The sequence below is a fragment of the Pongo pygmaeus genome, chromosome 20 (assembly GCF_028885625.2).
Source record: "Pongo pygmaeus isolate AG05252 chromosome 20, NHGRI_mPonPyg2-v2.0_pri, whole genome shotgun sequence".
Classification (NCBI taxonomy): domain Eukaryota; kingdom Metazoa; phylum Chordata; class Mammalia; order Primates; family Hominidae; genus Pongo; species Pongo pygmaeus.
Genome location: NC_072393.2, coordinates 5582039 through 5856492, shown reverse-complemented (window position 1 = coordinate 5856492; position 274454 = coordinate 5582039). Strand labels below are relative to the sequence as shown.

At 54.2% G+C, this 274454-nt stretch overlaps 16 protein-coding genes and 1 pseudogene across 47 annotated transcripts in view; 10 read left to right on the top strand and 7 right to left on the bottom strand.

The window, feature by feature from the left end:
* The window catches only part of RANBP3 (RAN binding protein 3), a 62537-nt gene extending 40005 nt beyond the window's left edge, over positions 1-22532 (top strand). For 4 of the 6 annotated variants that reach the window (XM_054463115.2, XM_054463117.2, XM_054463121.2 and 1 more), the window contains 12 exons: positions 5130-5195; positions 6071-6163; positions 7084-7196; positions 10612-10731; positions 12939-13042; positions 13757-13835; positions 14748-14850; positions 15374-15483; positions 17373-17493; positions 20040-20182; positions 20705-20891; positions 21031-22532. In XM_054463115.2, coding sequence (XP_054319090.2) covers positions 5130-5195; positions 6071-6163; positions 7084-7196; positions 10612-10731; positions 12939-13042; positions 13757-13835; positions 14748-14850; positions 15374-15483; positions 17373-17493; positions 20040-20182; positions 20705-20891; positions 21031-21074 — 1283 coding nt within the window. In that variant the 3' untranslated portion in view covers positions 21075-22532. Of the gene's footprint in view, positions 1-5129; positions 5196-6070; positions 6164-7083; positions 7212-10611; positions 10732-12938; positions 13043-13756; positions 13836-14747; positions 14851-15373; positions 15484-17372; positions 17494-20039; positions 20183-20704; positions 20892-21030 lie in introns of all 6 variants that reach the window. The other 2 variants (XM_054463116.2, XM_054463114.2) reach the window with 1 other exon arrangement.
* A 269-nt stretch (positions 22533-22801) lies between these two features.
* Positions 22802-28326, bottom strand: CAPS (calcyphosine). Its single transcript, XM_054463123.2, has 5 exons — positions 24365-28326; positions 24185-24289; positions 23934-24111; positions 23527-23733; positions 22802-23451 (listed from the first exon to the last, which is right to left on the bottom strand). The coding sequence occupies exons 1-5, from the start codon at positions 24604-24606 to the stop codon at positions 23350-23352; spliced, it is 834 nt and encodes a 277-aa protein (XP_054319098.2). The 5' UTR covers positions 24607-28326; the 3' UTR covers positions 22802-23349.
* A 132-nt stretch (positions 28327-28458) lies between these two features.
* VMAC (vimentin type intermediate filament associated coiled-coil protein) lies at positions 28459-34652 on the bottom strand. Its single transcript, XM_054463124.2, has 2 exons — positions 33633-34652; positions 28459-29871 (listed from the first exon to the last, which is right to left on the bottom strand). Exons 1-2 carry the CDS (start codon positions 33821-33823, stop codon positions 29553-29555), a joined length of 510 nt encoding a protein of 169 aa, XP_054319099.1. The 5' UTR covers positions 33824-34652; the 3' UTR covers positions 28459-29552.
* A 327-nt stretch (positions 34653-34979) lies between these two features.
* NDUFA11 (NADH:ubiquinone oxidoreductase subunit A11) lies at positions 34980-43635 on the top strand. 2 transcript variants are annotated; one of them, XM_054463113.2, is made up of 4 exons: positions 34980-35114; positions 41311-41403; positions 41734-41856; positions 43456-43635. In XM_054463113.2, the coding sequence occupies exons 1-4, from the start codon at positions 35018-35020 to the stop codon at positions 43566-43568; spliced, it is 426 nt and encodes a 141-aa protein (XP_054319088.1). In that variant the 5' UTR covers positions 34980-35017; the 3' UTR covers positions 43569-43635. The 2 variants fall into 2 exon arrangements, with proteins under 2 accessions (XP_054319088.1, XP_054319087.1); XM_054463112.2 differs by having other exon boundaries at positions 41659-41856.
* Positions 43636-45127: 1492 nt separating this feature from the next.
* Positions 45128-47055, top strand: LOC129020326 (uncharacterized; annotated as a pseudogene).
* A 7952-nt stretch (positions 47056-55007) lies between these two features.
* LOC129019802 (4-galactosyl-N-acetylglucosaminide 3-alpha-L-fucosyltransferase FUT5) lies at positions 55008-71895 on the top strand. Its single transcript, XM_054463111.2, has 2 exons — positions 55008-55126; positions 69962-71895. The coding sequence occupies exon 2, from the start codon at positions 69974-69976 to the stop codon at positions 71096-71098; it is 1125 nt and encodes a 374-aa protein (XP_054319086.2). The 5' UTR covers positions 55008-55126; positions 69962-69973; the 3' UTR covers positions 71099-71895.
* An 8928-nt stretch (positions 71896-80823) lies between these two features.
* LOC129019800 (3-galactosyl-N-acetylglucosaminide 4-alpha-L-fucosyltransferase FUT3) lies at positions 80824-101045 on the top strand. 4 transcript variants are annotated; one of them, XM_063658004.1, is made up of 5 exons: positions 80824-80862; positions 88645-88702; positions 91092-91224; positions 96777-96969; positions 98539-101045. In XM_063658004.1, the coding sequence occupies exon 5, from the start codon at positions 98551-98553 to the stop codon at positions 99667-99669; it is 1119 nt and encodes a 372-aa protein (XP_063514074.1). In that variant the 5' UTR covers positions 80824-80862; positions 88645-88702; positions 91092-91224; positions 96777-96969; positions 98539-98550; the 3' UTR covers positions 99670-101045. The 4 variants fall into 4 exon arrangements, with proteins under 4 accessions (XP_063514074.1, XP_054319083.2, XP_054319082.2 ...); XM_054463108.2 differs by lacking the exon at positions 91092-91224; XM_054463107.2 differs by lacking the exons at positions 80824-80862; positions 88645-88702 and having other exon boundaries at positions 90835-91224.
* LOC129019801 (3-galactosyl-N-acetylglucosaminide 4-alpha-L-fucosyltransferase FUT3) lies at positions 82256-83932 on the bottom strand. The gene has a single exon (XM_054463109.2). It carries the CDS (start codon positions 83854-83856, stop codon positions 82741-82743), a length of 1116 nt encoding a protein of 371 aa, XP_054319084.2. The 5' UTR covers positions 83857-83932; the 3' UTR covers positions 82256-82740.
* Positions 101046-104018: 2973 nt separating the features above from the next.
* On the top strand, positions 104019-114895 carry FUT6 (fucosyltransferase 6). Of its 4 annotated transcripts, none has more exons than XM_054465532.2 (3): positions 104019-105028; positions 112738-113792; positions 113909-114895. In XM_054465532.2, exons 2-3 carry the CDS (start codon positions 112750-112752, stop codon positions 114222-114224), a joined length of 1359 nt encoding a protein of 452 aa, XP_054321507.2. In that variant the 5' UTR covers positions 104019-105028; positions 112738-112749; the 3' UTR covers positions 114225-114895. The 4 variants fall into 4 exon arrangements, with proteins under 4 accessions (XP_054321507.2, XP_054321508.2, XP_054321511.2 ...); XM_054465533.2 differs by lacking the exon at positions 104019-105028 and adding an exon at positions 109812-109877; XM_054465536.2 differs by lacking the exon at positions 104019-105028 and adding an exon at positions 112450-112684 and having other exon boundaries at positions 112994-113792; positions 113909-114224.
* Positions 114896-115034: 139 nt separating this feature from the next.
* NRTN (neurturin) lies at positions 115035-139885 on the bottom strand. 2 transcript variants are annotated; one of them, XM_054465538.2, is made up of 4 exons: positions 139482-139885; positions 120995-121618; positions 116410-117572; positions 115035-115702 (listed from the first exon to the last, which is right to left on the bottom strand). In XM_054465538.2, the coding sequence occupies exons 2-3, from the start codon at positions 121161-121163 to the stop codon at positions 117148-117150; spliced, it is 594 nt and encodes a 197-aa protein (XP_054321513.1). In that variant the 5' UTR covers positions 121164-121618; positions 139482-139885; the 3' UTR covers positions 115035-115702; positions 116410-117147. The 2 variants fall into 2 exon arrangements, with proteins under 2 accessions (XP_054321513.1, XP_054321512.1); XM_054465537.2 differs by having other exon boundaries at positions 120995-121563.
* Positions 139886-153446: 13561 nt separating this feature from the next.
* On the top strand, positions 153447-160604 carry DUS3L (dihydrouridine synthase 3 like). The gene is made up of 13 exons (XM_054463247.2): positions 153447-153645; positions 154356-154644; positions 154969-155493; positions 156299-156340; positions 156518-156670; positions 156992-157108; positions 157336-157401; positions 158566-158676; positions 158887-158983; positions 159190-159265; positions 159949-160137; positions 160233-160361; positions 160469-160604. The coding sequence occupies exons 1-13, from the start codon at positions 153548-153550 to the stop codon at positions 160539-160541; spliced, it is 1965 nt and encodes a 654-aa protein (XP_054319222.2). The 5' UTR covers positions 153447-153547; the 3' UTR covers positions 160542-160604.
* A 47-nt stretch (positions 160605-160651) lies between these two features.
* On the top strand, positions 160652-162783 carry PRR22 (proline rich 22). Of its 2 annotated transcripts, XM_054463249.2 has the most exons (3): positions 160652-161213; positions 161304-161366; positions 161690-162783. In XM_054463249.2, the coding sequence occupies exons 1-3, from the start codon at positions 160880-160882 to the stop codon at positions 162763-162765; spliced, it is 1473 nt and encodes a 490-aa protein (XP_054319224.2). In that variant the 5' UTR covers positions 160652-160879; the 3' UTR covers positions 162766-162783. The 2 variants fall into 2 exon arrangements, with proteins under 2 accessions (XP_054319224.2, XP_063514072.1); XM_063658002.1 differs by having other exon boundaries at positions 160652-161366; positions 161690-162782.
* A 4805-nt stretch (positions 162784-167588) lies between these two features.
* On the bottom strand, positions 167589-225109 carry CATSPERD (cation channel sperm associated auxiliary subunit delta). Of its 4 annotated transcripts, XM_054463242.2 has the most exons (22): positions 224885-225109; positions 220833-220887; positions 218322-218398; positions 215720-215792; positions 213153-213267; positions 209940-210007; positions 207215-207328; positions 202338-202421; positions 200782-200932; positions 198595-198690; positions 197668-197750; positions 194363-194539; positions 191938-192051; positions 188347-188436; positions 187131-187189; positions 183051-183129; positions 180212-180264; positions 178064-178138; positions 175266-175394; positions 173402-173579; positions 170021-170178; positions 167589-167967 (listed from the first exon to the last, which is right to left on the bottom strand). In XM_054463242.2, the coding sequence occupies exons 1-22, from the start codon at positions 224953-224955 to the stop codon at positions 167667-167669; spliced, it is 2400 nt and encodes a 799-aa protein (XP_054319217.2). In that variant the 5' UTR covers positions 224956-225109; the 3' UTR covers positions 167589-167666. The 4 variants fall into 4 exon arrangements, with proteins under 4 accessions (XP_054319217.2, XP_054319218.2, XP_054319220.2 ...); XM_054463243.2 differs by lacking the exon at positions 198595-198690; XM_054463245.2 differs by lacking the exon at positions 220833-220887 and having other exon boundaries at positions 224885-224977.
* Positions 225110-225113: 4 nt separating this feature from the next.
* Positions 225114-251181, top strand: LONP1 (lon peptidase 1, mitochondrial). The gene is made up of 18 exons (XM_054463241.2): positions 225114-225988; positions 231312-231400; positions 232348-232467; positions 233604-233835; positions 236297-236358; positions 236894-237023; positions 237579-237662; positions 238734-238954; positions 242058-242196; positions 243795-243973; positions 246289-246376; positions 246688-246810; positions 246889-247005; positions 248184-248324; positions 248489-248654; positions 249261-249478; positions 249558-249722; positions 250807-251181. Exons 1-18 carry the CDS (start codon positions 225560-225562, stop codon positions 250981-250983), a joined length of 2880 nt encoding a protein of 959 aa, XP_054319216.1. The 5' UTR covers positions 225114-225559; the 3' UTR covers positions 250984-251181.
* Positions 251182-251345: 164 nt separating this feature from the next.
* RPL36 (ribosomal protein L36) lies at positions 251346-252866 on the bottom strand. Its single transcript, XM_054463246.1, has 4 exons — positions 252547-252866; positions 252277-252371; positions 251560-251694; positions 251346-251481 (listed from the first exon to the last, which is right to left on the bottom strand). The coding sequence occupies exons 2-4, from the start codon at positions 252367-252369 to the stop codon at positions 251392-251394; spliced, it is 318 nt and encodes a 105-aa protein (XP_054319221.1). The 5' UTR covers positions 252370-252371; positions 252547-252866; the 3' UTR covers positions 251346-251391.
* A 1340-nt stretch (positions 252867-254206) lies between these two features.
* Positions 254207-261710, bottom strand: HSD11B1L (hydroxysteroid 11-beta dehydrogenase 1 like). Of its 15 annotated transcripts, XR_010124967.1 has the most exons (9): positions 261453-261578; positions 257832-257918; positions 257624-257754; positions 256211-256322; positions 255747-255838; positions 255357-255450; positions 255064-255229; positions 254603-254979; positions 254207-254508 (listed from the first exon to the last, which is right to left on the bottom strand). XR_010124967.1 is itself a non-coding variant. In XM_054463229.2 (8 exons), the coding sequence occupies exons 2-8, from the start codon at positions 257902-257904 to the stop codon at positions 254784-254786; spliced, it is 864 nt and encodes a 287-aa protein (XP_054319204.2). In that variant the 5' UTR covers positions 257905-257918; positions 261453-261710; the 3' UTR covers positions 254207-254783. The 15 variants fall into 15 exon arrangements, 14 of the variants coding, with proteins under 14 accessions (XP_054319204.2, XP_054319203.2, XP_063514070.1 ...); XM_054463229.2 differs by having other exon boundaries at positions 254207-254979; positions 261453-261710; XM_054463228.2 differs by having other exon boundaries at positions 254207-254979; positions 257832-257956; positions 261453-261576.
* Positions 261630-264334, top strand: MICOS13 (mitochondrial contact site and cristae organizing system subunit 13). The gene is made up of 4 exons (XM_054463240.2): positions 261630-262277; positions 262989-263166; positions 263355-263406; positions 264108-264334. Exons 1-4 carry the CDS (start codon positions 262249-262251, stop codon positions 264203-264205), a joined length of 357 nt encoding a protein of 118 aa, XP_054319215.1. The 5' UTR covers positions 261630-262248; the 3' UTR covers positions 264206-264334.
* Positions 264335-274454: the final 10120 nt, after the last annotated feature.

Here is a 274454-nt window from a genome sequence, read left to right as displayed (position 1 = left end):
TGTGTGTTTTGGAGACGGAGTTTCGCTCTTGTCCCCCAGGCTGGAGTGCAATGGGGCGATCTTGGGTCACTGCAACCTCCGTCTCCTGGGTTCAAGCAATTCTCCTGCCTCAGCCTCCCAAGTAGCTGGGATTACAGGCATGTGCCACCATGCCCAGCTAATGTTTTGTATTTTTAGTAGAGACGGGGTTTCGCCGTGTTGGCCAGGCTGGTCTCGAACTCCTGACCTCAAGCGAGCTGCCTGCCTCAGCCTCCCAAAGTGCTAGGATTACAGGCATGAGCCACCACGTCTGGCCCCCAGCTTTAAAATTTTAAGGAAAGCCGCTCCCCCTTTCTGAAGAATATGGAGCCTGCCTTTTTGGTCTTTCACTGGAGAACCAACTCCAAGGTTTCCTGAAAGTTTCTCCCACGTGGCTGAAATTCCTCATAAAAGATTTAACAAGCGAGTTTAACAACCTGAATTCTGTAACCCAGCCTACCATATATAAATTCATTGCCGACTTCAAAAGCATTGTGAGATAAGTTAGCTGCTGGCGTGATGTCCGTGTCAAGGGAAGAGGTGGGTTTTTACGACTCTCAGCATTGAGTTGATGGCCCCGTTTCAATGAGGCATTTTGACTCTAAAAGCAAACTGTTTTGAGCCGACCACCTGGTCTCATCCTGCAGAAGGGCTTGGTGTTTCAGGGTCCTCAGGAAGGGCACGATGTTGGTTATTCCTGGGGTGTCTCTTAGCAGGTGGTGGTCTGGATGGGGGCACAGAGCCTGCCACGGTGAGGCAGGTTCTGCTTTAGGTGATCAGTTACTAAAGCCGTGTGTCTGGACCCATTTGTGCTGCTGAGCTCTGTTACAAATCTCATGATCGCTTCTGAGGTCTGTGAGCGACGGCCTCCCTCCTGTCTCTCTCCCCACAGACCTTTCCCCTCCAGCCTCAGGAGCAGGGCAGCTGTTTCACAGGCCCCGACGTGGCATGGTTTAAAGCCCCAGTGCCCTCAAGCATGAAAAGGCAGTCATATTAGCCACACATCAGTTCTGCAAAGCCAACTTCACATCCTTGTCTGCCTGCCTTCTGTTTTTTAGCTTTAATTTTGAAAAGCTTTAACACTTACAGAATTTCTCTGTCCCTTTTGTCTGAAGACCCCATTTAGCTTTCTCTAGTCAGCTCCATGAGTCCATTAGAAAAAAGGACTCAGACCCTGGTCCTACCTCACATGCCTCCACTTTCATCAGGAACGGGTCTTCAGGCTTCCCTTGACTTTCATGACCTCGAGGATTACAGGTCAGCTGTTGGGTAGAAGTGTCTTGGTTGGGGCCTGTCCAGTATGTCCTGGTGGTGAGACCCAGGTGTGGCATCTTGGATGAGAACGTCACAGAAACCATGCACAGTACTCACTTGTCCCCTTACCAGCACGGGGTAGCTGTGCTCCTTGATCAGGGTGCTGTCTGCCAGGTTTTGCCACTGTAAAGCTACTTTCCCCTTTGTGCTGGATGGTTTCTGAGAGACACTTTAGACTCTGGGACCGTGTGTCACACTCCTGCCCTCCAGTGCTCTCGCCCAGTGATGTCTTCGGAGTGATGTTTCCCGCTGACGACTGCCCCATGGGATTCTCTTCCTTTTTTTTTTTTTTTTTTTTTTGAGACAGAATCTTGCTCTGTTGCCCAGGCTGGAGTGCAGTGGCACAATCTCGGCTCACTGCACCCTCTGCCTCCTGAGTTCAAGAGATTCTCGAGCCTCGGCCTCTCAAGTAGCTAGGATTACAGGCACGTACCACCCGTGGGATTCTCTGAGCACCATCCCTGCTGCGTTGATTAGTGGTGTTCACTGGAAGGAGGAGCTTGCCCTTCTCTCCACGTATTTGTTCCTTGATTGATTGTGTCAACATGGACAGGCGAGCTTCTGTTGGCATCAGTGGGTGACTGTCTGTGGTTACTGGTTTTTATTTAATGTTCAGGTTGTCCCAGATTCGGCCAGTGGAAGCCCTGTCAGGCAGGTCCCCATTGTTCATCTGAGCACTATCCTTACTTTGTCACAAGAGCCTCCCGGCTCAGCCTCTTTTCTCATCCCAGTCCTGGAATCTGCATTTCTCAGAGGCACGCTGGTTCTTCAGGGAACATGGTCTTTAGAAACCAAGGTCTGAAATCACTCCATGTGGTACTGCGATCTCACTGCCTCAGGCGTAGCCCTGCTCCCGGCCCTCCATGGACAGAGCTGGGGACACACATCTTTGTCCATATGATCTCTTACTCTCTGCCTGCCTGCATGTGGAGATGATGCCAGGGGCACGTGGGTGCCTCCCTTGGTATATTCCGCCCTTCTTCTGGCACTAAGAAACCGGCACCCTCTGTCCTCTGTGCATTGGGCATCACTCCCTGCCCACCGCATGGCTGAGCCTCCTCCCCACCCTGCACCAGCGCCGTCCACGCACAGACCCCGGCCCCAGCCAGGCTGCCTTCTCAGCATTTGATGCGCACAGTCTCATTCCCATCCCTTCCCTGGTTAAATCGGGGCTCCCTGGGGGGCAAGCATGGCTTCCCACAGACATCACTTGGGGCTCTCTGAGGCAGGCGAAAAGCACCCTCAGACAGGGAGCCTGCCGGCTTCCCAGGAGGGCAAAGGCTGCCGGCGGGAGGGGTCCTCTTCCTCTGGAGTGATGCGCATCCCTCAGAGACTGGTGCAGCATCCTCTACAGGCCCACACCCCTTGGGTATGTGGCGGGCGTCGGGCTCTGGCCATGATTCAGCAACTTGTGTTGCGACTTGTGTTACAGAAGAAAGTTTCTGGAAGGAATGAGAAGAGACCACCCTTGTTTTCATGGAGCAGGGCCTGTGACAGGGACCTCCAGAGTTTGGCTGCCCCTGGAGCGCGCCTTGTCTGTCTGCAGCTCTGGAGAGGGCCACGCTCTGGGCCTAGCACTAGTGGCAGGTCGGTGGCAGGGATTATCCAAGTCTCCCGCTTCCGCCTGGCAGCTTGGGCCAGCCCCCAGCCTCCCCTCAGCGTTAGCACCAGCTCTGCACGGAGCGGAGTGTGGAAGGGCAGTAGTCAGTCTGTGGCCAAAACATCAGCATGGAGAGCCAGCTTGAACAGCTTGCTAAAAACTGTCTAAATTGTGAATTTGACCTTTTAAAAACATACCTAAATTGCCAGTCTTCTTCTGCATAGCTCCGTGCTTTGGAAATGTAATTGAGTGTTTCCTTCGGAAAAGGAACATCTGGCGGCTCACCCCCGCATCTTGCAGGATCTGGCTCTCCTGAGTTTGTTTTTTTATGACCAGTCTGTTACAGGAGAGGCACCAGCTCTGCTAACACAGGCTGCCAGAAGCCCCTGGGGCTCGACTCCCTCATGCAACTATTATAGTAAGAAGGGTTGCTGCAATCCTCTTGCTGCCCAGGCACAGCGGCGCCTCCGGGGCACAGCAGGAGAGGGGTCTTCCTTGGCCTGCTGAATCTTGATTTGATTTGAGTCTGAAAATTTGGGCTGACAAGGTGTTTTGGGTTTTGTCGTCATCGTTTTAGTGTACAATTATGTGGTTTTAGTACATCCACAGAGTTGTGCAACCGTCACGTGATTAATTTTAGAACATTTCCATCGTCCCAAAAAGAAATCTCATCCCCGTTAGTCACAGTCTGCCCCCAACCCCCTCCCTTGAGCCCTGGTAACTGCTCAGCTCCTTTCTGCTTAGTCTGGCATTTCACAGAAATGCAATCAGACAGCATGTGGGGGTGTCTTTCTATTGATTTACACCTTTAATTTCTTCCAGCAATGTTTTTGTTTTGTTTGAGACAAGGTCTCACTCTGTTGCCCAGGCTGGAGTGCAGTGGTACAGTCGTAACTCACTAACCTCAAGCTCCCAGGCTCAAGTGATCTTCCCACCTCTGCCTCCTGAGTAGCTGGGACTACAGGCATGTACCACCATGCCTGGCTAAGTTTTTAATTTTTTGTAGAGTTAGGGTCTTGCAGTGTTGCCCAAGCTGATCTCAAACTCTTGGGCTCATGCAGTCCTCCTGCTTCAGCCTCCCAAAGCACTGGGATTACAGGCATGAGCCACTGTACCTGGTCCTAACATTGTTTTACAGTTTTATCTTGTGAAATGTATTCCCAGGTATTTTATTCCTTTTGGTGTTATTGTAAATGGAATTATTTTCTTAATTTTGCTTTTGGGTCATTCACTGCTAGTGTTAGAAACACAGTTGATTTTTGTATATTGATCTTGTGTCCTGTAGCTTGACAAGGGGGTAAAGCTTAGCACAAATGCAGGGCCACCTCCAGAAGCCATAATGCCACAGTCTCTGTGCCTTGCCCAGGAACAGGCTTGCCTGCCTGAGTCACAGGCCTTTCATGACAATCCTTCCTGTTGTGGATCAGATTAGACCACCGTCCCCACTCCCCGTATGGGCATAGTTGCCAGGACACACAGATGAAGGGGTCCATGTGGACAGGTGGCTGGGCGAGGCTGGGCTCTCGAGCCATCCCAGGAGCTCCTGGGCATTCACCTTTCCCTCTAGTTTTGTGAATTTGTCAGCCCAGACTCCGGCCTAGGGAGAGCTGGCCTCCTCCACGGTGGCCAGGAGTGCTCCCTCACTGAGATAGGAAGCTCTGCAGGCACATCTGGAAACGGGAGGCAGGCTCACTGTCTGCCACCTTTGAGCTTTTCATCACAAAAACCTGTCTCACTTCCCAGACATCTGTAGTGGTGCCAGGGTTCTTCCTGGCCACAGACGTGTCCTCTGACAGACAAGCCTTCTAGGAAATGGAAGTGGGGCCTGGGCGCCTGTGTTCTGTGGCTCCCTGACATTCTCCAGAGCCAGGTACAGGGCTGCTGAGCAGCTCAGCTCCTGAGCCTGCAGCAAGCAGGTCATAGGCAGCTGAGAGGGCAGCTGATGCCCCACCTGCCCCCATGGTCAGCAGCTGGCCCAAGAGCCGTCGTTTCTCCTGCCCTTGCCTCTCCCCTCCTCCAGGTGCCTTCCAGGCCCGCTGATCGGACGAGACTTCTGTTGTAATTTGGAAATGTTCTCCCTGGTTCTCGAAGCCCAGAGTCACTGAGGCCAAGACCATAGTCCTCTCCTGCCCTTGCCCCCCAGGCCCAGCCCCCACCCAGGCAGACCTGCTGTTGATATTTTGTCTTGTGCTTTTAGAGGAAAGGAGCAGTGGCTTCCGGTTGAAGCCACCAACGCTGATCCACGGCCAAGCCCCCAGCGCAGGTAGGTCGTCTACCTCCCTGGGGCGGGGGCTGACTTTCTGACGTTTTTCAGACCTCTGCTCGGCCACACCAGGACACCGCGGGCTCAGCCTGCTTTCTAGAAAGATCACTTGTAACCTGACCCACGAGCCCTGGAAATCTCCTTTAAAGAGAGGCTGTCTGAGCAGGGAGGTTGGGACCCCTGACTGTGAGCCTCGTGTGTTCAGAAAAGTGGGCAGTGGTGGCACGGGAGCAGGCTAGGCGGGGTACATCAGGCGGGCTCCGTGCCCAGCAGTAGCGCACTTGGTTCAGCCTGTCTGTCCTTCATGTTCTGGCCCCCACATACCACAGTGTTCACCCCAGTTAGCGTGGCTGCATTCCAGCGGCACGCTGCTAGTGAGCCAGCTGCTAGTGAGGCTGCTGGGGATGCTGCACAGGGCAGGGCACATACAAGGGTCCTTGCCCCGTCTGCCTTTGGCAGAGGGACTTCCTCAGCATGGCTGTTTTGAAAAACAGGTGCAAAATGTGCCTGTCTGTACATGACCCCACACCGAGTCCTGAGCCTCCGGGTAGCTGCTTGTGAATTCACTGCTCTCCCCTCACAGTCTCCACTTGCCTGTTGAGTCCGTTGATGCCCTGCCACGTTACTGTGCTAACTGGATTAATTCACAGACATCGGTTACTGGGAATTTCACTTAATCACATATAAAAATAACAGTAGCCAGATCTGCCTGTCCAGTTGTTAAAAAAAAAAAACCTCAAGTTTTTAAAAAAGTGCTTCCCTGCAAAAGTCTAGCCTGCAAGGGGCATGAAATGGGTTGCCAGGGCTCAGTCTCTGAAGCGCCTGGGGGCAGGCAGGGGTCCGCGGGCACTGGGAAGGCCGCCTTCTGTTCCTAGGTCTGCCAAGCCAGAAGCCCAAGGAGCAGCAGCGGAGCGTGCTTCGCCCGGCAGTGTTACAAGCTCCGCAGCCAAAGGCGCTGTCCCAGACTGGTAAGAAACGGCAGCCCTGGCGCCCAGGCCCAGACGGCAGGGTAGAGCGTTCCTGAAGTCGCGCCTGGGACAGCAGTGTTGCGACAGAGGTGACTGCTGAATGCACCAGAAATACAGACATCAGGGAAGATGATCCCTTAAATCACCCCCCAGCCGTCTCCAGCCCCAAGCCTCCCGAGCCCTGGCAACGGAGGAGTGAGAGGCGGTTCCACAGCTTCCTCACAGCCCTTGGCCGAGTGTGACTGTGGGTGAAACCTGCTTTGTTCATTCACTGTCTTCATAAAAGCAGGCCGGCTCCTGGGAATGAGATTTATCCCGTGTGTTTGCAGATAGAATTTCAGCCTCAATTTTCACAGGTTATCTTTAAAAACTTGAAAGGTTATTTTATTTATTTATTATTATTATTTTTTTTTGGAGATGGGGTCTTGCTCTGTCACCCAGACTGGAGTGCATTGGTGCAATCATAGCTCACTGCAGCCTTGAGCTCCTGGGCTCAAGTGATCCTCCCACCTCAGCCTCCCAAGTAGCTGGGACCACAAGTATGCACCACCACACCCAGCTAATTTGTTTTGTCTTATTTTAGAAACGGGGACTTGCTGTGTTGCCCAGGCTGGTCTCAAACTCCTGGCCCCAAGCAATCTCCCCGCTTCAGCCTCCCAAAGCACTGGGACCACAGGCATGAGCCACTGTGCCCGGCAGGTTTCTCTTTTTTGTTTGTTTCTCTTGTTTTTTTTTTTTTAATCCAAGAATTTTGGCTCTTTGTAGAGATACCAGGTCCTTCCGTAAAAAGGAGACATGTGCTGTGGGCTTTACCATGAGAGGGGCCCTAGACTAGACATGGCGCAGCCCCTCAGCTATGTGAGTGGGGGTGGGAGGGCCACCAAGCACCTGTGATTCCCCACTCTTCTTCCCTCCCACAGTCCCCAGCAGTGGCACCAACGGGGTCAGCCTCCCAGCAGACTGCACGGGGGCAGTGCCAGCAGCATCCCCCGACACTGCTGCACGGCGAAGTCCTGCCGAAGTTGCCGATGAGGTGTGTGCACTTGAGGTCAGTGGGTCCTGAGGCAGGGAAGCGCTGCACGCTGGGCCCCTTGGGAGCGGGAGGGCAGCCTTCCCAGCACACTGTGGAGTCCACACGCTGTCACCTGTTCCAAGCAGTTTCCACGTGGGCCTATTGTAAGGCTCTCTGGATTTGCTCAGTAGGCTCTAAATACAGTACCTGACAAACCAGATCTAGATTCCCAAGGGTGGTCTTGCTGGTCAGGCAGAAGAAGAGTGTCTCCCAAGCAAGCTCTGCTGGAAGGGCCTCTTACCCAAAGTTCTGCCGGAAGGGCCTCTTACCCAAAGTTCTGCCGGAAGGGCCTGTTACCCAAGGCTGACCGCCACATGTCTCAAGGGAGTGAGCCCTGAGGGAGGACCTGAACCACTGCACTCTGAGGAGTCACTAGGGCCCGAGGAACGGCTGTCACTGATGGGTGTCTTGCAATGTTTAACATGAGGAATGTGTCCCCTCTCTGTGTCCACACCCAAACCACTCCTCAGAGACTCCTATCTGTGTGGTTCCAGTTGAAAATGTTTCCTTGGGAGTCATCTCAGAAATAGTTGGTTTAGGCCAGACGCAGTAGCTCACACCTGCAATCTCAGCACTTTGGGAGGCCGAGGCAGGTGGATTGCTTGAGGCCAGGAGTTCAAAACCACCCTGGGCAACATAGCAAGACTCTGTCTACAGAAAATAAACAGATTAGCCAGGCATGGTAGCATGTACCTGTAGTCCCAGCTACTCAGGATGCTGAGGCTGGAGGATTGCTTGAGCCCGGGAAGGGGAGGCTGCTGTGAGCCGAGGTCGCACCACTGCATTCCAGCCTGGGCGACAGAGCCAGACCCTGCCTTAAAAAAAAAAAAAAGAAATAGTTTCATTTAAGCGGGGGTATGGTTTGGATTATATGGGCCAAAAGCTTTGTGTTTCACAGCCACTGTGAAATAAGGGCCTTTGATGAAGAGCCTCCTTTGAAGTTGGCAGAGATGGGTTTGAAGTCAGAGTTGGGGTAACACCATGTGGTATCTTCCATGTAAAAGCTATATTGGATCTTTGTGTTTATTTTCCGCTCTGTGTCCATGGCCTGCAGTTTTATACCCCCCGTCCCCAGTAGATGTTCTGGCTCAAAGGGTGAAAATGGCTGTCAACAATTAAATTTGAAAACATCCCCACGCCCTTTTTCAAACGAGTTTGCTGAATTGGAAATAGGGATCATTTCCACCACATTCTGCGGCTTGGAAGCTTTGACTGCTGAGGTCTCCTGAGCAGATCAGGTGTACAGTTCTGAGTTGGAGAAGGACTTAGAAGTGACCCAGCCTATCCTGCCATCTCCCAACGTCTCTGATTGTCCCCGATGGTGAGCGCACAGGCTGACCTGGCGGCACCCGCTACCGAGAGCTTGTTCCTCACTGGAGAGGCCTTGCTGTGTCCCATCCCAGGGGATGGAGTCCGTCTTCCTGCCGGTTCCAGCCCCTTCTCAGCAGTGCACACAGCTTGTTCCCAAATTGTTGAGCTCAGAAGTTGTGATGTGCTATCTTCCCTCCAGCAAGCTGGGCAGCCGCAGTAGCTAAAGCTGATCCTTGGACCCCATGGTCTGCTGGCTGCCATTCCCAGCTCCTGCATCTGGCTCCAAAGCCACTGCTCCATGTGGGTCTCCATTGGAGCCACGCGGCCACACCCACGCTGCCCTCTGACCACACCCGGTACTGTTGAGATTCGCCAGGCTTGCCGTGTGTATCCTTCTCTGGCCCTGCAGCAGGAGCCCGAGCTTTTCCAAGCCGCCCATGAACATGGTACACACTGCTCATCGGGAACGTGAGCTGTGAGGCATCTCCTCTAAGGAGGGCTTAGATGTTGGGGGCGACCCATGGGGGAGCTCCTGGTACCGTCTTTGGGAAAGTGGGGAAGAGGCTTCCCCTCCCGCCCCACACACACACAGAGTCTCAGACTGGTTACAGGCCTCGGGATTCGTTTATCAGTTTCAGCGAATCCTCTAAGCAGGCCCCGCCAGGTCGTAGACATACCCTGTGGTCAGAAACATTTTGCTGTTTGCCTGCCCCATCTCAGGTGACTCTGTGGGCTCTGCCCACCCGGGATTAGCACCAGTCGGTGTGAGCAGGGGGCACACAGCGCACAAAGCCAAGAGCCAGGGAGTGTTTCTGCCGGAAGTGCATCCCCCATGGTCTGCAGGCGGCCCCAGTGGGGCTGGGGATTAGCCCATCCTCTGAGGACTTCCAGGTCGCCAAACACGGTGTGTGTTTAATTTTAAAAAGCCACGTTCACTCTTGCACAGGCACAAGGATGCAATGTGAAGTCAGCAATAGCAGAATCTCTAGGGAGCGCAGTAGAGAAACATTTAAACTCTTCACTTTCTTCACAGTTGGACCAGAAAGTGCCCTCAGCCCTGTGATCCACTGATTCTGGGCCCGGCATTGTAACTCCAGGCTTCCCTGCCCTCTGGACACGCTGAGCCAGTCAGAAGCTGCCTGCAGCCTTTCTCACCTCCGAGTTCACGGTTGTCAGGTCCCTTCACAACATCTCCCAGGAAAACGCTCCCTGCCTCACGTTCATGTCCACTGTACACATCGCCAGAGACTCCAAAGATCTGCCAAAAGCCTTTTAAAATTTCTTTTCAAATTCTACAACACCTTTTTTATCATGTGGTATAAGAAAGACATATACAAATTATAAGCAACTCCATATTCCATTATCTCAAGATCAATGCATTTGGTCTTAGGATATTTAGTTACAAAAGTCATGCCTACAAGTTGAAAATATTTACACAAAATGGAAATCCTAGAAAGTAACAAGCGGGAGCCACCCTCCAGCTAAGAGGTTCCCGGGTAACCTCTGTCAGTAGTTTGAATTCTCTCTCCCAGCTTATTTTCCTGGGCATTCCTCAACACACACACACACACGGGACTGGGTTGGCTTTAACAGAAATGGAATCGCACTTCCGTGTCCCACAAGCTGCTCTCTTCTCTGATCCATGTATTGTGGGCATGTCAGAGGTCTACCTCCCTCTCGGTGGTAACAGCTGTGCTGTACTTTTTTTTCCCCCATATTTTCTATCGTAAATTATTTCGTTCCTTGGCTAATGATGAGCATCCAGGTTATTTCCTGTCCTCTGCCGGCACTAAGGCTTCTGCAGGGCACAGGTGTTTCTTTTTCGTTGTTTGGAGACAGGTTCTTGCTCTGTCACCCAGGCTGGAGTGCAATGGTGTGATCTCAGTTCACTACAACTCCCAGGCTCAAGCAGTCCTCCTGTCTCAGCCTTCTGAGTAGCTGGGACTGCAGGCACGTGCAGAGGAGACGTGTGGAGTACATGATCTGGTGTGGGATTGCTGGGCATCCATCTGGGCCAAGTGTGGCACTGGTTTTGATTACTCTGTTTTGTTTTGGTTTTTGATAGGAGAAAGAGCCCCAGAAAAATGAGTCCAGCAATGCCTCTGGAGAGGAAGCCTGTGAGAAAAAAGACCCCGCCACACAGCAAGCCTTTGTATTTGGGCAGAACTTGAGGGACAGAGTTAAGGTATGTGAGCCGTTGAACCAGCACGTTGACTTTTGATGCCTTCCCCAAGTTCAACAGCAGGCAAGTCGGTAGATTTTCCTTTTAACAGGGGAGGGGAGCGTGGGACAAAGAAGGTGTTAGCGAGGCAGCCCCATGGCTCACGGCACAGTCCGCTGCTGGTGTGCGTGTGCTAGGCCCTGGCACTTCCCCACCAGTGGCCCAGGCTTCGAAGCCCTCACCTGCAGTGACTTCTCAAGTCAGGGTCCCTGGTACTCATGGTAGCAGGGGACAGGGAAGGTGACTGAACCGGAGGCCTCAGGCTTTCATAGCAGAGAAGAAAGACAGCATGGTCCAGTGTTCTCAGCTCTGCCCAGAGGTTTCTGTTCCCGTACTTCAGGGTTTCTCCGTTTCAGCACTAGCAGCATTATGGCTGGACCATTCTTAGTTTCTGAGGAGTCGCCCTGGGCACTGCAGGGTGCTGAGGAGCATCACTGGCCTCCACACCCAATGCTCCTGACAACCACAAATGTCCCCAGACGTGGCCAGTATTCCCTGTGGAGTAGAATCGCCCCCATTAAGAACTGTAACCTTATTTTTTTTTTAAGTGGGGCAGAGTGGGGTGACAACACTGTCTTCTCTCCTGAAAGGGAGCAAAGCGTCTGCCACCTCGTGGCTGCCCTCCAGGCATGTGGTCCTAGTATGGAGATTGTGGGGTGGGGAAGGGCTGGCAGTGGTTGGAAACAGTGGCCCTGGACCATGCACTGGGACTCTAGGAAGACGAGGGTCAGCCAGTACCACCTTTCCCAGCCACAGACATGGAATATGCTACGGCATCTCTAGCACCTCCACTGGCAAGAAGCTTCTTTCAAAGCCCGAGAGGCGGTATCGATGGCTGTGTCTAGAGACATTTGTGGTTGTCACAACTGGGAGGTACTTCTGGAGGTCAGGGATGCCACTCAGCCCCTTGCAGTGCCCAGGATAGCCACACCGCAGGGAATGTTCTGGGCCCAGTGTCAACATGTCAGTTGTGTTGACGGGGAGGGCCCTGAAATAAACAAAAACCTCTCTAGCATGCAGAAAGCACCAGCTTGTGTTTTCTGCTTTCCTTTCTGTTATTCACCATCCAACAGAACCCCAGGTCGAGAAGTGTGGAAAGTTGATGTTGCTGTCGCCATGGCTTTAGGCAAAATAATGAGTCCCTCAGGGGCTGCTCCCTCCAAGGAGGAAGGGAGGGCAAGAGGTGGGGAAGGGCTTGGCCTGTGGAGTTCAGGCCCTATGGAATCTCTGCCTTGAGTCTGGGGAGACAGCTGCTTTGAATTTGGTGGTGTCGGCTTCTTGCAGGAGTCAGAGGCTTACGTGCACTTTGCAGTCTCAGTCAAATCCCAGCCTCTCCTTCCAGGGCAAACTTGAGCCATGGATTCTTTCTTTTTCTTTGGACACGAAGTCTTGCTGTGTCACCCAGGCTAGAGTGCAGTGGCATGATCTCTGCTCACTGCAACCTCCACCTCCTGGGTTCAGGCGATTCTCCTGCCTCAGCCTCCCAAATATCTGGGATTACAGGTGCCCACTGCCACATCCAGCTAATTTTTTGTATTTTTAGTAGAGGTGGGGGTTTCTCCATGTTGGCCAGACTGGTCTCGAATTCCTGACCTCAAGTGATTCCCCGCCACCTCAGCCTCCCAAAGTGCTGATATTACAGGCATGAGCCACTGCGCCCAGCCAGAGCCATGGTTTCTTAACCCTCTGAGCCTCTGCTTCCTTGTTGGTCAAACAGGGTCCCTAACATCCCCCTCCCAGGCCTCGTGAGGATTAAAGCAGATCGTGCATTGACAGACTCAGCATAGCAGCTGGTAGGAAAGAGGCCCTCAAGAAATGCTGCTTCTATCATGTTCATAGTAAACCCCCCAAAACACCAGCTTTGTAACGTTGTGTTATTGGTGTGAAGTGTTGACCGAGAGGCCAGCTTAGGCGTGGTTTTATAACAAGGTGGAAAAGGCTCCTTGAAGCTTCATGAGCTCTCTTTCCATCTTAACTGTTAAAGCAAAAGGTGGTGGAGTTGATTATAGCCCTGCCCCCCGTACATGCACGCGCACACACACAGGCGGGTACAGGAGAGGGTTCATGGCTCCGAGCAGCTCCACGCAGCCCAGGGGGTCTGCAGACACTGAGCTGTGGAACTCCAGGCACCACCCCACCCCCGATTACTGAGCACTCCGTCTCATTTCCAGCTGATCAATGAGAGCATGGACGAAGCCGACATGGAGAATGCCGGACACCCCAGCGCAGACACACCAACCGCAACAAACTATTTCCTCCAGTATATCAGTTCCAGGTGTGTGTCTCGGTCCCAGCGGCCAGCCTGGCATGGCGATGCAGGTGGCCGCGAGGGCTTCTGCCAGAGAGGGGTCTGTGGTCCCCGTGCCCGACTCAGGCCCAGAATCCAGGTTGCACTCAGGCCCCTCTCTGGGCACAACCTTGGGTGGGCCAGGGTGGTGGGCCTTGTCCTGGGATTCACTGGACGCCTGAGACAGGACCAGAGTTCTGTGGGGTTGTCCAGGGGCCCATGGAGGCTACAGCCCAGCCCTTGGATTATGCCCTCTGTCTTGTGGACCTCATGCCCAGAGCAGAACAGAGCAGACCAGAGGTGACTCAGGCACCCCCTTATCCTGGGTTTGGGCACCTGGGGCAAAGATCTCATCACGCCCTTGACTGACATGGCTGGGGGTGATGCTACCCACGGCCCAGCTGCCCCTCCAGATGTCTCAGAAGAAAGTGTGTCCCGCCTGGGAGATGGGCGGGCAGAGCAGGTGGAAGGTGGCTTCCCTCATGCTGTGGGGCCCCTCCATGAGGGCGAGCTAAGGGTTAATGTTTCCAATGGCACAGGGAGGTGTGTGGCTTCCTGCCTCTGACACGCCATCCCGTGCACAGTGTGAGAGGCCCCTCCACTGTGCCCTCTGCACCAGTGTGTGCTCCATGGGTGCCCACACATTTGCCTGGCCATGTTCCCATGTGACTCCCCCACACTCATTGCACATCTTCTCTTCAGTTTAGAGAACTCAACCAATAGTGCCGACGCCTCCAGCAACAAATTTGTATTTGGCCAGAACATGAGCGAGCGAGTTTTGGTGAGTGGCTGTGTTGGGAATGTTCTTAGGGACCAGAGGCTCTCGGCGCCAGCCGCAGGTCAAGGGGACATGGAGAGCAGGGCTGCTGCGTCGTCCTGTGTGAGATGGGGATGCCTTCAGTAGCAAGTGAGAGAGGGAGGACCCTGCTCAGACTCAGCGTGAAAACTGGCCAAGGCCACTGGCTGCCTACGAACTGGCATTCGCTTTTCCCGGCTCCTCCGTGCTGACCAGGGCCAACTTCATCCCAAGATGGGCTTCCCTGGAGGCTGCAGGGTCCTGCTGGCAGTCGGGGTCCACGGTTCCTCCCCACCAGGCCAACTGACAAAAGTCCTGTGGGACGGGGCCAGCCGTGCCGGCGGACAGGGCTGCTGGCCTCCCTGCTCCTGTGAGCATAACTGCAGCCAAGGCCTTGGGTGCACGAAAGGCCCGTCTCTGTTCCCAGGAGCCCAGCCAGCCTGGGAGAGGGTTCTAGAATGGCTTGCCTACCTCTTTACACATGTTCTGTTTTCTTCCTGATTGCACCCAGCTCCACTGCGACTGCGTGAGGGCCTGTCCTGAGCTGCCTGGTCACTCTAGCTCTGTCTTGAGTTATGCTGCATTAAGTACTCTGCAGCTTCTCTTCCTTTGTGGCCACACTGTGCTTTTTCTATTTCAATGAAATATTCAAAGTCTTGCCTCACCCAGACAGAGTGACCAGTGTGGCTTGAGGGGACTGTCGGCTGGTGGCACTCACCCCGTAGTGATGCCTGAGGGACCACGTGGGGAGCTCCCAGGCAGTTCAGGGTGTCACCAGGAGCAGGCAGGAGTGCTGGGGGCAGCATGGTGTTGGGGGCCAGGTAGAGAGGTGCTCGGAGCTGCCGCTGAAGGACCACACAAATGCCCTCTTCCTTGTATGCTTTTGTGTCCCTGCAGAGCCCCCCAAAATTAAACGAGGTCAGTTCAGATGCCAACAGGGAAAATGCGGCTGCCGAGTCAGGGTCTGAGTCCTCGTCCCAGGAGGCCACCCCTGAGAAAGGTATGTTAGCATCCCACCGCTGCATGGGGCTAATGGTAGGTCATCTTGGGGGATGATGAGGGGATGCTGGGTCCATTCCCACCCCCAGCCGGGAGGGATAAGGAGCCCAACTCCCACAGCAGTAACGACCACACGTGAACCAGCTCCAGGGCCCTGCCTTGCAGTGAGCAGAGATGGGTTTGTGATAAAGAACTCGAGAGCCTGTGTCGCCTTGTGGCCGTGGGGAGGGTGGGGAGGCGCAGGCAGCAGGCGTGGAGGAGTCCCTCACTGTCCCCCTGTCCTCTGCTCAGCAGGAACACGAGAGTCTGGGGCCACACTTTGCCCCCAGATGGTCTCCCTGCAGCTTCTGAGGCCACGTGCCCTGGCTGTGTCTAGGGTCCGCTTGGGTTGCGGGGGCAGGCCTACCAGGGGCAGCAGGCATCCTTGAGACCAGAACCAACCCTCTCATCTCCTGTGGGATAAGGGGAGATGGCTCTCCTCTCGCCAAATAATCAGTCAGTCTTTTTGGCCAATAACTTTTCAGAGTCCCTGGCCGAGTCGGCAGCCGCCTACACCAAGGCAACAGCGCGGAAGTGTTTGTTGGAAAAAGTGGAAGTCATCACCGGGGAGGAGGCGGAGAGCAACGTGTTACAGGTGAGGGGCCGGCCCCTCCTCAGTGGCCCTGGGTCTTCCATGCACCTGGGGGTCCAATTGCAAGGGCTGGGCCCACATCCTCTGAGCACACAGGCCTGCCCCTGAGATGACAGAGGGGCCACTGGCCCCACGCTCTGGGACTTTGTTGGTGGTGTTTGTAGAGAGAGCTTAGGCTCAGGGGCTTCTCGCATGTCTTTGGTTTCAGAGGAGGAGGATCTGTTTGAGACATTCTTTGTTTTGTTGTTTTGTTTTGTTTTTTTTAATTTTTTTTGAGACAGCGTCTTATTCTGTCACCCAGGCCGGAGTACAGTGGCACGATCTCGGCTCACTGCAACCTCTGCTTCCTGGGTTCAAGGAATTCTTGCGCCTCAGTCTCCTGAGTAGCTGGGATTACAGGCGTGCACCACCACGCCAGGCTAATTTTGGTATTTTAGTAGAGACAGGGTTTCACCATGTTGGCCAGGCTGGTCTTGAACTCCAGACCTCATGTGATCTACTCGCCTTGGCCGCCCAAAGTGCTGGGATTACAGGTGTGAGCCACCGCACCTGGCCTGAGACATTTTTGATGGTTCAGGGAATGACAAAGACTGTCATAACAAACATCTTTTGTCACCTAGAGCTGGCAACTGTAATTATTTGTCACCTGGCATCCTGTGGTGTCTTCGTAGGGAAAAAAATCAGGTGCAGCCAGAGCTTCCATCCCACTGTCCCTTGTTGGCGTTCCCCGTCCCCTCCTCCTGAGGCAGCACCACCCAGGTTGGGCAGCATCCATCTGCTTCCTCTCCCGTGGCACATAAGCATGTGTCTGTGTCTGTAAACCGGGTGGCGTATTGTAGGGTTCTTAAGAGTACTGTTCTTTTTTCCCACTTACCATTTTGTCATCTGTTCATGTTGAAAGAGATTGACTTAGGGGGTATGTGGAAAGCCATGTAGGGGTGTCTGTCTCGTATTTTTCTTTGTTTATATATACAAAACTGCTGTATTGAAATATAGTACACATGCTATATAATCCATCCTTTTAAAGCATACAATTCCGTGGTTTCTAGTATATTCACAGAGTCAGACAACTTTCACCACAATCTAACGTACAACATTTTTGCCCCCAAAAAGAACACTGTCCCATTCCCTCAGAAAGAGCGTTGTCTGTTCGCAGTAACTCCTCCTCCCTCCCCAGCCTCTGGTAGCCACGAATCCACTTCCTGTCTCTGTTTTTTGCCTGTCTTTGACATTTCATATAAATGGCGTCAACGCACTATGTGGCCTTTCGTGTCTGGCTTCTCTCACTGAGCCAGAGGTTCATCCACGTTGCGGCGGGAGTCGGAGCCTCATTCTTTATTAAGACTGAGTGAGATGCGCGTAGGGGCGGACCATGTGTGTCACTCCATTCCTCCTTGAGACTTGGCTACCGTGAATGATGGTGCTGTGCACATTCATGTGCGATCTGTGTGTGAACACGAACAAATGTTCCATTTCTCTTGGGTACATACCAAGGAATGGAATTGCTTGGGCATGTGGTAATTCCTTGTTGAGCAGTTTGAGGAGCCGCCAGACTCTCTTCCACAGCAGTGGCACCATGCGGCCTTCCCACTGGCAGTGTGTGAGGGTTCCAGCTTCCCCACGTGGGTATAGCCATCCTAGAGTGCGCAGAGAGGTTTCTCACCATTGTTTTGCTTTTCATTTCCTTAGTGATTCTTTTACTTTCAGATACCCCTTTTACAATGTAAAGCCTGTTCTAGCTTGAGGGCAGGACAAAAAACTGACCAAGGTGGCCCCCAGGCCATCGTTGGCTGGCCCTGGCAGTCCCCACAGGCTAAAGGGCGACTCTCAGGGTGTGGCTGCAGCAGGACACCAGCTGGGGTCCCTGTTCACCGGCGGCCACTGTGTTCCAGATGCAGTGCAAGCTGTTTGTCTTCGACAAGACCTCACAGTCCTGGGTGGAGAGAGGCCGGGGGCTGCTCAGACTCAATGACATGGCGTCCACCGACGACGGCACACTACAGTCCCGACTAGGTGAGCTGCAGAGGGCGGGGGCTGTGGCCGGGTCCCCATGGGGAGGGCTGGGGACTGTGCAATTCCAAAGGGAATGAAGGGGGGAGATCCTGACCCTCCCCTTGTGAGAGTCAAGGCACAGAGCCGGTCTCCCATGAGAGCCGCCCCCCAAACCCCTCCCTGCACACAGCCCTCAACACCACCCTCACACACTGGCTCCAGCTGCCAGCTTGTCCGTGACCCTCTTAGTGTCAAAATGGACAAAAGTCTATGGAAGTTTTTAAGCTGATTTTCTGACAGTGGCAGGTTTATGATAGAAAGGAAAATGAAATCAAACATCAAGTCTAATCTCTTGATAAAGAGAAATTTTGGCCAGGTGCAGTGGCTCACGCCTGTAACCCCAGCACTTTGGGAGGCCGAAGTGGGCGGGTCACCTGAGGTCAGGAGTTCAAGACCAGCCTGGCCAACATGGCAAAACCCTGTCTCTACTAAAAATACAAAAATTAGCCGGGCATGATGATACATGTCTGTAATCCCAGCTACTCGGGAGGCTGAGGCAGGAGAATTGCTTGAACTTGGGAGACGGAGATTGCAGTGAGCCAAGATTGAGCCACTGCACTCCAGCCTGGGCGACAGACCAAGACTGCATCTCAGAAAAAATAAAATATACTGTTTTTGAAAAACTTTCATGTTAATATTTCATTGACAGTCAATGGACTTTTCCCTGTTGGTGGACATTTAGCTTGGAGTACCTGCATACACACACACCCACTTAAGGAAATCAGCCTGCATGTGTGCACATTTGAAATGTGGACGTGTCTTTTTTTCCTTCTAAAGGTGATTTCACTCCACCACCCAGGCTGGAGTACAGTGGCATGATCGTCGCCTCAAATTCCTGGGTTCGAGTGATCTTCCCACCTTAGCCTCCTGAGTAGCTGGAACTACAGACGCACCACCACGTCTGGCTAATTTTTTTATTTTTGTCTTTATAGAGACGGGATCTCCCTGTGTTGCCCAGGCTGGTCTTGAGCTCCTGGCCTCAAACAGTCCTCCCACCTCAGCTTCCCAAAGCGCTGGAATTACAGGCGTGGGCCACTGCGCCGGGACCATCTTTTTGTTTTATCTTCCCGAATCAAAGTGTCTTCCAGCCTTTTCATAAATACGGGTTTCAGGACCAGCAGTAACTCAAGCGGCCCACTTGAAGGGTAGTGTTCATGCACTTCGATGAGAAACACTGCCCTGGTCAGAACAGATAGGGGTGTCTCTGCAGGTTGGGACTGCTCTTTTGTTCCCCATGGACGTCTTCTTTTTTTTTTTTTTTTTTTGAGACGGAGTTTTGCCCTTGTTGCCCAGTCTGGAGTGCAGTGGCTTCGTTTCGGCCCACCGCAGCCTCCACCTCCCAGGTTCAAGCGATTCTCCTGCCTCAGCCTCCCGAGCAGCTGGGATTATAGGCACCCGCCACCAAGCCTGGCTACTTTTTTTATACTTTGAGTAGAGACAGGGTTTCCCCACATTGGTCAGGCTTGTCTCAATCTCCTGACCTCAGGTGATCCGCCCACCTCGGCCTCCCAAAGTCCTGGAATTACAGGCTTGAGCCACTGCGCCCGGCCTTATGGACGTCTTCTTGTGTTTTTCCTTTTGTCTCGTGGAAATGTTCAAATGTCTGTGGAAGGAGAGGGCATAGAGCCCTGAGCCCCCAGGTCATCCCCTCTGCCTGGGTCATCAGCCTGTAGCCCCGTGGCAGCAGTACCCTCCACAGCCTCAGGGAGAGCAAAATCACCCCTGTCTTTCTCCCACTTGGCCTCTAAGGTGGGCACCTGGACTCAGAGAGATCTGTTCGCTGGGCCAGGGCAGGGGGACAAGTTTCTGACCCTCTCCAGGCTGCTGCAGTCGGGAGAGGCGGCCAGCAGGAAGGTAGGGGCTTGGCTGAGTCCACGGGGTGGGCCCAGGCCAGGCGCGGAGGTGTTGCATCCTCTAGAGAGTCAAGGCCCTCCCATTTTCCTCCATAATCTGCTGCCCTCAGTCCTCTCGTCCCCTCTCCATGGAAGCGCTAAGCTGCGGTCCTACTCTGCCTTCTCCTAAGGAAACCAGAGGGCAGGGCTGGCCCACTCAGAGGAGGCCAGTCAGAAGGGCGTGAACTCCCACGGAGGCCGATGTCTCACACACACAGGAAGCGCATGCACCTGAGTGTCAGGCTACCTCCTGCAGCCCACCCCATGCTCCTCTCTAATCCCCCCTTCTCCAAGGGAACTACCATCCTGGTGCCCACCTGTGTGGACCAAACACAACCTCCCACAAGCTGCATGTGGCCTCTGGCCACTGATCTGCAGCACCAGCCTGTGCGGCCACCTGCAGTTGTGGCCTTCAGTGGTCCAGGCTTGGGGAGGAGGAGCCCCGCCCCGGGAGCAGGTGTGCCAGGGCTGGCCTCAGGGAGAAGTCTTGCTCTGTGGGTGGGTCCTGGGAGGATCATGGGCTTTTGCGCGGTGATGTCGCTTTCCATCTTGGAGCTGGCTGTTTGTGAGGGGGCCGGGGTGGGGGCCAGGGCTGAGTGGCTTTGTTGGTTGTAGTGATGCGGACCCAGGGGAGCCTGCGACTGATCCTCAACACCAAGTTGTGGGCCCAGATGCAGATCGACAAGGCCAGCGAGAAGAGCATCCGCATCACAGCCATGGACACCGAGGACCAGGGCGTGAAGGTCTTCCTGATCTCGGTGAGCCAGCCACGCGGGTGCATCTGGGACCCCTCATCCTGCCAGCCATGTGGGGGTTCCTGGGCACACAGATCAGGCAGGACGGTGGGGAGGGGAGGGGGAAGGGGCTTCAGTTGCTGCCTGGGACACAAGAAGCACTATGGGACCTGCCAGTCCCAGCCATCAGGAGTAGGGATCATGGTCCTTGTCCTCTTCTCAACCCAGAGAAGCCGCTGGGGTTTGGCTGAGGGGTTGTGATGTGTTCAGGGCTAACAGCCCTGTGGGGCGGTCACCTCTGTCCTGTGTCATGGTGTCACAGTCGAGTCCACCAACCCTGACCTCTGAGATATTCCCAGCCACCTGGGAGTGGTGGCATCCTTTCGGGGAGAGGCTGGCTGGCCCAGGGCCAATGGCCTCCCCACAAGGCCTTGTGGCAGTGTCACCTCTGAACGTTGGGACTTGGGACTTGGCACTTGTGTTCTGCAGAAGGCAGGAGAGGGTAGGACTGGGGTCCGGGAGTCTCATATCCTCCTCCCTTCCCAGGCCAGCTCCAAGGACACAGGTCAGTTGTATGCAGCCCTGCATCACCGCATCCTGGCCCTGCGCAGCCGCGTGGAGCAGGAGCAGGAGGCCAAGATGCCCGCGCCTGAGCCTGGGGCAGCCCCGTCCAACGAGGAGGACGACAGCGATGATGACGATGTCCTGGCTCCTTCAGGGGCCACCGCAGCTGGTGAGTCGGGTGGTCCCTACCCTGGGGGGATAGAAAGAGCTGCCCGCCGTCCTTGATCCAGTGCTGATCTCCTGGCGGGGGTGGCCAGACCTGGGAACTGCGGGCTCCATCTTGACGCGGGGCTGCTGCTTCCCTGCAGGTGCTGGTGACGAAGGGGACGGGCAGACGACCGGGAGCACATAGCGGCCGGGAGCCCGGCTACACACCAGGCTGCTGCTTTGTCCGTCTGTCCGCCCGCCCACCCGCCCCCACCCCGCCGGCAGCGTCCAGGTGCGGGGCCGGGAACCACACACCCCGCTGGGCCGGCCACAGTCTGGACCCGCACATCCTGTTCAAAAGCAGACTCTGGAACTGCCTGAATGTGGTTTGGGACACGAGACCTCATCATATTGATGAGCGAAACAAACAAGAACATTTCCTCCCTCCCCTCCTTTGAATTGAAATGGCACATTAAGACTTGTCACGGCTTCTCACTGGGACTGGAGACCTCGTTCCTTCACCCCGCGTGTCGCCAGCCTCTGGGTCCAGCCAGAGCCCCTGGCTTCTCCGCCGCCCACACCCTTCCCGCCCTTGTGGGGAACAGCCAGCCCTCTGCCCCTGCCCGGGGCTCCCCAACTACAGGCCTGGGACCCCCGCCCAGCCTGGGGGGCTGCTTGTACGAGTGTAGACACTGGGCCCGTTGGACGTGCTGTTAACTACTATCTTCATTTCCCACTTCCTTCCCCTCTCTGATCGGGGGTGTATATTTTACATCTTTTTTCTTTTTCTTTTTGAAGGCTTTGTTTTGGTTTCTTAGGTTAAGATGCTCTCCAGCATTGAGCAGGCACAGCTCTGTCGAGGTCCCTGTCCCCCACCTGTGGTTCTGGCCTCTGAGGTTGGGGGGCTACTTGTTTCCCACCCCAGGTTCCTCCAGGCCAAGCCATGGGGTGATGAGGAGTTGGGGCCCTGTCTGTCCTAGGCCTGGAGAGTGCCTATCTGGGAAAAGGTCACTGGACCTGGAAGGGTCCCCAGGGTCCCCTGACTCCCGTCTCCATCTGTCACGTGGTTCACCATCATCAGGCACCAGGCGCAAACTGCTTCCCGCTGTTGGCCATCCCTTCCCCAGCCGCAGGTGTCCCTGCCCCCAGGACAGTCCAGGGCCAGGGGCCTCTGTGAGAGGCAGAGGGGGACCCTCACCAAGTCTTGGTGGAAGAGCCTGGGGGCTGGTCCCAGAACAGGCGGTCTCACAAGCACGCAGCACACTGGAGTAGACGCCTGTGCCCACCCGACCCTGGAGCGTGGCCAAGAGCCAGCTTGCACCACCCACCTGGGGAGGCCGAGGAGGAGGTCCCTTGGGCACAGGGCCTCTTTGGGACTTCAGAGGAAATCTCCCAGCCCCACTCTTGGAGGGTTAAGAGAAGGCCTCCTGCAGCTGTGCCGCCCACACCTCTAGGTCGCCAGAGCCCTGGCCCCCAGCCCCCAGCAAGCCTGAGCCCGGGAAGAACCAGAGGCCCTCCCGAGAGACCCAGTCACACGTCTCTGCTTTAAGCCTTAGCCAGCTAGTGACGAGTACAACGAGATAACGCCCATGTGTTTTGGAACATTTATGTAAGATTGTCATATGAAATGTATTTGGGAACTACATTAAACTTTTAACTAAAACCCTGGCCTCTGCATGCCCTAGGGGCCTCAGGAAGCCCCTGACCAGGAACGGCCTCCACCTCCCCGGGCAAGGACCTCCAGCAGCCTGGGGCCTCATGCTCCCACCCAGCGTGTCACCAGTGCTGGGGTCCAGCCACAGCCCTGTTCTCTCCACCGCCACCCGCACTTTACCCCCAACCCCCGCTGCAAGGCCCCGCCGGTCTTCTGCCCCCCGCCCAGAGCTCCCAGCCTCGGGCTGCTCACGAGAGTGTAGATACTGGGCCCACTGGACGTGTTAACTGCTATTTTTATTCCCCATTTGCCATCTTCTGATTGGGTTGATGTTTTACAGATTTTTTTTTCAAAGGCTTTATTTTGGTTTCTGAGGTTAGGATGCCCCCTTGCCCCTCGCTCCACACCTGGGCAGGTCTAAACTTCCTTCCAGGATGGCCTCCACACACAGCCTCCCACCTGGGGTCACCTGGCTTCCTGGGGGACCTGCAAGGGAGGGGTGGGGAGCAGCAGTCCGGGTGGGGGGATCAGGGGACCTTGGCAGGTACATCCGCAGGGACTGCAAGGCCTCGGGTCAGCATGGTGTGGGTGGGGAGAGTGTTTCTCCCTGGGGTCCTGAGCCAGTGACTTCTGTTAGGACCTTTGTCCCACCTCCGCCTGGTGGCCCAGCAGGGACCTGGTCTAGCCAGTCCTGCAGCCTTCATTCCCCCACCTGCCCCTCCCCGCTCTGGTGTGGCTGCCCAGGAGAGAAGGGGCCCAGGGAAGGGAGGTCTCCGGCAGGGGTGGGGAGTGACAGGCCAGGGCAGCAGGGCTGAGCCGGAGCTGCTCACAGCTGCCAGGCACTGGTCATCATGGCCACGAACTCCTCATCCGTGTTCATGGAGGCACTCACGCCGCTGTAGTAGTCCTGGAATTCCGCCAGTGTGACCTGGGAACAGAGGGCCGTGAGGGGGCACGGCCGAGGAACTGCCTGGGGAGGGGGGTCCCCCGCGCAGCCACCCACCTGCCCGTCCTTCTCAGAGGAGTCGAAGTTGTCCAGGAAGCGGCGCAGCACCTCGTCCTCGGTCCACTCCCCACTGCGCACCTTGGGGTGGGCACGGCCACTGTACACCCCGCGGAGGTCGTCCACCGTCACGACACCGTCCCCACTGCGGTCCAGCTTGGCAAATGCAGCTGCGATGACTGCCTCCCGGGCCTGGGACATGGGGGGCTGGGACAGGAGGTGGTGACTGGGGGTGGTGGGTAGCACACCCAAACCCCCAAGACGCTGTGCAGAGCACCGGGGCTGTATGCCCCAGCAGGCGCCTCTTAACAGCAGCTCTTGAGGAGGAGTCCCCTGTCTCCGCATCTCAGCATCCTCTGTCACCTCATGCCCAGGGCACACGCCTTGATTGTGAGGTGGGGGCTCACCCGCAGCGCCCGAAGGAACTCCTCCAGATCCAGTGTCCCGCTGCCGTCGCGGTCCCACTTCCTGCACACACCCTCTGCCTCCGCCTGGTCCAGCACCAGCCCGAGTTTGGCCAGACCCTGCCGGAACTCATCAGCGTCCAGGGATCTGCTCCTGTCCCGGTCTAGTTGGCGGAAAAACCTGGAGGCAGGGGACACAATTGGAACAGTGGTCTCAGGGGCTGGCGTCAGGAAGCTGGGAGGGGACAGCTCACCTGGCCAGGCCCTGGATGCCCGAGGCCCCGCGGGACAGGCACTGTGCCCGGAGTTTCTCCATGGTGGCATCCACAGCATCCATGCTTGGTCTGGGCTCTGGGCAGCTGGAAGGGAGAGAGGTGAAGGTGGGGACTCCCGCAAGCCCACCCTGGCCGACTGCCCCTTGTTCAGACGCTCACCTGGCCTGCGTCTGTCCCAGAGTCCTGCCTGCGGGGCCTTGTGTTAGCTGTGTTGTGCCTGGGGAGACTGTTGCTAGTGGAAGGTGCCTCTGGAGACGGGGCGGGGCCCAGCTGCATGAATGCACTGTGCTGGGCAGTAGCAGTGGGGAGTGGGGGAGGGATGGGTGCACCCAGCCTGACTGCCTACTCAACTGCCAGCCCCACAGGGCCTGGGACAGAGCCAGATCCCTGTGGCACTGCATCCCTTTCTGGCTCCAAGGAGGAGGGGCAGGCCACTGCCCTGCAGGGGCTGAAATGCCCTGGATGGAGACAAGTCCGTGGCTGGGGAGGCTCGAGGCATGATTCCTGTGTGACCCTGGACAGGTCCCTTTCCCTCTCTGGGCTTCACAGGGGCTTCTCAGCCCAGGCCAGGGCTGACAAAATTGCTGAGGAATCAAAGTTCAAAAGGGCCCCAGGTTCTGACCAGCCACAGCGGCTCACGCCTGAAATCCCAGCACTTTGGGAGGTCTAGGTGGGAGGATCACTTGAGTCCAGTTTAGACCAGCCTGGGGAACATATAGAGAACTTGTTTCTATTGTACAGCAACAAAAATGCCCCAGGTGGGCTGGGCGCGGTGGCTCACGCCTGTAATCTCAGCACTTTGGGAGGCCAACGTGGGCAGATCACGAGGTCAGGAGTTTGCGACCAGCCTGACCAACATGGTGAAACCCCGCCTCTACTAAAAATACAAAAATTAGCCGTGCATGATGGTGGGCGCCTGTAATCCCAGCTACTTAGGAAGCTGAGGCAGGAGAATCGCTTGAACCCAGGAGGTGGAGCTTGCAGTGAGCCAAGATCGCACCACTGCACTCCAGCCTGGGCGACAGAGCAAGACTCCATCTCAAAAAGAAAAAAAAAAAAAAAAAAGCCCCAGGTGGCCCAGGTCCTGGGGCCCCAAGACCTCCCTCCCAGGCCCACCTCCAAGGGCAGGTCCTGCAACCCACAGAGACTGAGCTGAGCCTGAGGGACACCTCTGCTCACTGCCACAAAGCTTGTCACTGGCAGTCATTAAGAGCCAGTCCCAGGACTTCTGTCTTTACGGATCTTTTGTTGTTGGTTTTCAGGCCTGAAACGTGACTTAGTGGGCTGGCTCCTGACAAGGTGATGAGCCAGAGGTTGTGACCCCGAGTGGAGGAGCAGCCCTGATCCCAGACATAAACCTCAAGAGACAAAGCCACCTCCCTGAAGGCCTTCAACGGAGACGTCAGATATACCTGCCCGCTAAGATGGCTGGGTTTTCCAGGACTTGCAACGTGGGCCCTGTTTGAGGACCCACTGTTCGCCCCGACCCAAGGATCATCAATCGGAGCCTTCTCCAAGCTTGGCTTTACCTCGCCCACAGCACAATTATATTGTCAGAAGTTGCCTTGCCTGAGCGAGGTGGCTCATGCCTGTAATCCCAACACTTTGGGAAGCCAGGGCAGGAAGATCACTTGAGCCCAGGAGTTTGAGACCCCCCCATCTCTATAAAAACTACAAAAAATTAGCCAGGCATGGTGGTGTGTTCCTGTAATCCCACCTACTTGGAAGGCTGAGGCAGGAGGATCACTTGAGCCCGGGAGTTGGAGGCTGCAGTGAGCTATGATCGCACCGCTGCACTCCAGCCTGGGTTACAGAGCAAGACCCCCGCCTCTTAAAAATAAATAAATAAACTGCCCAGGCGCGGTGGCTCACACCTGTAATCCCAGCACTTTGGGAGGCCAAGGCGGGCAGATCATGAGGTCAGCAATTCGAGACCAGCCTGGCCAACATGGTGAAACCCTGTCTCTACTATAAATACAAAAATTAGTCGGCCGGGCGCGGTGGCTCACGCCTGTAATCACAGCACTTTGGGAGGCCGAGGCAGACAGATCACCTGAGGTCAGGAGTTTGAGACCAGCCTGGCCAACATGGTGAAACCCTGTCTCTACTTAAAATACAAAAAAATTAGCTGGGCGTGGTGGTATGTGCCTGTAATCCCAGCTACTCGGGAGGCTGAGGCAGGAGAATTGCATGAATCTGGGAAGCGGAGGTTGCAGTGAGCCGAGATCGCGCCATTGCACTCCAGACTGGGGGACAAGAGCAAGACTTTGTCTCAAAAAAAAAAAAAAAAATTAGCCAGGCATGGTGACGGGTGCCTGTAATCCCACCTACTCTGGAGGCTGAGGCAGGAGAACCACTTGAACCCGGGAGGCAGAGATTGCAGTGAACCAAGACCACGCCACTGCACCCCAGCCTGGGTGACAGAGTGAGACTCTGTCTCAAAAATAAATAAATAACAAAAAAAGAGGCCAGGGCTGGGTGCGGTGGCTCACGCCTGTAATCCCAGCACTTTGGGAGGCCGAGGTGGGCAGATCACTTGAGGTCAAGAGTTCAAGACCAGCCTGGCCAACATTTTGAAACCCCATCTCTACTAAAAATAAAAAATCAATAGCTGGGCATGGTGGTGCATGCCTGTAATCCCAGCTGCTCAGGAGGCTGAGGCAGGAGAATCACTTGAACCCTGGAGGCAGAGGTTGCAGTGAGCCTAGATCACACCACTGTACTCCAGCCTGGGTGGCAGGGTGGCAGAGCCAGACTCCGTCTCAAAAAAAAAAAAAAAAAAAGAGGTTGCCTTTGGAGTCTGAAACCAATCTGTAGATTACAGGCATCCCAGCATCTTCATTCAGGCCACCACTGATGTAACATCATCAGTTTTATGAGAAATCATGGTGACATCTGGCTGCCAAAATCCTGATGGCTCACTGCAATCCAGAATTATTTAAATAGGCAGAGAAATACTTTCGTGTCTATGAGTGTTACAAGCAGCATTTTTTTTTCTGTGTAGAGAACGATAAAATATAACCACTATTATTGAAGTGCTGTTTTGGCATCTCATTTGTAAATGTTGAGTAAGAATTTCTTGGGAGGCCAATGCAGGAGGATCACTTGAGGCCAGGAGTTCAAGACCAGCCTGGGCAATGTAATGAGACCTCATCTCTAGAAAAAATGCAAAAACGCTGCTAGGCATGGTGGCATATGCCCGTGGTCCCAGCTACTTGGCAGGTTGAGGTGGCATGATAGCTTGATCCCAGGATTTTTTTTTGAGATGGAGTCTCCTTCTGTCGCCCAAGCTGGAGTGCAGTGGTGCAATCTCGGCTCACTACAGCCTCCATCTCCCGGGTTCAAGTGATTCTCCTGCTTCAACCTCCTGAGTAGCTGGGATTACAGGCACGTGCCACCACACCCGGTTAATTTTTGTATTTTTAGTAGAGACGGAGTTTCACTATGTTGGCCAGGCTGGTCTCGAACTCCTAGCCTCAGGTGATCCACCTGCCTTGGCCTCCCAAAGTGCTGAGATTATAGGTGTGAGCCACTGGCCCAGCCGAGACCAGGATTTTGAGGCTGCAGTGAGTTGTGATCACACCATTGCACTCCAGCCTGGGCAACAGTGAGACTTTGTCTCTTTAAAAAAATAAAAAAAGAAAGAAAGAAAACAGAATTTCAGCAATAACTTCCCCCAGAATTGGAAGTGGCCCTGGCCCTCCAGACCCGGAGTGTGTTCCCTTCACACCTCTGGGCCTCTGTTTTTTGTTGTTGTTGTTGTTTTTTTCCTTTGAGACTGAGTCTCTGTCTCCCAGGCTGGAGTGTGGTGGTGCAATCTCCACTCACTGCAACCTCCACCTCCCGGGTTCAAGCAATTCTTCTGCCTCAGCCTCCCGAGTAGCTGGGACTACAGGCACCCGCCACCACGCCCGGCTAATTTTAGTATTTTTAGTAGAGACGGGGTTTCACCATGTTGGCCAGGGTGGTCTCGAACTCCTGACCTCAGGTGATCCACCTGCATCCCAAAGTGCTGGGATTACAGGTGTGAGACACCGCGCCCGGCCTGGGCCTCACTTTCCACAGCTGTAAAATGAGGACAAAGCCTGTGTCTACAGGGAAACTCGAAGATTAGATGCAATCAGTGTAGAGAGTGCTTGGCCTACGCTCCCTAGATTCTACCTGGCCCAGCAGGACCCTACCATGAGGCACAAATAACACAGAGGGCCTCCCTCTTGCCCCCAGGCCAGGAGGAAAGGATTAAGGACCCAGGCCAGGAAATCATCCGGTTTATTCTTGAGCACAGACAGGCCCCAGCCTGCCTTTCCTTTGTACAAACAACCCCCCTCCTTGTTCATCCAGAGGAGAAAATGGGCCCATTGTTACTGCACTGAGGGGTCACTGTTGCCAGGCAGGCAGGCGGGCGCCATCCTGAAGGCCGTGGGTGGCCTCCGACCTTTCTGGTCTGAAACAGGCTGTGCCCCTCGCCGGTTCCTGGTGTGACAGTTCCCTGAGTGAGGAGGTAGGGGAATGGCTGCCGACCAGGCCAGGGTGACAGGCTGGCTCAGAAAGGCACAGGAGTTTTCTCCTTTCCCTGGTTTGACAACAAGCAAAGCACCCTGAATGTCCTGGGCTAAGAAGGACAGCGCAGAAACAAGGAGTTCAAAAATCGATTCTTTAGGGCGTATAAAAAGGAGACAGTTGCGTGCTACAAAAGCTAGGCTAGGGCCGGGCACGGTGGCTTACGCCTATAATTGTAGCACTTTCGAAGGCCGAGGCGGGTGGATCACCTAAGGTCAGGAGTTTGAGACCAGCCTGGTCAACATGGTGAAACCCCCCCATCTCTACTAAAAATATAAAATTAGCCGGGTGTGGTGGTGGGCGCCTGTGATCCCAGCTACTCTGAAGGATGAGACAGGAGAATCGCTTGAACCTGGGAGGCGGAGGTTGCAGTTAGCCAAGATCGCACCACTGCACTCCAGCCAGGGCGACAGAGTGGGACTCTGTCTCAAAAAAAAAAAAAGACCAACAGAAACTCACACCCTGGCTAAAGAGGGTGCCCTGAACTCCAGGCAAGTTTGGCCAAGTCTTGCCAGAAATCCAGATCTTTGTGTTTGCATTGCCAGGTTTTTAGCAAGGGTGACTGATTCAAAGCTTAAAAACAAACAAACAAGAACACTTCTGTCTGGGTTAAACGTCTGCATCTAGCCTGTGGGCCTATTTGAAAACTTTTTGACTGTTCAGCCTGTTCTGATGCTTAGACAGGACTTTGGCTCTGCCGTAGGGTCCCCCTGCAGGGTGCTGGTGACTCCCAAGGACACTGACAGCAGTGGCTTTCTGTCTCCATTCTGTAATCCGCATTCCGGGCTCACACTGTGGTCCCAAACACCGCAGGCTGGAGGTGGTCCCTGTCTGCCTCTTCCCCAGTGCTGTTGTCAAGGGGTGGACCAGGCCCACCGGGGGGTGGGTGGCCGGGGTCACTGGCCGGCAGGGGCCCCAGGCGCTCAGCCTCAGCCAGGGCATCCAGCAGCCCGGCCAGGGGTGGCCGACGGCGGCAGATGTCCTGCAGCAGCTCAGCCCGGGGCTGCAATTGCCTAATGAGCTCGTCCCTCTGGTGCACGGTGGCCTGCAGGCTGTGGACAGTGGCCTCTGAGGTCATCAGCTGCTCCTGGAGTGTGGCAATCTCACTGGCAGGAAGGCAAGAGGAGGTGATTACGGAACTGAGGACCACAGCACCTGCTCCTCCCTGCTCCGGACCCGCAAGAGGCTCCCCATCGCCTTTGGGATAAAGCCCGCATTCCTCACCACTGCCTCAGGGTCCTCCCTGGTTATGAACGGAATGTTTCTTTGTTTTTATTATTATTATTATATTTTATTTTATATTATTATTTTTTTTTGAGACGAAGTCTCGCCCTGTCGCCCAGGCTGGAGTGCAATGGCGCAATCTCAGCTCACTGCAACCTCCGCCTCCGGGGTTCAAGCAATTCTCCTGCCTCAGCCTCCCTAGTAGCTGGGATTACAGGTGCCCACCACCACGCCCGGCTAGTTTTTTGTATCTTCAGTAGAGATGGGGTTTCACCATGCTGGCCAGGCTGGTCTCGAACTCCTGACCTCGTGATCCACCCGCCGTGGCCTCTCAAAGTGCTGGGATTACAGGCGTGAGCCACCATGCCCAGCCTATTATTATAATTTCTGAGACAGAGTCTCGCTCTGTTGCCCAGGCTGGAGTTCAGTGCAACCTCTGCCTTCCAGGTTCAAACAACTATCCTGCCTCAACCTCCCGAGTAGCTGGGTTTACAGGCATGCGCCACCATGCCCGACTGATTTTTGTATTTTTAGTAGAGACAAGGTTTTGCCATGTTGGCCAGGCTGGTCTCGAACTCCTGACCTCAAGTGATCCGCCCGCCTTGGCCTCCCGAAGTACTGGGATTACAGGCTGAGCCACTGTACCCAGCCTGAACTGAATCTTTCCGTCTCCCCAAAATTCATATGATGAAGTCCTAACCCCAATGGGAGGTGTATTAGTCCATTCTCATGACGCTCTAAGGACATACCTGATACTGGGTGATTTATAAAGAGGTGTAATTGACTCACATTTCCACATGGCTGGGGGCGGCCTCAGGAAACTTACAATCATGATGGAAGGCACCTCTTTACAGGGCAGCAGGAGACAGAATGAGAGACCAGTGAAGGGGGAATCTCTTATAAAACCATCAGATCTCCCTTGTTGATTGATTGAGACAGAATCTAGCTCTGTCATCCAGGCTGGAGTGCAGTGGTGTGATCTTGGCTCACTGCAACCTCCGCCTCCCGAGTTCAAGCAATTCTGCCTCAGCCTCCCCAGTAGCTGGGACTGCAGGTGTGTGCCACCATGCCCAGCTAATTTTTTTTATTATTATTATTTTTAGTAGAGACAGGGTTTCACCATGTTGGCCAGGCTGGTCTCGAACTCGTGACCTCAGGTGATCTGCCCGCTTCAGCCTCCCGAAGTGCTGAGATTACAGGCGTGAGCCATTGTGCCCAGCCATTAGATCTCATGAGAACTCACTCACTATCACGAGAACAGCATGAAGGGGAAACCATCCCCCATGATTCACTTACCTCCCACCAGTTCCTTCCACAACACGTGGGCATTATGGGATTACAATTCAAGCTGACATTTGGGTGGAGACACAAAGCCTAACCACAGCAGAAGGGTATTTAGAGATGGAGCTTTATGGAGGTGATTAGGGTTAGATGAGGTTGTCAGGGTGGGGGTCTCTAAGGTGGGATTAGTGTGCTTATATGAAGAGATACAAAAGAACTCCCTGGCTCTCTCTGCCCTGTGAGGACGCAGAGAGAAGCCAGAAATCTGCAAGCCCGGGAGAGGGCCCTCGCATAATCTGACCATGCTGGTACCCTGCTCTCGGACATCCAGCCTCCAGAACGCTGAGAAAGAAACCTCTTGTTTAAGCCACTTAATTTATGGCATTTTGTTTTTTTGTTTGTTTGAGACAGAGTGTCTCTCTGTTGCCCAGGCTGGAGTGCAGTGGCGCAATTTCGGCTCACCGCAACCTCCGCCTCCTGGGTTCAAGCGATTCTCGTGCCTCAACCTCCCAAGTAGCTGGGACTACAGGCGCGTGCCACCACACCCAGCTAATTTTTTATATTTTTAGTAGAGACAGGGTTTCGCCATGTTGGCCAGGCTGGTCTCGAACTCCTGACCTCAGGTGATCTGCCTGCCTCAGCCTTCCAAAATGCTGGGATTACAGGTGTGAGCCACCGCCCAGCCAGTTTATGGCATTTTCTTATGAGAACCCTCATTTCGTCCCCTCACTCTTCCTGCAGTTCCTTCTTTTCCATTATCTTTTCCCACCTATTCTTAGTAGGCTCTTCCTCTGGGAAGCCTTCCCTCTGAGATCCCTCAGAGCCCCATATGCCCCTCTGTCACAGCCGTTGGCCACCGATGATGTAACTGCCCAGTGACATGTCTGTCTCTCCACTGGACTGTGGATGCCCAATGGGCAAGGCTAAGTCTTACTGCTGTGCTCCACTACCCAGCAGAATGCCTGACACACAGTAGGTGCTCAATGAAGATGAATGAATGAGTGCCTGGCACACAGCAGGTGCTCAGTAAAAATGAATATTTCCAATTAGCTCTGAATTAATAGTTCCCACCTGGGCCCCAGCTCCTCCCACCTCCCTGGGTGCCTGTCTCATCTCTTTCATCCTCAGCTGTCAGAGGGACTCTTCAACAATGCTGATATGGGCTAGCATGGTGGCTCATGCCTGTAATCCCAGCACTTCAGGAGGCTGAGGCGGGAGGATCACTTGAGCCCAGGAGTTCAAGGCCAGCCTAGGCAACATAGTCTGACCCCATTTCTAAAGGATTTGTTTTTTTTTTTTTAAACTCAGCCAGGTGTGCTGTCGCACGCCTGTAATCCCAGCTACTTGAGAGGCTGAGGAGGGAGGGTGAGACTGCAGTGAGTCAAGATCGCACCACTGCATTCCAGCCTGGGCAACAGAGCAAGACCCTGTCTCAAAAATAATAAAAGAGATAGGCGTGGTGGCTTATGCCTGTAATCCCAGCACTTTGGAAGGGTGAGGTGGGAGGATTGCTTGAGCCCAGGAGTTCAAGACCAAACTGGGCAACACAGCAAAACTGTCTCTACAAAAAAAAATACAAAAAATTAGCCATGCGTGGTGGTGGACGCCTGTAGTCCCAGCTGCTTGGGAGACTGAGGTGGGAGAATGACCTGAGCTCCGGAGGTCGAGGCTGCACTCCAGCCTGGGCATAGGAGTGAGGCCCTGCCTCAAAAATAATAAATTTAGGCTGGACGCGGTGGCTCACGCCTGTAATCCCAGCACTTTAGGAGGCTGAGGCGGGCGGATCACCTGAGGTCAGGAGTTAGAGACCAGCCTGCACAACGTGACGAAAACCAGTCTCTACTATAAATACAAAAAATCGACCGGGCGTGGTGGCGGGCGCCTGTAATCCCACCTACACGGGAGGCTGAGGCAGGAGAATCGCTTGAATCCAGGAGGTGGATGTTGCAGTGAGCTGAGATCACGCCACTGCACTACAGCCTAGGCGACAAGAGCGAAACTCCGTCTCAAAAAATAATAATAAATTGTAAAAGTTAAAATGCTGATATGATCCCCTCCTCCCTTGCTGAAGAGCCTGCTATGGCTCCCAATGTCTACGCTGGGCGGTCTGTGATCCCTGCGTCGCTCAGCACCTGTAGGAAAGTGGGCCTGTTTGAAGTTAGAAGTCCACACCTGTGTCACTTCTCTCAACTTTACATACTGATTACTAATTAGAGTTTTTTGGTGTTTTTATCAATCCCATATTCAGTCTAGCTTCCATACAAGTGCACACGGTTCCCCCTGCCCTTCCTCGCTTTCCAGCCTCGGCTCTGCCTCCGCCTACCGCCTCGGTGAAGTCCACCTGGCCGGCCCCGGGCCTCACCGGTCCTTGGCGCGACCCAGTTCGTCTAGGGCGGCGCGCAGCTGCTGGTCGTGGAGGGCCAGGCGCTCGGCTTGGGCGTGCACCGTGCGCTCCGCCGCGTCCAGCCGCGCCTCCAGCTCCGCCGCGCGCCGGTGTACGGCTGCCAGGTGTGCGTTCGCCTCCCGGATCTGCAGGGCCGGCGGCGCCGACATGGCCCAGGCCGCTGTCCAGGCCCGGCCACGCCCCCAGGCGGCCCGGAACTGGCACAGTCCCCGCCCCCGGGAGGGCCCCGCCCCACTAAACCTCGGCGCGATTGGTCGCTGACCCCGCTAGACCCCACCCCACAGGGCTGGGTCGTGCTCTCCTCAAACCCAAACACTACCACCGGTTCCGGGATCATGAAACTCCGCCCCTGAGTTTGGGCTCACTCTAGGATTTGACAAGATCTTGACAGCCACGCCCCCAGGCTGGCCACATCCTTTGGCGGCTCGCGCAACTCAGGCTCTGGAAACGGGATTGGTCACACCTTCGATACTGTCCCCGCCCTACTTGGAAACTAACACCAGGATTGGCCCGGACTCCGCGAAACAGCAAGCCTGACCACGCCCCCCGAACCTGTGGCCTGTCAGGAGTAGATCCCGGCATGGCCTCGCCCCTTCATCCCTTATACAGTCTCGGATTGGTCAAGTCCCTTTTAGGTTATGCCTCCAATTCTAGCTTCGCCCCCAAGTCAAGCGCCTGTGTACTTCATCCGGCCTAGGGCGTGGGACAGCCTCGGGTTGGACAGAGGCCACGTCCCGCTGAGCTTCTCGTATTGTCATTGGTCACTTTCCCGATAATCCCCGCCCCTGATCCTGTCCACGGCTCAAAACAGTAGCACGCAGCTCAGACTCCAGCTTGGTGACTGACCACAGGGCATGACCACTCGCTATACAGCTTCTGACACTGGGTGTGGCCACATCCCCGCCATGCCCCGCCCCACAGTCATTGTCTCTTCGTGTCTTGCTCCTATCAACTGGAGTCCCGCCCGTCCCAGTCTGAGCCTGGCCCCTCCCCTAGTAGATTAGTCCCCGCCTCTAGTAGTCAAACCGTCCCTAACCTAGGACTCCCTGAGCTGGGACTAGCGAAATCTGTCTGCATTGATCGCAGTCGTCCTCAGTTTCACCCTCTGGGAATCGGCCTGGGGGTGCACGTGCTGCTGCTCTCTTCCCCCAGGCCCGTCCCCGGCGCGTGCGCGCGATCCGTGTCCATGTCCGCGCCTATCAATAAAATTGCTCACTTGTTGCCGGCCCGCTAGCCCGAAAGGTTGCGCGCGCAGCCCGAGAAGTCTCGCGATAGCCAGCCGCGGCTGCCCTTGCGCTTGCCAAGCCGGCGGGGTCCGTGGTGCGGGATCGGGGTTGCAGGCTATGGCGCCGAAGGTTTTTCGTCAGTACTGGGATATCCCCGATGGCACTGATTGCCACCGCAAAGCCTACAGCACCACCAGTATTGCCAGCGTCGCTGGTGAGCGCCGGCCGGGCCCCGAGGGTGGAGGGCCGAGGCCGCAGGGAGGTCGTGGGGTTACTGGGGGCTGTTTGGATCGAACGGGTCTGGGAGTCTCGCGGGTACTCACGTGGTCGTCATCGGGGTGTCTTGGGCGGTCGTAAGGGGGGATCTTGTGTGAAATGGATGTTGGTAGGGGGTCCAGCAGGGTTGGGAGCATTGGGAGGTCGTGACATGCGACAAGCTAGTCCCTGGGGTCGTCTGAGGCGGTCCCAAGCGATCGCCAGGCTCGGGGAAATTGTGGAGTGAGACAGGGCCATTATCAGGTCCAAGGAGCCAAGGGACCACGAGACTTTCCAAAGGGGTAGCAGATTGTTAGAGGGGATCATGAGTCATGATTGGGGCATCTGAGGGCGGTACAGATGTTTGAGAAAGTTTTGGGGTGAGATGAGGTCTTTCTGTGGTCAGGGGGTGCTGGGTGGTTAGGGACACCTGAAGCTTTTACTGGGACCGCCAGAGAGGTCCTAGGTGAGGTGGATCAGGAGCTACTATGAGGGTAGCCTTGCAGGGGAATGAGGGGGACCCACAAGCCCTGACATTCTTTTTTTTTTTTTTTTTTTTTTTTTTTGAGATAGAGCCTTGCTCTGTCGCCCAGGCTGGAGTGCAGTGGCACGATCTCGGCTCACTGCAACCTTCACCTCCCTGGTTCAAGCAATTCCCCTGCCTCATCCTCCCAAGTAGCTGGGATTACGGGTGCACGCCACCGCGCCTGACTAATTATTTTGTATTTTTAGTAGAGACGGGGTGTCACCGTGTTGGCCAGACTGATCGGGAACTCCTGATCTCAGGCAATCCGCCCGTCTCGGGCTCCCAAAGTGCTGGGATTACAGGCGTGAGCCACCATGCCCGGCCAGCCCTGGCATTCTCTTATAGGGTAAGTCTGAGTCTTGCCCCTTCCAGCCTGAACGTTTCATGGGCATCATGTCCTTTAATTCTCAGCCACAGGTTGGGACTCATCAGGTCCCAGATGGAGCTGGAAGTCCCCTTCCCTCTGATGAAGAATCTTTACAAACTGGGCCAGGTGCGGTAGCTCACACCTGTAATCCGGCGCTCAGGAGGCCAAAGTGCGAGGATCACTTGAGGCCAGGAGTTCCAGACCAGCCTGGGCAAAATAGCAAGATTCCCATCTCTGCAAAAAAGTAAAACAATTAGCTGGGCATGGTGGTGTGTACCTGTAGTCCCAGCTACTCAGGAGGCTGAGACAGGAGGATCACTTGAAACCAGGAGTTCAAGGCTCTAGTGAGCTATGATTGCGCCACTGCACACCAGCCTGGGCGACAGAGCGAGACCTTGTCTCAAAAAATAAAAATAATAGGCCGGGCGTGGTGGCTCACGCCTGTAATCCCAGCACTTTGGGAGGCGGATCATGAGGTCAGGAGATTGAGACCATCCTGGCTAACACGGTGAAACCCCATCTCTACTAAAAATACAAAAAATTAGCCGGGCATGGTGGCGGGCGCCTGTAGTCCCAGCTACTTGGGAGGCTGAGGCAGGAGAATGGCGTGAACCCAGGAGGCAGAGGTTGCAGTAAGCCAAGATTGTGCCACTGCACTCCAGCCTGGGCGATAGAGTGAGACTCTGTCTCAAAAACAAAACAAAACAAAACGAAACAAAAAACCAGCCGGGCACGGTGGCTCACGCCTGTAATCCCAGCACTTTGGGAGGCCGTGGCGGGTGGATCACGAGGTCAGGAGATCAAGACCATCCTGGCTAACAGGGTGAAACCCCGTCTCTACTAAAAATACAAAAAAAATTAGCCGGGTGTGGTGGTGGGTGCCTGTGGTCCCAGCTACTCAGGTGGCTGAGGCAGGAGAATGGCGTGAACCTGGGAGGCGGAGCTTGCAGTGAGCCGAGATTGCGCCTTTGCACTCCAGCCTGGGCGATAGAGCGAGACTCCATCTCAAAAAGAAAAAAAAAAAAAAAAAAACCCAAAGAAACAGTCTTTACAACCTGGTGTGTGTATAAGCTGAGGAATCAATTTGGTCAACTCTGTATTTCCAGCATATGTGAAACAGGGCCTGGCCAAAGTTGCGGCTCCATTGGGAGACATTTGAATTAGGGCAGACCTAATCATCACTCCTATATTTTGCATATTTATTAATAGTAAGACAGACGTTATTGTGTCTCCATTTCTTACAGGTAGGGACTGAAGGTTGGAGAAGCATATTAACTGCTCGAGGGTCATTTGAAGCTGGGTGGCAAATCCAGGTCGGCTGACCTGCTCCTAGGGGTCTCTGAAGCAAGGAGTGTTCCCATCAGGTCCTTATCAAGGGTCTGCAAGAGAGGGCTGAAAGGGGCCACCCAGGGGATAGGATCTGAAACTGAGAAAGACGTGCATGTTGGTGTTCATGTGAGAGAGTGTGTGTATTCCTCATGCATGAATACAAAATGAGTGGGCTGCGGTCTCAGGAGGCCTTTGGAGGAGACAGCTTGTCTTGGGGTGTGGTGTTGCTGAGTGAAGGGCCTCTGGGACCAGGGGGTCTCCCTAGAGGGTCTTAGAGTGGGAGGTCGGAATTTTTGACAGAGTTGCCGTGTCAGGGGATCTCTGATGGCATCAGATTTAGATTTAGGGGTGGTCAGTGGCTTCTGTGAGCCCTCCAAGGGTGCCCAGGGGTCTTCGAGGATGACATTCATTCTCCCTAAATTTTTCTTTTTTTTTTTTTTTTTTCTTGAGATGGAGTCTCATTCTGTCACCCAGGCTGGAGTGTAGTGGTGCGATCTTGGCTCACTGCAACCTCTGCCTCCCTGGTTCAAGCAATTCTTGTGTCTCAGCCTCCCAAGTAGCTGGAATTACAGGTGCCTGCCACTGTGCCTGGCTAATTTTTGTATTTTTAGTAGAGACAAGGTTTTGCCATGTTGGCCAAGCTGGTCTCAACCTCCTGGCCTCAGGTGATCCGCCCGCCTTGGCCTCCCAAAGTGCTGGGATTACAGTCATGAGCCACCGCACCCGCCCTTCTCCCTAAATTCTTCAGTGACCAGCTCCACTCATTGTGCAGAACTTGCTGAAACTTGTTTCTGGGTCCTCCCCTCACTGCCCCACTCACTTCATTCCCGGGCTCCCCTCACTTCTCATCTGAGGGAGATAAGTTGTTTCCTGGCTGGCTTCCCTGAGTTGGGGACCCTGGACGACGGGGAGACTGTACTCAGCAGAGCCCAGGACCTGTGGGCACACGATAACTATGGATGAATGAATGAATTAACGAATGAAGCATCTTGTGGGCACCATTTGTGAGTGAATGAATGAGTGAATGTGGCACCTTGTTAGGTACTCGGTAACTTTGTGAATGAATGAATGAGTGAATGAGTGGCAGTAGCTGAATGAATGAATGAATTCACACTGGGTCTGGCAGTCACTGTGGGAGGCTCAGAGGAAACCAGCAGTCGGGGAGCAGAGGGAAGGGGGCCTTTTGAAGGGTGCCGGGGGCTCCTGGAGGGGTGGATGTGGCAGGACACCACAGCTGGATGACAGCTGGGGCAGAGTTGGGGTGGGGCAGTCCTTGACCTCTGTGGGATAATCAGGGGTCCCAGCTCGTCCACTCCCAGTTCAAGGACTTTGGAAGGGATGGAGGATGGTGGGCGCACTCACCGTGTCAGGCGTGCTCCATGACCTAGGGGTCCCTTGGCCAGGACCACTGGCAAGGGGGTGGCATAAGGAGGTTCCGCCCAGGAGTCCCTCAGTGACAGTTCTGGGGGCATCACTGAGTCTTGTCGGTGGTTCCCTCTTGAGATGAGAGGGTTATAAGACACTCGTGGCTGGCCCAGCCCCTGCATCAGGACTCTTCAGGTCCCAGGCAGGGCTGGCAGTCCCCTCTCATTAAGAATCTTCAAGTACGGGCATGGTTGCTCATGCCTTTAATCCCAGCACTTTGGGAGGCTGAGGCAGGCGGATCACCTAAGGTCAGGAGTTCGAGACCAGCCTGGCCAACATGGTAAAACCCCGTCCCTACTAAAAATACAAAAATAATAATAATAATAATTAGCTGGGCATGGTGGCAGGCGCCTGTAATCCCAGCTACTCAGGAGGCTGAGGCGGGAAAATTGTTTGAACCAAGGAGGCAGAGGTTGCAGTGAGCCGAGATTGCACCACTGCACTCTAACCTGGACAACAGAGCAAGACTCTGCCTCCAAAAAAAAAAAAAAAAAAAAAAAAAGGCCAGGCGTGGTGGCTCCCGCCTGTAATCCCAGCACTTTTGGGAGGCCGAGGTGAGCGGATCACGAGGTCAGGAGGTGGAGACCATCCTGGCTAACATGGTGAAACCCCGTCTCTACTAAAAATACAAAAAATTAGCCGGTCGTGGTGGCGGGCGCCTGTAGTCCCAGCTACTGGGGAGGCTGAAGCAGGAGAATGATGTGAACCCAGGAGGCGGGGCTTGCAGTGAGCCGAGATAGCGCCACTGCACTCCAGCCTGGGCGACAGAGCGAGACTCCATCTCAAGAAAAAAAAAAGAATCTTCATAGACTCCAGCTCTCTTTCAATTAGTAAATAAATGACAGAATTTGGGAGGGGGGGATGTGTGTGTGTGTGTGTGTGTGTGTGTGTGTGTGTATGTGTGTGTATGTGTGTGTGTGCACTGACTGAAGTGTGACTGAGGATGGGGCTGCTGGGCCAGGAGCAGGTGGAGAGCCCTGGGGGGGACCCCTGTACTGGACTCCAGTCCCTTACCCTGGATGCTGTAGCAACCCCCTTTCCTGCCGCAGCCCCCAGACCTGGCACTCCGCTCCATCCACCTTTCTTTTTTTTATTTTGAGACGGAGTCTCACTCTGTCCCCCAGGCTGGAGTGCAGTGGCACAAGCCACCTCCACCTCCTGGGTTCAAGCGGTTCTCCTGACTCAGCCTCCCGAGTAGCTGGGACTACAGACATGTACCACCACGCCTGGCTAATTTTTGTATTTTTAGTAGAGATGAGATTTCACCATGTCGGTCAGGCTGGTCTCAAACTCCTAACCTCAAATGATCTGCCCACCTTGGCCTCTTAAAGTGCTGGGATTACAGGCGTGAGCCACCTCGCTTGGTCCTCCATCCACCTTTCTGAGGTCGAGCAGGAATCCCAGGGGTTGGTGTGGGATTAGGAGAAACCAGATCCACAAGGTACTCTTTATATGTGGTCTCTTTCTCTGCATCCTAGGTCTCAATTTCCCCATCTGTGCTTGTGGGGAGCAGATGGTCCCTCCTCTGGGCTGCTCTGAATATGAACCCCACTGCTGGATGTGAGAGTCCCCCCAGTCGCTCTTGAGGGACAGAACCAACATGAGCTGAATTGGATCTGAGGCTAGGGTGCTATTTCGGGGGGGTCACTGCCAGGCCTGGCATGTCCCATGGGTCCCTTGAAGCTGGATGGGGAACTGGGGTGGAGCCTACTCCCCTGGGGCGGTCGTGGCGGGTGAAACAGGGCTGTGGTCAGACCTGCCAGGCTCCTCATACATGGAAGCCAATGTCAGGGGCCAGGCAGCTGGGGAAATGGCAGAGATGGAAAAGCTAACCGCAGTGGCGAGGCTGGGTGGCGGGGGCGGCAGCCAGGCAGCCAGGTGTGCGGGACGAGCCCAGGCCCGAGCTGCCAGCAGGAGAGGGTCGAGAGTGGCAAGGAGGAGGCGTTGGCAGCCAGGCAGGGAAGCGGAGCCGCTGCCAAGGGGGATTAGGCCCAGGAGCCCCGGGCCCCACAGGAGAATAGAGCCATTGATGGGAACCTGGAGCTGGGGCCCTGGTGCCAGGGCCCGTGGGGAGCGCCGCTGAGCTGGCGGTGTGAGGCCGGAAGCAGCCGCAGAACGGAGGTCTCAGGCCTGTTCTTGTGTCCACCACGTGGATGAGTCTCCATCTGCCGGCCGGTGCCCTGCCCGGGCCAGCATGGCTGATGGGCGCCCAGCAGGTGCTCTGCAGGAGCCAGTACTGGTCAGGCTTGAGAAAGTGGCCAAGGAAGGCCTGCAGGGAGTGGGGAAAGAAGTGAGAGGCCCCTCAACTTTGGAGCAGCAAACCCGAGTTCAAATCCAGCTCTGCCACTCAGCAGCCGGGGGTACCATGGGCAAAGAATAGGGGGCTGCTGGGAGCCACCTGGGGGGCATCGTGAGGACTGAGGGAGGGAGACCACTCAGTGGGGTGCTCGGCCAAGCAAGGGCTTAGCAGCAGTGGGGTCTGAACAGCCTCCCTCCTCTGTCTCGCAGGCCTGACCGCTGCTGCCTACAGAGTCACACTCAATCCTCCGGGCACCTTCCTTGAAGGAGTGGCTAAGGTCGGACAATACACGTTCACTGCAGGTGAGCAAGCTGGGCTGGGCATGGCTGGGCCCTTTCCTGGCACAGCCCCAGCTCTTCAGAGCACATTTGACGGCTGCCTCTTCTCCCTGAGTCCCCGGCCCGTGTCCACAGTGCCGGCCACCCAGAGAAAGTCGGGTGTTCCTTTATCAGGAATACATGCAGGGTGGGGAGGCCCAGGAGACCAGCTCCAGGACTGGGGCCGGGAGGCTGCCATGCACAGCGAGCAGCCGACCCGTGGCATCTGTCTCCATCCAGACGCTGGCAGTGAGCGCCCAAGAGGCTCCTGCTGTGCCCGTCTCGAGGCCATTGCTCTTCCCGTCTACCCCGCAGCTGCTGTCGGGGCTGTGTTTGGCCTCACCACCTGCATCAGCGCCCAGGTCCGCGAGAAGCCCGACGACCCCCTGAACTACTTCCTCGGTGGCTGCGCCGGAGGCCTGACTCTGGGAGCACGCAGTGAGTGGGCCCCTCCCCACCCCCACCCTCCTCCCAGCCTGGCAGAATGACCCCTGACCTCTGCTCATCCTCCACCCTCTCTGTTCCATCCCGGACAAGAAGCAAAGCAGCCTTCTTGAACACCAGCCATTTCAGTCCTAGCGACAGCTGCTGCTGCTGCTTAAGCACCTACTGTGGCCCTCCCTGACCTGCCCTGTCCCCTCCCCACCCTCCCCTCCTCACTCTGCTCCAGCCGCACGGGCCTCCTCACTGTTCCTCCCACATGCCAGGTACAGTCCTGCCCCAGGGCCTTTGCATGGGCAGTGCACTGCCTGGAATGCTGTTCCCCTCACTGTCCTGACCACCCTGTGTACTGTGTACAAGTCAGCGTCCCCGCCACCCTCGCTCTGTGCCGCCTTCCTTCTGCATGCCTTGTCAGAGGACACAGGTCACCAAGGTCACCCCCTGTCTCTGCCACTGGCCTGTGAGTCAGAGAGGAGGATGGATGGAGTCTCGCCCTGCCATCTCTCTCCCTGCACCTGCAGGGGAGCTGCCCCCGCAATCTTCACTTTACAGAAAAGGGTATTAGGGCTCAGGGAGGGAATTAAGTGGCCTGAGGTCACCTGGAGGAGCAAGTGGCCTTCTTTGCAGCCATCAGAGGGTGCAGCCCTGGTGGAGGAGGCCACGCTTGGCACAGGGGAGCCCGTCTGGAGCATGAGCCAGACACCACTCCTGCCCTCCCACGGGCCCGGGCTCAGGGTCAGTGCCCGCCTGTGCCCCTGGCCTACCCCCAGCCCGCCAAGGCTTGGGCCCTCAGGGCCGGCGGGAGGAGTGAACAAGCCCTCTTGCAGCTCAGCCGCTCTGGCCTGGCATGTTGGGTGTGATGAATGGCAGGTTCCAGGCAGGCAGACAGGGAGGGTGCGAGGGCAGGGCCTATGCCATCACTGCTGTCTCTGCATCAAGACCTTGGGGAGGCCTTGTCCCTTCCCAGCTCCCACTGGAACTGGTCAGAGGCTGGAGGTGGGTTGAGGTCTTGACTGTAGCCCAGCTCAGGCTGGAACTGCTCCCTGTCCCCAAGCCAGCCTCCCTGTCTATCTTCAAAGGGTGTGAGTCCCTTTAGGTCCTGGTGTGTGGGACATGCCTCCTTCCTCCTCTGGCCCCGAGGCTTCGGAGCAGGAGAGCCTGGGGAAGTGGGGGCACCGTCTGGGCTCCTCGGTACACAGACTACGGGACAGATGCGTGGCCTGGCCCTGGCATCCATGGGCAGAGGACAGTCTGAGACACACCAATGTGTCACCACTGCCCGGTGCCCAGCCTTGCCCCAGCCCCAGCCGGGGACAGCACGGTGTCCTTCTCGCAGGGGGCAATCAGTGTGGGGTGGGATGAGGACCCGCAGCCTGGGTTCCTGCTGGGAAGCAGCCTGGACTCCGGCCTCCCTCTGGGCGTCAGCTTCCACATCTCCAGAGTCTAGGGCCCTCTTCCTGAGTCACTTAATCCCTGAAGAGAGTGTCCTGTCAGGGATCTCAGTCTGGCTCCCAGGGTGGGCACCGGCCAGGGCGTGGAGCATCTTGGTCCGGCTGAGCCCCACCCGGGCCTGACATCACCTCCCCACTCCCACAGCGCACAACTACGGGATCGGCGCCGCCGCCTGTGTGTACTTGGGCATAGCGGCCTCCCTGGTCAAGATGGGCCAGCTGGAGGGCTGGGAGGTGTTTGTAAAACCCAAGGTGTGAGCCCTGTGCCTGCCGGGACCTCCAGCCTGCAGAATGCGTCCAGAAATAAATTCTGTGTCTATGTGTGTGTCAGTGTCCGGAGGGCTTGATGACGGCGACACAGCGGCCGGTGAGGGCGGATCTGGGAGGGAGTGAGGAAGAGAGATAAGATAAGGCCCCCTGCACACGCGCCTGCCTGCCGCCCGCCGTCCCTGCCAAGGGTACCAGCCTGGCCCCACAGAACTGGTAGTGCATCAGGCTGGGGCCATTGGGAGCCCAGGAGGGGAGACGGCTGGGATGCGCCCCAGCCTCTGCTTCCCCCAGTTCCCAGGGCAGGGCGGGAGCGTGCCAGTGACCTGCCAGCAAGTGGAAACTGGGACCCGCCGCCCACAGCCCTTCCCTCAGCGCTGTCGGCTCTGGTCACAACCCCCCTGCAGATCTTGAGCCATCCTTTCTCTGGGCCTGTCCCCAAAGCCAACAACATGTGGAAAACACGCCCAGGCCCGGTCTCCAAATTCCTGGGCACTGGAGCGGAGAGCCCCGGACAGGCTGGCCCAGCAGCCGTCCCCATCCGGCAGGTCACTCGCAGCCCCTGGGGCTGGGGCAGAGCGGGACAGGACCCCCCTCAGCACCTGGCTGGTGGCAGCGACAAGGGAAAGAATTGCGATCCCTTCCCGCCACCTGTCAGGCTGGTGATTTAGGTGGCCCTGGAATGCTGGCACCACCCCAGGCCCCTTCTCCAGAACTGGCTCATGCTCCCTGGCAGCTGGAGAGGAAGGCTGCAAGCTCTCACATGCTGCAGTGGGCTGCAAATTAGGGCGCTCCAGACTCCACCCAGGGGAGCGGAGCTGTGCACAGCCCCGGCTGGGATGGATCTGGGCCCTGCTGGTGGGCCAGGGACAGCAGGAACCGGCAGGGCTGGCTGTGGCCCTCCTGCCCGCTTCTGACCCGTGTCTGGCCCCATCTCTTCCCTTTTCTCAAGCCCATCCACGGGGCCTAGATGTGAAAAGCCAAACTTCGCTTTCAGCCTCATATCCTCCTCTGTCCGCCCCCGAGTAGTAACAGCCTGGAACTCGCCGGCCCAATCAATCCTCCCACCTCAGCCTCCCGAGTAGCTGGGACTATGGCCACCGCCACTATGCCTGGTTAATTTTTTAAAAAAATTTTGTAGGCTGGGCCTGGTGGTTTGAGCCTGTAACGCCAGCACTTTGGGAGGTTGAGGTGGGAGGATTGATTGAGGCCAGGAGCTTGGAATCAGCCTGGGCAATGCGGTGAGATCCTGTCTCTACCAAAAAATTCGTCTTTTTGAGACATAGTCTTGCTCTGTCTCTCAAGCTGGGGCGCAGTGGCAGGATCATGGGTCACTAGAACCTTGACCTCCCTGGCTCATGCGACCCTCTCATCTCAGCCTCCCTGGTAGCTGGGGCTGCAGGCGTGCACCACCACAGCCAGCTAATTGTTTTTATTTTTATTTTTTGTAGAGACAGGATCTCACTGTGTTGTGCAGGCTGGTCTCAAACTCCTGGCCTCGAGCAGTCCTTCCACCTCATCCTCCCAGAGTGCTGGGATTATAGGCATGAGCCACTGTGCCCGGCCACTGTGTACAGAGATTCTGGGTCCCTTCTTCCAGTGCCTGCCTCGAACGTCCTCTCTGGAGACAGCACAGATGTCCACGCGTGTTCCAGCGCAAGGAGGGCGTGCAACAGCTCAGGGTCATGTCCACTTCTGGAGCTTGGTGCCCGGGCCTCGGGCTCCCTGAGAAAGGGCGGACACACCCACCCCGCACCCAGAGGGGCAGGGGCCCTGACACCTGTCCAAGCCCTAATAGAGTCATTGTTAAAGGCTCTGGGTTCAAATCCCAGAACTTGATTCTTTCCTTGTTCTGTCCTCAGAGGACAGCAGCACCCAGGCCTTAGCTTTCTCACCTGGTAAATGGGAATAAGGGCCCCTCAGAGATGCCCCACAAAGAAAGACTATTCCAGCTCCCTGCAGGCATCGCATCCACTCACGGGCATCCCATCCACTCAAGGGCACTGGCCTCTGTCTCTACTGCGGCCGGCAGGGGGCAGCGCCCACCACAGCACGGCCTGCTGGGCAGCGTGGACCCGGGCGGTCATCCCCAGACCCCCAGCCCCACGGTGACCACAGGCGTCAGATTCCATCCCTTCCTCCGCACTCCAGGCCTTGTCCGTCATCCCCCTTCCTTCCCATATATCCTGCCCGCAGCAGCCAGGAAGTGATGGCTTCTAGGAATGGGCAATACAGCCCCAAACCTCCAGCCAAGGACACTGAAGGCTGGACAGGAGAAAAGACTAGTCCACGTCCCCACGACGGTCACCATCAGCCCTGCACCACGGCTGCTTCTGGGACCAGTTCCACGCAGGCCTCCGCCCCCAGCAAGCCCTTCCCCAGCCCTCCAGGCCCGTGTGCAGCCCAAACCCTGTACCAGATCTCTCAGCCCTCTTCCACAGATGCATGCGCTAAGGCCCACCCTGGGTAGTGGAGCTTGAAATGTAAAGGCAGCAAGCCCCTTCGCACCTCCCAGCCCCAGATGCCCCCTGTGTTCAAGGGAGCCGACGGCTCAGACCAGGAGCTGTGCTCGCCACCCACCCAGCCCATTCCGGGCCAGCCGCCAGGGTTGGCACAGGCCTGACAGGCGCCCCCACCTCGCCTGCAGGACAGGCCCCCCAGAATGGAACAGGAGGGGGTGGTCTCTTGCTGGGCTCCAGGGAACCCCAAAGCCCAGGCCCCCTGGCCCATAAACATTTACTAGGTTGTAGAGGGCTGACGTCACTCCCACCCCACACACAAGAGGGCCCCCGTCTGGAACATCAGTCCCAGTAGGTTCCCTGGGGGGCTGTGGGGGACCCTTCCTGAGTTTACCCTGAACTTCATGGAGCCCTTCCCAGCCCCAGGCAGTCAGGGCTGGAACTGAGGAGGGGCAGAGCCTCCCTGGGGAGCTAGGAGGGCTTCCTAGAGGAGGAGGCGGCGCAGCAGAGAGGGCCCAAGGATGAAGAGGCTTTTCCATGTGTACCCAGCGGGAGGGTGGTCCAGGCAGAGTACAGAGCGACAGCAAAGGCCTGCTGTGAGGGAGAGCAGTGGGCAATCAGGGACCTTCTGGCCCAGGAGCGGTGCCTGGGGGCTGCAGGGCACACACTTGCTTCCCAAGAATCCATCCCTGGAAACACATCCCCAGCAGAGACAAGGCTCCAAGAACACCGGCCTGGCCCTGCGCTGTGGCTCACGCCTGTAACCCCAGTACTTTGGGAGGCCGAGGCTGGGGAATCACTTGAGGTCAGGAGTTTCAGACCACCCTGGCCAACACAGTGAAACCCTGTCTCTACTATACAAAAATAAGCCAGGTGTGGAGGCAGGCACCTGTAATCCCAGCTACTTGGGAGGCTGAGGCACGAGAATCCCTTGAACCCGGGAGGTAGAGGTTGCAGTGAGCCGAGATCATGTCACTGTACTCCAGCCTGGGAGACAGTGAGTGAGACTTTGTATCAAAAATAAATAAATAAATAACGCTGGCCTGGGCTGGCGCTGACCCAGGCCCCGCCGCCAGGGGTCTCTAAGCTCTTGGGTGAGCCAAGAAAACGTTCACAAGACAAAAAAAAAGGTGGGGTGGGGAACATCAAGCTTTTCTCACCTGCCAGGCAGGTGCAGTTGTTATTATTTTTGGCTCATTTTAATCTGCGCAGCCCTGTGTGAGCTCTGTTAGGCATTAGTCCTATTTTACAGACGAGGAAACTGAGGCCCAGGAGGTGACTTCCCAGAGCCTGGCAGTAGCTAAAAGAAGTGTTACTTCTTCTAAGAATAGCTATTGTTTGGAAAATGGCAATTTGTTCCTTTAAGACTTTCTTAGTGGTCTTGCAGATTGGAGCGAAAACACCCCACTGAGGGCTGGGTGCAGTGGTTCATGCCTGTAATCCCAGCACTTTGGGAGGCCGAGGCGGGCGGATCACAAGGTCAGGAGATCGAGACCATCCTGGCTAACACGGTGAAACCCTGTCTCTACTAAGAATACAAAAACTTAGCCTGGCTTGGTGGCGAGCATCTGTAGTCCCAGCTACTCGGGAGGCTGAGGATAGGAGAATGGCGTGAACCCGGGAGGCGGAGCTTGCAGTGAGCTGAGATTGTGCCACTGCACTCCAGCTTGGGTGACAGAGTGAGACTCCGTCTCAAAAAAAAAAAAAAAAAATAGAAAATACCTCACTGAGAAAAGGAAAGTGTTTTCGCTGCCAGCTTGAGCACTCCTTTAAACTTGTGTTGAATGTGGGCTGTGGGGTCCTATAAATGTGTTTGACATGATTGGGGTGGGACACAGCTGAGAAGCTGAGAAGACCCCACGGGGCTGATATGTGCCCCTCCTGGGACTGAAGACCTGATCCTGCCCTCCCCACATCTCAAGCCCCTTTGCCTTCAGAATCTGTCCCAGATCTGCCGCTGGTCTGATTCTATCATCACGACAAGCATAGTCCCCTCTGCCCTGGTCACCCGGCTACCCCCTGAGCCAGAAGGCGCCTGTGAGCCCCTAAGTCAGGTCCCGCCCCTCCCCTGCCCACAGCCCTCCATGGCTCCCACCCCACTTGGGGGAAAAGCCCAAATCCTCTCTACAGCCCACTATGCCCTGTGTGTCCCGACCCCTCCCCTCCCTCCCCTCCCTCTCCTCCCCTCTTCACTGCTCCAGCCCCACCAGCCTCCTTACTCTTCCTCCAACACCCCCAGCACAGTCCTGCCCTAGGGCCTTTGCATAGGCCATACCCTCTGCCTGCAATGCCTGTCCCCTAGACGTCCCCAAGCTCACCCCTCACCTCCTTCAATTCTCAGTTCACAAGCCACCTCCTCATCCCCCGCCCCCAGGCCACCAGCACTCCACACTCATTTGCCTTCTAGTTTTGCCTGTAGCCCATGCCAGTTTCTAAATCCCACGTCACCATCTCGTGTGTTATTTATGTATACCTCCTTGAGGGCTGGGACGTATCCTGGCTGTTATATCCTCTGCCTACACCCCGGCAGCCAGCCGAGGAACGCAGCAGGGCTCCAGAACTATGTGTGGAATGAATGAATGGATAAACAAATGAATGAATCTCCAGGTCTGCAAAGGGTAGGAGGTCCAGAGGTGGGGCCTGAGAACCACTTGGGGGTGGCTCTGCACCCTGCCTGGCCCTGCTTTGCTGCCTGGGTGGTATAGGCTCTCGGAGGGGGATCAGGGTCCTTCTCACTCTCCCCCCGTGAGAGGATGGCTGCAGTGGGGTACGGGAAGGCACGGGAAGAGAAGCCCTCCAGACCTGGGGGCAAGACTCAGAATTCATTCAACAAACAGTAATGTGCAGTATAACAGCATTTTGGTCACTGACAGACTGCGTATGTGATGGGAGTCCCATAAGACTTTTTTTTTTTTTTGAGACAGAGTCTCTGTTGCCCAGGGGTTCAGGCGATTCTCCTGCCTCAGCCTCCTGAGTATCTGGGATTACAGGTGTGCGCCACCATACTCAGCTAACTTTTTGGTTTTTGTGTTTCTTTTTTTTCTTTTTTTTTTGTTTTTTTGTTTTTTGTTTTTGTTTTTGTTTTTTGGAGACAGAGTCTTGCTCTCTCGCTTTGTCGCCCAGGCTGGAGTGCAGTGGTGCGATCTCGGCTCACTGCAAGCTCCGCCTCGCAGATTGACGCCATTCTCCTGCCTCAGCCTCCTGAGTAGCTGGGACTACAGGTGCCCGCCGCCACGCCTGGCTAATTTTTTTGTATTTTTAGTAGAGACAAGGTTTCACCGTGTTAGCCAGGATGGTCTCAATCTCCTGACCTCGTGATCCACCCGCCTCGGCCTCCCAAAGTGCTGGGATTACAGGCGTGAGCCACCGCGCCCGGCCTGTTTTTGTTTTTTTTCTGAGATGGAGTTTCACTCTCTCACTCAGGCTGGAGTGCAGTGGGGAGATCTCGGCTCACTGCAACCTCCACCTCCCGGGTTCAAGCAATTCTCTGCCTCAGCCTCCTGAGTAGCTGGGATTACAGGCGCCCGCCACCACATCCAGCTAATTCTTTTGTATTTTTAGTAGAGACGGGGTTTCATCAAGTTGGCCAGGCTGGTCTCGAACTCCTGACCTTAAGTGATCTGCCCGCCTCGGCCTCCCAAAGTGCTGGGATTACAAGCGTGAGCCACCGCGCCCGGCTCCCATAAGATTTTATACCATATTTTTATTGTACCTTTTCTGTTTGTGGATGTTTAGAGACAAATATTTGTCATCATGTTACAGTTGCCCGCAGTATTCTGTACGGTCACATGCTCTGCAGGTTTATAGCCTGGGAGCAGTAGACAGTACCATGAAGCCTGGTGTGCAGTACATTCTACGATCTAGGCATGTGTACGCTGGGATGTTTGTGCATGACAAAATCATCTAATGACAAATTTCTCAGAACATATACCCATCATGAAGCAACTACTGTGTGTGTGTGTGTGTGTGTGTGTGTATATATATATATATATTTTTTTTTTTTTTAAAGAAAGGGTCTTGGCCAGGCGTGGTGGCTCATGCCTGTAATCCCAGCACTTTGGGAGGCTGAGGCGGGTGGATCACGAGGTCAGGAGATCGAGACCATCCTGGCTAGCACGGAGAAACCCTGTCTCTACTAAAAAATACAAAAAAAAATTTAGCCGGGTGTGGTGGCGGGCGCCTGTAGTTCCAGCTGCTCAGGAGGCTGAGGTGAGAGAATGGCGTGAACCCGGGAGGTGGAGCTTGCAGTGAGCTGAGATCGCGCCACTGCACTCCAGCCTGGGCCACAGAGTGAGACTCCGTCTCAAAAAAAAAAAAAAAAAAAAGAAAGAAAGAAAAAGAAAGACAGGGTCTTAGCCAGGTGCAGTGGCTGACGCCTGTAATCTCAGCACTTTGGGAGGCTGAGATCGGCAGATCACTTGAGGCCAGGAGTTGGAGACTAGCCTGGCCAACATGGCAAAACCCCGTCTCTACTAAAAATGCAAAAATTAGCCAGGCGTGGTAGCAGGTGCCTGTAATCCCAGCTACTTGGGAGGCTGAGGCATGAGAATCGCTTGAACCTGAGAGGCGGAGGTTGCAGTGAGCCGAGATTGCGTCACTGCACTCCAGCCTCAGGGATAGAGCAAGACTCCGTCTCCAAAAAAAGATAAACAAAATAAATAAATAAATGAAAATCAGCTAGGCATCATGGTGTGAGCCTGTAATGCCAGCTACTCAGGAGACTAAGGCAGGAGAATCACTCGAACCCAGGAGGTAGAGGTTGCAGTGAGCTGAGATCGAGCCACTGCACTCCAGCCTGAGTGACAAGAGCAAAACTCCATCTCAAAAAATAATAATAAGAAGACAGGGTCTTGCCCCGTTGCCCAGATTGGAGTGCAGTGGTGAGATCATAGCTTACTGCAACCTCAAACTCCTGGGCTCAAATGATTCTCCTGCCTCAGCATCCAAGAAGCTGGGACTACAGGCATGCACCAGCACACCTGGCTAATTTCTAAATTTTTTGTAGAGATGGAGTCACTGTGTTGTCCAGGCTGGTCTTGAACTCCTGGCCTCAAGTGACCCTCCTGCCTCCCAAAGTGCTGGGATTACAGGCGGGAGTCACCGTGGTCAGCTGCAGATCTTGCTTCCACCATAGACAGGCACTTCTGGGCCAAACATTTCCCTTGTCCTAACAAAGACCCCTGGGACCAACACCGGCCCACTAGGGTACCCCCAAAAGAGCCAAAAAGGGGGCTGGAGCCAGGCATGGTGGTACACACCTGTAGTCCCAGCTACTCAGGAGGCTAAGGTAGGAGAATCGCTTGAGCCCAGGAGTTTGAGGCTGCAGTAAGCTATGATCCTGCCACTGCGCTCCAGCCTGGGTAACAGAGTGAGACCCTGTCTCTAATAAAAGAGGGGCCCAGAGCCCTGAATGTCTTGGGGGTGCCACATCCCTGTGCCCACAGGGTCCCCAGCAGAGCACAGAGGGAGGAAGAGGGAGTAGACAGGGGTAGAGATCTTAGGAAAAAGGACGTGACGCTCTCCTGGCTGTGTTCTGGTGGGAGGCTCCAGCCTTAAAGCCTAAAGCCGGGTTAGTCATTACTTCAGGGCTCCAGAAGTCGGGGCAGGACTTTCCCCCCCCATCCTATCTGGCTTGGCGTCCAAGGCTAGAACCCAGTGGAGCCATAGTTCCCTGGTCCCACATCATCTTGGGCATCCCCTGCGTCCACAAGGGCCACGCAGCCAGCGAGCCATTTGGCCTATGGGGAAACTGAGGCATAGGGCAGCCCGGGCCTCCCTCCCTGCGTATCTCTTTTCTAGCCACCCTCCCTCCACTTGCTGTGGTCCTCCTCAAAGCGTGGGCGCTCAGAGGGGCCTGGTTTGGCCCCCAGCCCCACCATTGGCGCACACAGGTCCTTCCTCTGAGCCAGCCAAGCCTCTCCTCGGGCTTCCTGGAAAGCTGGGTGGTCGGGCCAACCTGCAAGGGGCTCGGCAGGCCTGGCCCTGTCCCTGGCCCCAGCCCAGCCCACATCTCACCTTCCAGGGGTCCCCACTGGGCTCTGAACCCTCGCTGAACCAGAGTAGGGAAGGTGTGAGCCAGGACAAGAGCAGGGCTCTGGGGGGCCTGGTGGGGGGGCCTGGTGGGGGATTCAGCCCAAACTGAGGGGCAGCAGGCAGAGCGATGGCCTGGCCTGAAATCTAGAGCCACCGCCCCCGCCATCCTAGCCTTTTCAAACCCGTCCAAAGTCTTCTATTTTGTCCATTTTTTTTTTCTCAGCGCACTTTTTTTTTTTTTTTTTTTTTTTTTTTTTTGAGACGGAGCCTTGCTCTGTCGCCCAGGCTGGAGTGCAGTGGCGCCATCACGGCTCACTGCAAGCTTTGCCTCCCGGGTTCACGCCATTCTCCTGCCTCAGCCTCCCGAGTAGGCGGGACTACAGGCGCCCGCACCAAGCCCGGCCAATTTTTTTGTATTTTTAGTAGAGACGAGGTTTCACTATGTTAGCCAGGATGGTCTTGATCTCCTGACCTCATGATCCTCCCGCCTCGGCCTCCCAAAGTGCTGGGATTACAGGCGTGAGCCACCGCACCCAGCCTTTCTCAGCACGCTTTCTAAAATGCATTTTACAGTTTATACTCCTTTTAGAGGTAAAACAGACTCATGCCATAGAATTTAAAAGATTCCAGAGGGTGTTTAGAATAAATACCAGCCACTCCCCAAGCCCCACGCCATCCCCAGAGGCCATTAGTCGGTTTGTTGTTTCTCCTTCCAGCCATGTTCCACGCCAAAACAAGCATGTCTGTGTATTTTCTTTTCCCCACGGAAACAACATCACACTCCCCTTGCTTTCTTGAGCTCAGCGTAGTTGACTCCTACAATGCATCTCGGATCTTTTCTTTGAGTGCAGAACTTTCCCCTCTTTTGTAACAACAGTGTAATATTCCATCTCGAGGCTGGACCATTGTTCTGGTGAAAGCACATGTCCTGGCCTCCAGTCTTCTGCTACTATACACCGGGCAGAATGAAGAAATTTTTTTTTTTTTTGAGACGGAGTCTCGCTCTGTCACCCAGGCTGGAGTGCAGTGGCACAATCTCGGCTCACTGCAAGCTCCACCTCCCGTGTTCACACCATCCTCCTGCCTCAGCCTCCTGAGTAGCTGGGACTACAGGCGCCCACCACCACGCCCGGCTAATTTTTTGTATTTTTAGTAGAGATGGGGTTTCACTGTGTTAGCCAGGATGGTCTCTATCTCCTGACCTCATGATCCGCCTGCCTCAGCCTCCCAAAGTGCTGGGATTACAGGCATGAGCCACCGAGCCTGGCCAAGAAATTGTAATAAATGTCATTTTTGGCTGGATGTGGTGGCTCATGCCTGTAATCCCAGCACTTTGGGAGGCCAAGGTGGGCAGATCACCTGAGCTCAGGAGTTTGAGACCAACCTGGCCAATGTGGTGAAACCCCATCTGTACTAAAAATACAAAAAATTAGCCGGGCATGGTGGCGCATGCCTGTAATCCCAGCTACTTGGGAGGCTGAAACAGGAGAATCACTTGAACCTGGAAGGTGGAGGTTGCAGTGAGCCAAGATCAGGCCATTGCACTCCAGCCTGGGCGACAGAGCAAAACTCCATCTAAAAAAAAAAAAAAAAAAAGTTCATAGTTGACATGAGGGTTCACTCTTGGTGTTGTATGCATATATTATGTGGGTTTGGATGAATGTGTAATGACATATGTCTACCATTACAGTATCATGCAGAGTAGTTTCACTACCCTAAAAATCCACTGTGCTCTGCCTGTTCATCCCTTCCTCCCTCAGCCCCTGACAGCCACTGACCTTTTTACTGTCTCCATAGTTTTCCTCTTTCTGGAATATTCTGTAGCTAGAGTCATACAGTGTGTCACTTTTCAAATGGGCTTCTTTCACTCAGTAATATGCATTGAAGGGCTGGGCGCGTTGGCCCACGCCTGTAATCCCAGCACCTTGGGAGGCGGAGGCAGGCCTGAAGTCAGGAGTTCGAGACCAGCCTGGCCAAGATGACAAAACCCCGTCTCTACTAAATATACAAAAATTAGCCAGGTGTGGTGGCCAGTGCCTGTTATCTCAGCTACTCGGGAGGTTGAGGCAGGAGAATTGCTTGAACCTGGGGAATGGGGGAGAGGTTACAGTGAGCCAAGATCGTGCCACTGCACTCCAGCCTGGGCAACAAGAGCGAAACTCCGTCTTAAAAAAAAAAAATGCATTTAAGGTTTCTCTCTGTCTTTTCATGGTTTGACAGCTCATTTCTTTTTAGCACTGAAATATATATATATATATATTTTAGACGGAGTCTTGCTCTTTCACCCAGGCTGGAGTGCAGTGGCGCGATCTCAGCTCACTGCAACCTCTGCCTCATGGGTTCAAGCGATTCTCCTGCCTCCTGAGTAGCTGGGACTACAGGTTCGTGCCATCACGCCCAGCTAATTTTTGTATTTTTAGTAGACAGGGTTTCGCCATGTTGGCCAGGCTGGTCTCGAACTCCTGACCTCAGGTAATCCACCCACCCCTGCTTCCCAAAGTGCTAGGATTACAGCTGTGAGCCACCATGCCTGGCCTGAATAATATTTTATCATCTGAACACACCACAGTGTTCTTACCCATTCTCCTGCTGAAGGACATCTTGGCTGCTTCCCAATCTTGGCAACTGTGAATAATGCTGCTGTAAACGTCTGTGTGTAGGTTTTTGTGTGGATGTTAGGTTTTCAGTTCCTTTGGGTAAACACCTAGGAGAGCCATTTCTAGGTCTCATCGTAAGAGTATGTTTAGTTTTATAAGAAACTACCAAACTGTTCCAAAGTGGCTGTACCATTCTGCATTCTCACCGGCAATGAATGACACTTCCTGTTGCTCCCTGTCCTCAGGGGTTCGTGGCATTTGGGGTTGGTGTTGGCAGGGCTTTGGATTTGGCCATTCTAATAGGTGTGTAGGGACATTTTTTTTCTTTTTTCTGTTTTGAGGCGGTCTCACTCTGTCACCAGGCCGGAGTGCAATGGCGTGATCTCGGCTCACTGCAACCTCCACCTCCCGGGTTCAAGCGATTCTCCTGACTCAGCCTCCTGAGTAGCTGGGACTACAGGTGCGTGCCATCACATCCAGTTAATTTTTGTATTTTTAGTAGAGATGGGGTTTCTCCATGTTGGCCAGGATGGTCTTGATCTCTTGACCTCGTTATCTGCCTGCCTTGGCCTCCCAAAGTGCTGGGATTACAGGTGTGAGCCACGGCACCCAGCCTTGTCTGTTTGTTGTTTTTTTTTTAAGAGACAGGATCTCCCTTTGTCATCCAGGCTGGAGTGCAGTGGAGCATCATAGCTCACTGCAGCCTCCAACACCTGGGCCCAAGCAATCCTCCCACCTCAGCCGCCCAAGTAACTGGGACTACAGGTGTGCACCATCACACCCTGATTTTTTTTATTCCCCATCTTGCCCAGGCTGGTCTCCTACTCCTGGGCTCATGTTATCCACCTGTCTCAGCCTCCCAAAGTGCAGTGATTACAGGTGTGAGCCACTGCACCAGGCCAATTTGCCTAAAATTTTAAATAAACACCTGCTGCCCCTTCTCTGGGTTCCCAAGCACAGTTCCAGCAACTTCTGTACATGATTTATTTGCCATCTCAGTGCAATTTGGGTTACGACAGGGTTGCTGGTGTCTCATTTTTACAGATGGGAAAAACAAGGCTCAGAGAGGCATAGTTACCCAGGGTCACACAGCAAATGGGGGCCAAGCCAGGGCAGCTGTGACTGATACTGGAGCACAGTCTGTCCACTGTGAGCTGGACCTTGCCCAAGACAGACCGAGTCCCCACTCCCAAGGCTCACAGCCCAGTGGGGTAGACAACACATAACTGGGCAGTTACAACTCGGGCCGAGCAGGGTATGATGAGGTCACACAGGCAGATGGGGACCCATGGGGACCCAGAGGAGGTACCTGACCCAGCCAGGGTGAGGAGGCTTCCAGGGGAAGGGGGCTTGCCAGGAAGGGAAAAGAGTTGCCCAGGAGAGAGGAACAGCAAGTGTGATAGCTCAGAGGAGAGACAGAAAGGAGAGTGGCTAAGAGCACGGAAGAGTCTGAGGTTCTAGATCCTTCTCTGGGCGTCAGTTTCCACTCCTTAGCCGTGAGCCACTCTCTTGAGCAAGTCTGGCACATGGGGAGCTGGAAGGTCAAGGCTGGGGCATCCATCCTACCCCTGCCTGCGATATGGGGAGGCAGGAGTGCCAGAGCAGCCCCCTCTGCATCTGGGGGGCCCAGCAGGACCCCATCCAGGTGGAGACTGGGAAGGGTGAAGGCATCCAGAGGTGCTTCCCTGGACTCCTGCCTCGACAGGAAAGGAAATGGCAGGCTGGGGGTGGCAGAAGTCTGTTTCCCGCCCCTGCCCCAAATTGGATGCTTCCTGCCCCAGGCCAGCTCCTTGGTGGAACGGGACCCCCTTCCCACCCGTTACTGCCTCTCTAATGGAGGCCTCACCCCCATTAGTGAGGCCGCCCACTGCAAGCCTGGGAGTCCCAGGTGTTCCCAGCCCGCACTCCCCCTGCCAAGTGACGACCGTTAAAGATGAATAATGAGCCTGGCAGGAGGGACCTGGGAGGTGGTGAGGGGCTGGCCCAGGGGGTGGGGGCCAGGGAGGCCCCGAAGCCTCCTCCATCTGGCTGGTCCCGGAGGCACCTGGGAAGCCCATTAGGAAGGCGTCGCGTCCTGGAAGCCACCTGAGTGCCTGGTGTGGCTCTGACTTCACCTCCTTACTGCCTGCCTTTGCTCTTAGCACCTGCCCCCTACAGGGACCGCCCCCCACCCCCACCCAGCTGAAGTCATCAGAGTTAGCAAATAAAAATCCAAGACATCCAGTTAAGTTTGGATTTCAGATAGATCATGAATCACGGCTTGGCGTAAGTATATCCCATGCAAATCTTGGGATATACTTACAGCATCATTCATTCCTTTTATTTTTTTTTTATTTTTTATTTTTTGAGATGGAGTTTTGCTCTGTTGCCCATGCTGGAGTCCGGTGGCGCGATCCTGGCTCACTGCAACCTCCGCCTCCCAGGTTCAAGCGATTCTCGTGCCTCAGCCTCCCAAAGTGCTGGGATTATAGGCATGAGGAACTGCACTGGTCTGGAGTGGATTTTTTTTTTTTTTTAATTTTTTTGAGACAGAGTCTTGCTCTGTCACCCAGGCTGGAGTGCAGTGGCACAATGTCAGCTCACTGCAACGTCTGCCTCCCGGATTCAAGTGATTCTTCTGCCTCAGCCTCCTGAGTAGCTGGGACTACAGATGCGCACCCCCACGCCCAGCTTATTTTTGTGGAGTGGATGTATTTTAATATCTCACCATCTGCACAAGGTTTCCACAGCCCACCAGCCCTGTCTCCGCCCCCTCCTTGACCCTTCCCTGGCTCAGTGAGGGTGTTTTAGGTCCCCAGCAGGTCACTGGCGCAGCAGGCATCTCTTGGAATTTGCACAAAAAGACCCAAAGTTACTGTAACTCTGGAAACCTCTGGAGAGGTCCCTAGGGGAGAGTGAGTGAGGGGCCGCATGCCCGCCTCCCCCAAGGACTCATCACTCAGGGTCTCTTTCATCTCCCCTGGCTTTCAGGGAGGCCTCCAGGTGAGAACACACTCCCTGAATCCCAGGTTCGAGTCCTGACTCTGCTGCTTGCGAGTTTTGTGGCTATCAGCCTCCCTTTTTCTCGGTGCCTTGGTTTCCTCACCTGTAAAATGGGGATAAATCACAATGCCATTACTGATAGCAGCTGTTGGGGTTGTTGAGAGGACCAAGTGCATTGATTTCTTCAAGGAGCTTGGTCCAGCATACAGCGCTCACTTAAGTGATGGCCGGGGCCCCAGCCTCCCTCCTGGCCCAGGGGGAGGGGCTGAGCGGGAAGTGGAGGTTAATTTTAGCCCTGATGACACCCGCTGGCCGCCTGCCTTGTCCAAACATCCCCAGCCAGGCGTGAGGTTCAAAGCATCCCCCCACCCCCAGCCTCTGACATCCAAGGAGCCTGTTTATTCGTTCTCGTCTGCGGCAGCATTCTTTGCCTGCCTCCGCCTGCCACCCGGCCTCCTCCATCTCCAGCCCTGTGAGGTCCCGCCCTGTGTCACTGGGGGTGAGGTCCACCTCACCTGCAGATCCCCCTGAGACAGGCTGTAATCTCTGGGGCGGTCGGTAGGGGGTAGGGAAGGGGCAGGGGGAGGGTCACTCCTGCCCCAAAGTCCAAAGATCTTCAGTCTTCGTTTATAATTCTACAAGTGAGAATTCAAGCTTCCATCACAGACAAGGACATTTATTCAGCACCTGTTTACTGAGTGCCTACTGGGTGCCAGGTCATACTGGGGACCCAAGCCCTGCCCCATGAGCCGCCCAATCTGGGGAAGACACTGACAATCCAAGAAATAAACAGGATCTTTTTTTTTTTTTTTTGAGATAGAGTTTCACTCTTGTTGCCCAGGCTGGAGTGCAATGGCGCAATCTAGGCTCACCGCAACCTCCATCTCCCAGGTTCAAGTGATTCTCCTGCCTCAGTCACCTGAGTAGCTGGGATTACAGGCATGCACCACCACGCCCGGCTAATTTTGTATTTTTAGTAGAGAGAGGGTTTCTCCATGTTGCGGGGAGTGTATGGAGACACCACCTTGGGAAGAGATGCGCCAGAATTTGCAGTCCTCTCCGTCCCTGTTGGCGTACCCTGGAGGATAGAAATTTTTCCCTACCCAGACTCTCAGAATGTTCCAAAGACCTCAACTGGTCTCAAACTCCCGACTTCAGGAATTCCCCCCATCTTGACCTCCCAAAGTGCTGGGATTATAGGCCTCAGCCACCGCGCCCGGCCAATTTTTTTTTTTTTTTTTTTGGAAACGGAGTCTCTGTTGCCCAGGCTGTAGTGCAGTGGCGCGATCTCGGCTCACTGCAACCTCCGCCTCTGAGGTTCATGCAATTCTTGAGCCTCAGCCTCCCAAGTAGCTGGGATTACAGGCGCTCACCACCCCGCCCAGCTAATTTTTCTATTTTGACTAGAGGCAGGGTTTCACTGTGTTGGCCAGACTGGTCTCGAACTCCTTACCTCGTGATCCACCCACCTCAGGCTCCCAAAGTGCTGGGATTACAGGCGTGAGCCCCTGTGCCCAGCCTATTTATTTTTACTTATTTATTGAGTGAGTGAGTGATACAGAGTTTTGCTCTGTCTCCCAGACTGGAGAGCAGTGAAAGTGATGTGATCTCATCTTACTGCAACCTCCACCTCCTGGGTTCAAGTGATTCTCCTGCCTCATCCTCATGAGTAGCTGGGATTACAGGTGCCCACCATCATGCCCAGCTCATTTTTTGTAAGGCTCTGCCCTTGTTCTGAAGTCAAATCTCAACACTGTCTCCCTCTGGGAGGGGGAGTGACCAGGGGCTACAGCTGGGCTGAAGGCCTAAGTGGCTGCAGGTGGATACCAAGTATAAATTGAGGTCTTTGGAACATTCTCAGAGTCTGGGTAGGGGAAAATTTCTACTCTTCAGAGAACGTCAACAGGGACAGAGCGGGCCGTAAATCCTGGTTCATCTTCCCAAGGTGAGTGGCGTCTCCATACACTCCCTGCAGGGCTGGCCCAGGTGCCCAGGTCGCTGGCTCTACTGGCTGTAATTTTTGCTGATGGAGAGACAGGTGTCTTAGAAACCTTGAAAACATCGCCTGAAAACAAACCAAGAAAATTATGCTTTTCGGCCGGGCGTGGTGGCTCACTCCTGTAATCCCAGCACTTTGGGAGGCCAAGACAGGCTGATCACGAGGTCAGGAGATTGAGACCATCCTGGCTAATACGGTGAAACCCCGTCTCTACTAAAAATACAAAAAATTAGCCAGGCATGGTGGCACGTGCCTGTAATTCCAGCTACTTGGGAGGCTGAGACAGGAGAATCACTTGAACCCAGGAGGCGGAGGTTGCAGTGAGCTGAGATTGTGCCACTGCACTCCAGCCTGGGCGGGCGACAGAGGGAGACTCCGTCTGAAAAAAAAAAAAAAAAAAAAGGAAAGAAAATTACGCTTTTCACCTCCAGGTTCCAACAGACCACCTCCTAACCGTTTTCGTTCTCGGAAATACCTTCAATGGGCCGGGTGCGGTGGCTCACGCCTGTAATCCCAGCACTTTGGGATACCGAGGCGGGCGGATCACTTGAGGTCTGGAGTTCGAGAACAGCCTGGCCAACATGGTGAAACACCATCTCTACTTAAAATACAAAAATTAGCTGGACATGGTGGCGGGCATCTGTAATCCCAGCTACTCGGGAGGCTGAGGCATGAGAATCGCTTGAACTTGGTAGGGGGGAGGTTGCAGCGAGTCGAGATCGCACCACTGCACTCCAGCCTGGGCGACAGAGCAAGACTCAGTCTTTTTTTTTTTAAAAAAAAGAAAATACCTCCATTAGCTTTTCTGATTCTAAAATTGCCACTCGCACACTTCACAAAACCTTTCCAGAATGAGAGAAAGGCCTCTTTGTTCCCCGGCCCCATGTATTCCCTGGAATTTTCTCTCCCCAGGCAGGGAGGTAAATGCTATTGTTATTTTTTCACACACAAGGTTTTGCAATGGGCTTTATTTCCACTCCACAATAGATGGCCCCACAGCTTTTATTTCTAGAAATTGGAAAATGAAGCGTGTCCAGCCCCCGCCTCTTCACCCACCACAGGCTGAAATTTAAGCTGCGTGAACCCGGCTGGGCCTGGGTACCAGGGGTGGGCAGACCCCAGCGTGTTGGTGCCAGGGGGCCCGGGGGTGAGGCCAGGGTCAGGTTTCTAGGGGTGCCAGGTTTCTGTCACCGTCACCTGGGGCTTCCCACGCTCCCTGTTAGTGGCCCCAGCACCATGTAGATGAGCAGGGAGAGGCTGAGTTCTTAAAAGTATTACAGGAGGGGAAACCGAGGCCCACAGAGGGCCAGGGACCCAGGCCAAACATTCCAGTCTGAAGAGGGGGGTACACAGAGACCCTGTGGGGTGGTAGGAGGATCAGCGTGACCTTCCAGGTCACCTCAGCCTCCTGAAGAAGGTGCCGGCAGTGGCTCCACTCTACAGAGGAGGTGGCTGACGCCCAGAGAAGTTGAGGAACTCACTCAAGGCCACACAGCTGCCAGAGGTGAAAGTCGGTTTTCTGAAGATCTCAGGGTCAAGAACTCCAAAGTCAGGCAAGTCCCCCATAGAGCCCTGCTCCACCACTTAGGGGCTGCAGGTGGCTTGTGACTGTAAGTGAGGATGTCTGGAACATTCTAGTGTTGGGGGAAATTGCTGCTCTCTGGAGAATGCTGAGGGGGACCTGGTGGTGGAGGGTGGTGGTGACTCCCAGGTGCTCTCTGAGCCTCAGTTTCCCTGTCTGTACAGTGGACATGCAGAGGTGCCTCTGATGCCTCCCCCAGGCCCAGGTAGGACGGTGGAGGGGCATAGGGTGGGGAGGGTGTGGGGGGACTGGAGAGTCTCTGCCAAGCCCCCTGGTGGCCCCGGGCCTGAGCCAGCCTTGCTGGGCCCATCACTCAACTGCCACCCACACCACACACCTGGGCCCCTCTCCTCACCAGCTGGCTGCAAGCCAGGGGTCCTGGGAGGGGGACGGGGCCCTCGGCAGGCCAGGCCAAGGCTTCCTAACAGGCTGGGGCAGGCCCAGTCCCCAGGGGGTAAGAGGTGTGGGGACAGGCTGCTCTGTCCCCTGACGCCCCTGGAGCCCCCGTGGTCTCCGCCTCTACCTGAGCTGATGTCAGAGTGAACAGCTCCCTTTCCCAACTTCTCTTTCTCTCCCTCTGGAATTTCCTCTGAGGCTTAGAGGGACATGGAAACCCTCCTTGGGTTGCACAAGGGCAGAAGCCCAGCCACCTGGCCAACGCTGGGGGACTCTGGCCTGCCCCCTCTGGAACGCCAGCACTGCCCTCAACCCCCCATTGTCTCCCCATGTGCCCCAGATCTCACATGTGGTTCATGGCGCACCCAGCCCAGCCTATGGGGCCTTCTCCCTCCTCCTGACCGGCAGCTGCCCTTGGCTCCCAGCTGTTAGGCCCCAAGGGGAGAGAAATTTCCAGCAGGCTGACAGCTTTATCACCCACCCAGCCCAGGCTGAGGGAGGAGCTGGGGTGTCCAATGAAGACCAAGACCCCAGTGAGGGGCACAGATGGCCTCACCGCACCCCCTAAGCAAGTCTCAGCTCATCTGAGCCAGAGGGAAGAGATCCTCGTGGCCTGAGCCTAGCATCAGGGGCACAGGGGTGGCTGCAGGAGCCAATAGAAGGGACTGATCTGGCTGGGAGGGCAGGAGAGCCCCTATCTGGGGAGGCTCCCTGGAGGAGCTGTTTTCACCGAGCCCTGAAGGATGACTGGGAATTAAGCAGGAGGAAGGGGGCAGAGAGTACAGCTGTCCAGCTGGAGACTGCCTGATGCGATTGAGACTCCCAGTGACTTGAGTAATGAGCTCCCTCTCTCAGGACCTGTCTTCACATCCACAGGACAGCTGTGTGGGATGGAAGCCTTGCTGGTCCAGGCTTGGCTGGGGCTCTAGGACAAAGTGACACCAAGACTGAGAGCCCCATGAGTTATGTTTGTTTTTTTTTTTTTTCTTTTTGTGATGGAGTCTCACTCTGTCACCCAGGCTGGAGTGCAGTGGCCCAATCTTGGCTCACTGCAAACCTCCGCCTCCCGGGTTCAAGCGATTCTCCTGCCTCAGCTTCCAGAGTAGCTGGGATTACAGGTGTGCACCACCACACCCGGCTAATTTTTGTATTTTTTAGCAGAGATGGGGTTTCACCATGTTGGCCAGGCTGGTCTCAAAACTCCTGACCTCAGGTGATCCGCTCACCTCGGCCTCCCAAAGTGCTGGGATTATGGGTGTGAGCCACCATGCCCAGCCTCTATGAGTTATGTTTTAATCAGTCACAGACAATGCCCCCAGCAAGGACATGAACAGAGAACAGACTCAGGTCATCCCTTCTGGAAATGGCTTGCCTGGGAGACCGCAGTCCCTGGCCCAGCCCTGGCCAGTCGATCCTCCCCACTGGCCTGGGCCTGGCTGGGAACTGAGATGGTGAAAGTCTGGGGCAGCGTGAAGCGGCCTCCTGGAAATTATTTCTAGAACAGGGAAGTCATGATACCTGAAGATGAAACGTGGGCTCTGTCACCTCTGTACCCAGCTTGGGAGTGACAGAGTTTAAGGACATCCTCTGTCAAAGACATTCTTCCACATCATTTCTCTTCTGCATTCCAGGAAACTTAGCTGGCTCCCTGGACTTCTACACTGCCCTGCAGGAGTGGGCGGGGAAAGGGAGTGGCTTTGAGGCACACAGAGGGGCTTGGTGAGGCCACCAGAGGCAGCCTCGGCCACCAATGTGGGGCCTGTGCCTAGTGTGTCAGAAGAGAGCATCTCAGGACGGGCTTGGGGGCTCCCGCCTGTAATCCCAGCACTTTGGGAGGCTGAGGTGGGCTGATCACCAGGTCAGGAGTTCGAGACCAGCCTGGCCAACATGGTGAATCCCCATCTCTAATAAAAATACAAAAATTAGGCGGGTGTGGTGACGGGTACTTGTAATCCCAGCTCCTGAGGCTGAGACAGGTGACTCTCTTGAACCCGGGAGGCAGAGGCTACAGTGAGCCAAGATCGCGCCACTGCACGCCAACCTGCACTCCAGCCTGGGCAACAGAGCAAGACTATCTCAAAAAAAGAGCATCTGAAACCACACATCAACATGGTAACCCCTCTGCTTGAAGCCTCCCATGGCTCCCTATTGCCCTGGTGCTGAACACCCCATGGCTGACCGTGGCCTGGCCTCTGCCACAGCTCTGCCGCCTCTCCCATGGTGAAGACCCAGCCTGCTGAGACTCCCCCCAGTTCCTCCAACGTGCCTGGACCTCTGCTCCCTTGGGGCCTTTGCATAGGTTGTTCCCTCTACCCAGAATGCTTTTCCCTCTACCCACAATGCTTTTCCCTCCCTGTTTTATTTAGAAGGCCACAATTTTAATTGTTAGTTCCCTTATAAGGCTCGTGTATTGTCTGACTCACCCTCCAGCTCCTTGCAGGAGTGCTTGGCCTGGCACTTAGTAAGTGCTTAGGAAATATTTGTGGTTTTGTGTTTTTTTTTTTTGTGAGACAGAGTCTTGCTCTGTTGCCCAGGCTGGAGTGCAGTGGCTCGATCTCAGCTCACTGCAGCCTTTGCCTCCTGGGTTCAAGTAATTCTCCTGCCTCAGCCTCCTGAGTACCTGGGATTACAGGCATGCACCACCACGCCCGGCTAATTTTTTTTTAATAGAGACGGGGGTTTCACCACGTTGGCCAGGCTGGTCTCGAACTCCTGACCTCAGGTGATCCACCCGCCTCAGCCTCCCAACGTGGTGGAATTACAGGCGTGAGCCACCGTGTCCAGCCTGGGCATCCTTTTTCTAGAAAAAAATACCTTGGGTTCAACTTGGGTGGGACCTCAGCCCTGACCACCCCTGAATTACCCATTTCCCCCAATCTACCCTTCTTTTTTTTTTTTTTTTTAATTGAGATGACGTCTTGCTCTGTTGCCCAGGCTGCAGTGCAGTGGTGTGATCTCGGCTCACTGCAACCTCCACCTCCCAAGTTCAAGCAATTCTCCGGCCTCAGCCTCCCAAAGTGCTAGGATTACAGGTGTGACCCACCACACCTGGCCCCAATCTACCCTTCTATAGCTCATTAACATATATTTCACTATCTCCTAAGAGGGGCTACCATGAACCCAGGGCCCATGTAATTCCATCTTAATATCAATTACTTTATAAAAATTAACCTGTGCCTGGCCAGGCACGGTGGCTCACACCTGTAATCCCAGTGCTTTGGGAGGCCGAGGCTGGCAGATCACGAGGTCAGGAGATCGAGACCATCCTGGCTAACACGGTCAAACTTCGTCTCTACTAAAATATAAAAAATTAGCTGGGCGTGGTGGCCAGGCCCGTGTAGTCCCAGCTACTTGGGAGGCTGAGGCAGGAGAATGGCGTGAACCCGGGAGGCGGAGCTTGCAGTAAGCCAAGATAGCGTGACTGCACTCCAGCCTGGGCGACAGAGCGAGACTCCGTCTCAAAAATAAAATAAAAATAGAAATTAACCTGTGCCTTTGGCTCTAGAGTCCAATGGTACAAAGCAGTAATTGGTCAAAGTTCAACCTCCCTCCCACTCTGGGCTCCGACTGTGCCCTGAGGGCCTATGGTTTGAATCTCTTTCCAGAACCTTGGCATGAGCTTGGGACTGGGTGTCTGGATCACTTCATCACACCCAGGTCACCTGCTGCAAGGTTAAGACCAACTTGGCCCAATGGAGAAAGCAGGCAACCACTACATCATTTTAAAACAGCTGCATTGGCTGGGCGTGGTGGCTTATGCCTATAATCCCAGCACTTTGGGAGGCCAAGGCGGGTGGATCACTTGAGGTCAGGAGTTCGAGACCAGCCTGGCTAACATGGTGAAACCCCGTCTCTACTAAAAATATAAAAATTAGCTGGGTATTGTGGTGTGTGTCTGTAATTCCAGCTACTTGAGAGGCTAAGGCAGGAGAATCACTTGAACACGGGAGGTGGAGGTTGCAGTGAACTGAGATTGTGCCACTGCATTCCAGCCTGGGCAACAGAGCAAGACTCAGTCTCAAAAATAAATAAAACAGTTTCATCAGGATGTAATTCACATACCATACAGTGAGCCCACTTAAGGTGTACAAGTAAATAAGTCAATGGTTTTTGGTGTGTTACCTTTTTTTTTTTTTTTTGGAGACGGAGTCTCACTCTGTCGCCCAGGCTGGAGTGCAGTGGCGCGATCTCAGCTCACTGCAAGCTCCGCCTCCCGGGTTCAAGCCATTCTCCTGCCTCAGCCTCTCGAGTAGCTGGGACTACAGGCGCCCGCCACCATGCCCGGCTAATTTCTTTTTCTATTTTTAGTAGAGATGGGGTTTCACCATGTTAGGATGGTCTCAATCTCCTGACCTGGTGATCCGCCCGCCTCGGCCTCCCAAAGTGCTGGGATTACAGGCGTGAGCCACCGCGCCCAGCCACCTTATTTTTAAATTGTAATTCCATATATCCATACATATATGTATAACATAAAAGTCACCATTTAGGCTTTTTTTTTTTTTTTTTTATGAGACAGAGTTTTGCTCTTGTTGCTCACTGCAATCTCCACCTCCCGGGTTGAAGTGAGTCTTCTGCCTCAGCCTCTTGAGTAGCTGGGATTACAGGTGTGCACAACCATGCCCAGCTAATTTTTATATTTTTAGTAGAGACAGGGTTTCACCATGTTGGCCAGACTGGTCTCAAACTCCTGACCTCAGGTGATCCTCCCGCCTCAGCCTCCCAAAGTGCTGGGATGACAGGTGTGAGCCACCGCGCCTGGCCCATTTAGGCATTTTTAAGCATACAATTCAGTGGCATCACGTGCAGTGTTGTGCAACCATCACTCCAGCATCTTTCCAAAACTTTCATCACCCCAAACAGAAACTCTGGACCCATTAAACAAACATTCTCTTCTCTCCTCCAGCCTCCAGTCACCTCTGTTCTACTTCCTGTCTCTCTGTATTGGCTCATCCTGGACATTTCCTAGAAATGGGATCACACACTGTGTGGCATTTTGTGTCTGGCTTCTCTCATTGAGTGTGATGTCCTCAACCTTCATCCACGCTGTGGCCTGTGTGAGAGCCTCGCTCCTTTTCTTTTTTTTGAGACAGAGTCTTGCCCTGTTGCCCAGGCTGGAGTGCAATGGCACAATCTCGGTTCACTGCAACCTCCGTCTCCCGGGTTCAAGCGATTCTCCTGCCTCAGCCTCCCAAGTAGCTGGGATTATAGGCATGCGCCACCATGCCTGGCTCTTTTTTTATATCTTAAGTAGAGACAGGTTTTCTTTTATTTTTTCTTTTTTTTGAGACGGAGTCTTGCTCTGTCGCCCGGGCTGGAGTGCAGTAGTGCAATCTCGGCTCACTGCCAGTTCCGCCTCCTGGGTTCACGCCATTCTCCTGCCTCAGCTTCCTGAGTAGCTGGGATTACAGGCGCCTACCACCATGCCCAGCTAATTTTTTTGTATTTTCAGTAGAGACTGGGTTTCACCGTGTTAGCCAGGATGGTCTCGATCTCCTGACCTCATGATCCGCCTGCCTCGGCCTCCCAAAGTGCTGGGATTACAGACGTGAGCCAATTCGCCCAGCCTTTTCATGGCTGAGTGATATTCCATTGTGTGGATGGATCACACTAGGTATATTTGTTCTTCTATTGATGGACATCTGGGTAGTTTCTACCTTTGGGCTGTTTGTTCTGTTGTGAGTCAGGCTGCTATGACCATGGGTGTACAAGTATCTGTTTGCGTCCTTTTGCTGTTATTTCTTTGGGGCTTCTATCTAGGAGGGGACTTGCTGGTGATGTGATAAGTATCTCTCAGGCTTTTCAGGGAAGCACCAAACTGTTTTCTATCCCGAATGTAATTTAAAATTTCCCGGCAACAGGCCGGGCACAGTGGCTCATGGTGACTCCATCTCAAAAAAAAATAATAATTTTAAAAAGAAAGAAAACTTCCCAGCAACCACATTAAAAAAGAATACCAGGAAATTTAGTGTTTTTCTTTTTTTTTTTTTTTTTTTTTTTTGAGATGGAGTTTCGCTTTTGTTGTCCAAGCTGGAATGCAGTGGAGTGATCTCAGCTCACTGCAACCCCCGCCTCCCGGGTTCAAGCAATTCTCCTGCCTCAGCCTCCCGAGTAGCTGGGATTATAGGCATGTGCCAGCACCTGGCTAATTTTTTGTATTTTTAGTAGAAACAGGGTTTCACCATGTTAGCCAGGCTGGCCTCGAACTCCTGACCTCAGGTGATCCACCCAATATTGCTGGTATTACAAGCGTGAGGCACCAGGTGTGGCCAATTTAATTTTAATGATATATTTTATTTCACCCAATACATCCAAAGCGTTATTTCAATATGTAATTAATGTAGAAAATCATTAATGAGCTACTTCACATCCTTTCTTTCATACTAAGAAATAACAATCGTATGGAAATTTGACACCATAAGCACCTCTCTTTTTAGGCACTAAATTTTGGGTAGCAATGGTGACATGTGTTTCTACCAAAACAATACTGTTGTGTTTGGTGGGGAAAAAAAAAAAATTTTATTTAGGCCAGGTGTGGTGGCTCACACCTGTAATCCCAGCACTTTGGGAGGCCGAGGCAGGTGGATCATTTGAGGCCAGGAGTTCAAGACCAGTCTGGCCAACATAGTGAAACCCTATCTCTACTAAAAATACAAAAATTAGCCGGGCATGGTGGTACCCACCTGTCATCCCAGCTACTCAGGAGGCTGAGGCACAAGAATCACTTGAACCTGGGAGGCAGAGGTTGCAGTGAGCCAAGTCTCAAAAGTAAATTTAAAAAAAAAAAAAAAGCAGGGCGCGGTGGCTCACACCTGTTAATTCCAGCACTTTGGGAGGCTGAGGCAGGCGGATCACGAGGTCAGATCGAGACTATCCTGGCTAACATGGTGAAACCCCATCTCTACTAAAAACACAAAGTTTTAGCTGGGCCGGGTAGCGGGTGCCTGTAGTCCCAGCTACTCAGGAGGCTGAGGCAGGAGAATGGCATGAACCTGGGAGGCAGAGCTTGCAGTGAGCCGAGATCGTGCCACTGCACTCCAGCCTGGGCAACGGGGAGATTCCGTCTAAAAAAAAAAAAAAAAAAAATTAGCTGGGCATGGTGGTGCTTGCCTGTAGTCCCAGCTATTCTGGAGGCTGAGGTGGGAGGATCATTTGAACCTGGGAGGCTGAGGCTTCAGTGAGCTGAGATCATGCTACTGCACTCCAGCCTGGGTAACAGAGGAAGACCCTGTGTTATAAATTTATTATTATTATTATTCTTATTTGAGACAGTCTCACTCTGTCACCCAGGCTGGAGTGCAGTGGTGTGATCTCCGCTCACTTCAAGTGATTCTCCTGCCTTAGCCTCCCAAGTAGCTGGGATTACAGGCACCACCACCACATCCGGCTAATTTTTGTATTTTTTAGTAGAGACAGAGTTTTGCCATGTTGGCCAGGCTGGTCTCGAACTCCTGACCTCAGGTGATCTGCCTGCCTTGGCCTCCCAAAGTGCTGGGATTACAGGCGTGAGCCCCCATGCCTGGCCTATAATTTTTTTTTTAATATACTGTTCAATTTTTAGATGTACATTTAAAATTGTAAACAGTCCACCCTGGCGTCCAAGCCTCACCTCACCTATCACAAAGCATGGTTCGGGTTCCCCCCCCTCCCCTCCGGTCGCCCTCTTAGCCTCTTTGAAGGTTTTTCTTCTCAGGCTTCCAGACCCAGTGCCTACACTCTGAGGGCCCTGGGCTCCCTCCAGTTCCGTGCTGGGCGTCTCCAGGACAAGCGAGGCTCCACGTCTTCCCCGAAAGCCTGCTCCTCCCTGGGGCCCCAGGTCCCCCCACTCCTTGCCTGGTCAGGCCCTGCCTTTCCTGAGTCTTCACACCTGCCCAGTCTCCCTCCTATCCTCCCCACCTCTCCCCAGCCTCAGCCTCTCCCCCAGGACGGGGACAGGGTGTCTGAGGGCCAGAGGGGTTAGCTTTGAGTGTCTGTTGATTGAAACACCAAGTGAATAGAAAATCAAGCCTAAACTGGCAGCCCTGAGCACTTCCTTTTCTTTGTCTGCAAACTGCTCAGGTGTCTCACCCCGCCAGGCTTTGGCACTGGCTCTTTCCTCATCCAAGGGACACCCTTTCCCTCAACTCCTACCTTATCTGGAGAACTCTTATGTTACCTGCAAAACCTAATCCCATTGTACCCTTCCCTGTCAGAGTTATAAATTCAATCCTCAACTCAGGGGTACTGGGGGCATTTATGACAAGCTGTGTCATAAATTATAACAGCTTCTCTCAGGACACGTGGCCAGAAAGTGGGTGATTTTCCTTAATGACTCTCACTCCTCTCACATCTCTTCCCAGCTACTCTGACCCATGGATCCCCTGGGCCCAGCCAAGCCACAATGGCCGTGGCGCCGCTGTCTGGCCGCGCTGCTGTTTCAGCTGCTGGTGGCTGTGTGTTTCTTCTCCTACCTGCGTGTGTCCCGAGACGATGCCACTGGATCCCCTAGGCCAGGGCTCATGGCAGTGGAACCTGTCACTGGGGCTCCCAATGGGTCCCGCTGCCAGGATAGCACGGCGACCCCTGCCCGCCCCACCCTCCTGATCCTGCTGTGGACGTGGCCTTTTACCACACCCATAGCTCTGCCCCGCTGCTCAGAGATGGTGCCCGGTGTGGCCGACTGCAACATCACTGCCGACTCCAGTGTGTACCCACAGGCAGACGCGGTCATCGTGCACCACTGGGATATCATGTACAACCCCGGTGCCAACCTCCCGCCCCCCACCAGGCCGCAGGGGCAGCGCTGGATCTGGTTCAGCTTGGAGTTCCCCAGCAACTGCCGGCACCTGGAAGCCCTGGACGGATACTTCAATCTCACCATGTCCTACCGCAGCGACTCCGACATCTTCACGCCCTACGGCTGGTTGGAACCGTGGTCCGGCCAGCCTGCCCACCCACCGCTCAACCTCTCGGCCAAGACCGAGCTGGTGGCCTGGGCGGTGTCCAACTGGAAGCCAAACTCCGCCAGGGTGCGCTACTACCAGAGCCTGCAGGCCCATCTCAAGGTGGACGTGTACGGACGCTCCCACAAGCCCCTGCCCCAGGGGACCATGATGGAGACGTTGTCCCGGTACAAGTTCTATCTGGCCTTCGAGAACTCCGTGCACCCCGACTACATCACCGAGAAGCTGTGGAGGAACGCCCTGGAGGCCTGGGCCGTGCCCGTGGTGCTGGGCCCCAGCAGAAGCAACTACGAGAGGTTCCTGCCGCCCGACGCCTTCATCCACGTGGACGACTTCCAGAGCCCCAAGGACCTGGCCCGGTACCTGCAGGAGCTGGACAAGGACCACGCCCGCTACCTGAGCTACTTTCGCTGGCGGGAGACGCTGCGGCCTCGCTCCTTCAGCTGGGCACTGGATTTCTGCAAGGCCTGCTGGAAACTGCAGCAGGAATCCAGGTACCAGACGGTGCGCAGCATAGCGGCTTGGTTCACTTGAGAGGCCGGCGTGGGGCCTGGGCTGCCGGGACCTCACTTTCCCACGGCCTCACCTACCTGCTAGGGTCTCACTAGTCTGGGGATTTACCTACCTGGGGCCTCACCTGCTGGAGTCTTTGGTGGCCAGGCATGTGACTTACCTGGGACTTCACATGCCGGGCTTCACAACTGCCAGGAGCCTCCCCTGCTGGGGACCTTGCCGGCTGGGGCTGGGGACGGTGCCTACTGGGGACCTTGCTTGTTGGAGGCTGCACCTACTGAGGATCTCAGCTGTCGGGGACTTTACCTGCTGGGACCTGCTTCCAGAGACCTTGCCACACTGAATGTCACCTGCTAGGGGCCTCACCCGCTGGGAGGCACAGGGCCCAAGGGAGCTGGATGTGTTGCCCAAGGTGTGCAGAGCAGGTCAGGGAAGGGCAGGGTCCCCTAAGGAGGAGGGCAAAGGGTATGTGTGTGACCGTCAGCAGTGGTGTGCACATGGCTGGGGGACACTCGGTGTGACCGCCAGCAGGTGGGTGTCACCAATGCATCACCATGGGTGTGACCTCAGCGTGACTCTGATAGTGCCTGTGGATGTGTTGCGATGCCTCACCCTAGAGGGCACTGGGCCCTGAGAACTGGTGCCCTTGAGGCCCTGCCCCCGGGCGATGGTGCAGGCTGGTTCGCTTGTGGTTTTATTGCTGTTGTTAACCACCCATGAGGGGTGCAAACAGTTAATGCTGTTAACATTTTCAGACGAGAATGCTTCAAGGAAAGCTCCTGTGTCCCCCCCCTCACTCTAGAACAGTGGTTCTCACGCAGGGCGATTCTATCCCCAAGGGCACTTGGCAATGTCCGGAGACATTTTCAGTTGTCACAACCAGGGGAGGAGGATGAGGTCACCCTAGTGGGTAGAGGCCAGGGTTACTCCAAACCCCCTACAATGCACGAGTCGGGGTCCCTACAACCAACAATGATGGTTCCAAATGTCCAGGGGCAGAAAACCCTGTTCTAGAACTTTCTATGGCCCTAGAGGTCAAGCCCCTTGGGGGAGGTGTTCAGATCCCTCGGGGGTCCTCTCCTCCAGCTGGCTCCCTGGGGCGGGCTCTGGCACCCACCAGAAGTGAAAGTCTTTTTTCTGAAGATCTCAGGTCAAGAACTCTAAAGTCAGGCAAGCCCTGCATAGAGCCCTGCTCCATCACTTAGGGGCTGCAGGTGGTTTCTGACTATAAATGAGGATGTCTGGAACATTCCAGAACATTCTGGAACATTCTGGGCTTAGGGAAAATTGCTGCTCTCTGGAGAATGCCAAGGGGGACCTGGTGGTGGAAGGTGGTGGTGAATTACAGGTGCTCTCTGAGCCTCAGTCTCCCCATTTGCACAGTGGACATGCAGGCTCTGAGGGCTGAGGAGTGGGGCACATGCTCTCCAGGAGTGAAGGTGGGCAGGGCTGGGATAAGGGGACTCTCTCTGCCCAGGGTACAGGGTCCAAGGGAGTTGGATGTGTTGCCCAAGGTGTGCAGGGCAGGTCAGGGAAGGGAAGGGTCCCCTAAGGAGGAGGGCGAAGGGTATGTATGTGACCGTCAGCAGTGGTGTGCACATGGCTGGGGGACACTCGGTGTGACCGCCAGCGGGTGGGTGTCACCAGCGCATCACTGTGGGTGTGACCTCGGCGTGACTCTGATAGTGCCTGCAGATGTGTCGTGATGCCTGCCTGTGGCTCTATGTGGGTGTTGGTAGGTGGCGGTGGTTATGAGTGTGAGACGGAATGTGTGGCCCTGGGAGTGAGGCTTTGAGTGTTGGACGGAACAGGGGCCCCTCTCTGAGTGTGCCGGGCTCTCCGAGTCTGTGTGTGTCTCTGTGTGACTGTGCAAGGCTGTGTCTGCATGGACCTGTGTCCTTGGGTGTGGTGAAGTGGGCTGTGTGTGGCCACGTGTGGGACTCTTAAGCTGTGTCTGCAAGTGGCTGTGACCGTGTGTGTGGCCTTGTGGATGTGCAGGGAGAGGTGGGGTTCTTAAAAGTATTACAGGAGGGGAAACTGAAGCCCACAGAGGGCCAGGGACCCAGGCCAAACATTCCAGCCTGTAGAGGGGGTACGCAGAGACCCTGCGGGGTGGTGGGAGGGTCAGCATGACCTCAGCCTCCTGAAAAAGGTGCCAGCAGTGGCTCCACTCTGCAGAGGAGGTGGCTGATGCCCAGAGAAGTTGAGGAACTCACCCAAGGCCACACAGCTGCCAGAGGTGAAAGTCGGTTTTCTGAAGATCTCAGGGTCAAAAACTCCAAAGTCAGGCAAGCCCTGCATAGAGCCCTGCTCCACCACTTAGGGGCTGCAGGTGGCTTCTGACTGTAAGTGAGGATGTCTGGAACATTCTGGGCTTGGGGGAAATTGCTGCTCTCTGGAGAATGCCATGGGGGACCTGGTGGTGGAGGGTGGTGGTGACTCCCCGGTGCTATCTGAGCCTCACTTTCTCCGTCTGTACAGTGGACATGCAGAGGTGCCTCTGATGCCTCCCCCAGGCCCAGGTAGGACGGTGGAGGGGCATAGGGTGGGGAAGGTGTGGGGGGATTGGAGAGTCTCTGTCAAACCCCCTTGTGACCCCGGGCCTGAGTCAGCCTGGCTGGGCCCATCACTCACCTGCCACCCACACCACACACCTGGGCCCCTCTCTCCACTGCCTGGCTGCAAGTCAGGGGTCCCAGGAGGGGATCGGGGCCCTCGGGAGGCCAGGCCAGGGCTTCCTAACAGGGTGGTGTGGGGCCAGTCCGCTGGGGGTAAGGAGTTGGAGTAGCAGGCTGCTCTGTCCCCTGACGCCCCTGGAGCCCCCGTGGTCTCCGCCTCTACCTGAGCTGATGTCAGAGTGAACAGCTCCCTTTCCCAACTTCTCTTTCTCTCCCTCTCCCTCTGGAATTTCCTCTGAGGCTTAGAGGGACATGGAAACCCTCCTTGGGTCCCACAAAGGCAGAGGCCCAGCCACCTGGCCAACGTTGGGGGACCCTGGCCTGCCCCCTCTGGAACCCCAGGACCACCCCAAACCGCCATTGCCTCCCTGTATGTCCCGGCAGATCTCACATGTGGTTCATGGCACACCCAGCCCACCCTGTGGGGCCTTCTCCCTCTTCCTGACCGGCAGCTGCCCTTGGCTCCCAGCCCTGGGCCCCAGGGGGAGAAAAATTTCCAGCAGGCTGGCAGCTCCATCACCCACCCAGCCCAGGCTGAGGGAGGAGCTGGGGGGGTCCGATGAGGGCAGAGACCCCAGTGAGGAGGTCCTCGTGATCCCCCACTCTGGGCTCTGGGCTCAGCTGTTTGACAGGGAGACCTCACCTGGCACTAGCCTGGTGAGCCCTGCTCAGAGAGGGCCAGGGAATCTCTCAGGTCACACAGCAATTTCAGGATAAGCACACACTGTCTCTGGCAATGGGCCGCAGCTCATCTGGAGGCTAGTCCAGTTGTGGATCTGATGGCCAAGGGGCCTGGGTTACGATCCGAATCCCCAGCCCCAGCCCTCCCAACTCCTGGCTACATGAACAAGGTGGACTGGGGTTGGATGTTACAGGAGGAGGGAACGAGTTCAAAGGACACAAGAAGGGATTCAGGGTGAGGGCCAATCGGATGTGGGCCGTGAGCTGCCAGGGCGGATCTTGGGGACAGGGCAGGAGCTCCATGGGCGACAGTGCCAGTGCGGTAATGACCACATTTGAGTGGGGTGGGGTGACCTCACCAGGAATCTGTCTTCTGCCCTGCTCTGTCAAAAAGAGCACGTGGCCGGGCGCAGTGGCTCACACCACACCTGTAATCCCAGCACTTTGGAAGGCTGAGGTGGGCAGATCACTTGAGGTCAGGAGTTCGAGACCAGCCTGACCAACATTGAGAAACTCCGTCTCTACTAAAAATACAAAAATTAGCCGGACGTGGTGGCATGTGCCTGTAGTCCCAGCTCCTTGGGAGGCTGAGGCAGGAGGATCACTTGAACTTGGGAGGCAGAGATTGCCGTGAGCTGAGGTTGGGCCACTGCACTCCAGCCTGGGAGACAGTGCTAGACTCTGTCTCAAAAAAGAGTGGGATTCATTTCCAGTCCCTGTGGAGGGACAGGACACGCAGGGAAGGGCAGATGTGGCCAAATTGACCAGGATTCCTTAATGACCCAATAAAGCAGGCCGGGCGCGGTGGCTCAGGCCTGTAATCCCAGCACTTTGGGAGGCCGAGGCGGGTGGATCACGAGGTCAGGAGATGGAGACCATCCTGGCTAACATGGTGAAACCCCGTCTCTACTAAAATACAAAAAATTAGCCAGGCGTGGTGGCGGCGCCTGTAGTCCCAGCTACTCAGGAGGCTGAGGCAGGAGAATGGCGTGAACCTGGGAGGCGGAGCTTGCAGTGAGCCAAGATGGCGCCACTGCATTCCAGCCTGGGCGACAGAGCAAAACTGTCTCAAAAAAAAAAAAAAAAAAAATGACCCAGTAAAGCATTTACCAACCTCTACTTTCTTGCTGTTGGGGCTTAGGCAGAGTCTGGCCTCAGGTGTGATTGGAGCTCAGCCTGGAGTGTGGACTTAGCCCCCATTGCCATTGCCTGAGGCAAGAGGAGCACCATTGCCTCGAGCCAGCCCGGCCTCCCATTGCCTGGTGTTCACAACTGTGGAATGGGCAGAGCCCTGTGGCCCTCCACTAGAGACCTACCCTTGGGTTTCTCACTCCAGCTTCCCTCATCTCTTGCTCTCCTAGGTTTTCTGTCCTCATGAGGCTGCCAGCCCAGCAGGGGAAAGAAGGGACACAGTGTGGCCTGAGCTAGGACAGGGGAGACAGAGGCAGTTGGAGGAGCCAGTGGAAGGAATTGATCTGGCTGGAAGAGGGCCCCTATCTGTGGAGGCTCCCTAGAGGAGCTGTCTGCACGGAGCCCTGAAGAGTGGGAACTAGGCAGGAGGCAGGGGGCAGAGAGTGCAGTTGTCCAACTGAGACAGGCTGCTACATTTGAAACTCCAAGTGACTCACAGCAATGAACGCCCTCTCTCAGGACCTCAGTCTTCACATCCATAGGACGGCTGTGTGGGACGGAAGCCTTGCCCATCCAGGCTTGGCTGTGGCCCCACTCTCAGAGAGGCATGTGAACCAGAGCAACTCCATCTTGAATAGGAGCTGGGTAAAATGAGGCTGAGACCTACTGGGCTGAATTCCCAGGTGGTTAAGTCATTCTAAGTCACAGGATGAGATAGGAGATAGCACAAGACACAGGTCATAAAGACCTTGCTGATAAAACAGATTGCAGTCAAGAAGCCAGTCAAAACCCACCCAAACCAAGATGGTGATGAGAGTGACCTCAGGGCATCCTCACTGCCACACTCCCACCAACGCCATGACAGTTTACAAATGCCATGGCAACATCAGGAAGTTCCCCTAGATGGTCTAAAAAGGGGAGGCATGAGTAATCCACCTGTTGTTTAGCATATCATCAAGAAATAACCAGCTGGGCACGGTGGTTCAGGCCAGGTGTGGTGGCTCACGCCTGTAATTCCAGCACTTTGGGAAGCCGAGGTGGGCGGATTGCCTGAGATCAGGAGTTCGAGACCAGCCTGGCCAAAATGGTGAAACCCCATCTCTACTAAAAATACAAAAATTAGCTGGGCGAGGTGGCGCACGCCTGTAGTCCCAGCTACTCAGGAGGCTGAGGCACGAGAATCGCTTCAAACCAGGAGGTGGAGTTTGCAGTGAGCTGAGATCCCACCACTGCACTCCAGCCAGCCTGGGCGATAGAGCGAGACTCCGTCTCAAAAAAAGAAAAAAGGAAATAACCATAAACGGGCAACCAGTGGCCCTCAGGGCTACTCTATGGAGTAGCCTTTCTTTTATTCCTTTACTTTCCTAATAAACTTGCTTTCACTTTACTCTAGGGACTAGCCCTGAATTGTTTCTTGCGTGAGATCCAAGAACCCTCTCTTGGGGTCTGATTGGGACTCCTTTCCTCTAACACCAGGACAAAGTGACACCAAGACTGATAACCCCACAAGTTGTTTTAATCCATCACAGAGAATGCCCCCAGTGAGGACATGAGCAGAAAGCAGACTGAGGTCACCCCTTCTGGAAATGGCCTGCCTGGGAGACTCCAGTCCCTGGCCCAGCACTGTCCCCTCAATCCTCCCCACTGTCTTGGGCCTGGCTGGGCACTGAGATGGTGGAACCCCAGGCAGCGTGAAGCAGCCTCCTGGAAATGATTTCTAGAACAGGGAAGACATACATGGAGGCTGGACGTTAGATTCGGTCACCTCTGCACCCAGTTTGGGAGTGACAGAGTTAAAGGCAATCCTGTCTCAAGGACAGCCTTCCAGATCATTTCTCTTCTCCATTCCAGGAAGCTTATCTGGCTCCCTGGACTTCTCCTGTGATTTACAGGAGAGGGTGGGGAAAGGGAGTGCTTTTGTTTTTTTTGTTTTGTTTTGTTTTTGTGAGATGGAGTCTTGCTCTGTCTCCCAGGCTAGAGTGCAGTGGCGCAATCTTGGCTCACTGCAACCCCCGCCTCCCGGGCTCAAGTGATTCTCCTGCCTTAGCCTCCCAAGTAGGTGGGATTACAGGTTCCCGCCACCTCACCTGGCTAATTTTTGTATTTTTTGTGTTTTTTTTGGTGGGGAAGGGGTTTCACCATGTTGGCCAGGCTGGTCTCAGACTCCTGACCTCATGATCCACCCGCCTCGGCCTCTCAAAGTGCTGGGATTACAGGCGTGAGCCACCGTGCCCGGCCAAGGGAGTGCTTTTGAGGCACACAGAGGACCTTGGTGAGGCCACCAGAGGAAGCATGGGCCGCCGCTCTGGGGCAGAGGACCCTCACCACTTGCCAGGATGCCTGAAAACAGCCGCCTCTTCCTCCCTGCTCTCTGCTCTGTCCCGATGGCCTGTGCCCAGTATGTCCTGATAAAGCACCTCAAACCACATATTAATATGGTAACCTGGCCGGGCGCAGTGGCTCACACTTGTAATCCCAGGGCTTTGGGAGGCTGAGGCAGGCAGATCGCTTGAGCTCAGGAGTTTGAAACCAGCCTGAGCAACATAGTGAGACCTCGTCTCTACAAAAAATAAACCAAATTAGCCAGGCATGGTGGCACATGGCTGTAGCCCTAGCTACTCGGGAGCCTGAGGCAGGAGGATCGCTTGAGCCTGGAAGGTGGAGGCTGCAGTGAGTCGTGGTCATGCCATTGCACTTCCAGCCTGGGCAACAGAGTGAGATTCTGTGTCCAAAAAAAAAAAAAGTAACCCTACTGCTTGAAGCTTTGCACGGCTTCCTATCACCCTGGTGCTAAACATGCCACCGTTGACCATGGCTGGATGTGGCTCAGCCCCAGAAGCAGCACTGTCTCATCTTCTGCTTGTGAAGACCCAGCCTAGAGTTTCCTTCAGCTCCTCCAATGCGCCTGGACCTCTGCTTTGCACAGATTCTTTTTTTTGAGACAGCGTCTCCCTCTGTCACCCAGGCTGGATTGCAGTGGCATGACCTCGGCTCATTGCAACCTCCTCCTCCTGGATTCAAGCGATTCTCTTGCCTCAGCCTACTGAGTAGCTGGGATTACAGGTGCCCACCATGGCGCCCAGCTAATTTTTATATTTTTAGTAGAGACAGGGTTTCGCCATGTTGGCCAGGCTGGTCTCAAACTCCTGACCTCAGGTGATCCACCCGCCTCAGCCTCCCAGTGTCATGCGCGTCTGTGTGAGGAGACCACCAAACAGGCTTCATGTGAACAATAAAGCTTTTTAATCACCCGGGTGCAGGCGGGCTGAGTCTGAAAAAGGACTCAGCAAAGGGAGATAGGGGGTGGGTTAGTTTTACAGGATTTAGGTAGGTAGTAGAAAGTTACAGTTAAAGGTGGTTATCTCTTGCCGGCAGAGGCAGAGGTCACAAGGTGCTGGGGCGGAGATTATGAGACTTATTGTCCAGGAGAAGAAATGTCACAAAGTTAATTGATCAGTAAAGGTGGGACAGGAACAAATCACAATGGTGGAATGACATCAGTTAAGGCAGGAATTGGCTATTTTCACTTCTCTTGTGGTTCTTCAGTTGCTTCAGGCCATCTGGATGTATACATGCAGGTCACAGGGGATATAATGGCTTACCTTGGGCTCAGAGGCCTGACACCAAGTGCTGAGATTACAATCGTGAGCCACCGCGCCTGGAGCACAGATTCTTTTCCCTACGTGGAATGCTCTTCTCTTCCCTTTTGACTTACAGAACTCCTACGGGGCTTCAGCTCCCAGCTCAAACCTCCAGGAAGCCCAGACCACGTGACAGCCACCTTCATATTCTGCAAATATTGTGTCACGCACGTCGGTGTGAAGAAAGTCACCAAACGGGCTTTGTGTGAGCAATAAAGCTTTTTAATCACCTGGGTGCAGGCGGGCTGAGTCCAAAAAGAGAGTTAGCAAAGGGTGGTGGGATTATCATTAGTTCTTATAGGGTTGGGATAGGCGGTGGAGTTAGGAGGAATTTTTTGCAGGCAGGGGGTGGATCTTACGAAGTACATTCTCATGGGCAGGGAGAATATTACAAAGTACCTTCTTAAGGGCAGGGGGAGGATATTACAAAGTACCTTCTCAAGGGTAGGGAGGGTGTATTGTCACACAGTCAATTGATCAATTAGGGTGAGGCAGGAACCAACCACAATGGTGAGATGTCATCAGTTAAGACAGGAACTGGCTATTTTCACTTCTTTTTTTTTTTTTTTTTTTTGAGACGGAGTCTTGCTCTTTCGCCCAGGCCGGACTGCGGTGGCACTATCTCAGCTCACTGCAAGCTCCGCCTCCCAGGTTCACGCCATTCTCCTGCCTCAGCCTCCTGAGTAGCTGGGACTACAGGCTTCCGCCACCGCGCCCAGCTAATTTTTTGTATTTTTAGTAGAGACAGGGTTTCACCGTATTAGCCAGGATGGTCTCGATCTCCTGACCTTGTGATCCACCCACCTCGGCCTCCCAAAGTGCTGGGATTACAGGCATGAGCCACCACGCCCAGCCTATTTTCACTTCTTTTGTGGAAAAATACTGGCCCTCTTGAGCAGGGGCTGGAATATTGGTGGGGGTGGAGGCATTGGCTATTTCTTTTGCTGTCCTGTCGACATAGGCATTTCCTTTTGCAATAAGATGAGTAGGTTTCTGGTGTCTTTTACAATGAATGACTCCAGCCTCGGCTGGCAGGAGAGCAGCCTTAAGGAGGGCCTTTATTAGGGAGGCAGTGATCATGGAAGAGCCTTGTGTGGTAAGGAAGCCTCTTTCAGCCCAGAGGGCAGCATGGTTATGGAGGATGTGGAAAGCATATTGGAGTCAGTGCAAATGTTAATGTGCATTCCGTTAGCAAGAGAGAGCGCATGAGTTAAAGCAAGTAGTTCAGCTTGTTGGGAAGTGGTGGAGGGAGGAAGTGCAGCAGCTTCGATAATAAAGGTGTGGGACACGACATCATGTCCAGCTTTAGCTGGTGAAAATTGATTGGGTTTAGAAGCACTGCCATCGATAAACCAAGTGTGGCCTGGGTTTGGAATTGGAAGAATAGAAATCTGAGGAAAGGGGGAAGATGCTATGTGTATTAGGGAAACACAGTCCTATGGTTCAGGACTTGTGTTGGGTGTTAAGTGAGAAGCTGGGTTGAAATCGGGCCCATGGGCAATAGTTACTATTGGAGTTACCCAACCAATAGTTACCCAACCATGCCCAGGAAGGAAAGGAGTTACTGCTTTGTAGAAGGGGTTGGGGTTTGAGAGATCATCTGGACATGATCGGCAGGGAGAGCACATGTGTTTTCATGAAGAATTATGCTGAGGTAGGTAACGGATCAGGAAGAAATTTGGGCTTTGGAGGGGGATACGCAATATCCCTTTAAGAATAGATGTTGGAGGAGCAGGAGGGTGTCCTGTTGGGAAGATTTGTAGGAGGGGCTATAAAGTAGAAGGTCGTGAAAATATTGAATAAGGTGAGAAGCAGAGGGGTGGAAGGAAAGTAAATCATGAGAAAGAGCTTGGCTGAAGTAATGAGGGCTGTCCCTGAAGCCTTGCAGCAGCACAGCCCAGGTAAGCCGCTGGGACTGATGGGTGTCAGGGTCAGTCCAGGTAAAAGCAAAGAGAGGCTGGGACGAGGGGTGCAGGGGAATGGTGAAAAAAGCATCTTTAAGATCAAGAATGGAATAGTGAGTTGTGGAGGAAGGTATTGAGGACAAAAGAGTATACGGGTTGGTCCTCACAGGGCGGCTAGGAAAAACAATTTGGTTGATAAGGTGCAGATCCTGAACTAACCCATAAGACTTGACTGGCTTTTGGACAGGTAAAATGGGGGAATTGTAAGGAGAGTTTACAGGCTTTAGAAGCCCATGCTGTAGCAGGCGAGTGATAACAGGCTTTAGTTCCCTTAAAGCCTGTTGTGGGATGGGATACTGGCATTGAGCGGGGTAAGCGTGATTAGGTTTTAATGGGATAGTAATGGGCGTGTGATCGGCTGCCGGGAGGGAGTAGAGGTGTCCCATACCTGTGGATGAAGGTGGGAGGGATACAAGAGGAAGACACGAAGGAGGCTTTGGTTTGGGAAGAAGGGCGGCAATGAGATGTGGCTATAGTCCAGGAATGGTCAGGGAAGCAGACAATTTGGTTAAAATGTCTTGGCCTAATAACAGAACTGGGCAGGTGGGGATAACCAAGAAAGGGTGCATAAAAGAATGTTATCCAAGTTGGCACCAGAGTGGGGGAGTTTTAAGGGGTTTTGAAGCTTGGCTGTCAATGCCCACAAGAGTTATGGGGGCAAAGGAAACAGGCCCTTGAAAGAAAGGTAATGTGGGCCGGGTGCGGTGGCTCACGCCTGTAATCCCAGCACTTTGGGAGGCCGAGGTGGACAGATCACCTGAGGTCAGGAGTTCAAGACTAGCCTGGCCAACAAGGTGAAACCCCATCCTCCTACCTAAGCCTCCCAAAGTGCTGGGATTACAGGCATGAGCCACCACGCCTGTCCACCATTGGCATTTTGTAGAGAGCAGCAATTTCCCTCAACCCCAGAATATTTGGAATGTTCCAGAAGTCCTCATTTACAGTGGATCCAACCTGCACCCTAGAAGTGGTGGTCCTGGGCTTGAACTTGGACCTGTCTGAACTCTGAGCTCTTAACCCCTGAGGTGAGAACCTGGGGTGAGCTCTTAACCCATGGGGCCAACCCCTCTAGAGTGAGGAGACACGTCATCATTTTTCCTTGCAGTATTATATCTGGAAACGGTGCCATGATTATCTCTCTGCACCCCTCACAGGCGGGTAACAACATCACAAACAAATCAGCCAGAACCATCACTCCTGGGTGGGGCCCCAAGTAAGCTAGTTCCCCAGGGCCCAGGGCCCTCCAGGGTGAGGTCCCCAGCAGGTGAGGCTCCTAGTAGGTGAGATTCAGTGTGGCAAGGTCTCTGGGAGCAGGTCCCAGCAGGTAAAGTCCCCGACAGCCGAGATCCTCAGTAGGTGCAGCCTCTAGCAGCCAAGGTCCCCAGCAGGTGAGGTCCCCAGCAGACGAGGTCCCCAGCAGGCAAGGCTTCTGGAGGGGAGGCTCCTGGCAGCCGCGAAGCCCAGGGTGTGAGGTCCCAGATAAGTGAGAGGGCTGGCCACAAAGGACTCCAGCAGGTGAGGCCCCAGGAAGATGAGGTTCCTGGCAGCCCAAGCCCCACACCAGCCTCTCAGGTGAACCAAGCCGCTATGCTGCGCACCGTCTGGTACCTGGATTCCTGCTGCAGTTTCCAGCAGGCCTTGCAGAAATCCAGTGCCCAGCTGAAGGAGCGAGGCTGCAGCGTCTCCCGCCAGCGAAAGTAGCTCAGGTAGCGGGCATGGTCCTTGTCCAGCTCCTGCAGGTACCGGGCCAGGTCCTTGGGGCTCTGGAAGTCGTCCACGTGGATGAAGGGGTCGGGCGGCAGGAACCTCTCGTAGTTGCTTCTGCTGGGGCCCAGCACCACGGGCACGGCCCAGGCCTCCAGGGCGTTCCTCCACAGCTTCTCGGTGATGTAGTTGGGGTGCAAGGAGTTCTCGAAGGCCAGGTAGAACTTGTACCGGGACAGGGTCTCCATCATGGTCCCCTTGGGCAGGGGCTTGTGGGAGCGTCCGTACACGTCCACCTTGAGATGGGCCTGCAGGCTCTGGTAGTAGCGCACCCTGGCGGAGTTTGGCTTCCAGTTGGACACCGCCCAGGCCACCAGCTCGGTCTTGGCCGAGAGGTTGAGCGGTGGGTGGGCAGGCTGGCCGGACCACGGCTCCAACCAGCCGTAGGGCGTGAAGATGGAGTCGCTGCGGTAGGACATGGTGAGATTGAAGTATCCGTCCAGGGCTTCCAGGTGCTGGCAGTTAGGGGGTGGCTCCAAGCTGAACCAGATCCAGCGCTGCCCCTGCGGCCTCGGGGAAGGTGGGAGGCGTGACTTAGGGTTGGACATGATATCCCAGTGGTGCACGATGACTGCGTCTGCCTGTGGGTACACCTTGCGGTCGGCAGTGATGTGGCAGTCGGCTGTGCCAGGCGCCATCTCTGAGCAGCGGGACAGAGCCACAGGGATGTGGAAAGGCCATGTCCATAGCAGGATCAGGAGGGTGTGGCGGGTGGGAGTGGTGTCCTGTCGGGAGGACCCACCGGGAGCCCCAGTGACAGGTTCCACTGCCATGAGCCCTGGCCTAGGGGATCCAGTGGCATCGTCTCGGGACACACGCAGGTAGGAGAAGAAACACACAGCCACCAGCAGCTGAAATAGCAGCGCGGCCAGACAGCGGCGCCACGGCCATTGTGTCTTGGCTGCGCCCAGGGGATCCATGGGTCAGAGTATCTGGGAAGAGAGGAGAGAGGAGTGAGGGTCATTGATGACAATCTCCTGCTTACCAAAGCTCCGGGCCATGAGTCCTGAGAGCAGCTGCTATTATTCCTATTTCACAGATGAGGAAACAGACCAAGTGACTCACAGCAAAAATCAGCACAACTGGTGTTTGAACAAAGGGACCTTGGCCCAGAGTCCACTTCCTTCTACCTATTAGACAAGACCTTTCCTGGAATCCCCAGAGTCTTCCCCAGTCTACTGAAATACAAATGCCCTGGAGGCAGGGGAGAAGGCATAGCCGGTCATCATTGCTTCCCATGTCCCCGAGGCAAGGCTTGAATCCACGACTCAGCCAGAGAAAGGTACAATGGGATTGGGTTTTGCAGGTAATATATGAGCTGACTGGCCGAGCACAGTGGCTCACACCTGTAGTCACAGCACTTTGGGAGGCCGAGGTGAGCAGATCACCTGAGGTCAGGAATTTGAGACCAGCCTGGCCAACATGGTGAAACCCCATTTCTACTAAAAATACAAAAATTAGGTGGGTGTGGTGGCGCACACCTGTAGTCCCAGCTACTTGGGAGGCTGAGGCACGAGAATCACTTGAACCTGGGAGGCGGAGGTTGCAGTGAGGCAAGATGACACCACTGCATTCCAGCCTGGGCGACAGAGGGAGATTGTGTCTCAAAAATAAATAAATAAATAATAGCCGGGTTTGGTGGCTCACGCCTGTAATCCCAGCACTTTGGGAGGCTGAGGCGGGTGGATCACTTGAGGTCAGGAGTTCGAGACCAGTCTGGCCAACATGGTGAAACCCTGTTTCTACCAAAAATACAAAAATAAGCCGAGTGTAGTGGCTCATGCCTGTAATCCCAGCTGCTCAGGAGGCTGAGGCATGAGAATCACTTGAACCTGGGAGGGAGAGGTTGCAGTAAGCCGAGATCATGCCACTGCCCTCCAGCCTGGGTGACAGGGCAAGATTCCATCTCGAAAATAAATAAATAATTTTTTAAAAAAGACCAGCCTGGGCAACATGGCAAAATCCCAACTCTACTAAAAATACAAAAATTTGCCGGGCAAGGTGGCATGTGCCTGTAGTCCCAGCTACTTGAAAGGATTGCTTGAGTCTGGAAGTTCAAGGCTGCAGCAAGCTGTGATCACGCCACTTAACCCCAGCCTGGGTGATAGAGCAAGACCTTGTCTTAAAAAAATAAAAGGCCGGGCGCGGTGGCTCACACCTGTAACCCCAGCACTTTGGGAGGCCAAGGTGGGCAGATCACGAGGTCAGGAGATCGAGACCATCCTAGCTAACATGGTAAAACCCTGTCTCTACTAAAAACACAAAAAATTAGCTGAGCATGGTGGCAGGCGCCTGCAGTCCCAGCTACTGGGGAGGCTAAGGCAGGAGAATCACTTGAACCCGGGAGGTGGAGGTTGCAGTGAGCCAAGATGGCGCCATTGCACTCCCGCCTGGGTGACAGAGTGAGACTCCGTCTCAAAAAAAAAAAAAAAAAAAAGATAATGTGGATGGGTAGCTCCCGTATGGATTAAACAGGGGATGGACTTACCCTCTACTGTGAGTGTTACCCGAAGCTCGGCGTCCGTGATGGTCCAGGGGCCTTCCGAGGCAACCAGGCAGCATCAGCCTTCAGCCGCTAAGCCGAGAAGATCTGAAAAGGAGTCAGTCAGAGAGCCTTGGGCCAGAGTTCCAGGGGCTCTGGGAGTGGCTGCTGGGTGAGTTGGACTGTCCGATTTCCAGTGGGGTCCTGCACAGATGGCACACAGCTTAGGAGGAATCCCTGGCTGCGGGCATTCCTTGGCCCAGTGGCCAGATTTCCAGCACTTGAAGCAAGATCCTGGGGCAGGAGGTCCTGGAGGAATGGCTGGCAGATGCGGTTTAGGCGTTTTGAAGTTGTCGTGTGCTGGAGATGTGGCTGGGGTTTCTCTCTCAGTGGAGGCAAGTAATTACAACTCAGAAATACGTTGCCACTTGGCTGTCTCTTTTTTATTATTGTACACCTTGAAGGTGAGGTTAATTAAGTCCTGTTGTGGAGTTTGAGGGCCGGAATCTAATTTTTGGAGCTTTTTCTAATGTCAGGAGTGGATTGGGTGATAAACTGCATATTGAGAATAAGACGGTCTTCTGGTCCCTCTGGGTCTAGGGTGCTAAAAGCATCTAAGGGTTGTTGCCAAACGGGCCATGAACTGGGCTGGGTTTTTATATTTGATGGAAAAGAGCCTAAATGCTAACTGATTTGGGAGAGGTCAGCTAAAGAAAAAGGAGCATTAACCTTGCCTATGCCTTCAGCTCCAGCCATCTCTCTAAGAGGAAATTGTTGGGCAGGTGGGGGAGGACTAGTCACGGAACGAAACTGTAAGCCGGACCAGGTGTGAGGAGGGGAGGTGATAGAAGGATTGATTATAGGGTGGGGGAGCGGAGGCTGAGGAAGAATTGGGACCTGGCTCAGCCTGGCGAGGAGCAGCCTGGGGAGGAGGGGAGAGGTCAGATGGGTTCGTAGAAAAGGAGGATTCAGAGGACTCAGAGCTTGGGGTGGAGACTGAAGGAACAGACAGTAGAGAAAGAAGAAAGATTTGGGACGAGTCACTTTGGGAGCAGAGACTAGGGAGGGACTAGTGTGTAAAAGAATGCCTGGACGCGGCCGGGTGCGGTGGCTCACGCCTGTAATCCCAGCACTTTGGGAGGCCAAGCCGGGCGGATCACAAGGTCAGGAGATTGAGACCATCCTGACTAACACGGTGAAACCCCGTCTCTACTAAAAATATAAAAAAATTAGCTGGGCATGGCGGCATGCGCCTGTAGTCCCAGCTACGTGGGAGGCTGAGGCAGGAGGATGGCGTGAACCCGGGAGGCGGAGCTTGCAGTGAGACGAGATTGCGCCACTGCACTCCAGCCTGGGCGACACAGCGAGACTCCATCTCAAAAAAAAAAAAAAAAAAAAGAATGCCTGGATGTCAGGCACCTCGGACCATTTGCCCATGTTTCGACAAAAATCATCCAGGTCTTGTAAGATGGAGAAATCAAAAGTGCCATTTTCTGGCCATTTGGAACCGTTGTGGAGTTTGTATTGGGGCCTAGCAGTATTGCAGAATAAGGCAGTTAGGTTTTTAGGTCAGGTGTGAGTTGCAGAGGTTTTAAGTTCTTGAGAACACAGGCTAAGGGAGAAGGGGGGAATAGAGGGCGGAAGGTTGTCCATAGAAAGGTAGAGACACGGAGAAGTGGGGCTGTGGGGGTTGAGCGGCCAAAGCAGGCATCCCCGCAACTGACTTGCCCCCAATGGAATGTGGGTGAATGATCAGGGCAGGTGTCCCTGCAGTGATTAAACACCAAGGGAAGACCGTCTTCCCAAGTCCGTGACCGGAGCTGGAGTTTTGGGTTCACAGATAAAATGTGTCTCCTTTGTCTCTACTAGAGAGGAAAAAGAACTGGAATTGGAAGGACAGGGAGATTGAAGCGTGGCGAGAGAGGCTGGAGAAGAGAGTGAAAAGACTGCTTACCCGATTTGAAATTGGTGAGATGTTCCTTGGGCTGGTTGGTCTGAGGACCTGAGGTTGCAGGTGGATCTCCTCACGGAGTGAGGGTGAGGACAGGGGACCGGTCTCCCAAAGGAGTCCTCCTGTCCTGGGTCTTTGGCACCAAATGTCACCCTCACCCATGTGAAGAGAGTCCACCAAACAGGCTTTGTGTGAGCAGTAAAGCTTTTTAATCACCTGGGTGCAGGCGGGCTGAGTCCAAAAAGAGAGTTAGCAAAGGGTGGTGGGATTATCATTAGTTCTTATAGGGTTGGGATAGGCGGTAGAGTTAGGAGCGATTTTTTGCAGGCAGGTGGTGGATCTTACAAAGTACATTCTCAAGGGCGGGAAGAATATTACAAAGTATCTTCTTAAGGGCTGCGGGGGAAGAATATTACAGAGTACCTTCTTAAGGGGGGAGGTGGGCGGGGAGGGCGGGGGGTGGCGGTGGTGGTGGTGGGGGCTGGGGAGGATATTACAAAGTACCTTCTCAAGGGTGAGGAGGGTATATTGTACAAAGTATGTTCACAAGGGCGGGGGAATATCACAAAGTACATTATTGCAAGGGGGGGTGGTGTATTGTCACAAAGTCAATTGATCAGTTAGGGTGAGGCAGGAACAAATCACAATGGTGGAATGTCATCAGTTAAGGCAGGAACTGGCTATTTTCACTTTTTTTCTGGATCTTCAGTTGCTTCAGGCCATCTGGATGTACACGTGCAGGTCACGGGGGATATGATGGCTTAGCTTGGGCTCAGAGGCCTGAAGAATTGTTCCCTTGCAAAAGTCATGTATTGTCTGACTCACCCACTTGCTCCCTGCAGTCTCCCTGGGTCTGGTATACAATAGGTGCACAAGCAATGTTTGTTGATTGACTGACTGAATGGGTGGGATGGTTAAAATTCTGCTCACTTCCCTCCCTTTACCATCTCCCGAGAAACCCATGGGGCCCCTGTGAGACCCACTTTGAGAATCAAAGCTTTAGACCAGCCTTTTCACACTATGGACGGACCAGCTATGCACCCAAAGCCAGGTAGCCTTCAGGCTACAGGTGGAGCCTGGGTCATGTCCTGGGCCTCCAAATTCCTGCACCCTTATCCAGTCTTACGGGCAAGATTAGGCACCCCGGAAATTGGCTTCCAGATAATATCCCTGCTGCAGGGGAGAACACCCTAGGTCACCTGGTGACAGGTGTGTGTTGCAATGTACACGTACTTGTTCCTCCTCTTCTCTGTTCCCACCTCCTCCCCGCCCTAGGAAAGCTGCCATGGCCTCCTGGTGAGCTGTCCTCATCCACTGCTCACTTCCTCTCCAGGTAAGTTATCCTGTTCTACCTTTTCCCCCCACCCAGAATGCCTGGGAGACCTCCCAGGAAAGGCCTCCTGGCTCCGTCCCTCCTCCCCTCGGCCCCCATCCTGTGGGCCCTGATTCATGATGTGGCTGGACTTGCACAAAATCCCGGTGGAGAGTCACCAAACTGTCCATGACCTGGAATGTGGCCAGCACCCCCTAGTCACAGGCAGGGGTCTTTCTGGGTGTGGTATGCACCACCCTTGGGGAGGGCATGGAAGGTTCTGGGTGATTTGTCAAACCGGGAGGAAAGAGTGACACTTATCTCTCTCCCTGGCAGAGCTCTGGAGTGGAGTCCCCTCTGCACCCCAACCCCATCAACAGCCTCCCCCCACTCATCTTTTCTGGCCTCGGATTCTGTCTGGCCCTGCCCTGCCCGGGCTGGACTTAAGATGCATTTTTTTTTTTCTTTTTCTTTGAGACAGAATCTTGCTCTGTTGCCCAGGCTGGAGTGCAGTGATGCAATCATGGCTCACTGCAGCCTCAAACTCCTGGGCTCGAGTGATCCTCCTGCCTCCGGCTCTGGAGTAGCTGGGACTACAGGTGTGTGCCACCTCACTTGGATAATTCTTAATTTTTTTTCTTTTCTTTTTTTTTTTTTTTTTTTTGTAGAGATGAGGTCTCACTATGTTGCTCAGGCTGGACTTTTTTTTTTTTTTTTTTGAGACAGAGTCTTGCTCTGTCGCCCAGGCTAGGGTACAGTGGCATGATCTCAGCTCATTGCAACCTCTGCCTCCTTCGTTCAAGCGATTCTCGTGCCTCAGCCTCCTGAGTAGCTGGGATTAAGGTGCCTGCCACCACACCTGGCCAGTTTTTGTATTTTTAGTAGAGACAGGATTTCACCATGTTGCCAAGGGTGGTCTCAAACTCCTGACCTCAGGTGACCTGCCCGCCTCAGCCTCCCCAAGAGATCTGCCCACCTCACCCTCTGAAACTACTGGGATTACAGACATGAGCCACCACACCCAGCTATTTTTTTGTTTTTTGCTTCCTGATCTTTGTGATGTCTCAGCAGAGTAGCATTTTTTAATATTTTTCTAGGAAAAAATATCTTGCGTTCAACTGGGGTGGGATCTCAGTCCTAATCGCTGTCTCACGTGTCTGTGTGAAGAGACCACCAAACAGGCTTTGTGTGAGCAACAAGGTTGTTTATTTCACCTGGGTGCAGGCGGGCTGAGTCCGAAAAAGGAGTCATTATCATTGTTCTTATAGGTTTTGGGATAGGCGGTGGAGTTAGGAGCAATGTTTTGGGGGCAGGCAGTGGATCTCACAAAGTACATTCTCAAGGGTGGGGAGAATTACAAAGAACCTTCTTAAGGGTGGGGGAGATTACATTGATCAGTTAAGGTGGGGCAGAAACAAATCACAATGGTGGAATGTCATCAGTTCAGGCTATTTTCACTTCTTTTGTGGATCTTCAGTTGCTTCAGGCCATCTGGATATATACTGCAGGTCACTGGGGATATGATGGCTTAGCTTGGGCTCAGAGGCCTGACATTCCTGTCTTCTTATATTAATAAGAAAAATAAAACAAAATAGTGGTAAAGTGTTGGGGTGGCGAAAATTTTTGGGGGTGATATGGAGAGATAATGGGCAATGTTTCTCAGGGCTGCTTCAAGCGGGATTAGGGGTGGCATGGGAACCTAGAGTGGGAGAGATTAAGCTGAAGGAAGATTTTGGGGTAAGGGGTGATATTGTGGGGTTGTTAGAAGGAGAGTTTGTCATATAGAATTATTGGTGATGGCCTGGATGTGGTTTTGTATGAACTGAGAAACTAAACAAAAGACACAAGGTCCAAATAAGAGAAGGAGAAAAACAGGGATTAAATGACTAAGAGTCCAGGTGCGGTGGCTCATGCCTGTAATCCCAGCACTTTGGGAGGCTGAGGTGGGTGGATCACGAGGTCAGGAGATCGAGACCATCCTGGCCAACACGGTGAAACCCCGTCTCTACTAAAAATACAAAAAATTAGGCAGGCATGGTGGCAGGCGCCTGTAGTCCCAGCTACTTGGGAGGCTGAGGCAGGAGAATGGCGTGAACCCAGGAGGCGGAGCTTGCAGTGAGCCGAGATCGCGCCACTGCACTCCAGCCTGGGCGACAGAGCGAGACTCTGTCTCAAAAAAAAAAAAAAAAAAACTAAGAATTGGGAGTACCCAGGACATCAAATTCCAGAGTGTCCAAGGGGGTTCTGTGTAATTATTTGCATGGTTGGTGAGTTTTTGGGAAAAGACCATTCGTCCGTTCTACCTTTCCTGAAGATTGAGGATGGTAAGAGGTATGAAGGTTCCACTGAATACCAAGAGCCCGAGAAACTGCTTGGGTGACTTGACTCATAAAGGCCATTCCATTATCAGACTCTATAGAGGTGGGAAGGCCAAACTGAGGAATGATGTCTGACAGAAGGGAAGAAGTGACCGCGGTGGCCTTCTCAGATCCTGTGGGAAAGGCCTCTACCCATCCAGTGAAAGTGTCTACCCAGACCAAGAGGTATTTTAGTTTCCTGACTTGAGGCATGTGAGTAAAGTCAATTTGCCAGTCCTGGGTGGGGGCAAATCCCCGAGCTTGATGTGTAGGGAAGGGAGGGGGCCTGAACAATCCCTGAGGAGTAGTAGAATAGCAGATGGAACACTGAGAAGTGATTTCCTTAAGGATGGATTTCCACGATGGAAAGGAAATTAGAGGGCCAGGTGCGGTGGCTCACGCCTGTAATCCTAGCACTTTGGGAGGCTGAGGCGGGCAGATCACGAGGTCAGGAGATCAAGACCATCCTGGCTAACACAGTGAAACCCTATCTCTACTAAAAATTCAAAAAATTAGCCAGGCGTGATGGCAGGCATCTGTAGTCCCAGCTTCTGGGGAGGCTGAGGCGGGAGAATGGTGTGAACCCAAGAGGCGGAGCTTGCAGTGAGCTGAGATCACGCCACTGCACTCCAGCCTGGGCAACAGAGCAAGACTCTGTCTCAAAAAAAAAAAAAAAAGAAAGAAAGGAAATGAGAGGTTCTAAGAGGTGGGCTAGCAACTTGTAACCTAAGTGGAAGAGGTTATGAAATGACAATAGAATAGAATGGGCCTGTGAGGCTGGAAGGAGATATTTTCCTTGGTCCAAGAACCATTTGCCTTGTGTGGGAAGAGATTGATAGGTGGAAGTTTTAGTGGGAGAGTAGGTGGGAGTGACTGATGAGAAGGAGAAAAACTGGCCGTGAGGAACAGAAGTTGGAATGCTAGCTGCTTTTTTAGCTACCTTATCAGCATAAGCATTGCCCTGAGTGATGGGATCTGATGCCTTTTGGTGGCTCTTGCAGAGAATGACCACTTCCTTTGGAAGTAAAGTGGCCTAGAGAAGAGTTTTTATTAAAGAGGCATTAATGATGGAGGACCCTTGTGTAGTGAGGAAACCTCTTTCTGCCCATATAACGGCAAGGTGGTGCAGGATATGGAAGGCATATTTAGAGTCAGTATAAATATTGACACATAGTCCCTTTTGCAAAAGTGAGGGCTTGAGTTAAGGCAATGAGTTTGGCTTGCTGAGAGGTAGTGGAGGGGGGCAGAGTGGTAGCCTCAATGATAGATGTGGAAGATACTATAGCATAGACTGCCTTTGTTGGTAAGTGATGATTAGGCCTGGTGGAACTGCCATCAATAAACCAAGTGTTACCAGGGTGAGGAACACGAAAGAAGGAAATACAAGGAAATGGAGTGAATGTCAGGTGGATCAGAGAGATACAGTCATGTGGGTGGAGGCCAGCCTAAAACAGTAAGGTCAAGTTGTTTGGACAGAAAGGCTACAGGGCGCGGTCCCGGCTCTTGTGTAAGAATTTGGCCACACAGCCCTCTACTTTGGCTATGTGTAATGAAAAGGGTTAGGATGAGTTAGGGAGAGCCAGCATAGGGGCAGCTTCCAGGGCTGTTTTTAAGGAACGGAAAGAAGAGTGGCGAAAGGATTTAGGATCTATGGGGTCAGCTAGGTTTCCTTTTGTGAGTTTACATAATGGTTTAGTCAGGATGGTAAAACTAGGTATCCAAAGGCAGAAGTACCTAACCATGCCTAGGAAGGAAAGGAGTTGTTGTTTTGTAGAAGGGGTTCAGGTTTGGGAGATTAGCCAGACACGATCAGCAGGGAGAGCAGCTGTGTTTTCATGACGAATTATGCCGAGATAGGTAACAGATGAGGAAGAAATTTGGGCTTGACTGAAGTAACAGGGGCTGTCCGCGAAGCCTTGCGGCAGTACAGCCCAGGTAATTTGCTGAGCCTGATGGGTGTCAGGGTCAGTCCAAGTGAAAGCAAAGAGAGGCTCCAATAAAGGGTGCAAAGGAATAGTAAAGAAAGCATGTTTGAGATCCAGAACAGAATAATGGGTTTTGGAGAGGTTGTGGAGGGAGGTATTGACGATAGGAGAGTATATGGCTTTGGCACCACGGGGTGAACAGGCAAGACAATTTGGTTGATAAAGCGCAGATCCTGAACTAACCTGTAAGACTTGTCCGGTTTTGGACAGGTAAAATGGGGGAATTGTAACGAGAGTTTATAGGCTTTAAAAGGCCATGCTGTAACAGGCGAGTGATAACAGGCTTTAATCCTTTTAAAGCATGCTGTGGGATGGGATATTGGCGTTGAGCCGGGTCAGGGTGATTAGGTTTTAATGGGGTAGTAATGGGCGTGTGATCGGTTGCCAGGGAGAGAGTAGAGGTGTCCTATACTTGTGGGTTAAGGTCCAGGGATACAAGAGGAGGATGTGAAGGAGGCTTTGAACTGGGGAAAAAGGCAGCAATGGGGTGTGGCTGTAGCCTAGAAATGGTCAGGGAAGCAGATAATTTAGTTAAAATGTCTCAGCCTAATAAGGGAACTGGGCAGGTGTGGATAACTAAAAAGGAGTGCATAAAAGAATATTGTCCAAGTTGGCACCAGAGTTGGGGAGTTTTAAGAGGTTTAGAAGCCTGGCCGTCAATACCCACAACAGTTATGGAGGCAAGGGAAACAGGCCCTTGAAAAGAAGGTAATGTGGAGTTGGTAGCCTCCGTATTGACTAAGAAGGGGACAGACTTACCCTCCGCTGTAAGAGTTACCCAAAGCGTCTGTGATGGTCCTGTAGGCTTCCAAGGTGATCAGGCAGTGTCAGTCTTCAGCCACTAAGCCGAGAAGATCTGGGAAGGAGTCAGTCAGAGAGCCTTGGGCCAGAGTTCCAGAGGCTCTGAGAGTGGCTGCCAGGTGAGTTGAACAGTCTGATTTTCACTGGGGTCCCGCACAGATGGGACATGGCTTAGGAGGAATCCCGGGCTGCGGGCATTCCTTGGCCTGGTGGCCAGATTTCTGACACTTGTAGCAATCTCCTGGGGAGGAGGTTCTGGAGCAACCCCTGGCAGCTGCAGTTCAGGTGTTTGGAGTTCTTGTGTGCTGGAGATGTGGCTGGGGTTTATCTCACGGTGGAGGCAAGGAATTGCAACTCAGAAATACATTGCTACTTGGCTGCCTCTACTCTATTATTGTACACCTTGAAGGCGAGGTTAATTAAGTCCTGTTGTAGGGTATGAGGGCTGGAACTTAATTTTTGGAGCTTTATTTAATGTCAGGAGCAGATTGAGCAATAAAATAAAATGCATATTGAGAATAAGATGGCCTTCTGACCTTTCAGGGTCTAGGGCTGTAAAGCATCTCAGGGTTGCTGCCAAATGGGCCACGAACTGGACTGGGTTTTATATTTGATGAAAAAGAGCCTAAACGCTAACTGATCTGGGAGAGGTCAGATAAAGAAAAAGGAGCATTAACCTTGACTATGCCTTTAGCTCCAGCCACCTCTCTAAGAGGAAACTGCTGGGCAGGTGGAGGAGGGCTAGTCGCAGAACAAAACTGTAAGCCGGACCAGGTGTGAGGAGGGGAGGTAATAAAAGGATTATAGGGTGGGGGAGCAGAGGCTGAGGAAGAATTGGGACTTAGCTCGGCCTGGTGAGGAGCAGCCTGAGGAGGAGGTGAGAGGTCAGATGGGTCTGTAGAAAAGGAAGATTCAAGACTCAGCAACGCTTGGGGTTGGAACTGAGGGGACAGGCAGGAGGGAAAGAAAGAAGATTTGGGACGAATTGCATTGGGAACAGAGACTAGGGAGGGACCGATGTGTAAAAGAATGCCTGAACGTCAGGCACCTCAGACCATTTGCCCATTTTACAACAAGAATTATTTAGATCTTGTAGGATGGAAAAATCGAAAGTGCCATTTTTCGGCTATTTGGAGCCACTGTCTGGTTTGTACTGGGGTCAAGCAACATTGCAGAAGAAAATAAGACATTTAGGTTTTAGGTCAGGCGAGAGTTGAAGAGGTTTTAAGTTCTTGAGAACACAGGCTAAGGGAGAAGAAGGAGGAATGGAGGGTGCAAGGTTGCCCATAGTGAAGCAGGCAAGTTTAAAGAGAAGGGTAGAGACACGGAGAGAAGGGGTGGGGGGTGCTTGCCCCCCAGGAAAGTGGAGAAGAGATGGGAGGTGCTTGCCCCTCAGGAAAATGGAAATGGGTGGGGGGTGCTTGCCCCCCAGGAAAGTGGAGAAGGGGTAGAGACACGGAGAGAAGGGGTGAGGTGAGCAGCCCTGGGCTGCAACGTGGGTGAGCAGCCAAAGCAGGCATCCCTGTGGAGATCAGACCCCAGTGGAATGTGGGTGAATAATCAGGCAGTCGTCCCCACAGTGATTAAACACCAAGGGAAGGCTGCCTTCCCAAGTCCATGACCGGCGCCGGAGTTTTGGGTTCACGGATAAAATGTGTCTCCTTTGTCTCTACCAGAAAATGAAAGGAATTGAAATTAAGAGAAGGGAGAGATTGAAGGGTGGTGCCAAGATTGAAAGGAGAAAGAGGTTGAGGGATAGTGAGAGAGGTTGGAGAAGAGAGTAAAAGAGGCCACTTACCTGATTTAAAATCAGTGAGATGTTCCTTGGGCTGGTTGGTCTGAAAACCTGAGGTTTTAGGTAGATCTCTTCACGGAGTGAAGGTGAGGACAGGGGACTGGTCTCCCGAAGGAGTCCTGCTGACCCGGGTCTTCGACACCAAACGTCTCATGCGTCTGTGTGAAGAGACCACCAAGGAGGCTTTGTGTGAGCAACAAGGCTGTTTATTTCTCCTGGGTGCAGGCGGGCTGAGTCCAAAAAGAGAGTCAGCAAAGGGTGGTGGGATTATCGTTGGTTCTTATAGGTTTTGGGATAGGCGGTGGAGTTAGGAGCAATGTTCTGTGGGCAGGGTGTGGATCTCACAAAGTACATTCTCAAGGGTGTGGAGAATTACAAAGAACCTTCTTTTTTTTTTTTTTTTTTTTTGAGACAGAGTCTTGCTCTGTCGCCTGGGCTGCAGTGGCTCTTTCTTGGCTCACTGCAAGCTCCGCCTCCTGGGTTCAAGCCATTCTCCTGCCTCAGCCTCCCGAGTAGCTGGGACCACAGGCGCCTGCCACCACACCCAGCTAATTTTTTTTTGTATTTTTAGTAGAGACGGGGTTTCACCGTGTTAGCCAGGATGGTCTCAATCTTCTGACCTCGTGATCCGCCCGCCTCGGCCTCCCAAAGAGCTAGGATTACAGGCTTGACCACCGTGCCCGGCCTGCAAAGAACCTTCTTAAGGGTGGGAGAGATTACAAAGTACATTGATCAGTTAGGGTGGGGCAGAAACAAATCACAATGGTGGAATGTCATTAGCTAAGGCTATTTTCACTTCTTTTGTGGATCTTCAGTTGCTTCAGGCCATCTGGACGTATATATGAGCAGGTCATAGGGGATACGATGGCTTAGCTTGGGATCAGAGGCCTGAAAATCGCCCCCACCAATCACCCGTTTCCCCCAGTCTACCCTCCTGAAGGTCACTGACAAAGGCTTCATTGTCTCCTAGGAGAGGCTGCCATATATCCAGAGCTGACGTAATTCCATCTTAATATCAATTACATTATAAAAATTTACCTTGTGCCTGAAGCCCTAGAGGCCAACGGTGCAAAGCAGTAATTGGTCAAAGTTCAACCTCCCTCCCACTCTGGGCTCAGACTGTCCCCTGAGGGCCTGTATTTTGAGTCTCTTTCCAGAACCTTGGCGTGAACTTGGGTCTTGGCATCCGGATCCCTTTTCATCACACCCAGGTGACCTGCAGGGAACTCCGCTCCACACTGCAAGGTTTACACCTGTTCGGTCCAACAGAGAAAGCAGGCAACCACTGTGTCATTTGAAAACAGTTTCATCGGGATATAATTCGCAAACCATACAGCGAATCCATTTAAGGTGTGTAAGTCAAAAGTTTTTCGTGTATTACCTTATTTTTATTTTATTTTATTTATTTATTTATTTATTTAGAGACAGAGTCTCGCTGTGTCCCCCAGGCTGGAATGCAGTGGCACTATCTCGGCTCACTGCAAGCTCCGCCTCCCGGGTTCACACCATTCTCCTGCCTCAGCCTCCCCAGTAGTAGCTGGGACTACAGGCGCCCACCATCACGCTTGGCTAATTTTTTGTATTTTTAGTAGAGATGGGGTTTTACCATGTTACCCAGGATGGTCTCTATCTCCTGACCTTGTGATCTGCCCACCTCGGCCTCTCAAAGTGCTGGGATTACAGGTGTGAGCCACCGCGCCCGGCCTTTTATTTTATTTTTTTAAGACAAGGTCTTGCTCTATCACCCAGGCTGGGGTTAAGCGGCGTGATCACAGCTTGCTGCAGCCTTGAACTTCCAGACTCAAGCAATCCTTCCAAGTAGCTGGGACTACAGGTGCATGTCACCTTGCCCGGCAAATTTTTGTATTTTTAGTAGAGTTGGGATTTTGCCATGTTGCCCAGGCTGGACATTTTTTTAAAAATTATTTATTTATTTATTTTCGAGATGGAATCTTGCCCTGTCACCCAGGCTGGAGTACAGTGGCACGATCTCGGCTTACTGCAACCTCCGCCTCCCAGGTTCAAGTGATTCTCATGCCTCAGCCTCCTGAGCAGCTGGGATTACAGGCATGAGCCACTACACTCGGCTTATTTTTGTATTTTTGGTAGAAACAGGATTTCACCATGTTGGCCAGACTGGTCTCGAACTCCTGACCTCGAGTGATCCACCCGCCTCAGCTTCCCAAAATGCTGGGATTACAGGCGTGAGCCACCAAACCCGGCTATTATTTATTTATTTATTTTTGAGACACAATCTCCCTCTGTCGCCCAGGCTGGAATGCAGTGGTGTCATCTTGCCTCACTGCAACCTCCGCCTCCCAGGTTCAAGTGATTCTCGTGCCTCAGCCTCCCAAGTAGCTGGGACTACAGGTGTGCGCCACCACACCCACCTAATTTTTGTATTTTTAGTAGAAATGGGGTTTCACCATGTTGGCCAGGCTGGTCTTAAATTCCTGACCTCAGGTGATCTGCTCACCTCGGCCTCCCAAAGTGCTGTGACTACAGGTGTGAGCCACTGTGCTCGGCCAGTCAGCTCATATATTACCTGCAAAACCCAATCCCACTGTACCTTTCTCTGGCTGAGTCGTGGATTCAAGCCTTGCCTCGGGGACATGGGAAGCAATGATGACCGGCTATGCCTTCTCCCCTGCCTCCAGGGCATTTGTATTTCAGTAGACTGGGGAAGACTCTGGGGATTCCAGGAAAGGTCTTGTCTAATAGGTAGAAGGAAGTGGACTCTGGGCCAAGGTCCCTTTGTTCAAACACCAGTTGTGCTGATTTTTGCTGTGAGTCACTTGGTCTGTTTCCTCATCTGTGAAATAGGAATAATAGCAGCTGCTCTCAGGACTCATGGCCCGGAGCTTTGGTAAGCAGGAGATTGTCATCAATGACCCTCACTCCTCTCTCCTCTCTTCCCAGATACTCTGACCCATGGATCCCCTGGGCGCAGCCAAGACACAATGGCCGTGGCGCCGCTGTCTGGCCGCGCTGCTATTTCAGCTGCTGGTGGCTGTGTGTTTCTTCTCCTACCTGCGTGTGTCCCGAGACGATGCCACTGGATCCCCTAGGCCAGGGCTCATGGCAGTGGAACCTGTCACTGGGGCTCCTGGTGGGTCCTCCCGACAGGACACCACTCCCACCCGCCACACCCTCCTGATCCTGCTATGGACATGGCCTTTCCACATCCCTGTGGCTCTGTCCCGCTGCTCAGAGATGGCGCCTGGCACAGCCGACTGCCACATCACTGCCGACCGCAAGGTGTACCCACAGGCAGACGCGGTCATCGTGCACCACTGGGATATCATGTCCAACCCTAAGTCACGCCTCCCACCTTCCCCGAGGCCGCAGGGGCAGCGCTGGATCTGGTTCAGCTTGGAGCCACCCCCTAACTGCCAGCACCTGGAAGCCCTGGACGGATACTTCAATCTCACCATGTCCTACCGCAGCGACTCCGACATCTTCACGCCCTACGGCTGGTTGGAGCCGTGGTCCGGCCAGCCTGCCCACCCACCGCTCAACCTCTCGGCCAAGACCGAGCTGGTGGCCTGGGCGGTGTCCAACTGGAAGCCAGACTCCGCCAGGGTGCACTACTACCAGAGCCTGCAGGCCCATCTCAAGGTGGACGTGTACGGACGCTCCCACAAGCCCCTGCCCAAGGGGACCATGATGGAGACCCTGTCCCGGTACAAGTTCTATCTGGCCTTCGAGAACTCCTTGCACCCCGACTACATCACCGAGAAGCTGTGGAGGAACGCCCTGGAGGCCTGGGCCGTGCCCGTGGTGCTGGGCCCCAGCAGAAGCAACTATGAGAGGTTCCTGCCGCCCGACGCCTTCATCCACGTGGACGACTTCCAGAGCCCCAAGGACCTGGCCCGGTACCTGCAGGAGCTGGACAAGGACCACGCCCGCTACCTGAGCTACTTTCGCTGGCGGGAGACGCTGCGGCCTCGCTCCTTCAGCTGGGCACTGGATTTCTGCAAGGCCTGCTGGAAACTGCAGCAGGAATCCAGGTACCAGACGGTGCGCAGCATAGCGGCTTGGTTCACCTGAGAGGCTGGTGTGGGGCCTGGGCTGCTAGGAACCTCATCTTCCTGGGGCCTCACCTGCTGGAGTCCTTTGTGGCCCGCCCTCTCACTTACTTGGGACCTCACACGCTCGGCTTCGCGGCTGCCAGGAGCCTCCCCCCTCCAGAAGCCTTGCCTGCTGGGGACCTCGCCTGCTGGGGACCTTGGCTGCTGGAGGCTGCACCTACTTGGGACCTCGGCTGTCGGGGACTTTACCTGCTGGGACCTGCTCCCAGAGACCTTGCCACACTGAATCTCACCTGCTAGGAGCCTCACCTGCTGGGGACCTCACCCTGGAGAGCCCTGGGCCCTGGGGAACTGGCTTACTTGGGGCCCCACCCAGGAGTGATAGTTCTGGCTGATTTGTTTGTGATGTTGTTAGCCGCCTGTGAGGGGTGCAGAGGGATAATCATGGTACCGTTTTCCGATGTAATACTGCAAGGAAAAATGATGATGTGTCTCCTCACTCTAGAGGGGTTGGCCCCATGGGTTAAGAGCTCACCCCAGGTTCTCACCTCAGGGGTTAAGAGCTCAGAGTTCAGACAGGTCCAAGTTCAAGCCCAGGACCACCACTTCTAGGGTGCAGGTGGGATCCACTGTAAATGAGGACTTCTGGAACATTCCAAATATTCTGGGGTTGAGGGAAATTGCTGCTCTCTACAAAATGCCAAGGGTGGACAGGTGCGGTGGCTCAAGCCTGTAATCCCAGCACTTTGGGAGGCTGAGGTAGGAGGATTGATTGAGGCCAAGAGTTAAAGACCAGCCTGGTCAATATAGCAAGACCACATCTCTAAATGAAAAATAATAGGCCGGCCGGGCGTGGTGGCTCACGCCTGTAATCCCAGCACTTTGGGAGGCCGAGGCAGGTGGATCACAAGGTCAGGAGATCGAGACCATCCTGGCTAACACGGTGAAACCCTGTCTCTACTAAAAATACAAAAAATTAGCCAGGTGTCACGGCGGGTGCCTGTGGTCCCAGCTGCTCCAGAGGCTGAGGCAGGAGGATGGCATGAACCCAGGAGGTGGAGCTTGCAGTGAGCTGAGATGGCACCACTGCACTCCGGTCTGGGTGACAGAGCAAGACTCCATCTCAAAAATAATAATAATAATAAGCCGGGTGCAGTGGGTTATGCCTGTAATCTCAGCACTTTAGGAAGTCGAGGAGGGCAGATCACCTGAGGTCAGGAGTTGGAGACCAGCCTGGCCAACATGGTGAAACCCTGTCTCTACTAAAAATACAAAAATTAGCCGGGCATGGTGACATGCGCCTATAATCCCAGCTACTTGGGAGGCTGAGGCATGAGAATCGCTTGAACCCAGGAGGTGGAGGTTGCAGTGAGCCAAGATTGCACCACTGCATTCTAGCCTGGGTGACAGAGCAAGACTCCGTCTCAAAAAAAAATAAAATAAAATAAAAGGAAATTATAAAATAAAATAAAGTAAAATAAAATTGCCAGGGGAGACCAAGACGTGGGTGGTGGTGACTCCCCGGTGCTCTCTGAGCCTCAGTTTCCCCGTCTGTACAGTGGGCATGCAGAGGTGCCTCTGATGCCTCCCCCAGGCCCAGGTAGGACGGTGGAGGGGCATAGGGTGGGGAGGGTGTGGGGGGACTGGAGAGTCTCTACCAAACCCCCTGGTGACCCCGGGCCTGATCCAGCCTCACTGGGCCCATCACTCACCTGCCACCCACACCACACACCTGGGCCCCTCTCCCCACCAGCTGGCTGCAAGCCAGGGGTCCCGGGAGGGGGACGGGGCCCTCGGGAGGCCAGGCCAGGGCTTCCTAACAGGCTGGGGCAGGCCCAGTCCCCAGGGGGTAAGAGGTGTGGGGACAGGCTGCTGTGTCCCCTGACGCCCCTGGAGCCCCCGTGGTCTCCGCCTCTCCCTGAGCTGATGTCAGAGTGAACAGCTCCCTTTCCCAACTTCTCTTTCTCTCCCTCTGGAATTTCCTCTGAGGCTTAGAGGGACGTGGAAACCCTCCCTGGGTCCCACGAGGGCAGAGGCCCAGCCACCTGGTCAATGTTGGGGGGCTCTGGCCTGCCCCCTCTGGAACCCCAGCACTGCCCTCAAACCCCCATTGCCTCCCTGTATGCCCCGGATCTCACGTGTGGTTCATGGCGCGCCCAGCCCAGCCCGTGGGGGCTTCTCCCTCCTCCTGAGCAGCAGCTGCCCTTGGCTCCCAGCCCTGGGCCCCAGAGAGAGAAAAATTTCCAGCAGGCTGACAGCTCCATCACCCACCCAGCCCTGGCCAGGGAAGGCACTGGAGGGTCCAATGAGGGCCAAGACCCCAACAAGGTGCACAGATGGCCTAACTGCCCCTGCAAACCCCAAGCATGTCCTAGCTTGCCCTGAGCCTGAGGGAAGAGGTCCTCATGATCCCCTACTCTGGGATCTGGGCTCAGCTCTTTGGCAGGGAGGTCCCACCTGGCACCGGCATGGTGAGCCCTGCTCAGAGAGGGCCAGGAAACCTCTCAAGTCACACAGCAATTTCAGGATGAGCACACGTTCTCTCTGACACCATCCCTGAGGTCAGCCCAAGGTCCTCCAGCCTCCTTTTGCCCAGCGATCACATCTATGGAATGACTAGAGCCCTACTGTCACTAGAGACCTACCTTTGGATTTTGAATCCTTAAGAAACAACCCAGCTGGGGGCCAGGCGTGGTGGCTCATGCCTGTAATCCCAACACTTTGGGAGGCCGAAGCGGGCGGATCACAAGGTCAGGAGATTGAGACCATCCTGGCTAACATGTCTCTACTAAAAATACAAAAAAAAAAAAAAAAAAAAAAAAATTAGCTGGGCGTGATGGCGGACGCCTGTAGTCCCAGCTACTTGGGGCAGGAGAATGGCGTGAACCCAGGAGGCGGAGCTTGCTGTGAGCTGAGATCATGCCACTGCACTCCAGCCTGGGCCACAGAGCGAGACTCCGTCTCAAAAAAAAAAAAAAGAAAGAACCCAGCTGGGCACAGTGGCTCATGCCTGGCCTGTAATCCCAGTACTTTAGGAGGCTGAGGCAGACAGATCACCTGAAGTCAGGAGTTCAAGATCAGCCTGGCTAACACGGCGAAAACCCAGCTCTACTAAAAAAATACAAAAGTTACCTAGTGCCGTGTCACGTGCCTATAGTCCCAGCTACTCGGGAGGCTGGGGCATGAGAATCGCTTGAGCCTGGGAGGCATAGGTTGCAGTAAACTGAGACTGTGCCACTGCACTCCAGCTTGAGTGACAGAGCGAGATTCCATCTCAAAAAAAAAAAAAAAAAAAGAGAGAGATAGGGGTATCTCTGTTTTCCCTAGGCTGGTCTCAGACTCCTGGGCTCAAGCGATCTTCCTGCTTCTCCTTCCCAAACTGTTGGGATTACAGGTGTGAGTCACTGTGCATGGCCTCAGAAGTCTTTTTTTTTTTTTTTTTTTTTTTTTGAGATAGGGTCTCAGTCTCTTGCCCAGACTGGAGTGCAGTGGTACAACCTCAGCTCACTGCAACCTCTGCCTCCCAGGCTCAAGTGATTCTCAGCCTCCCAAGTAGCTGAGATTACAGGTACCCACCACTACGGCCCGGCTAATTTTTATATTTTTAGTAGAGACCGGGTTTCACCATGTTGGCCAGGCTGGTCTTGAACTCATGACCTCAAATGATCCACTTGCCTTGGCCTCCCAAAGTGCTGGGATTACTGGCGTGAGCCACTGAGCCCAGCCAGAAGTCATTTTTTTTTTTTTGAGACAGAGTCTCGCTCTGTCGCCCAGGCTGGAGTGCAGTGGCTCAATCTCGGCTCACTGCAAGCTCCGCCTCCTGGGTTCACGCCATTCTCCTGCCTCAGCCTCCCGAGTAGCTGGGACTACAGGTGCCCACCACCACGCCCGGCTAATTTTTTTGTATTTTTAGTAGAGATGGAGTTTCACCGTGTTAGCCAGGATGGATGGTCTTGATCTCCTGACCTCGTGATCCGCCCGCCTCAGCCTCCCAAAGTGCTGGGATTACAGGCGTGAGTCACTGCGCCCGGCCCCCAGAAATCGTTTTTTTAATAAGTCACAGTCAACCTCACCAGTCAAGGAATGAGACGTGAGTGGAATTAGGTTGCCACTTCTGGAGCTCTGGGAGACCCCAACCCCCTGGCCCATCCCTACCTCCCAGAACCTCACTGGTCTGGGCGTGGCTGGGCACTGAGATAGTGGAACTCAGGCAGCGTGACGCAGCCTCCCAGAAATGATTTCTAGAACAGGGCAGTTGTGATACTTGGAGGCTGGGCTTTGAGCTCGGTCACCTTTGCACCCAGCTCGGGAGTGAGAGAGTTTAAGGTCATCCTCTCTCAAAACCAGTATTCCAGATCATTTCTCTCCATTCCAGGAAGTTTGCATAGCTCCCTGGACTTCTGCTCTGCACTGTCCTGCAGGAGTGGGCGGGAAAAGGAAGTGGCTTTGAGGCATACAGAGGGGCTTGGTGAGGCCACCAGAGGAAGCTTCTGCCACCAATGTGGGACCTGTGCCCAGCCTGCCAGAAAAGAGCATCTGAAAACATGTATCAACATGGTAACCCCTCTGCTTGAAGCCTCACATGGCTCCTTATTGCACTGGTGCTGAACACCCTATGGCTGACCGTGGCCCAGCCTCTGCAACATTTCTGCTCCTCTCCAGTGGTGAAGACCCAGCCTGCTGAGACTCCTCCTGTAGTTCCTCAACATGCCTGCATTTCTGCTGCCTCAGGGCCTTTGCGAAGGTTGCTCCTTGTAACCGGAATGCTCTTCCCTCCCTTTTTTATTCAAAAGACTGCAATTTTAATTGAAGAAATTTCCCTTCCAAGGTTCATGAGTTGCCTGACTTGCCCACCTACTTCCTGCAGGATCCCTTGGCCTGGCACTTAGTGCTCAGGAAATATTTGTTGATGGACCAACTGAGTGAGAAGGTGGGATCTGGTGGGAAGGAAAGCGGAAAGGTAGAAATTCTGCTCACTTCCTCATTCCCACCTCCCAAGGAACCCCTGGTGTCCCTGTGGAACCCGCTTTGGGAACCAGTGGTTCAGGTCAGCCTTTTCACTTTGTACTCAAAGCCACATCTCATTGAAGCCACAGGTGGGGCAAGGTCATGCATGACCTGGGTCTCCAAATCCCTTCACCCTATTCGGTTCTGCAACGGGGATTACGGGAGCCCCACCATTTGTTTTCAAAGGATGTCCGGGCTCCAGGACAGGATGCCCTGGGTCACCTGATGACAGGTGTGGTGGTTGGAAAGGGCCTGGTTTCAGCTCCGGGTACACTTCCTCCTTCCTTATGCTCCCTGGTGTGGCCTCTTCCACGTCCTCAGAATCCAGCTGTTACTCCATCCGTGGCCTTTCGGCTTTAGGCTCCCCCCAGGTAAGGCCTCTTGTCCCACTTTCACCCCCAGCCCGGATTGCATGGGCCCAGGGAGAGACCTCCTGGCGCCGAGCCTCCTCCCCTCAGCCTCAATCCTGTCTTCTGTAATTCAGAGTGCAGGTGGGCTGGTACAAGATCCCTGGGGGAGGGTCTGCAGGCTGTGCAGTGGCCTGGCATTTGGCCAGCAGCCCCTAGTCGCAGGCAGGGGTCTTTCTGGATGCACCGAGGGGGGCTGAGGATATGGGAGGTCTGGCTGATTTGCCAAACCAGGAGGAAGTGGGTGTCTGTCTGTCTCTCTTGCAGAGCTCTGCGGTAGAATCCCATGCCCCCCGACCCCATCAGCAGCCTACACCCCTTCATTCTTCCTGGCCCCAGATTTTCTCTGCCTCTGCCACTCCCGGTGGGAAAAGAGGACTTAGGATGCAATTTGCTTTCTGGCTTTGTTTTTTTACATCCTGATCTTTGTGGCATGGATCGATCATTTTCCAGGGAAAGTACCTTGGGTGAGATCTCTCTCCTGGACTCCCGTTCCCCATTTTCCCCAATCTCCCCTCCTGAAGGTCACCGGCAAAGACTTCACTGTCTCCTAGGAAGAGGTCGCCATAAACCCAGGGCCCACATGATAAAATATTAATATTAAATGTATCTCTAAACATTAACCTTTCACTGGCAGCCCAAGAGCCCGACAGCACAAAGGAATAGTTGGTTAAAATTCAACCTCCCTCCCAGTCCGGGCTCTGACTGTCCCTCGAGGGCTGTCTCTTGAGTCTTTTTCCAGAATTTTGGTATGTGCTTGTGACCTCAATCCCTTCTCATCACACCTAGGTCACCATGCCTGGAGCTCCGCTATGCACCATAAGGTTTAGACCAACTCAGTTTTTTTATTTTATTTTATTTTATTATTTTATTTTATTTTATTTTATTTTTATATTTTTTTGAGACAGAGTCTTGCTCTGTCGCCCAGGGTGTAGTGCAGTGGCGCGATCTCGGCTCACCGCAAGCTCCGCCTCCCGGGTTCACACCGTTTTCCTGCCTCAGCCTCCTGAGTAGCTGGGACTACAGGTGCCCGCCACCGCACCCGGCTAATTTTTTGTATTTTTAGTAGAGATGGGGTTTCACCATATTAGCCAGGATGGTCTCGATCTCCTGACCTCGTGATCCACCCGCCTCAGCCTCCCAAAGTGCTGGGATTACAAGCGTGAGCCACCACGCCCGGCCCTATTTATTTATTTTTGAGACGGAGTTTCGCTCTTATTACCCAGGCCGGAGTACAGCCTCCCAAGTAGCTGAAATTACAGATGCCCACAACCATACCCAGCTAAGTTTTGTATTTTTGGTAGAGAAATGGGGTTTCACCATGTTGGCCAGGCTGGTCTCTAACTCCTGACCTCAGGTGATCTGCCCGCCTTGGCCTCCCAAAGTGCTATTACAGGCATGAGCCACCATGCCCAGTCCCAACTCAGTTTAGAGTTGGCAAGGTTTAGATCAATGGCGAAAGTTACCAATATGTTGTAGTTTTGTTTTGTTTTATTGTTATTATTATTATTATTTTTTTTTTTGAGATGGAGTGTGGCTCGGTTGCCCAGGTTGGAGTGCAGTGACGCGATCTCGGCTCACCACAACCTCCACCTCCCAGGTTCAAGCAATTCTCCTGTCTCAGCCTCCCGAGTAGCTGGGATTACTGGCGCATGCCACCACGCCCAGCTAATTTTGTATTTTCAGTAGAGACGGGGTTTTACCATGTTGGCCAGGCTGGTCTCAAACTCCTGATCTCAAGTGATCCACCTGCCTCAGCCTCCCAAAGTGCTGGGATTACAGGCATGAGCCACCATGCCCAGCCCCAGTGCATTTGAAATTGTGATAACTGCCAGTTTCAATTCGTTGGAAATTCTAGACCAGCACAATTGAAATATAACTGTCCAATTGAAATATAACAGATGTTAAACTGTCCAATTGAAATATAACAGAAGTCGCATAGATAATATTGTTCTAGTAGCTATATTTAAAACATGAGAAAGACACAGGTGAATTGTAATAATATTCTTTATTTAACCCATTAGGTCCAAATAACTGTAGTATGATTTGAAAATGTAAACAATATTTAAAAGTTTTGTATTTTATTTTATTTTATTTATTTTTGAGAGGGAGTTTCACTCTTTTCACCCAGGCTGGAGTGCAGTGGTGCGATCTCGGCTTATTGCAACCTCCGCCTTCTGGGTTCAAGTGATTCTCCTGCCTCAGCCTCCCGAGTAGCTGGCATTACAGATGCCCGCCACCATGCCAGGCTAATTTTTTTGTATTTTTAGTAGAGACGGGGCTTCACCATGTTGGGCAGGCTGGTCTCGAACTCCTGACATCAGGTAATCTGCCCGCCTTGGCCTCCCAAAGTGCTGGGATTATAGGCGTGAGCCACTGCGCCTGGCCTGTTTTGTTTTGTTTTCTTGTTTTTGAACTCTGCTGTCCAGGCTGGAGTGCAGTGGCACAATCATGGCCCATTGCAGCCTCAACCTCCTGGGCTCAAGCAATCCTCCAGCCTCTGCCTCCTGAGTAGCTGTGACTATAGTTGTGCGCCACCACACCCGGCTAATTTTTGTATTTTTTGTATAGACAAGGTTTCCCTAGGTTGCCCAGGCTGGTCTCAAAGTCTTGGGCTCAAGGGATCCTCCCACCTCAGCCTCCCGAGTAGCTGGGATTACAGGCATGTGCCACCGCGCCTGGCTAATTTTGTATTTTTAGTACAGATGGGGTTTCACCATATTGGTCAGGATAGTCTCTAACTCCTGACCTCAGGTGATTCGCCCGCCTCCGCCTCTCAAAGTGCTAGGATTACAGGCATGAGCCACCGTGCCTGGCCTTTAAAAAGTTTTATTGAGATATCTGACATTCTGTTTTTCATCCTAAATCTTGGCAATCTAGTGTGTATTTTACCCTCAGAAGACAATTCAGATATTCAATGTCTGTCATAACTACTCAATCTATATTTAGGTTCCATAAAATGAGACTGGGTGTGGTGACTCATGCCTGTAACCCCAGCACTTTGGGAGGCTGAGGTGGGCGGGTCAATTGAGGTCAGGAGTTCGAGACCAGCCTGGCCAACATGGTGAAACTCCGTCTCTACTAAAAAGACAGAAATTACCTGGGTGTGGTGGGGGGCGCCTGTAATCCCAGCTACTTGGGAGGCTGAGGCAGGAAAATCACTTTAACCCGGGAGCTAGAGGTTGCAGTGAGCCAAGATCACGCCACTGTGCTCCAGCCTGGGTGACAGAGCAAGATTCCATCTCAGAACAAACAAACAAACATAAAAAGTACAGGTGAAGAAGTAGATTTGCCCGTCCAAGATGTTCTGAAGGTACTCAAAAGTTTCCCAATTACTGACTGTAATATCAGTCATTGCTTTTTTCTTTTTATTTGAGTATCTGTTTCTTGTGTGCTTTTTTTTGTGGTTTTTGTTGTTTTCTGTGTTTTTTTTTTGTTATTTATTTGTTTATTTATTTTGAGACACGGTCTCGTTCTATTGTCTAAGCAGAAGTGCAATGGTGCAACCATGGCTCACAGCAGCCTCGAACTTCTGGGCTCCAGAAATCCTCCTGCCTCAGCATCCTGAGTAGCTGAGACTACAGGCCACCATGTCTGGCAAAATAATAATAATAAATAATAAAATTCTTTTTTTTTTTTTTGAGACGAAGTCTCACTCTTGTCCCCCAGGCTGGAGTGCAATGGCGCGATCTTGGCTCACTGCAACCTCCACCTCCCGGGTTCGAGCGATTCTGCTGCCTCAGCCTCCAAAGTAGCTGGGATTACAGGCGCCTGCCACCATACCTGGCTAATTTTTGTATTTTTAGTAGAGATGGGGTTTTACCATATTGGCCAGGCTGGTCTCGAACTCCTGACCTCAGGTGATCTACCCGCCTTGGCCTCCCAAAGTGCTGGGATTACAGGCGTGAGCCACTGCACCCGACCATAAAATTCTTTATAGAGATGAGGTCTTGAGGTCTTGAGGTCTTGCTATGCTGCTCAGGCTGGTCTCAAACTCTTGGAATCAAGCGATCCTCCCACCTCAGCCGCCCAAAGCATTGGGATTACAAGTGTAAGCCATTACTCCTGGCCAGTATCTATTTTTAAGTTTAAATTAGCATTGGTCCGGGCGCGGTGGCGCACGCCTGTAATCCCAGCACTTTGAGAGGCCGAGGCAGGCAGATCACCTGAGGGTCAGGAGTTCGAGACCAGCCTGGACAACATGGTGAAACCCCATCTCTACTAAAAATACAAAAATTAGCCGGGTGTGATGGCACGTGCCTGTAATCCCAGCTACTCGGGAGGCTGAGGCAAGAGAATCGCTTGAACCCCGGAGGCGGAGATTGCAGTGAGCTGAGATCGCGCCATTGCACTCCAGCCTGGGCAACAAAAGCGAAACTCCATCGCAAAAAAAAAAAAAGAAAAGAAAAGAAAATTAACATTAACCAGGCTGGGCGCAGTGGCTCATGCATGTAATCTCAGCACTTTGGGAGGCTGAGGCGAGGCAGGTGGATCACCTGAGGTCAGGAGTTCAAGACCAGCCTGGCCAACATAGTGAAACTCCTTCTCTACTAAAAATACAAAAACTAGCTAGGCACGATGGTGTACACTTGTAGTCCCAGCTACTCGAGAGGCTGAGGCACGACAATCACTTGATCTCAGGATGTGAGATTACCTGGCTAATTTTTGTATTTTTAATAGAGACATGTTGGCCAGGCTGGTCTTGAACTCCTGACCTCAGGTGATCCACCCACCTCAGCTTCCCAAAGTACTGGGATTACAGGCGTGAGCCACCAAGCCCGGCCCACCATCACAGAAAGTTCTGTGGGACAAGGTTAGTCTGGAGATGTCAGCTCCATCTGCAAAGTCCTAGAGGAGTTTGGGGTGACATTAAGGTGGGGAGACTTTGGGGTCTGGATCAAAATGGCTCTAGTTGTGTGTACTCAACAGGACACATAGGTGTCTCTCTGAGCCTTAGTTTCCTCGTCTGTAGAATGGACAGCTGTAGGGCTGCAAGGAACAGAGAGGGGCAGGGCTGGGGTCTTGGATTTCTGTTCCCGAGGCCAGGATCTGGGGTCTGGAGGACTCTGTGACACCCTATGGGGACGGGAAGGACCTAGGAATGGAGTGAGATTGGCCAGACCTTCACACCTTCAAAGCTGAAGCTCAGTGGCCGGGCTCTGTTGAGGTTCACGGACACAGTCCCCTTGTGTCTCTGGCTTTGCAGTGTCACGGGCATCCAGACAGGATCCAGTGCATCCTCTTTCAGAAGAAAGGCCTGTCTCCAGATCCCCAAGTCCCTCTAGCGTCTCCCAGAAGGTGTCAGACGCTGCAGTGTCCAGGGAGCGGCAGCAGGTCCTTATCATTGTCCAAGGGTCCCTCCCAGCCTCCAAGTCTCACCCCATCCATGAAAAAAGGTGACCCCGGTTTCCCGCCACCTCCTCCACAGCACCGTCTCTTTGAAGGTTTCCTCCTGTTTTTGTTTTTGTTGTTGTTGTTGTTTTTGAGACAGTGTCTCGCTCTGCTGCCCAGGCTGCTGGAGTGCAGTGGTGCGATCCAGGCGGCTCACAACTTCCACCTCCCGGGTTCAAGCGATTCTCATGGCTCAGCTTCCCAAGTAGCTGAGAATACAGGCGCGCCCACCACCATGCCCAGCTAATTTTTGTATTTTTAATAGAGATGGGGTTTCACCATGTTGGTCAGGCTGGTCTCAAATTCGTGACCTCAAGCGATCCACCCGCCTCGACCTCCCAGAGTGCTGGGATTACAGGCGTGAGCCACCGCACCCGGCCTGAAGGTTTCTCTTTCTCTGGCTTCCCAGACCCAGTGCCCACACTCCGGGGGATTTGGGCCCTCCCCTGTCTCCCTCCAGCCCCCTGGGGCCAGTCCGTTGCTAGGTATCTCCAGGACGGGCCAGGCTCAGCAAGTTCCACCAAAGCCTGCTTCTCTCCTGGGGGTTCCCCATGTCTCGGGGTGGCCCCACTGCCCTCCTGGTCAGCACGTGAGTCCCCACGCCTGCCTGTTCTCCCTTGTATCTGTCCCCACCTCTCCCCCAGCCTCAGCCTACCAGAGGAGTAGCCTTTGGGTGCTTGTTGAAAGAAACCCCGAGTGAATATTTCTATTCTCTCTCTTTTTTTTTTTCTTTTTGAGACAGGGTCTCGCTCTGCCACCCAGGTTGGAGTGCAGTGGTGTGATCTTGGCTCAACGCAACCTCTGCTTCCCAGGTTCAAGTGATGCTCATGTCTCTGCCTCCCGAGTAGCTGGGACTACAGGCATGTGCCACCATGTCCAGCTAATTGTTGTATTTTTAGCAGACGTGGTTTCTCCATGTTGGTCAGGCTGGTCTCGAACTCTTGACCTCAAGTTATCCGCCCTCCTCTGCCTTCCAAAGTGCTGGGAATGCAGGCGTGAGCCAACGCACCTGGCCCTGAGTGCTTGTTGAATGAAACCCCAAGTGAATATTTCTTTTTTTTTTTTTTTTGGAGACGGAGTCTCATTCTGTCTCCCGGGCTGGAGTGCAGTGGTGCGGTCTTGGCTCCCTGCAACCTCCTCTTCCCGGGTTCAAGTGATTCTCCTGCCTCAGGCTCCTAAGTAGCTTGGACTACAGGTGCCCACCACCACGCCCAGCTAATTTTTGTATTTTTAGTAAAGACGGGTTTCACCATGTTGGCCAGGCTGGCCTCGAACTCCTGACCTCAAGTGATCCACCTTCAGCCTCCCAAAGTGCTGGATTATAGGCATGAGCCACTGTGCCTGACCCAAGTTAATATTTCTTTTTTTTTCCAAGATGGAATTCCATTGCCCAGGCTGGAGTGCAGTGGTGCGATCTTGGCTCACTGCAACCTCCACCTCCCAGGTTCAAGCAATTCTCCTGCCTCAGCCTCCCAAGTAGCTGGGATTACAGGCACACGCCACCACGCCCGGCCAATTTTTGCATTTTTAGTAGAGATGGGGTTTCACCATGTTGGCCAGGCTGGTCTCGATCTCTTGACCTCGTGATCTGCTCGCCTCGGCTTCCCAAAGTGCTGGGATTACAGGCATGAACCACCGCGCCTGGCTGCCATTACTTTCAATAGTAAAAACAGCAATTACTTTTGCACCAATCTAATATGAACTCGACACTGGCAGCCCTGAGTACTTTCTTTGCTTTCTCTGCAAACTGCTCAGGGGTCTCTCCCCACTAGGCCTTGGCAATGGTGGTTTCCTCTGCCAGGAGCACCCTTTCCCACAGGTCTACTCTATCTGGTGAGCTCTTATATTACCTCCAAAACCCAATCCCATTGTGCCCTTCCCCAGCAGAGTCATGGGTTCAAGCCTCAACTCAAGGGCACTGGGGGGCATTTATGACCGGCTGTGTCTTCTCTCCAGATTGGGGAAGAATCTGAGGACACACCAGAAAAGGACAGGATCAAGGTGGGACCTGAGGGCCCTTGGGGCCTCTCCCAACTTCCCCAGGGACCCTTGCCCATGTAGAAAGGGCCTGTTGTCTAATGGGTGGGAGGAAGTGGACTCTGGGCCAAGCTCCCTTTGTTCAAACACCAGCTGTGCTGACTTTTGCTGTGAGTCACTTGGTCTCAGTTTTCTCATCTGTGAAACAGGAATAATAACAGCTCTTCTCAGGACTCATGGCCCGGAGCTTTGGTAAGCAGGAGATTGTCATCAATGACCCTCACTCCTCTCTCCCCACTTCCCAGATACTCTGACCCATGGATCCCCTGGGCCCAGCCAAGCCACAGTGGCCGTGGCGCCGCTGTCTGGCCGCGCTGCTGTTTCAGCTGCTGGTGGCTGTGTGTTTCTTCTCCTATCTGCGTGTGTCTCGAGACGATCCCACTGTGTACCCTAATGGGTCCCCCTTCCCAGACAGCACAGGGACCCCCGCCCACTCCATCCCCCTGATCCTGCTGTGGACGTGGCCTTTTAACAAACCCATAGCTCTGCCCCGCTGCTCAGAGATGGTGCCTGGCACGGCCGACTGCAACATCACTGCCGACCGCAAGGTGTATCCACAGGCAGACGCCGTCATTGTGCACCACCGAGAGGTCATGTACAACCCCAGTGCCCAGCTCCCACGCTCCCCGAGGCGACAGGGGCAGCGCTGGATCTGGTTCAACTTGGAGTCCCCAAGCCATTGCTGGCACCTGAAAGCCATGGACGGATACTTCAATCTCACCATGTCCTACCGCAGCGACTCCGACATCTTCACGCCCTACGGCTGGTTGGAGCCGTGGTCCGGCCAGCCTGCCCACCCACCGCTCAACCTCTCGGCCAAGACTGAACTGGTGGCCTGGGCAGTATCCAATTGGAGGCCAAACTCCGCCAGGGTGCGCTACTACCAGAGCCTGCAGGCCCATCTCAAGGTGGACGTGTACGGACGCTCCCACAAGCCCCTGCCCCAGGGGACCATGATGGAGACGTTGTCCCGGTACAAGTTCTATCTGGCCTTCGAGAACTCCGTGCACCCCGACTACATCACCGAGAAGCTGTGGAGGAACGCCCTGGAGGCCTGGGCCGTGCCCGTGGTGCTGGGCCCCAGCAGAAGCAACTATGAGAGGTTCCTGCCGCCCGACGCCTTCATCCACGTGGACGACTTCCAGAGCCCCAAGGACCTGGCCCGGTACCTGCAGGAGCTGGACAAGGACCACGCCCGCTACCTGAGCTACTTTCGCTGGCGGGAGACGCTGCAGCCTCGCTCCTTCAGCTGGGCACTAGATTTCTGCAAGGCCTGCTGGAAACTGCAGGAGGAATCCAGGTACCAGACACGCAGCATAGCGGCTTGGTTCACCTGAGAGGCTGGTGTGGGGCTTGGGCTGCCAGGAACCTCATTTTCCTGGGGCCTCAACTGACTGGGGGCCTCATCTACCTAAGGACTCGCTTGCCTGAAGCTTCACCTGCCTGGGGACTCACCTGCCTGGGACGGTCACCTGTTGCAGCTTCACCTGCCTGGGGATTCACCTACCTGGGTCCTCACTTTCCTGGGGCCTCACCTGCTGGAGTCTTTGGTCAGGTATGTCCCTTACCTGGGATTTCACATGCTGGCTTCCAGGAGCGTCCCCTTCGGAAGCCTGGCCTGCTGGGGACCTCATCTCCTGGGGACTTTGCCTACTGGGGACCTCGGCTGTTGGGGACTTTACCTGCTGGGACCTGCTCCCAGAGACTTTCCACACTGAATCTCACCTGCTAGGAGCCTCACCTTCTGGGCTCCTCACCCTGGAGGGCACTGGGCCCTGGGAACTGGCGCCCTTGGGGTCCCACCCACGAGTGATGGTTCTGGCTGATTTGTTTGTGATGTTGTTAGCCGCCTGTGAGGGGTGCAGAAAGATAATCACGGCACTGTTTCCAGATGTAATACTGCAAAGAAAACCGATGATGAGGCCGGGCGCGGTGGCTCACGCCTGTAACCCCAGCACTTTGGGCGGCTGAGGCAGGCAGATCACAAGGTCAGGAGATCGAGACCATCCTGGCCAACATGGTGAAACTCGTCTCTACTAAAAATACAAAAATTAGCTGGGCGTGGTGGTGCGTGCCTGTAATCCCAGCTACTTGGGAAGCTGAGGCAGGAGAATTGCTTGAACCAGAGAGTCGGAAGTTGCAGTGAGCCGAGATCACGCCACTGCACTCCAGCCTGGCGACAGAGCGAGACTCTGTCCCAAAAAAAAAAAAAAATTAGCCGGGCGTGGTGGCCGGTGCCTGTAATCCCAGCTACCCAGGTGGCTGAGACACAAGAATCGCTTGAACCCAGGAGGCAGAGTTTGTAGGGAGCCATGATCGCACCACTGCACTCCAGCCTGGGTGACACAGTGAGACTGTCTCAGAAAAAAAAAAAACGAGGAGTGTCCCTTTCTGAGTGTGCAATTCTGAGTGTGGAAGGTGACTGTGTAGGATCACGGGTCCTGCCTGCTGAACCCTTGTGGGTGGTGGTCTCTGTGTCTTGTGAGTGTGCTTGTGTGTGTGTGAGAGAGACCCTCATCCGGTGTGCCGATGCGCTGATGACAACTGCAGCCCCAGGGAACTGCGGGGACTTCTCCGTTTATTTATGTTCCAATTCCCTGGTGGGCAGGGCCCGCGCCCTGTGGTTGGGACACTGGATCTGGGTGGGAGACAGGAAGGCCGAGGTCCAGGAGGCCCCGGAGGGTGGACAACACTCACACACACATGCACACAGTGGCAGGGGAGCTTCGGGGGACGGCAGACCCCTGATGGTCAGCTTTCTCGCTGTGTGTCCTGGGCTGAACAACACTCCTCTGAAGCCAGGCCATCTAGGATGGGGAAACTGAGGCTCAGAGTAAGCGTCACTTGGGCTTCCACAGCGTCTGGGAACTCCGGCCTCTCTGCGGAGGCCGGGCTGAGTCGGCTCAAAGGGTGGAGGAATCCACCACCTTAAACCTGAGTCAGAAGACTGCGGGGGTAGGCGGGGACCCCAGCCAGCGGCAGCCCTGAAACTGCTTCCCAAACAGACCACCCGCCTGGCCGCCAAGCCCTGCTCTCAGGGCTCCCTGGAAGTCCTGCTGATTAGCCGCCTTGAGTGTCTCCACCTGTAGCTGTGGGTCGCCGGGAGCCAGGGGCCAGGGATGTTCCTGCATGGCTGGGTGATTCTCCCTGGAGGCGGTTTCTGATCTGTGCCCTCCAGCTTTGCGGGGGGTGGAGGGATGCGGGCTGAGCCTGGGAAGGGACACTGTGGTTAGAGGGTGGTCCTAAGGGCAGACGTGTGGGAAGGAGGGGAGGGGGCCCACCTAAGGGGAAGAGTTGTAGCCTTGGGAACCCCCAGTCTCAGGGGCAGGAGGGGAGGAGTCTTGCCTCGCCGGTGCCTGCCCTGGGCTCGCAGTGCCCGCCCCTTCCCCGCCCCTCAGACCGACCGTGGGACCCGCCGACCCCTCCCGCGCTCTGGCAACCCAACACCCGAGGCCTGCCAAGCATCAAGGTGACACCGTGGGCAAATCTAAACACCGAGCCGGGCTTTTTCCATACTCCGCAGGGGCTTGTCGTAAATCCCCCCCTCGAGGCCCGGGCCAGGGCTTTTATGGGCCGAGGACCCAGGTCTCTGGGGACCCAGCTCTACCCCAGCAGGCGCCGGCTTCGGGCTGGATGGGGCTGGCGCCCGCCCCAGACCTCTCCCCGCCGGGAGGTGGGCAGCGTGCGGGTATTTTTAGTAGCTGGTGGAAGGAGATAGTGGCTTTCAGCTCACCCTGGTAGGGGAAGACAGGCCCGAGGAGGCCGTCGGACAAGGGAGGCCCGGGTCCACCTGAACCTCAGTCTCCTCACCCCTAGAGTGGCTCTCCCTTCCCCCTCCCTAGAAACCCACATAGCGGGAGAAGTGCGGACGGGGAGACGCTGGGGAACTGATTCCACCTGGACCCCAGGCTCCTCACCCATAGTGTGTCTCCCTTTCCCCCTCTCCAGAAGTCCACACAGCAGAGAGGTGCAGTCGGGGACAAGCTGGGGAAACTGGGTCCACCTAGACCTCAGTCTCTTCATCCCAGAAGCGAGAGGTGCAGTCAGGGACAATCTGGGGAAACTGGGCCCACCTAGACTTCAGTGTCTTCATCCTAGAAGCCCGCACCGCGGAGAGGTGCGGAAGGGAACAAGCTGGAGAAACGGGGTCCACCTAGACCTCGGTCTCTTCATCCGAGCGTAGCTCCCCTTCCCCCTCCCCAGAAGCCCACACAGCGAAGAGGTGCGGACCGGGACACGCTCGGGACGGGCAGAGGGACCCGTAGGGAGGCAGGAAGGACGGTCCCTGCCAACATAGCCCCATTCACCCCATTTTCCTTTTTGTCCGCCATAAACTGGACCCACTTTGCATCTACCCTTCCCCCAAAGCAAACGGCATCCTCCCATCACCCTGCAGCTGGGCCCCCCCCCCCCCCCCCCCCCCCCACTGGTCCCCGCTTTCCCGGCGGAGACGGCGACGCGGACCATCCGCGAGCCCCTCGCCGAGGATGAATCACCAGCCAGCTCGAGTTGCCACACTTTATCTCAGTACAGTTATCGCGAGAGTCCCGGTGCCGCGCCGGCGTGCTCTACGCACGCGCAGTCTTTCGCGGGGCCGGCCAGTGGTGCCGTCGGGGCGGGGGGAGTGGCCGCCGCGCCGGCCGGGTGAGGTAGGGTCACACGCAGGCGCACTCGCGCGCCGACAGCTCGTGCACCGTGTGGTAGCGGCTGTGCGCGTCCAGGAAGGACACCTCGTCCTCGTAGGCCGTCGGGCGGCAGCAGGGCTGCGCGCGCACCCGCTCCCGCCGCAGGCGCCGCCGCTGGCGCAGTCTTCGCAGCCCGAGGTCGTAGACGCGCGCGGCAGCCTCGCAGGCGCCTGCGCAGTAGCGGAACAGCACCGTCTCGTCGGACGCGTAGCCCAGGCCCAGCTCGCTCACGCGCACCTCCAGCTCGCGCAGCCCGCACGGCCGCGCCCCCAACCGCGCACGCGCGCGCCGCCGCCGGGGCCCCGCCCGACGGCGCGGACCTGGGGGCCGCCCAGCCCAGGGTGTCAGCTCGCGCAGCTCCATCGCATCCGGGGCGCCCTGCAGCAGTGCACGGTCTGCGAGGGGAGGAACAGAAAGGAGGGGGGTCAGTGGGTGCAGGGGGTAGGAGGGAGCCCCCTACCCTCTCTGTACCCCTGCAAACGAAGACCCTTGCTGAGACGCCAGGCCTGGACGGCTTCTTGTCTCACTCCCAGATCCCAAATTTCCCCACCCTCTTGCTGAGCTCCTCATGCACCCTCTCTGGGCGGCAATGGGGGGCACGTACACACTCACACCCCTACGCTGGTCCAAAACCCCTTTCTGAACCCTGAGCCTATATTGGCTGCCCAGAACCTGGTCCATTCTTTCTGGGCCGCTTTCCAGCCCGTCTCACCTTGAGCTGAGCTGGCCGGGTTCTCTAACTCACCTCCTCTGGGCCCGTCTCTCACCCCATTGCTGCTCCATTCTCCTTGTCCTCCATCGCAAATCTATCTGGACCCCGCCCCTATGCTGGGCTGCCCCAGAACACTGGTGCACCCTCTCTGGGCAGCACTGGGGGGCTGCTTCCCATGCCCCATCCCTCTTTAGTGAGGCTGTCATAGGTCTCTAGAGCCCCCTCTTCAGGCGCCGACGTCTGCTCTGAGTCCCCAGGCTTTTCAGACTCTCTTCATCCCCGCTGCCCCGCTGTGCAATGGAGCCTCAGTTTCCCTATCCAAGAAATGAATCAGGGTGTTTGAGTTTCTCAGAATGCAGAGGAGCAGCAGGTACCGCAGCCTACTGTATCCGAGGCTTGTGTGGGGACCCCACTCCATAGAGTGGCAGCAGCCACTGTCAAGGCCACCCCCATGTGACAGGTGACAAAACGGACCATCCCAAGGTCATATCATTAGGTGGCCGAGAGAGCGACAGAGGCGGGCTTAAAGGTCATTCTTCCTGCCTTCATCGTTCACCCAAGTTTGGCCCAGGTCCAGCCGCTTTCTCCCACACTCGCCAGGAGGTGCCCAAGTCACCGATTCCCAGGGCCTGGCAGCCTTAATTTATTACCCAAGCGTGGCTCCACCCCCAAACTCCGAAGCCCCGGGAGAGAACTGCAGAGGCTGGAATGACAGGCAGCGCTGCTGGCGGACCTGCAGGCAGGGGACTCCCAGCCCCAGAGCAGGTGGCAGTCACGCTTGTGGTTGGGAGAGGAAATCTTTAGTCCCCACCTGCCCCCGGGCTGGTGCACCTGGCTGTCAAAAGAATGAGCCTCTGGGTGGCCCTGGGGAAGGAGGAGCTGTCTGTCTCCTGGGGTTTGGTGGGGGAGGAGATGTCTGTTCCCACAGGGGGTCTCAGAAACGAGAGAAACCCAGCCTCAGAGCCTGACTGCCACTTTCGCCACTTGCAACCTCAGGCCTCAGTTTCCCTGTCTTCCCATGAAGCTTCCATAATCTCTGTCTTGGCCGGGGCTGAGAGGGTGGGAAATCGGTGCGGGGGCTGGGCGATGACTGAGCAACCTAGTCCGTGTTCTTTAAGCCCTGGAGCAGGACTGGAGTGGCCAGGACTGTGCTGGGGGGTTAGTTAGGGGCACACCCAACCCTAGAGGGGTGCATCGAAGCAGACATTTGTGGGCTTGCCAGATACCATACAGATGCCCGGCTAAATCTGAATTCTATATAAACAATGAATAATCTTTTTTTTTTTTTTTTTTTGAGACAGAGTCTCTGTCGCCCAGGCTGGAGTGCAGTGGCGCGATCTCGGCTCACTGCAAGCTCCGCCTCCCGGGTTCACGCCATTCTCCTGCCTCAGCCTCCCGAGTAGCTGGGACTACAGGTGCCCGCCACCATGCCCAGCTAATTTTTTTGTAATTTTAGTAGAGACGGGGTTTCACAGTGTTGGCCAGAATGGTCTCCATCTCCTGACCTCGTGATCTGCCCACCTTGGCCTCCCAAAGTGCTGGGATCACAGGCGTGAGCCACCGCACCTGGCAACAATGAATCATCTTTTAGGATGTCTGTCCCTGCCTCCCTGCAACGGGGCTGGCCGCTTGCACAGGAGCTAGAACACAAGGTCCCCAGCCTGAAATTCCACCAGGAGCCTAGAACATGGGGACTTGGGGACTCAGTGGCCACTCCCTTTTTGCAGTAGGGCAGACAGGCACCTGTCCATGGGCCCTGACCCTTCCCAGTGCCTGAAATTCCTCCATTCGTGCTTTGCTCCCCTCCCCACCCCAGTCCTGGAGCACTGGATTTTGGGGGCCCCGCCAGGTCTCTGTCCCAGAGTCCTAGGAAGGACTTCACGCCTCTTGCAGAGAGGGAAGTGGTGGGAGGGCAGAAGTGGAGCTCGTGCCGGAGGCCACCCTTGTGCATTGTGAGGACAAGAAAAGAGGATTGTGTGGGCTGGCAGGGGCGGGCGCAGACGCGCACACGGGCGTACTCGTGGCCCACACCCAAAGGCGCTGCACACGCACCCTGCCGGCATCCACGCCTCAGATGCCTGCGCAGGCGCACGCATGGACATGTGCGTGGGCATGGGTCAGGGCCCACGCACCACCCTCACCCCACAGCACCTGCGGTGGGGCAGGCATTAGGGATTGGTGGGGAGTTGGGCGAGGGTCTTGCCCTCAGGGTGGGCATTTCTGTGTCCCTATAGCAGCACTTTTGCCCGTGTCTGTGCCCCCAGCCCCGTCTCTCCTCTCTCTCTCTCCACCCCTCCTCACCCCTCCAAATCTCTGGGTCTCTCTTCCGGTTTTTAGCTCCTGCTCCATCTCCCGCCTCCCCTTGGTCCCTGTCCCCTGGGGCAGGTCACTGGGACCTCAGGTCCAGCCTCTCTCTCCTCCCACTGCGTCCCCCCCCCCCCCCCGCTGTGCTGCAGGGGCCAACCAGGCAAATGCCCAGGTCTAATCTCCATCTGGCTCCCACAGGACCTCAGGGCAGAGCCTAATTCCTTGTGACAGCTGAGCTGAAAGACCCCAGTTCCCAGAAGTCACCCTAGCTCCACCAGGCCATTGGGGGAATTTGCAACCTCCCTCCACCCCATCTTTTTTTAGAAAATGTATTTATTATTATAATGTTTTGAGACAGAATCTTGCTCTGTTGTTCAGGCTGGAGTATAGTGGTGCAATCATAGCTCAATGCAGCCTTGAACTCTTGGGCTCAAGTGATCCTCCCACCTCAGCCTCCCAAGTAGCTGGAATTACAGGCGTGCACCACCACACCTGGCTAATTTCTGAAGTTTTTTTGTAGAGATGGAGGTCTCGCTACATTGCCCTGGCTGGTCACGAACTCCTGGGCTCAAGAGGTACTCCTGTCTCAGCCTCCCAAAGTGCTGGGATTATAGGCAGGCGCCACCATGCCTTGCCCTGAATAATCTTTTAGGATGTCTGTCCCTGCCTCCCTGCAACAAGGCTGGCTGGCCCTATCTTTAAAAAACCTATGACACCCCCCCCCACCTCCCACTCCACTGCCTGAAATTCTGCCCCTTACGTTGGGGGTATCTGACCCCACACAGAGGAGGAGCTTACACTGGGCCAGGCGGGCAATCCGGGCGTCCAGGGTTCGAGGCAGGCGGCGCAGGGGGACCAGCGCGGGTCCGAGGCGGTGGCTGAGAAGCAGGCCCTCTCGACACATCCAGATGGACAGCACGGAGCTGCAGAGCACCGAGGCCAAGGCCGCCGCCTTCCAGCGCTGCATCCTCAGCCTGCGGGCACGGGATGGTCAGCTGCACGCCCCCTGTCTGTCCTTCCAGCAACCAACGGGTACAGGGCGCTGGGCCAGGACTCAGTGTGGGGCCTTTGACTTTGAATGCCTGCCGAATGGTCGATAATCACATGGGAATGGTCCCTCAAGGAACCATTGAACAAGGAAGGGGTTGGGCTCCGTGCCAGGAGTCACAGGGAACCGGCCCCATCTGGGGGTCCCGGAGTGCCTTCCTGAGGAGCCGATGACAGGGTCCAGACTTGAATAAACGTAGGAGTTGGCCAGGCAGAGGAGAATGGCATCACAGGCAGGGGACACAGCCAGTGCAATGGCCCCGAGGCCGGACTGAGCGTGGCGTATCCCAGGAACAGCAAGGAGGCCGGAGCGGCTGCAGCTGAGGAGCCAGGGGGAAGAGCGAAAGGAGGAGAGGTCATTCCCGGCAGGTGGCACTGTGGGACAAAGGCGCGGGGAGGGTGGTGTTTAGGACAGTCTGGAGGCAGGAATCGGGCTGACACTGTTCCCTACATGCTGGTGTCCTCCATTGACTCTGCCCCTCTCTGAGCCTGTTTCCCATCCAGATGGATAAGCAGGCCCAGAAGTGGGCAGCAATGGACCAGAGCTGCCCTGGACATTGAGTCCCAGCTCCGGGCTTTTGTACAGATCGGTCCTTCCATGGAGAACACTTCTTCCCTCCCTCCCCACTCCCACTCCCCTTTCTTTCTCTTTTTCTTTTTTTCTTTTGGAGATGGAGTCTCGCTCTTGTCCCTCAGGCTGGAGTGCAGTGGTGCAATCTCAGCTCACTGCAACTTCTGCCTCCCGGGTTCAAGTGATTCTCCTGCCTCAGACCCCTGAGTAGCTGGGATTACAGGCACCTGCCAGCATGCCTGGCTAATTTTTGTATTTTTAATAGAGACAGGGTTTCTCCCTGTTAGCTATGCTGGTCTCAAGCTCCTGACCTCAAGTGATCCGCCCACCTTGGCCTCCCAAAGTGCTGCGATTACAGACATGAGCCACCGCATCCAGCCTCTTCTCTTTTTTTCTCTTTCTTTCTTTCTTTTCCTTTTCTTTCTTTTTCTTTCTTTTCTCTTCCTTTCTTTTCTTTCTTTCTTTCTCTCTCTCTCTTTCTTTTTTTTTGAGACAGGGACTTGCTCTGTCACCCAGGCTGGAGTGCAGTGGTGTGATCACAGCTCACTGCAGCCTCCACCTCCTAGGCTCAAGCGATCCTCCCACCTCAGCCTCCCAAGTAGCTAGGACTGACTACAGGCATGAGCCACCATGCCTGGCTAATTTTTAATTTTTTTTGTTTTTGTTTTTGTTTAATAGAGAGGGGAGTCTCACAATGTTGCCCAGGCTAGTCCCAAACTAGTGGGCTCAAGCTATCCTTCCACTTTGGCCTCCCAAAGAGCTGGGATTACAGGCATGAGTCACTGTACCTAGCTCTCACTCCCCTTGCAATCTCAGCTTGGAGGGTGCCTCCTCCAGGAAGCCTTCCATGACTGCCTACCCTATTCACTTCAACCTCTGGCTGGTGCAGGGGCGCTAGTGGGTCCCCAGGAATGCCCTGAGCTTTACCCATTCAGGCACCAGTTACTTGGTGCTGTCAGTGCCTGGTGGCATCCTGCTCACTGCATATAGTCGGTGTTTAATAACTCACGTGTACACACCCACCACACTCGACGCCGTCTGGGCGCCTCCCGAGCGTCCCACGGCCCCCAGCCCGAGTTTACATTCCCCCTCCTGGCTGCCTAGTGTGGGGCGGCATGGAGCCTGGCGGCCGGCCAGGTGTAAACATTTACACCCAGCACTGAAAGCCGGGCTGGATGCGGGTCAGCACCTCTGGGCCTGGGCTCGGCTCATGGGGTTCCCAGGCGCCCCCCCAGTGCGTGCACCTTGTACCTCCAGCCTTGCGCGCTGCCCTGCACCACGCAGAGATTTATTTGCATGGGATTTGCATTTCATTTGCATGGATCGCGCCTCGTGTCCTGATGTGCAGAAACTTGAACCACCCCTTCCCCACCCCACTCACCCCCATGGACGGCGACCACAGGAGCTACACACACCAGACCTTAAGTAACAGGACACATTTATTAAGCACCAGCTGTGTAACAGGCCTGGTCCTGAGCCCACGAGAGAGGCACTACCATCTCCATTTTACAGCTAGGGAAACCGAGGCACAAAATAGGTAGGGGCTTGTCCAAGGGTTAGAAAAGGACATGGGATTCGAACCCAGGTTCTTTGACACAGCACACACCATATGGGCTGGGCTGGGCTTGGGAGCAGATGCTGTAGTCACCCTGAGAACTCGCCACTATTGGTGGTACTTGAGACTGGTATTGGTGGTGGCTATTCTTAGTAAGGAATGTGTTCGTGCAAGCATCTAAACAAATCCTAGACCAGCCTGGGGATCTGATGAGAGTGAATTTGCAGGGGAAGTCGATTCTCCCCCAGGGCCAGCCCAGCTGGTTCAGTGGCACAGAGTAGGTGCTCATAGACATTTGCTGAATGATGAATGAATGAATGAATGAACACAAAGAAGCCAGGCTGACGGGTGCGGTGGCTCATGCCTGTAGTAATCCCAGCACTTTGGGAGGCTGAGGAGGGCAGATCACCTGAGGTCAGGTGTTCAAGACCAGTCTGGCCAATATGGTGAAACCCCATCTCTACTACAAATACAAAAATTAGCCAGGCGTGGTAGCACACCTGTAATACCAGCTACTTGGGAGGCTGAGGTTGCAGTGAGCTGAGATTGCACCACTGCACTCCAGCCTGGATGACAGAGTGAAACTCTGTCTCAAAAAAAAAGCTAGGCACTGGGTGGCCCAGATCCTGAATTGGAGGGTCCTGAATTTCATGTCTGAGTGAATGGATGGATGGATGGACTTATTGGGAGGATGAAAAAGAAACCACAGTTGAAGTCTCTGGGCTTAGTATACAATCAGTGCATAATAACGGTGACTGTCCTGAATGGGGCTAGATTCACTGGGGGTGGGCAGGGGGGCCCTCCCTGAGGAGGTGATGCATGCACTAAGACCCAAGTGTGAGAAGTCAGCCATAGGAGAATCTGAGGGCAGGTGTTCCAGGCAGAGGCATGGCCTGTGCAAAGGCCCTGGGGCAGACTACACGTGGCGTGTTGGAGGAACAGTGAGGAGGCCCGTGTGTCTGAGCAGAGTGAGGAGGAGAAGAGAGAGGAGGGGAGGTTGGGAAGGGGATGGAGCAGCTTGTGCAGGGCCTCGTGTGGGCAATGGGAAGGACATTTCATTCTTGAGGTTTTGCAGAAGCGGATGGCAGCAGCAGCATTTTGTCAGATGTCAAACCCATCCCCTTTATTCCTTTTTTTTTTTTTGAGATGGGAGTTTCACTCTGTTGCCCAGGCTGGAGTGTGGAGCGCAGTGGTGCGATCTCAGCTCACTGCAACCTCCACCACCTGGGTTCAAGCGATTCTCCTGCCTCAGCCTCCCAAGTAGCTGAGATTAAAGGAACGTGCCACCATGCCTAAGTAATTTTTTTTTTTTTTTTTGAGACGGAGTCTCACTCTGTCGCCCAGGCTGAGTGTAGTGGCACGATCTCAGCTCACTGCAACCTTTGCCTCCTGGGTTCAAGCGATTCTTCTGCCTCAGCCTCCCGAGTAGCTGGGACTACAGGCGCCCGCCACCACACCCAGCTAATTTTTTGTATTTTTAGTAGAGACGGGGTTTCACCGTGTTAGCCAGGATGGTCTTGATCTCCTCACCTCGTGATATACCCGCCTTGGCCTCCAAAAGTGCTGGGATTACAGGTGTGAGCCACTGCGCCCGGCAAATTTTTTTTTTTTTTTTTTTTTTTTTTTTTTTTTTTTTTTGAGACAGAGTCTTGCTCTGTCGCCCAGGCTGGAGTGCAGTGGCACAATCTTGGCTCATTGCAACCTCTGCCTCCCAGGTTCATGCCATTCTCCTGCCTCAGCCTCCTGAGTAGCTGGGACTACAGGCACCCGCCACCACGCCCAGCTAAATTTTTGTAGTTTTAGTAGAGACAGGGTTTCACCATGTTAGCCAGGATGGTCTCGATCTCCTGACCTTGTGATCCACCCACCTCCGCCTCCCAAAGTGCTGGGATTACAGGCGAGAGCCACCGTGCCTGGCCATCATCCCCTTTATTCTTAATGATCACCTACTTTATATCCAACCCCATTTTACAAACTTAACACAGATAAAGTCATTCCAACCTTACAAGCGTCCTAAGAAGCAGGTAATACCTCCCCCTTTTTTTTTTCTTTTTTGAGACAGGATCTCACTCTGTTGCCCAGGCTGGAGTACAGTGGTGCAATCGCAGCGCCCACTGCAGCCTCGACCTACCCAGCTCAGGTGATCCTCCCACCTCAGCCTCCCAAGTAACTGGGACCACAGGCATGCACCACCACACCCAGCCAATTTTTATTTATTTTTTAAAATTTTTATTTATTTTTGAGATGGAGTTTTGCTCTTGTTGCCCAGGCTGGAGTGCAATGACACGATCTCGGCTCACTGCAACCTCCACCTCCCAGGTTCAAGCAATTCTCCTGCTTCAGCCTCCCAAGTAGCTGGGACTACAGGCATGTGCCACCACGCCTGGCTAATTTTTTGTATTTTTAGTAGAGATGGGGTTTTACCATGTTGGTCAGGTTAGTCTTGAACTCCTGACCTCAGGTGATCTGCCCGCCTTGGCCTCCCAAAGTGCTGGGATTACAGGCGTGAGCCACCACACCTGACTAATTTTTAAATTTTTTGTAGAGACGAGGTCTCATCATGTTGCCCAGGCTGGTCTTGAACTCCTGGGCTCAAGCAAGCCTCCTGCCTTAGCTTCCCAAAGTGCTGGGATTACAGGCATGAGCCACTGCGCCTGGCTGCAAGTAATACCCTTATCCCCACTGCATGAACGGGAAACAGGCCCAGAGCTGGGAAGTGACTTGTCCTAGGTCATAGAGCCAGCATTTGAATGCTGGTGGCAGGAGGGGGAGACAGGCAGGAAACCTACCCGGGCCCCAGACCTCTCTGGACCCCCTCCACCCTGCTTGCCCACACATTCAAGTCTTGGAGTGGTGTGACTCAGTTTCCCCATTGGATTGGAACAAGTCTTGGGCTGTGGTGGTCTGTTTCTACCAAGGGCCTAGCCCCAGCATGGCCTGGTCACAGGACCCCCTGGAGGCCTTGGAGCTTCAGACTCTCCCCACCTAGAGCTCTGGTGGAGGGCAGGAAATCGGGGGGCCATTGGTGGAGGGGGCCCAGCAGGCAGGGCTGATTAGCAGCCATGAACAATGGGCCTCTCTGTTCTCGGGGGTCACCTAACTGGTTTGTCTCTGGCACGGACGCGACCAGGTGGGGGTGAGGTGGGTGTGGCGGAGGATACGGGGAGGGGGCTGGGTGTGCACAATGCGTGTGCCTGTGTCCCGGAGGCCCTAACCTAGGGAGGCATCTGTACCTGTCCAACTGCATAGGGACACACACTTGTAGGTACAGGAGTGCCCACTGTCATTTGCAATCTAGCTCAGGTCATCATCTGTGCCCTGAGACCCCTCATCCTGGCCACACACACAGGGGTACACAGGTGAACACGCTGCCAGCACCCACAGCTGCCAGAGCCCAGGAGTTCGAGACCAGCCTGGGCAACATAGTGAGATTCCCCATCTCACACAGCACATTTTCAGGCTTACACTTGTGTGCCCACTCACACTCATTCACACCCAGCCATCTCATGTCCTCACACTCAGGTTCTTTCATACTCGTACACACACACTTCCACACTCACACACTGCCCACACACACGATCACACATGCTCAAGCATTCTCACTCGAGCACACTTGCACACTCAAATGCTCCCACATTTGGCTGGGTGCAGTGGCTCACACCTGTAATCCCAGCACTTTGGGAAGCTGAGGCGGTTGGATCACCTGAGGTCAGGAGTTCGAGACCAACCTGGCCAACATGGTGAAACCCTGTCTCTACTAAAAATACAAAAATTAGCCGGGTGTGGTGGTGGGCGCCTGTAATCTCAGCTACTCAGGAAGCTGAGGCAGGAGAATCACTTGAACCTGGGAGGTGGAGGTTGCAGTGAGCCGAGATCTCCCCACTGCACTCCAGCCTGGGCGACAGAGCAAGACTCCATCTCAAAAAAGAAAAAAAATTAGCCGGGTGTGGCGGTGTGCGCCTGTAATCCCAGCTACTTGGGAGGCTGAGGCAGGAGAATCGCTTGAACCCGGGAGGCAGAGGTTGCAGTGAGCTGAGATCACACCACCGCACTCCAGCCTGGGTGACAGAGCAAAACTCCGTCTGGAAACGAAACAAAACAAAACAAAACACTCCCACATTCACTGTTTTCACACCTCCACACTCAAACAGGGTTACACGCACATCCCGGGGTGTCTTCACACTCACACACACTTGGACTTTTTCACACGCATTGAAACACAATCACACATTTGACCATGATGACACTCATACACTTGCCTGCCTGCCTGCCTTTTTCTCTTTCTTTTTCTTTCTCTTTCTCTCTCCCTCCCTTCCTTCCTCTCTTTCTCTTTCCCTCCCTCCCTCCCTTCCTTCCTTTTTTCTTTCTCTTTCTTTTTCTTCCTCTCTCTCTCCCTCCCTTCCTTCCTTTCTCTCTCTCTTTCCCTTCCTTTCTTCCTTTCTCTCTCTCTTTCTCTCTTTCCCTCTCTTCCTCTCTTTCCCTCCCTCCCTCCCTCTTTCCCTCCCTCCCTCACTCCTTTTCTCCCTCCTTCCTTCCCTCTCTCTTTCTTTGACAGAATCTTGCTCTGTTGCCCAGGCTGGAGTGCAGTGGCACAACCTCGGCTCACTGCAACCTCTGAGTCCTGGGCTCAAGTGATCCTCCTGCCTCAGCCTCCCAAGTAGCTGGGACCACAGATGTGTGCCATCATGCCTGGCTATATTTTTGTATTTTTTTTTGGTAGAAACTGGGTTTCACTGTGTTGCTCAGGCTGGTCTCAAACTCTTGGCCTCAAGCAATCCTCCCACCTCAGCCTCCCAAAGCACTGGGATTACAGGTGTGATCCACTGCAGCCAGCCAGTATTTTCATACTTACACCCAAACATGATCCCATGCACACTCAGATGTTTCCAGGCTCACATATTCTAACACAACACACCCACACACCAGAACACCACCACATGCACTAGTGTGTTCTCACACTCACATTTGAATACATCGCACTCACATGCTAGGGCGTTTTCACAGTCACACTCAAACATGACCACACACACAGTTGGACGCTTCCACCTTCATTCAAAACACTCACTGGCTGGGCAAGGTGGCTCATGCCTTTGATCCCAGCACTTTGGGAGGCCAAGGCAGGAGGATTGCTTGAGGCCAAGAGTTTGAGACCAACCTGGGCAATATAGGGAGACTCTGTGTCAGAAAAGAAAAGAAGACAAGACGGGGCGCGGTGGCTCACGTCTGTAATCCCAGCACTTCGGGAGGCCAAGGCAGGCGGATCATTTGAGGTCCAGAGTTTGAGACCAACCTGACCAACATGGTGAAACCCCGTCTCTACCAAAAAGACAAAAAAAATTAGCCGGGCGTGGTGGCAGATGCCTGTCATCCCAGCTACTCAGGAGGCTGAAGCAGGAGAATCGCTTGAACGTGGGAGGCGGGGGTTGCAGTGAGCCAAGACTGCGCCACTGCACTCCAGCCTGGGCGACAGAGCAAGACTCCATCTCAAAAATAAAAAAAGAAAAGAAAAGAAGAAGAGAAAAGACAAAAAGAGTCAAGCTCACGAAGGACAAAGATGGAGGAGGAGTCTCAGATTGGAGGGGCCAAAGGAAAGAGGATGGCTAAATGTCATCTGGGATCCTGGATGGACCCTGGGACAGAGAGAGGACGTTAGCAGAAATACTGGTGAAACTTGGCCAGGCTCAGTGGCTCAAGCCTATAATCCCACCACTTTGAGAGGCTGAGGCGGGGAGTTCGCCTGAGCCCAGAAGTTCGAGACCAGCCTGGATAACATAGTAAGACTCCATCTCTACAAAAATAGAAAATAATAAATTTTTAAAAGACACCATCGGCCAGGCACAGCGGCTCACGCCTGTAATCCCAACACTTTGAGAGGCCAAGGCGGGTGGATCACCTGAAGTCAGGAGTTCGAGACCAGCCTGGCCAACATGACGAAACCTCATCTCTACTAAAAATACAAAAATTAGCCAGGCGCTGTGACGGGCACCTGTAATCCCAACTACTCAGGAGGCTGAGGCAGAAGAATCGCTTGAACCCGGGAGAAGGAGGTTGCAGTGAGTCGAGATTGCGCCACTGTACTCCAGCCTGGGCGACAGACCGAGACTTTGTCTCAAAAAAAAAAAAAAAAATCACACCCACACACTTGAGTGCTTTCACACTTATGCTGAAACGTTATATCCACGTGCTGGTGTTTGCACACACACACACTTGAACAATCCCACAGTCTCACACCAGGGTGTTTTCACACTCACACTCAAGTATGATCCCACTCACACACACAGGTTTTCCCCACTTACACGTGGTAATCCGGTCTCACAGAGGCACACACTTGAGCATCCATTGTCATTTGTGCTCTGGCCACACATGGTAATCCGGTCTCACAGAGACACACACTTGAGCATCCATTGTCATTTGTGCTCTGGCCAAGGTCCCCAAGACCCCTCCTCCTGGCCACACACTCACACACGCAGGGGTGCACAGGTGAACACGCCACCAACGCCCACAGCTGCAAAGATTCCAGGGCGCACAGACACGGTGGGTGGAGAGTGAGAGGAGGGGAAGCAGAGTGGGGCCAGGGGACTCAGGAGGGAACGGCCCCGCCCTGACCACCGCCCACATCCACCCCTGTGGGGATCCTGGGTGCCGTCTACATTGCCTGTGCAGGGCCTGGCTAGAGGTCCCTTCCCAGTCCTGGAGAAAACGTAGAAATCCTGGAGAACCTGCATTGCCTGGAGGGAGGGAAGCCGCCTTCCTTCCTGGAGGGGTGGGGAGCGTAGCAGTGTGAGTTGCAGCAAGAAGGACCTAGGACAGACCTCCACTTTTAGCTGGAGGCCACACAATCCCCAGAGCTGGGGCAGGAAAGGGAAAGAAGGGAAATGGACTCAGAGAGAGGCAAAGAGCAGCCCAATGTCACACAGCTAGGCAGGCCCTTCCAATCAACCCAAGCAACAGACAGCCGACACAAGGGTGTGTGTTTCTGGCACCTTCCTTGGTGATGCCAGGAAATGTTGCTCATTATCTTTATGCACAGGCAACGCCCTGGCACCCCCACCCCCCTTCCCACTGAACTCCCCAGGGGACACCTGCCAGGCACACCCAGTCCCAGGGATAAAAGCCTCTGTCCTACAGAACTCCTGGTCTCAAAGAGTGGCACCTGAGAGATGAAGAAGGGGAGGGGGACCCTCTCTCCATGTAGGCATCTCTTCTAATCTTGGGGAGGCCTGGAATTGGGGCCTATCTTAGTTTGGCAAACTCCTACTCTACCCTGAAAGCCCTAGCTCCTACAGCCCCTCCACCAGAAACCCTTCCCTGCTACCCATCTTGGCCACCCCCAGCCATGGGTCCCTTCCTCTTGCCCAGCTCTGTAAGCATGATGTCTGTGCCCATGACTGTCTTTGCTGGATGGGAGTTTCTAGAGGGACATCTTGGGCTGAGTTTTTGCAGGGCACAGGGCTGACTTCGAGAATTCAGTTTACAGAGGGGTGAGCTTGCTGCAGATCCCAAGTCTGCACACTTTTGCCTGTGGGGGTGCTGCCCTGCACACACTTCTCCTTCCTCTCCATTTCACTCCTGGTCCTCCTGTGACTCAGTTTCCCCATATATATATATATATTTTTTTTGAGACAGAGTCTGGCTCTGTTGCCCAGGCTGGAGCGCAATGGTGTTATCTCAGCTCATTGCAACCTCTGCTTCTCAGGTTCAAGCCATTCTCCTGCCTCAGCCTCCCAAGCAGCTGGGACTACAGATGCCTGTCACCATGCCTGGCTAATTTTTGTATTTTGTCTTTTGAGACAGAGTCTCACTCTGTCACACAGGTTGGAGTGCAGTAGTGCGATCTCAGCTCACTGCAACCTCTGGCTCCCGGGTTCAAGCGATTCTCCTGTCTCAGCCTCCCGAGTAGCTGGGACTACAGATGTGCGCCACCGTGCCTGGCTTTTTTTTTTTTTTTTTTTTTCCGACGGAGTCTTGCTCTGTTGCCCAGGCTGGAGGCTGGAGTGCAGTGGTATGATCACAGCTCACTGCAACCTCTGCCTCGCAGGTTCAAGCAATTTTCCTGCCTCAGCCTCCCGAGTAGCTAGGATTACAGGCATAAGCTACCATGCCTGGTTAATTTTTCTGTATTTTTAGTAGAGACGAGGTTTCACCATGTTGGCCAGACTGGTCTAAAACTCCTGACCTCAAGTGATCCGCTCGCTTTGGCCTCCCAAAGTGCTGGGATTACAGGCGTGAGCCACCGCGCCCGGCCAAACTTTTATATTTTTTAGTAGAGACAGGGGTTTCACCATGTTGGCCAGGCTGGTCTCAAACTCCTCACCTCAGGTGATCCGCCCGCCTCAGCCTCCCAAAGTGCCGGAATTATAGGCATGAACCACTGTGCCCGGCCTCCATCTGTTTTTTTTAGAATAAAAAAAAAAATTTTTTTAATAGAGACAAAGTCTCGCCATGTTGGCCAGGCTGGTCTCGAACTCCTGGCCTCAAGCGATCCTCCCATCTTTGCCTCCCAAAGTGCTGTGATTACAGGTGTGTGCCACCATGCCTGGCCTCCCATCTTCAATAGGGCACGAAAGGTGCCACCCAGCACTGTAGGAAAGCCAGAGAGGACCTGGAAGAGCTTGACCAAGTGGCTCCTGGGCTCTTGCCACTGCCCATGGGTAGAGGATGCCAGGCTGTGAAGCCAGCACATGCCAGTGGGGAAGTGCCTGTGTGTGTGAACGCCGCGGCATACACGTTTGTGCGCCTGTGCTTCTGTTTTCCCCAAGTGCTGATAGCTTGAGGGCTCACGGCTGGGCCTGTTCCTAGGGCAGCCTCCTGGTCTCCTGTTCCTAGATGGCCCCTGGGAGTTCCCTGAGGTTCCACTGATGGAGAAACTGAGGACCCATGAGGGGCAAGACTTGGCCAGGGATCTGGGCCTTTCAAGGCAAGACTCAGTGATTCTGCAAAACACAAAACAAATTCCACAGCCCACAAAAATGTGCCCCCTTCCTCAGAGGGCCCCAGGGCCCAGTCCCACCCCATGGGGGGATGAGGTGGCCAGGACAGCCGCGAGCTGGTGACACACATCTGGGGGCAAACCAGGAACATCTGGCAAGCACAGCTGGTTCCGATACTGCGTCTGCGGGGGCCAGAGGCCAACCTAGGGGTGGCTTCGTGTGTCAGGGGGTGCAGACACAGACACCCCCAGCCACCCCTTCCAGGTCTGCTGGGGAAAGAGGTCCAGCCTCTCCTCTTCTTCCCCCAGCACAGAAGCTGAGTGCTCCCCAACTGCTAGAACTATCGCTGGCTCCCTGCTACCCTGGGCATCAAGTCCCAGCACATGAGCTTGTCTTGAGGGACTCTGGGTCTGTCTTCGCCAAAGTGAAGCTGAGGGCTGGATGGTCAGGGATAGTGGTTTCTGGGGAGGAGTATGGTGGCTCCTTCATGATAATAATAGTGGTAAAATAATAATAATAATAATAATAATAATAATAACTGGGCCGGGTGCGGTGGCTCACACCTGTAATCCCAGCACTTAGGAGGCCGAGGCGGGATCATGAGGTCAGGAGATCAAGACCATCCTGGCTAACACGGTGAAACCCTGTCTCTACTAAAAATACAAAAAAATTGGCCAGGCGTGGTGTTGGGTGACTGTAGTCCCAGCTACTTGGGAGGCTAAGGCAGGAGAATGGCGTGAACCCAAGAGACAGAGCTTGCAGTGGGCCAAGATCGCGCCACTGTACTCCAGCCTGGGCAACAGAGCAAACTCTGTCTCAAAAAAATAAATAAATAAAATAATAATAATAATAATAACTGGGCCGGATGCGGTGGCTCACAGCTGTAATCCCAGCACTTTGGGAGGCCAAGGCGGGCAGATCACTTTAGGCCAGGAGTTCGAGACCAGCCTGGCCAACATGGTGAAACTCCATCTCTACTGAAAATACAAAAAAAAAAAAAAAAAAATTAGCCGGGTATGGTGGTGCACTCCACCAGTCCCAGCTACTCGGGAGGCTGAGGCAGGAGAATCACTTGAACCCAGGACATGGAGGTTGCGGTGAGCCAAGATCGCGCCAATGCACTCCAGCCTGGGTGACAGGGTGAGACTCCGTCTCTAAGAATAATAATAATAATAACTGAAACTAACACTCATGAACAACACTATTAGTGCCGTTCTAAGCACTTTACATGTAGTAACTTGTACCAAGGTATGGACTGACTATTTTATCCCCATTTGATAGGTGGAAAACTGAGGTCCAGAGAAGTGAAGTAACTTGCTCAGATTCAAACAACCTAAGTGGCTGAGCTGGGATTTGAACACAGGTGGTCAGCAAACTCCTACTCATTCCTCAAAGACTCACTTCCAACACTCCTCCCTCCATATTCTTTTTTCTTTTATTATCCAATCAATGGCTGCAAAACCTCTATTTTTTTTTTTCAAGACAAAGTCTCGCTCTGGAGTGCAGTGGCACGATCTCGGCTCACTGCAACCTCCACCTCTGGGGTTCAAGCGATTCTCCTGCCTTAGCCTCCCGAGTAGCTGGGATTACAGGTGCATACCACTACGCCCAGCTAATTTTTTTGTATTTTTAGTAGAGACGGGGTTTCAACATGTTGGCCAGGCTGGTCTTGAACTCCTGACCTCAAGTGATCCTCCTGCTTCAGACTCCCAAAGTGCTCGGATTACAGATGTGAGCAACCGTGCCCAGCCTATAACCTATATATTCTTTTTTTTTTTTGAGACGGAGTCTCGCTCTGTTGCCAGGCTGGAGTGCAGTGGAGCCATCTCAGCTCAGTGCCACCTCCGCCTCCTGGGTTCAAGCGATTCTCCTGTCTCAGCCTCCCAAGTAGCTGGGATTACAGGCACCTGCCACCATGTCCAGCTAATTTTTGTATTTTTAGTAGAGATGGGGTTTCACCATGTTGGCCAGGATGGTCTTGATCTGACCTCGTGATCTGCCTGCCTTGGCCTCCCAAAGTGCTGGGATTACAGGCGTGAGCCACTGCACCCGGCCGTAACCTCCATATGGCTATTCCATTTATTTAGAGGCAGACACTGTGATGAGTGCTTTCCCCTACATTTAATTCTCCCACAGTTCCTGAAAAACGTTATTATTATTAGCCCTGTTTTCCACATAGGGAAACTGAGGCTAAGAGAAGTTAAGTAACTTGTTCAAGGGCACACAGCAAGTAAGTGGCTGAGGCCGGTCGTGGTGGCTCCTGCCTATAATCACAGCATATTGGGAGGTCAAGGAGGGAGGACTGCTTGAGGCCAGGAGTTCAACACCAGCCTGGCCAACATAGCAAGACTCTGTCTTTACAAAAAAAAATTTTTTTTTTTTTTGAGACGGAGTCTCGCTCTGTCCCCAGGCTGGAGTCTAGTGGCGTGATCTCGGCTCACTGCAAGCTCCGCCTCCCGGGTTCACGCCATTCTCCTGCCTCAGCCTCCCGAGTAGCTGGGACTACAGGCGTCCGCCACCACGCCCGGCTAATTTTTGTATTTTTAGTAGAGACAGGGTTTCACCGTGTTAGCCAGGATGGTCTCGATCTCCTAACCTCGCGATCCGCCAGCCTCGGCCTCCCAAAGTGCTGGGATTACAGACATGAGCCACCACACCTGGCCAAAAAAAATTGTTTTTAATTAAAAGTAACAAGTGTCTGAGCTGGGATTGGAACCTGGATCCAACTCCAAACTTGTTCTCTCCCAGACTCCACAACTACTGCCTGGGAACCCGCTGGCCTGTGTTAACAAGAGGAAAAGAGGAGCGGCGAGAGAGGGGCTTAGGACCTGCTCTTTGAGAGAACAGTGGCGCTGAGACCCAGGGAGGTACGAGATTTTCTTAAAGACACACAGCAGAGCAGATCCAGCAAGTAAAAGGCCCCAGTGGCAGAAAGCCCAGAGTGCCAGGCTGGGTTCCACCTCCAGCACACGAATTAACCTGACAAACATTTATTGAGCGCCTACTGTGTGCCAGGGCCTGGCTGGGGACCAGAGACTCGGTGGCAACCAAGGCCACCCTGGGCCCCTCCCCGACAAACTCACCATCCGGTCAGGCAGACAGATAATAAATGTGAAATAAGGTAATTAGATGTCAAGAGCACATAAACAACAACAACAAAAAACCAGCATGGGGCTGGGCACAGAGCGGCTCATGCCTGGAATCCCAGCACTTTGGGAGGCTGAGGCGGGAGGATCGGTAGAGCCCAGGATTTTGAGACCAGCCTGGGCAACATAGTGAGATCCCCGTCTCTACAAAAAATTTTAAAATTAGCTGGGCTTGGTGGCATGTACCTGTAGTCCCAGCTACTCAGGAAGCTCACGCAAGAGGATCACTTGAGTCCAGGAGGTGGAGGCTGCAATGAGCTATGATTGTGCCACTGCAGTCTAGTCTGGGTGACAGAGCAACACCCTGTCTCAGGAAAAAAAAAAACTCAGGATGAAGCCATAGTGACTGGAGGCTGCTTCTAGACTGGGGAGTCAAGGAGAGCTTCTCAGAGGAGGAAGCATTTGAGCTGACACCTGGATGACAGTAAAGAAGCCACCATTGGCCGGGCATGGTGGCTCACGCCTGTAATCCCAGCACTTTGGGAGGCTGAGGCGGGAGGATCATGAGGTCAGGAGATCAAGCCCATCCTGGCTAACACAGTGAAACCCCGTCCTTACTAAAAATACAAAAAAATTAGCCGGGCGTGGTGGTGGGCGCCTGTAGTCCCAGCTACTCAGGAGGCTGAGGCAGGAGAATGGCGTGAACCCGGGAGTCAGAGCTTGCAGTGAGCCGAGATCACGCCACTAGACTCCAGCCTGGGCAACAGAGCGAGACTCTGTCTCAAAAAAAAAAAAAAAAAAAAGAAGCCACCATTGAAGATCTGGAAAGAGTGTTCCAGGCGGAGGGAGGTGCACGTATAAAGGCTCGGAGGCAGAACCGTGCCTGTTCGAGATGACCAGTGTGACTGGAGTGCCAGGAGCCAGGGGACAGTGCAGGGAGATGAAGTGGGAAGTAACGAGGGCCCTGTGGCCTGCAGGGTCAGTGCCCTGCAGTCCCCCACCGGCACCTGGAGCTCTCTCTTCCTGCACCCGCCACCCAGCTGTGTCTGGGGAGGGAGGCTGGGGAGCGTGTGTGTGCCAGCTTCTTAGACCCACCATTTCTGGCCCTGGCCCTCTGTGGTTGGGCTATAAAGTTGCCACCTTGACCACACCAGTCTCTTGGGGCTGGCCAGGCTGCCCCTGGGCTGGCCTGGGAGGCATCTGGAGCTGGCAGGAGGGGGGTCCCTGGGGTGGGGTGACAGGATCAGCCTAATGAGGCCTGGCACGGCTAAGCAGCTGGCACAAGTCCCAGCAGGTGGCTTGAGCGACACGGGTCCTCCAGGAGCGGCCAGGACACCATCTGATGGAAAGAGAAACTGGCCATCTGATGGAAAGAGAAACTGAGGCACAGACCCCAGAAGAAGGTTAAACCCTAACACTGGGTGAGACTGGGAACCACCCTTCAGTTTCCCGGAAAAGAGGTCAGCTCAATCATCTTGTCTTTTTTCTTTTGAGACAGGGTCTCACTCTGTCACCCAGGCTGGAGTGCAGTGGCGCGATCTCAGCTCACGGCAGCCTCGACCTCCTGGGCTCAAGAAATCCTCCCACTCCAGCCTCCCGAGTAGCTGGGACCAGAGGGGGATGCCACCACACCCGGCTAATTTTTGTATTTTTGGTAGAGATGGGGTCTCGCTATGTTGCCCAGGCTAGTCTGGAACTCCTGGGCTCAAGGGATCCACCTGCCTTGGCCTCCCAAAGTATTGGGATTACAGGCATGAGCCACTGCGCCCGACCATCATCTTTTCCATCTCCCCAAATTCAAATTGCGCCTTGGGTCCTGGCACACTGCGCTATTTAAGCACGAACAGTGCCCTCTCTCTGGGCCTCAGTTTCCCCACTTGGGAAGTGAGGGCCACATGCTGCAAGCTGGGCCTGCTGTCTAATTTCTTCCAGGGCTCGCCCGAAGCCTGATTTCATTTGGATTTGACAGGGAGACCCCTCCATTCCAACATCATCATCTCCGAGACACCCTTCCTGCAGGCATGCCCCATTCACGTCCACTCCCTCTTCAGGCTTCCTTCAAGGCTATTATCAGCCCTGCAAGTGCAAGGCTGGTTTGGGAGCCTCCTGTCCATCTCCCGACCCCGACCCCCAGCCACCACCTCCACCTTGAGGCCCCAGAGTCTCTGCCTCAACTTGGAGGACCAGAGAGATGCATCAGCGGAGGAAACCCACAGCCCCCCAGCAAAGATAGCCCAGCCCAGTGACTCCAGATACATTAACAACTTGCACCTCACTAATCTGTGTATTCAGCCCCAGCCCAGTTCTTCCTCTGCCAACCTTCTAGAACAGTCTCTCCCACACTCACCAAGGCGCCTTGACTATTCCATGCCTCCAGATCTTTGCATGCACAGTTCCTGCCACCTGGAATGCCTTTTCCTTTCCCACTTAGAAAACTCCTACTCATCCTTCACAGCCCCACCTCTGAGGCCCGTCCTCCAGGAAGTCTTCTCTGACCCTCCTACCCTGAGATAGAGCCCTCCATCCCCACTCTGAGCTTCCCCAGCCCTGTGTCCCTGGGTCTAAATCTGGCTCCCTTGAAGGATAGCATCCAACAACCCTGACACCAGTCAACCACGCGGTTGCCATCGACACACATTTGTCGAAACAATCTTTTGATTGTGTTGTGCCCGGCTGCAAACTTTTTGAGTCCCTTCTGCCCAACTCTTGAAAGCTGTCTCCTCTGTTTGCTCCCTGAAAACTGGGGCCTGAAACTCGAGGGGCCAGTGCTGATGGTGGAATTTCAGATGCAGTACCCAGCTGAAGAGGGGAATGTTTTATTTTCTTCCCTGCACCCCTAGAAGAAGCTTTCTGCAGCTCCCTGGGGGTGGAGTTGGTGTGGGAGCTATGAACCTTGGGAGTCTTAGGATGAAGGGAGGAGGGAGGGGTGTCCAAAAGGCCCCAAGGCAAGAAGCTGGGGGTGGGAGAAGCTGGCAGTGTGGGTGGGATCCTGCCCCTCACTGACATCCTCTGAGGCTGGTCACACCCCAGCCAGGCTTCCTCAGCCCGGGGCACTCAGAGACAGACAAAGAGGGCCATGGAACAGGGACAAGGATGTAGAGAACAGGGAAAGGGCAGGGGAGACAGGCAGGAGGGAGGAGAGTCAGGGGTCCGGCCTCCTGTACCCCCCTGCTTTAAGCCCCTGGCCCCACTCCCCAAATCTGGACCAATGACCAGCCCTGCAGATAACCACAGGCCTGTGGGCAGGTCGGATGCGTTCTGGGGAGGGGGCAGTGGTGGCATTCACCCTGGGAGAACCATTTCTGTCTCCAGCACACCCCCCTCCCCACTAATCTGTCTGCAGCCCCCTTGGGCCTAATGACTCCTAATCCACAAACGAACTCCTGGATTCGGGGCTATCCCCGTGCAGGAGACACCTTTTATAAAAAGCAGGAAAGGCAGGCACAGCCTCCCCCCACTTCACATCCAGGCTTTGCCCTTAAGGGACCCCCACCCCCAACACCAAAGGGTTTCACGCCCCCTAGTGGCTGAACGGGCTGCTCCAGGAGCCGAGAGGGCCCGGCCCTCACCGGAGGACACCGTGTCCCCGGCGGCGGCGGCGGCGGCGGCGAGCAGGGAACGCGCCACTGACAGATGTTTACTTCTGCGCGCAGCTGGACCGCGACGGCAGCCCCCCACCCGGGCTCTGCAGGATCCGGAAGCCCCCCAACGGCCCCTTGGAGACCACATGGCTAAAGGGGTGTCTGGGTCTCGCCCTTCTAGAGGCTGAGGGGATTCTGGGGAGGGCACTGTGCCTTCCTCAGATGCACACTTGGAGGTTTTAGGAGACGGGTGCGCCCGCCCCGTCGGACAGGGACACCGCGGCCGGATTCGGGCTTGGAGAGCCGCTTAGGATCTGGCTTCACGCCCCCGCCCCTCCCCACGCGCTGACCTGCCGTCCCCCTGACCCCACCCTCATACACCCGCTGGTTCTGCTGCAGGAGGGAATCCCCTCGTCTACTTGGAGTCCTCAGCACCCTCCATTCCCCGTCCATGGGGCGGGTCGTCCCCGTCGTACCCTGCTGCCCCCCACCTGCCCCGCCTGCCCCTTGCTTACCTGCTGTGGGCGCCGGACTACCCGTCAGTGGCGGCCGCGCCGGCCCCAGCCCCTGCCCCAACCGCCGCGACCGCCATCCGGGCCGCCTGGGCCCGCGGTGCCCGGGGGGGCCCCGGCCGGAGGGGGCGGCCGCGGGCGGGGTGCGGCGCGGGCCGGCCCATGGGGCCCCCCCGGGCTCGCTTAGCCGCGGGCTGCGGCCATCCCGGCCCGGCGGGGGCTGGGGCTGGGGGTGGGTGCCCTGGACGGCCGGCGGCTCGGAGGGCGCGGGGCGCGGGGGCGCACGGACGGCGCAGGCGACCTCGGCGAACAGCGCGGGGCTCCGGGGCGGCGGCGAGAGGGACCTGGGCACTCGGAGCGGCTTCACGGCGCGCTCTCCCGCCGCCTCCGCCGCTCCCGCCGCGGACGGCTCGGCCGGCGCGGGGCCGGGGGCGGGGCCGGGGGCGGGGCTGGGGGCGGTGGCTCGGGTTTCCCCGGCCCTCCCCGCTCTCCCCGCCCCCGCCGGAGGGGGACCGGAGGAGCGCAGGTGGCAGAGGCGCGGGAACCAACCACAGAGCCCCCTTTAGACGGCTTTCTCCCCCGGCCCCGGGGACCCCGACGGCTCCCCTTCGGGAAAGCGGGGACCCCAAGACACCCCCTCCGAAGGTGTCTAAGAGCCGCAGCTGTCCCGACGCCAGTGCCTGTGGCCCTTGGCGCCCCATACATTCTATCGAGGATCTGACCTTTCTGCCAGACCTCCCAAACCTGTCCCAGGTCCCTTTCCAGAGAACAAGGCGCCAAGAAGTCCCTTCACTAAGGAAGCCCCTCAAGGGAAGCCCCCAGAGCGGCGCCCCCCCAAAACTAGCTGTTTCCCATCCTCACTCCGGGGACCCCTGACGGCTCCTCTTGCCTAAATCCGGAGCCCCAAGACGCTCCCCCGACCCCTTCTGGCGAACTAAGACCCATGGCCCCCACCGCGACAGCTGTGGCCCCCGCATACAGCTCCCCCCACCCTACTGAGGATTGGGGTGTCCCCCTCCAATCTTGTCCCAGGTTCTCCTTCCCAGAAGCTGAAGAAGCCCCCTCCCAAGAAAGCTCTTCCAGGGAACTGAGACGCAAAGTCTTCCTCTCAGACGGATGACGACACCTACTGTCCTCAGCGCCCCCCATCAAGCAGTAAGTCCCCCAGTGTGGCCTCAGAGCCCTGCAGGGGATTTCTCGCTCCTAGCTCCCGCCGGCGCCCCCTCCTGGCACCAAGGCTCGCGGGCAGGGGAGCCCAAACCCACCCGGCCTCCTCCCCGACGGCTCCGCGCTCCCACAGCGCCCCCTGGCGGCGCCGGGCTAACTCGGGGGGAGGGACTGGGATGGGTGGGCGGGGCTGGGACTGCCGCGGCCCCGCCCCCGCCCCGCGGGGTGACCGAGAAACTCCCGCCCTGCAGACTCCTCCCCGCGCCGCCTGCGTTCTTGGGGCCCCAGTGCTCTGGTTTCTCGCTCCCGCCGCCGAGGTTCTTGGGGCCTCCTTCTCACTCCGGCCCTGACTGCCTGCATTTTTCTGATTCCAGCAGCCTGGGGGTTCGCATGCAGATTAGGCCTTCCTAGAAGATCCCTAACCTCAACATATGCACGTCCCCACAAAGGGCCTGTAAAACTTGCGGGGCTGCGCAGTGCGCGCGGTGATGGGGACACTCACGCAGCCTCGCCTCCTGCTGCACGCGGGCTGATGCACGCGGTGCTGTGCACGTGCGCGGGATGCGTGCTGGAATGTGAGTTTGTAGGTGGGGGGACGAGAGAACGGGCCTATGTCAGAGAAGTGGCAGCCTGTTCCCAGATCTAGGATGGAAGATAACAGGGATCTGTGTTCTGTGTGGCCTTGGGCCTGCCCCCCGTGCCTCAGTTTCCCCACTTGTAACAGGGTATTACTAGTAGATCTTCACTGTGTTCTAGTAAGGACTGAATGAGTGTGAATAAGCTTGTATAAGTAATAAGTAAATGTGAATAAGTAAGTGAGTAAGCCTGGCAAGTTGGGGGTGATGTCCCAATGTCTGCCATTACTGGTGTTCCCAAATGTTCACTCCCAGAAACCCACTCCCAGTGACACACACACCCTAACCTCAAACACACACCCTCAAACCTTTGTTCCCGGTGGGGTAACCCCCCCTGCCATCTCTCCTTTTTTTTTTTTTGAGACGGAGTCTTGCTCTGTTGCCCAGGCTGGAGTGCAATGGCATAATCTCGGCTCACTGCAACCTTCACCTCCTGGGTTCATGCAATTCTCCTGCCTCAGCTTCCCAAGTAGCTGGGACTACAGGCACGCGCCACCACGCCCAGTTTAGCAGAGACGGGGTTTCACCATGTTGGTCAGGATGGTCTCGATCTCTTAACCTCGTGATCCACCCGCCTCCGCCTCCCAAAGTGCTGGGATTAGAGGCGTGAGCCACTGCGCCCGGCCTGTCTTTCCTTCTCACACAAACCTAGACGCCCTAGTGAGCACAGACATTCCTGCACAGTCACACCCCGCCCCACCCCCGGGTCCTCACACGCAGACACACGCTGACACAACCCCTCCACGAGTATCTCACAAGGTCACGCGTACACTCTGCTGCAGGGATCCTTCCTTACCCCACGCCCTTCTGAATGCACTCATGCCCACAGACCCGGGGTTCACTCAGCCCCTGACACACACACACACACACACACACACACTCTCTCTCTCAGCAGATCCTTACACACCCCCACGCTGCCTGGCACTGGTTAGTACACACACACACACACACACACACACACCCCGGGCCCCGTCTGGGAGGCACAGCCACCCCTGCACACACACAGCAGGGCCAGGAGTCCACTCCCACCCCAGCCCTCCATCATTAAGCTGTCACCAGCTGCCCCTCGGCCGCCTCCCGCTCACCCCACACCGCCTGTGCCCCCTCCCCGCCGCAGCTGGGGGCCATGGGGGCGGGGGCCGAGCAGACACATGGGGCGCAGGACACACACACATGTGCCCACCATGTGGACGCTTGTTAAAACGGTTGCCCCGGCAACAGCGACTTGAAAGAGTTGGTTCTTCCTCTGGGATTGGGGGGAGACGCTAGGGGCGGGTCCAAGGTGGGGGGCGGTGCGGTGCGCAGGAGGTGGGGACGCGAGGACTCACGCCCAGCTACAGCCATTCCACTCAGGGACACACACGCTGAAACAACCACACACGTGGGCGGAGACCCTGTCGCACCAGGGGACACGGAGACCCTGCCTTGCTCAGCCCCATGTGGTCACACCAGAAACACAGTTCCTTCCATCCTGACACCCTCCCAAATAACCCGCACACTCTTTCTGTCACCAACCCACATGCTATCTCACCCCCTGTGACAGGCGGTGACAGACACCCTGTCACACTCGCTGACCCACACCAAAGCCGGGAACTGAGGTGCACAGGGACACACGGGCCCCTCCAGGATCCCTCCACCCCCTATCCCAGCAAGGAACCCCAGGGACCAGGACTCTCCATTAACACCCCTCTGTGAGCTAGGCGCAGTGGCTCATGCCTGAAATCCCAGGGCTTTAGGAGGCTGAGGCAGGAGGATCAATGGAGGCCAGGAGTTCGAGACCAACCTGGGCAACATCCGGAGACCCCCATCTTTACAAAATAAAACTTTTTTCAAATTAGCTGGGCGTGGTGGTGCATGCCTATATTTCCAGCTATTTGGGAGGCTGGGGCAGGAGGACCCCAACCCAGGAGGTCAAGGCTGCAATGAGCTATGATCGTACCACTGCACTCCAGCATGGGTGACAGAGCGAGACCCTGTTCCCCCCCCCAAAAAAAAACAAAAAACAGCCCTCTGAACTCCACCCCTTTCCAAGAAACTGTCTGGGCTTGGCTGCCCGGGAGGCCAGGGAATTCAGAGGCTGGCTCTATTTGCAGGAAACACGGGTATTTACAATGCTTTATTTTTAAATATTTTTTGTCCCAGACTTGGGCTGCCGCAGGGCGGGCCGGATGTCGCCAAGTACTGAGCCTCTCTCTCTTCAAGTGCAGCCCGTGGGTAGGATCTGTGGTCTTCCCAGAGCACAGATATGGGGAAACTGAGGCTCAGAGAGGAGCAGGAAGGCACCCACGGGCACCAGACCTTTTTTTTTTCTTTCTTTCTTTCTGGAGACAGGGTCTCACTTTGTCACCCAGGCCGGAGTGCAGTGGCGCCATCATAGCTCACTGCAGCCTTGACCTCCTGGGCTGAAGCGATCCTCCTACCTCAGCCTCCATGTAGCTGGGACTACAGATGTGCACCACCCCACCCAGTTAATTTCTTAATTTTTTAGAGAGATGGGGTCTTGCTGTGTTGCCCAGGCTGGTCTCCAACTCCTGGGCTGAAGCGATCCTCCCATCTTGGCCTCCCAAAGTGCTCGGATTACAGGCATGAGCCACCGTGTCTGGCCCAGGCACCTGACCTCTTTGACTGATTCAAGCCTGCTGGCATCAGGGTCAAGGCCGAGGCAGGGTTCCGAACCATGCAGGGGCGGTGAAAACCTGCCTGCCCTTTCTGGTGTTTGCCTGGAAATTAGTTCTGCTCATTCATGCCTCCACTCACTGCAACACTCACCCCACCTCCGCCTGCTGTGTGCCCACTTGGTGGCTGTGAAACTCAGGGATCAGAGAGGTCAAGCCACTAACCTAAGGTCACAAGTAAGGAAAAAGCTGCAAAGTGGGGCTGGATGACTGTACCATGCTCCACCCCTGTCCTCCCAGAGGCTGGCCCCCTGCCCTCCCCGGGAGGCCACTGCTCCCAAAGGGAGTGATCTGTTCTTGGGTGGAGACTCCAGGGCAGAGGTTCTGGGAGGCCGGGGGCCGCTGGCCAAGACTCAGACTTGGCTGCTGGAGAAGTTTCCATCTTAGCGCCAGGAGTTGGGCCAGGTTCCGGGGGCTTGGGCTGCATCTCAGGACCCCCAGGGACCAGCCCTGTGGGGGTGGAGGTGGCTGAATGCCCACTGTGTCCCCTGGCTGGAGCACTGGCCATCCCAGCACACTGAGCACCACCCCAGCCTCCAATGTGTTGGTGACTGAGCTTATGGGGTCTCAGTTTCCCCATCTGCCAAATGGCTCCCATGTTTGTTCTGTGCCCGGCACTGGGCACGTAATATGTCATCAGAGGTGGGTGCTGTCATTCTCCCGTGGAGAGGGAAAGGGACTTACCCAGGATACTGGGGCAGCTCAGGGCTCCCCAAAAACGATGCTTTGGGGCCACTGATTCAACAGGCATTCTCACCCCAGGCCCAACCATGCCGAGCACACACAGAGGCCTCAGCTCAGGCGGAAGACACAGAGCTGGAGACACACTCCTGGGCGGGGGTCAGGCTGGCCCAGAGCAAGGTCCCCAGGAGCTGGGGTAGGAGCCCGCCAGGCGGGGATGGGACCCACAAGGCCTGTGGGCGGCAGGAAGGGGCCGGCCCATTCCAGGTGAGGATGGTAAAAACAGGGCCAGCAGCTGTCCCCACAGGGCCATTTACAGACACAGGTCGCAGGTCAAGGGGCCCGTCCCTGGGGGCCTTAGGTCGGCAAGGTGGGAAAACCATCAGGCCCACCAAGGAGGCCAGGGCAGGGGAATGGGGTCTCGGGAGCAAGGTTGTGCGAGCAAGGAGCTGGGCTGGGGTTGTGCGGTCTTGTGTGGGACACAGCAGTGGCTGAGTGGCTCTTCTCAGGAACTCACAGTGGCACCAACATTCATGCACACCCACACACAAACACACACACAGACACACACACAGAGTCATACACAGGCCACAACCACCAAGGTATATACACAATCTCTCATGTACCTTCATAACACACTAGACAGACACACAATCACGCAGACACACAATGGCACACACACAGGCCTCCCCCAAGTCACGCATCCACGGCAGTTTGGCTCCCACATGCACACACACTCAGGGACACGCGCTCGCACCCGGCTCCCCCGCTCTCTGCCACCTCCCGCCCACCCGCCTGCCCTGCCATCTTGCGTCCTTGGCCCGGGCTGCCCTGATCCCGGGCTCCTGTCCTGAAGCCAGGAGATAAGGAGCAGCTGCAGCCACAGATAAAGGAGTCGCAGCCACAAATCCGGGGCGGCCGCGGCAGCGTCGGGCACTGAGCCCGGGGCCGCACCTGCCCTGCCGCTGCCACCCCCATCCGGCCTGGGCAAGACGGCTGCAGAGAGGGCAAGAGGGGGACACAGAGTGGGGGAGAGACTGAGGAGCATGGAGGGAGGGGGAGCTAGAGAGAGAGAGAGGGAGAGATGCAGAGAAAAATTCGGGAGATTCCAGAGGGTCACAGAGAGAAAGATACAGAAAGAACAAGAAATGTTTTCTGAGTTAGAAACAGGAAGAATAGGTTGAGCACAGTAGCTCATGCCTGTAATCCCAGCAGTTTGGGAGGCTGAGGTGGGAGGATTGCTTGAACCCGAGAGTTTGAGACCAGCCAGGACAGCATGGCGAGACCCCATCTCTACAAAAAATACAGAAATTAGCCAGGCATGGTGGTGGGCGCCTGCGGTCCCAGCGACTTGGGAGGCTGAGGCGGGAGGATTACTTGAGCCCAGGAGGCTGAGGCTGCATTGAGCCGAGATCATGCCACTGCACTCCAGCCTGGGTGGAAGAACAAGATCCTGTCTCTAAAAAAAAAAAGAGAGAAACAGTGGCCGGGCACGGTGGCTCACGCTTGTAATCCTAGCACTTTAGGAGGCCGAAGTGAGTGGATCACTTGAGGTCAAGAGTTTGAGACCAGCCTGGCCAACATGGTGAAACCTCATCTCTACTAAAACTACAAAAAATTAGCTGGGCGTGGTGGCAGGCACCTGTAAGCCCAGCTACTTAGAAGGCAGAGTCAGGAGAATCGCTTAAACCCGAGAGGAGGAGGTTGTAGTGAGCCGAGATCACGGCACTGCACTCCAGCCTGGGCAACAGAGCGAGACTCCGTCTCAAAAAATAGTAATAATAATAAGAAAGAAAGAAAAAGAAAGAAGGAAGGAAGGAAGGAAAAGAAAGGAGGGAGGGAGGGAAGGAAGGAAGGAGGGAGGGAAGGAAGGAAGGAGGGAGGCAGGGAGGGAGGGAGGGAAGGAAGGAAGGTTAAGGGGGAGAGAGAGAAAGAAAGAGAGACAAAGAACAACCAGCTGGTGACTGAACAAAGAACCACCAGTGGAGTCCCCAGGCCCTGCTCCACCCCTACCTGGGTGCCTTAGTCTCCCCACCTGCTCAGGGGCCCCAGGACCACCGACCTCCATCCTGCTTCCTCCAGGTTAGTCAAGGACGGTCCAGGCCTGGTCCAGGATCGGGAAGCATATTCCTCAATGTCCCCACACACTGTACAATGACACCAATAGCTTGAGCCAGGGCCCTTGGGAAGCCCTCAGCCCCCTCCCTCAGCCTCAGTGAAGGTGGGATTCTCTAGGGCAGGCTCTGCACCCCTGTGCCTCAGTTTCCCCGGTCATGGTAAGACGCATTCACTTGGCAAGTGTCCACGGAGCACCTCCTGTGTACCAGACCCTGTGCTGGGCTCTGGGGACACAGAGTGACTAAGCTAAGCCCGTTTCCCACCGTCTCTGGGCTCATCATCCAGTGGGAAAGACGTGCATGTGGCCAGGCATCCCCAGTCCTGCCGGGGCCCTGATGGGGGCGCCACTCAGAAAGCTGCAGAGCCCAGGCCAGGCGCGGTGGCTCATGCCTGTAATCCCAGCACTTTGAGAGGACGAGGCGGGCGGATCACGTGAGGCCAAGAGTTCGAGACCAGCCTGGCCAACATGGCAAAACCCCATCTCTACTAAAAATACAAAAATTAGCTGGGCGTGGTGGTATGCACCTGTAATCCCAGCTACTAGGGAAGCTGAGGCAGGAGAATCACTTGAACCCAGTTGGCAGAGGCTGCAGTAAGCTAAGATTGCACCACCGCACTCCAGCCTAGGCAACAGAGTGAGACTCTGTCTAAAAAAAAAAAAAGAAAGAAAGAAAAAAGAAAGCTGCAGAGCCCAAAGTGGGTACTGAACCCACCCTGAGCAGGGGACAGTCAGGGAGGTATTTTTTTTTTCAATACAGAGTCTAGTTCTGTCACCCAGGCTGGAGTGTAGTGGCCCGATCTCAGCTCACTGCAGCCTCCACCTCCCAGGTTCAAGCGATTCTCATGTCTCAGCCTCCCAAATAGCTGGGATTACAGGGGTGTGCCACCATGCTCGGCTAATTTTTGTCGTGTGTGTGTGTGTGTGTGTGTGTGTTTGAGACAGAGTCTTGCTCTGTTGCCCAGGCTGGAGTGCAGTGGCATGATCTTGGCTCACCACAACCTCTGCCTCCCAGGTTCTAGCGATTCTCCTGCCCCAGCCTCCCAAGTAGCTAGGACTACAAGTGCGCGCCAACATGCCCGGCTAATTTTTGTATTTTTAGTAGAGACAGCGTTTCACTATGTTGGCCAGGCTGGTCTCGAACTCCTGACCTTGTGATCTGCCTGCCTTGGCCTCCCAAAGTACTGGTATTACAAGCGTGAGCCACCGCACCCAGCCTCCAACTTTCTTTTTTTTTTTTTTTTTGCTCTGTCGCCCAGGCTGGAGTGCAATGGCATAATCTCAGCTCATTGCAACCTCCACCTCCCAGGTTCAAGGGATTCTCCTCTCTCAGCCTCTTGAGTAGCTGGGACTACAGGTGTGCACCACCACGCCTGGCTAATTTTTGTATTTTCAGTAGAGACAGGGTTTTGCCATGTTGGCCAGGCTGGTCTCGAACTCCTGACCGCATGATCCACTCACCTCGACCTCCCAAAGTGCTGGGATTACAGGCATGAGCCACTGCGCCTGGCTCCGGCCTCCAACTCTTTCTGCTTGATTGCTTGAGGCCAGAAGTTCAAGACCACCCCGGGCAACACAGCGAGATCCCATCTATAGGAAAAATAGAAAATTTAGCCAGGCAAAGTGGCATGAGCCTGTAGTCTGAGCTACTTGGGAGGCTAAGACAGGAAGATCATTTAACCCTGAGACAGGAAGATCACTTAACCCTAGGAATTCGAGACTGCAGTAAGCTATGATCCCACTCCAGCCTGGGCCCTGTCTCTGGAAAAAAAAAAAAGAAGAAGAAGAAGAAGAAGAAGGCGGCTTAGAATGGGGCCTGGTACCCAGAAAGTGTTCAGTAATTGTTCAGCTACTGGTAAACAATATTATACCACTATAATAATATAATAATGGCCAGGCGCGGTGGCTCACGCCTGTAATCCCAGCATTTTGGGAGGCTGAAGCAGGTGGGTCACGAGGTCAGGAGTTCCAGACAAGCCTGTCCAGCATGGTGAAACCCTGTCTCTACTAAAAATACAAAAAATTAGCCAAGCATAGTGGCAAGCGCCTGCAGTCTCAGCTACTCGGGAGGCTGAGGCAGAAGAATTGCTTGAACCCAGCAGGCAGAGGTTGCAGTGAGCCGAGATCGGGCCACTGCACACCAGCCTGGGCAACAGAGTGATACTCTGTCTCAAAAATAATAACAACAATATAATAATAATAATAATAATAATAATACATGATAATATATAATAGTAAACAGTTGATGTTATTTTATTCATATTAATATCATACTTAAAAATTGGCCAATCCACAGCCCTCCTCCTACAGGAAGCCTTCTGGGATTGCCTTACACTGAGGAGGTGGAGTTATCACAGGGCACAGCCAGGCAGCCCTGGGAGATCTCTTCTTCAAGGCTGAGGCCCAGAGAGAGGAGGCCACATTCCTCAGGTTGCCTTTTGTGGGCCACAGTTTCCGCCATCTGACAATTGTCTCCTCAAAGCTGTCTGGGGTAGTAGTGACATGATGAGAAAGAAAAGTGGGAGAACCTCAGAGGGGAACGGATGGGCACCCCTGGAGGGAGGAGTACCCATCCCTGGATGGTGGACAAGCCCAGCTGGACAAGAAGTCTCACTCCGGCCAGGCGCGGTGACTCACACCTGTAATCCCAGCACTTTGGGAGGCCAAGACGGGTGGATCGCCTGAGGTCAGGAGTTCGAGACCAGCCTGGCCAATGTGGTGAAACCCCGTCTCTACTAAAAATACAAAATTAGCCAGGCATGGTGGCGGGTGCCTGTAATCTCAGCTACTCAGGAGGCGGAGGCAGGAGAATGGCTTGAACCCAGGAGGCAGAGGTTGCAGTGAGCTGAGATCGCGCCATTGCACTCTAGCCTGGGTAACAAGAGCGAGACTTAATCTCAAAAAAAAAAAAAAAAAAAGTCTCACCCTGAGACTTTTTTTGGTTTCTTCTGGTTTTATTGATTTATTTTCAATTTTTATTATATATATATATATATTTTTTTTTTTTGAGACAGGATCTCACTCTGTTGTCCAAGCTGGAGTGAAGTGGCACGATCTCAGCTCACTGCAACCTCCGCCTCCCAGGTGCAAGTGATTCTCATGCCTCAGCCTCTCCAGTAGCTGGGATTACAAGCACCTGCCACCACACCCGGCTAATTTTTGTGTATTGTTAGTAGAGACAGGGTTTCAACATGTTGCCCAGGCTGGTCTTGAACTCCTGACCTCAAGTGACTCAACTGCCTCGGTTTCCCAAAGTACTAGGATTACATGAGCCACCGCATCTAGCCATTTATTTATTTATTTTTAGAGACAGGGTCTCACTCTGTTGCCCTGGCTGGAGTGCAGTGGCACAATCATAGCTCACTGCAGCATCGACCTTCCAGGCTCAAGCAATCCTCCTGCCTCAGCCTCCCGAGTAGCTGGATACACAGGTGCATGCCACCATGCCCAGCTAGTTTTTCAATTTTTTTTGTGGAGAAGGGGTCTCCTCTCTAAGTGGCCAAGGCTGCTGGTCTGGAACTCCCGGCCTCAAGCGATCCTCCTGTCTCCAAAGGGCTAGGATTACAGCATTAAGCCAAGGTGCCCGGCCTTTTGCAGTTTTAGATTCCCGGGTTCTACCGGTTTATTCTCAGATTGTCCTACAGAGGGCAGCCAAGGCCAGAGGTGGAAGACAAAAAGCCCGCTCTCCCCTCCACTTTCTCCCAGGTCCTGGAAAAGCAGCTTCCAAGCCTGTTGTGGCCTCGGGCAAATCTCTTCTCTCTTTGGGCCTCAGTTTCCCCATCTTTTTTTTTTTTTTTTTGAGACAGAGTCTCTCTCTGTCACCAGGCTGGAGTGCAGTCGCGCGATCTTGGCTCACTGCAAGCTCCACCTCCCATGTTCAAGCGATTCTCCTGCCTCAGCCTCACAAGTAGCTGGGATTACAGGCATGCGCCACCACGCCCAGCTAATTTTTGTATTTTTAGTAAAGACGGGGTTTCACCATGTTGGCCAGGATGGTCTCAATCTCTTGACCTCATGATCCGCCCGCCTCACCCTCCAAAAGTGCTGGGATTACAGGCGTCAGCCACCTCACCCAGCCTAAGGGAGATACTTTTATCTGGCCCATTTTATTGATGAGGTGACTGGGGTATGAGAGGGGCTAAATGAGTTGCCCAATGTTTCCAGCTGGTAAGTGGAGGGGCGGGGATTCAAACTTGGCTGAGTCCAGAGCCCTGAATTTCCTGTGCACACCAAAACTTCTCCAGGAATAGGGAGTTTTAGGGGGCACAACAGGGCTTGGTGGGGACTCTGCTGAGTAGATCCAGCTTTCCTTGGCGTACAGCCCTCCGTGGCTCTCATTTCACTCACGTATGATGAAAGACCAAGTCCTTCTCAAAGTGCACTGGGTCCTGCAAAACCTGCACCTTTTCACCTCCGTCCCCCGGCCTCCTCCTTCTCTCCCGCTTGGACTCTCTGCTCCAACCACATGGGCCTCCTCAATGTTCCTCCAACATGCCAGGACGTTTCCTCCTGCCTCAGGGCCTTTGCACTGGCTGTTCCCGCCACCTGGGACACTTTTCCCTCTGACATCCCTACAACTCTCTCCCGCAGCTCTTCCAAATACTCTCAAACATTACCTTCCCCAGGAAGCCTTCCCTGGCCAGCCTGTTAACAACTGCAACTGCAGCAGTGAGCTATAACTGCGCCACTGTACTCCAGCCTGGGCAACAGAGCAAGATTCTGTCTCAAAAAATAAATAAATAAGTCTATTTTTAAAAATAAATAAGTAAATAAATAAATTTAAATAAATAAACTCTCTCTCTCAAAAACAATTAAAATTTGGCTGGGCGCAGTTACTCACACTCAAGGCAGGTGGATCACTTGCGGCCAGGAGTTTAAGACCTGCCTGGCCAACATCATGAAACCCCATCTGTACTAAAAATACAAAACTTAGCCAGGCACGGTAGTGGGCGTCTGTAATCCCAGCTACCTGGGAGGCTGAGTCAGGAGAATCGCTTGAACCGGAAAGGGGGAGGTTGCAGTGAGCCAAGATCGCGCCACTGCACTGCAGCCTGGGTGACAGAGCGAGACTTCCTCTTAAAAAAAAAAAAGAAAAGAAAAAAATTCCAACAGCCAAAGGTGGCATTCCCAATCCGCCTTACTGCTTTATTACCTCCTCACTTACGGTTTAATTTACTTATGTACAGTTGACCCTCGAACAACGCGGGTTTGAATTGCATCCATCCACTCATAAGTGGCCTTCGAAAAATAAAATACAGTTGGCCATCCGTATCCGCGGGTTCTTCAACCCCCACCAAATGCGGAGGCGGGATGGGAAACCTGCGGATACAAAGGGCGGATTTTTCCTAGACGGGGATTCTGTTGGGCGACTGGGGGACTTGAGTATACGCGGATTTTGGTATATGCGGTCTTGGAACCAATCCCCAAAATTCCGAGGAGTATTATGTTTTTTGTCTGTGTTTCCGACTCCCAAGTTAGCTCTTAAAGGTAATGATTTCTCCGTTTTGTTTACTACCACACCCCCAGCATCTAGCAGAGCATCTGGCATACAGATGCTCAACTAATTATTTGTTGAAACTAATGTCCTGCATAAAAGTAGTGTAATTTACTTTTTTTTTTTTTGAGATGGAGTCTTGCTCTGTCGCCCAGGCTGGAGTGAAACGGCCGATCTCGGCTCACCGTAACCTCCGCCTCCCGGGTTCAAGCGATTCTCCTGCCTCAGCCTCCTGAGTAGCTGGGATTACAGGCGCCCATCACCACGCCTGGCTAATTTTTGTATTTTTAGTAGAGAGGGGTTTCGCCATGTTGGCCAGGCTGGTCTCGAACTCCTGACCTCTGATGATGTGCACACCTCGGCCTCCCAAAGTGCTGGGATTACAGGCATGAGCCACCGCACCCGGCCTTATTTATTTATTTATTTATTTAGAGACAGTCTCGCTCTGTCGCTCAGGCTGGAGTGCAATGGCGTGATCTCAGCTCACTGCAACCTCCACCTCCCGGGTTCAAGCGATTCTCCTGCCTCAGCCTCCCAAGTAGCCGGGATTACAGGCATGTGCCACCACGCCCAGCTAATTTTTCATATTTTCAGTAGAGACGGGGTTTCAGCATGTTGGCCAGACTGGTCTCAAACTCCTGACCTCAGGTGATCCGCCCGCCTCGGCTTCCCAAAGTGCTGGGATTACAGGCGTGAGCCACCGCTCCCGACCCCTAATTTACATTTTTAAAAACCCTAGCAGGGACCGGGAACCATGACTCACGCCTGTAATCCTAATGCTTGGGAGGCCAAAGTGGGAGAATCGCTTGAGCCCAAGAGTTCGAGATCAGCCTGGGCAACCTGGCGAGACCTCGTCTCTACAAAAAAATTTAAAAATTAGCCAAGTCTATTGGTGCATGTCTGTAGACGCAGCTACTCGGGAGGCTGAGGTGGGAGGATAGCCTGAGCCCAGGACGAGGCTGCGGTGGGTCGTGATCGTACCACTGCACTCCAGCCTGGGCGACAGAACGAGACCATTTCAAACAGAACAACAAAGACAAAACCCCCAAAACACCCTAACAGTTAAATTTCCTCAGTCCAGAAGCCGATTGCAGTCCAGTTTGCAATCGCGCAGGCTCTAGTTCATATAGGACCTGAGGCTCCACCACCCATGTGAGGGCACCGCCCCCGTGGCGTCACGAGCACGCAATGGCGTTATTGGAACGACAAGGGCATGCGCACTTCCCCAGCACAATCAGGGAAGACACGCGTGACCCGGAAGGCCTTCCCGCCACACTCCAGAGCGGGCGTGAGGGGCGCCGATGGCGGAGGGAACGGCGGAGGCCCCTCTAGAGAATGGTGGTGGTGGTGACTCAGGAGCCGGAGCTTTGGAACGCGGAGTGGCGCCCATTAAGCGTCAGTGAGTCGCCGGGGCAGGAGGGAAGCTCAAGGGTCCTTTCCGGCACCCATAGCGCGGTCCGAGCTGTGCATGCCGGGAGATTAGGCAGCGGCTGAGGGCGAGAAGCCACCGGCTCCTCATTCCGGGCCGTTCTTCCGCCTGCAGGGTGGTCAGCGGAGGTACCTGAGATCGCGCACGTTGGGGACTGTCACATGCGCGAAGGACACCACGTGCATGCTAGGGCAGGTGGGATTTGAGGCCAGGCCCGCGGTGCATACTGGGGATTGTAGTCCCTGCATATGGACGTACGGCGCATGTGCTCTGCCAGCGGCCGTTACTGGCGGGTCTTGGGTTTGAAGCGAGTGCCGCGGGGCGTGCTGGGGCTTGCGGTGTTTCAAGGGCCGAAAGGCATGCTGGGAGATGTGGCGGCTTAGACTCCGCTTCAAGGCATGCTGGGAATTGTAGTTTTTCGCAGCCTAACGTGCGTAGGGACGTTATCGATTGAACCTGATAATAGTTTCGCGCAACACTTTGGACGGTGAGGACCCAGGGACAAAATAGGTCTTTTCTGAGGCCCTGAGGGGCTCCCAGGCTGGGAGCCGGCTGGTTCTTAAGTAGTGAGCTTCCCATCCGCAGAAGGATTTAAGGACGGGCAAGTGTTTCTAGCCTCCTTTCCCCAGTGTTTATTGACTCTTATGTTCGGAGGGTTTTCCTTTCCCTTTCTATGGCAGATACCTCACCACCAAGGAGCAGTTTCACCAATTCCTGGAAGCCAAAGGGCAGGAGAAGCCTTGCCGGGAAACCGAGGTAGGAGACCCTGCTGGCAATGACCTGGCTGAGCCTGAGGCTAAGCGGATCCGACTGGAGGATGGACAGACGGCGGACGGGCAGACGGAGGAGGGAGCAGAGCCCGGGGAGCAGCCGCAGACTCAGAAGAGGGCCCGGGGACAAAACAAGGGCCGGCCCCATGTGAAGCCCACACACTACGACAAGAACAGGCTGTGTCCCTCCCTAATCCAGGCGAGTGCGGCCACGTGAGCATTCCTGCCGGGGCAGGCAGGAGCGGGGTGTGTTTCCTGGCAGTGGGTAATTGTTAGCAAGCTCCTGGGCCTTCAGCAATGAGCAGTGAGCTTGCTCTGATGCCATTCCGTCTTCATCCTCCTCGGGATACATTGTGGGGCTTGTCATTGTTCTCATTGTACAAATGGAGATGCGGAGGCACGGTGAGGTGCCTGACTTGCTCAGGGACACAGAGCCAGGAGTGATCTAGAGTTTGAAGCCCCGACTGCTGGGCTGCCCCGGGGTCTCCCTGTCCTCCCTCACTCCTTCCCTGTGTCCTCGCAGGAGTCGGCTGCTAAGTGTTTCTTCGGTGATCGCTGCCGCTTTCTGCACGACGTGGGACGCTACCTGGAGACCAAGCCGGCCGACCTGGGCCCCCGCTGTGTGCTCTTTGAGACCTTCGGCCGGTGCCCCTACGGCGTGACCTGCCGCTTCGCTGGGGCCCACCTGGGGCCCGAGGGACAGAACCTGGTGCAGGAGGAGTTGGCGGCCCGCGGGGCCCAGCCCCCGTCCATCCGCAACGGCCTGGACAAAGCCCTGCAGCAGCAGCTGCGGAAGCGCGAGGTCCGCTTCGAGCGAGCTGAGCAGGCCCTGCGCCGGTTCAGCCAGGGCCAGCCGCCGGGCCCCACACCCGCTGCCGCTGTCCCCGAGGGCACGGCAGCCAAGGGTGCTCCCAGGCAGGACAACTGTGGTGCCCAGCAGGTCCCCGCAGGGCCGGGCACTAGCACCCCTCCCAGCAGCCCTGTGCGGACCTGCGGGCCCCTGACGGATGAGGACGTGGTCAGGCTGCGGCCCTGTGAGAAGAAGCGGGTACGTGTTGAGAACAATGTCGGTAGCAGATCTAGTACATCTGGTGTGCATCTATTAGATTCCAGCTGTGTCCACGTTCCTGTTTAGCTGCCTGGGAATCAGAGGCTGTGCCTTGAAGGAGCTCCTGGCTGAGTCTCCCTCTCTGTGCTCTGTCCTGGGCCCAGCCCTCAGGAGGTCCCACTCTGGTGGGGACAGAAAGAGCTGGACAGGGTTGGGGGCAGTGGCTCACGCCTGTAATCCCAACACTTCGGGAGGCCGAGGCAGGTAGATCATTTGAAGTCGGGAGTTCAAAACCAGCCTAGCCATCATGGTGAAACCCTGTCTCTACTAAAAATATAAAAATTAGCCGGGCATGGTGGTGGCACCTGTAATTCCAGCTACTCAGGAGGCTGAGGCAGGAGAATTGCTTGAACCCAGGAGGCGGACGTTGCAGTGAGCCAAGATAGTGCCGCTGCACTCCAGCCTGGGCGACAGAGCAAGACTCTATCTCAAAAAAAAAAAAAGCTGGACACACTTTAAGTCTCAGAGGGTTAGGGTTGGGCAGCAGGGGACAATGTGGGAGGCTTCCTGGAAGAGGGGGCATTGGGACTGGGTTTGGATGGTTAAGTAGAAGCTCTCCAGTGGAGGAGACGATGAGGAAAGGAACGTTCCTGATGAAGGGATTGATTGGCACATGCAGAGGCCCAGCAAAGGAGCCAGACCATTTGGGCCAAGTGTGTCCTAGACTGGGGAGAAGGGAGGCTCCAGGGCCTCAGCATCTGGGGTGGAGGCCAAGCTCCACTTGTGTGTATTTTTTTCCCTCCAGCTGGACATCCGTGGGAAACTTTACCTGGCCCCCCTCACCACGGTAGGACCTGGGTCAGGTGGCTGGTCAGGTGGCAGGGTGGCAGCGTGGTCATTCCAACAGGGCTAGTGTCTGTCCCCACCTGCTGGATTGTGGGGCTGGGGCGCATATTCAGGGTTGTGCTGTGTGTGTGTGCGTGCGCATGCACGAGCATGTGTGTCTGTCTTGCTCCCCCCGCAGTGCGGGAACCTGCCCTTCCGACGGATCTGCAAGCGCTTCGGGGCGGACGTGACATGCGGAGAGATGGCCGTCTGCACCAACCTGCTGCAGGGCCAGATGTCTGAGTGGGCCCTGCTCAAACGCCACCAGTGCGAGGACATCTTTGGCGTCCAGGTCAGTGCCCACCCCGAGGGAGGGAGAGTGGAGGGGCCCTCGGCCGCCCTGTCTCAGAGCCAGGTTCCAGGTCTGCCCTGGTTGCCTCCCCGACCCCCTGGCCTCAGCTGTGGAGTGGGGGTGATGCCCTGATCCACCTCTGGGGGCTGATGGCCGTGGCCAGGGACCGGCGCCTCGCAGACAGAGCTTGGCTCCTTCCGAGGAGGCCCCGAGAGAGGAGGCTGCTGGCTCAGGGCCCCCCAGTGAGGAGGGAACGGCCAAGTGGGGACAGTTCAGACTCTCCCCTCACCTCCCCCCGGTTCTGCCGCTGCCCACCTACAGCTGGAGGGCGCCTTCCCCGACACCATGACCAAGTGTGCGGAGCTGCTGAGCCGCACCGTGGAGGTGGACTTTGTGGACATCAACGTCGGCTGCCCCATCGACCTCGTGTACAAGAAGGTAGCGGCCCTGGACGTGTGCCTCGGTTTCCCCATCTGGGCAGGGAGGCACTGAGCCAGCTGGCGATGTCGTGGGTGGAGGGCCAGGGGTTTGGGCTCAAGTGTGGCCCTGGAGCCCCTGCCTTTCCTGCGGGTCGGCGTCTCCTGGCGGGGGCCTCCGGGCAGCAGGGGTGAGGGGTCTTGGGGCGGCCACGTCCTGCCCTCCCTCCACCCGCCTGTCTCTTCCAGGGTGGGGGCTGTGCCCTCATGAATCGCTCGACCAAGTTCCAGCAGATCGTCCGTGGCATGAACCAGGTACGGCCAGCCACATCCCTGCATTGGCTCCCAAACAATTCCCCTGGGCCCTGCCGCCCACCACCTCCCAGCACCTCCCAGCACCTCCCACCACCTCCCACCGTCTCCCACCGTCTCCCACCACCTCCCACCACCTCCCACCACCTCCCACCGTCTCCCACCACCTCCCACCACCTCCCACCACCTCCCACCGGCTCCCACCACCTCCCACCGTCTCCCACCACCTCCCACCACCTCCCACCGTCTCCCACCACCTCCCACCATCTCCCACCATCTGCCAGTGTCTCCCACCACCTCCCGCCGCCTCCCGCCGTCTCCCGCCACCTCCCACCGTCTCCCACCACCTCTCACCGTCTCCCACCACCTCCCACCGTCTCCCACCACTTCCCACCGTCTCCTACCACCTCCCACCATCTCCCACCACATCCCACCGACTCCGAGTGTCTCCCACCACCTCCCACCGTCTCCCATCACCTCTCACCATCTCCCACCACCTCCCACCATCTGCCAGTGTCTCCCACCACCTCCCACCGCCTCCCGCCGTCTCCCGCCACCTCCCACCATCTCCCACCACCTCTCACCGTCTCCCGCCACCTCCCACCGTCTCCCACCACTTCCCACCGTCTCCCACCACCTCCCACCATCTCCCACCACATCCCACCGACTCCGAGTGTCTCCCACCACCTCCCACCGTCTCCCATCACCTCTCACCATCTCCCACCACCTCCCACCGTCTCCCACCACCTCCCACCGTCTGCCAGTGTCTCCCACTACCTCCCACCGTCTCCCACTACCTCCCACTGTCTCCTACCACCTCTCACCGTCTCCCACCACCTCCCACCATCTCCCACCACCTCCCACTGTCTGCCAGTGTCTCCCACTACCTCCCACCGTCTCCCGCCACCTCCCACCGTCTCCTATCACCTCTCACCATCTCCCACCACCTCCCACCATCTCCCACCACCTCCCACTGTCTGCCAGTGTCTCCCACTACCTCCCACCGTCTCCCACCACCTCCCACCGTCTCCTATCACCTCTCACCATCTCCCACCACCTCCCACTGTCTGCCAGTGTCTCCCACTACCTCCCACCGTCTCCCACCACCTCCCACCATTTCCCACCACCTCCCACCGTCTCCCACCACCTCCCACCACCGTCCTGTAGGTGCTGGACGTGCCACTGACTGTGAAGATCCGCACAGGCGTCCAGGAGCGTGTGAACCTGGCACACCGCCTGCTGCCCGAGCTGCGGGACTGGGGCGTGGCACTCGTCACGGTGGGTCTTGGGACGCCTCGGGCATCGGGGCCTCGGGGTCGACCCCGCGTCCCTTCCTAACGGCTCCTCCCATCCCTCCCTCTTCACCTCCGCACCTCCTTCTGTCTCCGCCTCTGTCTCTCTCTGTCTCTCTCAGCCTGGTTCTCTCGGTCTCTTTCTCTCTGTGTCTCACTTTCTGCCTCCTACCCTGCGTGGCGGCTTCTCCCCCAGCTTCACGGCCGCTCTCGGGAGCAGCGCTACACCAAGCTAGCCGACTGGCAGTACATCGAGGAGTGCGTGCAGGCCGCCAGCCCCATGCCCCTGTTCGGTGGGTGTTCCGGGAAACCACCTCCCTCTCCCCTGCCATCCCTGGTCACTCACATCTCTGGGCTGTTCGCCTTCCCACCTGGGACCCCCTCCTACCACCCTGATGGGAGCCACTGGGTCAGCTAAAACTCCTGAAGGGCTGCTGAGCAGAACCCCAGGGTCCCACCTGCCCGTGTCTCCCTGAGACCCCAGCCTCTGTCTCCTCAGGAAATGGGGACATCTTGTCATTTGAGGATGCCAACCGCGCCATGCAGACTGGTGTCGCCGGGATCATGATTGCCCGGTAAGTGCCCAGGGATGTTAGAGATCCAGCTCCAGCTTCGTGCACAGCAGCAGTGCCCTGAACCCGACACGCCGTCACCCACCCCTGCTCTGTGGTGGGCTGTTGGCCCCATGGATGAGAAGGTCAGAGAGTGATGTCAGGAGTTGCAGCTGTGTTGCGGCAGAGGGGACTGGAAATTGCTGCTGCTGTGGGATCTGATGATTGTGGGTTGAAAGTCCTGGGCTTTGGCCAGGTGCGGTGGCTCACGCCTGTAATCCCAGCACTTTGGGAGGCCGAGGCACGCCGATCATTTGAGGTCAGAAGTTCAAGACTAGCCTGGCCAACATGGTGAAACATCTCTATTAAAAATACAAAAATTAGCCAGGTGTGGTGGTACGTGCCTGTAATCCCAACTACTAGGGAGGCTGAGGCAGGAGAATTGCTTGAACCCGGGAGACGGAGGTTGAACAGTGAGCCGAGATCTTACCACTGCACTCCAGCCTGGGCAACAGAGCCAGACTCTGTCTCAAAAAAAACAAAAGAAAGTCCTGTGCTTTGAAGGTTGTGTGCACACAGCTGGGAGGCTTACTAGGCTTGTAGGTTTCGTGGTCTGGGCTCCGGTTCAGGCGAGGCCATGAAAGCAGAGGCCACACGATCCCAGGCACGCTGGTGGCTGGGCCCACTGATCGTCACCCGTCCCACAGTGGCGCCCTGCTCAAGCCGTGGCTGTTCACGGAGATCAAGGAGCAGCGGCACTGGGACATCTCGTCATCCGAGCGCCTGGACATCCTGCGGGACTTTACCAACTACGGCCTGGAGCACTGGGGCTCGGACACGCAGGGCGTGGAGAAGACCCGGCGCTTTCTGCTCGAGTGGCTGTCCTTCCTGTGCCGGTGGGCACCGGGGCTGGCTGGGGTGGGCAGCGTGTGGGCCGTGGCTGGCTAGGGCTGACTCCAGCCTGTTCTGCTGCCCGCCCGCCTGCCTGCAGGTACGTGCCTGTGGGGCTGCTGGAGCGCCTCCCACAGAGGATCAACGAGCGGCCGCCCTACTACCTGGGCCGAGACTACCTGGAGACGCTGATGGCCAGCCAGAAGGCAGCTGACTGGATCCGCATCAGGTGCCTGGGTGGGCTGGAGTTGGGGGGCTGGAGTCAGGGGCCCTGGGTCATGGAGGGTACTTTGCAGGCCCTGGGCCTGACCTTGCTTTCCACCTGCCCTCCCACAGCGAGATGCTCCTTGGGCCGGTGCCCCCCAACTTCGCCTTCTTGCCGAAGCACAAGGCCAACGCGTACAAGTAGCCTCAGGCTTTCCCAGGGGCACCCTGGGGCGAGGAGAGTACAATAAATTTTATTCTTTTAAAATCCAGGCCTTTCTGTGACCCTGAAGCAGCCCCTCCTCGGCCCCTACCTTCCCCAAACCTCTTAGCCGCCTCCATGGGCCCTGCCCCAAGTTAGGTGCTGCTGGTGCCCAGAGAGGCCTTGACCCCCAAGAAGGTAGCGGGTGCAGGATCCGGGGGGCCTTAGCCTGTGTGGGTGTGGATCAGGGCAGCCTGCCTGGAGGAGGCGGCCTCAAAGCTGTTAGGGGGGTGTTGCTGGAAGAGGCAAAGGCCTGGCCCAGAATCCTCCCTCCCACGGTGATGACCATCTCTGCCACCGTCTGCCGCTGCCCGCCCCCAACACCCAGAACCCCAACCAGTGGGCGTGCTGCAGGCTGGAACCCGCTGCCCCGAGTAACCAGGCAAACAGAACCCCACCAGGTTCTCAGCCTGTTCTTTGGTTGGGCCACCTGCGCTCCCACTGCTGCCCTCCTGGCCTGTCTGGACCGGGCCCACCACTGTCCCATGCAGCATCCCAAATCGTTCTATGCCCCTGCAGCTCCCCAGGAAGGTTTCAGCCCCCAGAGTCTGGAGGGGGCCGAGGCGCTGGGCAACCAGCCTGCTCCCACCTGCGCTGAGCCTCCTCCCGCTGTGGGTACGATCGGGTGGGTGAGGGCACCTGCTGGAGAGGGCTCAGGGGCCACCCGCCTAAGGGCCCTACCCAGCCGGACACCTTTGTCCATAGGCTCTTTGAACCTGTATCATCCCCCAGACCCAGAGAAAGAGGTGTTTCCAGCCCCTCCAGCAGGTACCGGCCTCCCCTGAACCCTTGACGAGGCTGGGAGTGGGTTTGAGTGTGCAGGCCCATCTTGCCCCTGCCCCATCCCTAGGTGGGAGCCCGAAGGCACGGCCTCTGCTCCCCATGCTTCACACAGGCCCCCCAGATGAGCCCCAAAGACAAGCTCTGTGTCATCCATCACCCAGCCAGGGCCCCAAAGCAATACCTATGTCGTCCCCCAAAGGGGCCCCCCAATGGCAAGGTTCTCGTGGCATCTCTCAGACAGGCCCCCAGGCTTGGGCTGGGCCCCTCAGGCAGCGGCTGCTCTCAGGGCACCCGCCTGCCGCCCACAGGTTTCCAGATGGCCCCATGCGGGTGCTTCTTCGACCCCCGCATCTATCGGATCGAGTGGACCACCCCCGACCTGGGCCAGTCAGCCCTGTACAAGTTGGCGGCAAGCAGCGGGGGGCCAGCAGGGGTCCCCTCCGCCCCAGGCAGCTACCTCCTGGAGCCGCAGCCCTACCTCAAGGCCCCGGGGCTGCCCCCATACCCCCACTACCAGCCGGCACCCGGGGGGCCCCAGTTTCTCTTGTCCTACTTCCCGCCCGAGGGCCCCGGGCCAGAGGCTCTGGGCTTTGTGGGAGACGCAGGGCCCGCCACCTTCGTGGAGCTGCCCCTACCGCCCCTAGAGGAAGGCCCAGCCCCACCGCCACCCCCACCCGCCAAGGAGAACAAGCCGCCCCCTGTACTCATCACGCTGCCTGCAGAGCCCACACTGCCCCCGGACGCCTACAGCCACCTCCAGGGTCACCTCGGCCACTTCCCTGGGCCCGAACCCCTGGCCTTCCCCGCCAAGGAGCTGCAGGGCAGCAGGGCCCGACCTGGGGTGCCCCTGTACCCACCGGGCCTCAGCGAGCTCAAGGTGGCCGAGGTCAAGGAGGGGGCCCTGCTGGGGGCAGGCGAGGCCAAGGCCCCCGAGACGGCCAGAGCTTTGGCACTGCCTGACAAGGTTCTGCTGGAGGACGCCATGAAGCTCTTCGACTGCCTACCAGGCGCCTCTGAGCCTGAGGGTACCCTGTGCGAGGTCCCCGGGCCGGCCCTGCCTGACAGCAGTGGTGGGAACTCAGCCGATGACATCCGCTCACTGCGCCTGCCTGAGGAGCTGCTGTCCTTCGACTACAGCGTGCCTGAGATCCTGGACACCGTGTCCAACGTCGACTACTTCTTCAACTTCAAGGCGCTTGACGAGGAGCAGCCGCCCCACCTGGGGCCCCCTGCCGCCAACACCCCGGCCCCCATTCTGCCCGGCAAGAGAAAGGCCTTGACGGCCAAGAAGGGAAAGCCGGGAGGGAAGGCCAGGCAGCCGGCAGGCCCAGCCAGCGCCACTCCCCCGGGGCCCAGGCAGGACCTGGGAGCCACCCCGCATTAAAGCACATTTGACCTTTCAGCTCCATGTCCGCGTGGTGGCCTTGGGGATGGGGAGGGGGCTGGAGGTACACGCCTGGCCCCTCACCCCATCATCCCGCGGACTGGCAAGGCAGTGCCCCCGGCCTCACAGTGAGGCCTCCAGAGCCTAGCAGGGGAGCCCCAGAATCACAGGACACCCTAAACTCCATGAGTCCCAGCCCTGGAAGATCAGACTCCTCTGGCAGAGGCAGGGGCCTCCTGGGGCACGGGGGATCTGACCCCCAGACTCAACGCATTCTAAGGGTTTTCACCCCTTTGTTTGGTGGGGAAAAGCAAGGCTGCCCAGAGAGGGGCAGGAACTTCCCTGGAGACACACAGCTATCAGGGCAGGGCTTGAGGAGCAGCTTCCGGATCCCCACCCAGCCGCCTCCTGTCCCCCGGAAGCCACAGCCACTGCAGGCAGGGCGGGAAGGGCCACGCTCTTGTTCAGACAGACAGGTGGGTGCAGGGGCTTCACCTGATGGTCTGAGGGTGGGGGCTGGGGCAGGGACGGGGAGACAGTGCCCACGCGTGAAAGAGTGGGGAGCACACGGCACCCAGGGGACCTGGCATGTTCACCTGAGATGGAGACAGGAGACAGTACCTGGAGCCCAGGAGAGGGTCAGGGGCCCCACCTGGCCACACTTCAGGGTCCAGGGTGGCAGGGATAGCCCGGCTACCGGTTCCAAAATGGGATGGACCCAGCCTCGGAAGAACGACCTCTGGGTGCTGGTTCCCGTCACCGCTCACCCACATCAGGGTCTCGAGAGCCCTCCTGGGGGTCCAGGCAGTAGCCACCTGTACCCTCCTCCCCTGAAACGCTCATAGTGGCCCTGGAGAGGCTGACCCCATTCCCCCAGGGACACGTGAGGAAACAGGAGGCCGAGTGCCATCCAGCGCCTCCTGGGATGAGGACACCCCTCTGGGATGGGAACCTTCAGCCTACCCCTTCCCCAGGCTGTGGGCTGGATCTCCTGGGTCTCCAGAGTTTGGGTTTCAACGCCTCTGCTTGGGAAGGCCCTGGGAGGCTCACCTAGAGTCCAGGAGGCTGATGGGTGTTTGGAGGCAGAGCAGAGACCATGGTCCCGGCTCTGTGCAGGGCACTGTGCCTCCTGTTCTCTGGAGCTACTCTCCCAGAAACCCTGATTCAAAAAACTCAGGAGGAGGCCAGGCGCGGTGGCTCACGCCTGTAATCCCAGCACTTTGGGAGGTTGAGGCGGGCAGATCACTTGAGGTCAGGAGTTTGAGACCAGCTTGGCCAAAATGATGAAACCCCGTCTCTACTGAAAATACAAAAATTGGCCGGGCGTGGTGGCTCACGTCTGTAATCCCAGTACTTTGGGAGGCCGAGGCAGGCAGATCACGAGGTCAGGAGATCGAGACCATCCTGGTGAACATGGTAAAACCCCGTCTCTACTAAAAATACAAAAAAATTAGCCGGGTGTGGTGGCGGGTGCCTGTAGTCCCTGCTACTCTGGAGGCTGAGGCAGGAAAATGGTGTGAACCCGGGAGGCGGAGCTTGCAGTGAGCCGAGATCACACCACTGCACTCCAGCCTGGGCGACAGAGCGAGACTCCATCTCAAAAAACAAAAACAAAAACAAACAAACAAAAAAATTATCTGGGTATGGTGGCAGGTGCCTGTAATCCCAGCTACTTGGGAGACAGGCACGAGAATTGCTTGAGCCTAGGAGGCAGAGGTTGCAGTGAGCCAAGATCACATCACTGCACTCCACCCTGGGCAACAGAGCAAGACTCCACCTCAAAAAACAAAAACAGGCCGGGCGCGGTGGCTCACGCCTGTAATCTCAGCACTTTGGAAGGCTGAGGCAGGTGGATGACGAGGTCAGGGGTTCGAGACCCAGCCTGAACAACATGGTGAAACCCTGTCTCTACTAAAAAAATACAAAAAATTAGCTGGGCTTGGTCATGGGTGCCTGTAATCCCAGCAACTCGGGAGGCTGAGGCAGGAGAATTGCTTGAACCTGGGAGGCAGAGGTTGCAGTGAGCCGAGATTGTGCCACTGCACTCCAGCCTGGGCAACAGAGTGAGACCCTGTCTCAAAAAAAAAAAACCAAAAAAACAAAAAACCAAAAAAAAAAAAAAACAAAACAACTCCAGGTAGTGTCTTGGGGCCATGCAGCTGCGGCCGTCAAGGCAGGGTCCCCCTGTCCCAGGGACTGTGCCATGTGCCCTCCTGGCATCTGCAGTGATCCCCATTCATCCCTGTTTCACCTGTGGGGACACAGGCTGGGAGAGACTCCAAGCCCACTTTTCTTTTTTTGAGACACAGTTTCGCTCTTGTTGCCCAAGCTGGAGCACAATGGTGTGATCTCGGCTCACTGCAACCTCCGCCTCCCGAGTTCAAGTGACTCTCCTGCCTGCCTCAGCCTCCCGAGTAGCTGGGATTACAAGTGTGCACCACCACGCCTGGTTAATTATTTGTATTTTTAGTAGAGATGGGATTTCACCATGTTGGTCAGGTTGGTCTCGATCTCCTAACCTCAGGGGATCCGCCCGCCTCAGCCTCCCAAAGTGCTGGGATGACAGGCGTGAGCCACCGCGCCCGGCCCCAAGCCCACTTTTCTCAGCTGCCTTTCAACTCCTTCTCCCCGAAGCCTCATTAGGGGTATCTCTGAAACTAAAACCAAGTGTCCCAAGTGTCGGGGAGGTCCTGGCTGATGAGGAAGTGGGGCAAGGACCTGGGATCACTTTTCTTGAAGATTAATGTGGAGTGAGGGTCACACAGTGGATGTCTGCAAGGACCCAGGCAGCAGCTTTTTTTTTTTTCTTTCTGAGACAGGGTCTCGCTCCGTTACCCAGGCTGGAGTATAGCACCGTGATCATGGCTTACTGCAGCCTCCACCTCCCGGGCTCAAGCGATCCTCCCACCTCAGCCTCTCGAGTAGCTGGAACTACAGGCGTGCACCACCACACTCAGCTAATGTCTAAAAAAAATTCTTTTTGTAGAGATGGGGGTCTTGCTGTGTTGTCCAGGCTGATCTTGAACTCCTGGCCTCAAGTGATCCCCCTGCCCCAGCCTCTTGTAGCTATGTTGGGCAATTTAAAATGATCACAGAATATATATATATTTTTTAATATATATATTTTATATATATGTATTTTTAATATATATTTTTATATATGTATTTTAATATATATAATATATGTATTTTTAATATATATATTTTATATATGTATTTTTAATATATATATTTTATATATATGTATTTTTAATATATATTTTTTATATATGTATTTTTAATATATATATTTTATATATATGTATTTTTAATATATATATTTTATATATGTATTTTAATATATATTTTATATATATGTATTTTTAATATATATATTTTATAGATATGTATTTTTAATATATATTTATATATGTATTTTTAATATATATTTATATATATGTATTTTTAATATATATTTTATATATGTATTTTTTAATATATATATTTTTTTTAACCAAAGAGTAATCAGAAGTCATGAGACTGACCAAATTTTCACTTAAAATGAGATGGCTGACCCTGGTGCAGTGGCTCACCGAGAATCCCAGCACTTTGGGAGGCTGAGGCAGGAGGATCGCTTGAGCTCAGGAGTTCGAGACCAGCCTGGGCAATATGTCAAAACCCCATCTCTACAAAAAAAAAAAAAAAAGGTAAAAAAAAAAAATTACCCAGGCATGCTGGTGTGGACTTGTAGTCCCAGCTACTTGGGAGACTGAGGTGGGAGGATCACTTGAGCCCAGGAGGCAGAGGTTGCAGTGAGCCAAAATCACATCACTGCACTCCAGGCTGGACAAAGGAGCAAGAATCTGTCTCAAAAAAAAAAAAAAAAAAAAGGTTGGGGGGGGGGCGGGTGCAGTGGCTCACGCCTGTATAATCCCAGCACTTTGGAAGGCCGAGGCGGGCAGATCATGAGGTCAGGAGTTTGAGACCAGCCTGGCCAACATGGTGAAACCCTGCCTTTACCAAAAACACAAAAATTAGCCAGGCATGGTAGCAGGCGTCTGTAATCGCAGCCACTCAGGAGGCTGAGGCAGGAGAGTTGCTTGAATCAGAGGCAGAGGTTGCAGTGAGCTGAGATCACACCACTGCACTCCGGCCTGGGCAACAGAGCGAGACTCCATCTCAAAAAAAAAAAAAAAAAAAGAGAGAGAGAGAGATGGCTAACTCTAGTGCACTGGCCCATCCATAATCCCAGTACTTTGAGAGGCTGAGGCAGGAGGATTGCTTGAGTCCAGGAGTTCGAGACCAACCTGGGCAACAAAGTGAGACCGTGTCTCTACAAAAACTAAAAGTAAAATTAGCCATGTGTGGTGGTGGTTCCTGTAGTCCCAGCTACTCAGGAGGCTGAGGAGGGAGGATCACTTAAGCCTGGGAGTTTGAGGCTGCAGTGAGCTGTGATCACACCACCGCACTCTCAGCCTGGGCAACACAACGAGACCACACTGATACTAAAAAAAAAAAAACAAAAAAAAACAGGCCAGGCACGGTGGCTCATGCCTGTAATCCCAGCACTTTGGGAGGCCGAGCCGGGCGGATCATGAAGGTCAGGAGATCGAGACCATCCTGGCTAACATGATGAAACCCTGTCTCTACTAAAAATGCAAAAAAACTAGCTGGGCGTGGTGGCGGGCCCCTGTAGTCCCAGCTACTTGGGAGGCTGAGGCAGGAGAATGGCGTGAACCCCAGAGGCGAAGGTTGCAGTGAGCCAAGATCGCGCCACTGCACTCCAGCCTGGGCGACAGAGCGAGACTCCGTTTCAAAAACAAACAAACAAAAAACAAAAAAATGGTGAATACATACCGCTTCCTGCTATGTTACATTATACTTTATTTGAAGACAAGGGGTCGGGACCCTGTGGACCGGCCTCAGTGGTCAGACCTGCCTCCGTGAGGAGTGCGGTGGCGTCCCAGGGACTCTGTGCCTGCCCTGGCTGTGGCTGGGGCCCTGAACTGGCAGACCGTCTTGCATCTCCTACACAGCTGTGCTGCAAACGTCTTGATCCTGAGGCTGCGTGCTGTGCGTAGCAGCTTGGGGGTCTTGTAGGCCAGCCAAACAGACCCCAGGATGCTGGAGATGATCAGTAGGATGACGACTCCAGCAGAGACCAGCTGCACAGGGAATGCTCCATACACGTAGATGCTAAAGATGGTCTCCAGTTGACAGTAGCTGTGGGGGGGAGGCAGGGAGAGGCTGTTGGGCGTTGCCTTTGGGGGACTTCGCCTTAACTCTGGCAAAGGTGTTCAGACCCACAGGAGGGAGAACCAGGCCCACAGCAGTGACCGGGTATACCCACTTCTGTTTCCATTCACTGTGCCTTTTTTTTTTTTTTTTTTTTTTGAGTCGGAGTCTCTCTCTGTCGCCCAGGCTGGAGTGCAGTGGCACGATCTCGGCTCACTGCAACCTCCGCCTCCTGAATTCAAGCAATTCTCCTGCCTCAGCCTCCCAAGTATCTGGGATTACAGGCACCTGCCAACCATGCCTCGCTAATTTTTGTATTTTTAGTAGAGATGGGGTTTCACCCTTGGCCAGGCTGGTCTCAAACTCCTGACCTCAAGTGATCCGCCCGCCTCTGCCTCCCAAAATGCTGGGATTACAGGTGTGAGCCACTGCACCTGGCCCACTTTGACTTTTATGGGTTTTTGTTTTGTTTTGTTTGTATTTTGAGATGGTGGAATCTGGCTCTATTACCCAGGCTGGAGTGCAGTGGTGCAATCTCGGCCCACTACAACCTCTGCCTCCCAGGTTCAAGCGATTCTCCTGCCTCAGCTTCCTGAGTAGCTGGGATTACAGGCGCCCACCATCACACCTGGCTAATTTTTAGTAGAGATGGAGTTTCTCCATGTTGGCCAGGCTTGTCTCGAACTTCTGACTTCAAGTGATCCACCTGTCCCGGCCTCCCAAAGTGTTGGGATTACAGGCGTAAGCCATTGTGCCAGGCCGACTTTTATGGGTTCTGAGTTGGCCATCCTCTCTGTGCCCTCTGGCAGCTGTCACCAGGATCCCTATTCTCCCCCAATGCCCAAGCTCTGGCTAGAGAAGGCGGAAGGGGCAAATTAACTAAATGCTCCATCAACAGCGGGGAAGTGGTGGATGACAGTGGAGGCTAGGTCAGGGCAGGAAAGGTTCAGGGGTGTCACAGAACCCACGGCAGGGAGGGGGACAGTGCAGGTCACGTGGTGCAGGGAGCACGTGTGGCACGGGAGAGTCCCATACCTGTCTCCTGTCTCAGGTGGACATCCTCACCCTACCCAGTGCCTTCCACCTGCTGCTACCACCCCAGAGCTAATCCTCCTAGTCTGGGGCCTCTAGAGAAGGCAGGACCTCCACGTGTTTTTTTTTTCAGGGGATGAACTTTCATCCTTCTGGAGAGGACAGGTGATGAGTGACAATGACTTCCAGTAGGGGTGAGGATATGAGGAAGATTCCACCTGGTGTCCCCCTTCCAAAGGAACACACTGATCCACATGGCATGGCTTCGATATGGCTTTATAATCTCCTCAGCACCTGTCAGTGCTAAATATTTAACAACTGGCTCTCAGAGGGGAAAGGCCTCCTGGGTAGTGTCTGCCAATTCTTGTGGTGTAAATATTTCCGCTGTGGCTGATTGGAAGCCACTGACATGAAATTGACTGGTGTAAGATTCCTGAAATTTTTTTTTTTTTTTTTTTTTTTTTGGAGATGGAGTCTCGCTCTGTTACCCAGGCTAGCAGCCAGTGAGTGGCACAATCTCAGCTCACTGCAACCTCTGCTTCCCAGGTTCAAGCGATTCTCCTGCCTCAGCCTCCCGAGTAGCTGAGATTAAAGGCACCTGCCACCACGCCCGGCTAATTTTTCTATTTTTAGTAGAGACGTGGTTTCACCATGTTGGCCAGGCTGGAGATTCCTGAATATTTGAGAGTCTACTCCTGGTGAGCAAGTTTGAGCCAGCTCTGGCCCGCAGCCATCAGCACACCCTACCCATGGGGAGTAGGAGAGGGCGACTCGGGTGTGCCAGGGCAGCGGTGCGGCCTCCGGTCACTGCTGTGACTCTGAAATGAGTATTTGTTTCACATGGGAACAAATGTCACCCAGAACTTAAAACATCACTTGTCCTGGGGACGGCCTGGGCCGTTGGGGGAATTCAGGTTTAGCCAGGACCTGCATGTCCCCCGAAACATGGGTGACCTGCCCCCAAGGGCACCAGGCGTCCCCTGTCGTAGGGGCAGATGAGCCCACTCACCTGTAGTACGGATCCACAATGGAAATGTAGAAGACATAGAAGCCGTTGTTGTGGCCGAAAATGATCTGGTTTGCTGTCCGGCCGCCCAGGATCTGATACTGGACATCTGGCCACCTCAAAGGGGCATTGTTGTTGGGGTCGTGGCAGCTCACATAGTTCTGTGGGGGGACAGAGACGTGCCCACTGGTCCTGGGGCCTGGGGAGGGGGCCCTGAGCCTCCCTCCTCCTTGTGGAGGCCCTGCACCCACCCCAGTCCTCATTAGGCACGCATGGATGGGACTCTGGGGCCAAGTGCCCATGGTGTGGGCAGGTGCATGCTCCCTGCAGAGGAGAGTGGATGGAGGCTGCTCAGCCTCCATCTCACCTGCCTCTGTTGGAGGCCGAAAGATTGCGGGTCATGATCAACTCAGTATACCACTGGAGGCTATATGAGTAAACAGCAAACTTTCTCATAAAAGCAGAATGTTGGCAAACTGACAAACTGCGTCTGCCGCCCAGAAGGAATGCTGAGGGCAGTCACGAGCCAGGCACAGTGTTTCTTGTTATTAGGTACATCTGAAGCCTATTAGTAATAATATGAACCTGTGATCAATTAAGCAGCTGACCAATCATTACCTCCTCCTCCCTGCTCTTTCTTTTTTTTTTTTTTTTTTTTTCTTTGAGATGGAGTTTCACTCTGTTGCCCAGGCTGGAGTGCAGTGGGGCAATCTCGGCTCACTGCAAGCTCCGTCTCCCGGGTTCATGAGATTCTCCTGCCTCAGCCTCCCGAGTAGCTGGGACTACAGGTGCCGGCCACCACAGCCAGCAAATTTTTTTTTTTTTTTTTTTGTATTTTTAGTAGAGACGGGGTTTCACCATGTAAGCCAGGATGGTCTCAATCTCCTGACCTTGTGATCCGCCCACCTCAGCCTCCCAAAGTGCTGGGATTACAGGCGTGGCCACCGCACCTGGCCCCGCCCTGCTGTTTCTACTCAATAAATACAAAGGTCTGTGGAAGCTTGAGGGACTGCCTTTACTTGCTAGAAGCAGGGAGCTCTCTTCTTCCCCATGCTTCTTCCTTAAAACAGTTTCTTTTGTCTTAAGTTTTCATTTCTACATCCGTTCCCCCTTCGTTCAGTCTTGTAATGAAGGTCTCAAGTAGTAACAGTAGTAACTGTTGTAGTGACCGTCTCAAGTAGTAACTGTGGCAGTCTGCCACATGCCTCCTTTCAGGCCTTCCTGGGCTGTGGAGGCTGGAGGTTTAATAACTCAGCCAGGGTGAGAGTCAGGCGCTGCCAATGACTTTTTGATTTTGAGACATTGTCTTCCGCTGTCCCCCAGGCTGGAGTGCAGTGGCGTGATCTGGGCTCACTGCAACCTCTACCTCCCAGGTTCAAGCAATTCTCCTGCCTCAGCTTTCCAAGTAGCTGGGACTACAGGTGGGTACCATCATGCCCTGCTAATTTTTGTACTTTTAGTAGAGACAGGGTTTCACCATGTTGGTCAGGCTGGTCTCTAATTCCTGACCTCAAGTGATCCATCCACCTCGGCCTCCCAAAGTGCTGGGATTACAGGCGTGAGCCACAGTACCTGGCCACTCTTTATATATTTATTTTTAAATTTTATTTTATGTTTTTTTTTGAGAAACAGCCTCCCTCTGTTGCCCAGGCCGGAGTGCAGTGGTGCAGTTTCGGCTCATTGCAACCTTCACCTCCTGGGTTCAAGCAATTCTCTTGCCTCAACCTCCCCAGCAGCTGGGATTACAGGTGTGCACCACTATGCCCAGGTAATTTTTGTATTTTTAGTAGAGATGGGGTTTTGCCATGTTAAGCTGGTCTTGAACTCCTGTCCTCAAGTGATCTGCCCACCTTGGCCTCCCAAAGTGCTGGGATTACAGGCGTGAGCCACCGTGCCTGGCCAGGAAAACTTCATGTCCTACAAAAGCAGCCACTCACCACAGCTGATGGAAAACAAATAGTGATGGGGCCATCTCCTAAATGCACTCGTGCAATTTGCAATGAGACAGCCCATATGAAGAATGCATATAGAAATACCAACAGAGCCGGCCGGGCGCGGTGGCTCACGCCTATAATCCCAGCACTTTGGGAGGCCGAGGCGGGCGGATCACGAGGTCAGGAGTTTAAGACCCCAGCCTGGCCAACATGGTGAAACCCCGTCTCTACTAAAAATACAAAAATTAACCGGGCGTGGTGGCAGGTGCTTGTAAGTCCGGCTACTCAGGAGGCTGAGGCAAGAGAATCGCTTGAACTCGGGAGGTGGAGGTTGCAGTGAGCTGAGATTGCGCCACTGCACTCCAGACTGGGGGACACAGTGAGGCTCCGTCTCAAAAAAAAAAAAAAAAAAGCAAATGCAAAAAAAGAGCCATGACACCATCTGCTGGTGGCTTTGCTGCATGCACTGCATTCCTGATACAAAACATTTTGTCCCGGGAAGATACACGTGAACTGATGCAATCTCTCTCTTGTAGGAACAGGACATCACACTCTCATTTATCGGTCGTGCATGCACCAACTCGTATTATAGAAATACACACTGAGGCTGAGCGTGGTGACTCGTACCTATAATCCATGGGAGGATCGCTTCAGCCCAGGAGTTCAAAGCCAGCCTGTGTTACATACTGAAGCCCTGTCTCTACAAAAAAAAAAAAAAAAGATACAAAAATTAGCCAGGCGTGGTGGCGCACACCTGTAGTCCCAGCTAATTGGGAGGCTGAGGTGGGAGGATCACTTGAGGCTTGAGTCTTCATTGAGCTGAAATTGTACCACTGCACTCCAGCCCGGGAGACAGAGTGAGACCCTGCCTAAAAGAGATACAAATAAAACAGATGCACACTGAGTAGGACAGCCTGGGAATTCCATCCATCCCTCAGTAGCAAGCATTGGGATGGTCCCAGGCATTTCTCATCATCAGCAAAGCCCCCTGAACACGTTGGTGCCTGCATTTCCCGTCCTTCGGTCAGTTCCTTAAATCTTCAAAGGCCTTGTACACCCCTAAAAGGAATTACAGTTCCCGCTAGATCCCCTCAAGGACCTTCGAGTCTTTTGCAGTCGTGAGCTCTGCTCACTGCAACCTCTGCCTCCCAGGCTCGATGATTCTCCTGAGTAGCTGGGAGTACAGGTGTCTGCCACCATGCCCAGCTGATTTTTGTATTTTTAGTACAGACGGGGTTTCACCATGTTAGCCAGGCTGGTCTCAAACTCCTGACCTCATGATCCGCCCACCTTGGCCTCCCAAAGTGCTGGGATTACAGGTGTGAGCCACCACGCCCGCCCAAGTCTTTTATTCCATACTCAGTTCCATGGCCACACGGTATCCTCACGCACTCTCCCACCCCCTGGTGGGCTGCTGATTCTTCTGGAAATGATCCTAGGGTCCTGTTACCTCTCTGTTCCAGAAGAAGGGCCCCCCGAATTCCTTTATCATGGTGCTCCAGTTCTGCGGCTGGGAGGTGCACATGGCCGACTGGGCTGTCAGGGAATAGGAGTACGAGAACTGCCCGTTCACCTCCAGTAACACAAACTCGGCGTCGATGACCTCCTGGAAACTGTCTTTTCGCCACCTAGGACACAGGCACGGGACAGGGCTGCACAGGGAGCACGGACAACCCAGGAAGACCCGGGCCACAGCCACCTGGACGGCTGCAAAACCGCTTGGGGGGTGGGAGGTGACAGAGAGGAAACCAAAGGACGCCTGCCGCTCCCAGGTGAGGATGCCGTGTGTGGGCTGCGGGGAGGCCGGGAGACAGAGCTGGGTGGATGGGGAGATGGGCAGCAGCCAGCACTGAGCATTGATAACGGGGAGGAAGGAAAAGTCTGCTCGGAGCCAGGCGTGGCGGCTCACGCCCGTAATCTCAGCACTTTGGGAGGCTGAGGTGGGAGGATCACGAGGTCAGGAGATCGAGACCATCTTGGCTAACACGGTGAAACCCTGTCTCTACTTAAAAAAAAAAAAAAAAAAAAAAAATTAGCCAGGCGCAGTGGCAGGCACCTGTAGTCCTAGCTACTCGGGAGGCTGAGGCAGGAGAATGGTGTGAACCCGGGAGGCAGAGCTTGTGGTGAGCCAAGATCGCACCACTGCACTCCAGCCTGGGCGACGGAGCGAGACTCTGCCTCAAAAAAAAAAAAAAAAAAAAAATTAACCGGGCATTGTGGTATGCAACTGCAGTCCCAGCTACTTGGGAGGCTGAGGCAGGAGGACCACTTGAGCCTGGGAGGGTGAGGCTGCAGTGAACTGTGTTCATGCCACTGCACTCCAGCCTGGGCAACAGAGCAAGACCCCAACACAAAAAAAAAGAAAAAAGGAAAGAGGGAGAGAAAGGAAGGAAACGAAGGAAGGAAGGAAGGGGAGGAAAGGGAAGAAAAGAAAAAGAAAAGCTATATGAGGTCATATGATGTAGGGTGGACCCTGATCTGATAAGACTGGTGTCCTTATAAGAACAGGAAGATGGCCAGGCGTGGTGGCTCACGCCTGTAATCCCAGCACTTTGGGAAGCTGAGGCGGGTGGATCACGAGGTCAGGAGTTCGAGACCAGCCTGACAAACATGGTAAAACCCCATCTCTACTAAAAATACAAAAACTAGCCAGGCATGGTGGCACACACTTGTAATCCCACATACTTGGGAGGCTGAGGCAGGAGAATCAATTGAACCCAGGAGGCAGAGGTTGCAGTGAGCTGAGATCACACCATTGCACTCCAGCCTGGGTGACAGAGCGGAAAAGAAAAAAAAAAAAAAAAAAAAGTACAGGAAGACAGCAGGAGTGCACAGGCATAAAGACCATCGGCCGGGTGCAGTGGCTTACGCCTGTAATTCCAACACTTTGAGAGGCCAAGGCAGGCGGATCATCTGAGGTCAGGAGTCCAAGACCAGCCTGGCCAACATGGTGAAACCGCATCTCTGCTAATTAGCCGGGTGTGGTGGTGGGCACCTGTGGTCCCAGCTACCTGGGAGGCTGAGGTGGGAGGATCGCTTGAGCCCAGGGGACAGAGACTGCAGTGAGCTGAGATCATGCCACTGCACTCCAGCCTAGGCGACAGAGCAAGACCCTGTCTCAAAAAAAGAAAAGGTGTTCCAGGGAGAGGGCCCTGGGGGCCAGTGGGGCTGGGGCAGAAGCACGGTGGGAAACAGTGACCATCATCATTTCGAGGGATCTAGGGAAGCCTGGAGGGCCAGGCTGGTACCCCAGGGCCAGGGAGCATGAGGCCCTGCCACCGTCCCCACCCTGCAGCACCCCCCTGGGGTCTTACAGCTCCACCACGGGCTTCCATGGGGTGTCATAGTAGACGAGGAGAGGACAGCCCAGCTGCTGGTAGGAGTAAAACACGTGCAGGTCCTCGGAGGACTGCTGCCCCTGGAAGCCGGGGTCGTAGAATTCCCTTCAAGACACCAAGAAGCAGAGATGGGGAGTCTGTGAGTTCCTGCCCAGTCTGCCAACCCTTCACAGCTGCAGTTTCTTTTTTGCAAATGGGGATCATCCATGAGAGTGGCTGGAGGTGGCATCTGAGGTGGGCGATTGAGAGCCATGGACCAGATGATACTGGAACTTCCGTTCTAGCTAATTTTTTGGCTGGAGCATGGTAATGCGATCATGACTCACTGCAACCTCCACCTCCTGGGCCCAAGCAATCCTCCCACCTCAGCCTCCCGAGTGGCTGGGATTACAGGCACGCGCCACCACACGTGGTTAATATTTTAAATTTTTGTAGAGATGAGGTCTTGCTGTGTTGCCCAGGCTGGTCTCAAACTCCTGGCCTCAAGTGATTCCCTCACCTCAGCCTCCCAAAGTGCCAGGATTACAGGTGTAAGCCACCAAGCCCGGCAAAATTTCTGCTCCTTAAATTAGATCAGTGCAAAAGTAATTGAGGTTTTTGCCCTTTTTTTTTGTTTTTTTGAGATGGAGTTTCATTCTTGTTGCCCAGGCTGGAGTGCAGTAGCATGATCTCGGCTCACTGCAACCTCTGCCTCCCGGGTTGAAGAAAGTCTCCCACCTCAGCCTCCTGAGTAGCTGGGACTACAGGCATGTGCCACCATGCCTGGCTAATTTTTGTATTTTTAGTAGAGACGGGGTTTCACCACATTGGCCAGACTGCTGTTGAACTCCTGACCTCAAGTGATCCACCCATCTCGGCCTCCCAAAGTGCTGGGATTACAGGCATGAGCCACCGCACCTGCCCAAAACCGTAATTAATTTTGCACCAACTAATCACCCAGTTTAAGGCATTTTGCAATACAGCCCACATAGACTAAGATGACACTCCCCTCTGTGTCCCCCGCTGGTTCCACAGTCACTGCCCCTTAGCAGCCCAGAAGCACCAGTTTAGGCCTCAGCTCTAAATGGGTAACTGACTCTTGACTTGCATTTGAGGGGTCAGGTCTTACAAATCACATGGAAGTGTGCACTCGCATGGCAAGGAGCTCCCCCATGCTGGGTGCAATGAAGGGTCTTTTTTTTTTTTTTTTTGAGACAGAGTCTCGCTCTGTCGCCCAGGCTGGAGTGCAGTGGCGCAATCTCGGCTCACTGCAAGCTCCGCCTCCCGGGTTCACGCCATTCTCCTGCCTCAGCCTCCCGAGCAGGTGGGACTGTGCCCACCACCACACCCGGCTAATTTTTTGTATTTTTAGTAGAGACGGGGTTTCACCGTTTTAGCCAGGATGGTCTCGATCTCCTGACCTCATGATCCGCCCACCTCAGCCTCCCAAAGTGCTGGGATTACAGGCGTGAGCCACCGCGCCCAGCCCGCAATGAGGGATCTTGATATGGTTTGGATATTTGTCCCTTCCAAAGTTCCTGCTGAAACTGGATCCCCAGTGTTGGAGAGGGGGCCTAGTCAGAGGTGTTTAGGCCACAGGGGCAGAGCTGTGAATGGCTTAGAGCCATATTTATGGTACTGAGTGGGTTTTCAATCTCAGCTTCCATGAGAACTGGTTGTTTAAGAGCCTGACACCCCCTCTCCCCATACCCCCACCCTCTTTTGTGTGTGTGTGTGTGTGTGTCTCTAGGTTGCCCAGGCTGGTCTCAAACTCCTGGCTTCAAGCAATCCTCCTGCCTCAGCCTTCCAAAGTGTTGGGATTACAGGTGTAAGCCACTGCGCCCAGCCTCCTCCCCACTCTCTCTCTCTCCATTTTTTTTTTTTTTTTTTTTTGAGACAGAGTCTTGCTCTGTTGCCGTCTGGAGTGTAGTGGCTCAATTTTGGCTGACTGCAACCTCTGCCTCCCAGTTTCAAGCAACTCTCCTGCCTCAGCCTCCCGAGTAGCTGGCATTACAGGAGCCCACCACCATGCCTGGCTAATTTTTGTATTTTTAGTAGAGATGGGGGTTTTGCCATGTTGGCCAGGCTGGTCTCAAACTCCTGAGCTCAAGTGATCCACCTACCTCGGCAGGGATTACAGGCGTGAGCCACCGGGCCCGGCCATAACTCTTTTCTTTATAAATCACCCAGCCTCGGGTAGTCTTTTAAAGCAGCACAAATTGACTGAGGCTCAGACTCTCGTATCGGCGTGGCAGCACATGCTCACTGAGCGGGACAGCATGTGGGACCAGCCAGCTGAGGCAACAGGATCACTTGAGCCCAGGAGGTCGAGGCCGTGGTGAGCTATGATCACATCGCTGCACTCCAGCCTGGGCCACAGGGCCAGACCCTATCTCTTAAAAAAATAATAATAGGCCGGGCGTGGTGGCTCACGCCTGTAATCCCAGCACTTTGGGAGGCTGAGGCGGGTGGATCACGAGATCAGGAGATTGAGACCATCCTGGCTAACACGGTGAAACCCCGTCTCTACTAAAAGTACAAACAAATTGTGGCACGGACGGTCCCAGCTACTCAGGAGGCTGAGGCAGGAGAATGGCGTGAACCCGGGAGGTGGAGCTTGCAGTGAGCCGAGATCGCGCCACTGCACTCCAGCCTGGGCGACAGGCGAGACTCTATCTCAATAATAATAATAATAATAATAATAAAAAATAAATAAAATTCCTAATTTGCTCTTGGCTTTTGCAGGCCCAATGGTCGCCTTGGGTGTCAGGCATTGCGGGGGGACACTGGCTTACTTCTCGATGATGAAGCTGTAATTGTCTTGCAGGGTCAAGGGGTCCAGGATGCCCGTGGAACAGGCGGAAACTTTGCTGCAAGCAAAAGTGGACATTGAGCAACTGCATGACCTCACAAAGAACCAAACCATTATGGATGGGACAGAAAGGGAAGGGCTGGGCGTGGTAGCTCAGGCCCAGCACTTTGGGAGCTGAGGTGGGCGGATCACCTGAGGTCAGGAGTTTGAGACCGGCCTGGCCAGCATGAGGAAACCCCGTCTCTACTAAAGATACAAAAAGTTAGTCAGGCGTGTCATCACGCGCCTCTAATTGCAGCTTCTTGGGAGGCTGAGGCAGGAGAATCACTTAAAGCTGGGAGGCGGAGGTTGCAGTGAGCTGAGATCGCGCCACTGCACTCCTGCCTGGGTGACAGAGCAAGACTCTGTCTCAAAAATAAATCAATAAAAATTAAAATAAAATAATAAATAAAAAAGGGAGGGCAGGCCATGCGCTGTGGCTCATGCCTGTAATCCCAACACTTTGGGAGGCCAAGGTGGGTGGATCACAAGGTCAGGAGGTCGAGACCATCCTGGCTAACATGGTGAAACCTCGTCTCTACTAAAAATACAAACAAATTAGCTGGGCGTGGTGGCGGGCGCCTGTAGTCCCAGCTACTCAGGAGGCTGAGGCAGGAGAATGGTGTGAACCCGGGAGGCGGAGCTTGCAGTGAGCCAAGATGGCGCCACTGCACTCCAGCCTGGGCAGCAGAGCGAGACTCCGTCTCAATAATAATAATAATAGTAATAAAGGGAGGGCACACCTTTGTGTCCAGTGCATGAGCAGTTGCCAAATGAGCAGATATGGAAAAAAAAAAAAAACCCTGAGAGACCCCACCTCTGGGAGGGGCATGGCAGGAAATGGCTCTGCACTTTGCCATTAGAGGTGTAGCTGGTCTGGTTTTTGTTTTTTGTTTTTTGTTTTGTTTTGTTTTTGAGACAGAGTCTCGCTCTGTGGTCCAGGCTGGAGTGCAATGGCGTGATCTCGGCTCACTGCAAGCTCCGCCTCCCAGGTTCACGCCATTCTCCTGCCTCAGCCTCCCGAGTAGCTGGGACTACAGGCGCCCGCCACCACGCCCAGCTAATTTTTTGTATTTTTAGTAGAGACGTAGTTTCACCGTGTTAGCCAGGATGGTCTTGATCTCCTGACCTCGTGATCCGCCCACCTGGGCCTCCCAAAGTGCTGAAATTACAGGCGTGAGCCACCATGCCCAGCCACTGGTCTGGCTTTTTTAAAAATTTATTTTAAAAATTGTGTTAGGACAATCGCGGTGGCTCATGCCTGTAATCCCAGCACTTTGGGAGGCTGAGGCGGGCAAATCACTTGAGGTCAGGAGTTGGAGACCAGCCTGGCCAACATGGTGAAACCCCATTTCTACTAAAAATACAAAAATTAGCCAGGTGTGGTAGCGGGCACCTGTAATCTCAGCTACTCGGGAGGCTGAGGCAGGAGAATCACTTGAACCTGGGAGGCAGAGGTTGCAGTGAGTCGAGATCGTGCCACTGCACTCCAGCCTGGGTGACAGGGCGAGACTCCGTCTCAAAAAAAAAAAAGTGAATATCACCAGCAGGTGAAGGAGGGGAGGCCAATGTACTGGAAACAAACTTAACCTATTAGGGTGAATCATTTAACTTTTTATTATGGAAATAGTAAATATATACAAAACGAAACAAAATAATGGAAAGTCATCCACCTTAGCATTATTACCATGTGGCTAATCGTGCCCCATCAACTCCCCTCCTCCCCTCTCCCCACTCCACTCCAATATCAACATACTTACTACTTTTTTTTTTTTTTTTTTTTCAAGACAAGAGTCTTGCTGTCTCACCCAGGCTGGAGTGCAGATGCAGTGGCTCAATCTCAGCTCACTGCAGCCTCCACCTCCCAGGTTCAAGTGATCCTCCAGCCTCAGCCTCCCAAGTAGCTGAGATTGCAGGTGCCTGCCACCATGCCTAATTTGTTGTGTTTTTTTTTTTTACAGTAGAGACGGGGTTTTGCCATGTTGGCCAGGCTGGTCTTGAACTCCTGACCTGAAGTGATCTGCCCACCTCGGCCTCCCAAAGTGCTGGGATCACAGGCATGAGCCATGGTTCCCAGCCTCAACATACTTACTTCTGGATGACGATCTTTTTATCCAGGTCACAGCCAACTGAAATCAGTGTCGACTGCAGAGGAGAGAGACAGAAATGCGGACCCAGGTCAGTGAGGGTCACCCAGACACAGTGAACCCTATACAGGGACACACTCCTGTGGGAATGGTTTGGAAACCATGTGGCCTGGATCCCAGTAGCGTGTCCCTGGTTGCCTGGGATGCACTGTAACTGCAGCTGGCCCCGCGGAGCTTAAGCTCTGAGAGCCTGGGGTATGGCTAAACTCCTGGTGTCGCCTGACAAGCTTTTAGTGGCTTCACGGAGACCAGAATTAACTTTTTCTTTTAATTAATTAATTTGTTTTTGAGACGGAGTTTTTGCTCTGTCACCCAGGCTGGAGTGCAGTGGCCCAATCTCGGTTCATTGCAACATCCTCCCCGTGGGTTCAAGCGATTGTCCTGCCTCAGCCTCCCAAGTAGCTGGATTACAGGTGCCTGCCAGCATACCCAGGCTAATTTTTGTATTTTTAGTAGAGACGGGGTTTCACCATGTTGGCCAGGCTGGTCTCCAACTCTTGACCTCAGGTGATCCACCCGCCTGGGCCTCCCAAAGTGCTAGGAATACAGATGTGAGCCACCGTGCCAGGCCCAGAACTAATATATGAGCCCAGCATGATCCTTGGTACACAGAGAGCATGGGGAAAAAAATGCATGCATGCATGCATACATGCATGAATGAATGAATGAATGAATCAATGGCCTAGAATGAATAAATAAAAAGGAGAAGGAAGACAGAGAGTGCAACTGGGGTAACTCTATAGCCTTAGGGACATGCTTCTCAAACTGCAGTGCACGGCACCCTCAGAGTTATACAATGGAGTCTAAAAGCCACAGGACCAACGGACTTTTAGTATTTGAAAACTGTCTTGTATTAAGACAAAACAGTGGCTCACACGTATAATACAAGCACTTTGAGAGGCTGAGGCAGTAGGACTGCTTGAGGCCAGGAGTTAGAGACCAGTCTGGGCAACATAGTGACACCTCGTCTCTATGAAAAATAAAACTTAGCCGGGCGTGGTGGTGCACGCCTGTAATCCCAGCTACTTGGGAGGCTGAGGCAGGAAGATCACTTGAGCCTAGAAGGTTGAGGCTGCAGTGAGCCTTGATTGTGCTACTGTGCTTCAGCCTGGGAGACAGAGTGAGACCCTGTATCTAAAAATAAAAAACAGCCAGGCGCTGTGGCTCACACCTGTAATCCCAGCACTTTGGGAGGCCAAGGCGGGCAAATTGCCTGACGTCAGGAGTTCAAGACCAGCCTGGCCAATGTGGTGAAACCCCATTTCTATTACAAATACTAAAAATTAGCTGGGCGTGGTGGGGCTTGCCTATAATCCCAGCTACTCAGGAGGCTGAAGCAGAATTGCTTGAACCCAGGAGGTGGAGGTTACAGTGAGCCGAGATCGCGCCACTGCACTCCAGCCTGAGCAACAAGAGCAAAACTCCGTCTCAAAAATAAATAAATAAATGGCCGGGCGCGGTGGCTCACTCCTGTAATCCCAGCACTTTGGGAGGCCAAGGAGGGCAGATCACGAGGTCAGGAGATTGAGACCATCCTGGCTAACACAGTGAAACCCCATCTCTACTAAAAATACAAAAAATTAGGCGGGCATGTGGCGGGCACCTGTAGTCCCAGCTACTCGGGAGGCTGAGGGAGGAGAATGGTGTGAACCCGGGAGGCGGAGCTTGCAGTGGGCGGAGATGGCACCACTGCACTCCAGCCTAGGCAACAGAGTGAGACTCCGTCTCAAAAAATAAAAAATAAAAATAAAAATAAAATAAAATAAATAAAGCAAACCAAAAAGCAAGACAAACATGGATTTACCTTAGAACAGAATGCAAGATTCGTATCTTAAAAAAAGAAAAAATTGGCCAGGTGCAGGGGCTCATGCCTGTAATCCCAGCACTTTGGGAGGATGAGGCAGGAGGATCACAAGACCAGGAGTTCAAGACCAGGTCGGGTGCAGTGGCTCATGCCTGTGATCCCAGCACTTTGGGAGGCTGAGGCAGGCAGATCACTTAAGGTCAGGAGTTCAAGACTAGCCTGGTCAACATGGTGAAACCCAGTTTCTTCTAAAAATACAAAAATTAGCTGGGCATGGTGGCGCATGCTTGTAATCCCCACTACTCGGGAGGCTGAGGTTAGGAGAATTGCTTGAATCCGGGAGATGGAGGTTACAGTGAGCTGAGATCGCACCACTGCACTCCAGTCTGGGCGACAGAGCAAGACTCCATGTCAAAAAAAAAAAAAGGAGTTCAAGACCAGCCTGGCCAACATGGTGAAACTCCATCTCTACTGAAAATACAAAAATTGGCCAGGCACAGTGGCTCATGCCTGTAAGCGTGGGAGCTTTGGGAGACTGAGGTGGGCAGATCACCCAAGATCAAAAGTTCAAGACCAGCCTGGCCAACATGGTGACTGCCTGCATTCAACTGCCTCAATCATCCTCTTCCTAAGCCCCTGACACCCCCCATCTTACTTTCTGTCTCTATGAATCTGATGACTCTAGGGACCTCCTAAGAGTGGAATCACACAGGATTTGTCCTTTCGTGCCTGGCTTCTCTCACTGTGTGGGATCTCCTCGAGGTTCATCCATGTGGAAGCACGCATCCATAAATTTTTTTATGCCATGAATGTTTATTTTTATTTTTAATTTTTTTAGTTTTTGAGGCAGAGTTTCACTCTGTTGCACCCAGGTTGGAGTGCAATGGCACTATCTCAGCTCACTGCAACCTCAGGGCCAGCTTCCATGAGTCTTAACACTTACGACACCGAATATGGGACAGCAAAGATTTGGGACCTACCAGTGGCTTGATATCCACACATGAAATTTCCTTGTTTGCTATGTCCACAGTTAAGGTAGACATGGTGGCTCTCTTTAAGCTGCAAGGCAACAGAACCTGTGTTATTAGAGAACAACACCCCTGTAAACGACACAGCTGCATTCCATTCATCCTTCAATCCATTCAGTCATCCATGCATCCATCCATCCATCTCATCCCTCTTTCCATCCATTCATTCCACCCACCCATTCATCCATCCATCCATCCATCCATCCATCCACCCTTCTATCTCTCTACCCATCCACTCATCCATCTACCCATTTATCCATCCATTCCATCCACCCACCCACCCATCCATTCACTCATCCATCTATCCATTTATTCATTCATCCATCCATCCATCCCTCTATCCATCCACCTACCTATCCATCTCTCTATCCATCCAATCATCCATCTACCCATTTATCCATCCATTCCATCCACCCATCCATCCATCCATTCACTCACCCATCTATCCATTTATCCATCCATCCATCCATCTATCTCATCCATCCTTCCATCCATTCATTCCACCCACCCACCTATCCATCCATCCATCCACCCATCCATCTCTCTATCCATCCACTTATCCATCTACCCATTTATTGATCCATTCCATCCACCCACCCATCCATCCATCTATTCACTCATCCATCTAGCCATTTATCCATCCATCCATCCATCCATCCATCCATCCACCCATCCACCCAACCATCCATCCATCCATCCATCCATTTCTCTATCCATCTATCCACTCATCTATCTACCCATTTATCCATCTGATACGGTTTGGTTCTGTGTCCCCACCCAAATCTCATCTCCAATCGTAATCCTCACATGTCAGGGGAGGGACCTGGTGGGAGGTGATTGGATCATGCGGGCAGTTTCTCCCTTGGTGTTCTTGTGATAGTGAATTCTCACAATATCTGGTAGTTTAAAAGTGTATGGGGCTGGCCTCAGTGGCTCATGCCTGTAATCTCAGCACTTTGGGAGGCCAAGGTGGGCAGATCACCTGAGGTAAAGAGTTCAAGACCATCCTGGCCAACATGGCGAAACCCTGTCTCTACTAATGATACAAAAATTAGCCAGGCATGGTGGCGTGTGTCTGTAATCTCAGCTACTTGGGAGGCCGAGGCACAAGAATCACTTGAACTCGGGAAGTGGAGGTTGCAGTGACCGGTGATCACACCACTGCACTCCAGCCTGGGCGACAGAGTGAAACTGTGTCTCAAAAAAAAAAAAAAGTATGGCAGGCCAGGCGCAGTGGCTCTCGCCTGTAATCCCAGCACTTTGGGAGGCCAAGGCGGGCACATTACCTGAGGTCAGGAGTTCAAGACCAGCCTTGCCAATATGGTGAAACCCCATTTCTACTAAAAATACAAAAAAAAAATTACCCGGGCGTGGTGGCACATGCCTGTAGTCCCAGCTACTTGGGAGGCTGAGGCAGGAGAACCGCTTGAACCCGGGAGGTGCAGATTGCAGTGAGCCGAGATCGTGCCATTGCACTCCAGCTTGGGCAACAAGAGTGAAGCTCCGTCTCAGAAAAAAAAAAAAAGAATGTATGACAGTTTCTCTCTCTCTCATTCTCTCTCTCTCATATTCTCTCTCTCTCTCTCCTGCCGCCATGAGAAGACATGCCTTGTTTCCCATTCGCCTTCCGCCATGATTGTAAGTTTCCTAATACCCCCAAGTCTTGCTTCCTGTTGAGCCTGAGGAACTGAGTCAATTAAACCTCTTTTCTTTATAAATTACCCAATCTCAGGTAGTTCTGAAAACAGACTAATACACCATCCATCCAGCCATCCATCCATCCATCCATCCATCCATCCATTAATTTCTGAACACTGGTCGGGTGTGGTGGTTCATGCCTGTAATTCTAGCACTTTGGGAGGCTGACGCGGACGGATCACCTGAGGTCAGGAGTTCAAGACCAGCCTGGCTAACATGGTGAAACCTCATCTCTAGTAAAAATACAAAAATTAGCTGGGCGTGGTGGCACATGCCTATAATCCCAGCTACTCGAGAGGCTGAGGCAAGAGAATCACTTGAACCCAGGAGGCAGAGATTGCAGTGAACCGAGATCATGCCACTGCTAAGGCAGGAGAATGGCTTGAACCCAGGCTTGCGGTGAGCCAAGATTATGCCATTGCACTCCAGCCTGGGCCACTAGAGCGAAACTTCGTCTCAAAAAAAAAAAACAAAACAAACAAACAAAAAAACTTCACAAAACTGACTCAAGAAGCAGTGAAAACTTGATAGAAGGCTTTCAGTCAGCATTCAGAAATTATTTTTTTTTTGAGATGGGGGTCTCGCTCTGTTGCCCAGGGTCAGGGTCTTGCTCTATTGCCCAGGCTGGAGTACAGTGTCATGCCCACAACTTACTACAACCTGAAACTCCTGAGCTCCAGCAATCCTCCTGCCTCAGTCTCCTGAGTTGCTGTGATTATAGGCATGAGCCATCACACTGGGCCCCAAATTTTCCATCTTAACCATTTTAAGTGCACAGTTCATCAATATTAACCACATTCACAGAGTTGTGCAACCATCACCACTATCCATCTCCAGAATTTTCTCATCTTCCCCAACTGAAACTCGGTCCTCATGAAACACTCACTCCCCATCCCCCTCCCCAGCCCCTGGCACCCCCCATCCTACTTTCTGTCTGTGTGACTCAGACCACTCTAGGGACCTCCTAGGAGTGGAATCACACAGGATTTGTCCTTTTGTATCCGGCTTATTGCACTGAGCATGTTGTCCTCAAGGTGCATCCAGTCTAGCCTGTACCTTGCGTCAGGATTCCCTTACCTTTTTTTTTTTTGAGAACGAGTTTTGCTGTCACCCAGCATGGAGTTCAGTGGCGCAATCTCGGCTCATTGCAAGCTCTGCCTCTCGGGTTCAAGCGATTCTCCTGCCTCAGCCTCCCGAGTAGCTGAGACTACAGGCGCCTGCCACCATGCCTGGCTAATTTTTGTATTTTTAGTAGAGACAGAGTTTCACCATGTTGGCCAGGCTGGTCTCGATCTCTTGACCTTGTGAGCCGCCCGCCTCAGCCTCCCAAAGTGTTGGGATTACACCCGCCTCAGCCTCCCAAAGTGTTGTGGGCCACGACCCCCGGCCTTTTTTTTTTTTTTTTTTGAGATGGAGTCTCACTCTGTCACCCAGGCTGGAGTGCAGTGGTACAATCTCAGCTCACTGCAAGCTCTGCCTCCTGGGTTCAAGCGATTCTGCCTCAGCCTCCTGAATACCTGGGATTACAGGTGCATACCACCATGCCTGGCTAATTTTTGTATTTTTAGTAGAGATGGAGTTTCACCGTGTTGGCCAGGCTGGTCTCGAACTCCTGACCTCAGGTGATCTGCCCGCCTTGACCTCCCAGAGTGCTGGGATTACAGGTGTGAGCCACCACGCCCGGCCCAGGACTCCCTTCCTTCTTAAGTCTGAGTCATATTGTGATGTGCGGATGGACCACGCTGTGTTCATCCTTTCATCTGGTGATGGACCAGTGGGTTGATTTTTGCCTTTTGGCTGTTGTGAATCACGCTGCTGTGAGCACAGGTGTGCAAATATCTCTCTGAGTAGCTGGGATTACAGGCGCCCACCACTACACTTGGCTCATTTTTGCTTTTTTTTTTTTTTTTTTGGAGACAAGTTTCACATTTGTCGCCCAGGCTAGAGTGCAATGGCACGATCTCGGCTCACTGCAACCTCTGTCTCCCGGGTTCAAGCAATTCTCCTGCCTCAGCCTCCCAAGTAGTTGAAATTACAGGTGCCTGCCACTATGCCTAGCTAATTTTTTTGGTATTTTTTAGTAGAGATGGGGTTTCACCGTGTTGGCTAGGCTGGTTTCGAACTACTGACCTCAGGTGATCCACCCACCTCTGCCTCCCAAAGTACTGTGATTCCAGGTGTGAGCCATCGTGCCCGGCTCTTGTAAAGTGTTTTAATTGCCTTGTTTTACTGTTCTGGAGCTGGGGGTCTGATCTCAGCCCTGCTTCTGTTCGCTCCTGCTAAGGGAACCCCTGTAGGCAGCCCAGTCCCCGCCTCTGCCAGGAGACAACATACCTGGAAGTGAAGTTGGAGTCGGTCCTGCCCCAGTGTTGCTGCTGTTTTAGGAAAATATCCTGTGGGGTCAAGAGAGAAAATCCCAAGTATATCTGTGGAACACCATGGGCATCCCCCAACTCAGGATATTGGGAGAGATGGGGTGTTGGAGGGGACGTGGGGGGACGAAACTGGAAGCCGCTTAGCCCCACTCTGTTCCTTTATTTATTTATTTATTTTGAGATGGAGTCTCTCTCTGTCGCCCAGGCTGGAGTCCATTAGCATGATCTTGGCTCACTGCAACCTCCACCTCCCAGGTTCAAGTGATTCTCCTGCCTCATCCTTCCAAGTAGCTGGAACTACAGGTAAGCATTACCATGCCTAGCTAATGTTTGCGTTTTTTTTTTTTTTTTCTTTTTTTTGAGACTGAGTCTCGCTCTGCTGCCCAGGCTGGAGTGCAGTGGCACGATCTTGGCTCACTGCCAGCTCTGCCTCCCGGGTTCATGCCATTCTCCTGCCTCAGCCTCCCGAGTAGCTGGGACTACACGCACCCGCCACCACACCAGGGCAATTTTTTTTTTTTTTTTTTTTTTTTGTATTTTTAGTTGAGATGGGGTTTCACCATGTTGTCCAGGCTGGTCTCAAACTCCTGACCTCAAGTGATCCACCTGCCTTGGCCTCCCAAAGTGCTGGGATTCCGGGCGTGAGCCACTGCGCCCAGCCAAGCCCTGCTCTGTTCTAGTCCCACTGCCTGGGAAAGGCTTCTGGAAGCTCACAGAAACAACGGCCCCAATATGATGGCTCCTATTCCCTTGCTCCCTGAGTTCTGGGGACCCATAGTGAGGAGTGACTGTTTTCCTCACTCACCTGGATGTGATGTGACGAGCCTGGTTAAAGGAGTTTGCTGTCACCAACTTGCGCCTGGTCAGGCCCCTGCCCTGTGGAAACTGCCCCCACTCAATCCTCATGCCTCAGTTTACCCAGCTAACTCAGATCTCCGGCCACCCTCCTCGGGCTGGGTTAGGCTCTTCCCTGTCATGCCATCTGGGTCTCTCCCATGTGACACTTTAATGAGGTCAAGCGTGTGGGTGATGGCTGCCTGATCATCTTCCCACCATGGGGCGCGGCCAGGGGCTATGTACCCTGGAAACTCCTCAGTTTTTATGCTGATAAGGGAAGGAGGAAGAGGGGGCCCCTCAAGGGATAGGCGACAGGGGTTGGTGGGGACGCGGCTCACCAGTTTGTACTTGGTGTTCCCATCTGACGTGTAACCGTTCTCATAGAAGGTGGCCTGGAACCCCAGGGAGTGGGGGTTGCTCACCATCACCTGGGAGTGGGGGAGAGAAGCTCAGGCTGTACGGAACGAGCAGGCAGGCTGGGGTGAGAAACCCCCGCAGTGACCCCAGCACACCTTCAGATGAAAAATCAGGGCTGGGCGTAGTGGCTCATGTCTGTAATCCCAGCGCTTTGGGAGACCAAGGTGAGAAGACTGCTTGAGCCCAGGAGTTCAAGACCAGCCTGGGCAGCACAGCGAGATCCTGTCTCTACAAAAAAAAAAAAAAGTTGGCCAGGCGCAGTGGCTCACGCCTGTACTTCCAGCACTTTGGGAGGCCGAGGCAGGTGGATCACCTGAGGTCAGGAGTTTGAGACCAGCCTGATCAACATGGAGAAACCCCATCTGTACTAAAAATACAAAATGAGCCAGGCATGGTGGTGCATGTCTGTAATCCCAGCTACTCAGGAGCTCGGGGCAAGAGAATCGCTTGAACCCAGGAGGCAAAGGTTGCGGTGAGCTGAGATCACGCCATTGTACTCCAGCCTGGGTAACAAGAGCAAAATTCTGTCTCAAAAAAAAAAAGTTGAAAATGCATTTATTTATTTATTATTTTATTTATTTATTTATTTTTGAGATGGAGTCTCACTCTGTCACCCAGGCTGGAGTGCAGTCCTGCAAACTCGGCTCACTGCAACCTCTGCCTCCTGGGTTCCAGTGATTCTCTTACTTCAGCCTCCCAAGTAGTCGGGATTACAGGCATGCACCAACACACCCAGCTAATTTTTGTATTTTTAGTAGAGATGGGGTTTCACCATACTGACCAGGCTGGTCTCAAACTCCTGACCTCAGATGATATGCCTGTGTCAGCCTCCTAAAGTGCTGGGATTACAGGCGTGAGCCACCGCACCTGGCCTATTTATTTATTTTTATTTTTATTTTTGGAGGCAGTCTTGCTCTGTCACCCAGGCTGCAGTGCAGTGGTGCGATCTCGGCTCACTGCAACCTCTGCCTCCTGGGTTGAAGCAATTCTCATGCGTCAGCCTCCCGAGTAGCTGGGATTCCAAGCACGCTACCACACCCAGCTAATTTTTGTGTTTTTAGTAGAGACGAGATTTCACCATGTTGCACAGGCTGGTCTCAAACTCCCGAGCTTAGGCAATCCACCCACCTTGGCCTCCCAAAATGCTGGGATTACAGGTGTGAGCCACTGTGCCCGGCCTGAAAATGCATTTAATACACCTAACCTACCAAGCATTGGAAGTTAGCCCAGCCTATTTTAAATTGAGAATAAACCAAGCAATACTAAAAGGAGAACAAAACCCACTCGCCCTTCCACCCCTTGGATCACGATGTTGACATTTCAGGGGTCCAGCTTTCCTGAATGTTTGTACAAATAGATAATACATTTGGATGAATTTACCCACCTTTAAGTGTATAATTCAATGGCATTCGGATGATTCACAATATTGTGCAACCATCACTGCCATTTGTTTCCAAAACTTTCTCATCATCCCAAACGGAAACTCTGTCCTTATGAAGCAATAATTTACCTACTTTTAAATTTTTTATTTTTATTTATTTATTTAATTTTTTATTTTTTCTTTGAGACAGAGTCTCACTCTGTCACCCAGGCTGGAGTGCAGTGGCGTGGTCTCAGCTCACTGCAACCTCCACCTCCAGGATTCAAGTGATTCTCCCACCTCAGCCTCCTGAGTAGCTGGGATTACAGGCATGTGCCACCACACCCGGCTAATTTTTGTATTTTTAGTAGAGATGGGGTTTCACTGTGTTGGCCAGGCTGATCTTGAACTCCTGGCCTCAGGCAATCTGCCCACCTTGGCCTCCCAAAGTGCTGGGATTACAGGCGTGAGCTGCCGCGCCTGGACAAATTTTTTATTTTTTTAAGAGATGAGGTTTTACTCTATTACCCAGGCTGGAGTGCAATGGCATGATTATAGTTCACTGCAGCCTCAACCTCCTGGGCTCAAGTGATCCTCCTGCCTCAGCCTCCTGCCTCAGCCCCAAGTAGCTAGGACTACTGGTGCATGCCACTACACCTGGCTAATTTTTATTTTTTTAATTTATTTTTATTTATTTATTGAGACAGAGTTTCACTCTTGTTGCCCAGGCTGGAATGCAATGGCATGATCTCGGCTCGCCGCAACCTCCACCTCCCGGGTTCAAGTGATTCTCCTGCCTCAGCCTCCCGAGTAGCTGGGACTACAGGCATGCGCCACCACACCTGGCTAATAATTTTTATATTTTTTGTACAGACGGAGTCTCACTATGTTGCCCAGGCTAGTCTCGAGCTCCTGGGTTCAAGCTATCTTCCCACCTCAGCCTCCTGAAGTACTGAAATTATGGGCGTGAGCCACCACGCCTGGCCCTCATGTAATTTATTGAATACTATACTAACAGTGAGAAACAGAAAGGTTGTATCAGTACTGGAAGTACAGTTTCTATTGAGTATAATCAGTTTTGTCCCATTGTAAAGTCAAAAAATTGTGGGACCATCTGTGCTTGTAACTAATGTCTAGGCTTAGACACTTGGATTTTGCATCGAGAAACATCCAAGCACTTCCTGCTGGGTGGGGGAAGGCCATAGGGGTCAGGGCTCTTAGCTGCTAGCAAGAGAAGCCAACTCAGGCTGAGTTAAGAAAATGAGGCCAGCACGGTGGCACATGCCTGTAATCCCAGTACTTTGGGAGTCCGAGGTGGGTGGATCACCTGAGGTCAGGAGTTCCAGAGCAGTCTGACCAACATGGCGAAACCCCATCTTACTAAAAATACAAAACTTAGCCAGGCATGGTGGCAGGCACCTGTAATCCCAGCTACTTGGGAGGCTGAGGCAGGAGAATGGCTTGAACCCGGGAGGCAGAGTTTGCAGTGAGCCAAGATCGTGCCATTGCACTCCAGCCTGGGCGACAGAGCAAAACTCCATCTCAAAGAAAAGAAAAGAATAGAAAATGAATTTATGGGCAGCTCAGAAGGATGGAGGAGGCACAGAGACAGCACAAGAGCGGCCAGGCGGCCAGCTGGACAGCCACAGCCTCATCACGCCCAGACATGCAGAGGCACGTCGAGGGGGAAGACACATAGAAATGGCTGGGCATGGTGGCTCACGCCTGTAATCCCAGTACTTTGGGAGTCCGAGGTGAGCAGATCACTTGAGACCAGGAGTTCAAGACCAGCCTGACCAACGTGGGGAAACCCCGTCTCCACTAGAAATACAAAATTAGCCAGGCGTGGTGGCACATGCCAGTAATCCCAGCTACTCGGGAGGCTGAGGCAAGAGAATTGCTTGAGCCCGGGAGGTGGAGGCTGCAGTGAGCTGAGATCACGCCACTGCACTCCAGCCTAATGGACAGAGCGAGGTTCTGTCTCGAAAAAAAAAAAAAAAAAAAGACACAGAGACAATTTCTATGCAGAATTGTGAGTGTGTGAGTAGCGTCTCTCCTTGTGGGGGATACCAGGGGATTTCCAGAATCTGGGAGTGGGCACCAGGCATGTGGCTGAGAATCCCAGATAGCAGAAACATCAAGATGTACTTACCAGAGGAATGAGGGATGTGCCTGGCTGGGATATCAACGAAGCAGTCAATTCCAGCTGGCTGTGCATGTCAATGGTATACATCCTGTATATAAATTCTCCTGTCAGAAACTCTACCTAGTTAGAAAGGCAAAGAAGAAAGAGAATCATGCTCCTGTTCCCAGAAAGAAAGGGCAAGGAGGCGGGAAGGAGGAAGGGACCCTCCTGGTGCTGCAGGCTGAATCTCCACTTGTGCCTCTGTCTTCCCCACTGGACTCTGTATTTCCAGAAGGGGCTCGAGATGGGCACAATGCCAGCCCCTCCCTCCTCTCCAGAAGTATCCCCCAACCCTGACATTCGCAGTAATTGCTTCTTTCTGTTCCTTTCTTTTTTTTTTTTTTTTTTTTTTTTTGAGACAGGGTCTCGCTCTGTCGCCCAGGCTGGAGTGCAGTGGTTTGATCATGGCTCACTGCAGCCTTGACGTCCCAGGATCAAGCAATCCTCTTCCCTCAGCCTCCCAAGTAGCCGGGACTACAGGCGTGCACCACCATGCCCGGCTAATTTAATTTTTTTTTTTTTAATAGAGACAAGGTCTTACTATGTTGCCATGCTGATCCCAAACTTCTGGGCACAAGTGATTCTCCCATCTCGGCCTCCCAAAGTGCTTGGGGTTACAGTTGTGAGCCACTGCGCCTGACCTCTTTCTGTTTCTTTTTTTTTTTTGAGACAGAGTCTGGCTCTGTCGTTCAGGTTGGGGTGCAGTGGCGCGATCTCGGCTCACTGCAAGCTCTGCCTCCCGGGTTCATGCCATTCTCCTGCCTCAGTCTCCCAAGTAGCTGGGACTACAGGCGCCAGCCACCACGCCCACCTAATTTTTTGTATTTTTAGTAGAGACGGGGTTTCACCATGTTAGCCAGGAAGGTCTCGATCTCCTGACCTCGTGATCCGCCCACCTCAGCCTCCCAAAGTGCTGGGATTACAGGCGTGGCCACCGCGCCCGGGCCCTCTTTCTGTTTCTTTAGAGTAGAGCTGCCCTAGTATGCATCTCAAGATCATAACTCAGTCTTGCCCATTCCCCAACACAGGTATGTCTTTTAATCCTCTTTCAATCTACAGGTTTGTTGGCTGGGTTTAGTGGCTCACACCTGTAATCCTGAGGTGTAGAGAATCACTTAAGTTCAGGGGTTTGAGACCAACCTAGACAACACAGGGAGACTCCTGTTTCTACAAAAACTACTTTTTTTTTTTTGACATGGAGTCTCACTCCATCACCCAGGCTGGAGTGCAGTGGCTTGGTTTCGGCTCACTGCAACCTCTGCCTCCCAGGTTCAAGCGATTCTCCTGCCTCAGCCTCCTGAGTAGCTGGGATTACAAGCATGTGCCACCACGCCCATCTAATTTTTGTATTTTTAGTAGAGACGGGGTTTCGCCATGTTGGCCAGGCTGGTCTCGAACCCCTGACCTCAGGTGATCTGCCCGCCTCGGCCTCCCAAAGTGTTAGGATTACAGGCATGAGCCACCATGCCCGGCCCCCTTTTCCTTTCCATGGATTTTGGAAGCCCCCACGCTATTGGGCCTGTAGCATTTGTCAAAATCTGGATTTCCCTGGTGCAGGTGAACCCATTCCTCTGTCTTTTGTATTTCTGGCAAATTTGCAGCTGGATTGATGCTCGCCTCATCAGATTGAGTTTGATCGTGTTGGCAATGGTCAATGGGTGATGTGATTGATCTCTTATTGGTGATGAATACTATCTTGTTGTCTCTTATTTTGTTAATTTCTCTTTTTTTAAATTAGTGTTTTAGAAATGGGGGTCTCATTTTGTCACCCAGGCTGGAGTGCAGTGACTCCATCATAGCTCACTGCAGCCTCGAACTCCTGGGCTCAAGTGATCCCCACACCTCAGCCTCGCAAATAACTGAGAGTACACACCACCACGCCCAACTTATTTATTTATTTACTTTTTTGAGACGAGGTCTCGCTCTGTCACCCAGGCTGGAGTGCAGTGGTGTGATCTCGGCTTATTGCAACCTCTGCCTCCCAGGTTAAAGAGATTCTCATGCTTCAGCACTCGAAGTAGGTGGGATTACAGGCGCCCGCCACCACACCAAGCTAATTTTTGTATTTTTAGTAGAGATGGGGTGTCACCATGTTGGCCAGGCTGGTCTGGAACTCCTGACCTCAAGTGATTCACCTGCCTCAGTCTCCCAAAGACTCAGTCTCCACAGTCTCCCACCGTACCTGGCCAACGCCCAGCTTTTAAAAAAAATTTTTTTGTTTTAGAAATGGGTGTATGTTGCCCAGGCTGGTCTTGAACTCCTGGCCTCAAACAACCCCTCAGCTTCAGCCTCCTGAGCAACTGGGGCTACAGGCGTGCACCCATGCCCAGGTTGAATTTGCCTTTTTAAAAAAATGCATTGAACACTGATCTAAACAGTTAGGATCACATACATTGCACTTCCCAACGTGGAGTTCAGGGTCCATGAGAAGCGCCTGGATATTCACGAGGCACTTCTGGAAATCAAAAGCTGGAAAGGCTGTGTCACGCAGCGGGGTCAGTATTTCCAGAGTCCCTGGGCTCCTGAACATCAGGGCCACCTCTTCTGACCAGATGTATTGGTCTGCAAACTAAGAAGAAAATGATTCCTGAGATCTAATCATTCTAATTGTTTTTCTGGAGGTTTAAATTTTATTTCATGATGCAGATTTTTTTTTTTTTTTTTGATGGAGTCTCACTCTGTCTCCCAGGCTGGAGTGCAGTGGCGCCATCTCGGCTCACTGCAAGCTCCGCCTCCCGGGTTCACACCATTCTCCTGCCTTAGCTTCCTGAGTAGCTGGGACTACAGGCGCCCACCACCACGCCCGGCTAATTTTTTTTTCTTTGTATTGTTTAGTAGAGACAGGGTTTCACTGTGTTAGCCAGGATGGTCTCGATCTCCTGACCTCGTGATCCGCCCGTCTCAGCCTCCGAAAGTGTTGGCATCACAGGCGTGAGCCACCATGCCCGGCCTTTTTTTTTTTTTTTTTTTAAGACGGAATCTTGCTCTGTCGCCTAGGCTGGAGTGCAGTGGCGCGATCTCAGCCCACGGCAACCTCCGCCTCCCGGGTTCAAGCGATTCTCCTGAGTCACTGGGATCACAGTTGCACCACCATGCCAGGCTAATTTTTATATTTTTAGTAGAGACGGGTTTCACCATGTTGATCAGGCTGGTCTTGAACTCCTGACCTCGTGATCCACCCGCCTCGGCCTCCCAAAGTGCTGGGATTACAGGCATGAGCCACCACGCCCAGCCATGATGCAGATTTAAAGAAGGTAGAGGGAAGAAAGAAAAAGAAAAGAGAAAAGAAGAGAGAAAGAGAAAGGAAGGAAGAAAGGAAAGGAGGGAGAGAGGGCTGGGGGAGGGAGGAAACACAGTCATAAGGACAACTTGCGATCTAACTTCTCTTCAGCTTCATTCATCCTCTGGTAATTATTATTTTTTTCTTTTTTTGAGATGGAGCCTCACTCTGTCGCCCAGGCTGGAGTGCAGTGGCACGATCTCGGCTCACTGCAACCTCCGCCTCCCGGGTTCAAGCCATTCTCCTGCCTCACGAGTAGCTGGGATTACAGGCATGCACCACCACGCCCAGCTAATTCTCATATTCTTAGTAGAGACGGGGTCTCACTATGTTGCCCATGCTGGTCATGAACTCCTGGAACCAAAGTGCTGGGACTACAGGAAGGAGCTACTGTGCCTGGCCAAAATAATTCTTTTATTTTAAATTTTTGTTAGTTGTATTATTATTATTTTTTTTAAGAAACAGAGTTTCATGCTGTCACCCAGGCTGGAGCACAGTGGTGTGATCATAGCTCACTGAAACCTCAACCTCCCTGGCTCAAGTGATCCTCCTGCTTCAGCCTCCCGAGTAGGTGGAACTACAGGTGTGCACCACCACACCCAGCTAATTTTTAAATTTTTTTTCTAGAGACGTGGTCTCCCTATGTTACCCAGTCTGGTCTTGAGTTCCTGGCCTCCAACAGTCCTCCTGCCTTGGCCTCCCAAAGCTCTGGGATCAGAGGAAGGAGGAACTGCGCGTAGCCTAATCCCTATTCACAGATCGTGGATAAGAACCTCTCCCCAGCATACAGCCTGGCCCCATCAGAACGTCAGGGTTAAGGCTCCTAAGAGATGGTTCCTCTGTGCTCCACACCCAAATAATGCATCTTATTCCACTGTCAGGCAACTTCCAGGAATTATAGTGGCTGTAGGCTGTAGTCTAGCTGGAAAAACACTGAAGTAGAAGTCAGTAGACCCGGGGGACTCTTTTGGCTCAGCCACTAACAACTTATGTGGCCTTGGGAAAGAAAGAAGCTGGAGCGACCACGCCTGTAATCCCAGCACTTTGGGAGGCCGAGGTGGGAGGATCACTTGAGCCCAGGAGTTCTAAGGCAGCCTGGACAACATAGCAAGACCCCATCTCTACAAAAAAAAATATTCCAAAAATTATCTAAGTCTGGTGGTGTGCCCCTGTAGTCCCAGCTACTCGGGAGGCTGAAGTGGGAGGATCACCTGAGCCCTGGAGGTCAAGACTGCAGCGAGCCAATATCACGCCACTGCACTCCAGCCTGGTTTTCGAAGTGAGACACTGTCTCAAAAAAGAAAAAAAATAAAAGCTGGAGCTTTTGTTTTCTCATTTGCAAATGGTGGATGATATTGTCTCCTTCACAGAGTTACTGTGAGGTTGGAAATACAATTATTATTATTTTTTTCTTTCCTTTTGGAAATACAATTAGATAGGCACAGTGGCTGGGCACAGTGGCTCACAACTGTAATCCCAGCACTTTGGGAGGCCTAGGCAGGTGGATCACCTGAGGTCAGGAGTTGAAGACCAGCCTGGACAATATGGTGAAACCCTGACTCCACTAAAATTACAAAAGTTAGCCTGGTGTGGTGGCATGCGCCTGTAATCCCAGCTACTCGGGAGGCTGAGGCAGGAGACTTGCTTGAACCCGAGAGGTGGAGGTTGTAGTGAGCCGAGATCACTACATGTGGAATGCCACCATGGCATTCCAGGCTAGGCGACAGAGTGAGACTCCATCTCAAAAAAAAAAAAAAAAAAAAAATTAGATAGGCATAATGCACAAGAGGATGTCAGATGACACCTGCGCCACCACTTAATACCCTTTGAGCCTGGACAAACGACTTAGGTCTCTGTGCCTCAGTTTTTCCATCTGTCAAATAGGGACGATATGAGGAGCCATTCCTAAGATGATGGTCAAGGTTAAGTAATGTAATACACGAAGGTGCCTAGACCAGCACCTATAGTATTTTAAATACTCTTCCCCTTTTAGCTGTTGTTGTTGTTATTATTTTACTAACTGGAGTGATTTCTAGCCTTTGAAAAAAGGTTCAGAAGTTTGTGAACAAGACCACTATTCCTTACTAACTAATTCATTACCCCACTTTCTTTCTTCTTCTTCTTCTTCTTTTTTTTTTTTTTGGTTGTTGTTGTTGTTGAGACAGAGTCTTACTCTGCCTTCCAGGTTCAAGCAGTTCTCCTGCCTCAGCCTCCCAAGTAACTGGAATTACAGGTGCCCACCATCATGCCCAGCTAATTTTTGTATTTTTAGTAGAGACAGTGTTTCACCATGTTGGCAAGGCTGGTCTTGAACTCCTGAGCTCAGGTGATCCTTCCACCTCGTCCTCCCAAAGTGCTGGGATTACAGGTGTGAACCACCGCGCCCAGCCCATAACCCCAACTTTCTTTTTACCTACTTTGATTATGGAACTTGGCACGATGCCCAGATTGCCATAATACAAATTATCCTCCCGAGTTATAACTGCCAGTTCGTTTTCATCTAGGAAAAACAAAACAAGACAAAACAAAAATTGAAATGCTGGTCATTTCTGTGGACAAAAACATAAGTATGGTCAGGTGCAGTGGCTCACGCCTGTAATTCCAACACTTTGAGAGGCCGAGGCGGGTGGATCACTTGAGGCCAGGAGTTTGAGACCAGCCTGGCCAACATGGTGAATCCTCCTTTCTACTAAAAATACAAAAATGAGCCGGGCACGGTGGTGCGCACCTGTAGTCCCAGCTACTCAGGAGGCTGAGGCAGGAGAATCACTTAACCCGGGAGGCAGAGGTTACACTGAGCAGAGATCACGCCACTGTACTCCAGCCTGGGCAACAAGGTTGAAACTCCATCTCAAAAAAAAAAAAAAAAAGAATAATATGACAGCTATTTTCTGGTTATAATCACAAAGTTCATGTGGAAAAGCCAAGCAATATGAAAAAAATATAGAGTTGAAGCTTTTTTTTTTTTTTTTTCTGGAGTCTCACTCTGTCGCCCAGGCTAGAATGCAACGGTGCGATCTGCTCACTGCAATCTCCACCTCTCGGGTTCCAGCGATTCTCCCTGCCTCAGCCTCCTGAGTAGCTGGGATTAGAGTCGCCCACCACCATGCCCGGCTTATTTTTGTATTTTTAGTAGAGAGGGGGTTTCACCATGTTGGCCAGGCTGGTCTCGAACTCCTGACCTCAGGTGATCCACCCGCCTCGGCCTCCCAAAGTGCTGGAATTACAGGCATGAGCCACCGCGCCCAGCTAATTTCGTGTTTTGGCTGGGTTGGGTCTGGCAGGCCTATGGTTAATAAGCCAGGTCTAAACATTTCTAGGCTACCAGTGGGTTGGCTACGCACTGACAGCAATGCTGTGGATGGTGATCTTGGCTTCAAAAATGGAAGAAAACAAGGTCTGTTCTCCTTTTTTCACCCGGACGGTGTCGACGAGCTGACCTAGGAGGTAACAGGACAGGTGCATGAGGCCCTGTGTACATCCTGGGAAAGGGGATGTCTACTACTGGGACCCCAGCCACCCCTGCCACCACCCAGCCCACCCAGCCAGTGGCTCTTCGATGTTCCTTATAGCTTTTGAGAGGTTCGCTATTCAAAGGAGAATGAATCAAGGAAAATACAGCACTGAAACACAATTTTGTTAAGCATGACAAGGAATATGCTTCGGTTTAAGAAAACCCAACCCTTCTGCCAGGCGCGGGGTTGCACGCCTGTAATCCCAGTACTTTGGGAGGCTGAGGTGGATAGATCACTTGAAGTCAGGAGTTCAAGATCAGCCTGGCCAACATGGCAAAACCTTGTCTCTACTAAAAATACAAAAATTAACTGAGCATGGTTGCATGCACCTGTAATCCCAGCTACTTGGGATACTGAGGCAGGAGAATCGCTTGAACCCAGAGGTGGAGGTTGCAGTGAGCCGAGATCGCGCCACTGTACTCCAGCCTGGGCGACAGAGCCAGACTCCATCTCAAAAAAAAAAAAAAGAAAAAAAAGAAAACCAGATCCCCGTTAATCTTCTCTATAAGCAAGCTCAGAGGGATGGCCATTGAGTTTTTTGTCAACCAGAGGCTTGAACACAACGGAATGTCTTCTAATACAGGTGACCACTATAAGGAATAAAACAGGCTGGGTTTGGTGGCTCTCATCTGTAATCCCAGAACTTTGGGAGACTGAAGTCGGAGGATTGCTTGAGCCCAGGAGTGTGAGACCAGCCCGGGTAACAGGGTGAAACCCCGTCTCTATAAAAAATAAGTTACTTATGCATGGTGGCGCACCTGTAGTCCCAGTTACTGGGAGGCTGAGGCAGGAGGATCACTTCAGCCTGAGAGGTGGAGGCTGCAGTGAGCCACGATTGCACCACTGCACTCCAGTCTCGATGACAGAGTGAAACCGTGTCCCAAAAAAAAAAAAAAGGGAAACCATTGTGAGGATAAAACAGGCTGAATACAGTGGCTCACAGCTGTAATATCCAGACTTTAGGAGGCCAAGGCAGGAGGATTGCTTGAAGCCAGGAGTTTGAGACCAGCCTGGGCAACACAGAAGGACCCAGTCTCTAAAAAAAACAGAAAAAAATCAGCCAGGCATGGTGGCACATGCCTGTAGCCAGCTACTCGGGAGGCTGAGATGGGAGGATCGTTTGAGCCCAGGGAAGGTGGAGGCTGCAGTGAGCCATGATTGCACCACTGCACTCCAGCCTGGGTGCAGAAGTACAATCAGGACTCAGCACAGCTTCCACCTCCACAGAGTGAGACCCTGTCTCAAAAAAAAAAAAAAAAAAAAAAAAGGAACTTTACTGTGCATGAACTAAAGTCTCCCAGGAATACAACCAGTAGCCTTCCCCCATGTTAAAGAAATGTTGGCTGGGCACGGTGGCTCACGCTTGTAATCCCAGCGCTTTGGGAAGCTGAGGCAGGTGGATTACGAGGTCAGGAGATGGAGACCATCCTGGCTAACATGGTGAAACCCCGTCTCTACTAAAAATACAAAAAAAATTAGCCGGGCGTGGTGGTGGGCGCCCGTAGTCCCAGCTACTAGGGAGGCTGAGGCAGGAGAATGGTGTGAACCCGGGAGGCAGAGCTTGCAGTGGGCTGAGATCGCGCCACTGCACTCCAGCCTGGGCGACAGAGTGAGACTCCATCTCAACAAAACAAAAAAAAAAAAGAAAAAAAGAAATGTTAAATACGAAGCCTCCTGGAACTCTGGAAAAGCAGCCTCAGAGGTGTTTGACTGGCATTTTTCCCGGACGCAACCTAAAGCTGGCGGAATAAACCTCCAGGACGGAGACTCTTGTCATCGTCACTTATTTCAGTTGTCACTGTCTACCCAGCCCTAAGTATCCCGCAAGCCGGGAAGCTAGGGAGGATGCAGAGAGACCCACTAAGTGATTATGGGCTTGTGGTCCACTCTGAACATGGAAGAGAAAAAATAACCGAGTGGTTGAAGGGTTGCTCCGTCCCCTCCCCTTATCCAGGCTGTACTCGGCCCCTCTGGAGGCCACCGGGCAGCAGTGCCACCCTGGGACCCTGGGCTCACCTGCATTATGGGAAAACAAGAGGCTGTTCTCAAACCACAGGAGCAGGATGCCTCTCTGGCCGGGGGCGATGAGGATGTCGAGAGTCCCGTTATAGTCAAAAGACAGCCCAAAACTCCGGTTGAGGGGGTGGTCTGAGTACTTGAACATGCCCTGGGAGAAAAAGACACCATTCAGCCTCTCCCCAAACCCTACTGTGGAGTCCCACTGAGTCCTAATGAGGGAAGAGGAGTCCGGCTGGCCGGTGCAGGGGAAAGCAAAGAAAGCAAAGAAGCCACAAGTCTGCCTTTCTTTTTTTATTTTTATTACATACAACTTTATTGTTTTGCTAGGGTTACATTTCAGTTTAACCATTGAAAATTTAGTTCTGAATACAGAATTACTCTAAGTGTCAAATGCACAATGCATTTTGAAGATTTATTTTATTTTATTTTATTTTATTTTTGAGATGGAGTCTGGCTCTGTTGCCCAGGCTGGAGGGCAGTGGCACGATCTCGGCTCACTGCCACCTCCATCTCCCAGGTTCAAGTGATTCTCCTGCCTCAGCCTCCAAAGTAGCTGTGATTACAGGTGCCTGCCACCATGCCGGGCTAATTTTTTCGTGTTTTTAGCAGAGACGGGGTTTCACCATGTTGGCCAGGCTGGTTTCAAACTCTTGACCCCAAGTGATCTGCCCGCCTCGGACTTCCAAAGTGCTAGGATTACAGGCGTGAGCCACCGCACCCGGCCTCATTTTGAAGATGTAGTACAGAAAAATGTAAACTATCTCATCCATGAGTTGTTTATATTGATTAATACTGAAATGGTACTATTGGGCCAGGCGCAGTGGCTCACGCCTGTAATCTCAACACTGTGGGAGGCCGCCTGGCGGAGGGTGGGGGTTACTTGAGGTCAGGAGTTTGAGACCAGCCTGGCCAATATGGTGAAACCCTGTCACTACTGAAAATACAAAAATTACCTGGGCATGGTGGCAGGCACCTGTAATCCCAGCTATTCAGGAGGCTGAAGCACAAGAATCACTTGAGCCCTGGAGGCAGAGGTTGCAGTGAGCCCAGATTACACCACTGCACTCCAGCCTGGGTGACACAGTGAGAATCAGTCTCACATAAATAAAAAAAGAAAAGATACTATTTTAAAATGGTTAAACAAAAATACATTATTGCATTATTGATGCTGGGCGCCGTGGCTTACACCTGTAATCTCAGGACTTTGGGAGGCCGAGGTAGGTGGATCACTTGAGCTCAAGAGTTCCAGACCAGCCTGGCCAACATGATGAAACCCCATCTCTACTAAAAATACAAAAATTAGCCAGGCGCGGTGGCATGAGCCTGTAGTCCCAGCTACTCGGGAGGCTGAGCAGGAGAATTGCTTGAAGCTGAAAGGTAAGGGTTGCAGTGAGCCGAGATCGTGCCACTGCACTCCGGCCTGTCTGACAGAGTGAGACTCCGTCTCAAAAAAAATTAAATTAATAAATTTTTTAAAATGTGTGAGTTGTAACAAAAACCTGGGTTTGGGCAAAGTTCCTCTGAGTAGTTCTTCCCTCTGCAAAGTTACTTACCTTCCTTTGATTCACTACAAGCATCGCAACCTGTGACAAAGAAAAAAAGTGGAAGATTCCGCCTAAAGACCCAATGATTTCTGCCTATGAAACAAACAGAAAAGACTTCAGATGAATAAATCTTAATACACATGTGTTTGTCGGTTTAACTTCAGATTATCTAATAAGTTACAATGAAGGAAAGTCTTTTTTAGAAAAACAAATAATGCTCTCTGTGGAAATATGGCACTCGACTGGGTGCGGTGGTTCACGCCTGTCATCCCAGCGCTTTGGGAGGCCGAGGCGGGTGGATCACCTGAGGTCAGGAGTTCGAGACCAGCCTGGTCAACATGGTGAAACCCCATCACTACTAAAAATACAAAAATTAGCCAGGCGTGGTGGTAGGCGCCTGTAATCTCAGCTACTCAGGAGGCTGAGGCAGGAGAATCACTTGAACCCGGGAGGCAGAGGTTGCAGTGAGCCGCAATCATGCCACTGCCCTCCAGCCTGGGTGACAGAGTGAGACCTTGTCTCGAAAAGAAAAGAAATGTGACACTTGGGGCAAAAACTTGAAAGAAGACAGCTTTGGTTTGGGTGTTTGGAGAAAATGATATGACCCAGACTGCTAGAAGGCTGCCTGAGTCTTTCATTCCTGCCTGGGAGTCCTCATTCCTGATTGTTGGCTGGACAGCACAGTGTCTAGCAGCTGACTTGGAACATGAATCAAGGGCCCCACTGAGAGACAGTGAGACAGATTTCCATAGCCGCCCAGCTGGCTACCTCCCACATCTTGCAGAGACGAGAGAGAGAGAGAGAGAGAGAGAGACTAAGATTGCTATCTTTTTTCTTTTTTTGAGATGGAGTCTCACTCTGTTGCCCAGGCTGGAGTGCAGTGGCACAGTCTCGGCTCACTGCAACCTCTGTCTCCCGGGTTCAAGCAATCCTCCCTGCCTCCCCATCTCGAGTAGCTGGGACTACAGGCACCTGCCACCATATTTCGCTAATTTTTGTATTTTTTAGTAGAAACGGGGTTTTGCCATGTTGGCCAGGCTGGTCTCGAACTCCTGACCTCAGGTGATCCGCCCACCTCGGCCTCCCAAAGTGCTGGGATTACAGCCATCAGCCACAGCGCCTGGCCTTGTTTGTTTTTGAGACAGTTACACTCTTGTCCCCCAGGCTGGAGCGCGATAGTGTGATCTCAGCTCACTTCAACCTCCACCTCCTGGGTTCAAGCGATTCTCCTGCCTCAGCCTCCCGAGTAGCTGGGATTACAGGCGCCCACCACCACAACTGGCTAATTTTCTGTATTTTTAGTAGAGATGAAGTTTCACCATCTTGGCCAGGCTGGTCTTGAACTCTTGACCTCGTGATCCACCCGCCTTGGCCTCCCAAAGTGCTGGGATTACAGGCGTGAGCCATCGAGCCCGGCCTCGAGATCCTTAATTTAATCCCACCTGCAAAGTTCCTCTTGCCATGTCAGGAACCATATTCACAGGTTCCAGGAATTAGGATGTGGACACCTTTGGGGGTCTATTATTCTATCTGCCTTCAAGATCCTCCCTCTACCCATCCCATTAGGCAATTATGGGATCCACTTGCCCCTGGAAGGGACTCTAGATCCTGCTCCATCACTCCAACCAGTTTCTTTTCTTTTTCTTTCTTTTTTTTTTTTTTTTTTTTTTTTGCAACAAGATATCTCTCCATCCCCCAGGCTAGAGTGCAGTGGCGCGATCATACCCCACTGTAGCGTCAGTCTCCCAGGCTCAAGCAATCCTCCAGCCCCCTGAGTAGCTGGGACCACAGGTACCTACCACCATTCCCAGCTAATTTCTTTTTCAATTTTTTGTAGCTATGGGAGGGTGAGACTCACCATTCTCACCCAGGCTGGTCTTGAACTCCTGAGCTCAAGTGATCCTCCTTCCTCGGCCTCCCAAAATGCTGGGATTACAGGTGAGAGCCACTGTAGCCAGCCATCAATATATACAATTGATAGCAATAGGGGTTGACTCTTGTCCTGGCTATAGCAGTGCTGAGCTCAACTATTCTCTGAGGTAACCTCTTCTCTTGAAATGTCCATGATAAAAACAATTCCACCGCCACACGCACAAACATACATGCACGCACACACATACACACACACACGTACACACACACGCATACACATGTACACGTACACACACGTACACCCGTACACACGCGCGCACGCACACGTACACGTACACACAAAGGCTATTTTAGTAATAATTGGGGATTTTTGTGATGCTAGGTTTCCTTTTTTGTGTTTTTTGTTTGTTCTTTTTTTTTTTTTCTTGAGACAGAGTTTCACTCTGTCACCCAGGCTGGACTGCAGTGGCACGATCTGGGCTTACTGCAACCTCCTCCACCTCCCAAGTTCAAGTGATTCACCTGCCTTAGCCTCCCAAGTAGCTGGGATTACAGGCACGCCAGCCGCCACGCCCAGCTAATTTTTGCATTTTTCAGTAGAGACGGGGTTTCACCAAGTTGGCCAGGCTGGTCTTGAACTCCTGACCTCAAGTGATCCACACGCCCCCACCCCCCCCCCCAGCCTCCCAAAGTGCTAGGATTACAGGCTGAGCCACCGTGCCTGGACAGCGGTCATTTGATTTGAAGGCCACCTGATTTCAATGTGACCTCATCCTAGCTTAACTGATTACATCTGCAAAGACCCTACTTCCAAGTCAGTTTCCTGCTATCGTTTGAATGATGGTTTCCCCTCCAAAATTCATGCTGAAATCCCCAATGTGTTATCAATGTATGGTCTTTGGGATGAGCATCCTTATAAAAGAGCTCTGGGTTGAAGGGAGCACAGTTTGTTGGTTCTTCTGCCTTCTGCGGTATGAGGACGCAGCTTTTGCCCCTCCAGAGGACCCCTCAACATAGGCACCATCTTGGGAGCAGAGTGCAGCCTTCACCAGAAAGCAACCTTGCTGGCATCTTGATCTTGGACTTCCCAACCTCCAGAACCATGACAAGTAAACTTCTGTTCCTTATAAATTACTCGGTCTCAGATATTTTGTTACAGCAGCAAAAATGCCAAAGACAGTTAGAGTCTGAAGTTCCAGGTTGACATAAATTTTGGGGGGACATTGGTTCAACCCACTACAGTTTTCTTATCTGTAAAGTGAGCATGGTGATGAACTTCATGGTACCAATCTTCAGGTGGGCATGTGGATGTGTCATAAATTAATGTTTTGCCTTTACTAGGGCATTAGCTTTTTTTTTCTTTTCTTTTTTTTAAGACAGGGTCTCACTCTGTCGTCCAGACTGCAGTGCAATGGCGTTGTCTCAGCTCACTGCAACCTCCACATCCCAGGCTCAAACAATCCTCCTGCCTCAGCCTCCCAAGTAGCTGAGACTACAGGCATGCACCACCATGCCCGGCTAATTTTACATTTTTGGTAGAGACAGGGTTTCACCATGTTGCCCAGGCTGGTATTTAACTACTGGACTCAAGCAATCCACCTGCTTCAGCCTCCCAAAGTGCTGGGATTACAAGTGTGAGCCACCATGCCCCTACACAGCTGGGCGCTAGCCTTTTTTTTTTTTTTTTTCTTTGAGACGGAGTTTCTCTGTTGCCCAGGCTGGAGTGCAGTGGCGCAATCTTGGCTCAAGCAACCTCTGCCTCCCGGGTTCAAGCGATTCTCCTGCCTCAGCCTCCCGTGTAGCTGGGATTACAGGCGTCTGCCAACACACCCAGCCAGTTTTTGTATTTTATTTTATTTATTTATTTTTTCTGAGATGGAGTTTCGCTCTTGTTGCCCAGGCTGGAATGCATTGGTGCGATCTCGGCTCACCGCAAACTCGACCTCCTGGGTTCAAGTGATTCTCCTGCCTCAGCCTCCCGAGTAGCTGGGATTACAGGCATGAGCCACCACGCCCAGCTAATTTTGTATTTTTAGTAGAGATGAGGTTTCTCCATGTTGGTCAGGCTGGTCTCAAACTCCCGACCTCAGGTGATCCGCTCACTTCGGCCTCCCAAAGTGCTGGGATTACAGGCGTGAGCCACCACACCCGGCTTATTTTATTTTATTTTTTTTTTTTTGAGACACTGTTTTGCTCTTGTTGCCCAGGCTGGAGTGCAATGGTGTGATCTTGGCTCACCGCAACCTCTGCCTCCCGGGTTCAAGCGATTCTCCTGCCTCAGCCTCCCGAGTAGCTGAGATTACAGGCATGAGCCACCACGCCCAGCCCATTTTGTACTTTTAGTAGAGATGGGGTTTCTCCATGTCGGCCAGGCTGGTCTTGAACTCCCAACCTCAGGTGATCCACCCACCTTGGCCTCCCAAATTGCTCGGATTACATGCATGAGGCACCACACCTGGCCTGTCACTAGCTTTTTATAAGCACTACATAAATGGCATAAATGGTGCCATGATTTTGCCTAACTTAAAACTTCTTGTCTCTAACTCCCTAGACTCCTGAGCTGGCTCCATTGACCTGGAATTTTCCCTAACCTCCCAGCTAGTTGGACTTTTTTTTTTTTTAGATGAGGTCTCGCTCTGTCACTCAAGCTGGAGAGCAGAGGTGTGATCACAGTCACTGCAGCCTCAATCTCCCAGACTCCAGTTGCCCTGCCACCTCAGCCTTCCAAGTAGCTAAGACTAAAACACATGCCCCCACACCTGACTAATTTTTTTTTTTATTTTTTGTAGAGTTGGGGTCTTGCTATGTTGCCCAGGCCGGTCTTAAACTCCTGGGCTCAAGCTATCCTCCTGCCTCAGCCTCCCAAAGTGCTGGGATTACAGGCATGAGCCACCACCCCTGTCTCAGTTGGACTCTTAGAGAGGAAAAAACCCTCGTGCACCCATTGACAGCAATCACTACAATCACAAGGTACATATATATTTATTTTCACATTCTTACCAAATTTAACATACCTGTCTGTCATAGTGATACTTCCAAAAACTGAATCCCCCAGTATTCGAATAATATATATAAGTCTGGGATATCTGATCTCCCCGGAAATATGCAAAAACCAAATTACTGACATCCTATAAAAAAAAAAAAAAGAAAGAATGAAAGAAAGAAAGATGCCAACAAGTACATTCCTGAACATTTATCCCAGAGAAATGAAAACTCGTGTCTGCACAAAAACCTGGATGTCTGGACGTGACTGTTGGTTGGGGCTGTTTCTGATAGCCAAAAAGTGGATACACGCCAGGCACGGTGGCTCATGCCTGTAATCCCAGCACTCTGGGAGGCCGAGGCAGGCAGATCACTTGAGGCCAGGAGTTCAAGACCAGCTTGGCCAACATAATGAAACCCCATCTCTCCTAAAAAATACCAAAGTTAGGCTGGGCGTGGTGGCTCACAACTGTAATCCCAGCACTTTGGGAGGCTGAGGCGGGCAAATCATTTGACGCCAGGAGTTCAAGACCAGCCTGACCAACATAATGAAAACCTGTCTCTTCTAAAAAAAAAAACAAAAACAAAAAAACAAAGTTAGGCCAGGCGGGTTGGCTCATGCCTGTAATCCCAGCACTTTGGGAGGCCGAGATAGACCGAGCACCTGAGGTCGGGGGTTTGAGACCAGCCAGACCAATATGATGAAACCCTGTCTCTACTAAAAATACAAAATTAGCCCGGCGTGGTGGTACATGCCTGTAACCCCAGCTACTCGGGAGGCTGAGACAGGAGAATTGCTTGAACCAAGGAGGTGGAGGTTGCAGTAAGCCAAAATCGTGCCATTGTACTCCAGACTGGGCAACAAGAGGGAAAATCCATCTCAAAAAAAAAAAAAAAATTACCCAGGCCTAGTGATGTGCGCCTGTAACCCCAGCTACTTGGGAGACTGAGGTGGGAGGATATCTTGAGCCCAGGAGTTAGAGACTGCAGTGAGCTATAATTGCAACACTGCACTCCAGCCTGGGGGACAGAGCAAGACCTTGTCTTAAAAAAAAAAAAAAAAAAAAAAAGTAGGGCAAGGCATGGTGGCTCACGCCTGTAATCCCAGCACTTTGGGAGGCTGAGGCAGGTGGATCACTTGAGGCCAGGAGTTCGAGACCAGTCTGGCCAACATGGTGAAACCCCATCTGTACTAAAAATTAGCTGGGCGTGGTGGTGTGTACCTGTAGTCCCAACTACTCAGGAGGCTGAGCCAGGGGCATCACTGAAGCCTGGGAGGCGGAGGTTGCAATGAGCCGAGATTGCGCCACTGCAGTCTACCCTGGGTGACAGTCATAGACTGTTTATGTTATTAGTAAGGCTTCCAGGCAACAGTAGGCTATTAGTAATTAAATTTGTTTTTTGGTTTGTTTTTGTTTTGAGACAAGTTCTGGCTCTATTGCCCCAGCCGAGTGCAGTGGCATGATCTCAGCTCACTATAACCTGCGCCTCCTGGGCTCAAGCCATCCTCTCATCCCAGCAACCCGAGTAGCTGGGACTATAGGTGCGCACCACCATACCTAGCTATTTTTTTCTTTTCTTTTTCTTTTTTTTTTTTTTTTTTGTATTTTGAGTAGAGACAAGGTCTCACCATGTTGCCCATACCAGCCTCGAATTTGTGAGCTGGGATTACAGGTGCCTGCCAGCATGCCTGGCTAATTTTTTGTATTTTTAGTAGAGACAGGGTTTCACTATGTTGGCCAGGCTGGTCTCGAACTCCTGACCTTGTGATCTGCCCGCCTCAGCATCCCAAACTGCTGGGATTACAGGCATGAACCACCGCGCCTGGCCAGTAATTAAGTTTTGGGGAAGTCGAAAGTTACCTGTGGATTTTCAGCTGTGTGGGGTGGAGGGTGGTACCTCTAACCTATACATTGTTCAAAGGTCAACTATAGATGGATGTATTTATAGTGTCAGCCAGTGGATCTGAAAACGTTCCCAAAACCTTTTCCATCTCCCAACTGTGCTCTGAGCCCATGGGAAATAACACTGACCAAGTTCTTGAGACCCAGTCTCAAGCCTTACACTGCCCTTATTTCTTTTTCTTTTTCTTTTTTCTTTTTCCTTTTTTTTGAGACGGAGTTTCACTCTCGTTGCCCAGGCTAGAGTGTAGTGGTGTGATCTCGGCTCACTGCAGCCTCCGCCTCCCAGGCTCAAGAGATTCTCCTGCCTCAGCCTCCTGAGTAGCTGGGATTACAGGCACACACCACCACGCCTGGCTAATTTTTTGTATTTTTAGTAGAGACAGGGTTTTGCCATGTTGGCCAGGCTGGTCTCGAGCTCCTGGCCTCAGGTGATCCACCCACCTCGGCCTCCCAAAGTGCTAGATTACTACAGGCATGAGCCACCGTGCCCAATCTTTTTTTTTTTTTTTTTAAACGGAGTCTCGCTTGTTGCCCAGGCTGGAGTGCAGTGGTGTAATCATGGCTCATTGCAGCCTCCATCTCCTGGGCTCAAGCAATCCTCCTGTTGTGGCTGGGACTACAGGCACATGTCACCACACCAGACTAATTATTTTATTGTTTTGTAGAGATGGGGTTTCACTATGTTGCCCAGGCTGGTCTCAAACTCCTGGGCTTCAGCAATCCTCTTGTCTCCGCCTCCCAAAGTGCTGGGATTACAGGTGTGAGCCACCACACCCAGCCTTTATGTCTACTCATGATTATTTGTGCTCAGAGGAGAGCAAAAAAAAATGAACAATAATACACTTATACTTACCACACAAAACAAACTTCCAGTATAACAACAATTATCACCAGAGACATGTGTAACAGGGTGTTTTATACCTGAAAGGAAAATATAATTTTGAAATGTTTATGAGTTCCCTGAAGTTTGGAGAAAAGTTTTTTGTTTTTTGTTTTGTTTTGTTTTGTTTTTGAGACGGAGTCTTGCTGTCACCCAGACTGGAGTGCAGTGGCGCGATCCCAGCTCACTGCAAGCTCCGCCTCCCAGGTTCACGCCATTCTCCTGCCTCAGCCTCCCAAGTAGCTGGGACTACAGGCGCCCGCCACCACGCCCGGCTAATTTTTTGTATTTTTAGTAGAGACGGGGTTTCACTGTGTTAGCCAGGATGGTTTCGATCTCCTGACCTCGTGATCCACCCACCTCGGCCTCACAAAGTGCTGGGATTACAGGCGTGAGCCACTGCACCTGGCCTAGAAAAGTTTATTTATTTACTTATTTATTTATTTGAGAGAGAGTCCCCCTGTCGTCCAGGCTGGAGTGCAATGGTGGCTCACTGCCACCTTCACCTCCCAGGTTCAAATGATTCTCCTGCCTCAGCCTCTCAAGCTGGAATTACAGGTGCCCACCACCACGCCTGGCTAATTTTTGCATTTTTAGTAGAAACAGCGTTTCACCATGGTGGCCAGGCTGGTCTCAAACTCCTGACCTCAAGAGATCCACCCGCCTCAGCCTCCCAAAGTGCTGGGATTACAGGTGTGAGCCACCGCGCCCGGCCTGGAGAAAAGTTCAGAACAGGGTTTCTCAACCTCAACACTACTGAAATTTGGGAGCAGATGGTTCTCGCTTGCGAGGAGCTTCCTATGCATTGTAGGATGCTTTTTAGCATCTGTATCTCTACCCACCACTCAATGCCAGTAGCACCTTCCTCTAGTCTTGACACCAAAAATGTCTCCAGACATTGCCAAGTGTCCTCTGGGGGACAGAACTGCCCCCAGTTGGCCCGACTCGGTGGTTCACACCTGTAATCCTAGCAGTTTGGGAGGTGGAGGCAGGCGGATCTCCTGAGGTTGGGAGTTCAAGACCAGCCTGGCCAACATGGAGAAACCTCGTCTCTATTAAAAATTCAAAATTAGGCCGGGCACGGTGGCTCATGCCTGTAATCCCAGCATTTTGGGAGGCCGAGGTGGGCGGATCACGAAGTCAGGAGACTGAGACCATCCTGGCTAACATGGTGAAACCCTGTCTCTACTAAAAATACAAAAAATTAGCCGGGCATGGTGGCAGGCGCCTGTAGTCCCAGCTACTCAGGAGGCTGAGGCAAGAGAATGGCATGAACCCGGGAGGCGGAGCTTACAGTGAGCCGAGATCGCGCCACTGCACTCCATCCAGCCTGGGCGACAGAGCAAGACTCTGTCTCAAAAAAAAAAAAAAATTAGCCAGGCACAGTGGCTCACGCCTATAATCCCGGCACTTTGGGAGGCTGAGGTGAGGGGATCACGAGGTCAATAGATCGAGATCATCCTGGCCAACATGGTGGAACCCCATCTCTACTAAAAACATACAAAAATTAGCTGGGCGTGGTGGCACGCATCTGTAGTCCCAGCTACTCGGGAGGCTGAGACAGGAGGATCACTTGAACCTGGGAGCTGGAGGTTGCAGTGAGCCCAGATTGTGCCACTGCACTCCAGCCTAGTGACAGAGCGAGACTCCGTCAAAAAAAAAAAAAAAAAATTAGCTGATCGTGGTGGCACATGCCTGTAATCCCAGCTACTTGGGAGAGTAAGGCAGGAGAATCGCTTGAACCCGAGAGGCAGAGGGTGCAATGAGCCGAGATCGTGCGATCGCACTCCAGCCTGGGCAACAACAGTGAAACTCCATCTCAAAACAAACAAACAAACAAAAAATTAGCCAGGCGTGGTGGCGGGTGCCTGTGACCCCAGCTACTCAGGAAGCTGAGGCAGGAGAATTGCTTGAACCCAGGAGGCGGAGGTTGCAGTAAGCCAAGACTGGGCCACTGTACTCTAGCCTGGATGACCGAGTGAGACTCTGTCTCCAAAAAAAGAAAAGTAAGTTTTTTTGTAAAGATGGCATTCTGCTCTGTTGCCTAGGGTGGACTTGAACTCCTGGGCTCAAGTGATCCTCTTCTTTTCTAAAGCTAACATTTGCTTCATCTTCACTTTTCACATCTTCTTTCCTCCTGCATCAGAGTCCTCATCTTTCTCCCTCTTCATAAACCTCACCTTCTCTACCGTCCCCTAGCCCTCATGAGAAGTGTGTGGGAGGGACAATGCTCATAATCCAGCTTGGTTACCAGACATCTACTGGTCATCCTCAGTTTTCCCTGGTCCTCCCCTGACACCAATCCATCACCAAGACCCCCTGATGTCCCTCGAGTTTTTTTTTTTTTAGACAGAGTCTCACTCTGTCATCCAGGCTGGGGCGCAGTGGCCCAATCTCAGCTCACTGCAACCTCCACTTCCTGGGCTCAAGGGATCCTCCTGCCTCAGGCTCCAGAGTAAGCTGAGATTACAGGCACACACCACCACACCCAGCTTTTTTTTTTTTTTTTTTTTTTTTTTGAGACAGAGTTTTGCTCTTGTTGTCCAGGCTGGAGTGCAGTGGCACAATCTCGGCTCACCGCAACCTCCACCTCCCAGGTTCAAGCGATTCTCGTGCCTCAGCCTCCTGAGTAGCTGAGATTACAGGCATGCACCACCACGCCCAGCTAATTTTGTATTTTTAGTAGAGACGGGGTTTCCCCATGTTGGTCAGGCTGGTCTCGAACTCCTGACCTCAGATGATCCGCCCGCCTCAGCCTCCCAAAGTGCTGGGATTACAGGCGTGAGCCACCGCGCTCAGCCTAATTTTTGTATTTTTAGTAGAGACCGGGTTTCGCCATGTTGGTCAGGCTGGTCTCAAACTCCTGACCTCAGATGATCCACCTACCGCAGACTCCCAAATTGCTGGGATCACAGGCATGAGCCACCACACCCGGCCAATGCCTCTTGTTTGTTTCAATCAGTCCAAGTAGCTTTTGTGGCTTGTGACTACAATGCATGATGGGAACACTAGGTTCCCAGTCTATGGATGGGGCCTCAGGCCAATTTTCATTTTGATTGGAAAGGACAAAGTAACGTCCTGGGGCTGACATCCAAGTAGGAGCATCACTTATACTTCCAACACTAATACCCTCTTCTCTCATGTGACAACACTCAAACAAAATTTAAAAATACAAAATGTACATACCTAAAGACATGCTCCAAGAATTATTTTCATAATCATAAATATAGACTTTTTGATCCACTACTAACAGCAATAATGAACCAGCAAAATGTGCTGATGTCACTTCTGGTACGCCGACCTAAAAGTTATCATATGGATGATATCAATGAGAGCATCTTTTCAAACACTGATTCAGAAACACAGACTTCTAGACATGCATTGAAGAAAAAAAAAAAAAAAATTTATGGATGGGCGCGGTGGCCCTCGCATGTAATCCCAGCACTTGGGGAGGCCATAGCGGGTAGATCACCTGAGGTCAGGAGTTCGAGACCAGCCTGGCCAACATAGTGAAACCCCGTCTCTACTAAAAATACAAAAATTAGCCAGGTGTGGCAGCAGGCACTTGTAATCCCAGCTACTTGAGAGGCTGAGGCAGGAGAATCACTTGATCCTAGGAGGCGGAGGTTGCAGTGAGCTGAGACTGGGTCACCCCAGCCTGGTGACAAGAGCAAAACTCTGGGAAAGAAAGAAAGAAAAGAAATAGAGAAAGAGAGAGAGAAAGAAAGGAGGAAGGAAGGAAGGGAGGGAGGGAGGGAGGGAGGGAGACCGGGCACGGTGGCTTACGCCTGTAATCCCAGCACTTTGGGAGGCCAAGGCAGGTGAATCACCTGAGGTCAGGATTTCAAGACCAGCCTGGCCAAGATAGTGAAACCCTGCCGCTATTAAAAATACAAAAATTAGCTGAGTATGGTGGCAGGTGCCTATAGTCCCAGCTACTCGGGAGGCTGAGGCAGGAGAATTGCTTGAACCCAGGAGGTAGAGGTTGCAGTGAGCCGAGATTGCACCATTGACTACAGCTTGGGCAACAAGGGTGAAACTCTGTCTTGAAAAAAAAAAAGAAAAAGAAAGAAAAGAAAAAAAAACTTTATGGCCAAGCGTGGTGGCTCACGCCTGTAATGCCAACACTTCAGGAAGCCAAGGCAGGCAGATCACTCAAGGTTAAGAGTTCAATACCAGCTGGCCAACATAACAAAACCCCATCTCTACTAAAAATACAAAAAAATTAGCCAGGCGTGGTGGTGCCTGCCTGTAATCCCAGTTACTCATGAGGCTGAGGCACGAGAATCGCTTGAACCCAGGAGGCGGAGTTGCAATGAGCCAAGATTGTGCCACTGCACTCCAGCTTGGGTGACAGAGGGAGACTCCATCTGAAAAAACAAAAACCACAAAATCAAACAAACAAACAAAACAAAACAAAACCTTCTTGGATGACAAAGCCTAAAGTATAAATGATGAATGACTAGCATTAACTGTTAAGTGTCGCTTTTAGGAGAAATATTGGTATGTCGATAATTGACAAAACTTTATTTATTTATTTTGAGATAGACTCTCAAGCTGTCACTTAAGCTGGAGTGAAATGGCACAATCATAGTTCACTGCAACCTCCAGCTCCCGGCTCAAGCAATCTTCCCACCTCAGGCTCCTGAGTTACTGGAACAACAGGCATACACCACCACACCACCACACCCAGCTAATTTTTTTAAATTTCATATAGAGTTGGAGTTTCGTCCTGTTGCCCTGGCGAGTCTTGAACTCCTGGGCTCAAGCAATCTGCCCACCTCAGCCTCTCAAAGTGCTGGGGTTACAGGCATGAACCACCACGTCCAGACCAAAACTTTATTTAGCATAGGTGTCGATGGTATAATTTCTCAAATATTCACTAAGGGTGTGGTTTTCCTGCTTTGGTTTAGGACAATTTCGGGGGCTCTTTTTTTTTTTTTTTTCTGGTAGAGACAGGGCTCTCCCTATGTTGCCCAGGCTGGTCTTGAACTCCTGGACTCAAGTGGTCCTCCTGTCTTGGCCAATCAACGTGTGGGGATTACAGGCATGAGCCACTGTACCTAAGGGAGGTCTTGAAATTACTGCCTGTAAAGTAAGATACCATCTGACCTATCTATTTTTTATTTATTTATTTATTTATTTTATTATTATTATTTTTTAAGATAGAGTCTCCCTCTGTCACCCAGGCTGGAGTGCAGTGTCTCAATCTCGGGCCACTACAACCTCCACCTCCTGGGTTTGAGCGATTCTCCTGCCTTAGCCTCCCAAGTAGCTGGGGCTACAGGCCTGTGCCACCACGCCCAGCTAATTTTTGTATTTTTAGTAGAGACGGGGTTTCACCATGTTGGCCAGGATCACTCTTGACCTCGTGATCTGCCTGCCTCAGCCTCCCAAAGTGCTGGGATTACAGGCATGAGCCACTGTACCTGACCAAGGGAGGTCTTAAAATTACTGCATGTAAAGTAAAATACCATCCCACCTATCTATTTATAATATAACCAATGTAAGGAAGAGCACCTACATCCACTCTTTTTTCTTTTTCAGGAATAAAAAGCCTATTTTGGTAGTAGGGGCAGAATAAAACCAGCCCTTCTTTAGGCTTAGAAATTGCCCTTAATGTCTTTAAGAGGTACATTGTAAAATAAACCTCTAAACTAACAAAAACAGACCAGTCTGGTATTTCTGAACTGTATTTTCCCCCAAATATTACTTATACTAGTATCCTTCAGATCACTCAGTACAATAAGTACCTGCATTGATGTAGGGATGGTAAATGGAAGGAGACTAGTCTCAAAGTTATCTCTTGTGAAAAAAACTTGTTTCCTGAAATAAACAATAAATAAATTAGGATAACGTCACACAAGGAAAGAAAAAAGACAATAGAGGTACTCTAAAATGTCTCCATTCAAACAAAATTTGTATTGTAACCAGGAGTCATTTAGATATAATTTACTTATTTTGCATAAATAAACTTCTATAGTCCAGGTGTTTGACTTCTAGAAATAATAGTTTAAATGTGTGAATACATCAAATATAAAACTATATAAAATGTACATTGAGTGGCAGGATGGACTTCAGTTTTATAATTTATATGGCTCTAGTTCCACTAAAGTAAATAGTTTTAGACCAGGAATGTGTATATAAGAAATAAACAATTTGTTCCTTCATATGGGAAACTTTTAAATAGGAAAAGGCCATCCATGAACATGGTATATCATTTCATTACCCAGATCTTCTTCCCCAACTCCCCAATAAATTTTATGGTTTTTCAACAGAAAAGAATTACTGAGTTGGCCAGGTGCGGTGGTTCATGCCTGTAATCCCAGCACTTTGGAAGCCAAGGCAGGCAGATCACCTGAGGTCAGGAGTTCGAGACCAGCCTGGCCAACATGTTGAAACCCCATCTCTACTAAAAACACACATAAAAATTAGCCTGGCATGGTGGTGCACACCTGTAATCCCAGCTACTTGGGAGGCTGAGGCAGGAGAATCGCTTGAACCTGGGAGGCAGAGGTTGCAGTGAGCCAAGATCATGCCACTGCATGCCAGCCTGGGCGACAAGAGCGAAACACTGTCTCAAAAAAAAAAAAAAAAAAAAAAAAAAAAGAATTACTGAGTTAATTCCTATTCCTTTTAAAGTTTTTGTTGCCATCATGAATGGTATTTCTCATAATAGCCTTTTAAAAAAAGAGAGAGAGAGAGAGATGGATGGCCAGGTGTGGTGGCTCATGCCTGTAATCCCAGCACTTTGCGAGGCCCAGAGGGGTGGATCACCTGAGGTCAGGAGTTCCAGACCAGCCTGGCCAACATGGTAAAAACTCTGTCTTTACTAAAAATACAAAAATTAATCGGGCGTGGTGGTGCACACCTGTAGTCCCAGCTACTTAGGAGGCTGAGGCAGAAGAATTGCTGGAACCCAGGAGGTGGAGGTTGCAGTGAGCCAAGATTGCGCCGCCACTGCACTGCAGCCTGGGCGACGGAACAAGACTCCGCCACAAAAAAAAGAGAGAGAGAGATAGGTCTTGCTATGTTATCCAGGCTGGTTTTCAACTCCTGGGCTCAAGGGATCCTCCTGCTTCAGCCTCCCAGCCATAATTATGTTTTATAATTGGTCATGGCTGATTTATAAAAGAGCTGTTGATGACAGAGATGGTCTCTGTCATCCAGACAGGGTACAATGGTGTGCTCATGGCTCACTGCACCCTCGAACTCCTGTGCTCAAGTAAACCTCCTACCTCAGCCTCCCAAGTAGCTGGGACTACAGGTGCACATTGCCACCCCCAGCTAATTTTCTTTTTCTTTCTTTTCTTGTTTTTTTTTTTTTTTTTTTTTTTTGAGACAGAGTCTCGCTCTGTCACCAGGCTGGAGTGCAGTGGTGCGATCTCAGCTCACTGCAACCTCCAACTCCCGGGTTCAAGTGATTCTCCTGCCTCAGCCTCCTGAGTAGCTGGGACTACAGGCAGGCGCCATCACGCCCAGCTAATTTTTGTATTTTTAGTAGAGACAGGATTTCACCATGTTGGCCAGGCTGGTCTCGATCTCTTGACCTCGTGGTCCCCCCACCTCGGCCTCCCAAAGTGCTGGGATTACAGAGGTGAGCCACTGTGCCTGGCCCACCCCCAGCTAATTTTCTGTTTTTTTGTTTTGTTTTGTTTTGTAGATACTGGGATCTTGCTATATTCCCAGGCTGGTCTTGAATTCCTAGCTTCCAGCGATCCTCCAGTGATCCTCCTGCCTTGGCCTCCCAAAGTGCTGGTACTATAGGCATGAGTCACTGCACCTGGCCTCCGGTCCCCTTTTTGATGCTGCCAGACTGATGTCTTGAATACAAAGAGGAGTCATGCAGCCCCACATCCTCCACTACCCTCAGGGTGAGGGTAAGCATCTTGGCATGGTGGACATACCTGGTTTCCTAACCTGCTACCCTTACGAACTCACGTGCATGCTGGGCATGGTGTTTTTATTCCTTTGAATGCTCTGCTCTAAGCCCATACACATCTGGTTGCTCCCACCATCCCAGTGAACTCCTATTCATCCTTCAAAACCCAGTTTTGTCATCGACTCCCCAGTGGAAACTTCCTAGGCATTTTTTCCTGAGGCATCCCAACAGTGCTTATACCAAGCATCTTTGACAGGTGGTACCACACTATACTGCAGTTGTTTTAGTTACTGGCTGATCTCCTTCATCTCCCTTCCTCCAATTCCAGCCCCTGACTATGGACTCCCTACAGGCCAGCAACTAGCAACACAGGGCAGAACCGTCTTCTTTACTGTTTGTTGAACAAATGAATGAGGGCAAATCTAAAGATTTAATTTAAAAGGAAGGTAACAGTACATAAAATTGCGGCTTACCCTAGATATAGTGCTATATTTTTCTCGCAAGGATGTTTAATCAAGCGCGTTGTTGTAGATTGAAAATACAGGCGGTCCTAGAGAGATAATCACAAAATCTTAATAATATCAATAACCATAAACAGCTGATAGAAATAATTTTTTTTTTTTGAGACAGAGTCTCGCTCTGTCGCCCAGGCTGGAGTGCAGTTGCACGATCTTGGCTCACGGCAAGCTCCACATCCCAGGTTCATGCCATTCTCCTGCCTCAGCCTCCCGAGTAGCTGGGAATACAGGCGCCTGCCACCACGCCCGGCTGATTTTTTCTATTTTTTTAGTAGAGACACGGTTTCACCATGTTAGCCAGGATGGTCTCGATCTCCTGACCTTGTGATCCACCTGCCTTGGCCTCCCAAAGTGCTGGGATTACAGGTGTGAGCCACCGCGTCTGGCCAGAAATAATTTTTAATACTCACCATTATCAACATAAAGAGTGAAATCTGAATTAGGTAGGTAGAATGTACCAATGTCATTTTCCTGTTTTGACCTTGTACTATGATCATGTCAGATATGACTGCTGGGGGAAGCTGGTGGAAGGGCTTGGGAGTTCCCTGTACTGTTTTTGCAACTTGCTGCAAATCTATAATTATGTCCAAATAAACAGTTTTTTTTTAATTCACAGGGTGGGCCAGGTGCAGTGGCTCACATCTGTAATCCCAATACTTTGGGAGGCTGTGGCAGGAGGATTTCTTGAGGCCAGGAGTTCGAGACCAGCCTGAGCAGCACAGCAAGACCACATCTCTACAAAAAAATATAAAAATTAGCTGGGCATGGTAGTGCATGCCTGTAGTCCCAACTACTGGGGAGCCTAAGGCAGGAGGATGGCTTGAGCCCAGGAGTTTTAGGCTGCAGTGAGCTATGATCTCAGCACTGCCCTACATCCTAGGCAACAAAAAGAGACCCTGTCCCTAAAAGAAATGATAATTTAAAAATTAAAAAAATTCAGGCCAAACGCAGTGGTTCACCCCTGTAATCCCAGCACTTTGGGAGGCCGAGGTGGGCAAATCATGAGGTCAGGAGGGAGTTCGAGACCAGCAAGGCCAACATGGTGAAACCCCGTCTCTACTAAAAATACAAAAATTAGATGGGTGCGGTGGCGCGTGCCTGTAATCTCAGCTACTTGGGAGGCTGAGGCAGGATAACGGCTTAAATCCGGGAGGAGAAGGTTGCAGTGAGCCGAGATTGCGCCACTGCACTCCAGCCTGGGCGACAGAGCAAGACTCCGTCTCAAAAAAAAAAAAAAAAAAAAAAAAAATTAACAGGGTAATTATTCATATCACATCTCTTACCTATACATGTTACTATTTGTTTACAGTTGATTAGTTATTTGAAAGGCCAGAGAATGATGAATATTAACATGTTAGAAACCAGTCACTTGAAGATTGTTTCAAAATGCTGACACCATTTTGAAATTATGCATTTTTTTTTTTTTTGAGACAGAGTCTTGCTCTGTCACCCCAGACTGGAGTACAGTGGCGTGATCTTGGTTCACTGCAACCTCTGCCTCCTGGGTTCAAGCAATTCTCCTGACTCAGCCTCCCGAGTAGCTGGGATTACAGGCGTGCGCCACCGTGCCTGGCTAATTTCTGTATTTCTAGTAGAGACGGGGTTTCACCATATTGGCCAGGCTGGTCTTGAACTCCTGACCTCAGGGATCTGCCCGCCTCGGCCTCCCAAAGTGCTGGGATTACAGGCATAAGCCACCTCGCCTGGCCAAAATTATGCAATTTTGTCAATAGGAAACGAATTTGAACTGACAGAATATTTTTTCTTCATGTATTTTAAGCATGAAGTAAACTGACATTTCCTGTGACATTATATGAGGTAAACAAAGCAACACGGTTTGCTTCTACTGTTACTATGCATTTTAAAATCTCCTATCAAGGCTGGGCACGGTGGTGAACATCTGTAATCCCAGCACTTTGGGAGGCTGAGGCAGGTAGGTTACTTAAGTCCAGGAGCTCGAGACCAGCCTGGGCAACATGGCAAAACCTCGTCTCTACAAAAATACAAAAATTAGCAGGGCATGGTGGCGCACACCTGTAATCCCAGCTACTTGGGAGGGTGAGGCACGAGAATCGCTTGACCCGGGGAGGCAGAGGTTGCGGTGAGCTGAGATTGCGCCACTGCACTCCAACCTGGGCAACAGAGCAAGACCCTGTCTCAAAAAATAAAATCTCCTATCTGAGAGAGAAGTAAACAGAACACTCGATAAAAACTCAGACCATCTTAGTTCTATTCCCACTTCTTCCTCTTGGCGTTGTTCAGATGACTTGATCTCTCTAAACTTGTTTCTCAGTGAAATGGGAAAGATTAATCCCTATTTCAAAGGGGAAAGAATTGTAAAGACTGAATAAAGTAATGATCTCAAATGCTTGACAACACCGGCACCCAAGAAATACCAGGAAGTGTTACCTCTGATCCTGTACTTAGATAAAAGTGAAGGATGAATTTAAGTGTGGAGCCACATACCCCTTGAACGTCCTGTGTGACATTAAACACTTTTCCTGTCCTCACTGTGCGAGCACTAGAAGTGACAAGAAAGACCATCTGTCAATTTTTATTGAATATTCAGCATGAATCCTCCTACTCAGCCACCTCAGGGTTAACCCTAAAGTATCTGTTCTTTTTTTGTGGGGACGGAGTCTCACTCTATCGCCCAGGCTGGAGTGCAGTGGCACGATCTCGGCTCACTGCAACCTCTGCCTCCCAGATTCAAGTGATTCTCCTGCCTCAGCCTCCCGAGTAGCTGGGACTACAGGCGTGCACCACAACGCCCGGCTAATTTTTTATATTTTTAGTAGAGATAGGGTTTCACCATATTGGCCAGGCTGGTCCTGAACTCCTGACCTCGTGATCTGCCTGCCTTGGCCTCCCGAAGTGTTGGGATTACAGGTGTGCGCAACTGCGCCCGGCCAAGTATCTGTTCTTGATGCTTTTCGAGTTATAGGAGGCCCTAGAAAATTGGATGAGGCTGGGCGTGGTGGCTCATGTCTTTAATCCCAGCACTTTGGGAGGCCGAGACAGGTGGATCACTTGAGGTGAGCAGTTCAAGACCAACCTGGCCAACCTGGTGAAACCCCATCTCTACTGAAAATAGGAAAATTAGAGCCAGGTGCGGTGGCTCACACCTGTAATCCCAGCACTTTGGGAGGTCAAGGTGGGTGGATCAGCTGAGGTCAGGAGTTTGAGATCAGCCTGGCCAACATGGTGAAATCTCATCTTTACTGAAAATACAAAAAGTTAGGCAAGGTGGCTCACACCTGTAATCCCAGCACTTTGGGAGGCCGAGGCAGGTGGATCACCTGAGGTTGGGAGTTCGAGACCAGCCTGAGCAACACAGAGAAACCCTGTCTCTACTAAATATACAAAATTAGTCTGTAATATACAAAATTAGCATGTGATAGCGCATGCTTGTAGTTCCAGCTACTCAGGAGGCTGAGGCAGGAGAATCGCTTGAACCTGGGAGGTGGAGGTTACGGTGAGCCGAGATTGCGCCATTGCACTCCAGCCCGGGCAACAAGAGTGAAACTCCATCTCAAAAAAACAAAAAAACAAAAAAAAACAGTCTGGGTGTGGTGGCTCACGCCTGTAATCCCAGCACTTTGGGAGGCCGAGGCGGGCAGATCACAAAGTCAGGAGATCGAGACCATCCTTGCTAACACGGTGAAACCCCGTCTCTACTAAAAATACAAAAAAATTAGCTGGGCGTGGTGGCGGCACCTGTAGTCCCAGCTACTCAGGAGGCTGAGGCAGGAGAATGGCGTGAACCCCGAAGGTGGAGCTTGCAGTGAGCCGAGATTGTGCCACTGCACTCCAGCCTCAGCAACAGAGCGAGACTTCACCTCAAAAAAAAAAAAAAAAAAAAAAAAAGATTAGCTGGGCAGGGTGGCGGGCGCCTGTTATCCCAGATACTCAGGAGGCTGAGGGCTGAGGCACTAGAATCGCTTGAACCTGGGAGGCGGAGGTTGCAGTGAGTTGAGCTCTTGCCACACTGCACTCCAGCCTGGGCGACAGAGCAAGCCTCTGTCTCAAAAAATAAAAAGAAATTTGTATGAAACTCCTCTCCCAGAAACAGACATAAGTACACACAAAATGTAGAAATGATTTCTGAGAATTTTTTTCTTTTTTTGAGACAGAATCTTGCTCTGTCGCCCAGGCTGGAGGGCAGTGGCGCAATCTCAGCTCACTGCAAGCTCCACCTCCCGGGTTCACGCCATTCTCCTGCCTCAGCCTCCCGAGTAGCTGGGACTACAGGCGCTTGCCACCACACCGGCTAATTGTTTGTATTTTTAGTAGAGATGGGGTTTCACTGTGTCAGCCAGGATGGTCTCGATCTCCTGACCTTGCGATCCGCCCGCCTCGGCCTCCCGAAGTGCTGGGATTATAGGCATGAGCCACCACGCCCGGCCAAGAATTTCTAAAGGCTCCTTCACAGACCCCAGTTGAGGAAGATTATGAAGTCCTGAAACAAGGTATTCGGGGCTCCTTAAGGGAGTGTGTGGTGACTGGAAGGATGGTATAGTTTACAGCAGAGGTGCTCAATCTTGAATATGCATCAAAATCACCGGGGTTGTGGGGGGATGGGGGGTCTTGATAAACCCCGTTTGCTGGGTCCCACTGCCAAGTCCCCGACTCAGTAGGTCCAGGGAACTGCATTTCTAACCAATTATAATAAATTCCCAGATGATCTTGATGCTGCTGGTCCAGGGACCATTCTTTGAGAGCCTGTGTGGGGAAATGAGAGAACTGGATATAACCCACCTTTTCAGACCTCAAGACAAATCCTATTAGTAAATTTCACTGGAAAATGTTTCTCCTACTTACTAGCTATGTGTTGTTAGGCAAGTGTGTCTTTAATTTTCCTAAGTATGCTTTCATATCTATAAAATAAGGGTATTGGCCAGGCGCGGTGGCTCACACCTGTAATCCCAGCACGTTGGGAGGCCAAGGCAGGTGAATCACGAGGTCAGGAGTTCGAGACCAACCTGGGCAACATGGTGGAACCCTGTCTCTACTAAAAACACAAAAAAATTAGCTGCACGTGGTGGCAGACGCCCCTAATCCCAACTACTCTGGAGGCTGAGGCAGGACAATTGCTTGAACTTGAGAGGCGGAGGTTGCAGTGAGCCGAGACCGTGACATTGTACTCCAGCCTGGACGACAAGAAAAAGACTCCATCTCAAAAAAATAAAATAAAATAAAATAAGGGTATGGCTGGGCGTGGGTGGCTCACGCCTGTAATCCCAACACTTTGGGAGGCTGAAGGATCACTGGAGCCTAGGAGTTCAAGACCGGCCTGGGCAGAACAGTGAGACCCCATCTCTTTTTTTTTTTCCTTTGAGACAGAGTCTCCCTTTGTCACCCAGGCTGGAGTGCGATCTCGGCTCACTGCAACCTCCACCTGCTGGATTCAAGCGATTTTTCTGCCTCAGCCTCCCAAGTAGTTGGGATTACAGGCACCTGCCACCAAGCCCGGCTAACTTTTGTATTTTTAGTAGAGACAGGGTTTCATCATGTTGGCCAGGCTGGTCTGGAACTCCTGACCTCAAGTGAGTGATCTGCCCACCTCCACCTCTCAAAGTGCTGGGATTACAGGCGTGAGCCACTGCGCCCAGCCAGTGAGACCCCATCTGTACAAAAAATAATAATAAATAAAATAAAATAAAATAAGGTTAAGTAATCATTACGAATCTTCCTGTAAACATCAAATGAGGCCATACACCCTAAGAATACAGCTCACAGGTCCCTACTGAATGTGACAGTTTAGTCCAGATGGGATTTCCCTGAGGGCAGGAACGGAGTTTCAGCAACTGGTCCCCATGGCAGGTTGGAGTATCCACTAACCTAACATTTACTGAAATTTCAAAATGTGCTGGGTAAGGCTGGGCGCGGCGGCTCACGCCTGCAATCCCAGCACTTTGGGAGGCGGGGGTTGCAGTGAGCAGAGATCGCGCCACTGCACTCCACCCTGGGCAACAGAGCAAAAACTCCGGCTCCAAAAAGAAAAAGAACTGGGAGGGCTAGGCCGGGCGTGGTGGCTCACGCCTGTAATCCCAGCACTTTGGGAGGCCAAGGCAGGCGGATCACGAGGTCAGGAGATCAGGAACATCCTGGCTAATACGGTGAAACCCCCGTCTCTACTAAAAATACAAAAAAAAAAATTAGCCGGGCGTGGTGGCGGGCGCCTGTAGTCCCAGCTACTCGGGAGGCTGAGGCAGCAGAATGGCGTGAATCCAGGAGGCGGAGCTTGCAGTGAGCCGAGATCGTGCCACTGCACTCCAGCCTGGGCGACAGAGCGAGACTCCATCTCAAAAAAAAAAAAAAAAAAAAGAGGTGGGAGAGCTTAATATCGGGCTGGGAGGATGGGGTGGAGTAGGGTGAGCGAGGAGTCAAGTTCGATTCCTAAAAAGAGTAAAAGAGGAGCCTCAGAGAGGTTGGGGAGCAGGCCTCGGCTCCAAGATGAACCAGCACTCTCCCGACCCCCGGCAGCACCCCAGCCCCAGGAGTCCTGGCAGCCCCACCGGCAGAGCTGAGCTGTGACCAGCGGTCGGAGCCACATGGTCACAGCCGCCACCAGCATCAACATCAGCATCGACTTGGGCTTCCGCCGCCACCACTGCCCCTCAACCGCCACGGGGAGTCGCTGCACAATCCGAGTACGTGCAGACTAAAGCCTGCGCATGCGCATCAATGAGTCCGGGGAGCGGGCCTCCGCGCACCGCAGCCCCGCGCTCCGCCTGAACCTTGAGCATGCGCAGACAAATCCCGGGAAGCCCGAATCCGCGCACCCCAAAGTGCGCTCAGAACCTGAGTATGCGCACCCGGCCACCCGTGGCCAGTTTAGAGTCTGAGCATGCGCATGTCGTCCGCGCGCCTAAGAGTGTGCACAGGCTGCTCATGAGTTCCTAAACGTTGCTTTTGCAAGACTACCAATATTTCCTACGGGCGCTGGCGCGTGCCCACACCCTTCCACGTGACCGGAAAAGGCCTTCAGCGCTTAAAGTGGGAGACCGGAAGAGGCGGAGAAGATCCGATGCTCGAACTCCGCCCCCTCTTCTCCGGGTAGGCCCCGCTCCCTGAAGCGGCTGTTTCGGGCCACGCCCCCATCGGGTACCGAGGCACGCGCCAGGCGTCACGTGCGTTTTGCGGCTAGCGGAAATGACGCGAGTTGTGTGAGCCGCCAGTATGGCCGGGCTATGGCGGCGAGCACTGGCTACGTGCGACTGTGGGGAGCGGCGCGGTGCTGGGCGCTGCGCCGGCCGATGCTGGCCGCCGCCGGGGGGCGGGTCCCCACTGCAGCCGGAGCGTGGTTGCTCCGAGGCCAGCGGACCTGCGACGCCTCTCCTCCTTGGGCACTGTGGGGCCGAGGCCCGGCAATTGGGGGCCAATGGCGGGGGTTTTGGGAAGCGAGCAGCCGCGGCGGAGGCGCATTCTCGGGGGGCGAGGACGCCTCCGAGGGCGGCGCGGAGGAAGGAGCCGGGGGCGCGGGGGGCAACGCGGGCGGCGGGGAAGGCCCGGTCATAACGGCGCTCACGCCCATGACGATCCCCGATGTGTTCCCGCACCTGCCGCTCATCGCCATCACCCGCAACCCGGTGTTCCCGCGCTTTATCAAGATCATCGAGGTAATGGGAGTCCCCGCCTCGGCCTCAGGTTTCCCACCTCTGCAAGCAGCGGCCTGCACCGTGGGATCACTTGAGCGCCCTCGTGTTTCATGTTTTTCAGACATGAAGTTTCTCGAAGGGTGCAGTTCGAATCGTTGTTTGCTCACCACTAGCTTGGGAACCTTGAGCCAAAGTCCCCTCCCTTTCGTATTTCTTAGGATCCGTTAGATGAGAGGAGTTGAACCCGATGAGCCTAGGATTATCCACTTAGAACCCTGGTCATAGAAATCCGGGGCCGGGAGGGACCTGAGTAGTGTTACGGCGCTGTTAGTTTTCTGCTTACTTGGCACGAGTTTTGTAATACCTCCTCGCCCCAGGCGCTCTGCCGTCTGGTTACGAGCCTCACTGGGATCAGAATTCATTCCTTTCTTAGACAAATACTTCTTGATTGCTCATTATTTGCCAGAGAGTGTTCTAGGTTCTGGGGATATGGCAGTGAACAAAACAGACAAAAATTTCTGCCTTTGAAGCTACTCTGGTAGCTGAGGTGGAAGGATTGCTCGAACCCTGGAGTCCAGCCTGGTCAACATGGCGAGACCCTGTCTCTTAAAAAAAAAAAAAAATCTGCCTTGGAGCTTACATTCTGGCAAGATGAGATAGGCAGTAAAGATGTTTAGTAACGATATTGTATTAGAAGGCAATAATTACGAGAAATAGTAGAGCATGGATGGGACAGGAGGCTTAGGAGGGTGGGAAGAGGTGGGTTATTCAGTGTGTTCTTGACCTCCTACCACGTAGCAAGTGCTGAGAATACTGTAGAGAACAAGTTATTTCGGTGGTAGAAATTAGATCATTTCAGACTAAGAGCCTTGGGGGTGGGGAGGGAGCAGGATGATGTAATAGAAAGCAGTGAGTGTAAGGAACTTGAGCTTTTAGAGTAGGAAGGCCCCAAAAGCCTTCTCCCCCAGCTCCCCTTCCCTTAAAAAAAAACTACTGATGTGGAAAGTGGGAACTATGGGAAGGTTATCTCTTAACTGGCGGAGCAAGGTCATGCAGTGAGTCAGCCTCTGCGCTCACCCTCCAGACTCTTCTAAACAAATCTCAAGGATCTGTTGGGAAGGGAAAGGCCATTTCAGAGGGGCAGCAGCCAGTAGAGAGGGGTCAGAGGGAGCTTCTCCAACGCTGCTCCCAGATTTTTTTTTTTTTTTTGAAGCCAAGTTGCACTCTGTCATCTGGGCTAAAGTGCAGTGGCGCGATTTCAGCTCACTGCAACTCCGCCTCCCGGGTTCAAGTGATTCTCCTGCCTCAGCCCCCTGAGTAGCTGGGATTACAGGCGCAGGCCACCATGCCTGGCTAATTTTTCTATTTTTAGAAGAGATAGGGTTTCACCATGTTGCCCACGCTGGTCTCGAACTCTTGACCTCAAGTGATTCACCCACCTCAGCCTCCCAAAATGCTGGGATTGCAGGTGTGAATCACTGCGCCCGGCCCCAAGGCCTTTCCTTGATGTTGAGTAGTGGTTACCGATGCAGGCCCCAGAGTAAGACCCTGTGGGGTCCTATCCTAGCTCCATAACCTTCAGCAAGTTATTCCTTTGGCTTCCATCTTCTCATCTGTGACCTGGACATACTAGTGTCTTATTCGAGTTGTTGTGGGACTTAAATGAGGCCATGTGGGCTGGGCACGGTGTCTCACATGTGTAATCCCAGCAGTTTGGCAGGCTGAGGCAGGAGCATAATTTGAAACCAGTATGGTCAACATAGAACCTGTCTCTACAAAAAAAAAAAAAGAAAGCAAGAAAAGCTGGGCACAGTGGTGTGCACCTGTCTTCCCAGCTACTTGGAAGGCTGAGGCAGGAGGATCAGTTGAAACTGGGAGATCAAGGCTGCAGTGAGCCATGGTGTCACCACTGCACTGCAGCCTGGGCAACCGAATGAGGCCCTGCCTCAGCAATAACGTGATGCTGTTTCCTCTTTGGTGTACTTCTGACATTTCAGGACTCTGCCCCAGAGGCCTTTTTCCCATCCTTGACTTCACCCCTGGCAGTTCTCTTTACCCTCCCAGGTTTCTGGGCCCAGGATGGTGTTCATCAGGCCTGGTCCCCTCAGTTCTGCAGAGTGACAGATGTCCCTTGCTCCCGGTGCCTGAGCAGAGAGATGATTCTTCTAAGAGTTCAGACTGCCCACGTGGAGCTAGCCAGGAGGGTTAAATGAGTGGCTGCGGATAGTATTTGGGAGACTGGCAGGTGGTTCTCATTGTATTTCTGGTTGATGATGCGTTGTAAGTCATGAAAGTGGATCCTGCCAAGGCCAGGAGGCAGATGCCAAGGATGCAGCTATCAGCTGTTGGCAGAGGGGAAATTGGGGGGCAACTTCTTTGGGACCCAATAAATGTTTCTGAAATTGTTAGCAAAGCTTGATTTACTCTTCAGTTTGTGCTTGACTTGTCTGGCCAACTTGCTCTAGAAGCTTCTCTCCTATTAGGACCTTTTGAGTATAGAACAATGGCTCTTAATTTTTGGTGGGTATTAAAGAATAAATCATAAGTGTTAGAAGTAATAGTTTCTTTTAAAAACCAACTTCGTGGGCCGGGCGCGGTGGCTCACGCCTGTAATCCCAGCACTTTGGGAGGCTGAGGCGGGCGGATTACGAGGTCAGGAGATTGAGACCATACTGGCTAACACGGTGAAACCCCGTCTCTACTAAAAATACAAAAAAATTAGCCAGGAGTGGTGGCGGGTGCCTGTAGTCCCAGCTACTCAGGAGGCTGAGGCAGGAGAATGGTGTGAACCCAGGAGGCGGAGCTTGCAGTGAGCTGAGATCGCTCCACTGCACTCTAGCCTGGGTGACAGAGCAAGACTGTGTCTCAAAAAAAAAAAAAAAAAAAATTGCTTCCCTCCTTTGTTCAGGTGTGCTCTGCTCTCTCCATTGTTCCATCTGCGAGGAGCACTCTTTCTTCAGAAAGTAAAATTGTCTTGCTAAGAAAACTTTTTGTCCAAATGCTAATTTTTCCTTGCAGTACAGAGGTACAAGCGTTCTGTCTCTAAACAAACATTTTACTTATAACAGTGGGTCACATACCCTCCTGTCAGATGTTATCGACTTTCTTCCCAGAAAAAAAAATTATGTATCTATAGTGTCAGGAATTTCTGGACCACAAGTTAAGAGCCTGTGTTAGGGAGGGAGTCAAAACACTGGCTCTCAAAGGATGGTCGTGGACCAGCAGCATCGGCATCATGTGATGCTCTTTTGTTTGAAATGCAGATTTTTGGACCCACCCTAGAACTGAATCAAAAACTCCAAGGGTGGGGCCCAGCAGTGAGCTGCTTAAAGTCCTTCAGGTCATCCTGGTGCCTGCAAAAGTTTGAGGGCCATTACCATATATATATATATATATATTTTTTTTTTTTTTACTTTATTATATAATAAAGAATTAAAAAATTCAAAAATAAAATAGAGATGGGGTAACTCACTGTGTTACCCAGGCTGGTCTCAAACTCCTGGGCTCAAGTGATCCTCCCGCCTCAGCCCTGCAAAGTGCTGGGATCACAGGCATGAGCCACCATTACCAGGCCAGCCAGGCCATTACCTTTAATCAAGGTCTGTCCAGTGAATTAACAAAGGCTTGAAAGAAATCAGGTGAGCTCCTTGCGCCTTCAGCTGCTTCCTAGAAGACATCATTAGCCCTGAACCTGCCATTAAGAATGTGCTGTGATACTGGGGGTCTTGATCATTAATGAACAGCATATGATGTGATAAGGAAGTAACTTTCAATGAAAATTGGAGGAACCAGGCATGGTGGCTCATGGCGAAACTCCATCTCTACTAATAATACAAAAATTAGCGAGTGCAGTGGCGTGCGCTTGTAACCCCAGCTACGTGGTAGAATGAGTTGGGAGAATCGCTTGAACCCGGGAGGTGGAGGTTGCAGTGAGCTGAGATTGCACCAGTGCACTCCAGCCTGGGCAGCAGAGTGAAACTTTTTTTTTTTTTTTTTAATGAGACGGAGTCTCGCTCTGTCGCCCAGGCTGGAGTGCAGTAGCGCCATCTTGGCTCACTGCAAGCTCCGCCTCCTTGGTTCACGCCATTCTCCTGTCTCAGCCTCCCGAGTAGCTGGGACTACAGGCGCCCGCCACGGCGCCCGGCTAATTTTTGTATTTTTAGTAGAGACGGGGTTTCACCGTGTTAGCCAGGATGGTCTCGATCTCCTGACCTTGTGATCGGCCCACCTCGGCCTCCCAAAGTGCTGGGATTACAGGCGTGAGCCACCGCACTCGGCCTGAAACTTTCCAAAAAAAAAAAAGGAAGTTACCAATCTCTGGAGTGGGTCACATTTGAATTACTTATGTTTATTCTGACATTAATAAAAGCAGAATGGTTTTGATTTTCAAACCAGGACAGTTTGCCCTGGACATCCCCTTTGAAGCTGGATGTTAAATCAATTTCTGGGTTCTGACTATTCGTCTACTTTGAATTTCCTTTGGGAATGGGGAAACCACTAAGAAGAATCCAGCTGGTCAGTTCTGCCTCACTGTATTCACCACCACAGCCTCCTGGCCGCCAGCTTTTTTTTTTTTTTTTTTGGTTTAGGTGTTCCCAAACCATGTTGATTAGTATCCGGGATCCAATAAGCATGTCCCCAGAGAATAATCTAGACAGCGTTAGAGCTGCTCTGCTATCAAAAAATGTCAGCTACAAAAGCTACCCTGGGAGGCCGGGCGTGGTAGTTTACACCTATAATCTCAGCACTTTGGGAGGCTGAGGCGGGTGGATCACAAGGTCAGGAGTTAAAGACCATCCTGGCCAAGATGGTGAAACCCCATCTCTACTAAAAATAGAAAAAAATCAGCTGGACCTGGTGGTGGGCACCTGTAATCCCAGCTACTCAGGAGGCTGAGGCAGAGAATTGCTTGATCCCGGGAGGCAGAGGTTGCATGGAGCTGAGATTGTGCCACTGCACTCCAGCCTGGGTGACACAGCGAGACTCCGTCTCAAAAAAAAAAAAGAAAAGCTACCCTGCACTGCGTTTGGTGGCTAACACCTATAATCCCGGCATTTTGGGAGGCTGAGGTGAGTGGATCACCTGAGGTCAGGAGTTCGAGACCAGCCTGGTCAATATGGTGAAACCCCATCTCTACTAAAAATACAAAAATTAGCCAGGCGTGGTGGTGCACACCTGTAATCCCAGCTACTGGAGAGGCTGAGGCAGGAGAATCCCTTGAACTCAGTGGGTTGCAGTGAGCCAAGATCACGCCAGTACATTCCAGCCAGGGCAACAGAATGAGACTCTGTCTCAAAAAAAAAAATAATCTCTGCATTTCACTTTGGGGTCATTGTCATGCTAGGTTAAAAATAAGAAGTTGGTTGAGCTGCTAAGAAGGAAAGTTCGTCTCGCCCAGCCTTATGTCGGCATCTTTCTAAAGAGAGATGACAGGTAAGTGTGATTTTTCCTTCATTCTCTTGTTGATGTTGCCCTAGAGCCCAGCTCACCACAAGTCCTACTCTGTACTTTGCACCTTTGACCCTTGACCCCAAGGAAACCAGGGAAGACCTCCAGAGTAAAGGCCAGAAGCCACGCAGGCTACCTTTTCGGCCTGGGCTGAGAACTCAGCTTGTAGTACTAAACTTCATGCATTGTTAAGATGTGGGGGAAATTAACTTCAGGGACCCTTAGTGATGAAATGCTCCATGAGGCTACCTGAAAGTTGAGCTAGCTGCTCGGAGATCATGGCTTCACATAGAAATGAGTTCCATGGGCCGGGCGTGGGGTCGCACACCTGTAATCCCAGCACTTTGGGAGGCTGAGGCATGTGGATCACCTGAGGTCAGGAGTTTCAAAGCAGTCTGGCTGACATGGTGAAACCTTGTCTCTACTAAAAATACAAAACATTAGCCAGGTGTGGTGTCAGGCACCTGTAATCCCAGCTACTCAGGAGGCTGAGGAAGGAGAATCGCTTGAACCTGGTAAGTGGAGGTTGCAGTGAGCCGAGATTACACCATTGCTCTCCAGCCTGGGCAATAAGAGCGAAACTCCATCTCAAAAAAAAAAAAAAAAAAAAAAAAAAAGTTCCATGCATGCATTTGAAGCAGGCTCTGTGATAGGAGCATAGAAGAGACTCATCGAAGTCCCACCTGGACCATGTCTTTGTGGCTGACTTAGCGAGGAGCCACCCACCCGGTCCTGTGACCACTGGGGCAGCCCTGACCTGGCAGAAGCTCCCCTAGGCTCTGGAGCTCCCGTGGGAGCCAAGGAGGCCGCTCTTAGTTTTCAGGACCATTTGGTAGGGGCGTTTCTCTTCTCTCCCTCCTCCCTCTCAGCCGGAGACATCCTGCCTAGCATAAAGCCGTGTTCCAACATTCCTCTGTGCTCTTCTCCCACAGCAATGAGTCGGATGTGGTTGAGAGCCTGGATGAAATCTACCACACGGGGACGTTTGCCCAGATCCATGAGATGCAGGACCTTGGAGACAAGCTGCGCATGATCGTCATGGGACACAGAAGGTGGGTGGCTGGCGGGGGGCAGTGGGGGGTTGGGGCAGAGTAGCACGCGGGAGACCAACCAGGATGCCTCAGGCCCCAGCATCAGCCTCTGCGCTGTCCGTCAGCCCCGCGGCTTTCTCACTAGCACTGAGGCCAGAGCTGGGGGTGATAGTGAGACATGTCACCTCTGGACCCCTCCTGTCTCAGAAAGGGGCGAGCTGCAGGGCCGGGCACGGTGACTCCTGCCTGGAATCCCAGCACTTTGGAATGTCAAGGCAACTGGATTGCTTGAGCCCAGAGTTTGAGTCCAGCCCGGGCAACATAGCGAGATCCCATCTCTGCAAAACATGTAGAAAAATTAGCTGGATGTGGTGGCTCATGCCTGTGGTCCCAGCTACCCAAGAGGCTGAGGTGGGAGGGTCGCTTGAGCCCAGGAGTTTGAGACCAGCCTAGGCAACACGGCAAGACTCTGTTTCTATAAAAAATAAAAAAAAGTTAGACGTGACGGTATGTTCCTGTAGTCCCAGCTACTTGGGAGGCTGAGGCAGGAGGATTGCTTGAGCCCAGGAGGTAGAGGCTGCAGTGAGCTATGATCACACCACTGCACTCCAGCCTGGGCAACAGAACGAGACCCTGAGTTCAGGTGGTGCTAGGTGCTCTGAGGGGAGACGCAGACAGCGTGAGAGGTGGAGGTGGGTAGCTTTAGTGAAGTGCTTGGGGACAGTCTTTGTGATGGTGTCCTTGAAATCGAGACCTGAACGACAGGAGGGAGCCGCTGTGAGCTGAGTCCAGGGCGCAGAGTCTCGGAGACCAGCCTGTGCCCAGCCAAGCTGACACTGTTTTTGACAGGAGGCCCTGGGGCTTGTCACTGCAGCTCATCCACGATGCTTAGGACGGGGACAGTGATGCATTGGCGCGGGATGCAGGGAATGCCTGAATCTGGCTGGAGTCTAAGGGGTGGAGGGGACACTGGTTGGGAGGCCCCGAGAAAGCGGCTCACGTCTCCAGCCTGAGGACCCCATGGCCACCCTGTGGCTCCAGAGGTCTGGGCTCAGCGGGACCCTTGGACCACCTGTACCACCAGGGAGGCCTTAGCCGGGGCCAGGGCAGCTCCCAGCCTCAGCGGCTGATTCACGCCTGCCTTGCTCCTGTGTCAGAGTCCATATCAGCAGACAGCTGGAGGTGGAGCCCGAGGAGCCGGAGGCAGAGAACAAGCACAAGCCCCGTAGGAAGTCGAAGCGGGGCAAGAAGGAGGCGGAGGACGAGCTGAGCGCCAGACACCCGGCGGAGCTGGCGATGGAGCCCACCCCTGAGCTCCCAGCTGAGGTGCTCATGGTGGAGGTAGAGAACGTCGTCCACGAGGACTTCCAGGTCACGGAGGAGGTGAAAGTGAGTCCGTGCGTCACGCAGGGCGGCCGCAGCCGCCTCCCCCACGGGCTCCCTTGAGCCGTTCCTGCAGCCTGTCTGAGGAGTCATCTCCCACCCTGAGCCCCTTAGGAAGGGTCTGGCCTGTCTGGAACTCAATTCTAATGGAACATAGAGGGTGCTTTTCCTCCCAGAGGTCTTCGGAAAACTCTGGGATGGGAGAGGCACAGGAAATTTGCTGGAGCCTGTAGCTGCTCAGGAAGGAGACAGGGTTGGAACCCAGGTCCAGCCCCAGCCCGTGTCCCCTGTGCCAAAGCCTCCAGCGGTTACCAAGACACCTTCCAGCCCTGGCTTCTTCCCACCAAGCCTGGGAGGTTGGTACCAGTGGTTGCAGGACAGGAAACAGCCTGTTGGCCACCCTGATCCCCCAGCCTAGGCTGTCCTGCCTGCCTGGTGGCACAAGGAGCCAGCTTCCGAGGTGGGCAGGCTCTTGGCGGTGCCACCTGCCCTCCCGCTGTAGGGACAATCAGCGAAGCTAACCGAAGGCCCGAAGTGTGTCAGCTCCTTACCTGTGTGCCTGGTGTCATCGGCCTCCTCCCCCGGCTGCTGCAGAGCCTAGGGGGGAAGTGCCGTGAGCAACTGGTGATGTCTGCCATGGGCGCTGGCAGGGGTGGAGAGTCCTGTCCACGGGCCCACCTGGGTTCTTAAGGTCAGCACTTCTATCGTGCCCCGCTACCCACTGCGAGGTTTTTTTTTTCTTTTTTCTTTTTTTGAGACAGAGTCTGGCACTGTCCACCCAGGCTGGAGTGCAATGGAATGATCTCAGCTCACTGCAACCTCCACCTCCCGGGTTCAAGTGATTCTCATGCCTCAGCCTCCCAAGTAACTGGGATTACAGGCACATGCCACCACACCCGGCTAATTTTTGTATTTTTAGTAGAGACGAGGTTTTACCATGTTGGCCAGGCTAGTCTCAAACTCCTGACCTCGGGTGATCCGCCCACCTCAGCCTCCCAAAATGCTGGGATTACAGTCATGAGCCACCGCGCCCGGCCACGTGTGAGTATTGAGCACTTGAAGTAGAGCTGCTGTGGCCAAGGAACAGAAGGGAACATTTTATTGGCTGGGTGCAGTGGCTCATGCCTGTCATCCCAACACTTTTGGAGGCCAAGGAAGGAGGATCACTTGAGCCCTGGAGTTCAAAATCGGCCTGGGCAATATTGAGACCCCTGTCTCTACAAAAAAAATAAAATCCCTGGGCATGGTGGCACACACCAGTGGTCTAACCTGTGGGAGGATTGCTTGAGCCCAGGAGGTTGAGGCTGCAGTGAGCTGTGATCACATCACTGCACTTAGCCTAGGCAACAGAGACCCTGTATCTAAAAATTTAAAAAAAATTCAGGCTGGGTGCGGTGGCTCACGCCTGTAATCCCAGCACTTTGGGAAGCCAAGGTGGGCAGATCACCTGAGGTCAGGAGTTTGAGACCAGCCTGACCAACATGGAGAAACCTCATCTCTACTAAAAATACAAAAAAAACTTAGCCAGGTGTGGTGGCACATGCCTGTAATCCCAGCTACTCGGGATTACTGAGGCGGGACAATTGCTTGAACCTGGGAGGCAGAGGTTGCGGTGAGCCGAGATCGCACTATTGCATTCCAGCCTGGGCAACAAGAGCAAAACTCTATCTCAAAAAAAAAAAAAAAAAATTCAGACAGCCACCAGCGGCTACACTGTCCTGGGCAGCTCAGCACTGGCGTTCCCAGTGAGAATCTTGCAGCAGAGGGAAGACAGTGACCAAACTTATAAATGTGATTAGAACTGGCAAGACCCCTTAGGGGCAGTGAACTTGTTCTCCTTTTTTTTTTTTTTGAGATGGAGCCTCTGTCGCCCAGGCTGGAGTGTAGTGGCGTGATCTCGGCTCACTGCAAGCTCCGCCTCCCAGGTTCACGCCATTCTCCTGCCTCAGCCTCCTGAGTAGCTGGGACTACAGATGCCCGCCACCACGCCCCGCTAATTTTTGTATTTTTTAGTAGAGATGGAGTTTCACTGTGTTAGCCAGGATGGTCTCGATCTCCTGACCTCGTGATCCACCTGCCTCAGCCTCCCAAAGTGCTGGGATTACAGGCATGAGCCACCACGCCCAGCCAAGACTTGGTCTCTTAAAAAAAATAATAAAGGAAAGAAACCACAGTCTCTTTTCTTCCCCCAAGATAGCCTGTCCTAAGGACAAGGCTCTGGGGGGTAAGGAGACAGGGTTTGGTTTTAGTTTTGACTCTCTTGGTCCCGTGTCCCTGCAACTGGTGTGTCCACCAGGGACTGCACTCCTCCATCTCCGAGGCCATCCGTGGCCAGGGCCAGTTGGCGGAGGGGAGGGAGTTGATGGAGCAGCTGGTGGGTGGGGCTCCCAGGGCCACGCCTCCCACCCACCCCACCCCCTGCTGGAGCGCTCTTGGGCCCTGGTGACCCTGCCCCCATACTTGGCAGGCCCTGACCGCCGAGATCGTGAAGACCATCCGGGACATCATTGCCTTGAACCCTCTCTACAGGTGGGCCTCCGTGCGGGTGGCTGGCCAGGCAGGGGCATCTCTGCGGCTCTTTCTGCAACTGGGTGGGTAGGGGCCTTCCTCAGCATCCTCCTGGGAGGAAACCTTGCCTGGGGCAGGGATTCATGGCCCAAGGAGTGGCCTGTGCGGAGGACCCTGTTGCCCACTGGGGCATTGGGGCAGGTGGGAGGCCTGGGGCCGACTCAGCAGGCCCAGTTTCCTTGTGCCCTTCTGCTGAGGCCGGAAGCTGTTGGTGGCATTGGCTGGGGGAGTGGGGAGCAGACTGCTGAGGTGAGGTCACTGCATGCACGGCTCCTGTGGGGGCTGCATGTGGGGATGCCGCGTGCCTTTCCAGTTCAGGACGGGCGGGCCCTGAACTCTGGGGACCAAGCAGCAGAGCTGGCTCCCAGCGAGCACCCCTAGGCCGTGCCCATAGCTACAGCGGACAAGGACCCTGAGGACCAGGTCCCTGTCGGGGGGCTGCAGTGCAGCAGAGCGCGAGGCTCTGGCCACCGAGGCAGCTCCCTTTGTCCCCCAGGGAGTCAGTGCTGCAGATGATGCAGGCTGGCCAGCGGGTAGTGGACAACCCCATCTACCTGAGCGACATGGGCGCTGCGCTCACCGGTGCCGAGTCCCATGAGCTGCAGGACGTCCTGGAAGAGACCAATGTGAGTGCTCCCCACCTCCACAGCCCCCCATGCCTGGCTGCACCCCACCTCCACTATGCTCTGCCCATGCCCGGCTGCCCCCGTTTCTCCTCAGCTCCCCCATGCCTGGCTGCCCTTGTCCCTCCACCGTGCGCCATCCACACCCAGCTGTGTGTCCCTGGCTCTGTTTTTGAGATGACTTCCCGCTGCGTGCCTTGGTCCGCATCCATCCGCCTTTCGGTGGCTTCATAGCCTTCGGTTGGGAGTCACCGTTGCGGGTTCAGTGGGATCATCTGGGCCGTGTACCTGGGGCGTTGCCAGTCTTTTGCTGTTGTAAGCAGCACTCCTGAGAGCGTCCCCATGCACGCAGCTGGAGGGCCTGCGGGGAGGTATCTGTAGGATGCGTTTCCAGCAGGGGATTTGTCGGGCGGAGGGCACGCACACCTCTGTGCTGGGTGCAGTGTGGCCAAGTGCTCCCGGCGACATCTCTCAGAGTGCGCCTTTTCTCCCCACCTCAGCCCTACATGCACAGACGCCGACTTCTGCTCATCCTTTCCGTCCTCCCTGTCTCGGCAGATTCCCAAGCGGCTGTACAAGGCCCTCTCCCTGCTGAAGAAGGAATTTGAACTGAGCAAGCTGCAGCAGCGCCTGGGGCGGGAGGTGAGCCCGTGGCTGAGGCGCAGCCACTCTTGGGGGCCTTCCCGTCGGGCCACGTGACATCAGTCAGGCTCTGGAGCACACGGAGGGACCAGTGGCATCGGCCAGGGCAAGCCGAGAAGGGCTGTCTGGATTTTGAGGGCTTCGTGCCATCATCTGCTCTGTCATCCTGGGCTGTGGAACTCTCTGCGTTGAACAGGGAAGCTTAAAGCTGGTCCCAGTGTAATGAGCCCAGGGTGGAGCAGTCTCAGGACCGTCCCACATTAAGGGAAGAATTCCTCTGCTTTTGTAATCTTGGGGACGGTGTTGGAAATTGGGAAGCAGCCTGGGAAAAGTCAAGATGTTGTTTCTTAAGACCCAGCCATTGAGGCTCGCTGTCATGATTTTCGGCAGATCACAGCCTGCGTGATGGCCAGTCACTTCACGGTCCTAGCATTTTTCAGAACTTTTTACTTAAAACAGGGTCTCAGTCGACTGCCTACGCTGGAGTGCAATGGTGCAATCTCAGCTCACTACAGCCTCCACCTCCGGGGCTCAAGCGATCCTCCCACCTCAGCCTCCCGAGTAGCTGGGATTACAGGCGTGCAACACCACACCGGCTAATTTTTGTATTTTAGTAGAGACAGGGTTTCACCATGTTGGCCAGGCTGGTCTTGAACTGCTGGCCTCAAGTGATCCGCCCGCTTCAGCCTCCCAAAGTGCTGGGATTACAGACTTGAGCCACTGCGCCTGGCCCCATCTCTACAAAAAATTTTAAAATTAGAGCCAGGTCTGATGGCAGGTGCCTGTGGTCCCAGCTACTCAGGAGGCTAAGGCAGGAGGATCACTTGAGCCCAGGAGGTGGACGCTATGGTGAAGTATGATGGTGCCTTGGCACTCTAGCCTGGGCAACAGAGGAAGACCCTATCTCGAAAAAAAAAAAACAAAAAGATGGAACCAAAGGTTTCGTGCCCTGGGTTTCGTTTCTTAGTTCTCTGAGTCCTGGGGGAGCAGAGGGTCCCCATTCGTCTGGGGACACACGCAGTCACCCACCTTCCCGGACCCAGGGCCTGACGGCAGCACCTCACCCCACAGGTGGAGGAGAAGATCAAGCAGACCCACCGCAAGTACCTGCTGCAGGAGCAGCTAAAGATCATCAAGAAGGAGCTGGGCCTGGAGAAGGACGATAAGGATGCCATCGAGGAGAAGTTCCGGGAGCGCCTGAAGGAGCTTGTGGTCCCCAAGCATGTCATGGATGTTGTGGACGAGGAGCTGAGCAAGCTGGGCCTGCTGGACAACCACTCCTCAGAGTTCAAGTGAGTGCCAGGCCCAGGGCGGCCCAGCCCTCAGGGATGACCCCTCCTCAGCCCCCATCTTAGGCAGGCCAGGGGACCCAGCGGGGGGGCCCTGTGGCATCTTCTTGCTGTGGCAGGTGTGGGCTAGGAGGCACCCAGTGAGCATCAGTCCTGTTCCTGGGCAGGACACGTCATCACCATCTCCATTCTACAAGGAAATCGAGGCTGAGGGCTGTTGAGTTGGTGGCCAGGGCCTGTGAGCTGGTAGGTGGTGCCAGGGATTTGAGCCCAAGGACGCCTGGCTCTAAGCCAGGGCTGCTGTTTTTTTTTTTTTTGAGACAGAGTCTTGCTCAGTTGTCCAGACTGGAGTGCAGTGGCACAATCTTGGTTCACTGCAACTTACAGTTCCCGGGTTCAAGCAATTCTCCTGCTTCAGTCCCTCAAGTAGCTGGGACTACAGGCATGCACCACCACACCTGGCTAAGTTTTTGTATTTTTAGGAGACATGGGGTTTCCCCATGTTGTTCAGGCTGGTCTCGAACTCCTGACCTCAAATGATCCGGCTGCCTTGACCTGCCAAAGTGCTGGGATTACAGACGTGAGCCACCACGCCTGGCTTTTTTTTTTTAGACAGAGTCCTGCTCTGTCGTCCAGGCTGGAGTGCAGTGGTGCAATGTTGGTTCACTGTAACCTCCACCTTCCAGGTTGAAACGATTCTACTGATTCAGCTTCCTGAGTTGCTGGGATTACAGGCATGTGCCACCACACCCAGCTAATTTTTAGTATTTTTAGTAGAGATGGGGTTTCGCCATGTTGGCCAGGTTGGTCTCAAACTCCTGACCTCAAGTGATCCGCCCACCTTGCCCTCCCAAAGTGCTGAGATTACAGGCACGAGCCACCACGCCTGGCCTAAGCCAGGGCTTCTCGCCAGGACCAGGAGTCCCCATGGCTGTCTTTCCAAGGCTACCCCTGGCTTCTGTTACCCCTTCGAGAGTCAGCCAGGAAGTGACCATGCCTTCCCGCAGCACTGGCCTTGCCCGGGGGCCACTGTCCTGAGCATGCCATGAGGCCGGGTGGCCGCCCCAGGTTTGAGGGCCTCAGGTACCTCTGAGATCCTTTCGGCCATGCCCACGTCCAGCCAGGACAGAACCCACCTGGCCGCTTCCCATGCAGCATGCTCTGTTTTCAGCCCAGGTACCAGTTGTCGCGCCAGGGCAGCTTCTAGGCAGAAGTCCCCGGGGCAGGGCTGGGCAGGCCCTAGGACAGCGCTTAGAGGGAAGGCATGAGTTTCCTTCCTGGCTGCTGGGCCAGGACCCCCACCTCAGATTTGAATGTCACGGTCGCTGGAGTCTCTCCCCCAGGGCCCTGAGAGGCAGTGGTTGCCTGCGAAGGCCGTGGCTTCCCCTCCCAGCACACCCCGACTTCTGTGAGTGGCCTGTGAGCTCCCGTGGCTGCTCCGACGGTGCCACAACTTGGTGCCTTACACAATGCTGAGCCCTGAGATCCCACTGTGGGCCGGGCCCGACCCTCCCAGAGGCTCCCCGGGAGAATCCGTTCCTGCCTTTCCCAGTATCTGGAGGTGCCCGCATCCCTCAGCTCGGGGCCCCTTCCTCCTCCACAGCCACAGCCCAGCCTCTTCCAGTCAGTCTCTCACCTCCCACCTCCTGTCGTGAGGACCCGGTGAGGACCCTGGGCCCCGTGGGTCACCCAGGATGCTCTGTTGTCTCGGGGACCTTCACTCAGCCCCATCTGCAGTTCCCCGCTGCCATGTGAGAGGCCTGTGCTACCACCTCCTATGGGGGAGAATGTACATGTTTTCAGGGTTCTTCTGTCTCCCAGTGAGCGCCTCAGCCGCTCTCGGCTGGTGGACTTACCTGCTCAGACTGGGCCTTGTCCTGCAGAAGCAGATAGTTCCTTCCCCCAGGAGTTGAGTGGGTCTGTAAGGCAGGTTCTGTCCTCAGGTCCTGGGAAATCACGGGGGACAAGCCCTCAGTGCTTGCATGTCACCAAGATGCCTGCAGCAGGCTGCCAGCTGCCTCTCCCACCCAGAACGTTCTCCGCAAAGTGTCACTGCCTATGTCACTTCCACAGTGACTTCATGTGTCCCTAAACTCCAGCATCCGTGTGGCCCAGCTGGCCTGTCCCGGTGCGTCTCGTATGCCAACTTGGTGGCAGTGTGCCCTGACAGTGTCTGCTCATGGGGCCACCTGGCCTTCCTTGGAAGCCGTCCTCTTCCTCTTCCCCTTCCCCAATCCTGCCCTGCGCCCTTGCAGCCCTCACTGACTTGCTCCTGGCCCATAGTGGCTGCTGCTCACAGCTGCACGGCTCCCAGCTTGGGGACCAGTATGGAGTTGCCCTCCCAACCTGCAGCGTTCCTCTCCCGGCAGGGGACCTGGCCTCCATTTCCCCACCTGCCCTGGGTCAGGCCTTGTCCCATTTTCTAAGCCTCGTCCCCTCTGTGGTTCTGCTCACTCAGCCCTGGGCAGAAGCCAGTGCCATCTTGGCTCTCCTGATGAGTCAGCAGTGGACCTCCGGCCATCTCCTCCTTCCTGCGCTGGGTGCTTTGGACAGGGCAGTTTGTAATTTTTTGTTTGTTTTGTTTTGTTTTGAGATGGAGTCTCACTCTGTTGCCCAGGCTGGAGTGCAGTGGCGCAGTCTTGGCTCACTGCAAGCTCCGCCTCTCAGGTTCATGCCATTCTCCTGCCTAAGCCTCCTGAGCAGCTGGAACTACAGGCCTCCGCTGCCACGCCCAGCTAATTTTTTGTATTTTTAGTAGAGACAGGGTTTCACTGTGCTAGCCAGGATGGTCTCGATCTCCTGACCTTGTGATCCGCCTGCCTCGGCCTCCCAAAGTTCTGGGATTACAGGCGTGAGCCACTGTGCCCAGCCTGTAAATTGTTTTATAGAGGTGGGGTCTCGCTGAGTTGCTCAGGCTGGTCTTGAACTCCTGGGCTCAAGTGATCCTCCCACCTGGGCCTCCCAAAGAGCTGGGATTACAAACGTGAGCCACCGCACTCAGCCCCGGACATGGTTTCAAGCCCCTTGCAACCACACAGCCAAGTCCAGCAGAGACACGGTCAGCTCGTGAGCTTCACTCAGCATCTCTCCATCTGTCCCCTGGCAGTGTCACTCGCAACTACCTAGACTGGCTCACGTCCATCCCTTGGGGCAAGTACAGCGACGAGAACTTGGACCTGGCACGGGCACAGGCAGTGCTGGAGGAAGACCACTACGGCATGGAGGACGTCAAGAAACGCATCCTGGTGAGCCCAGTGTCTGGCCTGCTGTGGATTTGCATGTGGGTGTCCGGGCCCAGGACTCTGTGTGCTGTGGGTTGAGATTTCAGAGGAGCCCCCTGGTGAATTCGTAGGCGTGGGGGTGCTGGTCGGGGGGATCCCGGCAGAGGGAGCATCCTGCCCCGCCCCCAGGGGCTCAAGGATTTCCCAGGTGGACTGAAGTCATGCCTGATGGGCCGGGCATGGTGGGGCTGCTCGTAGTCCCAGTTACTCAGGAGGCTGAGGCGGGAGGATGACTTGAGCCCAGGAAGTTGAGGCTGTGGTGAGCTGTGATCATGCCAGTGCACATCAGGTTGGGTGACAGAGTGAGACCTCCATGTCTACAAAAAATTTTAAAATTGGGCCTGGGCGCTGTGGTTCATGCCTGTAATCTCAGCATTTTGGGAGGCCGAGGCGTGCAGATCACCTGAGGTCGGGAGTTGAAGACCAGCCTGACCAACATGGAGAAACCCCATCTATACTAAAAATACAAAATTAGTTGGGCGTGGTGGTGCATGCCTGTAATCCCAGCTACTTGGGAGGCTGAGGCAGGAGAATCGCTTGAACCCAGGAGGCAGAGGTTGCAGTGAGCCCAGATCATGCCATTGCACTCCAGCCTGGGCAACAAGAGTGAAACTCCGTCTCAAAAAAGAAAAAAAAAATTTTTAATTAGCCTGGTGTGGTGTTGCGTGTCTGTAGTCCCAGCTACTCGGGAGGCTGAGGTGGGAGGATTGCTTGAGCCCGGGAGGTGGAGGCTTCAGTGAGCTGTGATGCACCACTACACTCCAGCCTGGGCGACAGAGCAAGACCTTGTCTGAAAATTAATTAATTTTAAATTAATTTTTAAAATATCACTCCTGAGACATTAGAAACCAGGCAGGCAGGTGGGAGTCAGAGGTTAAAAAACAGGAGTCAGAGCCTGGGCGCGGTGGCTCACGCCTGTAATCTCAGCACTTTGGGAGGCCGAGGCGGGTGGATTACAAGGTCAGGAGTTCGAGACCAGCGTGACCAACATGGTGAAACCTCGCCTCTACTAAAAATACAAAAAAAGTAGTCGGGCATGGTCACTCGCACCTGTAATCCCAGCTACTCAGGAGGCTGAGGCAGGAGAATTGCTTGAACCCAGGAGGCTGATGGTGCAGTGAGATGAGATCACACTAGTACACCCTAGCCTGGGCCACAGAACAAGACTCCATCTCAAAAAAAATAAAAATAAATAAATAAATAAATAGGAGCCAGAGGCACTGGTGGAGGGCAGAGAGTGGACTGCCTCTCTGGGTTGGACCGGAGAGAGTGGAGCATTTGTGGTCTTCAGGGTCCCGGGAACTGCTGAACGGGCCTGGCACTGCCGGGTGGCTGCGGTCTCCTGGCACCTAGTTGTCCTGTTGGTGTTAAATGGAGCCCTTGTCACAGGCTGTACCTCCCCGTAGCCAGTGGCAGCTCTGATGTGCTCAGCCTCCCGGACAATCCTGGTCCCTTCTCGCAGCCCTCAGACGTCTGAAAGGCAGTGTGCAGGCGGCGAGAGTCATGCTCGGGCCCCCGGCTTGCCCAGCTCACGTGCCCACTGAACCTGCCTCTGTCCGCAGGAGTTCATTGCCGTCAGCCAGCTCCGCGGCTCCACCCAGGGCAAGATCCTCTGCTTCTATGGCCCCCCTGGCGTGGGCAAGACCAGCATCGCCCGCTCCATCGCCCGTGCCCTGAACCGAGAGTACTTCCGCTTCAGCGTCGGGGGCATGACTGACGTGGCTGAGATCAAGGGCCACAGGTAGGCCTGGCCGGACAGCTGTCCCCACGCACTCCCCTCAGCTGTGCTGCCGGGCTTCGTCTTCTCCGGTCACCCTTTAACATCTGGTAGAGCAATCCGGGTTGTGGGCAACTGGTTCCACTCATGCTGGAGTAAGTGGAAAGTCCAGCCATGTAGCGGACTTCAGGCCCGGCTGATTCCAGGTGCTCAAACAGCGCTGGCAGGAACCTCCATGGCTTGACCCCTGGGAGAGAGACTTCTCGGGCCGGCCCTCAGCAGACACCCCGGTAGTTCCAGCTCAGGTCCTGCAATGCCCCAGCCAGAGCTGCAGGGCCAGCGTTTGCCGTGCAGATGCTGGTCTATGTGGGCTGTGGCTGATGCCCCAGGACTAGGGGTGGGGTCGGCACCACCCCCCCACCCCGAAGCCTGTGGGCTGGAGTCAGGAGAGACGGTCTCCAGTGAGGATTGGGCTGCGCACACCAGAGAAACCTCGGCGCCTCTGTGGGCTCACTCCTCCCGGCCGGCCTCAGGCCCAGAGCAGGGGCCACAGCCCTCAGCGTTCAGCGCCCTCCCACCCAGCCCTTTGGGTGGACAGCCGGGCACGGCTTTTCTGGGGCTTCCCTCCTCGCTAGCCTCTGTAGACAGCGGTTCTTTGGAGACCGTAGCCTCAGTGGGAGCCGAGTGTGAGGCGTCTGCTGAGTCCACCACCTGTTTCCATCCTGCAAGGCATTCACCTGAGTCTGGGTTTAAAGTGAACATTTCTGGCTTCTCTAAAAACATCCCCAGCTCCGGACCTTCGGGCTGAGGCCTTCCTAGCATCTGCCCGCCCGCTGCAAGGGTGACAGCACGCCGGCCCGCGCCGTGTCCAGTCCCCAGGGGGCGGCCACTCTCACCAGCCGGGAGTTGGGAGGAGCTGGAGGTGGGGCCAGTGCAGCTTTGGGGGTCCCAGATTGACCAGGGGGGTGGGGGCCCGGAGGATGAAGGGGTGGGGGTGTGAGGAGGAGGACAGGGGACCTGTTTTGCAGGCCTTTGGTCTGGGTGGGGGTCTGAGCAGGAAGGAGCAGCTGGGTGAAGGTGGAGGGGTGGGTGTGGGGGGCGCCCAGACCCTGCTGGGCAAGCACTTTGAGGTGGTCCCGAAGCCTCTTGGACCCTGGTTGAGGGATAGCTAGAGGTGCAGGCAAGGCCCACTCACTGCCGGAGGAGAGACCCTGGCGGGGTTCTGAACAAGCCTGAGCCGCCTCTGGCCTTGGGAGGGAGTCACCAGGGAGCGGGGCTGCGGGGAGGGCAGGCTCGGACAGGCGTCTGTGCTGACGTCTCTCTGGGTTCCTGAGACAAGGACAAGGACAGGAGACTGGCTGCGGGGAGATGGATCATTGTTGATGACAGCAGCAAAACCCTCCTTTGCCCCCAGCTCTCCAGGGCTCCCACGTTCCTTGGTCAAGGCTCAAGTTCTCACTGCAGCCCACAGGACCCTGCATGACCTGCCCCACCCCCTCCTCTCTCCCCCTCTCCTTCCTCCCCTCCCCTCCTCCTCTACCCCCTTCCCTCTCCATCTCCTCCCTCTTCCCCCTCTCTTCCCTCTCCTCCTCCTCCCTCTGCCTCAGCCTCACGGCCTCCTCACTGTTCTTCTAACACACCAGGCATGGTCCCGTTTCAGGGCCTTTGCACGGGCTGTGTCCTGGGCCTGGACCACGTCTCTCAGACCCTCACGTGGCTCTCTCCTCACCTGCGTTGCTCAGGGCCTCTCCCTAAGACACTCCTTACCCCCCCCCCGCACACTTAAAGTGTCACACACATCCCAGTGGCATCTCAGTCTTTCCGTCCCTGCCTTCCTGTGTCTTCATCCCACAGATAGAGTCTTCCTCACTGCCTCTCACAGGGCCTGTGATTCTTCTGTCCCTGCCGCGGGCCCAGCCCCTGTGCTGGGGCAGAGCACAGAGCTTGCAGGAAGCCCTCCTGAGAGCCAGTGTTGGCCATGGCTGGTGTCACCCCAGCCCTCGAGGGCTGAGGCATGCTTGGTTTCCCTCAGTGAGGAGTGGGGGCCTTTCTCCAGCGCCTGGCTGGCTTTCACCATGGTGTCAGCTGAGGGATGGGACTAAGGGAGATCTGGCTTTGAATCGGTGACCCCGGAATCTGAGCTGGTGAGTCAGGGCAAGTGACCAGCATGCCTGCAGGTGCCACACGTCCGGCGGCTGCCAGCATTTCCGCCCCCCGCATCGTGGCCACGTCTTGTGGGGGTCCAGGTGGCCTCTCCCCTGTGGCCCTGGAGGGTGCATGGTGTCGTCGTGGCCGAGCCAGGCTACCGAGTGACCTCTGACCCCGCTGTGCACCTGCAGGCGGACCTACGTGGGCGCCATGCCTGGGAAGATCATCCAATGTCTGAAGAAGACCAAGACGGAGAACCCCCTGATCCTCATCGACGAGGTGGGTGCGGAGAGGCCCGGAGACCCCCTAACCCAGAGCCCCAGGCAGCCCTGACCAGGCAGTGCCGTGTGCAAGATGAAGCCTGGAGCCCTCCAGGTCCCAGGATCCCTGAGTCAACTCAGGGGCCGTCGCCATGACGCTGGCCCTGATGGCACAGACGAGTCCCTCCCACCCACAGCCACGCCCAGCAGGCTGCCCGTCCAAGGCAGGGTATGGGTGCTGCTCTCACTCGGGGCCTCCCCAGCCCCGACCCCGGGGTCTTCCCACTGGGCGGGCTGGCCGGGGGCACCACCTGCTGTCTGCTGCCCCAGGTGGACAAGATCGGCCGAGGCTACCAGGGGGACCCGTCGTCGGCGCTGCTGGAGCTACTGGACCCAGAGCAGAATGCCAACTTCCTGGACCACTACCTGGACGTGCCCGTGGACTTGTCCAAGGTAGGGGGCCCATCCGGGGCCTGGGCTCGGCAGGGAGGGTGAGCGGCCAGTCCCCCAGCACCTTGCCACCGCCCCCAGGTGCTGTTCATCTGCACGGCCAACGTCACGGATACCATCCCTGAGCCGCTGCGAGACCGCATGGAGATGATCAACGTGTCGGGCTACGTGGCCCAGGAGAAGCTGGCCATCGCAGAGGTAAGCCAGCCCCCCCCACTGCTGTCCCCTTCCCGGAGCAGGGGGCGCCCCCCAGAGCCTGCAGAGGCCATGCCTCTGGGAGCTCCCGGGCCCGGGAGAGAGAGGTGGGACCTGCGGCCGAGAGGAGCAGATGGGGCCGTGAGAGAGACACCAGACGCTTGCGAGCAGCTGCAGGTGGCGCGAGCGGGTACAGGATTTAGGGCGTGGGACTGTCCAAAACACCGCCCACCACCGTCAGGCCACACGGCCGCCAGCTGTCAGTGCCACACATTCCGTCTCCCGGGGCCTCCAGGCTGCCCCACGGCGGGGCCCCCACCTGGCCCAGAGTGTAGGGAAGGTTTCTGGCAGCCCAGAAGCAGTGGGGCCTGTGGCTCCCACCCAGAATGAGGCTTGGAGGAGGAGTGGTTTCAGTGAGGAACATGCAGGGTCCCGTATTTCTCATGTGTTTTCTATCTGGAAAGGGGCTGAGTGCATTTCTCCCCTAGGAGCCCTTTGACAGCCAGTGGTGGGCACTGGTCCCTGCCCTTGAGGCCTTCCCAGCATCATCCTCGTCTCCCCTGGGGGCTTCAATGCCCACTGTTGGGCCCAGCTCCCAGCCTGACTTCCCCAAGGGATGGGCCTGTAGTTCCTGGGGGCAGGACTGGGGGGCATGGGGACCCCTCAGGGCATCAGGAGTGCCCCCCAGTATCAGTGGCAGATGGAGAGTGGCCTGCATGGCTCTGTCTGTCTCACAGATGCCCTCCCCCATGCCATTAGAGCGCAGAACTGTGGCAAGAATTGTGTGGGGCTGTGGGTGAACCTGGAGCCCCCGACCCAGTCCCCTTCCTCATGTGCTGAGGGCAGCAGCCATGTAACCAGTCAGCTACCCTACAGGCCCTGGGTCTGTGTATGGGGCCAGCCCAGGGGCAACCAGGAGGCCTTCTTGGAGGAAGCGGCATCTAAGATGCCACTGGGGGATAGGAAGTGGATCCAAGCAGAGGACGCAGCATGAGCAAAGGCCTGGGGCCTCTGGGCATGGCGGGTGGCAGGGCGGGGTGTCCAGGCCTTGGTTTCATTATCGGGGACCTCGTTCCCAGGCCAGGGTCTGGGGGCCATGGGAGAGGCATTGGCTCCCAGGTTCTGAACTGAGCTGGTGGGCAAGGTCCCTCCAGACCCAACCCTGATGGTCGCCCTTGCAGCGCTACCTGGTGCCCCAGGCCCGCGCCCTGTGTGGACTGGATGAGAGCAAGGCCAAGCTGTCATCGGATGTGCTGACGCTACTCATCAAGCAGTACTGCCGCGAGAGCGGTGTCCGCAACCTGCAGAAGCAAGTGGAGAAGGTGAGCGGCCGCCCCGCCCTCCTGGCACCTGCCGCCCACCCCACCTTCCTGCGCCCGTCACCCCACCACCCCGCGCCCGTCACCCCACCACCCCGCGCCTGTCACACCACCCCGCGCCCGTCACCCCACCACCCCGCACCCATTGTGCTGCCCTGACCGCCCAGGTGTTGCGGAAATCGGCCTACAAGATCGTCAGCGGCGAGGCCGAGTCCGTGGAGGTGACTCCCGAGAACCTGCAGGACTTCGTGGGGAAGCCTGTGTTCACCGTGGAGCGCATGTACGACGTGACACCGCCCGGCGTGGTCATGGGGCTGGCCTGGACCGCAATGGGTGAGCATGGTGGCGGGAGAAGACCCCAAGCCATTCCCATTTCTACCCGAGAACAAGCAGGTTCCACCTTGTACACCTGTGCAGTTGGCCTCAGGTGGCTCTGAATGGCCTCTGGTGGGGGTTGGTGTGCGGGGAGCCCAGGGGGTCTGGGCTGAGGGAGGGGAAGGCTGTGACACACGGGAGTGGCAGCACATCATGAGCCTTATGGATTTGGGTGACACTTTGATAGGCTTACAGGTGGCGACAGACAGGCCTTGGGGCCACCACGCACAAAGGAGGCGAGAGGGCAAAGGGGATGGTGCGGGAGGGGCTGGAGAGGAGCTTGTGTCTCTGGGCAGGGCAGCGGCAGCTGGGCCTTGTAGCCCTGGGCGTGTCCTCTGTGGCTGGCAGCTGCTGCGGGCTGCTCTGTGGGGCGTACAGAGCCAGGAACCCGCAACACAGCAAACGTAGAGGCCAGCGTTGGCTCATGATGGGACACCAGCCCCTGCCCAGGGGCACCAAGATCCTAAGCTCGGGCAGGAGCGGTCAGAGTGGCCCTGAGGGGTGGAGTGAGCGCCGGCCCAGGCTTCGAGGCCTCCTGTATTCACAGCTCCACACCTGTTTCAGGAGGCTCCACGTTGTTTGTGGAGACATCCTTGAGACGTCCACAGGACAAGGACGCCAAGGGTGACAAAGATGGCAGCCTGGAGGTGACAGGCCAGCTGGGGGAGGTGATGAAGGAGAGCGCCCGCATAGCCTACACCTTCGCCAGAGCCTTCCTCATGCAGCACGCCCCTGCCAATGACTACCTGCTGACCTCACACATCCACCTGCACGTGCCCGAGGTGACCGCGCCATCCGCTCCCGCCCAGTCCCTGGGCCGCTGGCCACCTGCTCACCCACTTTCCCCACATGCCTCTACAGGGCGCCACCCCCAAGGACGGCCCGAGCGCGGGCTGCACCATCGTCACGGCCCTGCTGTCCCTGGCCATGGGCAGGCCTGTCCGGCAGAATCTGGCCATGACTGGCGAAGTCTCCCTCACGGGCAAGATCCTGCCTGTTGGCGGCATCAAGGAGAAGACCATTGCGGTGAGTGTCCTTGTGCCCACCCCACAGCACTGGCAGGGCCCACACCACCATGGGACAGGCCCAGTCCCTGCCATGCAGCTTCTGCCTGGGCCAAGGAGAGGGAAGCCCTGGGCTTTGGACCCAGCTCTCTCTGGCCTGGAGCTGGCCTTAAGCTGACGGCCCTAGCTGCCTTCTCTACAGCAAGTCTTGTGGAGAACATTCTTAGAGCCTCAACTGGCTTCCCCAGTAGGATTCGGGGGGTGGCTCCTGCTTCCTTTCCCAGGCAGCCCAGCGCCAAGGGGGAGAGGCTGGAGATGGGGATGAGGTTTAGGATTGCTGGTGGCGGGGGTGTTTGGAGCCCCCGGCCCAGGGGCTGGCCTCTTCCGAGGGTGCTGAGCAGGTTGGAGCGCCACTGTCCCCACTCTTCCCTCCCATCCCTGCCTGTCCCCAGACTGGACCACACCTGCCATGTGTCTAGCAAGCCTGGTGGAGTCAGTGGTCAAGTGGCTGTGACCACCTTGAACTGGACACCAGGCACAAACTTCCTACATGATAAAATGGTGGGGGCAAATTGGGAAGTTCACTGTCCCTGGAGGCAGTGTGCGGTGACAGTGGGAACTGCTGTCCTTTCAAGGGGCTGTGGTGGGGCTGTGCCTGGCATCTACTCCAGATCTGTGTAGCCTCCAGAAGTGAGGAGGGGTGACGCAGGGCCTGGGGGCAGAGAAGGCCGGGCTGGGATGCAGATGCTCACAGGAACCCTGTTGAGGCCCCAGACACTGTGCCTGACCCCTGAATGTGAGGCCGTGGGTGTGTGGCTCATCCAGAGCCCTGAGACTGCTCCCACTGCACGGCCCGACTTTCTAGATAAGGGAGTGGGGAGGCCCTGGCTCCTGCTTTCAGGCTGTAGAAGCCAAGGCCAGTGGTTTTGCCTTGAGCCTGTTGCCCCGCGGGAGACGGGGATCCTGGTGGGTTTCGGGACTTACTGCTTAGAAACCGGTATCACCGTGTGTCGCCGGTCCCCAGGAAGCCCTTTCGTTCCTGGAGGATAGCACACCTGCCGCCCTCCCACAGGCCCAGGCAGGGCTGACCCTGACTCTGCCCCCAGGCCAAGCGCGCAGGGGTGACGTGCATCGTCCTGCCAGCTGAGAACAAGAAGGACTTCTACGACCTGGCAGCCTTCATCACTGAGGGCCTGGAGGTGCACTTCGTGGAGCACTACCGGGAGATCTTCGACATCGCCTTCCCGGACGAGCAGGCAGAGGCGCTGGCCGTGGAACGGTGACGGCCGCCCCGGGACTGCAGGCGGCGGATGTCAGGCCCTGTCTGGGCCAGAACTGAGCGCTGCAGGGAGCGTGCCCAGACCTGGCAGCGGAGCCACCAAGCAAGCAGCTCGGTCCAGTGACCCAGATCCCAGGGACCTCAATCGGCTTAATCAGAGTGTGGCATAGAAGCTATTTAATGATTAAAGTCATTTCCAGTACGGCGGCCTCCTCACCTGCTGCCCCGGGAAGGGCGGGTGGGCCACGGCTTTTGATTCGCGACTGGCAGCACCCAGAGAGGGTGTGGCTCAGAGCGGGCACCAGACGGTACTACGGACCCCCGGACACAGCCACACCCACCCACGGACAGCAGCAGAGCCAGGGCTTCTGTCAAGCTGTTCTTTATTTCAGGGAGAGGGCGGGGGAGGGGCTCAGTCCTTTTTGGCAGCAGCTTTCCTCATGGCGGCCAGTACGTTGCTCAGCTCCTCCCGCTTCCTCTTGGCGCGGATGTGCGTCCCCACCTGCCAGGAACGAGGCCGCCATCAGCCCGGCCCCGACTCCCATCCTACCCCGCCCCTCGGCCGGCAGCGCCCACCTACCCTTTTCTTGATAAACTTGAGGGCCCGTTTGTCCTTGGAGACCTTCAGTAACTCCATGGCGCGCCGCTCGTATGGGGCAAAGCCACACACCTCCCGAATCATGTCCCGCACGAACTTGGTGTGTTTGGTCAGACGCTGGGGGGGGGAAGGGGCGGCCGTCAGGGTAGGGGGGATCCCTGCATTCTAGTTAAGCAGCTTCTCCCGCGCTGCCGCGATTCCCCTGGCTACTTCCTCCCCTGTGTGGGTAGCTGTGAGAACCAAAGTACCAACTCCTAGCGCTTTTCACCGCGCCCGGAGCAGCTCCCATCCTCCCTAAGTCCCAGTCTCCGCAACACTGGCAGGACGCACCTGGAGTCTGGGCTGCCTGCTAAATAAAGGAGCCCAATACACTGACACACCTGAAATCCCTCAACCTCGGGTCAGCTCCATGAGCGAACTCCTACTCCTGCGTCAGAACCCCAAATCCGCTGCCCCGCGCCGCTCTCAAGGTGCTCCCTCTGCCCCAGCGTGGATTGCACGGTCAGGGAAAACCCAGATGGGTGTCCGCCTTCGAGCCCCAGGCAGGAAGTCCCACTCCCCCACCCCATCTCCTCCATTCAAGCCCCCCTTAGTTCTGCGCCCGAATGCGCGTTCTTTCAGGTCGAGAGCCTTTGCCCAAACCATGCCCTCCGCCCTCCAAGAAACCCCCAACAACCTCCGCGCGGCCCCCGCACTCACCCCGCGGCGGCGGCTGTGCCTGGGCTTGCTCACATTCTTGGTCACTTTGTGGCCCTTGTTGAGGCCCACGGCCATAGGGTAGCGCAGAGCCATGGCTGCGGACAGCGACGAGAAGGGGCGGAGGTGAGTACCGCCTCGGTTCCCGAGGCCCAGGGCCCCGCGTCCCGGCTCCTTCAGCCTCGCTCGCCACAACCAACCATCCTCCAACCTGCACAGAGGACCCGGGAGTCCGGATGGCGGCGGATCCCGGCAGTGCGGGAACCCACTTACCTGCTGCTCTCCAGAGGCGGCCACGGCGGAAGGGCTGGCGCCGCGCGGAACTCTGGGATATCTACTCGGCTCAGGAGGCGCAGGCCAGAGAGGCAAGAACGGCACGCGCTCCCCCTGGCGGCTGGAGTCTTCCCCCGCGGTTGCGCTGAGCATGCGCGACCGAGCTCCCTGAGCATGCGCGTTTACTCCTGCGAGCCCGAGAGCTGGAGTCGGACCCAGTGGGGGTGGCTATGGCTGCGCTCCTCCCTCTGCCTGTGAAATGAGTTCGAATCCCAACTCCGCCGATTTCGGGCCGACCCTGCATCGACATCACTTCCCAGAATTTCTTCACTTGCAGAACGAGAATAATAATACCAAACTGTGTGAACTGTTAAAACGCCCATTAGGCCGGGCGCGGTGGCTCACGCCTGTAATCTCAGCACTTTGGGAGGCCGAGGCATGTGGATCACAAGGTCAGGAGCTCGAGACCAGCCTAATACGGTGAAACCCCGTCTCTACTAAAAATACAAAAAATTAGCCAGGCGTGCTGGCAGGCACCTGTAGTCCCAGCTACTCGGGAGGCTGAGGCAGGAGAATGGCGTGAACCCAGGAGGCAGAGCTTGCAGTGAGCTGAGATCGTGCCACTGCACTCCACCCTGGGCAACAGAGCGAAACTCCGTTTAAAAAAAAAAAAAAGCCCATTAACGAGGGTATTGGTTTTGTTATCAATTGGTCAAGCTCTAAACTAGGTCTGAATACAGCAACGCGTAATAGTGCCTCTTGGGGACATCTGATGTAATTTAGGTGGTGTAGGGACGGGACGCTAAATAACTGAATCGGGTGGCAAAAACACACAAGTTTCCAGTTTTTCTCCTTTAATGCTACTAATATACGAGAGAGTCTCAATTTAGGGCTGCTCTAATTGGGGTTAGCGCTTTCATGTTTTTTCCAGACAGGGTCTTGCTCTGTCGCCCAGGCTAGAGTGCACTGCTGTAATCATAGCTTATTGCAGCCTTGACTTCCAGGGCTCAAGTGATCCTCCTGCCTTAGCCTCCTTAGCTGGGACCACAGGCGCATGCCACCACGCCTGGCTAATTTTTTAATTAAAATATTTGTTTATGGCCGGGTGCAGTGGCTGACACCTGTAATCCCAGCACTTTGAGAGGCCGAGACAGGGGGATCACCTAAGGCTAGGAGTTCGAGACTAGCCTGGCCGACATGGTAAAACCCCTTCTCTACTAAAAATACAAAAAGTCAGGCGTGGTGACCCACACCTGTAATCTGAACTATTCGGGAGGCTGAGGCACAAGAATCGCTTGAACCCCGGAGGCAGGGGTTGCAGTGAGCCCAGATCGCACCACTGCGCTCCAGCCTGGGCGACAGAGTGAGACTCCGTCAAATAAATAAATAAATAAATAAATAAATAAATAAATAAATAAAGACAGGGTTTCACCATTTTGGCCAGGCTGGTCTCAAACTCCTGACCTCAAGTGATCTGCCCACCTTGACCTCCCAAAGTGCTAGGATTATAGGCGTGAGCCACCGCTCCTGGCCCTCTCAGCCTCCATTTCCCCAGCTGTGAAATGGGACTGAGAGTCAAGGCCTCTGACACACACACCCCCTCCCGCTGCCCGCCGGCTGCTAGCAAATTGGAATTACCAAGGAATTTGAACAACAGATATGCAAGAGAAGAAGAGTTTTTATTCTCAAACAGGAGGCTGGGTCCAGCTCAGAACACACTCTTTCCCTCCTCCTCCAGCTCAGACCCTGCCACCAGTCAGACGAACAGTGTAGACGCCCCTGCAGGTGTGAAGAGTACCAGAGACCCCAGCTAGGGGAAGCTGGCAGGAGTTGGGGGGGTTCCTCCCAGATGGAATGAATGGAAAGAATAAATCAGGGACTTAGAGGCGCAGGCAGGAGATGGAGAGGGGTCCATGGGTGGCTCAAGGGTGGCGTGACCTCTCTCAGCCTCAGTTTCCTCATCTGCAAAATGGAAGCAGTCACGTCATCAATCATGGCCAAACAGGTGAGGCCTTGCAAGTCCCCGACAAAGGCACCTAACACGGGGCACCTGCACCTCTGAAGCTGTGACTGGTTCCAGGTGCCCGTCGTTTTTCTGGGTTTTGCTTTTCTGTCTTGATGACTTCATCTTGGGCTATGGCCACCCTCTCAGGGGTGTCTCTGTGAGTGTTCTGGCTCCAGGGACAGTTGGAGGGAGGAACATTGCCGTCTGGGACTGGAGGGGCACCCCCCGGTGCTCAGGCTGCAGCCGCGGCCGTGACGTTGAGCTCCTGGCGGATAAACCAGGCCCGCGGGCGCGGCAGCCAGCGCCGGAGCAAGCACAGCAGGTGGAAACGCCACGGGTAGAAGACGCCGGCCGCGCGCGTGGCGCCGCCGCGGATTACGGCCAGGGCTGCCTTGGGCCCCGGGGCCGCCTTGACCCTCGTGACTCCCCTGGGGACGGGAGGGCACGGTGGGGACTGCGGCTGGGGCTGGGCCATGGCCCCCAGCCCAGCCCCCAGCTTGTCCGGGCCTCACCTGACTGCCTCGGCGGCGGAGGCGCGATCTCGGAGGCCCAGGACGCACATGGTGATGGCCACGTTCACGTCCTGCACGTCCAGCTCCCGCCGCAGGGAGCCGAAGAAGCCGTCCAGCGCAAACTTGGCCGCCGAGTAGGGAGTGGAGAACGACGTGGGCACGCGGCCTGGGGGCGCGGACGGCAGCGGCTGAGTGGCTCCCCCTCGTCCGGGAAGCCTTCCCAGACCCTCCAGGCTCACCCGCATCGAGTTCCCCACTCCCCGTCCCGCAGAGCCGGGGCCGGGTGCACGCACCGAGCAGCGAGGACACCACCACCAGGGAGCCTTTGCTGTCCGTCAGGCTGGGCAGCGCCCGCGACGTCAGTTGCACGTAGCTCAGAAAGTTTACCTGCAGGCGGCACTCGCGAGTCACCGGCAGAGGCGGAGCCCAGGGGCAGGGCGGGGCCAGAAACCCAGAGGGTGGGGCCAGGGCCGGGTCAGAGGCGGGGCCAGAAACCCGGAAGGCGGGCCCGAGGGCGGGGTCAAGGCCGGAGCGAGGGCTTGGGCTAGGAGGGGCGTGGCCAGGGCGGGACGGATGGAGAGCCCGCCCGGGAGAAGGCAGAACCCGGACCGCGAAGGCAACGGACCACCGGTCCCTGAGATAGAGGGGCGGGCCGGGGCCGGGGCCGCGGAGGAGCGGAGCACCTGCATGAGCCAGCGCGTTGTCTGGGGGCTGCGGGCTCGCGTGCCGGCCGGGGCGCCGCCGATGTGGTTCAGCACGAGGTAGTCCAGCCCGCCTGGCCCAGAAACGCCGGTCAGCCCCGGAGGCCCCTCCCCAAGGACACGATCAAACCCCGCCCCCGAGCTTAGCTCCACCCAGAGGGCTGGTCCAGTGAGCTCCGCCCCAGGTAACTCCCACTACGATCAAAGACACCCAGCCTTGGCCTTACTCCCTGGATCTAGCAAGGTTTCGTTCCCATTCAATGAGGCCCCGTTCAGAGCTCTTCCCCTAGACGCAATGAGACTCCACCCCGACCACGCCCCCAGTCCTCATACGTCTCCGCCCTGTGACACCTATTACTGTGACCACACCCACAGCCCAATTCTGGTCCTGTCCCTAAGACCTAGGCCACGGTCCAGGACTCCAGGCTTCAGGCCCAGCCCCTCACCCAGCTTGTCCAGCGCAAACTGCACCACGCTCTCGGGCGCCTCAGGGGAGGCCATGTCCGCCGCGATGTAGAAGACCTTGGGGGCGCCCAGCTTCCGGCAGTTCCCTACCACCTGGGGGGGGGCCAGAGCTGCCCGTGGGCCTCTCCTCTACAGCAGCGCTTCCCCCTCCACCGCACCTGCTGGCCATAGGGAGGCCCCCGCCTGAAAACCCCTCCCCTACTCTGAGCCTCGGGCCCCATTCAACGTCATTCCCAAAAATTTACCACTGCTTGGGGGGCGCAAAGTGGAGGCCCGCGGGCCAGAATACTGGCCAATTTGGTGGTTAGTCAATCACCAACATCTAAAACAGGACATTTCACCTACAATTTCCAGATTGCTAGCTTCTCTTGAAATATTGAAAGGTTTTTGCCCAAGAGCCATACCCTTCCTCGAAGTAGCAATGAGCTGCTTGTTGCTAAGAAGTGCCCACCCTTCCCTTCGCGTTTAAGAACCCTGGCTATCAGCACAGGCTTGGACACTCAATACTCTCATTTGTTAAGAAACACTGCGCCTTCTAGTCACCGTCTCACTGCACTGGCACAACATCCTAATCCACGAGAAGGTGGGTTTTTTTGTTTGTTTGAGACAGAGTCTCACTTTGTTGCCCAGGCTGGAGTGCAGTAGTGCGATCTCAGCTCACTGCAACCTCTGCCTCTGGGGTTCAAGTGATTCTCCTGACTCAGCCTCCCACATAGCTGGGACTACATGCTCACGCCACCATGCCCTGCTAATTTTTTTTTTTTTTTTTTTTTTTTTTTTAGACGGAGTATCGCTCTGTCACCCAGGCTGGAGGGTGGTGGCGCGATCTCAGCTCACTGCAACTTCCACCTACCGGGTTCCAGCAATTCTCCTGCCTCAGCCTCCGCAGTAGCTGGGATTACAGGTGCCTGCCACCACGCCGGCTAATTTTTTATTTTTTATTTTTTATTTTTTTGTATTCTTAGTAGAGACAGGGTTTCACCATGTTGGCCAGACTGCTTTTGAACTCCTGACCTCAAGTGATCCGTCCACCTTGGCCTCCCAAAGTGCTAGGATTACAGGCGTGAGCCACCATGCCCGGCTTAATTTTTGTCTTTTTAGTAGAGACCAGGTTTCGCCATGTTGGCCAGGCTGGTCTTGAACTCCTGACCTCAGGTGATCCACTTGTCTCGGCCTCCCAAAGTGCTGACTACAAGCGTGAGCCACCATGCCTGGCCAGAAAGTGGTTTTATTGTCCCCGTTTTGCAAATGAGGAAACTGAGAGGCTCAGAGAGGTTAGGCGCCTTGCCCAAGGTCACACGGGAAGCCTGGATCATTGCAGGGATTCAAACCCAGTCTCTCTTCCCTCCCCCCACGAGCACCCCCACCATTCATCTAGACATGGGGTGGCTCACCTTCTGCAGGAGAGCCTCAGTGTGGGCAGTGAGCACCAGGTGGGAGCCCAGACGCGCGTAGTGATAGGCCAGCTCCTCACCAACACCAGCGTTGGCCCCTGTCAGCAGCACTCGCGCTCCCTGGAGGCTGGCTGGCCATAGCCGGGGTGGTCACTCTGGGACAGGACAGCTGGCCCGGTTTCTCCCTCCCTCAACCCCAGGTGCTCACCTGGGTCGAAGTTGTCATCCCAATAATAGGCAAAGAACAGGGCCCCCAGCCCTGTGAGGAGAAGCACCTTCATGATCCTCTGTGGGCCTGCAGAGGGACAGGGGACAGAGGTGGCCGGCACAGGCCTGGCCCACAGCCACCCGTGTTTGGTGGGTGTTTGGTGATGCCACCGCCTTGGATCCACACCTTCCTATCCACCTCCACAGCCACCACCTGTCCAGGCCACCAAGGTGGCTCCATGAACCACCACACCTGCACCCTCCCCCTCCACCCTTCTCAGCCCTCTCCATCCACACACCTCGCCCTTCCTGGACTGAAAATCCTTCCTGTTCCAGTTAGAATAAAAAACAGACTCCTTGGTGGCTACAAACACCCTGCGTGGACCTGTCCTCCTTGCTCACTCCGCTCCACTAAAACAGACCCTTCGCTGTTCCTTGAAACCAGCCAGTCACCAGCCTGCCTCAGGGCCTTCGCATGGGCTGTTCCTACTGCCTAGAATGCTGTTCCCGGATATGACCCAATGGCTTGCTCTCTCACTTCTTTCAAGTCTCAGTGCAAAAGTGACCTCCTTCAGCTGGATGTGGTGGGTCACGCATGGAATCCCAGCACTTTGGGAGGCTGAGGCGGGCAAATCACTTGAGATCAGGAGTTCGAGACCAGCCTGGCCAACATGGTGAAACCCCATCTCTACTAAAAATACAAAAATTAGCCGGGCGCGGTGGCAAGTGCCTGTAATCCCAGCTACTCAGGGGGCTGAGGCACACATGCCTGTAATCCCAGATACTTGGGAGGCTGAGGCAGGAGAATCGCTTGAACCTGGGAGGTGGAAGTTGCAGTGTGCCGAGATTTGCCATTGCACTCCAGCCTGGGCAACAAGAGCGAAACTCCGTATCAAAAAAAAAAAAAAAAAAAAAGTGACCTCCTTCAAGCGAGGGCCTTTTTTTTTTTTTTAATTTTAATTTTAATTTTAATTTTATTTTTGAGGCAGAGTCTCACTCTGTTGCCCAGGCTGGAGTGCAGTGGTGTGACCATAGCTCACTGCAGCCTGGACCTCTTGGGCTCAAGCAATCCTCTTGCCTCAGCCAACGGAGCAGCTGGGACTACAGGTGGGTGCACCAGCATGCCCAACTAATCATCGTATTTTTTGTAGGGATGGGGTCTCACTATGTTGCCCAGGCTGATTTCGAACTCCTGGGCTCAAGTGATCCTCCTGCCTCAGCCTCCCAAAGTGCTGGGATTACAGGTGTGAGCCACCGTGCCCAGCCCAAGGATCATTTGTTACTCGTTCCACCATCCTTCTCTCCATGTAGACCATCAGCTCCATAAGGGCAGGAAGGAAATGGAAATCTTCTATTTTGTTCACTACTGGGTCTTCAGGGCCCAAAACTGTGCCAGGTACACAGTAGGTGCTCAATAGGTACCAGATTGATCATGGAGTGATATGAGGTACGTGGGAGGCGAGAGGTGAGGAAGCCAATAGACAGCTCGCTCTCTGGAGACACCCAGAAGGAGTTTGACACGTGGGGCTGGGTTGGAGACAGAGGTGCCTGCGTCATCCAGATGAAGATATGATTTCAGCTGTGGGAGCTGATTCACTAACTCCAGGGAGAAGGTGAAAGGGAGAAACAGTCCAGGTTTTTTTTTTTTTTTTTTTTTTTGAGACTGAGTTTCACTCTTGTTGCCCAGGCTGGGATTACACTTTGTAATCCCAGCATTTTGGGAGGCCAAGGTGGGCGGATCACTTGAGGTTGGGAGTTCCAGACCAGCCTGACCAACATGGAGAAACTCGGTCTCTACTAAAAATACTAAATTAGCCGGGCATGGTGGCACATGCCTGTGATCCCAGCCAATGGAGCAGCTAGGACTACAGGTGGGTGCATCAGCACGCCCAACTAATCATCGTATTTTTTGTAGAGATGGGGTCTCCTGCTGAGGCAGGAGAATTGCTTGAACCCAGGGAGGCGGAGGTTGCAGTGAGCTGAGATCGCCCCACTGCATTCCAGCCTGGGCAACAGAGTGAGACTCTGTCTTAAAAAAAAAAAAAAAAAAAAAAGTCAATGGGACAAGGGGAAGGGGACTTCCAGAACCAGGAAGCTGAGACAGACCAGATGGAGGGGATCATGGAGGAGTCCCTAAATCTCCCATCTGTAGGTCCAGCCCTAGGTTCTTTGCTTCTGCTGTCCTCTGGGTGTCTCCTCTTGACAACCTCCGGGTCCCTTAGAACCAGCAGGACCCAATCCAGGCTCAGCATGTCACCCCATACCTGCTTCTCTTCCCAGCTCACCGTCACAGAAATAGCCCCACTGTCCCCTGTCCCTAAATGGGAGACCCAGGTATTGTCCTCACCTCCTTTTATCCTTTCACCCCCATGAGCTCATGGTTTTCAGATCTTATCAGTTCTCCCTCTCCAGTCTCTCCCCAGCTGTCCCTTCCTCTCTCTCTCCAGGACTCCCAGATTGTCACCTCCCTCCTAGACCCTACCCCGGGCCTGACCACCCCCATCTTTCCTTTGACCTCCCTTCCATCTCCCATTTGGTCTGCCCCACCTCCACACTGGCTTCCCCATGTCCGCACTCATTCCCTCCCTGCCTCTTCTGTCAATGCAGCCAAAGGCGTCTGTGTCAAAAGCAACATGGCCATGGCCCTTCCTGCTCCAAACTCTCTCAGGGGTCCCCACTGCAACTGATGGAAACCAGGCTCCTCACTGCACCCCATGAGGCCCTGCAGGAATAGCCCCTGACTACCCGTCTATCCTCCTCTCCCACGGCCCCATCTATGAATCGTTCAGTTCTCAAAATAATGAACTCCTCACCTTCCCCAGACACACCAGGCATGCCCACAGGAAGAAACGAGCTTCCACCTTTTCGCCTTCCAGGGACAGCCCATGAAGCCTCTCTGCTCATCCCTCTTTCCACCCCCAGCTCTACACTGACTGCAGCAACCCGGCAGGGGGAAGTGGGACCAGATGGACAGACAGGTGGACGGATGGGTTGGATGGATGAATGGATGGATGGACAGATGCATGTATGGATGCATAGATAGAAGGAGGGATGGGTGGATGGATGGATGACGGACGGACAGATGTATGGGTGGATAGAGGGATGAGTGGATGGATGTATGAATGGATAAATGGGGGGAACACATAAATGGATGGAAGGATGGATGTATGGACGGACGGATGCATGGATGTATGGACGGATGGATGAGTGGATGGCCAGATAAATCGATGGATGGGTGGACAGATGGATGAGTGGAAGGATGGGGGGAGCAGATGGATGAACGGATGGGTGAGTGGATGGGCGGACAGATGGATGAACGCATGGGTGGATGGATGGGGAGTCAGATGGATGAACGGAAGTGTGGATGGATAGATGGAAGGATGGATGGGTGGATGGCCAGATGGATAGACGGGTGGGGGGCAGATGGATGGATGGAAGGATGGACGTATGGACGGATGGATGGGCAGATGAACGGTTGAAGCAGCCCGGCCGAAATGCGGGAGAAATGGAGGGGAGTCTCTGCACAACGCATTGGCCCCTTCTTGACCTCAGCGGGCCTTATCTTCCCCTCTGAACAAAGCGGGCGTGTGACCCTCTGCACACCCCTAAACAGTGCACTCACCCACTCAGGCCTCAGTTTCCCCCCACTGTCCAGCGGGGGTGGAGTCCCGGCCTGGGAGCCACGCGAACGCCCCCACGGTCCTCTCTTCTCGGCCGCCTCCTGCCGGGTCCCCGACCGCACCCCCTCCGGTAGCGCACGGGTCACGTGACTCGAAGCCCACCTCCTCCCGGGGAGGGGCCGGGCCTCGGGGACCCAGCGCCGGAGCGTCGCCGGGCAACAGTCCCCGCCTGGTCTCCACCTGCCAGCAGGGGCCCGGCCCCGCCCCCTGGGCGGACGCCCCGCCTCCGAATCGATCACGTGAGGGGGCCGCCGCTCTCGAACAATCCCGCCCTCTCGTTGCCGTGACAACCGCCTTCTGGGCACACTCTTCCTAAGTCCGGGCCCTTGGTCCCCCGCGCGGGCGCGGGTGGATCTCTCGGGCTCTGACTTCTTTTCGGGTCACCTTCAGGCTTCAGCCAGGCACCTGACGCCTCTTTCCCCTCACGGTGCCAGAGCAGGCCCGGGCCGGGCCGAACTACATTTCCCAGGAGGCTCCGCGGCCAGGTGCAAACAGCGCCGTACTGACTACATTTCCCAGACAGCCTTGCGGCGGCCCGGGCCTTAAAGCGTCCATTTCCCAGCGGCCCTCCGCTGCGAGACCGCAGCCCTTCTGTGGAGTCTCAGAGCCGCAAGACACTACGACTCCCAGGGGACCTTGCGTCGGGCAAGAAAGACTACACCTCCCAGAGGCCTCTGCGGCGCCGAGACAGGAAGCGGCGGGCGAGTCGAGTGTCCTTGCGCGTGGATCCGAGCGACCATGGTGGCCCGGGTGTGGTCGCTGATGAGGTGCGTGGGGGCGCCGGAGGAGACCCGAGTCCCCGAAAAAGTCCCTTTTTGTGGGCATCCCTGTCTCCAGTCTGGTCCCGATCTGCTCTTCTCTTCCCGTAGAGTCACTTCCCCTTCGTCCCCCGCCTATGGGCCAGATAGGGAAACTGAGGCTTCAGCGGGGTGGGGCTTCCCGAGGTCGCCAATCCCCTCCCTCCTGCTTCCCAGCGAGTCCTTGGCGTTCCGTTCGCGGTGTCAGCCTCCGCCTCCGAGCCTCAGGTGTCTTTTCTGTGAAGTGGGAATGCCAGTGAATCCTGCCGCTGGCGTGGATGAGAAGTGAATGCGTGCTCGGAGCTGCGAGTGACAGCGGGCAGGAGGCGCCCAGGGACACTTGGTTTCTCCAGGGCTAGAAGGCTTCTAGAAGGTCAAGATCTTACGTCTTCACTGTCCCTGCTTACTGTGGGACTTTGAGTGACCCACTCTCCCCCTCTGGGTTTCAGTTTATCAGTTAAAGTGGCGTCCAGCCGCCCTGCCTTGCACGTTGTAAAACGAGTGCTGTATATAATAGAGGTCTGGGTCGACGGTGCTACAGGGTCGACGGTGCTACACTACAGAGTGTCACCCTGTGGACGGTGAGCCCTCAGGAGGGTCTCACTCTCCCCATGGGCCTTGGCCCCTGAGGGTGGCGGTCAGTGTCCGCTGAGCTTCTGCTCCTCCCGTCCCTGCCCGCAGGTTCCTCATCAAGGGAAGTGTGGCTGGGGGTGCCGTCTACCTGGTGTACGACCAGGAGCTGCTGGGGCCCAGCGACAAGAGCCAGGCAGCCCTACAGAAGGCTGGGGAGGTGGTGCCCCCCGCCATGTACCAGTTCAGCCAGTACGTGTGTCAGCAGACAGGCCTGCAGATACCCCAGGTACTACGAGCTGGGAGCGAGGCCAGGGCTTGGCAGGTGGTCAGCTCTGAGGGGTCCCTCCAGCCCTGCACGATGTTGTCCTCCATATTGATGCTGGCCTGATTCTCCGGCCTGTCCTCCTCCCTCCGCCTCTGGGGATGGGCTGCTGAGCCTTTTCACCAGTTCTTTCTGCCCATCTCTTTTCCCAGCTCCCAGCCCCTCCAAAGATTTACTTTCCCATCCGTGACTCTTGGAATGCAGGTAAGGCACCCAGTTTCTTTGCTTGGAGGGAGACACCCCACTCTAGCCCCTCTCCCCACTTCCTGGCCATTCCTTTCTGTCCATACCCCTTCCTGCCCGACACGTGTCTCTTAGGGATCTAAAAGGGAAAGGAGGCGGAGCACAGTGGCTCACGCCTGTAATCCCAGCACTTTGGGAGGCTGAGGTGGGCGGATCATCTGAAGTCAGGAGTTCCAGACCAGCCTGGGCAACATGGTGAAACCCCATCTCTACTAAAAATACAAAAATTAACCGTGCGTGGTGGTGCGCGCCTGTAATCCCAGCTGCTACTTGAGAGGCTGAGGCAGGAGAATTGCTTGAACCCAGGAGGCAGAGGTTGCAGTGAGCCGAGGTTGCACCACTGCACTCCAGCCTGGGAGACAGGGTGAGACTCCCTCTCAAAAAAATAAAATACAAAAATTAGCCTGGTATGGTGGCGCACTTGTAGTCCCAGCTACTTAGGAGGCTGAGGCAGGAGAATCGCTTGAACCCAGGAGGCGAAGGTTGCAGTGAGCCGAGATTGCACCACTGCACTCCAGCCTGGGAGACAAGAGTGAGACTCCTTCCCTGCCCCCCCACCCCCCCACCCCCACCGCCCAAAACAAACTCTAGAGTTTCCCAGGGGTTGGAGGCTGGGTGAGGCTGGGAGGGGAGCATCACCAGTGGCCGTCCCTTTCCCACAGGCATCATGACGGTGATGTCAGCTCTGTCGGTGGCCCCCTCCAAGGCCCGCGAGTACTCCAAGGAGGGCTGGGAGTATGTGAAGGCGCGCACCAAGTAGCGAGTCAGCAGGGGCCGCCTGCCCCGGCCAGAATGGGCAGGGCTGCCACTGACCTGAAGACTCTGGACTGGGACCCCACTCCGAGGGCAGCTCCCGGCCTTGCCGGCCCAATAAAGGACTTCAGAAGTGTTCCCTGACCTGTGTGCTGGCCCCAGGGGGCACAGGGTCGGCCTGGTGGTGCCCAGAGCACCGAAGCCTGGGCTTCTGGCTCCTGATGGCTTGTCAGGGCTTGACCTTGACCACAGGCCATAGCTCTCCCCTTTGCCGTCTGCTCTGGTGCAGGGAGTCAGAGGTCAGAGCGGCTGCTCCCGGTGCTTCACAGGCTGTGCTCTAGGGCCGGGAAAGTGCTTTGGCCAAGCCTGGGTTGTGGAGGGTCTTGGTTTTGGAGGGCTGAGACCAGCATAGGGCAGTGGAAGAGCTAGAGTGGACAGAAGTGGGGTCTGCTTCCCTGCGGGACACAGGGCAGGAGCCCCCAGGGCCACTGGTTCCCGCCCTCCTCAGCTCCTGTCCGCAGTCCTGTCCCAGCCCTTCCTTGGCCGGACTCCACCCTCATTCCACCCTCTCCCAGACAACACTAGCGGGGGAATCCTGGCCATTGAAGGAAATCCAGGTGTTTGTTGCCATTCAGAGGGTCTCCCGGACATCCCCTCTTCCCTGGGACGCCTTCCCTGACACCCCTGCCGCACGCTGGCTAGGCTACCTGGCAGCCTGCACGGGTCCCCCGCATCAGGCATGAGCCCTGGGAGGCTCCCAGCACCCAGCCACAGAGGGCGGCCCACAGGTTTGGTGATGGCAAGAGGCCTGTGCCCAGAAACCAGTCTGGCGGCTCCAGACAGATGGGGGTGGTGGGGGGCTGGGGTGGGGCCAGAGTCCTCCGTAGGATGCTGCCCTGGGAGCAGGGAGCAGGCGGGTGATGCTCACCGAGCTGGAACATGGTCCCCGTTCCCAAGAGTTCAGGAGTTTATGTTGCTTGGTGTAGGGGACTGAGCTCAGGAGGGGACAGCTGTTACAGAGGAGAGGAGCAGAGACTAGAGGCTGGGGCATCTTCCCTGCTATTCCACTCAGAGAGGAGAAGCCACTGGCCTGAGCAGGGCGTAGGAGGGGTGTGGCTGGGAGCAGCAGTCTAGTCTGGTGGAAGGGGAGTCCACAGGGCCTGCCCATCCCATTCCCCCCAGGAGCGTGGTCCCGGGGCAGGTCCCTGACATCTGCTGTGCCACTGTCCTTACTGGGCCTTAGCAGTGGTGGGGGCAGGTCTAGGGTGAGGGAGGGATGAGCAGGGCAGGGGAGCATCCCTGACCCTCGGTGCTGCAGGAGGAAGCCGGTGCTCGCCGGAGCACCCACACACCCACTGTCCCCTGACACCATCCACCAAGCCCTTCCCAAAGGTCCAGGAAGGAGCAGACTTCAGGCCCATTTCACAGATGAAGAAACTTGCACAGACAGACAGTTCTGTCTGCCCAGCCTGTCCAGAGCCCAGGCTGTTCACCACAAACCCTCGCGGGGGATGCAGAATTTCCAGTCGCCTTGCACCCAGGCACCCAGCCCCAGCCCCAGCCTGTGAGGACAGGAGGGGTTTGCACTCAGTGCTGTGATGCCATGGCTGGGCCAGGGGGCGTCGGCCCGCTCCAGGAGGCCTCTGCAGCCTCACACCTGTTACCATCACTGTTAGAAGGACTGGATGAGGCCAGTGAGCAGCTGCCTTCTGGCCCCTCCCCTCCATCCAGGCGGCCGGGTCCTGCAGCTCCACGAATGTGGCTTAGTTCTTCCCTGGGGTCACAGGCTTTATCCCATGAGTCAGTCCTCGCCCATCCACTGGCACCTGTGTGCAAGAACGTGCCTGGGGTCAGCGGAGTTGGGGGGCCATGGAAGCGGAGCTCCAGAGAGCAGAGGTGGCTGAGGCAGGTCTAGGGGTGACTTTGGGAAGGCGGGAAGGGGCTGGGGAAACACCTGATCACACCTACAGCCAAGACCACAGAGCAAGGCAAGGCTGGCATATGGCACAGTGCCATTTGACAGCTGGGGTCACTCGATAGCTGGAAGCAGGACGGGCTAGGAACGGAGTCCAGGGAAAGCTAGCCTGTCGCGATGTGGGCTGGGCAGAGCTAGAAGAGAGAGCAGGCGGAGTCCATAGGCGGAGGCCAGCTGGGGCTGGGGCGTGGGGGACACCGAGTGGCTGTCATCAGTGGCTGCCCTTCCTTTCAGCTGTCACCACAGCTGGCCATGGTCCCGCTCCAGCCTTGAGCGCATCTTGCCCGGCCCTGGCCTGGAGTGAGTGCTAACTCGCCATCCCAAGGAGTGGTGGGTGCAGCAGAAATGGAGGTAATTAGCTGGGTGTGGTGGCCTGTGCCTGTAGCCCCGGCTGAGGCAGGAGGATCACTGGGACATTGAGTCTGCAGTGAGCCATGACTCCACCACCGCACTCCAGCCTGGGTGACACAGTGAGACCCTGTCTCTTAATAATAATAATAATAATAAAGCCAAGGTAACCAGGAGCAACGTGAGCCCTGAGGGTCCCCAACCCTGGCTGGGGGGATGCTGGGCTCAGGGTCTCTGTGGTACCAGCCCAGAGCATGTTCAGCCCACCTTTGGCCCCATCCATCCGGTGCCATGTGGGCCAGCGGCAGCCTGGCTTCTTCCTGTGTGGGATGAGGGCTGAGCAGCCAGTTTTAATTAAATCTGAAAGGACAAGGTGACAACCGAAGCAGCTGACAGCCACGCGTCTTCTCATCTAACATGGTCCTGGAAATGAGTTTGCTGTCAGTAGAGATGTAGGATTTTTCTTCTCAGACACTTTGCAAGCCAGGGATCTCCAGCCAGCGACGCCTAGCCTGGGCCTCACCTAGCCATGCTGGCACGCCTCAGTTGCCTGTGTTATAGCTTGTACCGGCGCTCCATGGTTCCCGAGCTATTGTACTGCGCCCAAGAAGAATGAGGATACGCTGGACAATGAAGGCTGAGGAGGGAGGAGAAGAATTTTATTGAGTGACTGAACAGCTTTCAGCAGAGGGAGGATACGGGGGGGTGGTTCTCTCCTCCTCGTGTAGCTGGGTCCAGGACATTTTATGGGCTCAGAATAGGGGAGGGCAGGCCATAGATAGTATTGGAAAGGGCAACATTCGATTGGTTAAAAGGCATTGTTCAGAAAGATTCAACCAGGAAAGGGTGGGCAAACAGGAACGGAAGTGGGTAGTGGGTTTCCTCTGGGTGGGTTTCCTCCAGGACCAGCAGTCTGGTCTTTCAGCTTTCGGGCTATTTTTGGCTTGAAGGTGGGGTTTCACTGGGACCTGTCCCTATCTGCCTAGACACTTGGCTGTCTCCTGTCACTTTCAGTAGTGATCCCAGTGAACTTGGACTTGAGAGCTGCCTTATGCCTTGGTAGAATTCGGTTTTTGGAGCTGAAGGGAGAGGGAATGCAGTTCTGCGATGGCGCCCTTCATCCCGCAATCCTAAGAGCAGCTCAGTAGCCTCATTTTACAGGTCAGCAAACGGAGGCTCAGAAAACTGCAAGAACTTACCTGGAGGCAGGCGACGACGGTAGAGGCAACAGTGGAAGCCCTGGGCTCTGACCCCTCTGCTGGCCTCTGGCGGCACTGAGGCCACCGGAGGGCTGGTGTCCTTCATCCCCAGGGGTGGTCTCTGGAAGAAGAAAGAGGCAGGCCAAGGGGAGGGGTGGTTTCCTTGAGGCTGAGGCTGAGGCTGGGAGAGAACTTCCAGGCCTCAACCCCCACACCAGCTCTGCATTCCAGGGGCACCAGGTCCCTGCACAGCCTGCCTCACCTCACCTTGCAGGAGAGTAAGACCCTCCCGTCCTCATCCTGGCAGACTCCTCTCCTACACGCTGGGTCACCATGCCCCTGTTCTGAGGCAGAGTTCAGCACCTTTTCTTCGCCTTGGGCACCACAGTTTGCTTTTGTGTGACTTAGCTCAACAGGATGCAGGCTCCCTGAGGGAAGGGACCATGTGTTAATAGTAGGCGTGTTCCCAAAACCGCAGCATAGAGCCTGGGGTATAGAAGATGATTAGTAAGCATGGGCTGGGCGCGGTGGCTCATGCCTGTAATCCCAGCACTTTGAGAGGCCGAGACGGGTGGATCACCTGAGGTCAGGAGTTCCAGACCAGCCTGGCCAACATGGCAGAACCCCGTCGCTACTAAAAATATATAAAAATTAGCCGGGCATGATGGCACACGCCTGTAGTTCCAGCTACTGGGGAGGCTGAAGCAGGAGAATCACTTGAGGCGGAGGTTGCAGTGAGCCGAGATTGCGCCACTGCACTCCAGCCTGGGTGACAGAGTAAGACTTTGTCTCAAAACTAAATAATACTACTAATAAGAAGAGGCTGGGCGCAGTGGCTCACGCCTGTAATCCCAGCACTTTGGGAGGCCGAGGCAGGTGGATCACAAGGTCAGGAGATCGAGACCATCCTGGCTAACATGGTGAAACCCCGTCTCTACTAAAAATATGTAAAAGCCAGGCGTGGTGGCAGGCACCTGTAGTCCCAGCTACTCGGGAGGGTGAGGTGGGAGAATGTCATGAACCCAGGAGGTGGAGGATGCAGTGAGCCGAGATCGTGCCACTGCACTCCCGCCTGGGCGACAGTGTGAGACTCTGTCTCAAAAAAAAAAAAAAAAAAAAAGAAAAAAATAATAATAAAAAGAAGATGATTAGTAAGCATGGATGAATTAATGGATGAGTATAGTCAATGGCTTGACGGATTAAGGAGTGGATGGGATGAGTGGTTAGATGGGTAGATGCATGCATGGGTGAGTGGGTAGATGGATGATGGGGTAGATGGGTGGGTAGGTGGATTGGGTGGATAGGTGGATGGATGGATGGATGGATGGATGACTGGGTGGGTGGATGAATGGATGGATAGATAGGTGGATGAATGGGGTAGATGGATGGGGTGGGTGAGTGGAAGGATGGATGGATGGATGGATGACTGGGTGGGTGGATGAATGGATGGATAGATAGGTGGATGAATGGGGTAGATGGATGGGGTGGGTGAGTGGAAGGATGGATGGATGGATGGATGACTGGGTGGGTGGATGAATGGTTGGATAGATAGGTGGATGAATGGGGTAGATGGATGGGGTGGGTGAGTGGAAGGATGGATGGATGGATGGGTATGTGGATGGATGGATGGATGGATGGGTGGGTGGTTGGATGATTGGGTGGATGGATGGATAGGTATGCATGGGTTAGATGGAGGATGGATGGATGGGTGGGTGGATGGGTGGGTGGGTGGATAGATGGATGGGTAGGTGGGTAGGTGGATGGACGATGGGTGGTTGGGTGGGTGGATGGTTAGGTAGGTAGATGGATGAATGGGTTAGATGAAGGATGGATGGATGGGGGGGTGGGTAGGTGGGTGGATGTATGGGTGGGTGGGTTGATGGATGGGTGGGTGGGTAGGTAGGTGGGTGGATATTGGATGGGTGGGTGGGTTGGTGGATGGATGGGTGGGTGGATAGATGGGTTGATGGATGGGTGGGTGGGCAGATGGGTGGATGGAGGGTGGGTGGTGGGTGGGTGGGTAGATGAGTGGATGGATGGATGGGTGGGTGGGTGGATAGACGGATGGGTGAATGCATTGGTGGATGGATGTATGAGGACTGGTTTGTCTACTCCACTTACCCACAAAGCACTGGTCCGTCTTGGTTCAGAGAGTCTTGCCAGCGAAGGCCTGCTGTTGGGGAGAACCTGGCATTGTTGGGCTGGCTGCCACTAGAGGCATGGCCAACAATGAAGACGTTTCCCTGGCTGAGGTGCAGGCCGAAGTGGACACTCATGTGCGTTGCCGTGCTGAAACCAAGGGCAAGGTCTGTCCCTCTGGGACCTGGGCTTCAGCTGCTTCCTGGAGACATGTGTAAGGATGGGGACCAGATTTGGAGGGAAAAGGCTCCTCTTACTGTATAGAACAACCTCAAGAGACCACCAAGTAGCCCATGACCAGAGACTTTTCACTCCCAGAGTGTTAAAAATACATGGTGCTGTCCCCTGTGGCCATTCCCCTCTTCCCCCAAAGCTTTCTGGCAGTTTCTCCCACAAGCTTGCTCCTGTTGGCCTCAGAGCCTTCAGTGTGTTCCCCCAGCCAGGAAACACCTCCATTCCTTCCGTGGCCAGGGCAACCTGTACCATCAAGCTGCACTTCTTTTTATTGAGACAGAGTCTTGCGCTTCTCCCCCAGGCTGGAGTGCAATGGCGTGATCTTGGCTCACGGCAACCTCCACCTCCTGGGTTCAAGCGATTCTCCTGCCTCAGCCTCCCGAGTATCTGGGATTACAGGTGCGGGCCACCACTCCTGGCTAATTTTTGTATTTTTAGTAGAGATGGGGTTTTACCATGTTGGCCAGGCTGGTCTCAACCTCCTGACCTCAAGTGATCTGCCTGCTTCAGCCTCCTAAAGTGCTGGGATTACAGATGTGAGCCACCACACCTGGCCTTTATTTTTTCGAGATGAAGTTTTGCTCTGTTGCCCAGGCTGGAGTGCAGTGGCATGATCTCGGCTCACTGCAACCTCCGCTTCCCGGGTTCAAGCGATTCTCCTGCCTCAGCCTCCTGAGTAGCTGGGATTACAGGTGCCCACCACTGTGCCTGGCTAATTTTTTCTATTTTTAGTAGAAGCGGGGTTTCACCATATTGGCCAGGGTGGTCTCGAACTCCTGACCTTGTGATCCGCCTGCCTTGGCCTCCCAAAGTGCTGGGATTACAGGTGTGAGCCACTGTGCCTGGCCTAAGCTGCACTTCATAAGCTCACCACATGCATGTGTGCCCGCCTTGAGGGCAGGCACTGATTGGGTCTGTTGTGTGAACACATCTGGTCAGTGCCAGGGACCCTGCTTGAGAGGGGGGCTGTGGAAATGGGAGTTGAATGAATGGGTGGTTCAAAGCTTGGATCTTTTCCACTGCCAGTTGATTGTCCTCACTCGTCAGTTCACCCTGCTAGGCATCAGTTTTCCTGTCTGCAAAATGGGGTTGTACAGCCTCCCGGGGTTATATTGAAGATGGTGGGGAGGAGCAGGTACAGCTCAGTGCCTGGCTGACAGCAGGGCCGAATCCCCGTCCTTCCCTGTGTAGCAGGACAGCAAGGGTGCTACCTGCGCGTTAGAAGTAGAACGTCCCATGCAAATGACTCAAGACTGTGGCCAGGGAGAAGCACTCCGAGGCATCTCTCCTGCCGAGGAGACTGGGCTGCCTGCATTGCCTCGTTCCTGGAATCCTAGCACGTTGGGAGGCCAAGGCAGGCGGATTGCTTGAGCCCGGGAATTCAAGACCAGCCTGGGCATGATGAAACCCCATCTCTACAAAAGATACAAAACTTAGCGGGTGTGGTGTCACCCACCTGTAGTCCCAGCTACTGGGCAGGCTGAGGTGGCAGGATTGCTTGAGCCCAGGAAATGGAGACTGCAGTGAGCTATGATTGCACCACTGCACTCCAACCTGGGTGACAGAAGGAGACTGTCTCACACACACACAAAACTTGTAGCAATTTGTTACAGCGGCCCTAGAGAACTCCATAACTGCCATCGATTCTGATTTCGTAGGTCCATGTAGGTGATGCAGTTAGGGTTTAGAATCATTGCTGTGGGCATTTTGTTCTTACAGGTACGGTGTCCAATCTGTGCCCTTAGTTTTCTCTTCTGTTAACTGGGGCTGATAATGACACCTGGGAGGAATGTATGAGGCCATGTAAAGCAGAGTTAAAAGGGAGTCTGGGCCGGACACAGTGGCTCACGCCTGTAATCCCAGCACTTTGGGAGGCCGAGGCAGGAGGATCACGAGGTCAGGAGATCGAGACCATCCTGGCTAATATGGTGAAACCCCATCTCTACTAAAAATACAAAAAATTAGCTGGGTGTGGTAGTGGGAGCCTGTAATCCCAGCTACTCAGGAGGCTGAGGCAGGAGAATGGCGTGAACCCAGGAGGTGGAGCTTGCAGTGAGCTGAGATCGCGCCCCTGCACTCCAGCCTGGGCAACAGAGCGAGACTCCGTCTCAAAAAAAAAAAAAAGAAAGAAAAAAAAATGGAGTCTGTAGGGACATGCCCCAGATGTTCACAGGCCTCATCTCTCACTGCTAGTGGAATCTGTCATTTCTTTTTTTTTTTTTGAGACGAAGTCTTGCTCTGTCACCCAGGCTGGAGTGTGATGGTGCGATCTTGGCTCACTGCAACCTTCACCTCCTGGGTTCAACTGATTATCCTGCCTCAGCCTCCTGAGTAGCTGGGACTAGAAGCGTGCACCACCACACCCAGCTAATTTTTGTATTTTTAGTAGAGCCAGTGTTTCACCATGTTGGCCAGGCTGGTCTCAAAATCCTGACCTCAGGTGATCCACCCACCTTGGCCTCCCCAAGTGCTGGGATTACAGGCGGGAACCACTGCACCCGGCCTGTCATTTATTTCAAAAAATACCCCCTAAAACCCAAAGAAATGGGGTCTTGGTATACTGTCCAGGCTGGACTTTAACTCCTGGCCTTAAGCAGTCTTTCTGCCTTGGCCTCCCAAGTAGCTGGGATTGATTACTGGCATGCACAACTGCATATGGCTCAAAAAACAATGGGGCCAAGTGCGGTGGCTCACACCTGTAATCCCAGCACTTTGGGAGGTCGAGGCAGGCAGATCACCTGAGGTCAGGAGCTTGAGACCAGCCTGCCCAATGTGGTGAAAACCTGTCTTTACTAAAAATGCAAAAATTAGCTGGGCATGGTGGCGGGCGCCTGTAGTCCCAGCTACTCAGGAGGATGAGGTAGGAGAATTGCTTGAACCCAGGAGAGAGAGGTTGCAGTGAGCTAAGATCGCACCACTGCACTCTCCAGCCTGGGAGACAGAGGGAGACTCCGTCTCAAAAACAAAAAAAAAAAGTACAGAGAATGTGAACTGCTTGTGTGTTAAAAAAAAAAAAAAAAGGTATGAGGGGAAGGCTGAGAACGTGGTTGCTGGGGTTTACCACTGGGTTCCTTCCTGGATGTCACATCCCTTCTGAAGAGAAACATTCCGTCTTCGCCAGGGACGGGTTGCAAGAAAGGCGAGCACAGGACCGAGTTCTGGCTAAGGAGCCTCAGGGGTAAGTTTGCCAAGAGGCCTGTGAGTTCAAGTCCCTGTTCCTGCCCTTCCTTCTCCTGTTGGATAGCCCCGATGATGCCCACACTGTGGATGGATAGGATTTTTGGAGCTGTTTCAGCCATCCATCATCCATGAGAGCCCCAAAATCCTCAGAGAAACGGAGCCTGAGGTGGGCTGTAGTGAGCCCCGGGAACTACCTACCTACAAACTTCCCGTTAAGGCAGGGAAGGGCCCCCCCTTTACCATCTAAGCCACCACCAGTATTGGTGGGGTCATCTGTCCTTTGCAGCTGAAGGGACCCTAGAGCGTCACTGGGGCTCCGCCATCTTCCTCTCTGCTGGACACTGCTTCCTCCCCGCTCTCCACTACAGTGAGGCTTACAAAATGGGGGAGGCACTCGCTTCACAGTTTGAGGTATGTCCCAAGTCTGGCCTGGCTTCCTGGATTAGGACAGGTGCTGGATCCCAGATGCCATGGCTCCAGCCTGCTGTTGGTGTGTGGAGGGTTGGCGTTGGGCTTGTCCCTTCCGGCTGACGCAGAGGCCAGCCCTGGGCTGGTCAGAGCCCCATCCTGGCACGAGGGGTCAGAGCCCCATCCTGGCACGAGGGGGCTGAGCCTGCGCACAAGCACACCTCAGGCCTGAGATGCTGCTGCTGACCTTCAGCCTTCACTGCTTCCACCCGACTCTGCCATGAAAATAGTTTGTCCTCTGAGTAAAAAGGTAATGCGGAAGCATCCACATGATGATGGGGACTGGGCTTTGGCAAGTCAGTGTGGAGACTGGCAGCTGGAAATCTTCGCAGGCTTGGTTCGAGTGTGATCCACAGGGGAAGCATCCGCCAGTGTCCATCAACAGGGTTTGAGACCCCCACACCCTGACAGGGATGCCACCCAGTACCCAAGAACAAAGCAGCCCCATCTGTGCTAACATTAAAGGAGAGCTCGCTGACTGACAAGCCAGGAAAAACCTGCACCGCACAGGCCCATTATGCGAAAACCAATCATTGTCTCACTGGAAAGCCTCTTCCACACTCGGATGCCTTCCCAAAGGTTTTCTGTCACATGCGTTTCATACATATTTAGAAATAAACAGAGTTGGCCTGGCGTGGTGGTTCATGCCTGTAATCCTACCACTTTGGGAGGCCGAGGCGGGCAGATCATGAGGTCAGGAGTTCAAGACCAGC

Coding starts and splice junctions, on each gene's coding strand:
- NRTN (XM_054465538.2), bottom strand. CDS start 121,163: ATGCAGCGCTGGAAGGCGGCGGCCTTGGCCTCGGTGCTCTGCAGCTCC. Junction 117,573..120,994: donor GATTGCCCGCCTGGCCCAGT/GTAAGCTCCTCC, acceptor CTCCCCTCGCAG/ACCGTGCACTGCTGCAGGGC.
- LOC129019801 (XM_054463109.2), bottom strand. CDS start 83,856: ATGGATCCCCTGGGCGCAGCCAAGACACAATGGCCGTGGCGCCGCTGT.
- RPL36 (XM_054463246.1), bottom strand. CDS start 252,369: ATGGCTCTGCGCTACCCTATGGCCGTGGGCCTCAACAAGGGCCACAAA. Junction 251,695..252,276: donor GGCACAGCCGCCGCCGCGGG/GTGAGTGCGGGG, acceptor TCCCCCCCCCAG/CGTCTGACCAAACACACCAA. Junction 251,482..251,559: donor TCAAGTTTATCAAGAAAAGG/GTAGGTGGGCGC, acceptor CGTTCCTGGCAG/GTGGGGACGCACATCCGCGC.
- FUT6 (XM_054465532.2), top strand. CDS start 112,750: ATGGATCCCCTGGGCCCAGCCAAGCCACAGTGGCCGTGGCGCCGCTGT. Junction 113,793..113,908: donor AAACTGCAGGAGGAATCCAG/GTACCAGACACG, acceptor CATCTACCTAAG/GACTCGCTTGCCTGAAGCTT.
- MICOS13 (XM_054463240.2), top strand. CDS start 262,249: ATGGTGGCCCGGGTGTGGTCGCTGATGAG. Junction 262,278..262,988: donor CGGGTGTGGTCGCTGATGAG/GTGCGTGGGGGC, acceptor CCCTGCCCGCAG/GTTCCTCATCAAGGGAAGTG. Junction 263,407..264,107: donor CCGTGACTCTTGGAATGCAG/GTAAGGCACCCA, acceptor CCTTTCCCACAG/GCATCATGACGGTGATGTCA.
- HSD11B1L (XM_054463229.2), bottom strand. CDS start 257,904: ATGAAGGTGCTTCTCCTCACAGGGCTGGGGGCCCTGTTCTTTGCCTAT. Junction 255,230..255,356: donor GGTGGTGTCCTCGCTGCTCG/GTGCGTGCACCC, acceptor CCGCGCCCCCAG/GCCGCGTGCCCACGTCGTTC. Junction 254,980..255,063: donor TCCGCCGCCGAGGCAGTCAG/GTGAGGCCCGGA, acceptor TCCCGTCCCCAG/GGGAGTCACGAGGGTCAAGG.
- PRR22 (XM_063658002.1), top strand. CDS start 160,880: ATGACCATCTCTGCCACCGTCTGCCGCTGCCCGCCCCCAACACCCAGA. Junction 161,367..161,689: donor GTTTCCAGCCCCTCCAGCAG/GTACCGGCCTCC, acceptor TGCCGCCCACAG/GTTTCCAGATGGCCCCATGC.
- NDUFA11 (XM_054463112.2), top strand. CDS start 35,018: ATGGCGCCGAAGGTTTTTCGTCAGTACTGGGATATCCCCGATGGCACT. Junction 41,404..41,658: donor ACAATACACGTTCACTGCAG/GTGAGCAAGCTG, acceptor GTCTCCATCCAG/ACGCTGGCAGTGAGCGCCCA. Junction 41,857..43,455: donor CCTGACTCTGGGAGCACGCA/GTGAGTGGGCCC, acceptor CCACTCCCACAG/CGCACAACTACGGGATCGGC.
- CAPS (XM_054463123.2), bottom strand. CDS start 24,606: ATGCAGTGCCACAGGGATCTGGCTCTGTCCCAGGCCCTGTGGGGCTGG. Junction 24,290..24,364: donor CTGGGACAGACGCAGGCCAG/GTGAGCGTCTGA, acceptor TCTCCCTTCCAG/CTGCCCAGAGCCCAGACCAA. Junction 23,452..23,526: donor CCTCTGAGAAGGACGGGCAG/GTGGGTGGCTGC, acceptor CTCTGTTCCCAG/GTCACACTGGCGGAATTCCA.
- VMAC (XM_054463124.2), bottom strand. CDS start 33,823: ATGTCGGCGCCGCCGGCCCTGCAGATCCGGGAGGCGAACGCACACCTG. Junction 29,872..33,632: donor CTGGGTCGCGCCAAGGACCG/GTGAGGCCCGGG, acceptor CCTTCCTGCCAG/TGAGATTGCCACACTCCAGG.
- DUS3L (XM_054463247.2), top strand. CDS start 153,548: ATGGCGGAGGGAACGGCGGAGGCCCCTCTAGAGAATGGTGGTGGTGGT. Junction 155,494..156,298: donor GGCCCTGTGAGAAGAAGCGG/GTACGTGTTGAG, acceptor TTTTCCCTCCAG/CTGGACATCCGTGGGAAACT. Junction 160,362..160,468: donor GCTGACTGGATCCGCATCAG/GTGCCTGGGTGG, acceptor GCCCTCCCACAG/CGAGATGCTCCTTGGGCCGG.
- LOC129019800 (XM_054463108.2), top strand. CDS start 98,551: ATGGATCCCCTGGGCGCAGCCAAGACACAATGGCCGTGGCGCCGCTGT.
- CATSPERD (XM_054463242.2), bottom strand. CDS start 224,955: ATGCTGATGTTGATGCTGGTGGCGGCTGTGACCATGTGGCTCCGACCG. Junction 198,691..200,781: donor CTTGTTTTCCCATAATGCAG/GTGAGCCCAGGG, acceptor GTTACCTCCTAG/GTCAGCTCGTCGACACCGTC. Junction 180,265..183,050: donor GTGTGGATATCAAGCCACTG/GTAGGTCCCAAA, acceptor TCTCCTCTGCAG/TCGACACTGATTTCAGTTGG.
- LONP1 (XM_054463241.2), top strand. CDS start 225,560: ATGGCGGCGAGCACTGGCTACGTGCGACTGTGGGGAGCGGCGCGGTGC. Junction 237,663..238,733: donor AGCAGCGCCTGGGGCGGGAG/GTGAGCCCGTGG, acceptor CTCACCCCACAG/GTGGAGGAGAAGATCAAGCA. Junction 249,479..249,557: donor TCCACCTGCACGTGCCCGAG/GTGACCGCGCCA, acceptor ATGCCTCTACAG/GGCGCCACCCCCAAGGACGG.
- LOC129019802 (XM_054463111.2), top strand. CDS start 69,974: ATGGATCCCCTGGGCCCAGCCAAGCCACAATGGCCGTGGCGCCGCTGT.